This window comes from Perca fluviatilis, chromosome 8 (assembly GCF_010015445.1).
Source record: "Perca fluviatilis chromosome 8, GENO_Pfluv_1.0, whole genome shotgun sequence".
Lineage (NCBI taxonomy): Eukaryota > Metazoa > Chordata > Actinopteri > Perciformes > Percidae > Perca > Perca fluviatilis.
The window spans coordinates 14,837,967-15,081,759 of record NC_053119.1 but is presented as its reverse complement, the minus strand read 5'-3'; the positions used below and the strand labels follow the sequence as shown (position 1 = coordinate 15,081,759).

Genomic DNA, 243,793 nt, shown 5'->3' with positions numbered 1-243,793 from the left:
TTCTGTGACTCAGCAGTTTGCAGTAATACCTTGTAAGCTCAGTTTCCAACACCGTGAACCTCAACTCAGTCCAACATGTGCATTAACACTGCATCTCCTATCTGTCCTAAGAACAAACCTGTTTCTGTTTGTGTGTGTGTGTGTGTGTGTGTGTGTGTGTGTGTGTGTGTGTGTGTGTGTGTGTGTGTGTGTGTGTGTGTGTGTGTGTGTGTGTGTGTGTGTGTGTCCACACTATCCAGTCTCAAACCCTCTCTGTCTGATCTCTTAGCTTCTCTTCACATTCAGGTACAGTCAGTGCAGCAGACAGGTTGAGAGAGGTGTAGAGACGAAAGAGATATACTTTCATTTGAACACACTTTGCTGGGCATTGAAATTACATGAAATAAATATTTTGCAACACAAGCTGTTTTGGGGTTTTTCAGTAGGCTATCAGTCATTTCAGTACTTAATCAGAAAAGCAGTAAGAGTTTCCGTTAAGTGTTACTTCCTAACAGCTTGCTAAAATTGTTATTAACACAGACATAGACAACATAGACCTCATATTACTGTCTTGTTAGCATCATTTTACTACTTTAAATTAGTCTCCTAGTTTATTACACTAGTATGGACAGTATATTCCTTGTACAAATATTGCTATTTTAATGGAATTGTTTAATCACTTTTACGTTGGAGACATTCTAATATTACAATACTGGTCAATGCTGAAACAATGAAAGAAAATCTTCATGAAAAATGTTCACACCACTTTTTTTCAGACATCTTTCATAACAATGTGGTGGTATTTTGATGCCTCTCCGTGGTGAAATATGGAACTACATGCTCACATAGGCCTAATCATTCATTCTCTGAGTGTATTTTCCCATGTTATCCTATTTAAGGTTTCAGGGTGAGTGGGCAGGGGGACTAAAAATTGTCCTGGTATACTGTAAAACATATCTCAATATATGATTCACATTTTTTGCTGCAGTGTCAAATCTGCAAGTTCTCATTTGTACAAATGCACTCGCTCTCTCTCAGAGAGAGAGAAGCAACTCCTGCATCTGTACCTGGGCCTCTAATGTGAGTACGCTGCTCCACTGACAATGAGTCAACTGAGAGGGACTTCATAGTCTCACTATTAGTTTGCTTTTAGCCCCAAATAGTCTTCCTGTTTTTGTGACTTACAGCAAAAAGCAAACAAATGCAGCTTTTATCTTGTGTCAGTCAGATTACCCACAGTGCTGTCTGTTCATACAAAGATGTTCTTTGGTAGCACTGTATTTCCAGAATTTGTCTCTTGATTACATTAGTAAATCAGCTATACTCTCATATTTCCCGCTTTGGAAATGCATTGATATACATACTTTATATTCACAAAGTCTGGGGTGCCTGTTATTACTGAAATTGCAGTGAATTCTGTTTTATTTTGTTTTGGAAACTTTATACATTTTTATAAGTGATTATAGATCTGCCCGCCTAACATCCTTTGTGGTAATGCGCCCACCATTTCGTTCCAACATTCAGATAGGCCTAGTGGAACATGATAAAGATCCCTCTTGTATTTGGGGAATTATCGTTCCAAGTTTTCCGTTCCCACAATGCTTGGGGGATGTAAACAGGAAGTATGTTGCTATGGAGTGTTCTCTTCGTCTATGGTTCTCTTAATACATCCATGAGTGTGCCTCTTGTTTGTTTTTTTTTGGCAAATTCGCATCAACAAAAGTATGCCGAATAAGCTATTCGTAGTTCTTTTTTGCAATCGACACATGAATGTACAGAAAAGTATCACTGGATTATTTTCAGACTGAAGAAAAATTAAAAACGTGATGATTCTCGGGCTACAAGGAGCGTCTTTTCCTTATTATTTCTAAGCGGATATATGGTCATTTATCCACGATGGACATCGGATATAATGGTATCCTCGGAAAGTGTAAGTCGCAGTGAATCCAAAAATATAGCTAAATATTGTGTTTGTGTGTTCAGATTTGACGATTTGTGACACAACTGCTGACTGTGTTGATAAACGGACCAAATGAACGGGCCAAACTAAAATAAGTAATGCTAAGTAGCCTACAGTAAGTCTTGCTTTTAGAGCACCGACATGCACCTATTTCTTTATCTTTTCCTCGTGCCTCTTTCTCAGTTAGCCTCAGTTAGTAACACTCCAGAGGAAGGTTGGAGTGACCTGGGGGATTCACTACTTTTAGGCCTACTAAGGACACTTTTATGGGGCGTGGTTTGCCAAAATGGGAACTTGAATTTGTGGATCTGGCAGGTAATCCTTACACCACCCTGCAACCCAGCAGCAGAGTGCAGTTGTAATGGATGCAGAAGTAAAAGGAGTCATTGAGCCATGAACTTTAATTCTGTGAAGATGTACAGTGCAACCCGTAAGTATTTTGAGCAGTGGCAAATTTTCTTTTCTTTTGGCTTCACTCCAAGATTTGAAATGAAACGATGACAAAGGGATACAGTAAGCGCTGACTTTCCAGCTTTAAGGGTCCTGCAGGGAGTTCATATTAGTGAGTAGTGTAGGATTCTTAGCCCTTTGATACATAGGACGGACTGCTTTTTCCAAATATAGTTACCACACCGTTTAACAATCTGGATGTGACATTAAAGCTGAAATTCAGCACTTTACCCTCATTGTCATTGTTTTATTTCAAATCCAATATGCTGCAGCCAGCAAAACAAACATTTAGAGACTGCAATGTTCTGTAGCTGACAGCGAAGGTTAAAAAATGATACATGGCTGAGGTCCTGTGCTGGCAGCAAGTGGTGCTGCTTTCAAACTAAAGATCTGGAGACATGCTGATATTACAGCACCAGCAGCAGGCCCAGCAGTTATTACAGGATCCAGATATATAAGACACATGAGATAGTTGCAGGATACAGAACTAAATGTAGAGACGTGAGACTGATAAAACTGAATTAAATAAAAGTTCCTCCAGTCTTTCAACAATCACTTAAATTTTGCTATTTGGTTGCTTCTAGATAAATCATAAAGTATGGTATTTGTTTTGCAATAAAAAAAAACATAAAATGGTCTGTCATAAATGTTTATTACAGTCATTCATAATGCAGATGCAAAGATAGCCGTGTCATTCCGTGCAGGTGCAGTAATTACAGTGTAATCACATTTTTATTAACACATCTTCATGGGTTTTTGCAAATGTTCAAAATATAAGGATGGCACATTTTTTCTATTGACTGTGAACTGGATGAGTCAATGTTTTTTATTACAGGGTAAAGCCTATGAGGAAGACATGAATGGCCTTGCAGATCTTCACCTCAACAAAAAATAAAATTGCATCATTATGTTAAAATACACTAACATGCAATAGTACAGTTTCACACAGTATCACAGTAACTGATGACAACTATTTACAACAGGAGGAAGATACTCCTTTTCTGGACTGATGGAGGCTACTGCTTTTTAAAGCAGAACAGATTCTTCCAAATACTCTTCATTAACAGTATTTTATTTTCTATTTTACAACTTCCAGACCTTTAAAAATCCATTCTGTTTAAGGTTGGCCCAGAGTGGTGAGAGACACTATATAGCTTTATAACAAGATATAATAAGTATATAAGTGTGTGATGAAAATGTAAGTGTACAATACGTGTGTTTGCTCTTTAGGTTCCGCCTAGTCTATATCCACGACGTTCCACTTCCGGGATTGATCCGGTGTCCATTACCTTTCGCTTTCTTTCTTTTGGAATTTTAAACTCCGGTGGATTTATGAGGACTATGGTTAACTACTCCTCAGATCTCTGCAGGGTAAATCCAGACAGCAAGCTAGACCATCTGTCCAATCTGAGTTTTCTGTTGCACGACTAAAACAACATTTGAACATGCACGTTCCACCAAAACAAGTTCCTTCCTGAGGCTATTTTGCACCGTGGCTCCGTCCGGCGCATAGACAATTGTAATTGGTTTAAAGAAATGCCAGTAAACCAGAGCATGTTTTTCTCCCATACTGGAATGCTGTGTGGACTTCCCAGACCCTCCTCCGCAGCGCTGTGGAGGAAGGTCTGGCAATGCGAGACTAGGTTCAGCCTTGCCGTCCCAGAGCTGTGATAAGGTCCTGCAGTGGCTCAGTATCCTCCGGCTCCAACAGGGCGTGCTGCCGGCAGAAGAGTGTGAGGTGTGTGAAGAGTGTGTTGAGGTGTGGGTGCAGGCCCATGGCCAATGTCTCTCTGTAGTGAGACCCGTAAATGTGAGCCAGAGTCCTGAAAAACAGCAAAAACACCTTCTGGACCAAAAAGACGAAGCCTGTCGGAAACACCGAACCTGGAAAAGAGGGAAGAGATAATGGCTTTGGGAATGTGGAATAAGATTCATAACAATGCAACATAAATAACATGCCGTTTACCTGCTTTCGTGGGGAACACGTCTTCATCAGTCAGTAGCTCCTGAATGTATGACATGGCATAGTCAAAGTAAAGTGGGGCAGAGCACTTCAGCTTCCTGCCGTGGTCATCGGTCCAAACATAAACCCTGACAACATCAACAGACAATTGCACAAGTCACAAAAAACTAATCTCAAGCCTAGTGAAACTTCTGCGACCATCCCATTTAATTAAGTGATTTAAAAAGTAACACAATCGATGCAGCAGAACCAGAGTTATCGTCTTTTTTTATTCCACATAATTCTTCTTCCTTCTCAAAACCTGACGCCTACATTACCCACAATGCGACTCAAACCTTTTCAAACTTGTCTTCAGCCGCAACCGACGCTGACTCAGGTGACATCACTTGAGGAAATGTATCAGATATCATATCACACAGCTCCCTCTGCAGTCACAAAGGCTTTATACAATTTTTCCACATATGCAGTAGTAGGCCTACTTCCCAAGACCTAACTTTGATATGAAAATTGGTGGTGTTCCTCTTTTAACAATGGAGGTGAATGCTGTAGAATTTCATTTGTGCTCCCCAAAACAATGAAAACAATATTCAACAGCAATTTGTCTTTCCAGAGACAGCCTCCCGGTTACTCAGGATAATACCCAAACTGCAATGTCAACAGTTGTCGTGGTTTTGGGATGATAAATTGATAACTGGTAGAAAGTAGTTGTAGTAATATAAAAAGGGTTCACCGTTGATATCTCAGAACCTCTAAAACTTAAAGTATATGCACGACAAGATACCATCAGGACAAAGTGAGAAAATGAAAGAATATGAGCAGTATAATGCTCAGTAACTTACGTATTGCCTGGTCCACAGGCAGTTGGGCAGGTACTGGGAGTGCAGATCTCGGAAAGTGCACTAGAGAACAGATTTATATGCTTGAAAAACGCCACCGCTGAAAGAAATCAATAAGAAGAAAATTACGCTTTGCACATATTCCTGTTTTTTTTTTGCAGTGTGTGGTGGAGGATAAGGAACAGGAGTAAAGGGGAACAAAGAAAAGTCAGCTGTTTTTAATGGGGTCTACTCACTGTTGCTGGCAAGCCACTCTGCCTTGTCGACACCAGGTGGCAGCGCTGTGAGGGCAAACATGTCTGTGTGTGTGATCCGCTGGCACACATATTGCTGCTGCAGATATGGACGCTCCTCCAGATTATTGTTATTAATTCCCCTTGGGGGAAGACAGTGCAGAGTTAATAAAGCAGAGACAGAAAGAGAAAGATAGGGAGACAGAAAATATCGTTGTGTAAAACAGTCGATAGGTCAGTGGATTAATTACTCCTGCTGCTGTCAGTAGATAACACGTTTTACGCTCTCTGATGCTCTCTCATCTGTCCGCCCTCTGTGGCTGGCACACACACACACACACACACACACACACACACACACACACACATGCAAACACATACAAACAGTGCTGTAACTGCAGAGCTGAAAGTCCAATAAACCAGCAGTTAATTTAACGCTGGCAGTCAATTCAGAGCCAGAGTAATTACTGTTGATGAAGCTCACTGCTGCAGTGGTCAGTGCCACAAAGCAAATGACTGAAAGGACTAGCATTGTGCATGATAATATACATAGCTGAGTGCTGAGGCCTGCTGGCTTTCCTTCATCAGTTGATATACCTACTGATAAGCTACAGGAGGTGCTTTATAATCAGTCACACAGGACTGGCGGCTTGGGAACTTGTGATAAGTATAGAGTGCGAGTGTAGTGTTTGCAAATGCTAACAGGTACCTGAAAGTAAAACTTGGCAGCATGATTTGAATAAATGCAAACAGGGACAGTGAGGTGACGCAGGTACGTGTGTTGTGATGAGGATGAGCGCTTTACTCTGTGTGATAGCTAGAGAGTTTTTTTTTTAAGATGGCACTTTGGATTTAGGTGAATATTAACAAAGTGTAGTGGAATCAGGCAGCTGCCCTGTCCGCACACGGCAGCTGAGAGTTTACTCAGTGTGACCTTGTCTACTGTGATACTGTGACAAGGGAAACACACTGCTTCACTCTCCCTGATGTGTGTGTGTGTGTGTGTGTGTGTGTGTGTGTGTTAGTTAGTTAGTTTAATGGTCTACACAGCAGGTCTTTGTCCAAACTAAAGGTCACAGGAGTTAGAGAGGGAGGAATAGTGACAGAGAAGAATGTAAACAGCTGTACAAAAGGTAAAGTAGTGCAAACCCTAGCCTAACTTCTCTAATGTCCACAGGACCTCCTTTTGTTAACATCCTGTTCTGTTTCAGCTTTATGGTATTAACACATTTCATGCCTCTTGGCTACCAGTTGTCAGCACACAAACACAATGAACCCGGAGCTACTTGTGTAATGTTGTGTTTGTGTGTAAACACACTCCTCTGTGCTCTCTGCTCCTGGCCATCTGTTTACCTTTACCTCTGCTGTAAGGGTGAAAAAAAACACCTGGCTCTAAAAGATCCATGCTAAAGAAAACAGAAACTATGCTAAAAACACACACACAGTCTTTTTTCGTCTTGGTTTAAACTACTTCTCAACATGTGTTCCCGCTGTTAGAGAAATCCACCATTACTGATGCCATCAGACAAATATGTAACACACACACAAACACACACACACACACACACACACACACACACACACACACACACACACACACACACACACACACACACACACACACACACACACACACACACATATATATATTTATCTGAGGAGCATTCCTGAGTAAACCATGTGCAGCCAGCTTTCTAGGCATGTTTCCGCCACACTATCCATTACTATAACAACATCTTACTTTTCTGTACGTTAATTTGTTTTTTTCACAATAGTGGATAAAGGTGACTATGGAAAAATAGAACAGCAAATGCAAAACTTCTTTCCAGATAGGAAACTGAAACATGAGTATAAGTGTAAGGCTGATGAAGAGAGTTAAGAGAAAAGAAATACAACTTACAGTTTTTCACTGCTGATGTCAGAAGGATGAAGAGTCTTGCGGTCTTCATTCGTAGCCGAGGGGTAACTATGGCAACCCCCCATGGCGTAAAACTAAGAGCAGAGCTGTTGGTCGTGCCAGCCCCACTTTTCCATCCCAAACATAATAACCCACACACTCCTACACACTACAGGCAGCATATGGGAACAACTGCTCCAGCACAAACATCTCTCAGCTCACAAATGAATCCATGCAGCTGACAAACACATAACACAAAGTTTTCCAGAACACACAACAAAAGTAGTCGAGGAGTTGAGAATTGTCTTCTGTGCCTCTCCTTTCGCTCCAGTGTCAGTGAGTATATGTCTCCTTTGTCTGGAGTCCCACACCCCACAGGCTCCTCCTCTCTCAGCTCCGAGCAGACAGGCAGGTTTCTCCACAACCCATTAAAGTACACAACAACTCCGCCTTCTTCCCCCTTTCCACCCTCTGCCTACATACTCTCTTTTCCACATGTATGCACACTCTACAGAGAGAGCAGACAGGTGCAGCTGACAAACTAAAGGTTGTTGAAGTGGAAAGAGATAGAAAAGGAGTAAGGCCAGAGAGAAAGGAGTAGAAAGAGAAGCTGGAGCAGCAGCAGGTGTGTTCGGTATCTCTGCTCCACTTGTAAACTATAGAGGAATGTGATGACATACATGATATATCAGAGCCAAGGAATGCCAACACACCCTCAGTGAAAATGCAATGGTATATAGATAGTGATCCAAGCTGAAAACTGAATGTGAAGTGTATGAACACAAAAGAATTGTCTTCAGCTCCTCCCCCACTGTTACACAACTAATTTCAGCTCCCAGCACAGTCAGATTGATGTGACAGCTAGGTTTATGTTTGCACTGTGCGGAGATGGTGTAGCATTAATTGTCAGTGTGGCTCACAAGTATAGGAGTCAGTAAGGAGCGGGAGGAAACATAATCCACTAGCTCACCTGCCACTATAGTAAAAAATGTTTTGCTTTTAAGTCCTACTTTCGCTTTCTGTTTGTACTGTATGTGTGTGTGTGTGTTACAGCAGGCTGTTACTGTGAGACAAACACAGGCTCATGCTTCTTCTTGGTGTGACATATTTATTAGGTTCGTATTTGAATGTACAAGCTAAATTGACAACAGGAAACAGATACATTACTCTAAATGAAAAAAAAGAAAAGAAAAACAAAACCCCCACCAGCATCAGTCCACTTTACAAAAAGGCATTTCACAACATGACTGTCTTTTGCACTTGCACTTCCCTCCCGACACACATACTGTACACACACACACAAATGTAATCAGCTATGATGCTAGAAAGATTTAAACTTTGAAATGGCCTCAGTGTAAGGTAACATACAATGGGATGAAGTAACAATTTAACACCCATTGTCTCTCAATTAAAGTTTTGGGCATACACTGTATAATACAGCACATGCCCTACGAGGTGAATGAGGCTAATGTGCAAACTTAATGGCACTTAAAGATGACTGTATTGTACCTCATGCCATTATGCATAACATCACACCTTACCCGTAGCTACACTGCACACGCACTACACTCTCAAGGTGGACACACACACACACACACACACACACACACACACACACACACACACACACACACACACACACACACACACACACACACACACACACAAAGGGTCAGACGCAGTGCTTGGTTTGGTGAAAGACAGGATGACATATTCTGATCCTGTACATACCCTGACAGAAAAACAGCTCTGTTTTTCTCCTCTAACCCTGACTTAAACCAATGTTTACTCTCTGTGCAGCTCCACTTCAAACAGCTCAAAGTGCTGAACGGATAAAAGGAAAATATCTGTGATCTTAGATGAATCTTCAAAGTATTTCTTTGACATGCGTTATCCTCTCCTACTGCTGATAACTCCATCACGACTAAAAAAAACAAAAAAAAACAAACATGAGAGGAATCAAACAAAGACTGCTTTAGATACCCAAATCTAGACATGTGACACCATAGCAAGAAAGGAGGCTACTTCACAGATATGAAACCCAGTTGCAACACTGGTGGGAAGACACACTTTGGCAGAAAGCATTGAAGAAAAAGTATTCTAAAGTATCTACATAATTCACGCGTTCAAGTCAAACATTCCCACCTCTTTGAGTGGGGAATAATGTGGTGGCACTTGGCACCACCAAATACAAACCAAAAGTGCTTCTTGAAAAAGTGCTTTTAAAACAAATACAACAATCTATGTTTATTGTTCCATAGGCATATATGCAATTAAAGTCAACTCCTGCCCTGAGAAAGAGAGAGCTGAGGAGAAGGATAAAGTAAAGCATGACTGTCTGGCACATGCTAACTTAAAGGATAATTCTGGTTTATTACAACTTGGGTCTTGTTTTTGCCATGATTTCTATCCCTTATGTAAGATGATTATACTCAACAGTTGAATGTTAATAACATAAAGACCGAAGAGAGGCAATCAAACTGGTTTTAAACAAGCCAGTCAGATTATCTAAACCAATTTAATGTGAGGCAAACATGAATGTGTGCTCATCCAAATGTTGATAGTATGGCTCCCATGTACGATTATTTTCATTATTGATTAATCGGACGAGTATTGTACTGATTAAAACAATTCATCGTTTGGTCTAAAAAAAGGTCAGGAAATAGTAAAAAATATCCAGCCAAAAGTGATGCCATCAAATTCTTTATGTTTGATTAACAGTCCAAAGACATTGTTAATTATACATTAGACAAAAAAAGCTGCAAATTGAGAAAATGAAACAGTAGTTACAATAGTTACCTAATATTTTTGTGTCAATCAACTATTGGATTAATCAACTCTAGTTGATAATAATCCCTCATTACATGGGAAAGGTATGTGCACATACGTAATATGATAAAGCATATGAGTTGAAGCAGTAGTTCTGGTATTATTTTAATGTTCACCTTCGTTTTTTTCTTCCTAATAAGATTGGTTAGACTAGTATTTTGTTTAAAACTGATGAATGAAAAAAAAAGACCCAAATTCTAATAAACCGGTATGATCCTTTAAGTAAGTAATACAGAGGACACACCGCAGACTACCGACTCACATTCACGCACACTCCCAAACCTCTATGTAGGAAGCATGTAGCAAAGGAACAGGAACTGATGCTGGGGTATTAACCGAAACACAGACATCATTATTGCCTCATTTCAACAGTACAACACACACATACAATACACACGTTGCAACCTGCAAAACAACCGCCTTTCCATACATTGGATTTATTCCAAAAATAGATATAATGTTTATATATACTGTTTACATTTATATTACGTTTACATATTACCAAGAATAGCCACAACCTAATACAGGTTTAAATTTCACAAATATTACATTAAACAGCTCTGAGGGTGATATGAATTAGTATGTGCACATCAGTGTTTTTTTTGCATGTGTGTATACATGTGTGTATAGCACTGTGTGCGTGTAAGTGTGTGTGTGTGTGTGTGTGTGTGTGACACAGGTGTGCTTTCTTTGTATCTGCATACCTCTCCTTTGACCTGAAGATGCACGCTGTACCTCAGACAGAGCTTAAACACACACACACACACACACACACACACACACACACACACACACACACACGTCTACACACATGGATACAACAGCACACACACCTCTAAACTACCGGAATCAGAGGTTTGAGGAGGAAGTGACACATAATGCTCTATAATCTGATGCTCCAAATTAACAAAAAGAGAGCATTTATGTTCCACATGATCAAAGCAAAGAAATCTTACTTGGACTGAAAAATTATTCCAGTAGCATGTATGAAGAAAAGAAAAAAAAGCCACATTTTTAATCACTCACACATTTGCACTAATGAAATGTCTGCCTGGCATGTACATTGAAATGCTGAAGAGAAAATGGTGGCTAGCTTTGCAAGCATCTTGGCTTTTGTAATCTTGGCTGATTATTTGAATACAGTCTTATTTACTAAAGTGTAAACAGTCAAAAGCTCTAATAGAAAGAAAAAAAATCTCTGGACAGTGATTTAGTGCCCAGACATGCTTAAACAATCTGAAATTTGATGCTGAAGGTCAAATTTCAGACCTAGGTATTTGTCTTCTTGAAGTGCAACAGCTGGCACTCAAACTTTTAGTGTAACCTCTGCTCATCACAATAGGTAAGAGTGTCGTCACTCTCCTAAGTCCAATGGGAAAATCATACAGAATTTGGCTTTGGGGTCTGGTACGATGACATGTTCTTTAAAACACACATTCCTCTTTGAAGCGGTTCACTTGTAATTATGTCATGAAGGTGCAGGAGAGATCAATGTACCTATGTGTAGTTATGTGTTATCCAGCATTCATACTGTTAAGGGCTGTTTGACCTCAACACTGAGCATCTTCAATTCTTTGGACACAAAAAAGGGCATTGGAGGGCTGCTAACAGGAAGCAAAGGTGGCATTGCTGTGTGTTGAATGGACAGGTATGTAGCGCGTGTGTGTGTGTGTCTGTGTGTGTGTGTGTGCCTGTGCTGCATCGTTAAGCCGGTCCATTAACAGAGGGCTGCGTCTCTCTGTAAGGTAAAAAAAAAAAAATGAAACACAGGATAAAGAAAATTCAGACAAGTTTAATTTTATCTGCCAAGGTTTTTGAGATATTTGCCACTGAGACTTCTGACACCACCCAAATTCATTCTTGGGAGGTGTTTTACCAAGGATTTGAAGTATTTGTTTTTATATGGTGATCTCACACCTGCTTTATTCAGCTGTATACAAACACACACTTACTGTGTGACAGCAGCCGACTGCTTAGTTGGACTGGTGGTAGTTGGGTTGGGACAGTCTTCATGTTTCTTTTTCTTTTCGCTTTCTTTCTCATTGCCTTTCTTCTTGTCCTTGATGGAGAGTCCCTCTACCGGTAACTTATCTGCTTCGCTGCAAAAACAACAACAAATAAAGCTGTAACTAACTAGTGGGGTTAGCCAGGGATTGTCACCTTAACTCGTAAGGTGACACCTAACGTAAAGAACAAACTGCAGATGCTACTTTCTGCTATTGGCTAAATGTTACCATGGTTGTCTGCTTTCAGCTGTCCACACTGGCTATTACCAAGCCCAGTGGGTACAGCAGCATGTGAATCCACTCTTCTGTTACTGCCAAAATATAGCTAGCTGGGATTGGCCAAAATCAAAGTGAGTAGGGCACACATCTGCTAAGGTTTGTGCTCAGGTAGTTACTCTCAGATTCCAAGTAGGATCTATTTAATTGTATCATGCTTGTAGGTTTGTTAGTAACTTGCTAATGTGTTGATTTGTTAGAATGTTGATATGCTGGATTGGTAGCAACTTCTGTTCATAGCATGCTATCTGACATTCTGTTAGTAGTGTGGGTGCTCTGAAAGAAAACAAATCATATCAACTTTGGCTTTATTAATGTAATGAATGGGACAAGAATGATCTGTATCATAAAACCACAGTGAGTAGTTATTACACTGCCCTCATCTTTAAGTGTAATTTCATAAGATAACAGGCCACTGTTAAAATGCTGAGTGGACGTTTAATGCCGGAGGTCATCGTCTGGAATAAAGGATAAGCCTTGCATCCAAACAGAGGTAGGTTCTCTACAAGCCACCAGTTGTGGGTTAGTATATTTTTTTTGTGATGAATTAGGCTTGTCCCGAATTATGGCAAGGAATTGTTATATCACATCCTGTTAAATGCAACGAGCAAACGAAAACATGTGGCACATCTGTGCTTATGATGGCCCTTTAAATCCTTTTACAATTTCAGGAACGCATTCCGCACTCCATAGCAAAGGACCTCAAGCACAACATACCGTCTGACTGCTGGTCTGAACACTCTGGAGTCAAGGGGAGATGAGAAAGGAGGAAACAGACAGGAGGAGGGCAATATCAGAAGAAAAACAGAGAGGTGGAGGTAAAATTGTGGGGGGGGAAGGTTTTGTGGGTGGTAAAGGGGAAGAAGGGCTCTATAAAAGCACTTACAACACTACAATAGGAGAAGGGGGACACGCTGAACCAATCAAGACAGAGCAGCTGCACATCATTTGTATGTGAGCGTGTCTACCTGCTGAAGACTGCCCTTTCATTTTTTGCGTCCACTGTGAGCCGAATTGTCTCCTTGCCAGCCCCCGTGGTGATGGTCTCTTTGGTGACCGTCTCGCCTGTTGCAGACTTTTTCTTTCCTTCTTCCTCATCGCTCTCTGAGCTGCTGGAGGAAGAGCTGTCTGATGCCACCAGTGGAGCTTTTCTCGCCACACACACACTCCACACACATGCTGCGGAGAGCGAGGGAGAAGAAATCATCTGACCTGAACGTGGATGTACGCTCATTTCCCTGGAGGTCAACTCATCTCAGAGGTAAGAGATTAAAAGGCAGTAGTAATGACCTGCCAAATGCATATACTGTAGGCTTGGGTCATATGACTCTATGAGCCTTACGGTCACATCACTTTACCTCAGCAGTTGGCCAACTAAAAGATTTTTGTGTTCTAATTCAGAGGAAATAAATTTGTTCCGAAATTGTGACTTTTCACGAATGGTGATTTTTGATTAAAGAGTAAACTTACTTTACTTACTACTGTTTGACTGTTTATCCTTTTCTTATATTAATTTTAATAAAAGAATAAAAAGTTAATTGTGGTATAAAGTCTGTATTTGCAATTAATTAAAAAGTTAAAAAATAAACATGTGACGGAGTTTTTTTATTAAAGCCCATTGACTATGTAGTTGAATCTGCCATGCAGCAGCAACTTACGGTTCTGGTTTGATTTGGTATTGCCAGATCCGCTGAGCTCCGAGTCCACAGGAGAGCTGCATCTGGGGCCTGTTTCAGAGCTGGGGACATAAGTCACACAAATAAGAAAACCTGCAGAAAACCCAGCACAGTTATTAAACTACAGACACACAGCCATTGTAATTTAAGGGTGAATTTGTCCCCGTTATAGTGTGTCTATGGTTGCCTGTGCAAAAAAGTTTAAAGTGCCCATATTATGAAAATAAAAAATCACTTTTTCTGGGATTTGGGGTGTTATTTTGTGTCTCTGGTGCTTCCACACGCATACAAACTTGGAAAAAAAAAACATCCATGCTGTTTTGAGTGAGATACGGGTTTCTGAATGTAACCTGCCTTCAGTCTCCAGGTGAGCTGTTCACGAAGGGGCTAACCGCAGCATGCTAGCTCGTTCTCAATGGCAAAACACTGCTACAACACACACTAGTTCACCATAATCTACAAAAGAACTACTTACATGTCCCTGTTCTGCAGGTATTCCACGCAAAGTTGGAAGTGCGCCCTCGTTTAGAAGTCTCCCGGCTAATCCTACCTTGTAACTGACCGAAGTTGTTTAAACAGCTAGCTAGCTGGTATGATCCTTACCTAGCTACTGCGCATGTGCGACTGCCAACAAAGATGTTACAGTAGTGAGATGTCTCACTCTGTAGCTAAAACAGAGACCTGAACACAGGGTGAAAAGAGGAGCTGCAGCAATGTGCAGTGCAACAAAAATATGGTGTTTTTTGAAAATTAAACCATTTAAACCTATTCTGGTACAACCTCAAAATACAATTATGAACCTGAAAATGAGCATAACATGGGCGCTTTAATTCTTTAACAAAAAACAACAACTACAGGAATGCTTTTGGGGACAATGGGTACAACCAAGGTTTGAAAGTTCTATGTGTTTAACTTTAAGCTGCAAATAAATGCCAGATAATTATGCAAACTTGCATTAAGCTTTAAGATGCAATTTCCCAAATAAGCGCCTCATGTTTAGACCACAATCAGACTCACCAACAGAAAGGCTGGAAGTCAGTGAACTTGGCCCATCCTTTCTCCTCTGCCTCTGTGGCAGCTGGTTGGGAGGCTGGAGTGTCCCAGGCAGAAAAGCCCACTCCTGGTGCAGGAGCCTTTGAGTTCACCTCCCCGAAGTCTGCTATCCAGCCAGTGCCTGAGTGTGAAAAGCACCACACACATGCTTAAAACCTGCTTTAGCCCTAACATATAGGGCAAAACAATTATGCATTACTGTAGAATATAATATGTCTCACTCTTTGTTGCCTCAGTCTGGCCCTGGTTTGAGAAAGGATCCAGGTCATCTTTAGGATCCTCTCCTTCCTCAGAGTCTGAGTCTGCTGCTCTGTCAGACGCCTCAGTGCCAGAAGCTGCTGTCATATCACAATCTTTACTGGCTGCTGGGCTCTGGGATGATCGTGACCCACCAAACCTTGAATCAAACAAAACGTTTTAGTACGTTTGGTTGAGCAAGGGCAATTGATTACATTATTCCCAACCTCAAGCATAGTGCTGAAATAAAATCCAGAGCATTTATAGCATCTGTATTTACTGTTGTGTGCCTACCTGTTACGGGACTTGGTTTGTGTTGCAAAGTTGATCTCTTTCTCCTCCCAAATGTCCTCTTCATCATCATCAAAGGGATGAATCCTCTCCTTGGAACAGGCCTCAAACACAGCTGTATTAGCCTGCAAGTGGACATATAAAATGTGTCAAGTTTAATCAGTGTACACTGACATTCCTAATGCTGCATGACACATGCTAAGATTAAGTTGAAACCTGAATTATGTGGTTGTTTTAATTATTTTCTTATGGTTCCTAGTTAACAAACACATGTACAGCCCCAAAGCATTACAGAAATACTGCATAAAACAAATTAGCAAATAAATTTGTGTAAATAATCTAAATAAACTCACAGTGTCCTGGCCTGCATCGATATTGATATTGATCTCTGCAATTCGGTCAAACGTTGCCCTGCCACAGCAGTAGAAATCACTCAATTGACACACAATAACAATAGTTCACTTCACTGTCATACAGAGAGGAATGTCAGTTCATTTACCCAATGCTGTCATCATGATCAGTAAACTCCTCATCGTTAAAGCCAAACTGATCCACAAAGTTAGCTGTCATCTGCTGGATCTGGTAGTCTGAAAAGGCCTAAAACACATTTGAATTAGATTACCATTTCTGATAACAGAAGCCCTCAATATTGTGTGTGTGTGTGTGTGTGTGTGTGTGTCTGCTTTTGTATGTGTACCTGCTGTAGTGTCAGCTCTTTAGGGAAGGGGCTCTCCATATCATCCTCTGAGGAAGGGCGTGGATTTCCAGTGCCAATCTGGACATGGAAAAACCATCGCAAAGGAAGTTTGAGTGCTGGCGTATAACAAACAACTATTATATAATGTAGATGAGCATGTGTGTGTGTTTACCAGGTCTATGGTGTTCTTCCTATTAGTCTCTGACAGGGTCTGGTCTACAAAGGTTTCCCAGCGCCCTCTGTAGTCCTCTGGTAGCTCTACATTAAAAAAACAAAAAACAGCAGCATTAAGTAATATTTCAGTTGAGTGGCAATTGGGTAAATTCCTTCTTTCACATAGGAATGTGAATTCACATGTCCACACACACCTGTGATGAGGCTACTAATCTGTGTGTGAACCGGGCCCTTCTCCAGGTTGTGGACTACTGTGTTGGCAATCCTGGTCAGATGTCCCATGTACCCTCTTCTCATACCACCTTCTGACCTGAAAAAGAAGTACCACACTTACCCCATAGGCTATACTGTAGTCTGTTATCAAAAACAACAGCATGCCATTAAGTTCCTTACTGTATTTTATCATTCTCTTCCCAAGCCTCCAGAATCCTCTGGACAAGGTGGCAGTGCTGGAACAACTTTAGGGAGAGAAAAATAGAGTCAATCAATTGTTTTAATTCAGAAAGAACCACCGCAGTGGCTTTTCCGGTAGATTCAATGTCATTTAAGCCTCTTGCTTCAGACACAAACAGAGACACCTACATGAGTCACCATTAGATTGTGTGCAGAGTTTTCAGGGCTGGCTGAAGGTTCAGAAAGGGTATCAGTCAAAGCCTGCTCTTGTGAAGCATCTTGATGAGGCTTGACATTTTCCTGCGATCCCAAGCCAGGCTGAAGTCTCATTTCATGTGCACAGGGCCGGAGGATGGCAGCAACACAGAGCTCCACTTGGAGGTGCAGAAAGTTGTTCCATATATACTTGAAGAACAAGTCCTGAAAAAAAGGCATATATATTGGGACATTTAAAATGTATCACTTTCTCAACATTGTGCTCTGAAAATGCAGCACGTTTTGCTCATCTCACCAGTAGCAGGTCCATTGTATTGAGTCGGCAGAGTTCCTGTGCTACGACCGCGTGGCTAGCAGAGCTGGTATACAGCAGAGAGGCCACCAGTCTGGCTACGTGAAGACGCGTGTTCCCTAATGGTTCCTCCAGCACACCGAGAGTAGTCAGCATGGGATTTCGCTAAAAGTAAGACAGATGGAGGGCATAGAGGAATTGGGAAAACAGTCTGAAGGTTCAGCAGAGTTTTGTAATACAGGTGATTCTACTGCACAACAAATAATATCTAAATGGCAAAGAATCAAACATAACTATTGAATAATGGGGTTGCCGCAGAGAAAAAATAAGAACATGCTTGATATTTATAGTATGTTCTCACTCTCTGCAAGTGAAAGAGCTTTCCCTTATGAGTTTTGGTGTGGGACAAGCCTTTGATTAATGTTTGATGCTTTCCATATTGCCTGGGACTAGCACCTGGATGAGTTATACTGCTGTGCAGGGAATCTCTGATATTTCTATTGATAACTATCATTAATGTGTAGCATGTTATCTCATACTACAAGAGATAATATTAAGGACCTATAGATGATTATATATATTTATTTACGTACCTTGGGTGGCTTCAGAAGCAGCTGGTGGAAGTGTATCAGGTGTGGTTGGATGGCCAACAAAATGCTGCTGTTAACAGTGTAACTTTTCTCAAATCCCTGAGCATCCATAACACCATCCACCCTGTCATAAAAACAGTCCCAACACATCAAAACAGGAAACAGATGGATAGAACATGTAATAAATGGTCACACAAGAGAGATGTGACTATCTTCACCAGGATAGGGGTCAAATGAAAAACCATTAGCGATCCTCACAAATTAAGACTAGGTAGTATTATTTATAGACAGTTTAAAATTGCTTTAAAGTCTCACACTCACACAGGCCTCCTGATTTCCAGTAATGTGAGAAGAACTTGAATTCCATTGATGATACAGCTCTCAGTACTATCTGCTGAGAACATATTCTGCAGCAACTGCTCCACACACTCTTGCCTGTGAAACACAATGGAGTATGTGATTGCCTCCACATCCTGTAAAGAGAAGTGCGAACATGTGTATGTGTGTGTGTGTGTGTGTGTGTGTGTGTGTGTGTGTGTTTGTTTGTGTGTCTGTCTGTCTGACTTACGACTCCAGCACATTCAGCAAAGGGTCAGGCTGTGAAATCTCTTGGAGCTGATTGGCCTGGTCTCGGCTTAGACGAATGATGTCACACAATGTCTGAGATGCATTGGACTGCCTCTGTAAGAGAAGAAAAAAAATACAGACATGAACATTCAGTCCTGTAAATTTTCTATTCAGTCTGAGTGCTAGTGATAGTATGTTTTAGCACAGAAATGCGTTACTCATTAATATAAGAAATGCTCGTCTACCTCTTCATCTCTTTCAGGGTGAATGAGCTCTACGAGTCTCTGGGCCAGCTTCTCTTCATTCAGCCACTGTTGAGAAAATGCACATTATAACTGCAAACAATATCAGTTTGTTTTGTGTAAAAGTATGAATGTGGGTCCATTTGTCTCATACAATAAGTGTCTCAAGCCGAAGAGGGGGTGGCTCCACACAGCTGATAAGTCTTAGGAGCACATCCATCATGGCTGATGTATCAATATGCTTCAGGACCAAGGAAAGGAAGCCATCCTTCTGTCGCAGAAAACTAATCACCTGAACACAACAGAGAGCAGAGGAAACACCATGACACAAAAATGATACAAAACTGAAAATAGGTGTCCAGACTTAAATCAAGAAAAGGACATGGACAGGAACCTAGCTGTCAAAGATTTTCATTGGGATTATTTCTTGGATAGAAAAAAAATGATCGTGAGTTGTTTCTGCAAAGAGTATCATGGACCAAAGTGATGGTCAAGATTATGAAGGGCACCAGAAACATAAATATCCATTCAGAATGTCACAGCTTTTGGGACAGTTTTCAAGATATGTTGCTCTGGACCAACCAGCTGAAGAGAAATGAAACTTTATAGCTATCTTGGCTGAGAGTTATTCCCAGTGTGAGCAGTTTCCATTATCTTGCTGTAAGCACAACTCAGACTTCATGAATTAAATCACGACAACACAATAACACAGCTGGCATCGTCTCCAAGTATGCCCTTTGATTAAGCTGTGTGCGAGTGTTCGTGAGTCGGTGTGTGTTACCTGCTCAGTCTTCCGTGTGATGAGGTTCCCAATTGTCTTGCTAAAGAAAGATGCCAGGAGGGGGTTAAGTGGGGATGGCTGCTCCAGGAAGGCATACAGAGTTTCCAGCAGAGGCTCCTCATTACCCAGCTTATCATTGATCACTCCCACGTCACATGTCAACAGCTCACATGCTATATTGGGATACCTGTAATTAATGAAGAAAACACACCTGGCCGTAAAACCAAGCACAAACAAAACTAATTCTTACTTTCTACCTTAGTAGTGCGAAAGTAAAAAACAGGAGCAGGAGTGTCCTGCTTTTCACAGCTTGATAGGCCAAAGGGCCAATTAAGTAGTTTTACATTTAAAATTCATTATCAATAGTTTGGTTAAATGGTTGCATCAAAAATTTGATTTCACAAATCTGAGCCCACTGAAGCTCTCATCTTTACTACAAAATGGCAGGTAAGAGATATGATGTAGTGCAGCACCAGCAAAAACACATCTTTCCCTGGATACAATATACTACATCAGCACATTCTACACAACCACCTACTTGAAGCGCTTTGTCTCCTCTACACCAGCAGGGGGCTCTGTAGTAATCATACGGACCAGGTCCAGCATGCACTGGTTCTGGCACAGGAACAGGAGAAGTCTACAAATCCATAATGATGAAGAAAAAAGCACCAGTTAGCACCAGCAGGAATAACTGAAAATTAATAATATGTAATAATATCATGTGCTGCAGATATGCTTAAGCTAACAATAAACAGACCTCCTGTTCTGGGCCTTGCACTCCTGCAACACATCTTCCTCATTCATGAGCTCAATGAGCGTGACATCCTCCTTGTCCAGTAAAGCCTCCAGGTGAGAAGATGTATGTAAGTCAAACTTCCAAAACATGGCTGACGTCACCAACACTTACACTTAGCTGTTAACAAAAAGAGAATGTGGCATGGTCACTATCATGACCGTGTAGCAAACATGTACAAGTTAATGACAATTTTCAATTGTGTGCTGAACATCAATTCATTTTGTGATACAATATGAATGTATGCTCTTACATTTGGACAAGGAGTAGGATCCTCAGTCAGACTTTGCTAAACAGCCATTTGTCTTACTGACATTGCATGCCCTGGACATCAATCAGCATCGGCAAATTCACACAATGAAAACACAAACACACCCACTTCATTCATACTAACAACAGACACACAAACCCAGGAGAGATTGGCTTCAATCTGGTAATGAGAAAATAAGAAATAACAAATGTTACAGAATCATTTCCAGGAAGACTTACTCTGCCTTCCTTAGAGCCAGAAGAGGAGTTAAAGTCAGCACAAGTGCAGAGACTAGGCTTGCACTCCTCTCTGGAGAGAGCAGGAAGCAATGCATCTGTAACTGAGTTAGTGCAGCACATCTGTGTATTGACATTACCCAGCCTGCTTTGAGAATGGCCTCACACATACAGTTACATCAGCAAGTAATGACTGGAGTGAAAATAACATTGAACAAAACAAACCCTCTGCAGGAAGACACTTAACAGTGTGCAATATGAATACTTTGTAAACTGCTGTTTACATAAAACAAATTTATCACATAGTGAATTGGGTGAAGACTATTGAGTCTTGCATTAGCTGACATCTGTTCATACAAAGTGCAAACTTAAGACAAGGTGTTTTTGGGGATAATGACAGTTGACCACTGTTTAAGGCAGACAGGAGTTATCACTGGTCAATGGCTTTAAGGGAGGGTTCTTCGCCTTACATCCCCCTGAACCAAAGCAGACCACAGATACAGTAAAGCATCAATTTAACTAAAATTGGCCTATGATTCAGACCATCATCCATTGGATTAAACAGTTGATTATCATGATAAACATGCTGCTTATCCAGCATGTGTTTGTCTAAATTGTGAGAAAGGCCCTGAATGAAAATGGATATGATCTCGGATACAGCAAAGTCAGCATTCACACACTAGAAGGTGTAATATAAATAAATGTGGGTTGAACATAACTTGCTCATTTCCAAGCACCATTTTAATGTATTGCATAACAATAACGATCTCTGAGTATGCTGCCCTAGTGTACCCATATCTTCAATAAACATGGTAAAGCTAAACAAAACAAACAGCTGTTTGTCTGTTTAAGCTCATTATTTCCCCACAGCTAGATAAGGATTTTAAATTCCATACAACAGCACAACAGTCAGCTCTGAGACAGGCCTTTCTAGCGTCCTAAGATCAGCTGGTAGCGGTTACTGTTAGCTAGCAACATGTATTAGTTATAACAGAGTAACAACTATATCAGCGTGAAGTAAGGTTACTTATCTTATCCAGACAGGTATCTTAACTTCACGCTAAATTAGTTTGACGTTACCTCCTGTTACCAGTGCGTTTTACAGCGTTTAACGATGTTTAACGAACGGTGCATTGCACTTACCTTGCATGCAGGTCATTAACCAGCCCGCTAGCAATGTCTTCATCATGTTTCTAACGTTACCTAACTATTTTCAATACTGTACCGGTGACAAACGATGTTTATATTAGCTATATCAAAAGCTATCCTTGGTCCGTTATTTATCACGGCTGCGTGGCTAGGTGGGACGATGATTCAGACCTAACGTTAGCAGTAAGTTACCGTCTTTCCGACCACTTGACAGAGATGCAGCTCGCACAGGGTTTACGTTAGTTCACATATGTTTTTCTCCCAAAAGACAAGCGACTGTTACCTTTTATCCATCATTCCTATCGGTCGTCATCTACAAGCTGAACGGCAACTCGGCGACTTTGGCTGTCAGGTCATCCGGAGGCCCATAGCTGGCTATGAAGTGCGTTGTTAGCTGGAAGATGCTACCCTTCCCCGGTTGCAATCTCATTTACACACTGCCGTCGCACGGTGGATGCCTGCCGAGCGGCTGTGTTGAACTACAGTATGGTGTGTTGACACTGTCCAAATTACACTTCAGCAGGCAGTCAACAAAAAATCTGTCAGATTTGGAAATCAAAATGGCGGATACTTTAAACGTAATCAAAAGTTCAGCTGTCCATCAACTGTGTTTATTTTTTCATAGTGTGCTTAATCAAATGTAATTTTGTTTATTTTAAATTGTTTAATAACTGTTAGGTGTTTATATTAGATATGTTATATATGTGATGATTACATTGTCCCATTCTTGTTTTGTAATATTAATGTTCTTGATTTTTTGTGTGTTTATAACCAGGCCTTATTTATTTGCGGTCAGACTGAAAAAATGCTGTCAGGAGCTGGGTGGTACAGCATCAAGTAGACTGATGCAGTAACATATTCAGATTTATTTCAGCATTATTTTATCATATGTGCACCTGCACTGTGGAGGTATCACATAATACCGGGCAAAAACCAAAGCAGAGCCCATGTACTTTGTCTCCATATAGGTCAGTGGTGGAAGAAGTATTCAGATAATTTTCTTGAGTAAAAGAAGAAATCCCACAATGTATAAATACTGCATCGCAAGTTAAAGGCAATAAGTGCAACAAAATGCACTTAAAGTAGGTTTATCAAAACTAAAAGTTCTCATTTTGCAGAACACCCCCTGTAAGAGTTATATTATTATAATTTTGGATCATTATTATGCCTAGCCGTATTTCAATATTGTTGGTTGAAGTGTATCTCATTTCAATTGCTTTAGCCTATACGTTTGGATAGGGTAATCTAAAATAATGAACAATATTTTATAAATTGATATACATGTTTGGTATGCAAATGATTAATATGAAAAGTAACTACAGACTATAGCTGTAAAATATGTTGTGGAATAAAAAGTGTAATATTTCCCTCTGAATTGTAGTGGAGTAGCCTAGTATAAAGTCGCATAAAATGGAAATACTGTAATGTACAAGTAGCCTACTTCTATTTTAGCCTACTTAAGAATAGTACTTGAGTAAAGGTAGGCTACGTTACTTCCCACTACTACTGTAGGCTTATGTAGTTCCTTAGCCCTTAAGTATCTGCCGAAAAGTGTTAATCCCTACAAATGTGCTATTTGAAAAATCTGATGCAGTATACCCAACAGGAGACATTACCTTTGACAGCTGCAAGTTTATTGACTCAAATTCCCCTCAGGGTTAAGTTGCTATATTCTGGTATAGAACAAGCAGAAAACAGGGGCTTTATGGTTGTGATGCACCGTAAGAGTCTGACTGAACCCAGATATAACCAAAATTGGGCCACCATTTTCTAAAGGAAAATCTCCAGTGAATTTAGACAATTTATTTCATTGCTCTCTATGGAGTGGGCTTTCCGATTTATCTACCTCAGTTACATTTTGCTCTTCTCCATATGGAAACTCCAAGATTTGGGGATATATTTTTAAAAAGCCAAATTCACTCATAGTGAACTTTAACTCTGACATTTTTACTGCCACTGACATTCTTTTCACTCTGACATTGCTCCATTAATGCATGCATAGGTCCTGTTTGTGCATATGTGTGTATTTCGGGCCTGTGTGTAATGTGTAAACCTATTTCGAGTTTAAAAATGTAATTTCACCCCTGGGGATATAAAGTCTTCTTCTTCTTAAACTTAAACTTCTTAAGCTCCTGATTGCCTTTCTCTCACACACGTCCCCATGTTGTCTAGATACAAACGCAAATTTCTGGCGGTCAGAAGACAAATTTGAATATAGGTTTGTAGCAGGTGTTTTTCTGCATGCATTCTATTCATCCAGTCTAAGTAAATATAACGTTACAGCCATTTCAACCTAATGTTGGAACTCGCATTTTAACATACAGCGTTAATATCAGTAATAATTAAAAGTGCCGTATTGAAAATTATACATTCAACGCAAATACATAAGCCCTGTTAGTGTTACTGTTTTGGAATAAGAGGGTTGCTGTTTTGTGGCAACTGTTTGCGAGTGGGTGTTTGTGTCGCAAGATCTGGCAACCCTGGACAGTCACAGCCGGTGATTGTTGCCTCGTTCAGCTGAACCTCCGCAGAAAGTCTTTCTGTGTAGCCGCCGGTTAGCATCATGGCGAACGTTGTGGACACTAAGCTATACGACATCCTCGGGGTTTCACCGTCTGCCTCTGAAAATGAACTAAAAAAGGTAGGTAAATTACCCTTTCAAACGAAAAGGAAATGTGTTTAGTAAGAACACATAAAAAAGGAGAGGCCACCAGTGAAATTTGGCCTAGAAACAAGCTAACGTGAACGCTAGCTGAGGATTCTCAGCAGCAGCTTGCTAGCCTAACGTTAGCCAGTAAGATAAGCGAGCGAGATAACTAGCTATTCAGTAGCTACTTCATGGCGACGACGTTTTTGAAGATAATTAAAGCCATTCATTTGTCTTTGTGAAAAATCGGCAACGATTGGGATTTTCATCGTTTCTACCGTTAGCTAGCTAGCTAGCTAGCTACATAAATTCGAAGGATGGAGAAATACACTGGTGACCACGAGTGTAACGTTAATAGCTTGCCGGCTAATGACGTTAGATGATACATTCCAGCAAATAGTCTCTACCAATTCGCGCAGTAAAGAAGCAAGTTTCGACTAAACAGCTTAACGTTAGCTACATGGAAACAAATAACTTAACCCAAAAAACAAACCCGCTTGTGTTTTCCCTGCTTGTGTGTAGCATCTGGTAATGCTAAACTTGGCATGAAATTAATCTTTACGTTATGAGTTACATTAACAGATAAACTTGTGTGGTGGTGCGGTAGTTCGTAAACGTTAATATCACTCGTCGTGTAGCTACTTAGCCAATATGTAGCTAACGTTACGTCTCTGTGTAACGTTACCCCAAACTCCATTCAAACACCAGGCAGTTTATGGGAATGTTTATGATCAACAAACCATACGGCCCTTGTCAAACATCACTTAAGACATTTTACCATGTTTGTGACCCCCTGTATATTCGTCTTATATTCTGTGACACCAAATTAACGAGAGTTAATGTAGCGAACGGACAATCGTTACCCCAGCTGTTTTTCCTACCAAAACGACGACGTTGTGAGTCACCTACACCTACATTTTTTAATGTCTTTATTTTGAAGAGCTTTTAGATTTGTGTTAGTGGATTTGGCAGAAGAGCATGACAGTTATTTAACGTACAGCAGGTAAACCCAAAAGATGAAGATTTTCGGATGTAGTTTTGTTGACGCCTTCTTCACGCTTGAGTATTGTGTCTGATGTGTCAAAGGCAGCGATGCTCTTGCTATAGTGTCCTGATGTGTTTGACAGCAGACACTTAGTGATAAGCTAGCAGAGCTATTTGACACAGTATGCAAACACAGCTTGGTTCACTTTTGATTTTTGGTTTATTACAGGCCTACCGCAAATTGGCCAAAGAGTACCATCCTGACAAGAACCCAGATGCTGGAGACAAGGTATGATGCACCAAAGCATGTCATGGTTAACCGCAGCAACATGATAGTTAGCAACAGCGCTAACAGCAGCTCATAATTCAACAATTGGGACCAGGAAATTATGTCAACTTAGTTTATCATGATCACACAACCCAACTCTTTGATAATTAAGACCAGGTAAAGATCAGAGTACAGAATATAAAATGGCAAAATGCGCATATGTGTTTGATTTGTACTGCTGTATGACTTAATTTCTCAGATTCTGCAAGAATGTGACACAAGAGACTAGACTGTCATTTTTATTTATTTTTTACTTTGTAACGGGCTCATCAAAGACAAAACTTGTTGGCCTTTTTTATGTGATGTACTGATTTTGTTTGTCTCCCACACTGTGTCAAGCTTTCTGAATGTTCCTTTTTTCTTATTTTCCAGTTTAAAGAGATCAGTTTCGCATATGAGGTACTGACAAATCCAGAAAAGAAGGAGCTTTATGATCGCTATGGAGAACAGGGGCTACGGGAGGGAGGAGGCGGCGGCCCTGGCATGGACGATATCTTCTCTCATATTTTTGGCGGAGGACTGTTTGGGTTCATGGGGGGGCAGGGCAGAGGACGCAATGGAGGCAGGAGGAGAGGAGATGATATGGTACACCCCTTGAAGTAAGTTTTACATACATACAGTTTGGGTGGTTCAAATATAATGTGTTGTTGCACACGTCTCATAACTCTTTTGTCACACAGAGTTTCTCTTGAAGACCTCTACAATGGCAAAACCACCAAACTGCAGCTCAGTAAGAATGTGCTCTGTGCTGCCTGTAATGGGTGAGTTTGCATTGAATATCTCACTTTAATCGTTTAAAAAAAACCTGACGGAAGATGGTATGTAATTGCAGTAATTTTGTTTCAATAGAAATCTCTGTTAACAAGGCTGATGCCTCTTTGTTTGCCTTTTAGTCAGGGGGGTAAGGCAGGAGCAGTGCAGAAGTGTGTGGCATGCAGAGGACGAGGTATGAGAATCATGATTAGACAACTGGCCCCTGGGATGGTTCAACAGATGCAGTCAGTCTGCACAGACTGCAATGGAGAGGGTAATATGTCCGAAATCGCCCATTCTCTGACAGTGCTTTTTAAAGACACGGGTATTGTACAATAATGAGCACAACAGCACTCTGAATATGTCCAATCTCTGTATGTGTGCTTGTGCAGGTGAGGTGATAAATGAGAAGGACCGCTGCAGAAAGTGTGAGGGTCATAAGGTGAGTAAGGAGACTAAGCTTCTGGAGGTGCATGTGGACAAAGGCATGAGACATGGACAGAAGATCACATTCTCTGGGGAAGCTGACCAAGCACCAGGCGTCGAACCAGGAGATATAGTCCTTGTGCTGCAAGAGAAAGAACATGAGGTAAAAAAACAATTGGCTTCTGATGTTGATTGTTTAGCTGTATTTATTGTTATCATGGCTAAGAAGATTATCATTTTCATTAAGGGGATGTTTGTACATTTATTTGACAATTTTTTTTGGAATTTCAATCTAAATCAGGAATTCCGCCGTGATGGCAGTGACCTTCACATGGTCCAACGTATCGGCCTGGTTGAGGCTCTGTGTGGCTTCCAGATGACGGTTGCACACCTTGATGGACGTCAGTTGCTTGTCAAATATCCACCTGGCAAGGTCATCGAGCCAGGTAAACATGTCTTCATACCACATATGTTGATTTTATCTCTTTCATGACATTCCTGCTTTTTTTTGCTCTGGTGGACATTCTAATGTGCAAAAGATGATTGCTCTTATATTTACTGGTTACTGCATCTATTAAGGTTTTTTTCTTTTTTTTTGTTTTGTTATTGTAGCACACCATAACATGCCAAAAGCAAAGTGATTTTCATATTTAAAGTATAGTTGCCTGACAATTCTGTTAGCTTATGTAACAACATGTAGTACATATCTTGTAAATTGCAAGGTCAAAGATTCTTATTGCACCTTTACAGTACACCCTTTTGTTGGTGTGTTTGTGTGACAGGTTCTATTCGAATGGTGAAGGGAGAGGGAATGCCTCAGTACAGAAACCCATTTGAGAAGGGAGACCTTTATGTCAAATTTGACGTCCAGTTTCCTGAAAACAACTGGATTAGCCCTGAAAAACTGAATGTGAGTCGAAATCTTCAAAAATCCTGACTTGGCCAGTTTTAACTCTATTAAGCTGAATGATTGTGGTGTCATGACGTCTTCTCTTTAATTCAATTCTAATTTTTATTTTTTAGGAACTCGAGTGCTTGCTGCCTGCTCGTGCTGAGAATCCTGTTATTGCAGCCGATGCAGAGGAAGTTGACCTGACAGAATTTGACAAGAGTCAAGGGTCAGGTAGTGGAGCCAGGAGAGAGGCCTACAATGATAGTTCTGATGAGGAAGGGGGCCATCATGGCCCAGGGGTGCAGTGCGCACACCAATAGAAAGACTCATTCATTAAGACATGTACACACATAAACGCATAAATACATGAACATCCCTTGAGTCCCATTGCTAACACCATTCAAGACTTGACGCACATACATGCAGATTTCTCTCCTTTCATGATTCGCATGAAAAAGAGATATACACAAATACATATACACGTTAATCCACCCTTCTCAGTTCCATGGTGCCCATAAGTCATAGAAATGCTGGACGTTTGATGACCATTTTGTGTTTATGGACAGTAGTGCTCATCAAAGCCTCCAGCAAGAAGGTTCGCTGAATGAACTTGACTCGGACCGCCCTGTTTTCATCCAAGGCTTTTACCTTTCACTGTGGGAAACAGCCGTCTAGTGTATAAAATGCAAATATTGTTGACTATCTTGTATAAGGTGTAGTTTAGTCTATCACACACACGCGCATGCTGCTTTCTTGCTGAAGCTCTTGCACATGTAGATCCAGGGTCCGGACAGGACACTACAGAGAAATCTGACACCACGCCCGTTTAAATTTCAGTGTGTCACTGCTATCAAAGTGCCCTGCTTTCATAAGAGCTGACCAGATTACAGCCCTAAAAGTGTGTCCTCTGCACAGCCTGCTGAGAACCGCACGTTTAAACCACCTCATCCTCTAAGACAAACCGGCATATTTTGAAAAGCGGACTTTTTCAGTTTAGTCCCCAGTTGGCCCATTGCTGAAATTATAAAACCCTGAGTAAAGCACCTGTCAGCCAGGCGCCATATTTTCTTAGTTTGGAATTCAAACTTGTTTGTCTTTGTTGATTTGAATGTTAGTGTGTTCGAGACCACAGAACTTGAACCTAAGTTGTGTTCATTTGATTTGAGGACACACCTTGTGTACGTTGTATGTGTATAATGCAGTGGCTCAGTGTGTGTGAGCTGCTGTAGAATGTCCTGGCTTATTAGAGTGAAAGGTATTCCTGCTTTGTGTTGGACTGCAGTGTAAGTAGACAATTTAAGATGAAAAAACAATGTTTATTTGCTGAGAATCTCTCCCATGTAGACATTTCCCTCTACTCACCAGGACTGAGAGATCCTCCTCTCCTGCAGGAAAACCGCTGGGCCCACACCAAACTTCTGTATTATACATATCTCCCCATCGTAGAGTTGTTAGACAAACTTATATACTTTGACATGTTACAATATTCCCATCACCATAGACCTGTAAATAAATATAGCCCCAGTCCATAGGTGCATTCAAAGTCTACAGCAGTGTCCTTCGTCTCCTCGCATTATTTCTTACACAAGTATTGGCCAACAGTGTCAATATAAATGTTATGTTCACATGAAGGAAAGTTGATGGAACCTCTGTAGATTTGTAACATGCACCTCTGTGACTCATTGTGTATCTAATTTAGGCCACGGGGATAATGTGTACACAACTAAAGGGGGGGTCATTGATAAATGACATTATTGTTGATGCTTATGTTTGTCAATATGGTAATTAACTGTATAATAAACAGTGACTTCAAATTTGAGATCGGTCTTATTTCATATGCACAGTCTGCATTCACAACGTTTTGTAATGTGTGCTTATATGACCATAAACCGGAAGGCCGCTGTGGATACAAAATGTGTAACATTACACTTGCACGCGTTCCAGTATTGTCTGACAAACAATTTAGCTCAATAGATTTTAAGTCAGAAAAAGAAACGGTTGAAAAGTGTTGACAACAATTATTAACTGAAAATGACTATCTAGACATGAATTTAAGCAGCAGTTTCTCAGTCTGCTCCATCATCAGTTTCTCTGCTGTGGACAGCTACTGGACCCAGGAGTTCCTTAAATCCTGCAGTATTCCTAGATGATAAGAAAGGAAATAAAGGGGTTGTTGGTTAACCTTACTTTGGTGTTCCCGGTTTAATTTAAAGAGGTCACTTACCTGTCTCGTTTGGACTGCATGACATAGGAGCGCTCTCTCCTCAGTTGCTCCAATCGCTCTCTGACAACTGTCTTCTGCTGGTTCTTATCCTCCTAAAACACAATGTAATAATGGTGATAAAAACTTAAAATTATGCACACTGATTTCCTCAAAATGCAGTATTTTACCTGTGGTAGATCTTGTGTGAGGTGCCTAAGCCTGTCTGTGTGTTTCAGGCCAAGCAGGTCTTCCTCTGCCTTTCTGTTCTGGATGATCGACAGACGCTCCTGAACCTGAAAGACAGTGTCAGGGTGACATGTCACCTCTGCCTCTCACAAACAATGATCTGACTACTCTTTCAGTGCCACTCTACACCTGTCCCTAGTGGGTGAAATCCCTACTCTGCTTCTACACCATTCTCTCACCCTCAGCAGTTGTCTCTGTCTATCTCTCTGCTGCCTCTGTTCGACCTTTCTCTGCATGTCCACCAGGTTGCGCATTGTCCTTTCTCTCTCCATTGCCGAGACTGGCTCTCTTGCTCGCTCCCTCTCCATCAGTGTGGGTTCCCTCATTGCCTCCCTCTCTGCAGGGCTACAGTCAACCTTTACACGGGAAACAGCACATGGTTGTGAATAATGTGAAAATGTTTAGCACAAATCACGAGCACTGGCTGCACAAAGATGTAACTAGCAGACTTACTGTGGTTTGGGAGTTATAATTCTGGTCCTCAGCATGAGCGGGTTCAGGCCCTCCCAGGTCCCACAGCTCTGACTCTGCTGCAGTGGGACACATTTCCAACTCAAGCACTTCTCTGTCCACATTAGCTGTCTCATTGGTCAGTTCAAAGCAGAAGTCACCAGCATACCGCTTAATCTCAGAAGGGTTGACCAAGAGATGTGGTTGTGCAGCCCGCAGGCTCTCTGCTTCCAAAGCTTGTGTTTGCAGGTCACATTCTCCCTTCTCTGGTTGATCCGCTATTGCTCTCTCCTCCAATGTCAACTAATGAGAATAGAAAAAGATAAAAATCAGATGCATGACTAATACAATGTTTTATGGTCTGCTCGACACTTACAGAGTACTTGTCTTACTGTGTTGCACTGCTGGTCTGCAGACTGTGCGTCATGATGACCTGTGGAATCAGAGTGGAAGCGAGTGGGTTTCACCTCTTCTCTGTCACTCTCACCAGAAGTCTCGTCACACTGTGTGTGTTCAGCTGTGCTGCTTGTGTCACTTGACTGTACGAGTCCTGTGCCTCCGACTGCAGCCCCCGCCTCATAGTCAGTGTTATCCTCTGGTGGTTTGCTCCATGCAAGGGCGATCAGTGAGCCCTGTTTCTCATAACTGTGGGGGCTCTTTGTTGCACTGCCCACTTCTTCTTCCTGCGCTGGTCCGTCTGCCTCGAGACTCTGATGAGCATTACTTGTTGCATCTGATACGCACAAGATCTCCAAGTAGGGCAGGTCCTCCATGACCGCTCCGCAACCTAGGGGAAAGCAACATATTGTAACTGCAGCTGTAAGTGTGATCTATGTTTGCCTGGGTTTGCTGTACCTGTACAGATGTCATGTTTGTCAGTCCCTTCTGCAAGTTGCACCACATTTAGTTCTCTGCTGGCTCGTCTGATTGAATCCACCGTGAGAGCTTCAGCTGGCCCACCACTGCTGTTCTGAGCTTCGACCGGTCCACTGCGGCATGACTGAGCTCGGTGTTGCTTATTGCTGCTATTTTCGTTTGAGTTTGGATAAGGAGTAAGTATAGAGCCTGAAGTAAGAGGGGCATCTGAGATTAGTTGGAGTAGGTTGGCGTAGCGCTGTGCTTGAAGTTCAGATTCATAGTCATCTCGCAGAGCTTGGACACGCTGCACACTCTAACAGACACACATCATTATTTTAAACGTCTGTGCTTTATTAAAAGAGCCTGAGTTATTGTGGAATCTTTGGAATGGATGCTGTGGTTGTCTTGACTCACCATGTCCATCAGTGCTGTCAGTAATGCAGAAGCTTGGACCTCCTGGAGCTCCATCAAATGGGTCAAGAGGAGAAGGGAACAATCCTCCAGCTGGCCTTGGTACCATATTGCCGAGTTACTGCTTATGTGAGGCTGGGGCTGAAGGTGTGTTTGCTTTAAGGGCATCTGAGTCTCATTGGGCATCTGCAGGCCGGCATGGATTTGTCTCAGGCTTTTTATACAGTAATTTCCTAAAGCAGCATGCTGATGACTATCTGCATAGGAAACAGGAAACAAGAAAGATGGAATATAGAAATGAGGGGAATACAAAAGAAAAGTAATTCTGACAAGCATGCAGCAGAAAAAGAAGAAAATAATGATTTACTCTCTTTTGGAGGCACTGTGCAACCTGGCTCTTGCAAATCCTCCATGGAGACCCCTTGTGCCAACTTGACCAGCTGCTTCCTCTCCTGCTCCTGAGTCAGCACCAGCAACTGCAACACTGCCTGCTGTAACAGGGCCAACATTTTTGTTCTGCGGCTGATAAAACTACTGCAGTGGGTTTACTTTTAGCCATTATTTGACAAACATCTTACTCACAAAATAACATAATTAAAAAATGATGTTATGACATGATGCACTGCCTACAGTATGTCACAGAAGCAGTGGCCCATAAGCAGATTTACAATACCTGCTGTGGTGATACTGAGATTACGTCTTTCTTTTGCTCTTCCTCTTCACCATGTAGCCACAGGGCCGCCTGCTCTGCTCTGCAGGGACTCCTAACATGTGGCCTGAACAGATAACATGGATGACAGACCCGAATACAGCTGAAACTGAGTGTGCAAAGGGCATAAAGCAAGCATTGATGATAGTGAGTACATTTCCATTTTCAGTGTTGAACTGTTATTTTCACTAGGGTTGGCTCACCATGTCTCCCAGGACTGCCGAGCTGCCAGAAGAGCGCTGTAGGACATTTTTTCTCTCTGAGCTCTGAGAGTTGCCAAACTGATGTATAGACACAACAGTCTCAGGCTCTCCCTGTCCAGCCTGGAAGGCAAAAGATGAATAAATCAACTCATTCCGGACCTTGTTAGTGCCATATATAAGTCAATGTGTGTCAAATCTGTAATTTGCAAACAATTCCTTGCATTCATGGTTACATGCTTTAGGTACAAGGTGAGCAAGATGTTACAGTAAGTAAATAAGATTATTATAAGAGCATTCTAAAGTCAAGCATGTGGATTTATGTGGGTCATCTGACATTATTTAGATTTTCCTGATGTGTAGATTTACTTCCAACCGGTTGGAATTTGTGTGATCTGCACCTGATGTGCTTCAAAAGTATTTACCTCTCGCCCAGGACTGTTAGTGTGTCCCTTTCTTTTTGACGAAATGTGTGTAACTCATACAGGAGCGAGACAGCAGACCACGACTGTTCCCTGGACTCAGGATGGCTTCTCAGGCAGGCCCTGCAGATGAATCATCATTTTTACTATTTGGCTTTTTATTTGATGCCCATTAAGGGAGCATGGCAAAATCAAGTGGTTTGTTTGATTAAGTACTCTATCTGTGTTTCTTTCTATACATAACTGAAGGTGATTTTCCTTGTTGGAATCATAATGATTGCTCTCTCAACAGTACACATTCTATCTTTACTTCTGTTTTGTTTGTTTTGGAACCAGGAAATATTGTTGTATTGTAGTTTGGTTGTTGTTGTTAGTTTGGTTGTTGTTGTCTATTTAAGAGGTTTCAGTATATTTAGTTTCAATTCATCTGACATTTATAATAATAACCTTGTTATTGTGCGTTACCTGTACATCCTAAATGCCCCTGGCAGCTCAGCCAAACGAAGCATGTCACCTGACTCTAAAGCCTCATCTGCAAGATCCCCCAGCCCCTCCTCTTCCTCACATTGTTGCCATGGCAGCAGGTTCTCCCAGATACTCAGAGCTGTGGTATCGCCAAAAAAAGAAGAGGGAGGAAAGAAAAACAACAAAGGTGAAGCACCTGAACCAGGCTATATGATACTGAGTAAGTTATACTTAGAGTGAGGAGATTGTTCTCTGTTTTATATTGCAACTAAAGTTCAGAGAAACGTTTCCTTACTGTAGTGCTCCTGGAGCATTTCTGTATAAAGCAAGTGGGTCACCACATCATATTTCACTTCCACCAAGAGGAGGACGTCTGACAGGGACACACAGCTCCAGGCCTGACCACTAACCCCTAGGCTTTGGCCCTGCCAAGGAGAGGGCAACATGCCTGGCACGCTGTCCGACGCCAATCTACGAAGATAAACACATATCAATATCATAATTATAGTAAACAAGCACTTCAATGTATAATGGGTGGCTTGTAACATTAAATAAAGGTGTTACTTGTTTCTAGTGGTTAAGAAACATTCTTGCTCAAACAAATTCAAAGTTGAATTAATTTGTAATAAAATGCACTGTTGCTCAAATTAATACACTTAGAGGTTTTGGTGCTACACCCTTACTTGCTCTGGTATGACCAGTATTGTATGATGTCTTACATTAGCTGATGGTTTACACAAGCAGACTTTAGGTGCATAATGGGATATGCATAACAGATATTACTAAGTCAGTACTAAGTTTTTTTTGCTACTGTTTAGTTTAGTTTATTTCAATCAATCAATCACATAAATACACAACATCACATACATAAAATAAATGGTAAAAAAAAGTGTCATCTTAACTCGTTTATAATCAATACTGATCGAAAAGGTGTAGGTTGAAGCATTTGCTTATTACACCTACCCTTTTTACATTCTATTTTATTCTTATTTTGTTCTTAGGTCCCTCAGGATATTATCAATCTGAATGAACATGCACATTCCCCTCAGTTCATACTTGCTCTCTCTAATCTGAAACTGCTTCTGGATAGAATCTGGAACCAACCCTTTTTTGACTTTATTACATTATTTGTGTTGTTTTGGCTTCCACCAAGTTTCTAAATTTAAGTGTGTGTTTATAAATAATCTGTTTGGTGTTTCAAGGTATTCTGCTCTGTTAGTCTTATTGCTCTCTTTTTTAACATAAAAATAGGGTTAATGATTGTTTTGTATGTGTTTCCCCATATTTCCACACAATATGTAATGTATGGCACTATTAAGGAACTGTACAATATATGTAGTGAATTTGAATTGAGCACATCTTTCGTTTTATGTAATATCGCAATGGACATTGATACTTTTGTTTTCACTTGTTTGATATATGGTTTCCAGCATAATTTGTGGTCTATAATCACTTCTAAGAATTTGCTTTCATAGACTCTTTCTATTTCCACATTTTCTATCATGATATTTGCTTCATAATTGATTTTTTTTATTTCCAAATATCATGAACTTAATTTTATTTAAATTCAAAGACAACTTATTAATATCAAACCATGTTTTTAAGATTTTCAGCTCTTTCTCCACTGTATCTGAAAGCAGCCTCAGGTCATCACCAGAGCAAAATAAATTTGTATCATCAGCAAACAACACATATTTAACAATTTAGACACATTACAGATCTCATTTATGTACAATATGAACAGCTTTGGACAGAGTACTGAACCTTGTGGAACCCCACATGTTACTTTCTTTAAATCAGATTACCTATTTGTACATACTGCTGTCTGTTTTCTAAGCCATGTGTGTGCTACACCTCTTATGCCATATTTGTCTAGTTTTGTCATTAATATTGCATGATCTATAGTGTTAAATGCTTTTTTTAGGTCTATAAATACTCCTACTGTGAATTTCTTATTTTCTATTGCTGTTGATATTTCCTCTACTAATTCCATAACTGCCATTGTGGTGGATCGGTTGGATCTGAAACCATATTGGTGATCACTCAATAATGTGTCTTGTCTAATCTTCTCTTATTCAATTCTCTTCAGAAATATGGTTTTGGCATGTGTGTTGATGTTATCTTCACTTATATCATCCTTCACTTTTGGCTCCACAATATCCTTTGCTAGATTATAGCCGACAATCAGAAAATAATCAATATATTACAATATGTAACAGCATTTAACATTATTTCATATTTGTCACTTGTGGCCACAGCAAAGTTACATAGGCTTGCTTTAAATTAAATCATCATGTTTTGAGCAGATCTTACTGTATGTTTTGCAGGTATAGCCTCAATCTGCAAGGTTCCATCCTTCATATAAGCATTAAGAAGTGGAGTAAAAAATATAAATGTCCCCTCTGTATTGTGGTAGAGTCAAAGTATCAAGTAATGTATTATAAAAAGGGAAAAGTCAAGTGAAGTGCCTTTACGTTATAATTGTATTTGAGTAACATATCAACTTCTTAAACTTGGGGACTTTACTTTAGGGATCCCCCCGCCCCCCCCCCCCCCCCCCCCCCCCCCCCCCCCCCCCTTTCCCCCCCTCCCCCCCCCCCCCCCCTTTTTTTTTCCCCCCTTATTTTTGAAAGTATTTTGGTCTGTGCTTTGGTTAAGGCAAATTAGCTCATGAGGATTCATGATAACTGGTTTGTCCATCATGTAGAGAGTGTTAAGATTTCCAACATTTAGCAGCTGGATGTCCCAGTAGAGCTGCAGATAACAATATTGACTCTTAGTAGGGATGACAAAATAACATCTCAGACACTGTTGTTTGAAATTCAGAAGAAAGAAAACAAATTCACTGACTACCTTTTCCTTGTTTTCCCTCTCCCTTTCCATTTCTAGGAGAACATCCAACACGTTTTCACCAACACAGGACCAACTACTGTCACCTCCTGCAATCTGAAACAGACAGTGTTATGAAACAATCCGATCACGATTGTTTTGTGGTTCGTATCCTATCATTTACTGGCTTAACCTCTGTTAACAGAGTTGACTTACGAGTACTTTGAGAACAAAGTGACACTAGGCAGGGTTCAGTTCACAAGGTTCTAAAGGTTTAATAAGACACACAAGAATATATATATTTTCTAACAATCACTCCATTCACTTTGATGATGTGAGAGTAGATAGATAAGAAAAGGGCAACAGAAGACCGGGTCGTATGGCCATACTTATGTGCAGTCTTGCAAAAACTTAATTTTGGAGACAAGTTTGTGTCCTGGACTAAGTTATTATACAATAGCCCCTGTGCTAGGATACTTACTAATCAAACTCTTTCCACCCAATTTCAGTTTGGTAGGGATACAAGGTAAGGATGCCCACTTAGCCCGCTAAGAAGTCTCACCTCTTTGTGAGAAAAGTGAATGCATGGATGCTACCTTACTTCATAGCTACACTCTATGTCCCAAATTGCAAGAGTTCTGGTGCGACATATTTCATTTTCTCTCTATGATCCTGGAGGTCCAGATAGGGCCTGACCCTGTTTAAATAGTTCTGGGTATATCTGAGGAGTTAAGGAAGTTAAGAGTAGCACAACAGCATCTTCTGACATATGGTGTTATAATCGCGAAAAAACATACACATACTTTTTTGGAAAAAGAAAGAGGTGCCCCCTTTAAGCACTGGTTGACAGAACTGACCGATACTCTACACATGGAAAGAATTTGATTCATTCTGAAGGACAAGCTTAGGGACTTTGAGAAAGTTTGGCTTCCCTTGGACTCTTATCTTGACAGAGAAGGCCATTAAGACATGAGTAAGACTACACTCCTGGGGTGGGAGGGAGGGGTAACTGAAGAAAGGGATCCTGAGAGGGGTAAAAGGGACTGTAAGCTATGTTGGGTTTTTATTTTATATATATATATATATATATATATATATATATAACGAAAGAACGAGATCCAGGGTACAAGCGGCCAAAATGGGTTTCCTCAGGAGAGTGGCTGGCGTCTCCCTTAGAGATAGAGTGAGAAACTCAGTCATCCATGAGGAGCTCAGAGTAGAGCCACTTCTCCTTCGCCTCGAAAGGAGCCAGTTGAGGTGGTTCAAGCATCTGGTAAGGATGCCCCATAGGCGCCTCCCTAGGTTGGTGTTCCAGGCACGTCCAGTTGGGAGGAGGCCTCGGGGAAGACCCAGGACTAGGTGGAGGGATTATATCTCCAACCTGGCCTGGGAACGCCTCGGGATCCCCCAGTCAGAGCTGGTTAATGTGGCTCGGGAAAGGGAAGTTTGGTGTCCCCTGCTGGAGCTGCTCCCCCCCCCAGACCACGGATAAGCAGCCGAAGATGGATGGATACATATATATATATATATATATATATATATATATATATATATATATATATATATATATATATATATATATATAATTTGTAAAATGTCTGTTACTGTTTCTGTTACTATTTGTATGATGTCTGTTACTGTTTTTTGTTGTTATGATCATTCTTAAAGAAACATGTAAATGCCACGCAAACTTCATTGTTGAATGAAAATGTTTCACAATAAACATATTTGAAACAGAAAAGGGCAACAGAAGAAAGCAGGATTGGTTCAAGATAGGTGGTGCACGCCGATAAATCTTCAGGGAGGAAAACAGTGTCAAAGTTTATGATACCAATTCAGACAGATGAGAGAGGCTTTGTTCTGAGTTTTCACAGAAGGGAATGTAACAGATTCACAACACACAGGTACAGAGAAGTATTTCATAATGAAGAATGGATATTTGATCAAACAATAGCTGCTTTGTTGTTTAAGACATGTCTGAGTTTTTACCTTCTTCATTGCCACATGTGCTTCATCAGTGTTTGAGGAAACATGAAACACTTTGCGGTAGAGAAGACTCACATCTTCAGAGGAAAACTCTGCTCTGACAGACATACCCAGGGACCGGTACAGACCGGCGATACAATCCTGAAGGAAGATGCAAGGACATGAGATGTAGTTTACACATACAATCGGAAAACAAATGCACTTCTTCTCACCCAACATCAAACCATCTTACCTGCTCCATGTTTTCACCACTGTGGACTGCTAAATTATACAGGCTGCTACTATGGTTACAGCAGTACTCTGAACAACAGCTGGATCAGGTTACCAAGCAACAAAAGTGACAGTGTATCTGTCAGAGGGAGAAATGTGATACATGACCATGTGACACATTACACTTGTATGAAAAATGTGCTGTGACATTGAACTACTAGTGAAAGTTAATGGATCCCAGTGTGTAAATTATATATTATGTTGCATATGTGAAAGTAAATTAGAATACAGTAGTTAGTTTATTATTTGAAACTTTATTCTTCATATATGTTAAAAAATGATTTCACATTTTTGCATACCAACATAAAAAAACCTTTCAATTGAACACTTTGTCTTCATTCTTTTGCCTGTAATTGGAACCAAATTACATAATTCATTCTAGGAAACTCCCTGGAAAAGGATTAAGAAATTACAGACCTGTAAAATAAAGTGTGCCACGATCATACTCAAGTCTTGATGACAGAAAATGAAATACCACAAATATTAGTGAAGCCTTTGTTTATTTGTACAATGGAGAGCGAAAAAAAAGAGTACCTGAGATAATGTGGCTTACTGCATTTACAGTCAGACATCGCACAGTGCTGAAATAAACCTGTACAATAAACAAATGCTCTTTTGGTAGTAAATAATACTGGCACAATACTCCAAAGGCTATGGACAATATCATAAATGTGTAAAACAAAATAGTTAAAGACAATACCAATATCGACAAAACCCTTTGTGTAGTATAAATAGTCAGTGCTACATATAACAATGTTGATAAAAACACTAAAATGCAGTATTTCACTTCTGTCAATATGTTAAATCCACAGCTCATGGAGGTTCATCTGTTTTCTTTCTATTGCTAACTTCAAACATACAGTAAATTAAGGCTTATGCAGTCTTTGAGTGGATTGGAGATTATTAGAGGGGGCAGTGCATGTGTGTGCATACAGGTAAGTGTCCACTTGAAAGTGAACAGTCCAAGACTTATAGGGGATTTTCATGAATGATCTTGGGGCACTTTTCTGGCTGTATGCAGTAGTTGTTGTGTAGAACCAGACCAGCAGGACACTGGCAGCCTGGGACACAGGGCTTGAAGCAGTGGCTCTCTATAACCCCCAGCGGTACGTCAACGTTAAAGCAGGTTACGGGGCACAGAGGTCCGCACTCGTCAAACACAAAGCCCCTCTCCACTGGACATCCCACAGCTGTGGAAGACAGCAACAGAGAAAAAAAAATTAGACTAAGAACACTGTGACCACTATGGCGTCAAGGGTGACCAGTGGGAATTAGCAGGTCTCAACAATATAATAACTTTTTCAAGAGAAAACTCTTTTCATTTTCATTTGAGGCTAAATTGTTGTGTATGGCTTTCTTGTAGCACTGTAAAAAATCACTGAGCAGTTAACAATAGGAGCAGGTGGACTTTGGTGAGTCTGATCATGAGGCACAAAGTGCATTTTGAGATCTAGAAATAAAAACATAGTTATTATTATGACTATTATTTTACTGCACATGCTTATAGGTATAATATGGTCATTTTGAAATGTAGTTCAGTATAATTCTCAGTTATGACACCATATCTTTCTTATCATTTCACAATCTGTGTTTAAAGCCCCTGAAAACTTGTTTACAAATCTAATGCTTTTCCTGATAACATTATATATTCCTGACAAAATAGGCAACAATCAAAAGTTAGTTTTGAGGAAAAAAACATCATAATTAAATATTTTTGAGATTTTGTAGAGTTTAACACTGGAAAACTCAGAGTCTGTATGTGAAATCACTCCTTATTTACTATATAGTGCACTATATTTCTATGCAATTTATGTAATATAAAGTGCCCTACAAATTAAACAAAAAAAGTTGTCCAGGGCACATACACTACTTTCTGCTAACAATCTCACAATGCAATGCGTGATATTTTACATATGCCAAAATGATCTCTATGTCTGTCAGTGATTATCCAAAAAGTGTATGGAATCTCAATTTACTGCTCACTATAAAGTTAACTATTGAGTGATGCTGATTATTTCCCACATGCAATACTCATAATGCTCATAATAAAAAGCTGGTAAGTAAGAAAATATGTTATTGTATATGTTATAGTAGAGTGTGCGCCCCATATAGGCTGAGTCCTTTGCAGCGGCAGCGGGTTTGAATCCGACCCATAGCCCTTTGCTGCGTTTCGTCCACCCCCTCTCTACTCTTTCCTGTCTTTAAGCTGTACCTGTCAATAACAGGCCATAAAATCTCCAAAAAATAAAATCTTTAAAATCTTCATAATAAAAAAATAAATAAAAAAATGTTATCGGGACCCTTAAATGTGGGTTTTACTCACCACACAGGGATGAGCTCCTCCATTGCAGGATAACTCCAGCCTCTCTGCACTGACTGGCGTAGGCCTCCAGTGTGTCACACAGACACTCATCAGTGTTGGCCCCGCATGCACAGAGATCGTAAACACAGGCTCCGTACCACGGTTCAGGAGGCACCACACGATGGCAGGGCTTAAAGACAGCAGACTTCAGGAGCTTACAGCGAGCGTTAGCCCCCTTCTTGGCCTGGTAGCCTGCGTCTTTACAGGGGTCGACATCCTCACCGGGGCGACAGGATGAGAGGGAGTGGCTACCATTTGTGACCTAGAATGACAAACAGTTCTTTGATTTTGTGCAGTTGACAGACTTGTTTCTCACTTTATGTATTTTATTCTGTCTCTCAATTTCTTCTTTATATATACAGTATTTTACCCTCCAGCTGTTGCCAAAGTCAGACTCGGATAGGCTGAGTTGTCCGCTGGGCATTCGGAGGTCATCCTGGTAGTAGTTGTTGAAGTTTCCACAGAGGCCACACGTATGGCCCTTATAGGAGCCTGGCACACTCACTTCCAAATGTGAACGCCCACTCCACAGTACCTAGAGGTGTACCAGTGGGTGTATAAGTGTGTGAGAGAATTTGGTGTCCAAACTGTTTCCAATCATACGTAATTCACAAAGACGATGAGTAATAAAAAGACTGTACCTTCAGCCCGATGTTAGTGTTGAGTAAGATGGTGTTAGTTTGTCGTTCTACATAGATGTACGGTTCTCTGAGGAACGGCAAAGTCACAACCTCCTCATTCACCTGAGGAGTACATAAATGGCTCAGTGGGTGCATAACAAAAATATGAGTGTACGAAAATCATTTGCAGTATTTGTACACACAAACCTTCACAACCCAGTCCTGGAGTAGCTGCACTGTGACGTCTCCTATAAACACAGTCACCTCTTTAGTCCAGGACACTCCTTTACGCCCACGATCATCGTTAGTGGCATGAATACTGTACAAACAAAAAGGAGTCATTGAGTATTAACATTTTCTAAAAAAAAATTATTGAAAGGGCATGTGAAACGTGATGTTGATTGTTGTTTTCTTTTATTGCCATTTTTTTTTACGTTGTGAAGGACTTGAATTCCAAAGTTGTTGCAAGTCTTTTCTACAGCAGGTTTTAAAAGCAAAGTATCTTGAAAAGTGGATGTTTTTGCAAACTGACACATACACATACAATCCATTTGGCTACTACTGATTCTAGATAATTTTGTCGGCAAAGGGTGTGTTAGGACAGTAGCTCCCAAATCTTTTGGCTTAGTGGCCTTTTTGTGGCTACTGAAAAGTTGGTTTTAAAATCCAAAGTGTTTCTCCCTAATATTAAATATACATTACTATTTACATAACAAAATATATAACAATCAACATTAAAGTTCAGTTATTATTAATAAAATGAAACACTCAGAAACTCTGCTAATTTGCTTCATCAGCGGCCTTGCAACATAAGTAAACAACTCCTCAGCTGCCATCAAAGTTTGATTCAAATATTGCTAAATACTGATTGGTGCATGTAAGTACGTGGCATCAACTTTTTCTAACTCATGCCAATGTCAAACCAGTGAGAAGAACTCAGAAATGTCTCATGTGAAATAACCAAATCTGTTCAAACTTTTGGCAGAACATTTAGTTTTCATGCAAATCCCCCATTACTCATTATTGAGTTGTGAGAAGTTGAATCAAAGAGTGTTTTTCCTCCTAAGATCGTTTCAATTATATGATTTTTTTTACAGGTCAAACAAGAGCAGTAGTCTACAAAAAAAACATGTCTACTACTAAACAGAACTTGCTTGGGTACCTAAAGTCTCCACCCTCACAGTCCTGTGCCAGGATGTATGTGCACGCTCCCTGGAAGTGCAGCATGCGGCCATCGAAGGTGCGATAATGAGGGTCGCCGAAAGCAATGCAGGTGGCTGGACGAGGCAGGCAATGAGGACAACACAAACCTGGGACAATGGCTGGCATCTCATCCTGAGAGAACGCACGCATGCACGCACGCACGCACACACACACACACACACACACACACACACACACACACACACACACACACACACACACACACACACACACACACACACACACACACACACACACACACACACACACACAGGAGACTGCCGTGTCAAAATGAGCCAGCCAGAGTGTATACATGGATAAGAAATGTCAGATATTTAATCTTTCTCTACAGACTAAAGGTTCAAACAGTGAGGCATCCCGGTAACATTTCAGACTATGATGAAACCCTGAGAAAGAGTGTGTGTTTGTTTGTTATACTGACTGTTGCACAGGTGAGGGGAGGGCAGCGTTCACTGTGACAGTGTACATCTCCAGACACACACGTACAGCTTGTGCACTCATCCACCTCCCACTGTTCGTTAGAGTGATACACTGTTCCCTGGTGCAAACACGACGCCTCTGAGTCTACAACACCACACACACACACACACACACACACACACACACACACACACACACACACACACACACACACACACACACACACACACACACACACACACACACACACACACACACACACACACACACACACACACACACACAAAACATGTTAGGCAGAACACTTCAGTTATGGACGCTCACTGTATTGGATGACTGTGATACCTTGGCATTCATAGCAGCATCTCCCTGGAATCTTCACTTGTTTCTGCCCACTCAGACAAGCTGCAGGTAAACACTCTTCAATGCTGCACTCAATATAGCCCAACTAAGGATTACACACAGAAACAACTGATTACTTTAGAAGTAGAGGGTCTGAATAGATAAAAGACTTATCAATAATCTTGGGTACAGTGCTGGAAAGTAATTAAGTACATTTTCTCACGTACTGTACTTAAGTACAAATTTGAGGTACTTTATTTGAGTATTTCCATTTTATTCTGATTTATTCTTCGACTTTACTCCATTTCTGAGAGAAATTTGCACTTTTTACTCCACAACATTACTTTTCAGATAAAGATTTTTGATCAGTTAATAAAAATATGATGCTTCACTAGTTTCGATTCTTTAAGTACATTTCGTTGCCTATAATTCTTCTCTTTTACTTAGGTAAAATTTAGAACGCAGGATTTTCACTTGTAATGGAGTATTTTTATTATAGTGTGGTATTGCTACTTTTACTTAAGTAAATGGTTTGAATACTTCAACCACTACTGCTTGGGTCTAGTTTGTGAAATGTATTGTCAAATATTAGATGTGAAGGTGTGAGGTTTTTAATAAGGTTTAATTTAGGTGTAATTTGTATTCTACCAGTCCACTTAAGTGATGTACATTGTGCAATCATTATATGTTGGTGGAAGCATTGGATGAGCAGTGTAAGTATTTCTGTAAGACTCACGTTACAGGTACATGTCACACAGTCGTCATCGCTGTCTGTCCAGCTGCTGCCATTGGCCATGCGTCTGTTCTGGCCCTCGATCACACAATCTGTATAAAACACAGGAGAACCATCACAATAATGAATGTTTTAATGCCAATAAGACTTACTGAAAATTTAAAAAGGCACAGCGATCAGACAAACAGGAAGAAAGATGGTGTTATCTCACCTTTACACACGGGGCAGCATGAGTGTGGAGAAACAAACTGTTCATTAAGAGGACAAGTAAGTGGGAGGCAGTTTTGGTGTAAACAGGTCCATGTCAGGTCCTAAATCACAAACACAGAATCACTGTACTGCACAGAATGGCATGGTAAGCTGACTGTAGATTGATCAGTACAGTTACAATTTAGATCTCAAGGTGCCGCATGTCAAATAAAACTCACTTCACTCTGAGACTTCCCATCATTTTTAAGCCAATGAAATTGCAAAAATCTAACATTTTATATGATTTCTGACAGACGATATTCTAATTAGATTACTTATATGTTCTACTGTGAAAATGTTATATATGCTTCCATTACAGGCTATAACAAGATGTGTCAGTGTCATTCTCTTCCTTAGCTGCAGAGTGAGTCACGGATCACTTAACACATTTTTCCAGACATACTGTACGCAGAACAGAGCGCAAGAAAAGTGTCGTTGCTGTGGTACCTGGCACTGGCAGGTAAAACAAGGGTCATCTGTCGCCAAGACCTCGTTGCCAATCAGTGCAGCGGTGCAGTTACTTAGAGGCTCTAAACATACACACATGTTACAGATCTTAGTGATGGTGCAGAGATAATACACAGTGTATCACAAAAGGTGGTTTAGTACTGACGTGCACAGACAGGACAGCAGGAGTCTGGCCCAGAGAACAGGATGTTGCTCTTAGGGCAATCGACCAGACTGGGACACTGCTTTCGGTAACACCTTAGGTGTTGCTCTCCGTCCGGCATCACCTGGGACACACACAGGTTGGATTACAACTACCACTATAATACTTCTTCTATTTCAACTACTACTATCACTATCGCCTCTGGATCTTCCACGTCTATTTATATTACTACTGCGTAAACCTCAACAATTAGTTGATTCTTCTATAAATTGATTGACAATTTATTAAGCATTTTAATCATCTATTTAACGATTCACTGCTTAAATCAATACATCAAAAAAAAAAATCAATATGATCAATAAGTTAACAAGTTAAACATAGAAATGTCACAATCAGGTTTCCAGTTGTCAGGTGTGTATGCATCGTACCTCACAAGTGCAGATCTGACAGGGGTCATCGGCTGGATGGAAACTGTCACCTGGACCATACACTCTGCCATCCAATACACAGTCTACTCAACAAACAATCATATAAGATTATCAAGCCCCAAAACAAAAGAAAATCCTGATATGAAACATGAAACGTTTGTGCCTTATCCTTCTTTTGCTTACCAGCACACACAGGGCAGCACTCCCCGGGCACGCTGATGAAGTTGATGCAGGGAGATAGACAGCGTACTTCAGAGCAGGTGGTCACCCCGTCCACACACATACACGTCATGCAGGGAGTGGAGTCTGCGAACCAGCTGCTGCCCTCGGTATGCTCCTCTCCTCCATACACACAACCTGAAAAGGAAAATAAAAAATCACTGGTAGAAACTATTTCTTTCTGTGATAATATCTTTTTTTCCAGCAATATATTTACCTCTACAGCGAGGACAGCAGGCTCCTGGATCAGTCACCTGATGCATACAAGGCAGCTTGGGACATTCGGGAGAAGCACACTGCACCTCACCTGCCTGCAAGACTCAGATGGATTAGCATTTAAACACAATGAACGTGCAAATTTGGAGGGAAAATACAAGAGATGGAAGAATCAGACCTGGCAAGTGCAGGTGGAGCAGTGGTTTGAACTCAGGGTCCATGTCTGCCCGTCATTGAACTCCTGTCCATCAAGCGTACACACTGAGACCAGAGATAGACAGACAAATTGATTTCTAAATTTGGTCTTTTTAGAAAGATATTGTTTTCATGTTTCATGTTTTTTATGTGTGTATAAGTTGTACACACATATACACCTCCCCCCAGTGTGATTTTTTGTGATCATGTGCTCGAATTTGCGTTGGCTTTACTCAATTCCCATAAATACTTTTAGGTGCTTTCTAAGTTTAAATTCAAAATGAAATAAACAATGTAAAAAATATTTCTGAATACAAAAGTTACAGGTTCATTCTCATAAGATCAGCACAATAAGCACACCCTAAACTCTGTCAATTTGTGGATTATAAAACTGTACATATTCATTTCAAAAGTACAAGTTTTTGTTTAAAGTAGACTTTTAAATAGACGTTTTTTCTGTCAAACAGTATACAGACTAAGGCTTGAAAGTACCATACACGGAAGATGTGCTAATGCAACTTAGCTGTAAAACAAAGAGCAAAACAAAACACACAATAATGTGTCCATCTCATGCTGAAAAATTATAATTCTTCTTTTATTGTAGAGACTGGGTCAATTTAAAATAAATATAAAGGCTGCAAACTTGCTACAGCTTAACCAGAATCGGTAGAAACATGTAGGCCTTCACATATCCTTTTCACAAACAATTCAGGATGTACCTGTGCACTCAGGACAGCACTGTCCTGGCTTGGTAATTGGTCGGACACATAGTGTTGGTGGGCAGACCAGGGGCACACAGGTGACGGTGCCTCTAACACAAGTACAGCGCTGGCAGGGGTTGGAGGAGGGTGAGAAAGTGTGACTGTGAGACTGGACAAAACCCTCATACAGACAGGAGTCACAGACGGGGCAGCAGGTGTCTGAAGGGACCGGGTGGGAGCACCGGACTGGACAAGGTCTCTTCTGACAGTTCACCACCTCATTCTGATCAGAGGAGGGGATGAAGGGACATGTTAGAAACAGAAAAAGAGAAGGGATGGAATTAATCGGACAATTTTAATTTGGATCAAATGCATGGTCAGATCATTTCTTTTTCATTCGGTAGGAATTGTCAGACTGACCAGACAGGAGCATGACGAGCAGGGATCAGAGGGAGAAGTGAAGGAGGAGCCGGACTGATACTCGTTGCCCCGATGAAGACAAATCCCTGTGCAGACAGGGCAGCACTCCCCAGCAGGGGTCACTGGATGCACACAGGCAACACTTGGACAAGAAACATGCGTACACACCACACCACCGTTCTATACACAGAAACACACACACACACACACACACACACACATGCGCGCGCACACACACACACACACACACACACACACACACACACACATATTGAAGTTGACACTACTTCCTTTACATACTGAAGATAAATAATTAGATGATGGAGCGGTAGCGAGGTTTATTCACGCTCCATGTACAATAAATAAAATTAAGTACAAGGTCAGGGTGATGGGATTAAAGGAATACTACACCACAAAAATTGTAACTAGCTTGTTTCAAACACTCACAAAAACATTACTTACGTTACCTCCTTGCAGCTCCAAAGTGCCAACAGAAGTACAATTTCTATAGCAATGATTTTTGTAACATACTGAAAAGTTAAGTGGTGCAATTGCCGTGTTTATATGATCACATGTGATCATACACGACGGGTCGCCACCGGAATCCATTGTAACTGCTGTATATCAAATTACAGCTGTCATTCTCCGTGAAGAAGCAAACTACAAACTTTTCAGAGATTACTGTTGAACTATTCCTTTAATACAATGTTAATGTGTAACATGTTGGTCATCTTTTGCAAAGGTAGACCACCTTGCTTCCAGTTAACTGATGGTTTTTAGGTTTAAATTTATAAATCTGATACAGATTTTTTTTTTAAACGTGCGTGGTAGTACCAGACAAGAGCAGAGCTGGCAGTGGTCTGTAGGGTGTGGAAATCGTTCTCCGTTGAAACAGCCTCGTCCATTAAAGTTGCATCCGTCACACACTCCACATGCACAGCCATCCAGAGCTGGGTGTGGACATGACACAGCAGGGCATCTTCTGTGTGCACACACCACTTCACCTCTCTGTGGAAAAAAAGATAATTAATACAGTAGCTGTGAGGGTTCAGCAGGTCCCCAAACTAAATGCAGCCCTTCTCCCTCTCACTGAGCACGTGCAGTCCTGGCACCCTCCCTCTCCTCCTGGAAGGATCTGTCCGTCAACATAGGTCACACCTTGGAATTGACAACCTACACACACCAGTGAAACACCAGTTATTTACTTACTCTACATAACATGAACTGTGATATGTTAAAACCTGGTTACCATCACAGACAGGGCAGCCACACGGATTGGTGACCGGGTGAGGACAGCGAGCTGCTGGACACGACTTTTTCATACATCGCACCGAACCACTCTGTAAGAGAATAAGCATGAGAATAAGCAGATGTTGTCTAAAGAGATTATCCAGCAGAAATGTGTAAGTAAATGTGTGTGTGTTGATGCTACCTGGCAGGTACATTCAGAGCAGAGGTTTCCTGGATCAGGGATTGACTGCCCATTTGCGAGGACTGCGCTATTATAGAAACAGCCTATCAAATAAGGACAGGTTTATTTTGTCATTTTGTAATCATGTGAATGATGAACAAACACAATTTAAAATCAATGATCCTCAACGAGGATTTGAGTTCGATTTTGAGTTTACATACGTTCACATTCTCCACAGCATTGTCCGGGTGGTTTGTATGGGTGGCTGCACTCTCCATAACAGGGTATTTTGGTGCAGATGACTTCGCCTCCGTAACAGTAACATACGCCACACGGGTCTTTGTCATCACCAAACTCAGTGCCATCAGGGTATTCCTTACCATGAAACAGGCAGCCTGCAAGTAGAAAACTGGAGCGTAAGATAATTTTGTAACAACCTTGGGAAAATAGTTCCCAATGAAAACTGTCGACAGAAATGTCTGTGGATCATCTTCTGGGACATTTGCTGTTAGCTTTTTCGATCACTCACTATCACAGGACATGCAGCACTGTCTCTGGACAGGGTGGTTACAGTTGGACGGTGGACAGCGCTTCCTCTCACACCGGACGGAGCCCTCACGGCAAGCACATACTGCACATGGATCTGATGCGTCATCCCATGTCTCCCCATTAGCTCGCTCACGACCCTCATATAGACAGCCTGCAAGGGAAATGCGACAAATAGAAAACATGATTAAACTAGAAAAAGTGCAGTTTCTTATGTGACTGAACAACTGCGTCAAACTTGCTGAGGTCTTTTGTTGCAACATATTGGCAGGACTAAGAAATTGTACCTTCGCAGGTCCGGCAGCACTGCTGTGTGATGGGGTGAGAACATGGAGCAAAAGAGCAGGGATTGCGCTGACAGTGAACTGTCCCATTGGTGCAGGTACATGATCGACAGCTGTCAGTAGGGGAGGGGAAGGGAAAAAAGGGGGGTGTGGTGGGTGGGGGTGTTTTAAAAAAAAAAAGGGGGGGAGGGGGGGAGGGGAAAAGGAGGAAAAAAAAAAAAAGAATGTTTTAAAAAAAAAAAAAAAGCCTAGAAACAAACTCAACAGTAGATGATCTCACAAATCAACATTACATCAACTACAGAAGGAGTAGCGGACAGTGAATTTTTTTGTTATTTTTTTGTTATTTAACCTTTATTTATTCAGGGAAGGTTCACTGAGAGGCAGCCTGTCTTTTGCAGGAATGCCCTGATCACACTCACACAGTTCCACATTCATACCTGGAAGCTGCCCAGTACAATCACAGTGCTCTTTCACTTTCCCCACCCAGATTTTATCCTGTTGGTCTGGGGATTGAATCGACGACCTCCCGGTCACAAGCTCGCTTCTCTAACCTTTAGGTTACCTTTAGGTAGAGAAACTACAATAACTTGTCCCTTTTACCTCATGCAATATCTTTACCTCACGTCTTTCCCACCACACTCCACCTTTAACTTTTATTTCTCACCCTTCTGAACTTTTTTATCTTGTGCACATCCTTACCAGGACACTGGGGGCAGCAGTCTCCAGGCAGCACATTTGGGTTGGAGCACGGGAGCGGTGGACACCTCTTCATCAGACACTGGACATTCCCATTCTACAACAAACACAGAGTGAAGTAAAAACCTGCTTCAAGAAGACGACAGGTGATCAACACAGCAGGGCGAGTCATGCTGTGATCATCATTATTCTTACTATGCAGCTGCATGTCCTGCATGTGTCAGTAGGATGGGGGAACTCCTGTCCATTGGGATACTCTTTCCCAGCATAGCTGCAGCCTAATGCAGAGGAATGTTGTGTACATTAATTTGTTACATTTATTTGTATTCCTGATATAAAATTCATATTTCCTCACCATTGCAGTTGTTCTGACAACACATTCCAGGTCGAGGCGCATTACAGTGAGGATGAGGGCATTGTGCTTGGTGGCAGTCAATCTGACCGCTCACACACTTACACTCCTCGCACACACTCACAGGGTTAGGAAAAGCCTCTCCATCAACAAATATGCGGTTTTCAAAGGAGCAGTCTGGGAATGATGCAAACACAGGAGTTATAGTGAGCTGACTGACAATACACTAAAAGAAAATTCAGTGGTCATACATACACTGATTCATGACCATGTCTGTTTCTGAGTTTGAGTACCTGGACATTTAGGGCAGCACTCTCCAGGTGGTGTGTATGAGTTGGAACAGTTGAGTGGAGGACAAGGTCTCCTCTCACACTCTACGCTGCCATGCTGAGGAGAAGGGAAGGCTGTATAAGCAGGTTTGAAGGTAAACAGTACTGTGTAGTGTGTGTGTGAATGGATACGTGCTCACCTCACATGTGCAGATGTGACAGGGGTGGTCAGGGGTCATGAACCTCTGGCCGTTGCTGTAGATACGATGGTTATAGGTGCAGCTTTCACACACTGCACAACAGGAGCCTAGGGAAAGAAAAGAGAGGTTACACAGTCACTTGCATATAAACAAAGCTCAGGCAGTCACACACACTCTTACCAGTGATCTTGCTGGGATGCAGGCACTCGGTGGGGGGGCAGGGTGTGTGTGCACACAACGTTTCTCCATTCACACAAGTGCAGATGGAGCAGCGACCCTCAGGCTGCCAGTTGGAGCCTTCCTCATATTCCACGCCGTCCAACACACACGCTACAATGAGAAAAGTGGAGTTGTCATATTAATTGATGAGCTGCACCTGTTTGTGTGTGTGTGTGTGTGTGTGTGTGTGTGTGTGTGTGAGCGCATTATTACCTTTGCAGATTGGACAGCATAGATGTGGGTCTATAATGGGGTTGGAGCACTGGACAGGAGGGCACTTCTCTTCACGGCAAATGACATTCCCACCCTATAACAGATACATGGTATGACAACATTGTGACTACAGTGTGTTTTAGTTTATAAGAGCATACAGAAACATAACAGCTATTATGTGCCATCGGGTGCTTTAAAAAAAGTATAGAATTATACGGTGCTCTAAAAGAAAGTGAAAGAATTAGTCATTTTTCAAACATGAGACAAAGATAGAAAAAACAACTGAATGAAGATAATACACGCTTGTTCATTACACTGAACATGTTTTGGACAAACATCCTCAAAGAATCACCACTTTCTTTATTGCAAATACCGCACAGACTTGCCTTACACCTGCACTGCAAGCAGGGTCCACTTCCAGCAGGGGTGAACACTTTCCCATCAGCATACACCCTCCTGTCATACTCACATTCTGTGGGAACAAATACAAACTCTTACTATGTTTGTTTGGGTATGGACAGTAAATGTCAAATTAGGAAAATGGCATGCCATAGACACAATAAATTGACAAGTACATGAGGAAATTCTGACCATCGCATGTGGGACAACACTCTCCTTTGCGCTTAGCTGGATGACTGCAGCTTAGGGTGGGACATGATGAATCCATACGCTCACAAGACATTTCACCGGCCTTGACAGATAGACACAAGAAGGTATTAAATGTGTCACTCTTATAGAGAATTTTAACATTCACTGGCTGTCAGATACAAAGCTCAAACCTAAACAAACTATAGCTAGATCAATAAATCTGCCTCAACATATTGGCTGTTATTGCAGACATATCAGCATCTGTGTCATTTCCAGGGTTTAAAAAGCAGCTTAAAGCTATAGTGCGTAATGTTTGTCGCCCCCATGAGGAATTCTAAGTAATGGCAACAACACTGTCGGCGCATCCACGTGACGCGAGCCTTCCGTGATCACGCACCTGCCCCCCCCACACACCCATCACATTTATTTATGAAAGTGCAAAAGGCGTTGACAGGATTTCTTTAAACCCCTGGGTCATGAAACTTTGCCACATGAGTCCAGTGACATGAACTTAATAAAAAAACTGAACTCACAAAGCAGCGGCAGTGGAGGCAGGGGTCTCTCCTGGAGGGGAATGTCTGTCCATCCACATACACCTTGGACTCATATTCACACTGCTCACACCTAAAGGTCACACACACACAAACACACACACACACACACACACACACACACACACACACACACACACACACACACACACACACACACACACACACACACACACACACACACACACACACACACACACAAATAAACTATAAACATTTAAAACTTTTGGAAATGTTTCAGTTGTCTTGAAAGTAGAGAGAGATTAATAAGGTGGACAGATGCAGGTTTGAAAGTGATATGGATGAGGTTATGCAGGTTGGTTACCGTGGGCAACAGTCTCCGGCCTGATGCACTGGGTTTCGACAAGACAAGGCAGGACAGGGAAGGGGTGAACAAGCCACATTTCCATTCTAGAGGTGAAAGATATAATAAAGATAACTGGATTTATACACACAAAAATTAAACTTAATAAACAATATGATGATAATTGAACATACCACACATGTGCACTCTTGACAACGGTCTCCAGTAGGGATCACAGCTCCATTAGGGAAGTCATTACCGTTCACACCACAGCCTACAATACACACAAACACACACTATACTCTGTCTCTGCAGTTCAACGAACCCACACATACACACCACTTCAGTGAATTGAAGAAACCCACCTTGACAAGATGGACAGCAGGTATTGGGTGGAGGAGCAGATGGGAATTTACATGGTGTGTTACACTGCTCCCTCTCACAGCGAACGTGACCCTCCTGGTGAAAGGAGAGAACGATATTAACAAAGATGAAGGTGACTGAAAAGATGGAGTGTTAAATTGTCAGTCAGTATCAGACCCACCAAACAGTAGCAGACATCACAGGGATTCTCTACCGGCCTCCACTTGGCTTTGTGGTCATACTGGACACCAGAATGGATACAGCCTGCAAACACATCTTCATCAGATTGCTTTACTGTTATGGTATTACTACAGGCAGTGAAGTGGCTAAAAGATCAACACCAGAACACATAAGAAAGAAAAATGTCTCTTTCTGCAGGACCAATCTTTCAACCCTTTTCCTGCAAATCAATCTTATCTGTCAGCTTAGACAAATGGAGCAATACCAGCCCTCAACTCTCGAAGCACATTTGCACCCCCTGCTGTCTGAGAGAGATTTTTCTGGTCAGTATTAAACTATCAACATATTGTATTACATGTAAAATAGAGAAGTCTGTGTAATATTAACTTTGTGTTGCCACAACTCTTGTCTTGGTTCTCACTGACCGAAACCAATAGGAGCATTTAATGACTGCATAAAGATGTGTTAAGTCTTGTGTTTTCCGTCCCGTCGACCATGAACTTGTTGTTCTTCCAGTTTGTTTTTTTCTATTCTTTTGACGCTTTTTAAAACATTTTTGTAACTTTTTTCCAACGCTTCCTTTTATTCATAGTCAACAAACATAATTTAAATGACATTATACCTATTTTTTTAGTTTAAAAAAGCAGAAATTATGAATTATTTTAACTGATAGTTAAGATCAGAGGACGTTGAGTGAATCACAGTGTAAAAGTTTAGTCATGAGACTGTTTAAAACCATTTAAAAAACACCCAAAATGGAAGTAATCATTACTTTAACCTGCAAAGAATGTTGTATGGCTTCCATACAACATGCATGCATCCAAGTTATTTTTGGGCAATTTGGTTGAAAGAAACCCACATTGCTGATATAGAAAACTTTGAAAATGGGTCAAATTTGACATGAGGGCAACATGAGGGTTAAGAGCTTGCTGTGCAGTTCAATGTTTGAATATATTCCAAAAGGTTTTTTTTAATATAAAGAACAATCTATGCTTTTGGGAACATACTTATAATTTACGGGGGTATCAAATGAAAACTATTCCATTTGTTTGAACCAAAATGTAATTCATGAAAGTGTAAAAAGACCTACTAAGGAGAGACTACCAAAGATGAGCTCATATAAGCATGCTGTGAAATGGTAATATTGATAATACTGATGGATCTCAATACAGTTTTTAATGTAGTTTACTGAGGCACTTTTAATGTTTTGTTTTAGGTTTTCTTTCACTAACTAAAGATTTTTATTTTATTTTTCTTACCTCTGCACCGCTGGCAGCAGTCCCCAGGTGCAGTCTCCTTGTGCGTGCAGTCCAGTGAAGGGCAGGGTTGGGGATAGCATTCCCTGTTACCCCCCTGTTGGCAATGAAGGGACACAGAGGTGAGAGAAAATAATGAACAGTGGAAGACAGAGCAATTGTTCAGGCTCAATAAATATGTTTGTGTTAGTGTAGGTGTGTCACAATGAAGGTACTCACCTTACACGTGCATGTCTGACAGCCATCTATACTGTAGGACACATTATGAACTGTACCATCCAGCTCACACCCTGAAGATGAGACAGAAGTTTAAATGCATACAAATGTTTGAGCTTGTGGGTGTGTGTCTGCATTTCCCAAGTGATAAAGTTAGCGTGTATACTGATAGTTTAAGTAAGAAAAGAGGAATGTGGAAATAAGTTTGAGCTTTACAGATGGTCCATCTTTGTCTATCAATGCAGATTTGCTTCACATTTTCTCTACTCTAGGTCACTGGGGAACATCTGGCTCTGCTCTCTCTACAGTGATGACAGAACAGCATGGTTCTGATGTAATACATGTGCTGGCTCTCACACACACTATACTTAATGGGCCGTAACTATAACCACAAGTGCCTGCAGGCTTCCAGCCGTTAAACACTACCACCGGCAAGTCTATTAACACTATCTATTAAAGATTTACTGTAAGAGAAACAGATCAGATCATGGCCCTAACAACTTGCCCTGTTCTGTGGCTGTTATTTAGATGAAAAAGAAAATTGTTTACAGTACAGCACATACCAAACACTGAAGAGCAACATCGCTCAATTTGTTTCATCAAAGGCTTTCAGAAAGCTCATCAAATATTTTTTTTGCTTAGCTTGGACATTTCAACAGACAATTATTTTAATGACAACTCTCCAAAGGACAGAGACAATGTGTTTGTGTGTGAGAGAGGGCAATAATCACAGAGTGGGAGAGAGGCTAGTGAGGCTGCCTACTGTGCCATCAGCCAACAGGCATTTCCTCTAGCAAGCCAAGCATGCATGAGATCAAAGTTTGTGTGTTTGTTTTTTTTTTTTTTTTTTGTTTTTTTTTTTTTTTTTTTTTTGGTGTTATGGGGGGGGGGGGGTGTGAAGGGGGGGGGGTTGGTTGGGGGGGGGGGAGTGGGGGAGAGTTTTTTTTTTTTTTTTTTTTTTTTTTTTTTTTTTTGGAAAAAGAAAAAAGAAAAAAAAAGAAAAAAGGGGGAAGAGGGAGGAAAAAAAAGTAAAAAAGAGAGAGAGAGGACAGAACAAAACAATGTATGTATTACTCTGTGAGAGTGGACTACTGGAGAGAGAGACAGAGAATCCTTAATGAAGCCATTTAAAAAACAAAATAAAGCCAGTCCAACATCAAGTAAAGTCCCACATGTTTGTTTCACTCCATTATGACGGGCGGTTGTGCACAGTCACCTCAAATGCACCAACCAGGAAGTTGATCACAAATGTATTACTGCACAACAACCAAGTACTCTAAAACTTAGCTTTGACAAATGGTAGTAATATAAAAATACATTGGCAAAAAACATGTAAAACTACCAGGATGATACTTAATCTGTTAACACAACAGTGACAAACTATCCCCTTATGAAATTGATATGGTGAACGTTTTAGCAAACAGTTGCCTATTTACAGATCCAGCAGCAACAAGTTCTGTATCGCCTGAAGAATGTTAGTCCAATATTCACTCTTTTTTAGCTTTCTACCAATGTCTGAGGGAAATATCCAGCTCTTCTGCAGCTAATTCCTACACTATGATCACCAGTTAGTTGAACTTTGTCTGTCTACTGTCTGGGAGCTTGCAAAACGTTTTTTAAGAGTTTTTTTCTTTGCCAAAAACAGTTGCCTGCTGCAGCTGGAAACAAGGTTGATGAGAGTGGTGAAAGTGAACCAACAGGAAAGTTGAGCCAAAACAATGAGCTGAAAGATGCTAAAATGCTCCATACAGCTAACATGAGTGCTTGTTCTGGTCAACTTCTGGTGGTATCTAGCTCTGCAGAAATCTTTGGTTTGGAGGTAACAATATTTCACAGCCTATTTTGCTATGGTAATGACGTATTTGTCCTATTTCATTCCATTATCAATCCTTTCAACGGTCATCCTTATCATGAATTGCCTTCTGCTTCTCTGAGCTAACAGAGATGATGTAGGTAGCAAATGATGGTCCAATCTCTTCTCACTGACAAGTACTTTATTCCTCTATTCTTCTGTCCAGTAAAGGAAAGGGTCCAGGGTTTACCAGCCATGGCATATTACAAGGTTTCCAGTAGCTGAATCCCGCCACTCTGTGAAGCAGGAACCACAGTTGTGCATATGGCAGACAGCCTTGGGGTACACTTGGCAACGGGCCTGATGGCAGAGGTCAGGACAGCTGATAGGTGCAGAGCCAAGGGGACAGCCGCTAAACCAGTGGAGCTTGAAACAAAACCTACAGACAGTGTTGCGAGGAAAAGGGGAACACAACATTGGTTTGAATGCTAAAAAAAAACTACTTAGAAAAGATTTAACATACTCAACTTATTCATAATATGACTATTGTCTCGTAAAGCCAGCTGGTATATCTCAAGTTTTGTTTTCAGTTTCAAAAATTTCTACTGACATTTTTAAAGCTTGGCATTTGGATGATAAAGCTTGGGGGAAAAGTTTAGATGATCATGTGATTCACTGACTCTGGAAACCTTTAGAACAACTGTTTAACTCACTGCTGTAGGTGTAGCTTTGTTTTTACCTCAAAGGTTTTGAGAAACCGATACTAACAGATAGAAACTGAAAACTGACCGCCCACAATTAGTGTGTTTGTCCAGTAAGATGTAGGGATCATGTTAATTTCTAGGGTAAGGAAAACACTAGTCATTAATCAACCTACTTCAAATGATGCCTCTCCCAAGCAAATACCCACTGAGCTGTGTAATACCACAATAAGCATCAAGCAACAAATTGTGGGCTGGCTTTGCGAGACTATCATAACTTATCATAACTTTCTTTTTGTAATGCTGATACCTGTGATCTGGTGTGATTGGAAGCCATATGTTGCTCCTATTCTGAGTAGCATTTGTAACAGTATCATCACTTTCTGGCTTAATTTGTCCCATCCATTCCTGCTGATCATTCAGAGCACTGCTTTTGTCCGAATTAAAAGTCATCCAGTCCTGCTTGACCCAGTGCTGGGGCAGGGAGGTGATTGGAGGGCAGGTACGGGTGATGCGTTTTAAAGCTCGGTCACTGGATGACATCAACTGTTGCTGCGTGTGAAAGTAGAACCGCAGGTAGTGCGGCCCATTGAAGAACCAGTTGCAACTGTCCTTGTCGTAACCATCCGTTCGAAAGCCGAATGCATCATACCCGCTGCGATCCAAACCAAATGGATCAAACCCATAGATACTGTAGCCTTTGTCACTGAAAAGCTCAGACATTATCTTGTCTTTGTGTGACTTCTTATCACTCTCCTTTTCATCTGTCTCTTCATGCTCTTTCTTCTTCTCATTCACAAACACCCCATCCCTCCGCATGCCAAACCAGGTGAAATTAGAACGGTTGAATCCATAGCGATTGAAGCCAGATACATCATATCCATCCATATCAATGAAGTCCCGGTTAAAGCCATCTTTGCTGTAGTCCCACCTGTCCCAACCGCTCCGGTCATAGCCATTATGATCATATCCATGTTGGTCAAAACCACTGCTGTCAAAGCCCCCAATAACAAAGCTATTTCGGTATAAGTTGTGTTTCTGATATTTTGGACTTCCTTTTGGGTGTTTTTGTAATGTCATATTACAAGGAGCACCAATGGTTATGGGCACATATACAATACACATCTGCTGCTGGGAAGAAAGTACATCATTGGGGGTAACTTCAAAAGGCTTCATCTTCACATATCTCTGTGTAGCAGGGTAAAGAATGTCGCTCTGAGCATGATCGTCTCTAGAAGTTTGTCTTTTTGATCCATGCTGATGTTTATCTTGCCACTGTGCCCACAGCTTGTCCATGAATGCCATATGTGACAGGTATAAAGGGTCGTAAGCAGCTAGAGGTGAAGCCATGTGACCCCCTACCCAAAGCCTAAAGAGGCCAGAAAAGGTCTGCAGGGACTGGGAGAACACGTGGAAGTCGGCCTGGTTTAGAGTCCTCTGCAGAGTCACTGCATCTGGCAGCCACACCTAAAGAAACCAATGGAAATCAATTAGACAAACCCTGATACCAGTAATACAGCTTAAAACACTTCAATGTATAGAGAGTACAGTGAGGTGGGCTGTCAAATGAACAAACACAGTTTGACAAACCGAAGAGTTGAAACTCCGTCTGAGACAAGGGGACCAGTGGAAACGGGAAGTCAGGCCCTGGAAAGGGTGATGTGGGATGCAGCCGGAGCCAGGCTCACCATCTCCTCCAAACAATCCAGCCTGCCAAGCAGCTGAGAACTTCATCGACCCAGAGTCCACTGTCCACTCAAAATATGGAAGTGCCAGTTTGCATGATGACACTAACTGCAGCTCACGCTCTACTGATCGCAGAAAGTAGCGGTGCCAAGGGAGGAAGAAGGCATGATTACCAGCCAGAGGGGAGAACTCAGCTCTCAGTAGCGCAAAGCCCTTCCACACAGCTAAATCCACATGCAAACACACACAAACACAAACACACACACACACACACACACACGACAAGACATAAATAAATTCATAATAATGATACAAAGGTATGCTTTGGATTTAAAAAAGCAAGGGAACCAAAACATTTAGATTTACAGTCTTACCTGGTCTGGCATAGACTTTCCTGATAGCCCGTTGGTACAACCTCCTCTCTCTCAGTGTGAGGTCTCTGATCTCTTTACGCTGGGTCAGGTGTCTGCACACACAGTTAACTCTGCCACTACGTGTGCATGTGCACTTTTCACAGCCTTGCCTGAACCATTCTCCATATCTCCACAGCTTTTGATGAAAGAAGCAGCCACAACCTCCACCACACCTCACGTCAGAACACCTCACTCCGGGAGAGAAGCTCATTATTTGTGCCTCTCCAGCTTTGTCCTTCACCAAAGCTTGGCAATGTATTAGATTGAGATAATCACAGGTATAAGTAAAATCTGGGTCCTCGCGGCAGTCTACACTTTGAATATTTCCTTTAAGATCTTCCAGCTCAGTACGGTTGAAGTCTATATTGCTATACCACACTTCATCCTCCAAATTATCCTGGTCGTATTTACAGAAAGTCTTGTTCACAGAGGAGATGTTGTATCTGTGTTGAGTATAATTCTGGTGGCCAGTGGGAAGACCCTGCCTTGCTTTGCGGAGGCAGCACGCACCCAACATGCACTGGTCTCTACAGGCATTAAAGGATAGGAAGTTGTTGCTGCTGTTTCCAGTGCAGTAGAGGAATTCCTCACAGAGGCCAGAGATAGGATTAAAGGCCCAGCGGCGTTGAAACGGCAGCATCTCTTCACAGTTGTTCGCTGGTTTGGGTACCCAACATGCCTAGAAGTAGGGAGGGGGGACACAGGGCCTCTTACCCAGCCTTAAACCCCACTGCAATGCCCTTAGCCAGAACTGACAAAGGACAAAAGTAAAGCAAAGCACTGCTATTGGGCTCAACTAATGCAGCAGGCCAAGCAATGTTACAGCTAAACCATGAACACATAACACACAATCACAAGAGTGATCTAAAAACTAGATCAGTTACATTAAAAGAATAACATGCCATTTTGAGAAACAGTCGTGTACTTTCTTGCCGAGAGTTAGATGAGGGGGTTGATACCACTCTCACATCTGTCCATCAAATATAAAGCCACAGCAAGGCGATGTTAAACTTATCTTAGCACCAAGATTGGAAACAAGGAAAAAGCTAGCCTCACTCAGTCCATAATGTAAAAAATATGCCTACCACCAACTATGAGATTGGTATTGACCTTCTTATCTAACTCATGAAAAAAGTGTATTTCCCAAAATGTCTACCTGTGTCAAATTTAGCAAAGTACAGAGGCCGGTAAGAACAAAATTACTGAAAAGAAAATGCTAGGCTATAAGAAACTATAGCAAAACTACAGTAACACAACACTTAACAGAGGTTTGTGATTGACCCACCTCAAGCATTTCAAAAGTTGTGGAGACCTGTCGGGTAACCAAACATACAATAATCAAATAATTAAAAACTAAAACAATCAAACACAGTAGACGAAACTGGGGAAAGCACACAAGGCTACATGCTCAGCCATACAAGTAGCATAGCATCTACTGCCCTGCTAGCAGCTATGTGTCAACATGCTCACAATGACAATGCTAACATGCTTGTTTTGGTATAATGTTCACCATGTTCTCCATCTTAGGTTAGCATGTTTTTTAAACAAAAAGTACAGCTGAAGCAGATTTTTATGGGAATCCATTCAGTCGTCCTAGTTGTTAAGATATTTGGACTGAAGTGGACTGACATCGTCACCCCTGGACATTGCTGCTAGCATGGCTAAAAAAGGCTGGAACTGACAGACATTTTCACATCATGGACAGACTAGTTCGACACCAACATGGACATGTTTGTTGTTGTTTTGTTTATACTCTACTCCACTAATCCTGGCACAAAAATACCTGTCTCAGCTGTTTCTGACACACTGGTCCCTTGGTGTTTGGGGGACAGGAGCAGTAAAACCCAGTGGGGTCAGAGGTCAAGACGACACATACGCCTCCATTTTGACAGGGGTTAGACAGACAAGGGTCTGGGAGAAGGACGGTCATCTGCAAACTAGCTACTTAACACCAGTTCATGTGCGTTAGTGTAATGTTGTTGAAAGTGTGCCAAAATCATTTTTTTATTGTGTGTTTTTGTATGTGTTTGACAAAGATTAAGAGTAAGCAAATGCGAGAATGAGAACTGTCAGAATCTGAATCAGTTTTACCTTTGATGTTAGCTTGGCATGTGACCTTTCCAGATGTGCATGTACACACAGTGTTGAGGTCAATCTGCCAGTGCTGGCCATCCTCCACTTCACGGCCCTCCCACACACATCGCTGCCTCACACACTCACATCCCTCTAGGTACCGTACGCGAGACTGTAGGTCTGCATTCTGTAGAAAAACAAAACGCAATGACGCTTTATAACACTTGACATTCTTTGTTATTATGGAAAGTCATGTAATCTGAGTGCTATACGTACCTGAGTTTTGACCATGTCCAGCATACGAGCCAGCTCCTCCAGCCTCTTATCCAGCTTCTTTAGCCTGTCATCTTTCTGTGCCTGAGAAACAGACTTCACCCCTTGAGGAGATCCCGGGGGCCCCAGCACCACACCTCTCTGCAGCTGGTCACTCTGGACGTCCTGGGGATAATGGTTGGTTTGGTCCGTTGGCCTGCGGCTTGTTTCAGGTTTACTGGGGGATGCGTCCTGCTGCAACATTCGACTGCTGTCAGTCCGAGAATCTGAGCTATGGCTATCTGCGTACTTAGAAGGAGGCAGAACATCTGGAAGAAGACAGTGGATTTGGTGGGAGAAAAGATTCCTGAATAATTCTTGAATGAATAAAAGAGCAAATTTAGAGCCTAAACAAACATCCTGGGAAAATGATGTCAAAATGAAGACCCACACTGAGGAATAATAAACTAACTGTTTGGGGGAATTTCTGCCTGAGGGCAAAAAGATATGATCTATTGCATGTAAACCACAGTTGTCCCACTACTTTTAGGAGTATCTATGTTTGGAATTCTAGACAGAGTTGCAAAATACATTTTTATCATTTATTTCATAGTTTATATAACCGTTTATGACAGGAAAACTCTTCATTGACAAAAATGGTCTTGTCTCCCAGAGTACTTAAAATATAATACATTATCAGGGTCAGTACTGAAGAGAAAGAATGGAGCAAAAGAAAACAAGGAGGGAATGACGCTGCAGCCTATTCTGCAGTTTCCGCTTTTCAGCATGCTGATACAAACTGATGGATGCACATGTACAGCAGAGAGTGCATGCATACACATATCCAGAAAAAAAAAGGAAATCGATCACAGCTCTCCAGTGAGTTTCGAAATCTTTATTTTTAAAGGTATGCTTGCGGGGTCTTTGGGTATTTTTTGGCAATGTCCTTATATATTTATTCTTTTTTTCTTTATGTGCTCAAATGGATTCAGATTTCAGATTATTTTCTTTCATTTGTCCCTCCAAACAAAGAAAATAATTTACACTCAGTTTCGATATAGATAATCTTTCTTTACCTGTAACATTGTCACAGAGCCATGGCCTCCTTAGATATGCTTTCATTGAAATCTCAGCTGTCTTCAAATATCCCTGCATTCATAAAGAAACACAGAAATGCTCACATTCTAAATGTTGCTGTATACAGAATGCACATCAAATGGAGCTTAAGTAACCGCAATTGTTTCTCTAAAAGAGTACTGCAAATATTTAGTCAATCAGTAAAGGAGATGTTTCATGTTGTTAGTATGCAAGTATGTACAAGTATGCAGTATGTGCAAGAAACTCACACTAAATTTGCTGTCTTTCTTCCCTGGTGTGCTGGCAAGAGTGACAATAGCATTTTGAAGCAGTTCCAGGTTGATTCTCTCTTCACTTTTTAACGGTATAATCACAGCTTCTTGACAGTCTACAAAAAATGCCAGCCTGTTAGTCTCCAGGCTCACAGCCAGCTGTACCCACTCCTCCCCGGAGAAAGGGTTTCTCCTGGGGAAGCGAACGCTGGCAAGGCCCTGAGCTCCTCCTCCAACCTGATAGTCCAAACGCAGAGTGTTATCGAGGGTGGAAGAGATCATTTGGAGAACGGGTGAGGACTCAGAGGAGAAAGAAAAAAGAGTGGCACTGGAGCCCGATGCCTGATGCCCCACCAGATGCACCCCCATGCTACCCTGAAGGTTGGAGTACAAGAAGTGGGAATATTCATGAGGAAGAGTCAGGTAGGTTGCTCTGGGACGTATTTTGTATATGACACTGCTGGGACTCTGCAGTCTGGCCACACCGCTTATGTGGTGGGACATGTTTAGAGCTGCCAGAAGGTCGATCACTAGGAAAGAGATAAAACAGACTTGTGACAAACATGTATACATCAACATCATACACATAGTGCATGAGGTCCTCCTCTGTCTAATGGAGGATGACACTGCGGTTTCTGGGTTGTGAGGAGTTTGAGTCTGTGTGAGAGGGAATCAGAATGAAGCCATTCATCAGCTGGTCACACATGGCTGCCTAACTGACCTCAAACACAACACCAACAGGACCGCATGGCACAGTCAGTCTGATCTCTCTGCCTCTTATTAAATCTGGAGATAGCTCTTCACTGCTAAAAGCTTACACTGTTAGAAAGTTTTGTTTATGGGATAAATGTAAAGAGTCCATCAGTGGTGGAAAGCAGGTAAGTACATGTACACAAGATAAGTACTTAAATAAAATTAATGCTGAGTAGCCTTCTTGTATTTGAGTATTTCCAAAGGCTAGGCTACCGTCTTCTTCTACGCCACTAAATTACAGAGGGAAATCTTGCACTGTTTACTAAATTTATCTGAGTTAGGCTATAGTTACTTTTCAAAGAAACATTTTAATTAAAAACATATGACCATCTTTAAAAAATTGATGCATTGTTAAAAATGTTAAAATGTTGCTTGCACATAACTAATCTGTAATAACAATTAAATCGCCTACTATATTATATTATGTAACACTCTGTTCTGCAAAGATGTTTACTTACAGCCTACTTTTGCTGGAAACTTGCAAAGATGTTTACTTACAGCCTACTTTTGCTGGAATCTTATTTTTACTTCTTAAGTAGGCTATACTTTCACTCTGTAGTATTGCTACTTTTAAGTAAAGTATCTGTTGTTTACAAGAGGCCTATACTACTATCAAATCAAAAAATCAAAATAAACAAAACTATAAAAATGTAAACTAAACAACGAGTTAGCCTTCTAGTGAGCACACTTTTGTGAACTCACCATTCTCGTGCTGTGGACTGGAGTGCCCCTGCACAGACAGCGCAAAGACCCAGAGCAAATGTATCTCCAGCAGCATGAGCGTCCTCAGTTTGTTGCTCTCCATTCTCCAGACGGAAAACAATGGGAAGCCTGGATTCAAATCCAACCACTTTATGCAAAAGACATAGTGTTTGTCGTCTTTTTAACCTCAATCTGGTGACATGGACCTTGAACTGTAGGATGTCCCTGTTTCCTCTGCGAGCAGACCTTTTCCAAAGAGAGCGCGCGGGGGAAACATGAAACATCTGGATGCAGGCAGGGCGTCACTTCTCTGCAGTCACACAGTTAGAATCCCCCCTGGGGCCATATCTACAAAATACTTTCACTCAATGATCACAAAGGCGAAGAGTTTGATGATTATGACTATGATTGCTCAAGATGCTTGTTATTTCTAATTAGACAGAGAGAGAGAGAGAGAGAGAGAGAGAAAAAAGACACGCATGCAGAAAAGTTCAGGTGTGCAGTGCGCGCGTGATGTCACCGGTTCTTGTCTCTGTCTCATTCAGTTTCCAGTCCCAGAAGGATAGCTGTGAGTGAAGTCTTTTCTTCCCCTGTTTTTCCTCATTTGTCAGGCAAAAAAAAGAGAGAACATCTCTCCACCCAACACTGCTCAGTGTTGTTGATTCCCAAAGACCCCGTTTAGGGAATTAGCTAAAACCTGGTCTGGAGAGACTGGAGAGGAGCCATCCTGAAGCAGCCAAAAATGTGTGTGTGTGTGTGTGTGTGTGTGTGTGTGTGTGTGTGTGTGTGTGTGTGTGTGTGTGTGTGTGTGTGTGTACAGAGAGAGGCAGAGGGAGACAGAGGGAGGGGGTAAACACAAGTAGTTATGTTTCACTGCTTTGGAATCGGTCCCAGTGTGCATCCCACAGTGCTAAATCTCTTCTCCCCACCCCCACACACATACACACCTCTGTCTCCACAACTCTTGGCTTTTCCCTCGTGTTGTTGTCCTTATTGTCTCTGCTGTGTTTATTATTTCAGAGCCTTTCTTTATGTGCACCCTCATAGCTCTAAGACTAGACTACACAGACACTGCTACAAAGAAAGACATGCCTCTCTGTCTTGTTGAAGTATTTTTAATGTGATGATAGGACACCCAGGTGTTTCCTAATGCACGCAGCAGGGTGGAGAGTCACTCCAGATTGTTTTCTATACAGATTGAGATTATATCTGTTACAGGAGATACAGGAGACACATTTTCGAACACATGATTTTAACCATGGTCTTCCCACCCTCTGTCCACTTACCAAACAAAACCTTATCCGTGAATAATGCCAGTTAGTCTGTAATAATCACAATTACAAGTTTTCCCACAGGATTTACTCTATTCGCTTCAGTGGTTTTTCAGCATACACTCAATCCCTCTGGATGGCATTACACTTCCAGGCCGAGAGGGCTGATTGAAGACAGTGATAAAGCAGTATAGACTTGAAGAATGCAGCAAATGTTTTTCCAGGGATTTAGTTTTTAACGTAGAATCAAGCTTTTATGAAGGAGGCCATTTACTGTTAAATTGTCTTTCAGAGGAACACTAACAGGAACATAATGTTGCTCTCACACCCACTTCATAGCCAGTGGGCCTTCCTCTTGAGTGGAAGAAGGTTGGGTCGATTTGCAGGACAAATTGAGCAATTTAGAACAAGACAAATACATCTACAGCCATGCAAGAGGCTCTGTGAGGCTGTAGGCACATTGGTGCTTTGAGCTGAATGCTAAGCATGCTAACATGCTCATAACGACATGTGTAATATTTACCATGTTCAGTCAAAAAAAGTCAGGGGATCACCAAAGTTATTCAAATCCATCCTAAAGGGGGACAGGAGTGTGTGAACCAAATTTCATATAAATTCATCCAATAGTTATCGAGACATTACACTCAAAACCACAAATGCAAACCTCAAGGTGGTTCTAGAGGAAAAGTGAGGGGATCACCAAAGTCATCAGGATTCATCCTCTGGACACCATGAATGTCTGTGCAAAATCAATCATCCATCAAATAGGTTTTTTTTGCTTTTTTTTTTAACTTTACCAAAGTTGTGGACTTAAGATAGACCAACATTGCCATCTTTAGAGCCTTAGCATATAATATGACATACTTTTAATTTAATTTAATTTAATTTATGAGATTTCACAACATTAATGCAACATTTGTTCACATATCACAGTGTTTTATTATTCAATGTATTCACTTGGTATTGCTACTCTATATTTGAGAGGTAATGCAAACTTTGCTTTCTGCCCATGAAAATATTTACATATTCACATGTATAATTACACACAAAGGACACAAAATGCACTGAAAAATGTTTGTGTGACGGTGTGAGAGTTTGATATGTGCACATATGTGTCTACATATTTTACATCATGTGAGTATAAAAAGTGAAGTCTGAGTTAGACTCCAAACTACTACTGCTACAATCAATTTGTCTATAGTGAGATGTCTTTCTTCAGTAGACTTAACAGTCCTCGACAAAAGTTCAGCTAAGTTTCTAATGATTGCCATTTTAGGTAACATCATTACAAGAAAAAACAAAACAAAACACACACAACACAACAACAATCCAACTATTATCTATCAACCATTCCCTATCTGCTTTTCAACCACATATCTGCTGACATCCAGCGGTTATGTCCAATCATAGCAATATAATACAACCTCAACAAGTCTGTTTATCTATGTTAATCTATTTAGCTATTGTTCATCTTATTATGTCAACATAAAAACCTTTAAAAAACTGTGCAAAAAGTGCAGTGATCGTTTCATCCTCTGAATTCACAACTCTAAATGCTGCTTGAAATACCATCTTTAAACCTAAAAATATGATCTGAGAAGTGCTTGTCCTTTGTACTCTCTCTCAGAGACACAGACTGTGTAGAAGTTAACTTTCCCCTGAGGCAAACATTACACTTCTGCTCCTCCTGTTTTTTTTTTCTGACAATAGAAACCACTGACAAGTCTGCTCTAACCAAAACATTTCTGCAAACGATAGCTTTCATCACAGAAGCCCTAAAGATATGTCCAGACCAGACACACTCCTTTAAGTGTGTGTGTGTGTGTGTGTGTGTGTGTGTGTGTGTGTGTGTGTGTGTGTCTGTATCTGTGTGTGTGTGTGTGTGTGTGTGTGTGTGTGTGTGTGCCTATGCATGCTGGGACAAGTGTGAAAAGGGATGTGAGTTAATCTTCAGAAGGTGAACAGCCAATGTTTGATAGCTAATCCCTTGTCAGGCCCCATTAGTTGTCACATGTCACTAATTGATCAAATCCAACAGGCACAAGCTTTGTAGCTAAAGTAAACACTCATACTGTACTCTTTTAGGAAGTTCTAACCTAAACAATACACTGACATATATCTATACACTTAAAGTATGTTTCAAGCTTCCAAGACCTAATTTACTGAGGAAAAAGACATTTCCTGTTATGCTCTGTAATAAAGCAACTACAGCTTGAAGTAGAACTGACCCTTCAACTTTGATTGCATGACAAAATGGCTCTGTCTTTGTACCAGACAAATCTCTTAACTTCACTTGTGACCCCGGTCTCTGACCTCACCAGCAGCTTCTTGCTATCTCTAATCTGGTTGGCTCCGTCTTTGTCCCTGTCCAGGTAAACTCCGCCCTCGGGCTTAAGTCTCTGAGCTGACGTTGATCCCAGGATACACAACATAAGGCGCTATCTGCTTTTTAATGTATGTGGGGGGGTCAGTGTGTGTGTGGCCGGTGGTATCTATTGTTGCGTCTATTGTTTAGTCCTAAAAGCCTCATTTTGCCTTTTTGAGGGGGCGTTTAGTGGCTTTTCAGGGCTTTGGGAATCAGAGATGCTGCTTTCATCACAAGTCAGGAGGATATGGAGACTGACAGACAAGCTGCAGAGGATTTGACAACCACAGGTCAGTCAGCTGAACAACAGCATAGGCAATTTGTGTTCATATGCATTATATGAGTTGTGTGTGTTTATTTACCTCACATTGGCAGCAGAGTTACTGTCAGGATGTGACCCCAGATCCTATTTAGCCCCCTCACCGCATTCAAACACTTACACAGACAAACACACCAGTGCACCCAGAGACTCACAAGAGCATTATAGACATTAAGTCACACACCTTAATTTACTTGAAATAAAACTGAAGTTGAATTTTGTGGTGAAAAAATGTGGCCAAGTTTCTGAAATACTGACTGACATACTTCTAAAAAGAGTCATTGTAACCCGATAACTCGTATCTGTGCTTGTAGGAAATGCAACCTTTAAAAAGCCACAGATGCAGAAAGAATATAAGTCAGAGGGTTTACACTAAGTGTTGCCAGGTCACAGAGAAACATGAAGAGAATAAGGATAGCGGTCTACTATTCTGCTGGTTTGCTCTAGCTCTCAGACTAGGGAAAGCCAGACAGAAACACACTTTAAGGGGATTTGAGGGAATTATAGGACAGAGCAGAGTGTGTGTGTGTTTGTGTCGGTGCGTGCTGCTTTGTTAATACATTAGGAGAGGGTCTTAAACTAATGATGCTTATTAAGACATGTTGCCATCAAGGCACAGAAGAAAGCTAAGCCTAGCCCACTCATTCACACCGTAGAAGTGAAAGGATGATCGTGTTTAGCTAATCGTGTTTGTTATTCCTCTCTCTTCACTCAGAAAGAACTGATCCCTGAGGCCTGACTGAGCCCAGGAATGGCCCTCATTGAACTTAAATGGAGATTGTTTCAGGCCAAGGCTCTAGCCTGCTCACTGTTGTTTCTCCTGTGTCTGCACACAGCCACAGGTACAGCCATGTCACATTTGTATGCATCAGAGTTCAACTCATTGCCAGAATTTATGGGTTTCTTACACTTTGCATATGTTGCCTTGACACAGGAATGTCAGGGTGGGGTGGATGTTTGGATGGTCAGGATGTATATGCGACAATCAAAGAAAACAGCCACTCAGGAGAAGTTGTTGCTGAACTCATGGCTGAGACCACAATGGATGGGGTTCACTGGAGCCTGGATGGAAAGGATGCTGATTGGTTCTTCTTGGAGGGAAGAAGCATCCGGCTGAAAACATCAGCTGACAAGGTCCTTGACCGAGAGGTAACTGAGTCTGGACATGATCTGAGTGTTGGAGCTTTCTTATAATCAGAAAGACGCGAATATAGCGCAAGGATTTCAGATTTTATGAGTCTGTAGGAATGCTTGTTACAGTGTGGGGCCACAATGAGGAAGTTATATCTAAGTTTAGAGCAAACAATCAGGGATGAACCGTATAGCCTTGTCCTTGGACCAAAAACAATCTCTCTTACCGTCATCCTCTTCCCAGCCAGCTGACGTACATCATGGCAGCTATTAAAGGGTCAACCAGATTAGCGTTCTCTCTCTCTCTGTCTCTCTCTATCTCTTTCTGTCTCTCAGTTGATCTACTTCTGTCACTATCCTTAAAAAGAAAACATTAGTACAGCTATATAGTTTCAACATTGCATCTTTATCAATTATACTAAGCTTTGAGTGACCAAGAGGGTGCATATGTACAATTCACTTATTAAACACACCTTATAGAAATCTCGTCTTCCCAGCATGCTTCATAGAAATTTGGCATTTCTTACACTGTCACCATAAAAGGAAAATATGACATTTTTATTAAAAGAACAAGAAATATATGAAGTGTGTTATGTGGCCTATTATTTCTATATGTTTTGGTGTACATGCATGATTGATTATTGATTAACATCAAATAAGAGAAAATGCATGTTACAATATTATATTTTTTAGGCACTTAGTTAAACATTTCTAGAGTAGGCAAATGTGAGAGTGCACAATGAATACAAAAGCCTATAAAGACTTTTTCTTGAAAATAGACTGAACATATTTATACCTTATGTGCTTTTAATATGGAATTAAGCATTATAAATTGAGTGTTTTCCTGAGTCAATGTCTTGGCAATAGCCTGTTCACAAAGTTATCCTGTTGGTTATCATGATTTAGGATTTGTGTTAAAATATTCTATCATATTGAATAAAGGTCTTCTTTGTATCTTCATATGTTTTGTTCCCACATCTCTCAGACTCAGGGTCCTGTTCTAATGGCTGACTTGTCATGTTATGAGGATGACACACTTCAGGTACACATTTTTCCATTCATCTTACCCATAACTCTTCAGTGTGTCATCCCACATTCAAACCTCTGTCTCTTTTTTATGTTGTTGTAGAGTGTGTACAGGATCATGGTGGAGATTCTCAATGAGAATGATAATTCCCCTGTGTTCGCAGAAGACACTGTCCAGTCTCTCATTATCAGTGAGGTATGGCACGCTCACAAACACGGGCACACATACGCATACATCAAACATACAAGATTAAAGTTCTACAGTGTTTCTCTGCCTGAGTTTCTATCTGTGTGTTTTCCAGCTAACTCCAGTGAACACTGTGGTGTTAACTGTCCAGGCCACAGATGCAGATAACGACAAGATCATTTACTCCATTGACCAGGCATCAGTGAGTTCTACTCTTTAACTCTTTACACTAGAAAAAAACACCACCACAAAAGCACCACTGTTAATGTGTTTGTGTGTGTTCTGCAGCCTGATGCAGAGTACTTCAAGATTGATCTCCCCAACAGCGGAGAGGTGATCCTGTCCAAGCCTCTTGACTATGAGACCAAAACCCTGCTTACTATCATCATCCATGCTTCAGTAAGCTATAAACATTACATTTTTAACAGTTTTAGTGTAAATGTATCAACAAATTTATCTTATTAAATCCGTTTCTGTCATCCTTCCCAAGAAAATAAAGTAAAGCTTTGATTCCCTGATGCTCTTTACGATTACTAATGGAGAAATAGAACCATACCTCATATAGTAGAATGCCTTAATTTCCATTGCACATTGTACAAAGAAACTTGCTGTGCATCTCCTGAAACGGTAAATTAAACATTCAACAGATGCTCGCACACTCACACACACCACATACACATACACAGATACATGCACATGCCATACAGAAAACAATAATAACAATAAATAGGAAGATGAAAATAAGTAATAAAAAGAAGTGGCAGTTTGTGCATTCATTCGTTTCTCCATCAAACTTGCTAGACCAGGGTTATATCCTCTAAAGAAATCTTGACTTGTCATTATCTCAGGAAATGAGCACTGCTGAGCGCTTTAATACCAGCAGCAACATCACCATCACCGTCCTGGATGGAGATGACCAGTACCCACAATTCCTGCCCTGCATGCTACTTTTTCAGGATGAGAATAGTCGCATCTGCACCAGCCCTGTGTACACAGTCAAAGTCACAGAGGGGGAAGAGGTCAGTTGCTAAACCCTCCTTCTATCAGACCACACACGTATCCCTAGTGACAGTGTAGGAAATTATTTTGGTGGCAACTTTCACTGTCTAAAAAGTCAGAGCATTTACAAAATTTTGGGGGCACTTAAAAAAAAAAGTAATTAGTGCATAAAGCTGCTGTTTTTAAATGTGAAATGAGCCCAGATTAATGCATACAGTAATCACCACCTTGTGCCAACATGAGTAAATAAAAAGCATAGTATTGCTATTATCAGTGCATTTATGTAACAATGCTGATATGTTATAGACGGAAATGGAAATTAAATGAATTGAAATAAAATGATGGCTTAATGTAGGATTATTGGCCTATATATATATATATATATTTCAAAATATTGGGGGCAGTTTTTCTCAGATGCCCTTTGCCCCACCCAATTTTCAACACTGACTAGTGTTTTATTGGAATGGTCATTAATGATGTCCATATATTATCCACTGACATGATCTTGGTAAACTTAAAAACACAACCAAGAAGTAGGACTGACAAATGTGTGTCACGTTGCAGGACATTGTGTTGGACTTCTCTCCTGGTCCCATTCATGCAGTGGATGGAGACAGAGGCCTCAGCTCTGCCCTCAGCTATGCCATTCTCTCAGGTATCATACACCAACGCAAATTAGCATTTATTCAAATGTGCTGTGCTTACATCTGTAACTATTGTAACTATGTTTGTGTTCATGCTAGGAGACGATGATGGGCGTTTCCTGATGGACCCAGAAACGGGGGAGGTGAAACTGATTCGGGGGATTGGAGACAGACTCTCAACTCCAGAGCTGCATCTACAGGTCATGGTAAGACTCAATGTTTGCAGCAGGCTTGAAAGACATCCACTCCACACTTTTATTACTCCGAATACCAATCTCACTGATTTGTCTTTTTTGTCTCTCTGTGTCTTGCATCCAGGCATATCAGGACGACGACCCCAGAAAATATTCTGTTGCTACAGTGTTGGTCCGAGTTCTGGCTGTGAACAAGTTTTATCCACAGTTTGACAGGGTTGAATATCAAGGCTTTGTAACTGCTGGAAATAGCCCCGCCTCTCTGGTCTATACCTTTGGCAGCAAAGCGCTGATGTTACATGTACAAGATCAAGACTTTCACCATGTACGCACCACACTTTACTCAACACACATGCCATATACACCCACAGTGCAACAATTCTCAAAGCAGTTCTGTATGTGATTTACATTGTCACCTACCCACCTCCTTTTACTCCACAAATTGACAGGGTTTCAATCCCATGATCCACTTCACCTTCAGTCCTACATCCAATCACACAGACATCTACCAGATCACACAGGAGGGTCTTCTGATCGCTAGGACCAATAAACTTCAAGCAAAACAGAAACACATTCTAGAGGTGAGCCTCAGTGAAAACCTTTTGTTATCATTTGATTTGTTTATTCAATTTGATTGAAAAGACAATACCAGTGGTTTTTCATATCGTAGCTCACCAAAAAACAACATTATGTAAGCTTACATTTGGCATCCTTTTTTTTAATCTCTTTTAAATACTGTAAGTGTTTAGAAAGATTTCATACGTAGCATGAAAGCAATAAGATGGCGATGATGTGATAAAAAGTCAAAATACTTTGCAGGTAACGGCTATAGACCAGGACTCAGGTGATGCTACCTTTGCTACTGTAGTGGTGGAGGTGTTATTTGAAGGACAATCAAGTAAGGACACACTCTTACACACACAGGCATTCACTACGCTCAATGGTGTTTTAAGCCCCCAACATCTCCTTCCAGGCAGCGCTGCAACTGTTGACTTCAAGGCATCTAACCCTAACCATAACCATAACCATAACCATAACCATAACCATAGCCTAATTGACTTCAAGGCAGCGCTGCAACTGTTGACTTCAACGCACCTAACCCTAAACATAACCATTGCCTAATCCTAGTGCCTTCCAGGCAGCGCTGCCTGGAAGGAGACATTGGGGGCTTAAAACACCGATAAACATTCACTACTGATGAGCCTGCAGACTGAAACAATGTATCTGTATGTCTGTCTATGTACACTGCAGTCCCTAATAGTCCACTGGGAGATGAGCGTCCGATAAGCTGCACTGTGGGCAAAGCGTTGTTTCTGAGCATGGTGTTCATGACTGTACTTGGATGTACCCTGTCTATGGCGATATGGCTGAAGAAGAAACACAAAGGAAAGAGGGACCCACTGCAGAGAGGCTGTGTGGCCCAGGGCAAACACCCCAATGTGGTGAGATTTTTAAGCTCTGTAATCCAGAATTATATTTACCAAAATTTGTTGGTCAGTGAATTTGAGTTTCTAAAATATTTTCTACTGCATATTCTCCCTCAGAGTTTACGGTGGTTCCAACTGGTGAGTTATTCGTTTACTATCAAAGCTAATATTCGTCCTTATATAATATTCATCATTCATTGTCCTATATTTCCTGTCCTTAATAAACTCTGTGCAGTCCACTAGTCATGATCTCCATTTCACAATTACTTATAGTTTTCTAATTAGCTCATGTCTAAACTGTCCGAATTCTAATTAAAGTAAATGGTCAGTTCATACACAGTTTGACAAAACATTCTCACCAGTTTATTAGCTGTTTCTGATGCTTTTGACCACATCTCCTGGCCTTAATCACCGGATGGAGTTTCTCAGTTGTCATGGAGATGATTTAGTTCTTGTAACATGACCTAAGTATGGAATATCACATGACAACGACTAAACCATCTTCATGACAACTGAGCAACTCTATCAGCTGATGAAGGCCACAAGATGTGGTCGAAAGCAACAAGTAAGTTGGACCTTGTTTTTAGGATTTTCTCGTCAAACTGTTTCTAAGGTCCGGGAAACCTTCAAGTTCAGTATCATACAGTCATACTGTAAATGTGGAAAGTAAATTACTCACATTGTAATTAATCAACTCACTCACTACAAGGTTAGACTGCCTGGTTGATAGAAGGCCTGGCAATTTCAACACATGTCACTGTCACACTAAACCGGGATCATTCACTGACCTTCTCTCTGCGATACAATAGTGGTTTACTTTTTCCACTGTTGTTGCTCTCCAGGTCAGTCACAATAGCAGCACGACGAACACAGAGGAAGCACCATACAACAATGAAGAATATGGAAACTGCAATCCTTCCTTCAGCTTCTCAGACAATCCTGGCATCTACACCCACCAAAACCTCCCCCCCTGCCGAGGACCCCTTCCACCCAGAACAACCGCTGCACCCGACACCAGCTTCATCCCCAATGAAACTGTGCCTAGCCCTGTGATCTTCAATAATAATGTTTCTACACCAAACAAAATCTCCTCCAGTTCTCACCCAGCCACTGTGAAGATGAGCCCCATACGTATGGTTCAAAATGCTGCTCCACCCGAAGAAAACCCTGGCTCACCAAATGATACATCTCTTGACCATCCTGAGGCACAACCTGACACCAGTCCTAGTCCTGGATCCCCTGGTGACGCTGACACTCCACCGTTCACCTGTCCTGATTTACAAACTACAGAAACAACAACCAATGATGACCCGGCTGACTCTGCTGACCCTGTCACCAGCCCCTCCTCTCAATCCAGCATTCCTTGCAGTCATACCCGTATTGCTTCAGCAGAAATAGACAAACCCTTCCGCAAACCTCGTGTGAAGACCCCCCCAAATGCACCCCTACTGTCCTCACCCGCCCCAGAGCATGTGTCTTTAAAGGCCACACTTGTACACATAGATACGTCTCCTCTTGATACACCTCCAGTAACACCAGAGCGAACATCTATGACTCAAAGCACAGAGGTAGACCAACCCTCCACATCACTGGACCAAACAGAGCAATCAGAGCTGCCGGGTGGGTCTGCAGATGCCGAAAGTACATCTGGGGACAGGAGGCCCTCGACGAACTCGGGAAACGAGCAGGATGGCCGTGGGGCCGGGGGTTTGGATGATGATGGTTTTCTGGGAGATGAAGATGCAGACAAGAACAGTGAGGATGACGATGAGTTAGCGTCAGACGAAGAAGAGCTGCTTAGAGTGATGGCTCGTTGTAATCCCATGTTTATCACATTTACTACTAAGTGAGGTCACTATAATATTGTGTGAACTGAGAGTGACGGGGCAGACGATGAGAAGGTAAGCTGAAGATGGATGACGGAGGCCGGACACGTCATCGAGCAAGAAAGAAACGCTACAGTGTGGTTCTGCTGTACTGTAGGAACTAATGAGGCAAAGACAGAATACATATCTATATGTAAACATAGACATTTACACAATTACAACACATAATGTTGTTCCATTGCGTATACGGTATGACAGGAATGAGTGACCTTGAGTGCACAATGCAGTTAAAAAAAAAAAAAAACTCTTTTAAATCAAACTTGTCAGTATAAATTATGAATGGTTTCATCAAGGATACAACATGCTCATTCATTGCAAAGTTAGTATAAGTAGAACAGCCTGAATGAATCAGTAATCAAATACATTGTCTGTGAATGTCTACAAATGATAATGAGACTGTGTGTTTTTTTTTTTTAAAAAAGGTAAATGCACATTAAATGAAAACTGTTGCACTTCTATCTATGGGAGTAAAGTTCCAGGCAGGCAGAATATATGACCACGGTCATCACATAAATCTGTTAAATAGCTGCGGAGTACTACTGTATGTTTAAAACTCTCACATAGTGTACCTCTTTTAAATAATTGTTTTGTTATGCCTACTCTACAAGCTGCCTCAGTTTTTTCTTTCAACATGAGTTAAGTTATTGTCTAAAGTGATTATAAATCAGTTTTGGTGGTGAATAAGGAGAAGTTAAACTGCTTCATTGAAGCTCCTAAATGGCAAATTAAAAAGAAAGCTGCCAAAAAAAAAAAACAAGCATTCAAGTTAATCAAACCTTATTTGGTTAAACTGAAAAAGAGGAGAGCAGGACAGGAAACTGAACATTCCCTAAAAAGGAAAACAGCTGAAAAAAATAAATAAAAAAGGGATTCTACTGCAACACAGGCAAATTTCAACTTCCACGTTTACTACATAAGATCATTTTAAAAGAGGTTATTAGAATTTTGTTTAGGGTGACAACAGAGAAACCTACATATTGGTATGTTTTGCTTTCCGCAGAAAGAACTTTGAGAACAGTAGCTTGACTACAGAATGGGATTTAACACTAGCACTTGTAATAGCAACTGCCATGTGAAAAGTACCCGATACTATTACTTTAAGTCAAAAAAAAATACAGTAGACTAAAAGCTCCAATTTTATTTGTTTTTATTGAGACATTCTCAATCACAAAAATTGGACCTGATTGTTAGAGTGCTCAGTCTGCAGACCAACAACTTATTTACAGTAAAGTCTCTAGTGAAAGGGTGGTCGCTGCAGTGAGCCTGTAAAAAAACATTATCATATACATTATAGTATACCATAAAAATTCTCAACAGTGGTTATAAATGGTTGAAGTGATAAAATAAGCATTATAAACATATTTAGGAGGGGGACGCGTTTGAAATGAAATTAGCTTTTTGTTTTTTTTAAACAGCTTACAAAACAGGACAAAGGTGTTTCCTTGGCACACAAATTAGTTTGTTCAGCTGAAACCAACAAAAACATTTAAAAAAAAATTAAGAGTACAAGTAATATATGTACACACAGATTCACACGCACACACACTATTAAGGTGATGAGAAAAAAAAGAAGAAGAAAGGAGGCAGCTTTGAGGACAAAGCATCCATTAGTCATTAAATCAGAAATTCTTGATTCCTTCCACTAACACACAGCCCGCCCTTATGTGGGACCCACGGCTTGTGTTAACATGGATGCTTTGGGGACCAGTATAGCAAACACAGTGCGGTCCCACTGATTATACTGTATTGCACTAGTCCAAATAGTCTTTATCGTCACTGGAATTTAATATTTAATCCTCGTTCCAAACACCCTATACTCCAGCATTATGATCAATAAAGACATGAAAACAAAGCACAAGTGAATCAGAAACTACTTTTCAGTTTGGGCCCGATTACATGATTAGACAGGAGGAGTAGAACAAATTCTGTAGTAGAACAAAACTAGCTAGACATCAGCTTTACTCTTCACAGTCCAGTGCATTGCAAAAAGAAATGGTATGACAAAGTACTCTGTACACTGCAAACTTAAATTTGCTCTTTTAGGGTTTCATAACAAAACATGGCTATTTCATAAAATTATTCTTTCAAAGAAAAACTAATTATCATCTAACACTGTTTGTTTTTCACCTGACCTAGAAAATGGGAAGAGTAGTGTGTGGAAGCAGAGCAAAGGCTGGCGATATATCCCAATCTTACACACAACTGAGCATGACGACACACTGTTAGTGTGTGTACACTGGGACACATTCAACAAACCAAATAAATTACTGTCCGTGGCGTCGGATTAGGCGAGCTCATCTCGTTTGAAATACTCAATCGACCGTCGGAGGACTAAGGTGGTACACAAAATGAACACAGAGTCTTTGGAGGCAGGTGGATGTTAGAACTCGTCGTGTCGAGTCAGAGCCTCTCCGAAGTCAGTCGCCTGGCTGCCCACGAACAGGTCGTACTTATCCACGATTTCTGCTTTGGTCAGGCGGCCATCCTGACGGAGAGAGAATAACACACATGATAAACCTTGTATTTGTGTCAGTACAAAAAGATTATTCAGAAAAAAAGAACTGTTACCAAGATATGGAGGTACTTGTTGTCATTATGCATTACCATAGGTATTTGGTATGTCTTGTGTGATTTGCACTTGTGTCACTGGGTGCAGACAATAAATAAGATCGATTTTCTCATCTTAGTTACACAATAAACAAATCCCAAAGGGCTACAACACAGACAGGACTGAGATGAAAGCCTGTATCTCCTGCATTTATCATGCTTTAAGATCCTCCTTTGCAAGGTTTAAAAAAAAAAAAAAAAAAAAAAAAAAAATGTATAAAAAACTAAAATATGACTGTTTACATTACGCGCCTGGGACAGAAAGACATGAAGTGTCACACAATGGTTTTTACGGTGAAGCAAATGCAGGCATGAAACAAACATTTTGAGCAAGTTGCTAAAAAGCAAACTCATTATTTCAAAAGTATTTGTATGAATCTAGACTTTAATAATTGTCTGTGCTTCTTTGAGTGTCATATTGTCATTGCAATGTCAAAACATTCTACCACTATTTGTTGCACACTGTAAAAGCACACTTAAATTAATAAACTGGTTTCATATACGCAGTTCAACTCCACCCCTCCACCCAATATTCAGTGAATAAGACAGCACGTCAAATTCATTAGAACTTGTGCATTTCTGATGAAATTTGAAATAATTTACAGTTCTACAGTACGTACTTTGTCTGTATCCGACTCATAGACCAGATGCTTGGCCTCAGCGTCAGCATGGTCGTAGTCACTGGGCAGGATCCAGTCTCTGGTCTCCTCCTTGTCCATCTTTCCGTCTTTGTTTTTGTCTCTGAATTCAGTAAACTGTTCCTTCTCTGTCTTCACCCACTCAGGTTCTGTGGCGTCTCCCTCCTGGCTGTACATGTCACCTAGAGCGAAGAAAGATGGCGTTGATGATGTTGCAAATTATCATTTCATAGGGGTTCCTCAAACACTGACCAATACCTTAATTTTGTATTATCCATCTGCATTAGCGTTCCACCAATAACAACCCACAATTGTGTGGTACAAATGGATGATGCTTATAGGACAATGGGCTAGAACTCACCTATGTACTCGTCTAAGTCTATTAAACCATCTCCATTCTTGTCAATGTCTTCCATAGTTTCCTATAGTTAGAAAAGAGACCACAGGGCAGTGAGAATGGATTTTAAACAGTGTTAGGGTCATCATTTAACACCTGTGTGAGTTTGTCACTCACCAGCACTACAATGTCTTTCATGTGGTCGTACTCCTCAGGGTGAAGGAAGGCTGTAAACTCCTCCTTGTTGGCTTTCATGTCATTGTCTTGGTCGGCCATTTTGAATCTCCTCTCATCGCGATTCATCATCTGCCTGTAACTGAAGCCATCATCGGGGTCGGGATCATCTGCAAGTCAGAGGTCACAACTTTGTATAGAGTGTGCATGTGTGGCAAAGTAAATATGTGTCCATGCAGTACACAGGTGATACATCAAGTGTATAAAAAAAGAAGATTGTCTGCAGCCATACCAAGAATGTATCCGTATGTGGCGTTCTTGTACTCCTCCCAGGACACCACCTCATCTCCATTGAGGTCATGACTCTTCCACTGTCGATCCACATCATCGTAGATCCACCTCTTCTGAGCGTGCTTGATCCACTTCTTCATCTCCTCAGCTGTCACATAGCCATCCTTATCCTCATCTATACGTTCAACCAACATGCTGTAGATAAATGAAAGAAATTTGGCAGACGATCAGTTTGCTCCCTCACATCATCCAGTGGTGTGCCACCTCAGATTAACTTGACTGCTCCTCGAACTAGGTAATTAGCACAGTGACTTCATATAATCCCAGTATTATAAGAACAGATATGGACAGTCTCCCTGACATGCAGTTTTACCCGAGCCTCTCCTTGCTCTCCTCTGGTGTGAGCTGATCAAAGGTCTTGGCCTCCTCTTGTCCCAGAAAGGCTTCATGGTCATAGTCAAAGTTCTCCACATCATCATGCTCTCGGTTGCTGAGGGGTTCATCGTGGTGAACACGGTCCTTCTTCTCTGTGGGTTTGCTGGTGGCGTAAACCACACAGAGAGCAAAGCACATTACAAGTGGTCGCAGCTCCATCCTGTGTACGTGCAAACGCTGTCTGAACTAGGGGCAAGAAGAAGACACCAGGAACCTGTGGTTATTGCTCAAACAGGGCATTCTAGTTAAAACATTGTATTACAGATATATCTTAGTTTATCGTGCACTTTTCTGTACTACTTAACTCTGCGCATACAAGTTTAAAAGTGCATGACTCAGTGCAAGCAAATGTGAGGGGAATTGTTGGCTAATCTAGCTGATGCAATAACTGATTTGTCCCACCTCTGGAATGCTGTAGAAGTTCACATCCCATAAAGTGTATTAACACCAGCTCAACAATTCTCAAAAATATTAACATTATCATTCATGTAAAAAAATGTATGCATTATTTAACTAGCTAACATTTCAAAATTTTAAATCTATCATTAGGTACAACTAGCATAGCTAAAACCAACGCAGTATACAACTGCCCTGCAATTTAATCCTACATTCATAACAGAAGGTTATGGTTAACGCTAGGTCTAAGCGGTTTAGAGTGATTCACAAGAACATATTCAAAAATCACCTGCTAGCATTCCAAGTTTTTATAAATAGACGGTACCGTTATTGTTATTATGACAGCAGCAAATTGAATGCAGTATTTAAAGACGTTCTTAAAGACGTTCATTGCTAACGTGGCTGCTTTCGTGTGACACAGCACAGTATCTGTAGTCTCACTTTTGCACGTCGCGACACCTTAGTTAGCTAAATCTTGCCATCGTTTTTGTATAACGAGTCAGTAGCAACAGCTTGTGGCCGTTATTTCCAATTAGTTAGCTACCGTTACCAGCCAAAATCAAAGGTTGGGGACTAACATTCGACTGGCTAACCTAGCGTACCGTTAGTTTTACCTGCTGAGCTGCAATTTCACTCGTCCAGTGAAAGCAAATAAGTAATTATTTAATGTCCGTATTGCGTCTTTCTAAACGCCAACTATATGACACACATTTTATTTACTTTTTGAATTTTAAACCACAATTTATAAAGAGAACTCACCGGTGTCTTCAGGGAAGTTCTTCGACGCAGTTTAAGACCCGCCCCCTCGGAAACACACCCATGCACTTCCTGTGCTAAAACCCCAGCCGACCAATCAGGCGCTGAGAAGGTGAGTGCGATGTCGGTCGCTCACTGGTCCACTTTAAGGGAGCATCGGTGATTGGATTGGCCGAGAACCGCCACGTCCTCAAAGTCAACAAAACTTCGCTCATTCATAAAACAAACGCCACAGTGTATGGGACAGGTAAGCTCCAAGAAAGCAGACCCAAAGTAACACTTTTTTCGCGTATTATTCAAATAAACAAAAGGCAAACACCATAAACTACAGTAAAGCTTTATTTACAGTCTTGAAAGCTAAAACAAAAATGGATTTTGCCTGATTGACAGCCTTTTGCTCTGTAACCAAATGCCAAATCCACATCTTCTCAGGCAGAAATTCCACAAAAGCAAAACAACAACAAAAACAAATCAATAAGACTGAGGCCACTCAAAAAAAGGCTTTATTTTTGTTGTCTTTAACACAGCAAATCAATAGTCAAAGTACATTCATCATAAATCAGAAAAATAGGGACTTTGTATTTTTAAGTCAGGTACTCCTCACTCACTTCTTTGAATGTATAAATGATGTACTATAACCCTGCAGTTCAAGCAGATTTCTCTCCCTCTGCTGGTTAAACAGTATAATGATTTATCATGATCAGAGGAAACAAAAATTGATGATATCATAAAAGCACAATGACAGGACTTCCTGCTGCTGAGCTGAGGTCTCCGGCCACATTTCTGTGACTGTCCTTCCCAAGACCCTTCCTATGTGGAAAGAAAGGATTTACATGATAATTTGTACAAGACTGTTTTCCCTTTAGGTGTCATTTAGCCATATTTATGTTGTACATCAAATATGAAATTCACTTATTTTGAGGTCCAGTAAAGAAGAGGCAATACATGTTTTTGGAAAAGGAAAGCAACGCAATGTTTACATTAACACTGACGCTTTCCTCCTGTTATTGCTGAACTGTATAAATTCAACTGTCTTTGAATTGTCTGTTTCAGACATGGAGTCTCCTACAGCCTCGCAAATGCTGGTGTGCCTCTACACTTGTATAGGGAGGTCATAATATGCCAAGGCCTCCATTTCTCAGCCCACTGCTGAGTCTTCCAAATCTGTGTTGCCCATATCGTCTTCTGTCTCCCCCTGTTGGTTGGCATTTTCTTCTTGATCGGACTGGTAAGATGTGTTCATCTGTTCACCACTATCAACATTTCCTGCTGGGACAACACAAAAAGGCCATATTCAGGTTTTTAACAATGTTGTGCAAAGTGGATTATTTGTAAAGCTGCATAATATAAAGAGAGTTGGGTCAAGCTACTCCTAAACAGAAACATTGTATAAGAATGGGTTTCACAAAACACAAGTTAAATTAACTGTAGTAGAAGAGATAGATCACAACAGAATTTGCACCATGGGGAGTGTAGCTGTTCTGGCTGACCTGTGCTGGTTTCTCCGTCTTTCTTCTCAACGAGGAAGATTCGTTGCATCATCAGTTTCTTCACAGTGTGGCACATGTACTTGAGCTCTGGAACACTGTCTGCTTTTTCTGCAGACGTGTCAAAATCATAATGGAAAATAAGTGAAAGAAAGAAAAAAAAAAATACATACATTGAAAATATATGGATAACCTTACCTTTCTGTGGTCCCTCCTCAAACAGCACACACGTTCCCAAGGCGTCTTACAAGAGGCAAGGACAGTGAGTCAAATGTATGTTCAACATCCTTTTTATGATAAAAATCTATTGTAGGACTTCATGGATGCCTTTTGTGCTGGTAAAAATAGTCAGCAACCTTATGACAAACCATGTTTATTAAAAATATGCCTCCATTTCCATACATTCTATTGCAAAATAAGGTAATTAGTAATGTTCTTGACTATGATATTCAGAGATATTCTTTTGAGGGTGCAGTTGGGCCATTCGTTATTACTGAAACCACAAAAGTAGGGCTGCCCGATATAAGGAAAATATCTAATTGCGATTATTTTGACTGATATTGCGATTGCGATAGGATTCACGATATTGGAGGGAATGATCGTTTTTGTATCATTATTCTCATTTTCATTGAAAATTATTAACATTGAAAGAAATGAAAATGATTATAGTGTGATTTTTGCGAGGATCTGTACCAAACAAAGATTTTTTTCTTTAGTCGGTAGGATACGATTTGTAGGCCGAGACATCTCTGCAGCACCACAATACTCAATTCAGAATGGTTTGACACATATTTTGCCATTAACAAATATTGCACCCCCCTGCGATTTGGATATTGCACTAGTCCATATTGCGATTTCGATACAATTGCGATTAATTGTGCAGCCCTACACAAAAGTCCATCACTGGCGGTGATGACAGCATTCCAGGTTAGAAAATGACTCTTTGGGAGGTGGTGTAAAAATACATAATTCCAACATGACCACTTGTTTTTAGAAGTGAGAAAGGAGGAGAGTGCAGTTTGTTTTAACAGCAGGCACAAGTAAGTTAAGCTACACAATAGTCTGTATGCTTTTCCTTAGATTTTTAGCTGCGTTCTTACTTTCATATTCTCCTGCAAACACATATTGTCCAACCTGCATCATGGGCTTCTCGCTGTCAATGTCCTAGAACACAACACACGGTTAGTAACCGCTGCGGATAGGGACCACATATTGATGTAATGCATGATGGCCAGGCTTCTTCTCTTTCTTTACCACAAAGCATTACTATCCGATACTCACAAGAATCTTGCATGTGCCCCGACACTTGGACAGGAAGTCATTGTTGATGATACCAGAGAGCTCCACCACAACAAGCTGCTCCTAAACAAGCGAAAAGACAAAAAGAGAGATTGTAGGCCAACACAACGACACTCCCTACAAATAAAGCGTAATTTACATTTTGCAACAGTCAAAATAGCATAGAGAAGAAAACATAAAGTAATTACAATATAGTTAACTATTTACATTGCCAGGGGTCTTTACACAATATTTGGACCAGAGAATGAATATCTCAGGGAGTCCCACACACGTATTTACACTCTACAACTCAAAGCCATATTTAGTAGGAAGTTTGTCCCCGAAGCTCTTACTTGAAAGGTTAAAGTTAACATAATGGTGAAATTAAACCAGTGGTAGTCCTCATCCCATCAGGACCCCCCCCAGGCTAACGTTAACTAACGTTATACAGGCTAGCCACATGATGCTAATGTTGGTAAGTTTACCGCTGCGCTGTAAACGCTAGTAACGTTACGCTGATGGTATTTCGTACCTCCTCTTCCCATTCATCTTCCATGTTGAAAGTCCTGGAATAAAGATGGATAATAGCAATTAACGTAAATACAATTTTACATACAGAAATCGCACTTTTTTTTTTTTTTTTTACAACTTCCGCGAATGTACGGTGCCCGAGAAGCCCTCTGTGTTTGTTTTTTTTCTCTTCTGCTTGGCATAAATTCAGTTACGGGCCCCGAACAACGAGGGGCGCTGTTGCTCAGTTCTTTTGTGGCATCATGTTTTTTTGCAAAGCCATTTAATGTGAACTGTAAATAGAATAAATAACAATGGAATCTCCCTCCCTTCGACCCACCCACCCTATCTATCTATCTATCTATCTATCTATCTATCTATCTATCTATCTATCTATCTATCTATCTATCTATCTGTGTCTGTCTGTCTGTCTGTCTGTCTGTCCATCTGTCTGTCTGTCTGTTCTACTTATGGTTGAGTATGATTTGATCTAAATATTGGCTACCTGTAGGCACACTCATCCACATCTAACATTAATGTTATTAATGTTCTCCTGCAGGAGGCCATAGCGGAGGTGATGAGATGAGATGAAATGAGACGATAGCTACACTTTATTGATCCCCAAGGAGAAATTCATCTTTCAAAAGGCAGAGGCAACAAAAACAAGCTCACACATCAAACATATCCAAAACAAAAAAAGAAACAGAAAGCCAGATGTGAAGCATGACTAATTCATAATCAAAGTGCAAAATAAGTAAAACAATTCAGTTTTGTTTGTCAGGATTGCATTTTTTGCACACAAGTGAATTTGAAGGTGTTTGTAACCGGCAGGAGGTAGGCCAGTGCCTGAGCAAATTCCTGATACACACACTTGAGGTAAAAATCATAGAGTCTGTAATTACAAATGTATTTCTATCATTATGTTAGGAGGTAAAGTGTAAAATAATTCAATCTTATGGACATATAACATAATTTATGAGCTAAAGACGTTTTGTGATTCATCAACACAGTTTCTTTTTATCAGTTTTTAAGGGGTGGGAAATTCTCCAGTATTTCATTTGTTTATGCTATTGTATTTTGGCAAACAACCTATGTTTATTTTTAATCAAACAAATGTTGTATTGCAGTTTTTGGTGAACAAAGTTTAAAACAGGATTCCTCACCAATAGAATAATAAAGCCCTTAGGATGAGAGGTGAAATGTTTTAAACTTATTTATCATTCAGTTGTCTTGATTTAGTTTTTATATTTTTTGCCTTAAAATGCTTGACTGGACGTAATGTATATTGTTATGTACATGTATATTTGATATGTATATTAAACATTTGATATGTATATAGACCTATATTTTAACAATGTTTTTATTGTTTTTTTATTGGAATTACAATCACAACTTTTAACAAACTCTTTTAACTCTTAAAACTTAAACTTTAACTCTTTTAGTTTCCTCTACACTGGGGTCAGAGATCAGGGTCAGCTGAGGGGCAGCACCCCTAGAGCTGGTTGGGATTCATCATCTCGCTCAGGAATTCGGAAGTAGGGATGTTTTTTTCTCACTGAGCACTCCATTTGAAGGACCATCCTGGCCAATTATAATTAAAAAAAACAGCACAGTTGTGATAAATAAAAATGTATTTGTGCAAATCTACTAGGTCAACTATCAACTATGCTTGTGCATTTAACACATGTACAGTTTGGTATTCAGTAAATATTCTAGGGCTTTTTTGCATTGTGTTAGAGACTAAGCTTTCAATTCTCTTCCACCGACAGCACCTTTCGTAATAGACTGATGGAGTGAATTGCAGTAACACTGAACCTGTTTAACTCGTGGTATAACAAAGTCACTACATTGGTGCTGGGACGTTTACAGTACTGTCCTCAGATTTAGGAAATGGAGTCTAAACGAGGGTTTAATATGTAGATATTTTTATGCTGCATGGTTTTTCAGATATCTGCATTTCCTCTTCATGAATTTGGTGGTAACTGTAAATAGCAGACTGGGTTTAATGCCAAAAAAGAGCAAAATGTAAAAACACAGGTTTCCTGCATTGACCATGTATATTAATTTTCTTTGAAAAAAATAAATTCTGAATATAGCGCATTTAATCCATTTATATTTTTACTATTACAATTTTTTATAATGTCCATCCAGGTGCCGTAGAGAAAGGCAGGTAACAGTCGTGGAGTTGCTCGGATGCCGACAGTGTCTGTAAATACTTGTATAAATGCAACGCAGATTGACGCTGAATAAGCCTCTCCCTTGGAAAGAGGTTTTTTTTTTTATTAGATTCAGGCAAACCAAATTAAAGGGGGTGCAGCAAATCCCCCATGTGCCTTTTCCCTCCCCATTTCTGGCCTATCATCTATCTCTGGACCATGGTGGGGTTGTCATGTCGACCAGTCCACAAGTTACTATGACAACGGCTCAAGGGGAAACACTTGCTAGGGAGGTTATTGCCTCCTTGGGGATGTAAGAAGGACAGGGGGAATGTGAGCAGAGACAAAGATAGAGGGACTTATAGACACCAAAAAGGGTTTAAATGAAGGGAGAGGTCAAGTTGGAATATGTTAGCTGGAAGTGTGTTTGTGTGGCCTACTATAAAGGCCAGTTTACATTCAGAGTCACGTTGAAGTGGACACAGTGTGTAAATCAGAGTTGCCCCATTGAAGCTTTGGATGCAGAGTACTAAGTTTTCTGCTCCTGGACGAGCCTCTCCTGTATGATGTATTACACTTCCCGCTCAGTGCCATACCCTGGGGCAGAAAGGGGTGGGGGCAAGGGAGGGAGTGACATTAAGGACCCTCCAAGGTGTCAGATGGGTCCCCAGCTTCCCCCATATTTTGTCATATAAATGTCATAAAGACAAGTTTGGAGTTGGGGAGCTTTTGGCTCTCGTTCTGCCTGGGGGGTATCATGGTGGTTAATTGTCCCATTAACACTGACAGGGTAAATTGGTGGAAGGGCTAACTATATATTACAGTGAAAACAACAACCCCTGGCATACACCTGAGGGCATGGCGTATTTTACAGTACGGCCTGCGCATGTTTGAGTGTGTATGCAAGAAGTGTGTGAGTGTGTAAATTGTAAATGTAAATGTACATTCACATAAGAGCTTTACTATCGGTTAAATAATCTATATTTATCACTACGGAAATGAACTTGCATGTGTCCATTAGGGAGAGTGTCTCTCATATCTGTGCTGGACTTTCTTTAAGCGTACATTTGGACCATTCAGGAGAATTATTGCATTCTATTCTTTTCTGTAAAAATGTGACTTTATGTGAGGACTGCTTTAGAGAGGACTGTGTATTTCAGTGTATATTAATTGTGAACCACAAATAGAGTCTATGACATATTCCTCCCAGTTGAAGGTAGACATCAAATATGTGTTCACATTCCTTTTCATTGTTTTAAATGGGGCCAAAAAAATGCAATTGCAAATACAGATATAAATGTAACAGAACCAGCTATGCAAATAATCATGGATCATTTGAAAGAATTGTATTATTGCGTCACAGCACTATAGTGTAAAATGTAAAATGTAAGATGATTTGTTTATGATGCATTTCATTACTGGTTTCAAATTATCAATACCATATCTTCATCATCATGTTTTCCCCCCCTGACATCTGTTTACAGGTATCATTTTTACACAAAAGAAGGACAAATGTAATATGTTACAATACACTACAGTGTTAGATCATATGCACATGTAAGGATAAACATAAACAGCAGATTCCCATATTGCCTTAGCTTCAATTAACATTTTAAATTTTTTCTTATTATTCAAATCCATAAAGGCACAGACGCACCTATAGCAATAAATTGTCTCTGTCTCTCTCTCTCTCTCTCTCTCTCTCTCTCTCTCTCTCTCTCTCTCTCTCTCTCACACACACACACACACACACACACACACACACACACACACACACCTAGGACCAACGTTACATTTATATCACCATTCACTGTCATTGTCTTTTGCTCATAAAATGACACAAAATTGACTGCAGCCATCATAACAACAAAAGAAAAATATCCATGTATGCATAAAGAGAACAATTCAGTGCCTGATTTATGTTTGTGATAACCTGCAATCTTTGCTTGGTGGCACGTGCCAGACAGACAATTACTTTAAACGTTTTCAAATCGTAAAATAATTATTGGATGTTCTACAAACATAGGCCAAATCATTACTGTAACTGTAATAACCAATGCATCGATTCTATATTTACAGTTGCACAAATGCAAGAAAATATTCAGACCAAACCAAGAAAAACAAAAACAAAATCAAAATGCCAGTAGCTTTCACAAAACGAACACAACGAAATGTCATCAATATTCATGTACTATTCCGATATGGCCTTGTAGTGCGGTTGTTTCACGCAACAGTGAGCTGATAGTAACCTTACTGCAGTTAATGCTACAGCCTATTTTATATTCTGTGTTATAATATTCCTTTATTGTTTTTCCATAGGGACTTTCTTTGTAACATTGTAGCCTTCCACACCTTTCTAAATGTATATTTATAAAAGCCTAAGGTCAGCTTTGACAATCAAAATAAAGTTAAAAGATTAAATTTGATATTACAAATAAATGCCGTGTTCACCTTCTAAAATATGGACGATCGACAGATTGCACATCCAGCGTGAAATTCACAATAGTATTATCATAACAATAGACCCGAGTGGCGAGGATGACGGCCAGAGCAGAAAAACCCCAAAGGTCTTCTGTGATGACCTAAACACATCAGTTTAGGCTTAAATATTGTTTTAGTTTTCCAAACTGAGAAAATGAACCAGCAAACCAATGCCCGAAACCCAGACCTGCAACCATCAGTCCAAAAACAGTCAGTGGTGCAATGTCTCATTTTATATTCAAACATATTTAGAAGGACCCCCCCCCCTTTTTTGTTTTAAACATATTTTTTTTGTATCTCTTTGTTAGACGTGAATATGTGTCTGCCAAGAAACCTTGCTATTACAGGTTATAACTTTTCCAAAGCAAGTGGGCTATCACACAGAATTTTGAATATTTTATGAAAATAATGCTATTTAAGTCTGGGGCATAATGCTTATGTGAGCGTCTAACGGCTGCTTTATCCCCCCAAAAATGTCAATATAACATTCCTAAAATAATCCTCCAGGGCCTTGCTATGTGCTTGTGGTTCTTAATAGTGAATCACGGTGACAGTGTCGAATTTTGTAGCAGATTTTCTGGCATCACAATATTCTACAAAAAAAAAGCCTTTTGTGTCTGTTTTGTGAATATTGACCTTTTTGACATTATTGCGTGGTATATTATCACGTATGTTGGTGCAACTAGAGATTTTTCTGCGATATCTTATCTCTACATTTTTTAGATAATGCTGCATGGTATTTGTCTTAACATCCATCTATAATGTATTACTGGAATTTTACAGCGAAACGTATTTATAATAAAAATTCCACGTTTTAGCTTTAATTTCTCGTACTTTTAAAATATTTTCTTCTCCTTGTCCTCTCTATAGGTGCCCTGTAGCCTCTTCCCCTCCCTCCTCCCTCCCACTCTCTCGCGGAATCCTATTGATCCAAACGGGCTAATTAGCGGTGTCTGCGCAATTACGCACATGCGCACTGGGCGTAATCTCAGCCATTTTTTGAAGGAAACTAATTAGCAGGAATAAAGAGCCAAGTGTTTTCCCCCCACAGTGATCAGAACTCATTCTACCTCTGGAGCTCGCACAAACCCCTCCGTCCCCCATCTTCTGTTCACTACAGCCTATATGTAGCTTTAATTACACTGTTGTTTGGTAACAACTTGGACCCCGCTGCTCTCTCTCCCTCTCCCCATTTTTCCGCCTGGCTCCGTAAAAACGCAGAGGATCATTCATAAGGAATGAGTGGGCTCTCTATACGATTGTTTTCTGGACTACTACACATTCAGCGTACGGAGCTTTGTACCAGAGCCGCTGCAGAAATGTAAGTCTGCCATTTGTTTACGATATTAAAGGGACGGGAGGAAGCAACCCAGCGGTGGGGAGGAAGGGGTATTTGGTTAGTGCAGCCTGTAAATCGCACAAATCGAGGTTTTGTTGATCTGCTTGTGCATTGAGTCACCTGTTACTGGATACTGAACGCGATCACTCTTGGTTTCGCTGAATCGGAGTGTGGTACGGTGCGGTCCACTGTAAACAAAGGCAGAAGTAGTGTGGAGGCTGAGTGTTGGTTAGTGGCTTGACAACACAGACAGAGACGGGGAGTGTACTTCAAGTCGCTGCCCGTCTGGTATTCTCCAACAGTCCTGTTATTAAGGTTCCCAGAATAATGCAAAAATACAGCTTAGTGATATTACCTTGAGACCTTTAGGTGTTGTAGGCTGTATGCGCGGTCCTCACGCAAAGCAGTTGCGTTCATAACAGTATTTGTCCATGTCCAACTGTAGGCTATTTGTCCAGGTCCCTAGAAAGACAAACAAAATGCATTTTCCTAAAGTATAGCCACCCAACTCTTCTCTCTGTGTCTTTCTCTCTCCCCCTCACACCCCTGTTTATCCTTTCTCTCTATTCTTAAAACACACACACACACACACACACACACACACACACACACACACACACACACACACCCTAACATAGAGATTCAGGGGACACACTTTGTTGTTGGATGTTTGGACATCATTTTATGTTGCAAAATCCGTATTCATAATAAAAAAGATGTCTTGTGCATTCACATTTTTCTATTAATTAAATGTACGATTTCAGGTGTTTTGTGTGTGTGTGCTTAATTGACATTATCAGAATTAGTTTGCAGTGCACAAGAGGATTTACTCACATTAACACACACATACAGTAGATGTACACACACACTGTTAAATGATGGTTTCCTGCACTTGTGATCGATAGAGAGCCAGGAATGTTTGTATAAATAGTTACATTGCCGATAGACACGGGGTATTGATTGCAGTGTAAATGAAAATCTTTATCAGATTAGAGACTGTTCTCAGCTGCTGGCAGGCAGGCTAGCCCCTCAGCACTATCCAGCGGGACAGTGGACAGCTGCAGTGGGCAAGGGTCTGTGGCCTGTGACATAAACACAGTACATTAAAGCACTATCAGAGTGCCGATATGAGCCATATATCTTTAAGGTGCAGAGAGGGGGTGGCTGCAGGAGAGAGAGGGTGTTTCAGCAGGAGGGGGTTGGTTGGGTGGTTGAAGGAGAAGGTGAAAGGGTACATTAAGGTCTCTCCTTGATTTAAAAAAAAAAAAAAAGGTCAGTAATGAGATTGTGGGACACACCGATTAAGAGAGATGTATCTGTCTCATCTGGCATCCATCTGTCAGAAACAGAAGAGGAGAAGCCCGATTTATCTTTTAGAAAGTCTCTGTAGTGATGCATAATTGTGCTGGTCATTCAGATTCTTTGTAAACCTTATTAATCAATTTTGGGAAATTGTAATGATTAACTTAAATGTTTATGGTCATTCATGTATCCCAAAAGCCAAGGAAATGCAATCTTGAAATAGATTCATTTGCTTTACATTGTTTTTTTTTTTTAAACACTCATTATTCATTGTACATGCATAATACATAAAGTTTCCATTTATTGCAAAAAGAGATTCATTATTTTAATGTACATCATTGCTTCAGTGTTTGTGTATATAGTGTGCAAGTAATAGGACTTACAGGAGGTGTACACAATGCTACACATACAATAGGGAGAGGAGAAATGTAATATACTGCACTGTAACACACGCATCTGAAATCTTAACAAAAATTAATTTCATTCATTTAAAAAAGCTTCATACAAGTATTTTGTATTTTGGACTAAATTAGTTTATACATGTGTTAATATATTGTGGCTACCCCCTGTGTTTGCACTGCGTATCATAAAATGGCTCGTGCTAAACAGAGATCCAGTTTCCTCTTATAATATCTCTGTACCAATGCACAGTAAAAGATGTTGAGACCGATACACTGGCTTTGAAAACTGTTCTTTTATTCGCTTTTATCCAAGTGTGGCAATTTAGTGGAAGCCCTTCAGCTCAGAAGCATTCAGTTCTTTTTTTAATCCTATCCCCTGAGGAATATTATAGACCTCCTGTGTAGCCTTTACCCGCATTCCTCTACCTAGTTTAGCACTCATGCTATTGATTTTCCCATTAAGGGCTAACGCTAACCCCTGAATAACCAGCCTCTGTATTGCGCACTGTGAGGGCAGTATTGAACAGATGCTATCCAGGGACTGTAATCAATGGCCTTCACTGTTATGCAATATTATTAACATGACTTGTGTATTTCATTTTGTCCTTTTTTTTTCTTCTTCACTTTTCTTCTGTCTCTGTCTGTCCTGCTCTATTCTTCTCTTTTCTGAAACACAGGTGGGGTAGTAATGCGTGGCAGCTGTAGCCTCTGGTATGGACAGCGGTGAGGGAGGAGGAGGGGATGGAGGGGGAGGAGAGGAGAGAGATGCTGACCTCAGTCCCCAGGCTTTATCTCTTCCTCTCCTGACCCTAGCGGTCATTCCGGAGCAGGGGTCATCTTCTCATACCTCAGCCATGGCCCCTGCCAAAGAGTCCTTGACCCTGCCTCAGCAGGAGGAGGAGGGCGCAGAGGGGTCCCAGGCTAGAGAAGAGACCCAGGGAGGTGAGCAGAAAGAACGAGGCCGACATTTGCAGGAGAACGGAGCGTGTCAAAAGCAGGGGATGAAGGAAAACTTCGGGGAGGGATATTTGTCAGGGCAAAGGAAGGAAGAAGGGGAGGTACATGTAGGTGTGGGAGAGGCATCAGTTACAGGGGGCCTCCCAGCAACCCTTAGCAGCAGAGGCGGAGAGGAGGAGGAGGAGAAGGAAGAGGAGGAGGCCATCTCAAACCAAAGCCAAACCAAATCCAAATGTTCTTTAATACCTCAACAGAGCCAGCACAGCTCTTCTTCCAGCACTGCGAAGGCCAGTGGCACGCTCGACCGCAACATAGCCGCCTCTCCAAAGCCCTCCCCCACTCCTTCCACCTCTCCAAAGTCCTCCCCTTTTCTTTCCACCTCTCCAAAGCACTTCACTAGTCCGTCCTCTTCTCCTGCCCTGCTGAGCGAGACAGAGGTAAAAGACATTAAGGGAGATCAGGGCTGGATTTCTGGGTTTCCTCAGAGCTTTAAATCCCAGCAGTCTACTCTGGCTTTTCCGCTGGCAGGTACGGAGCCTGCCAGTACACCTGCTGAGGATGATGGGCCGGCAGGGGTTCCTCACTCTTCCATTTCCAATGGAGATGGTGCCAAAGCTCCAGAACCAAATGACAGCCAGTTAGACACAGAGGTGGATGACGAGGGAGACAAAGAAGAAGAACAGAAAGAAGCTGTCCTTAAAAACCTCAACCAAGACCTCTCTCTTAATTCACTGACCAGTCACATGACCATAATGCACTCACGCAACTCCTGCAAGACGCTGAAATGCCCCAAGTGTAACTGGCACTATAAGTCTCAGCATACACTGCAAGTCCACATGAAAGAGAAACATCCAGAGATTGGAGGCCAGTGTGTGTGTGTCGCCTCCGGGGGAAAGTGTGTGTGTGGCGGTTCAACACGAGGTGTGTGTGGATATTGCAGTTCGGGGAAACCCCATCCTCGCTTGGCCCGTGGTGAAACCTACGCCTGTGGCTACAAGCCCTACCGCTGTGAGGTGTGTGACTACGCTACGTCATCGAAAGGCAACCTCAGCATACACATGCAGTCGGATAAACACCTTAATAATGTTCAAAATGGGGGACACTCAAATGGTCACATGCACACTTCCAACATTACCAACAATGGCAGCTCCTCCGACGGCCAAACAGCAGATGAGCCCACATACAAGCCCCCACTCTCTATTCCCACACCCACTACCCAGCCCGCCAAGCTCACACCAGCTGCACACACTCACTCTCATGGTAAGCGGTGGCGGTGTGATGTGTGCGACTATGAGACCAGCATTGCCCGCAACCTGCGCATACACACCACCAGCGAGAAACACACACATAATATGCTACGGCTCCAGAGAGGTTACTATCTGTCTCACTGCCGGAGTCTTGCCCCGCAGCTCAAACACCTACAAAACACAGGTGAGTAATGCGTCTCTCAGTGTAATCCAAAAATAAAAAAATTAGGATATTCTTACAGGAGATCCCTCTGTGTTTTAGGTGCTGAGCTCTCCTTGAACATGCGATTGACCAGTCAACAAGTCACAGATCAGCCAGTCACCCTTGGGTCTACACTGACTCCTTCGCCCTCCCCCTCCCCCTCTCCCCCTCCAGCCCCATCTCTGTCCCCCACTGAACCCCTCTCCCAGGGCATGTTTCAATGCCTTGTTTGCTCCTGCTTTTCGTCTGACAGCTTAGAGTCTGTGGAGCAGCACCTGAACGCCCCTCGCTCTCTGCCTCAGTCTGAGTGGTGCTCCCTGGTCGCTGGTGGCTGCCACTGCAGGCTGTGCGGATACACCACCCCGCTGAGGGCTAACTTCTCCTTGCACTGCCAGACTGACAGACACCGCACCCGGTACCAGCTGGCTGCTCACCTCCAGGAGGGTGGGGACAGGGGTCAGGAGGGGGCATCCCTTATTGCTAAGGGCAACCCCGTCCAGCTGAGATGCAACTTGTGTGACTACGTGACCAGCAGTTTGGACAAGCTACGAGGACATTCCCTCAGTTCACACCACGAGGCCAGCGTCCGGGTTTACCGAGTCAGTACACTCTCACTTCAATCAGACTAGATTCATGAATTATGTTGTCCAACCATAATTATTTTCTTTCTCTCCTTCTCTACCTCATTATTTTTAGTTCCTGCAGCAGTATGATGGTGAGGTTGATGGAGGTTCGTGGCTGTTCCATTGTCTCCTATGCAACCACTCCTCCTCTTCTAAACTCCAAGTACTGAAACACAGTCAAACCCTAACCCATCAGCAGAGGGAAGGGCTACTACAGCTGCAGCCACTAGGCGGAGAGGAGCTGGCAGCCATTTTTACCATCAGGAAAAGCCCTGATGGTGTCACAGGTGAGATTATGAACTGTGCGGCCTTATTTGATTTCATGTTGCATGTGTTTGCTGACATCCGTGAGCAGACAGTGGATTAAGATGAAAAGAGTGAGAAAATGAGTAATGGCTGTTGCTGAGGTATTGACCAAGTAAATTGATTTGTCGATATACATCCTCGTTATATCCCCAATAACCCCTGGCAACAGCTAACTAGCACCTGCTAATCAATGGACCAATACAAATCTCCCGGATAAGAATGGGGGAGGTGGAGGCTAGTCACCAGTCTGCAGTCTGTTCAAGATAAAACGCTGAATTGACATCGTTTGGATTGCGTGAACTGCTGGCACAACATCTAAAATTAGTAGTTCAACACTTCACTTGTAAACTAAGTCCATCCTGTGATTTGTCTATGTGCGGATTAAGACTTATTGAGGTGAACTGATGTGTTGTAAGTCCATATTACGTCTGCTCCACCCCTGAGGAGAATCTAATGGAGAATCAATACTTGATCAATAGTGTATGGAGGCAAGCAAGAAGAATGAAGTTTGGTCCAAAGACATTGGTCTTTTTTTAAAGGATGCTATCTAGAGGATAATATGAACTACAATTAGCCTGATAGTTTCTATCATAGATAGTTTGAAGCACAATGTTTGTGTAACGTAATTATGTGTTGTGTCTCCTCCCAGGAGAGCTCAGTGAGGATATGGAAACTTCCAGTGAGACCACCACTAGTCCTTTGGACACAACCAAAGACACTTGTAACTTGGGGGTAAAGCAGATTTCTGAGGAGACAGGTATGGCTGCTTCAATGTGCAAAACAATTCAACACATTCTACAACATATTATAGTTAACTCAAATGATAGCATGATAATATATTACATAAATATCAATCTTATTTACATGTTCATGTGAATTTTTACTTGAAGAAGAAACTAGTGACGAGGAAAGAGAAAAGAGGGAGTCATTGCCCTCAGTCAAGCGTCCATCCTCTGGATGCGAGGAAGTGGAAAACTCTATCTTAACCAAACGCCCCAGAATACACCAGCAAAATGAGAACCAGCAGGTGAGCAGTTAACACACTTTTTAATAATTTAAGTATGACCAGGTGAATAGAAAATGTAACAACAGACACAATAAATGCTGTCCTAGTGTAATGCCACAAACTCAGCACATCAGTGCTCTCTTTAAGTCTTCTAATCCAACACTTTTTTTAACAATTTTTCTTACTTCTCTCTCTTTTCTTCTTTTAACTTTTTTTAGACTGTCCAGTGCCCTTTGTGCCAGGTTAAACTCCCACACACACAACTTCGACAGCATCTCACACATGTGCACAATGTGGCGCAGGACTGTGTAGACAAGCTCATCAGCACAGTAAGTGTATGCAAGTGTGTATTTGTTGTATTTGCGTTTGTCAGGAGGCAAAAGAAAACGAGAAGGCAAAGCGATGGGGGATGGGGGAGAGTGAAATGTAGGGAGACAATTCCATTAAGAAGGCACCACAGAGAAAGGCAGCGCTTTTTTTTTAATGCATGTTTAAGTAGCTCCCCGCTATCATCTTTGATGCAGCCGTGCATTCTGTGTGTATGTGTATGCGCGTCTTTTAGAGTGGAAGAGAGAGGATTTGACTGAGTGAGGGAAGAGCCAGTCTTTCTATAATGCATGTTTAAGTAGCCCTCTATTACCAGAAGTGCAGTCAAGCTAAAAAGGGGCCCCCATGCTTTTTACTGTGTCTCTCCAACTAACAAAGACTGGTCATCTATCCACATCACCATCCTCCATATCCCTGGCCCGTATGCTAAGTGGCCTTTGTCTCTCGCGCTCTTCGCCTCCACTTGACTGACTGCTTTTCACCCTTTCTCCCCTCTGCTGTCCCTCCCTCCCCCCTCCAGCTACTCCTATCATTCCTATTCAGCAATCTCTGTCCTTGCCCCTCCCTTTCTGTCTCTCCCAAGCTCTCTCTCAATTTCTTATGCGTTACCCCTCCCTTACTCACTCTCTCTCTCCGAAGCAGTTTTTTTTGTTCATTGCCCCATACTTTCTCCCTCCCTGCTCTCTCTTTTTCATATTCTACACCCCTTACCCCCCACCGTCCTCCCTCCCTCCCTCTCCTCCCTCACTCTCTCTGATAGTAATTGAGGTTCATTAATTCAGACTGAGGTGATGATGGCCATTATGTACCTTGCTTTCCAATTACGCTCTCTAGATTAAGCCTGACCTTCAGTTTTCTCTGCAGTGTGTGTGTGCGTGTGGTTGTTCTTCTCTTTCTATCTTATGAAGCTGTTACGCAGAGAAAACTCTTGTCATGTAAATCTCATCTTTAGCTGTCCGTCCTTTCCTAAGGGTAGCTAGCTGTTCGCATAGATATAGTATTTGCTCTCAGTGCTCGAAGCTGTGGAGATGGAGCTTTTCTATATGAAGAATGATTTTAAATAAATTCATTATTCAGCTCAGTAAAGTTTTATTAAACCCTTGGGGCATGTTGGAGGGTGTCGCAGGAGCTGAAGGGCAGACACACACATATCTCAAACATATACACTTATTACCAAATTGATGTGCCTTGCTGTCTATACTGCTGTGCAGGCAGGTGCAAGATGTAACGATATACTTACAGATTCACACTTTAATGTTTTATGATATTAGAACAGGGTGTGCAGGCCCTCATGTTTATACATCTTGATATTTGCTTGCTATTATCCTGTACAATTAAATGTTTTATTCATAATGTGGGATTAAGAAAATATGGTAATATCCCATATTTCTTTCAGTCTGAATTGGTGTGTTACTGGCAATAAAAAAACAAACAAAATTGACAGACTGTCACATTTTCTTTCTTCCAGGTCACACTATCCATGGAACAACCGCAGCCTCAGCTGCAGACAGAACTACAGACAGATGATAGTCAGAAAAATAAAAACACCAAGAATAACGATACAAATTGTACATATACTGCTGATTCCAGTGCCTCAGTTGATTCACAGAAAAACAAAGGTTGGTATAAAATTATGATAAAATCATTATAAAACTGACCAATCATCATCAATTTAGATGTTAATTGAAGAATCATAAATGCCAAACCAAACAAACATGTCATGGTAATTTGTTCAAAACACATTGTCTTCTTGGCCTAATATTATTTAAAATGCACTATTACTATTTTCTATTTGTATGCATTTTGCAGGAATTTCAGTAGAGAACACTGAGGGAGATGTAGCCGCACCCAAAGATGTCACAGCTCTACTCACCCCACCCCTGGAAGACACCACTCACCCTTCCAATGGTAGACTGGCTCCTCAGTCCCCAACTCAGACCCCCCCCTCCTCCCCGCCGTCCTCCCCGCTCGGCGACCTCCCTCCCCTTCCTGATCGCCATGGTTACCGTTTCCGTTGCAGCAGGTGCAGTCTAGCGTTCCCCACTCAGGAGAAGCTCAAGCTGCACTGGCAGTACCATGCCATGAGGGCGGCGACAGAGTGCCCCCTCTGCTCGAGACAATGCCGCAGTCAGGAGGCCCTGCAGAGACACATGCAGAACACACACTCACAGCTTGACAACACACAGGGGCAGAATACACTCTTACCGCATCACACTACTCAATACGTGGAGCATATTAACAGTTCAGTTCAACAAGATTTTAGCTTATCACCTCAAGTGGGTCAAGAAGCAGGAGAGCATGAGGATGAAGAGATAGATGAAGAAGCACTAAGTATAGAGGGAAAGGAGGAACACAAAGAAGAAGTACAATTAAAAGAGAAGGACATGGTTGGTGAAGTTGATGGAGGTGAAGAGAATTTAACTGAGCCAGAGAAAGAGATCATATCTGAACCTACTTCCAGCTCTTTTGTCAAAAAGAGCTCTAACCCCACAATGGACCGCTATCTGGATCCAACCAGGCCCTATAAATGCACAATATGCTCTGAATCTTTTACGCAGAAAACCATTCTTCTGGTCCACTATAACTCTGTGTCCCATCTCCACCGGGCCAGACGAGCCCTACAGGACTCTAGCACAGGTGTTGCTGCCCCCGAGGCTCCCCGTGGCCCAGATCCTAGGCCCTACCGCTGCCGATTGTGTGGAGTGGGCTATAGCCAGAGCTCCACACTGGACATACATCTTCGCTCTGTCCTTCATCAGACTAGAGCTCGTGCTGCCCAGAACTTAGCTCCACAGAGCCCAGCATCTAGTGTAGCGGCTCCAGTGTCAGTCTCCACTACTGCCACTCAGGCTGCTACCAACAGAGAAGAAACATCCAACAGTTTGCCTTTCACCAAGAGGCCAGATGTAGTAAGCTCTTCAACCTCTTTACGTTTAGGCCCAGGCTTAGCAGCAGAGGCCCAGCCAACCCTCTCTAACCCAACTGAAAGCAAGCAGGCTAAAAAGAGAGTGGCAGAACTTATAGCATCAAGAAACCAGCTAATGCTAATACAGCAGCAGCAGCAGTTAGTCCAGGCTCAGGCCCAGGCCCAAGCCCAGTTACAACACACAGCTCTGCTCCAGTCCCAATTGATGCAGCACCTATCCTTTGGGACAGATAATCTCCTTAACCAACACTTCTCCCTGGCACCAGACAACTTGCTCTCTCTGCATCAGCAACTTCTTCTGCCCTTTTACATGTCAGGAGACATGAATCTTAACCCAGAGTTGGCTGTTAAGAGCCTAGAACTTAGTCAGTTATTATCTGCTAACTCTATCCTAAAAGAACAGATTAAGGCAGAAGTTAAAAGGGAGTCCCAACCTCAAATAGAAGAGATACAACCCCCAAAACAAAGTTCAAACTCAACTGTTAACCAACCAAATGATCATGTGCAGTGTGAAGCCAAGGTCGAAGCTGGCTGCAGTGGATCCTCCATCAACCTGTCAGAAAGAGAACACAGCAATTCTAGTCCTGAGAAAGAAAAAGAAGATATGCTTGTTCCTACTGTTAAAAATGAGAGTCAGAAGGTGGAAACTGATTCCTCTTCATTTAATCTTCTTGGATTGCAGTGTCCTCCCCCCAGAGTGCCCTATGCTGCTGTGAATGGGGAGCCTCTTCGAGCCCTGCTGCAGAGTTATGGCTATGAGTTGGCACTGCAATATATACAAAGTAGACATAGACACCAGCAGCAGATATCAACTTATATGATACCAGATAAACAGGAGTTCTCTGATACCAACAAAATGGAGGTATGCTCAGAAAAAGAAAAAAATGAGTTTAGTGGACTACAGGATGGAATGATCAAAGGCTGTAAAAAGGATAACCAAGGAGTAGAGGGCAATGGAGAGAGAGAACATTTGCCACAAGAGAAAAAGCAGAATGATCAGGAATCGGCAAACAAAGAGAAAGGATGTTGTGGAAGAGGAGAAAAGTGTAGAGACTGTGGCAAACTTTTTTCAGATGCCTTGATTTTAAAAAGCCACCGGGAGTACATTCATAGGATGCTGTTTCCCACTCCTGCACTGGAGAGGTTTTCTAGAGAATACAGACTGCAGTATGACCAGATGTACCCACTCACACAGCCTAAATCTGGGGATAATTCAACTGCTTCAGCTGCAGCCCCAGTCCCATCCTCAGAATCAGAACCAGCACCGGAACCAGTTATGCCTCAAATGAAAAGTCTTACATCCTCACCTGTACCCTCATTTTCAGATCCCATAACCAAAACATGTACTTCAGCTACAGACCTAACACCAACTGCCCCTGCACCTTCTTCTCCTCCATTTTCTTCTCAACCTCACAAATTTCAACAAGAGGCACCCATCCCAAGCACATCTGCTACAGCTACTTCTCAAACTACATCCACAGCTAACTCCATACCCCGTACCTTACCTAAAATACCAATGCTTCCTCTTTCCTTGCCCCAGCTTCCTTTACCTAAGCTTCCCCTACCCCACATTCCTTTTCCCATGGACCTACCTCTCCTCTCTCCAGTTGTGATGCAGTCTGTGGGTCTCCAGCCCCAACCTTGGTTAGACTCAAGTGTGAACCCCGAGTTGGCAAAACTCCAATCTCAACTCAACTCAGCAGTGCTAGGGCAACAACCACAGCTCAGCCCAGCTTTGCAAGGTCAGCCTCTACAGCTCAATCCTGCACTGTTGGGTCAACCATCCCAACCCAGCCCTATCCAAACAGGACAGCAACCCCAAGTCAGCCCAACAATACTTGAACAACAGGGTAAGAGAACCCGAACCCGACTCTCAGAGGAGCAACTGACTGTTCTGAGGAAACACTTTGATATTAACAGCCTCCCCAGTGATGAAGAGATCAACAAGATGTCTGCTCTGTCTGGTTTGCCTCATAAAGTTATCAAACACTGGTTTCGCAACACCCTATTTAAAGAGCGCCAGCGAGACAAGGATTCACCTTACAATTTTAATAACCCCCCAACCATAGCCCTGGAGGAATCCAGAGAGGAAGTAGCACAAAACCTGCCTCTGACACTTTCCCCATGTTCACTGTCTCCGGGCCTTCCAGCCAACACCTCCCCACAGGCCACAACAGACCTCCAGAGAGGAGAGCCCCATAGAGGCAGACGCTCTTCCCGAACCCGCTTCACGGAGCAACAGCTGGAGACCCTTCAGGGGGTGTTTGAGGCGACTCCCTACCCCAGAGAGGAAGAATATGACAGGATGTCTGCTCTGTTGTCTCTTCCTAACCGAGTAATTGTTGTATGGTTCCAAAATGCTAGGCAAAGAGCCCGCAAAAATCAAGACCGGGGGGCAGACAATGGATTAGAGGGGAAGAACCAGCTTGACAACAGTCACAGACAGAGAAATGGCTGCTACAAGAACGATGATGATGATGATGATGATAACAGCTGTGGGGATGAAGGACAAGGTGAATCTCAGAATGAAAACTCCATGGATCTGACTTACGAGTATTACACAAACCCTGACTCCCCTGTCCTTGATTCTTCCTCTCACTGCACAGAAAGTGAGCATCTAACAGCTGAAGGTGAACCAACACGTCTTAGTAGGGAACAGGAAGATAACACAATCTCTTCACAGGCTAACAAGAGCACAGCTCTTGTTCAAACTAAAAATGTAATTTCAGATGCAGACATCCAACATAAAGAAATTGTTCAGGCCATGAAAATAGGGTCCTCTCCACAACCTGAGCCCAATCTGCAGCCAAAAAGGACTACAGAAAGAACCCAGCCTCGCTCTTCCTCCTCTTTACAAAAAACGGTACCCACCATCGCATCCACAGCTCATTCCAGCCCCGGGCATGCGCACAGCCCTCCTTCTGATCAAACTGTTGAAAAGCCTGCTGATACATCACTCAGCCTCCTTGCTGCTCCAGAGTCTGAAACGAGCCACATTCGGCTGCCTGGTGCCACCTCTGGCCTATCCATTGAAACCCAGCCAAAAAACCATCTCCAACCCCAAACCCAGACTCAGTTCCAGTGCAGTCTCTGCCCAGTGTCCTTGCCCTCATTGCAGCTGTGGCAGGAGCATCAGACCAGGCACCTCCTGGCAGCTCAGTCCCAGGTCCAATTTCTCCACCCTGGGTTCACAGACCGACCTATGCCTTACATGATGCTCCACCCCAACCATTCCCTGATGGCCAGCCAAATGCTTTCAGGTGCTATGTCCCAGATGCACCCTAATACCACACATCCCATGATTTCACACTTAAATAGCATACAAATTAAGAACACACTCTCTGATCACTCGACTAACACCCTCAGCAGCCTCTCTCAAAGTTCCCTGACACCCATGAAGCAGAGTTCAAAGCTTATGTCAGAGACCAGTTTTGAAGGCCAAAGGAGCAGTAGAGAGATTGAGGAGGAGCACCGAAGGGATAAGCGTCAGAGAACCACCATCACCCCAGAACAGCTTGAAGTGTTGTATCAGCGCTACAGCATGGACTCTAACCCCACCAGAGGAGTCCTGGAAGGGATTGCACGCGATGTAGGCCTTACAAGACGTGTGGTTCAGGTATTTTATGAATGTTTGTTGTGTCTGAATATGTGTAAATGCTTTGAGAGAGAGAGGGACAGAAATTAAGGCATAGAAAAGGACTTAATGCCTTTGTGTATCTCAAATTTTAAAACATGCTGGTCTTTCCTTCACAGGTCTGGTTTCAGAATACACGAGCCAGAGAGAGAAAAGGACAGTTCCGGTCAATGGGGCCAGGATCCAGTTTCAGCTTGGGTCTGAACCACCTACGCTGTCCATTCTGCAGGGCTCTCTTCAAGGTGAAAAGTGCTTTGGATGCCCATATGAGGTCACGCCACTGGGCAGAGGCTGAGAGAGCTGGCTACAACTTATCGATGAGTAATGGATCCAATGGGCAGATTGGGATGGCTATGTCATCTGTCATGGACAGACCAGGCCCATCTATCTCCTCCAACCTCATCCCAAACCATGGCTATGTCATCATTAACAAAGAATTAACTATAAAGCCACCTGTGACCTCTTTGTCTTCAACCACTGATCTAAACAACCCAGAGGAGGATGATGACTATGAGGAAGACGATGAGGAGTACCAATGTGATGAGGGTTCCAGTATGGCTGACCAAGGGTCTCCTAGTCCTGAGGGATCTGGGGGCCCAAGCTCATATTGGGGTGAGACACAAAGTCTGCAACAGCACCAACATCAGCAGCAGCGCCAAAGGACACAGATGAGCCACTTCCAAGTACTCCAACTCAGAGACTTCTACAGGAGCCACCGTACCCCCAACCGACATGAGTGTGAGACACTGGGCCAAGAGTTGGGACTGCCTCACCGAGTGGTGCAGGTACATTTCAAATATTCATAAATGATAAAATGCAGTTTGATCTGTATGTATTAAAGATTAAAAACGATAGTTTCAGAACAATTAAGTTGTTTAAGGGTAATAGCTCATTTATACATTACAAATATTTTTTGCAGGTGTGGTTCCAGAATGCCAGAGCCAAGGAGAAGAGGGCCAGGAGCCTGAGCTCTGATTCTGCCGAGAGGGAGCAGTCCGAGCTGTCCGCAGGGGCAGGGGAAAGAGACAGAGCTTAGAGAGGCAGATTACGGTCCCTTTGCTTCCTTCTACTACATTCTCCCCAAAACCTCTCCTGCACCTGCTATCGTCCTCTAACCATATACCCTTTCCACTTTGCTGCCAAACCTGTAACCTAAACACCCCAAAGATGCCGAGCCACAGTGGCCCAAAGAGAAACTCTCAACTGAAAGTAGGAGATAGCCTAAACCAAGTCCTCTCCACCACAGCTTTCTTCTTTTCATATTGTTCTAAAACTCTTTCCTGGTCTGTCCTTTCTTGTTGAAAAGAGCCCCTCTCCCTATCCGTCAGACACCTTACTACAACCAAACACCACCTTGATAAAAACCAACCAGATGCCACAGAGGCCAAAGAGCATTCTCCAAGTATGTGACCTCACTGCCCAGCTAGACCTGCAGTCTACCTCTCAGTCTGCATGACAGACTCACAGTGGGCCCTCCACCAGACAGTGCTTAATGACTAGCTGTGTAGCATGTAGTGCCAGTCTGTAAGAGGCTGGAAAAGAAATTGTCAAAGAGATTTTAGTGTAAATAGAGAGCTCCAAAAGATAAACTTGAAGAAAAACAAAGCAGTTAACAGTGGATGAAAAAGAAGATGATGAAAAAAAAAAAACACGGAAAAATAGATGGAGGTATTCACATAGAGCTTTTGTAAAGACTGACTCAGATTCCAAAGCTCGTAACCAAAATTTTACATGTCTGTGGATTTAGTTTCAACATGTTTGTTTTCAATAACAAACTGCAGAGCTGACGTCTGTACAGTAAATGGGTGAGATCTGCAGCTGGCGAAAGTAAGCCGAGTACCAATAGACTGATACGGTGCCAGACTGCAGCGTCACCCTCCACAAGCCAATGATGAGTCTTCTGTTGTACATGTACACCTTCTATGTTCCTTTAGTGGATAACAGCCCAAATAGCACAGAACGTAAAGGCCAGTTTGTCCTGAACGGGGCAAACTATTTTTTATAGCACTCAACCATTATACTGTATATGAAAACTTTAACCAAACTCAAATTTACATTGTGTGTGTTTAGTAATAGTTTCTTAATATAAATCTTATGGATTGAGATAAACTGTCTTGCTTCGATATAATAGTGTCATGATTATGAAAAGATTATGACAGCTTTGATATGTTCCGGCAAGGTGACTTACTGCCTTTCCGTTCTATTTGAATATACCAATGGCTGACCAATGTTATGTGATTAATGTAAAGCTTTCTATGCTCAGGTCAACAGCTCAACATGGCTCCGCTTCAAATGTGATCTTAATACTGTACTTTTCTGTTTTTAAAACAGAAGAGGCATGGTTTAACCTTGGACTAAGTATTAAAAGATACCTACAAAAACATCTGTATTTCAAAGATCTGAGCTTTTCACCTCTGAGTAATAGATTGTGATAAAAACCTTATTGAAACTAAAGTGTTTAATAGTGTGAGGGGTAAATGTACAGTATTTAGCTTTTGTATGGTTGACTCAAGACTTCATTGGATGATTGAGAGATGGCTCCCTTTTTCACTTATAGATAGGGAGCTACTGCGGAAAGCTGAGAACAACTTTGGATGTTATCGATGTTATTTTTGTACACTTAATTTATTTTCCCTCTTTCTCCCTCCTTTCATCTTTTTCTCTCTACTTTTCTTCCTGTGTTCATTTGCAACCAGTCCTTATTCTAACTGTAATAATGATAATATAACAATAATAGCTAAACAATAATTAATGCTTTAAGACAAAAATCCAAAGACGTGATAATACTTTAACCATATGACCTACAAAAATAAGCGCTACTGTTTACTTGACGATGTATTGCTGTTTTTAAAGAAGGAAGGAGTCCCTATATCTAAGCTACTGTTTTCTGCCTCTCATAAGCACACTGGAGACTGTAACCAAAACCCCAAACTAGAGCCATGGCAGTCTGTAATATAGCGGTTAAAGAGTTTTACTTCTCTTGAGAAATGTTGCAGTTTATTTTCTTTCTTTTTTACCATAGTGTTGAACTTCAGCCCTTAAGGATGTCCAGTTTGCTGCTAATGTACTGTAGTTTCTAATGATGCTGTAGAAAGATGCATGCTCTGATCGCTTTACCACTAGGCTTTAATGACTACAAACTGTAATGATAACTGTGATGCTGTTGATAAACTGCTCCTATGTTGAAAACAAATGAATATGTGGGGCTCAATTCCATCAGGTTTGTTTTTCAGTATCCTATTAATTACCCCTACTCAGAAGATAAAAAAGAAAAAGAAAAATGGCTTTCGTAATACCAGAAATATTTTTTCAAGCTTCCAGTTTTAGAGAAACCTGCTTGGGGCATTAATTTCTCAATACTTATGGAGATACTGCATAGCTATTTGAAGGAGTTTAGCCCCAAACCTTTCACTGGTATGGTGTCAGTCTTTCTGTGTTGCAATGTCTCTAGTCCATTTGTCCAACTAAAACAGCTTTGCTGAACTCAGACTGACATCACAGCCAACTTTCCAAAGGATGTGGACTGACTAACTCTGTCACGTTTTGTTCTTAAACTAACCAATGTTTACGACAATACCAATGAGCTTTCTTCTGTACAGAAATGTGCATTCCAAATACCACAAAGGCAGTTTTTTTGTATACTGATTATTTTAAATTTAATTTGTCATATTCTCTTGATCTTAGTGACTGTAAGATGTACATATTGGGGTCCTCTATGGTGAAGGGACTCCGTTATCCTTACTGTAGGTAAAACTATTCTTTTATTTTTTTCTGGATATGTTGTTGCCATAGTGATGACCAAAAAGATACCTGTGATGTGCACCTGTCCTTATGTCCTGCTCCGGTGGATTAGTGTGTCTCTATACTCTCCCTCCCCAAATTTTCCCCTTCTGGTGTGTGTTTCTCTTCCTTTCCCTTCCCATACTCCACTGAGCTAAATAAAGTCTGCTTTGGTGCATGCTCTGGTCTCATCCCTTTGCTTTAACCGAGAGAAGCCATTTTATGAATGTTGTGGTATGCGAAGGTGTCTGCCTGTTTCATATTTGTGTGTGTGTGTGTGTGTGTGTGTGTGACACAGCAATGTGTGAAAGGCGTTTGGTGAAAGGAGCCATGACCTCTGGGGTCACTTCATTAATTACATTTGTGACATTCAGCCAGATGAGTTTCCTTTGTGACTAAATAATATGATGAATATTAACGACCTCGGATGAATTACACTGCTGCTTCTGCTGCTGCTGATGATAATGTGTTTTACGACTCTGGGAGAAAGGGGAGTAAAATTGCACACTACAGCACATTTAGGACACGCAGATTTTCATATGCAACATTTCAGACCACAGCAAAGGTTTGTAGAACAGATTTTATTTTATTGAATTTACTTTTTATGTGTAAAACATTCCAGTGGTTGATGAGACAACTTGCCAGAGAAAAAACTACAATGCAAGAATGTGTTGTCCAGTGTGACCATGAGTTTCCAGCACAGACTGGTACCTGTTCCTTGTTCTGTAGCAGCAAGCCATTAATTTAACCATTACACATGAATGCGACAACTGAGGCAATATATCTGTGAAACAGTTCTGATTGGGGTTGCAGGCAGGGAACAGACAAACAGCTACATTGGGAGAACAATAGAAAGTAAACACAGAAGAGGGCTTTAGATAGCTTCGTAGCTGATGATAGTCATCTTAGAAAGTCATCCCGATAAAGTGATCCCCCACCATTTCTCCTTCTCCCTGTCCTCCCCCTCTTAATCAAATGAGTACTGTGCAGCTGGTGGGGTTGCGGCAAAAGGGGGTACGAGTGTGCAGAGGAGGTGGAGGGGGGGGGCTTTGAGAGATGGCGTGAAATTATTGCCTGCTGGTGTATATGTGTCGCTGGGGGTAGTAGGGTAGAGTAGGGGGTTGGGCTGTGGCTGGGGGGTGTAATGTCATTGCCTGCTGGTGTATCTGTAGTGGGGGCTCATTTAGATTTAGATTGGTTATGTGAGGAGAGAGCTGAAAGGCCAGCTCATGTTTATGCATGAATCCAAAAGCATGCTGCTATGGTGGAGCCCTGAGTTAAAGAGACAGAGCTGAAATACATTCGCACATTTAGACACAGCTCTGCCTCTTTGGATAAGGCTTTAGTCAAAGCAACTCTGTGCTATCAGATACATTTCAATCAGTGTGTGTGTGTGTGTGTGTGTGTGTGTGTGGTAGGCCTGTTTGTGACATTGTGCATATGCAGATAGATTATATCTGTTCCCAAATAAGCATCACGCTGCTTCTTTTAATCTAAAAATTTGAGATCTAATTTTAGTTTTAAAAATGTGGACACCACCACCCACTGCTCAACTGTGTCCTGAAGATTGCTTTGGTATCTTCTACAGTTGATGCAGAGCTACACACAGAACATGGGTGCTTCCCACATTACACTCACTCACACACTGAGAGTAATCAGTAAATGTCTTTGAAGGAGTTTGTTCAGCACTTCATCAGGTATAAAGTGGTTTTTATTTGGAAATGTGGTCCCTATCCATCTTTTAAATGACTTTTTAATGGTCGTCACACCATCCTAATCAATCATGTTGCAGAGCTAGCCTGCAAGCGCAAATACACTCTATTTATAATTCCTACATTTTGCTGCAAAAACTGACACTCTGTGCCTTCTTTTTACTGTAAACAAGCAGAAAAATGAGTGAAATTGTCTTTCTGATTTTGTGGAAACAATAGAAAGACTTCCTATACCGATCGCCTGCATCCTAGTTGAGGTACCCTGTGTATTCTGTCTTTAGATCACTAGACCTCTGTAGAAAGGGTGGATGATATAGCTTATAAAAAATACTGCTGTTTTTTTGTCATTCTTGGGTGTATCTACATTAAGGCCTACACTTTTTTGGGGACCCCTCACCATCCCCCATCCACACTGGCACCCTCCCTGTCGGACCCCCTTTAGTGCTTTACATCTATAATGAGATACAAATACGCATCAGCAGGACAGTGTCTACGCCACGCGTCACTGTGTGAATATTACTCACACTTATTAGCTGGATTATGTTAATCTTTACACTCTCTGCTCACAGACAACAGACTCCCCATGATATGGGGGTGGTCACGGCCGTAAGCGTGTGCAGTCGCGTGTGTTTGTGTGTGTATGTGTGTATGGCTGTAAATGTGTGTTGGAGTGATTGCCATGTTGTCAAACTGATCTGCATGTGAAAGGGCGGGTCTAATTACATCACTTATGCAAATGAGAAAAGCACATATGCATGCACATACATGTACACACCACTGACAGCTTACTACTAAGGTCAAAAAGACAGTAGTCATGTATCCATCAACGTATTTGTATGCGCATTTTGAAGTATTGCTTTAGAAAATGTTGATGGAAATGGCAAAATTCGAAAAAACGTCCTCAAATTCGCAAAAAACTTTTTCCGCTCGCTTGAGCTGGTTTTTGCCTTCTTTTTTTTTGAAAAAGAGCGCAAAATGGGAGATGGAAACAGCTTTACCGAATAAGTTGTGACGTAGCGAACATGTAACTCACATGACTATAGTCCCAGTATCCATCGGATGGGGGAAGGATCGGGATACGGGTCCCATCCAGTGTGCCGTACACTTGTGGCACAAGGTGCGTAGTGGAGTTGCGGTGCGCTATAGCCTGTGTCTCAGCCACGTCGGGTAAATTGACGAATTGGTTCAACAGCTTGAATCGTATGGCACTGCACACTGCGTATACACAGTGGTGAATGGTTGTCTCGCTGACACCAAATGTCTCTGCCACAAACCTGTATTCTGCACAGGTTGCCAACTTGTACAATGCTACCTCTCTCCATTTAAGAATTTAGCTTCTAAACTCTTTGATTTAGCAAGACATGTGAAATCTACAACAATGCGTGACGTCAACTTGTGACGAAACTACCCTTTGCGTAGTCTAATTTATTTGCTCTAAACCAGTTGATGGAAACGCTTCTAATTCACATTTTCTTTGTTTTTGCGTTATTTTAAAAGTTCGCTTAAAATTCGCTTGAAAATTAGATGGAAACATGACTAGTGTGAGCTATCCTCTTATTGACTAACACGGGGTGGCACTACCACCTGTCAGAGATAGACATGTCTTGACACAATACAGAGAAGTCACAATGGATGTTTTGATGAACTCCTTCAGATAAATTAGAAAAAAAGAGTGGATGGGTCAAGCTCACAGTAGACTAAAGCACTTAAACTGTTATTGGAAAATGTCCGACCGCACATCTACTGATTAGTCCTTTTTCAGACTGAAACATTGATAGTATCCCAGTTGGAATGATTGATTGAGTCTGACACATTTTAATTACGCCCAAATTAAATGAATCGGCTGGCGGACTATAAAACATTGCTGTTTAATAACGAGTCCCTCCATTTGCCTTTTTTTTTCTTGCTTCATCCAATCCCATTTTGGCTGCCTGCACCAAATAACCTCTCTCCATTTAATGATATGCAAATGAATTTTCATGAACCCCATGATCCCAAGCGATGATTAAACTGAGATGACATTAGCTGCCATGCTGTAGCCACTGTCACTGTTTCTGTCTACCTCCTTCCTCTTTTCCTATCTCTACCATCTTTCTTCGTATCCACGACAACGGCCAACTGGTGATATTAAAGGGGGTTCATTGTCACCATTCCCTTATGAATTTGCTTTGTGAGAGATGACATTCTGCATATCCAGTGCTATTTCAGAGTTTTTCCAAAGGACAACAGCAACAGCAATGGAGCATCAGAGCGAGAAATGTTGGTTCTCACACCACATGTGGTAGTGGTACACCGAAGACATACATGTTACAACAATATATAATTATTGGAACGCAGTAACATCATATAGACGATTTTGGTAACCTTCCACATCTCTTCATTTTCCACTTCCAGTGCTCCCCTCCCACTGTTCCGTTTCAGTCTGGATCCAGCTCCACCTCTGCTGTCGTTTATTGTACTCCATTTGCATAATGAAGCCCAGGCTTAATTAAGATCCCACTGGAGTCTGGAGCCAAGGATGAAGGAAAGAAGGACGAAGAGGAGGAGGGGAGGGGGGATCCAGCGTTCCTTAGCTTATCCGCACGTGTCCAAATAGGAGGCACAATTTAAGGGGGGAGTAAAACGTTGACGAGCGATTAAATCGCTAATTATGATCGGCTGTTAGAATTAGTGTGTGGCTGTTAATTAGCTGCAGATGAGATGCCCAGACAGTTGCCCGCCCTTGACGACTGCAGCCCCCTCCCTGACTGGCAATAGAGAAACACAGCTTGACACCCTGGAGTTGATGCCAACACATCCCTCCCTTTAACACACACAGCAGTCTGAGGGGATATCCCTTTAAGAATGTCCCAGGTGTGCATGTGCAGGAAAGAGGCTCTTCATCATCCTTGTCCACCCACTCCTCATGTTCTTCGTAAAGCACAAAATTCCCAATTTTTTCTTCTTCTATATACTTTATTCATTTTGCTCATTATTCCTCTTCTTACACAGACTCTTCCTCTTCATAATGGAATGGTATGATCCCTTGTAGCTCTTTGTAATGGGCAGCAGCTTCCTTTCAGTGCAGCAGTTGGCACTGAGCAGGGGTGGCATTGAGGAAATGGTATTAGTCCATACTCCTACCATACTTGCATTTGGCTTTGGTTCAGACCTTCTGCTACTATTTTGTGTCCGCATTTACTACGCTTTTCTACAGCTTCTGCTGGCACCCGTGAATGCCTCCCTGTTTGCGTTTGGCATGGTGCCATCTCTGTTTCTGGTCTCTCCCTTGAGGGGATGCCATCGCCAAAACATTTAAGGCATCCGAAATGTTCTGCTTACCGTATGGAGGTTTCTGTTTGCAAATGTGTGTTATGTTGGCTTGGCACATGCCATCTTTCTCCCCGTGCCCTTGCCGCCCCTGAAAAGATGCCATCACAGAATTGCTGGCAACCGTTGCCTGGGCACCTCTTCTTGGGTTTGTCCAAGCAAACAAACGGCGATTAGCAGCAAATCCTCAGGAGGTGAGTCCCCTTGTCTTTGACTAAGACAGTTTTTGATCGCTTCGGGTGTGCCACGACTGCAGGCTGGCATGGTGCCCGCTGGCTGGCACGCAATGGCTGGCATGGAGAGAAAGAAAATTTGAAAAATTAATGAAATGCAGGATTTTTCGCTGATATTTTTCTTCGTATGATCAACGGTCATCAACGAGTTACACCTTACAGTTTCATAGTACCATCCATTTCTCTCCTCAACATACTTCTATGCTTCCCTTCATCCATCTACATCTGAGTCATCCTGTGTCTGCTGGCATCTTCCTCACTTCTATGCTCTGCTGTCATCGGATAGCTTCCTTTTCTCTGCCCGCTCTGCTGTTCGTTTCGCCGCATTGTGCCTGTGCCAAGGTGGCACCATGGTAGCAGTATGGAGGTCTGTTTCTCTTCCTCTTCCATTCTTATTCTCCTCGCCCCTTCGCCCATGCCCATGCCCGCCCCCGCTCAAGTCCTGACTGGATGGCACTGTGCCAACCTGCCACCGCCATCCCTCTCATTTGTAGCTCATCCCTCCGTTGCCCTTCCCCCTGTCTCTACATTTCCATCCCTCTCTCTTCCCCTCATTTCATTCATCGACTTTCTGATAGCCAGCCCCTGAGAGAAAAAATAGCTGACTCTTGGCTTGTTGAATAATGTCTTCCCAGTCACTTCTTGGCTCCATGCTCTTTAGCTTATCAGTAGCTAGCTGTAGCTTGTGTTAGCTCCTGTGCTGGGAACAGTTTGGGTCTCTGACCAAATACATAGCTACAACTAATAACTAATCACAAGCAACTTAAATGGCTAAAGCAAGTGTGTACACACATTGCTAGAATTTTTAAGCTGACTAGAAATCCTTTGTGGTCTTGAATATATATATATATATATATATATATATATATATATATATATATATATATATATATATATATATATATACGCACGCACGCACGCACTGACCAGAGTTCTGACAACAATTATTTGTCAAATACTTACTTTTTTGTCAAGTGTTTTAGTAAAACAAACAAACAATAAATAAATAAATTAAATAACAAATATTAGGATGTTATTAGTACTAATAAAAATGGCAAAGGTGTAAGTTGTACTGCGCTTATAGGTGGAACAAAGCTAACAGGGGAGTCAGAGAGATGTCTACCAAACACTTTGAAGAGGTCTAATTGGTTTAAATAAGTATAAACATATCGTACATGAAAGTTGTCATCTCTACCCCATTGTTTTTTTAACGTTAATAATAATGGATTGTCCTAATTAAATTGTAGACTGAAGATGATGAACTGGAACTTGCATTGGCTCTCTCTCTACTGGAAATGAAAGATCACCAGCTGTCAACCCCCAGCCAACAGTCCCGACTACAGCAACCTGGAGACAGACCGAATCAGAGATGCTCTGTTCAACTGAATTCTGTATCTCAGCCTCAGGGAAGCAGCCACGCCCAGCTAGCAGATGTAGAAAACACAAACTCACCACAAACTGGAGCCTGGGTCAAGGCGGGCCCACCACAGACAACCCAAGAAACTGAGCCTCAGAAAAGCACATATGTTGACAAATATAAAAGTGAGACACTAGGGACAAGTCAGACTGTTTGTGTCTCCAGACTGTCTGGCTTATTTTCCAAGCAAGACACGGTTGAAGAAGGTGACCAAATGATGGATGAGGGAGATTTGAATCAAACAGAGAAACTAAAGCGCTCTAAGAAGAGGCGACAGCGGCGTAAAGGTGCTGGCCAGCAGGTTGTAGGTTTGCCGTGTTCTCCATCAGCACCCCAACACGAAAATAGGGAGGAAAAAAAAAAAAAAAAAAAAAAAAAAAAAAAAATTCTTTAATTGAAAAAAGGAGGGGGGGCACACCTCTCCCCTCTCTTTTTCTGGGGGGCGGGAGGAAGAAGAGGGAACTGGGGCCAAAGTGGTTTGGGGGGGTGTGTGTTGAAAGAAAAATTAGTAAGGGGGGGGGGGGGGGTTTTTTTGGTGGGGTGGTTTTTTTTTTTTTTTTTTTTGTTTTTTTGGGGGGGGGGGGGGGGGGGGGGGGGTTGGGGTTGGGGGGGGTTTGTTTGGGTTGGGAGGGAAATTATTTCGTTTCTTCTTTTTTGGGGGGGGGGGGGAATGTGGGGGGAGAAAAACCCTCTTTTTTTTTTTTTTTTGGTTTTTTTTTTTTTTTTTTTTTTTTTTTTTCTTTGGGCTCCGAAGAGGGGGGGGGGGGGGGGGCCCGGGGGGGTTGGGGGGGGGGTTGAGTTGAAAGAGAAATTAGTATTATTGGCAGTCTTTGTCAAAGCACAATGCAGCATCACTGCCCTTTGTGGTGGCTGTACTCTCCAATAACTTTTCATACAGAACTAAAGCTTATGACTACTTATTTGCAAGTCTCCTGACTGTTATCAAAACACATCTTTTCTTTTTTAACAGGTAAATACTGGCTTCATCAAGCATTGTCTTGTTTCTCCTCATCTCTGGAGAGCATTGGCAGCCATCTTGTCTTCCTCAAGGCAAATGGATGTTCTCTGCGTACCCTTAAGGCGCTAGTAAAGGAGACAGGGGCGAGAACGGTCTTGGCTACCGCCCTCTATGAGCCCTGGCTGAAGGACAGGGATGATGTGGTGGTGTCAGCCCTTCAGAAAAATGGTGTTGAATGCAGGATGATCCACTCGTACTGTCTCAGAGACCCTTACTCTGTCAGCACGGAGGGTGTGGGACTCAGAGGTTAGTCACAACAAAATGAATTGGTGCATTGAGCTTGAATGCTTGTGATAAATATCAAAGCTTAAAATAGGTATACTAATAAAAGCTGATTGGCAATGAGTTAATTTTATGGTGAACTGTGTTTTTCTTCTCCTGATTTAGGAATAGGTTCAGTGTCTCACTTCATGAGCTGCTGTAGACAGAACCCAGGGTCTGCGTTAGGGTTTCCCCTGGACCCTCCCAGATCTCTCCCCACACCTACTCAGTGGCCTCAGGGTGTCGCTTTGGGCACGTTAGGCCTGGCACGCATGCCCCGCAGGAAGGATGGCACAACGGTCAGTAACCCCAGCAGAGCAGCCCTGTAAGGCCAAAAACGGCCCAAAATACAATTAAGATTACATCACGAAGTCCTCCATATTTTCTTGTGTTCATTTTGGCATTCAGATTGACTGGGCGGCTAACATCCGTAAATCATGGGATTTCAGTGAGGAAGGAGCATGTGCACAGCTAGAGGCTTTTCTCAATGATGGTGAGACACATTGCGTGCACATTTTTAATCATACGCTGTTTGGAGGAATGTTAGGAAGTATGGCATTCATCTAACAGTATCTTATGATTCTTCCATGTGTTCTAGGTGTGTATAGATATGAAAAAGAGTCAGGCAGGGCGGATGCCCCAAATACCAGCTGTCTGTCTCCCTACCTTCACTTTGGCCAGCTCAGCCCACGCTGGCTATTGTGGGATGCCAAAGAGGCACGGTGTCGACCCCCAAAGTTCCAACGCAAACTGGCGTGGAGAGATTTGGCTTACTGGCAGCTGACATTGTTTCCTGACCTCCCCTGGGAATCCCTCAGACCTCCATATAAGGTAGAAATTGGCAGACATCTTGATAACACATTAAAATATACATTATTATTAACGTAAGAAACAAGTATGTAAAGTTGAACGAGCCTTCTCTTTCTTCCTCAGTAATGAAAAGCTTACATCACACTATGAAAAAACTGTTTATTACAAAGCGTGATTCATCCAATGTTATTTGCAGGCTCTGCGGTGGAGCAGTGATCTTGGCCACCTGAAGGCCTGGCAGCAAGGGCGAACAGGCTACCCACTGGTGGACGCAGCCATGAGGCAGCTGTGGCTGACAGGCTGGATGAACAACTACATGAGACATGTGGTGGCGTCTTTTCTTATAGCATATCTCTATCTGCCCTGGCAAGAAGGCTATCGCTGGTTCCAGGTGAGACGTGCATGCACACAGGCACAAAATGCACTCGCATAGATATCATATAGCAGCAACACACAGTATATTCAGTACTACCAGCAACAGGCCTTCAAATCAAGCAGTAGTACAAAAGTCCCTTTTAATACTTGAAATTGAATAACTGTCTGTCATTTAAGTGTTTTTTTTACCAAATTAGGCCCAATGAAATGAAAGTTATTGGTCTACAGTATACCTAGCAATCAATTTATTCAGCTCTGCCTGCACTGCAGTCCGTGTAAAATCTAGCTTTGGTTGTTTGCATGGAGTGGCGCCTTCAGCATCCATAGGGCTGGGGTCTTTCGCTACTAGCTTTGTCGAAGCGTGTTGCTTCAAAAGGTGCTTCGTAAGATTTGAATTGCTACTCCTAGATGTGGATAGGTTACTTACACCTGCACATAATTGAAAACTCACCACTACATTTTTGTCTTTAATTTCGACGAGCGAAAAGTAATGTCTGTCATATACGTGACCTAATGTAGGCCTATCGGTCTTGTCTGCAAGCATTAATTTTTCACAAAAGAGAGAAACGAAGTCATTTCAATTTCAGTAATTGTAATTGCATTACTTGATAAAAAAATTAAAAAGATTTTTAGTTGCATGTACTGACTGTATCCAACATTTACATGCGTTTAGGACACCCTAGTGGATGCAGATGTTGCCATAGATGCTATGATGTGGCAGAATGGGGGCATGTGTGGTCTGGATCACTGGAACTTTGTCATGCACCCCGTTGATGCAGCAATGACCTGTGACCCCTACGGCAACTATGTTAGGAAATGGTGTCCTGAACTTGCAGATCTACCTGATGAGCTTATTCACAAACCCTGGAAATGTCCTGCGTCCATGCTTCGACGTGTTGGTGAGAAAGTTATCATGTTCAGTCCAAAACATTTTTTTAAATAATAAAACTCTTTTGTTTTGAAACCTACGATATACAATTCCATACCTTAACATGCTGTCTCCTTTCCCTGCTATCCTCACTGCTTAGGTGTGGTGTTTGGTCAGACATATCCTGAGCGAATAGTTACAGACCTGGAGGAGCGGAGGAGTCGTTCCCTGCAAGATGTAGCTCTGGTGCGGAAAGAGTATAGACGGTATGTGGACAAGTGCACAGGGTGTGACTTGGTGCCTCTGCCTCCACGCCTAGTCTCTGAATCTCTGGGCTTATCACACATGGATGGTGGTGTGGTGACAGAAGGGAAGCAGTTCCTATTGCCTGTTATCACCCGCATGGAGTTCAAACACCAGCTAAAAGATCCAGATGCCCCCTCAAATCCCTACAATGCTGTTCTAAAAGGATACGTGAGCCGCAAGAGGGATGACACCATTGCTTTCCTTAATGAGAGAGACTTTACTGCAAGTGTGATGTACGAGGGAGTTCAGAGAAAGGAGAGGCTGGAGAGGGATTATCGCAGAATTGAGGGACTCCCTCAGCCTCCTGCACCTCAGGGCAGGGCCAGACGAACTCCAACATCCAAGGACAGGTTTTCTATAGTACCTGGTGGGGCGGTCTCCTCACTCAGGTGAACCAGAGATCAAGACTGAAGGTTTACAGGTTGTAAGTTACTAGACTGTTTCTAGCTGTAAAATGCACAAGTACAAAATGTTACAAAACAATGGTCTTTTAAGGGAAAGAATGACACTGTGGATAGAGTGAGAAACCTGCGTTTGTCTTGTGACCAGTATGCCAGAGTTGCAAAATGCTTTACATCAAGTATGCAGTATAATCTCAGGTATTACTGTATACCATTGCCTGGGTCTAGACCTTTGAATCCACCCACTCCAGAGTTAAATGATGAATATGTAAACAGTGTAACTAGTTGATAATTCTGTCTTGATATCAGGCAAATTATACCAGCCTAGGTGAAAAACATTGATCTGGAGCGAAATATTTGATGCCAAGGCAGCTTCCTTTCTTAAAAGGCTCAGTCTGCATTTTTGAACACAGACAACTGAGGTAATTTGGTGTATCTTAGCAGGTCATTTTAAAAATAGATTTGTATTTGTATGTGTTTACAAACTGATGTAAACAGCAGCAATTTATCAAACTACTTACGTCAAGATGGAGATTGTATTAGGCTCCAATCTGCTGTTTTTAAAGTGTGTGTGTGTGTGTGTTAAAGTGATGCAAATGACAAAATATACAAATAGCATTTATATTAGGTGATGCCCTGATTAAGTGTCAAGCATATTACCTGTTCAATACCTGTGTAATAGCAAATATCTTGTTAAGTCACATGATTGCTGGCAGCATTCAACTGGGTGGCTGTTTGTACTGACTGTACTGACCTGGCAGCCACATTCTGCGTTGTGGTGAGCCCTGCACAAGTTGAAGGAGTTGATGGGATTACATTTTACTGGAATTGTACCTCATACGATTTCATGTGACAAATTGAGTAAAACATGCAGACATTTAAAAAAAAAATAAAAATACTGCCTACTTTTATAATATAAAGTCTAAACTTTGGGAAATAAAAAAAGAGATAGAAAACGCAATGTCTGTAAATGGAAATGTTTATTATCTATTTTACCGGTCCCATGTCTATAGTTTAAATGTCATACATGCAATGTAGACCAACATTATTATTAATACCATAAAGACCAAAGTGCTTTTTAAGTCTAACAATGTCCTACAACAGAAATTCAAGTTTTTCTTTGACTGAAATGTGTGTAAACTGTTCTAGTGACCGTGTCTCAGTCTCTTCTGTTTGGGGATTTGAGGCTGCAACAACTCAACATTGGATGTTTAGTCAGTCCAGATTGACAGGTCCCCTAGAGTCAGTCTTTAACAGTAGATAAAGGATTCCTAATGTTCACAGCTCTACAACACTGGCAGGTCAGCAATCTGAAGCTCCTGAGCTCCACTGGTGGATGCTAAGCATAGAGTTGTAGCTGACACAGGCACGACTTGTGGATCTCCCTGCCAGTTGTGTTTTAAAAAAGGAGAGAGGGAGCATAGCACTTATTAGGAGGTGTTGGGTTAGTCCTCAATGGAGCGGATGTATCTCTCATAGGCTGCTTCGTCCATTAGAGCATCAAGCTCCTTAGGGTTGCCAATGGTCATCTTCATCAGCCAGCCTATATTGAAAAGGTAAAATCAGGTTACGGTATAAATTAAGGAACACATCAGTGTTTTTGCATACTTAAGCCAATTTAGCACAAGCCACATTTTTTAGGTATAGAATAAAGATGGTTCAACTTCAAATATACCAGGTTGTACAAGGTACACCAATCTACAGTCCAATGAATCTGTCTGTAGATTGGTGTCAATGTACAAACTGCACAAATGACCTTAACTCCAGAGACTGAGTAATATAGTCAAATATAATCCTACCTACAACTTCGTTCCTGTTTAAGCTTTCCCAATAGCCTAATGTATTTTACTTCTTTCCCTTTCCAATTTCTTCTTCAAATAAAAGAAAGATCTACATCAGGGGTCTTCAATGTTTTTAGGACAAGGACCCCTGAGCTGAAAAAGAGACAGCAGGGACCCCTTAGGCTACAATATATAATGTATAAAGTTAAGCTGCATATTAAACTGGTCCTACAATAACGTGTAGGGTGGCCTAGAGCCTTCAAATATACCTTTTTATGGTGCATACACTTCTAAGCTATTAAAATAATTGTTGACATATTCATATATTTATACATAATGTTAAAATGTGGAACAGTGAATCCTTAAGTTTAACTGTATCTGTGGATGGCTTCCTTACCTATAGGCCAGCAAGCCTATCATCAATGTAGTGAAAATAAAAAAAAGATTTATCTTTACAAATGTGTTGGATTCATGTTAATGGCTATTTTCTGACATATAGATATTTAAACTATCAAACAATAATTTGGTGGCCCCCCTGCAGCAACTCTGAGGACCCCCTAGGTGTCCCGGACTCCCTGTTGAAGATCTCTGATCTACATGGACTGGATTATGTATTTGTGTGTGTGCTTACCATCTTTGTAGCAAGATTTGTTCACCAGACCAGGGTTGTCTGCCAGTAGTGTATTGACCTCTACAACTTCTCCAGTCAAAGGGGAATAGAGCTCACTGGCAGCTTTTACACTTTCCAGAGCTCCAAACTCATCTGTGGCAGTAGATGTTAGAAAAACGTTAATCAAAGTTACATAATTTCTAAAGTATGGCAACTACACAGAAGGCACAAATATTGCTAAGTTATGTTGATCTTAATTAATGAAGTTTTTTTGTGGCATGATGAAAATACATGTTCTACCAAAAACAGGTGCTGGAAGCTAAATTCATGCTACAACAAAATGCAAAAAATAATAATCGTATAGCGAAAGAATCAAAAATAGTTGAGCAATTGCTTGTTTCTCAACAACTGTTTGGGGGAATGTAGCTTACTTTAAAATGTAGAATTATTGGATATTATTATTATTACTACATCCATGCTTTGCAATGCCTGTTGTATTAGAAAAACTTGGGTCAATGAAATGGAACACAAACAATTTTGAGATTCTTTTCAGCCTTATTCTCCTAAACCAACAGGCAAAGTAACCCAAACTCATCCTGCATGGCATTGTTAATGCCCTGAACTGAAACAAGATTAGATTTTAAACTGGCAGAAGAAAAGAGCACTTCATACAGGAAATTGAGTTTTCAAGCCTGTGCAGTAAAAGCAAGCGACCTTACTGTCATCTATAAAGTAATAACTGGGATGATACTGACAACTGACAAAACCTGATAATCAATAGCATGTTGATCAAGAAAGTATTGGCACAATTGTTTGTTTTGCTCAGATACTTTCAGAAAATCGTATTACATCATTGTATTGTAGCCATCAAGAAATCTCAAATCACAAAATGTTTGTTGTAGGCTATTAGTATCAGCAACTATAGAGCGAACAGTTTCAATTGTCTCTACACCGCCATGGAATAAGATGCACAAGATCAAGATTCATTCCTTCATATTAGTACCTTACAGTTGTGTACTGTAATGTTGAAGCCTGAGCCACACTGCCCTTAACTTCATACCTTGCTGAGCCAGCTGTGTTCCCACCTCTGGCAGACCACAGTAAACTACATCTCCCAGAGCCTCCTGCAAGTGGCAGAAAGCAAGGTCAAAAGGTAGTATCAAATAGTTTACTTTGTAGCGTGTGCTTGCGCGTGTACATCAGCGTGTCTGTGTGAGCGAACTTACTTGCGCAAACTTGCTGATACCGACAGTCCCAATTCCGTCGTCTTCTACACGAATCCATTCGTGCTTGTCTGTGAATTTAAGTGCTGCAAGATAACACAACAGACTCAGAAATACAAAAAGCCTCCCAGAGTGGAAGAGTGTGAAGTATTTTGTAAAGGGTGACAACCAGGAGAAAAACAGACAGACATGCAGCAGCGTCGTGAGCTTTCGTGTCCTTTTCTTTAGCTAATGTTAACGTTACCCTCTAGCTACCGAAAAGGTGAGCTAACATGCTACACTAAAACACATCCACAAGGGAATACCTGCTGATAATCGACTAGAAGTGGCTAGTGTTCTTCCAAAGTAAGGTGTAGATGCCAGCCGCAACGGTGAACGAGGTACCGAGCGGGTAAGTAAAGGCAAAACTGTGAAAAAGTTGGAAGAAAGGGAGCGGAATAGCCCACAGGCGGCCATCTTTGTCGCTTACTGATGATGAGGGCAGGATGTAATTCTTCTTCGTGGATATTAGAGGCAATGAGTTCAATGGCATCAGTTAGCTCTTTACTGCCCTCCAATGAGCTTCTTCGCAGCTAGCAACCTTAGTGTTGCATTACTGCCATCTCCTGGAGTTAGTTAACTCCTACATTGTCCGCTGTTCTCTCAAATGTTCCTTCTCATGAAGAACATTACCTTTGTTTTTTTCTCCTGAGAAAAGAAATCCCCTTTTCTCCCCCCCACATTTCAACATGATTTATTTGTCCTTGTCAATTTCTTGATGACCCAATTGTCTCCCTCTTTTCCACAAAGCCCCACCATCTGCAAATAAAAAATACCCTATCATTTACCATAACTGAGACAGTATAGGAATCCTGAGGTGTCCCGTTTTCTACCTCATACTTATTGGAGTTCTCTTATAAAAACTTTTCCTCCAATTCCCATTCGATGTATCAGAAGCCTCTCCTTACATTGCATATCATACTCTTTCCACATCTAATTTTATTTCCATATTATACTGTACTAATAATTGAGATATACACTACTGGTCAAAAGTTTTAGAACACCCCATTTTTTCTAGTTTTTTATTTAAATTGTAGCAGTTCAAGTCCAATAAATAGCTTAAAGTGGTACAAAGGTAAGTGGTGAACTGCCTGAGGTTAAAAAAAAAAGTAAGGTTACCCAAAACTGAAAAAGAATGTACATTTCAAAATTTTACAAAAAGGCCTTTTTCAGGGAACAAGAAATGGGTAAACAATGTAAAGCTGTTCTGCAGCAATGGAGGTTGATCAATCTTTGAAAGTTGGTGCTACCAATTCCCACAGGTGTTCCAACTTGTCTGGATTACTTACAACCCCCTCTGTTTGTATAAAAGTATTGTTGGAACACACTGTGGTACCATACCCTCGTGAGCATTATTTGAACAGTATTGTACTGCAGAAAGTAGTGTGTTGCCATACAAATGGCGGGAAAAAGGCAATTAACAATGGAAGAGAGACAGACCATCATAACACTTAAGAATGTTGGTCTTTCCTACAGAGAAATTGCGAAGAAAGTCAAGGTGTCAGTGAGTACAGTATTCTTCACCATCAAAAGGCACTTAGAAACTGGGGGAAACTCTGACAGGAAGAGGTCTGGCAGACCCAAAGCCACAACAGAATCAGAAGACAAGTTTCTGAGAGCCAACAGCTTGCGTGATAGGTGGCTCACAGGACAACAGCTTCAAGCACAGCTTAATAGTGGTCGTAATAAGCAAGTCTGTTTCAACTGTAAAGCGAAGACTTCGAGCTGCAGGTTCGATAGGTCGAGTTGCAGCAAGAAAGCCATTGCTAAGACGTCAGAATAAGAAAAAGAGGCTTGCCTGGGCCAAGAAACATCGTCAGTGGACTACTGAAGACTGGAAGAAGGTGTTATGGACTGATGAATCCATCCATCCATCCATCGTCAACCACTTATCCCGCGCACAGGGTCGTGGGGGGGCTGGAGCCAATCCCAGCATACGTCGGGCGAAAGGCGGGGTACACCCTGGACAGGTCGCCAGTCCATCGCAGGGCCACACATAGACAAACAACCACTCACTCACACATGCACACCTACGGACAATTTAGGGACACCAATAAACCTAGCCCGCATGTCTTTGGTCGGCGGGAGGAAGCCGGAGTACCCGGAGAGAACCCACACAGACACGGGGAGAACATGCAAACTCCACACAGAAAGGCCGGGCCAACCGGGGTACGAACCCACAACCTTCTTGCTGTGAGGCGACAGTGCTAACCACCGCACCACCGTGTCCCCTTGGACTGATGAATCAAAATTTGAAATCTTCAGTTCATCACGCAGGATTTTTGTACGCTGTCGAGTAGGCGAAAGGATGTTTCCTCAGTGTGTGACATCAACTGTCAAACATGGAGGAGGAAGCGTGATGGTCTGGGGCTGTTTTGCTGGATCCAGGGTCGGTGATTTGTACAGAGTGAAAGGCACCCTGAACCAAAACGGCTACCACAGCATTTTGCAGCGCCATACAGTACCCTCTGGTATGCGCCTAGTTATCAGCAAGATAATGACCCACAACATAAGTCCAAGCTATGCCAGAACTACCTTAGCAAAAAAAGAACAAGATGGTAAGCTTAAAAACATGGAGTGGCCAGCACAGTCACCAGACTTAAACCCCATTGAGCTGGTTTGGGATGAACTGGACAGAAAAGTGAAAGCAAAGCAACCTACAAGTGCCACACATTTATGGGAACTTCTGCAACAGAGTTGGGAAGAACTTTCTGAAGAATATTTGATTTCCATTGTAGAAAGAATGCCACGAGTGTGTTCATCTGCCAAAGGGGGCTACTTTGAGGAGTAAAAAATTTAGAATACATTTTGGTTTATAAATTGATTCCATGATTTCTTTTTTAACTTAAATTGTTCATTTGTTCTATTCTTTCATTTCAGAGTACAATAAGACATTGAACTGCTTGAATTTCAATAAAAACCTGGAAGAATTTGGGTGTTCTAAAACTTTTGACCAGTATTGTAATATATATATATATATATATATATATATATATATATATATATATATATATATATATATAGGATGCACACACTTATGGTGTGCAGCTGTTCTAATACCCTTTCTTAGTTTATTATCAAGAGTTTCTATAGTCATATAACCATTACTCTGATTCAGATATTTATCACTATCTCCCTTAAACTTTTCCACCCCTGTCCACTTCAATCACTGATGCATCAATGTTTATTTTACACAAGACTGGATAATGCTCACTACCTACGGTTCATTCTATATACTTTCCATTCACATATATTATTAGAAACCAATGTAAGAACAAGTATGGGCTCCTTTCCTGTATTTATCTATTTTACTACAATTATTTGAGCACACTATATTCCCCTCATCTAACAAACCTTTTATTAACGGTGTCATTAGTTTGATCATTTCCCATGTTATGTGCACTGAAGTCCCCACACCACACAATGCAAGCCTAACTATCTAACCCTGTTTCTGTTCCAAATACAGCTCGTCTAGACATTTTGCTGTTGCAGTTTGTGAGGAAAATCAACATCAGCTTCAGACTAAATAAGATGATCTTATCACAGCAATAAATTCCGATTGATAGGCTTTGCGGTTATTTTACGTTGCATTTAGAAAATAAATCCACAAATTCAGACTCTAGCAGCACATAAAATAAAGAAAAATAAATGTAACATGTTAACATTATGTTTATTTAAAAGAAGATTCTGGTGAAGAACACAGGGTTATGTTATAAATCTGATTCTTCCCTTTAGAATAATAGTTATCATCTCTTGGAGACCCACACACCAGAATGTTAGACCCATAATACTATTCTGCATGGTATTTAAATAAACACTGCACATGCACATTAACATCCAAAGTTATCACAGTTTCTAACATTGTGTAACCATTTTGGAATGTGTATATGGTAATGGCTACATAGTTAAATTGTTTTGCAGATAATGGCCACTTTAGCTCAGATTCACTGATTAACGTTATCTGTCTGCACATTCATGGCTCCATTGTCAATAAAGACAAAATATTGATGTGATAAAGTTCCATAACACTTATCAGAGTTGTTTCAGGAGCCACGCAGATATCCCAAGAACTACTAATCAATTATATATTTTTGACATTTTTGTCGCCTACATGTGTTAGCTTTCTACCTGTAGCTGCAAGTCTTTTGTTCATAAAAGTACACAAAGACTGATCAGACAGGGTTCAGGGCTTATTCTTATTGACCACCCTAACAAAAACTTAAATTAGTAGTAACATTTTTATTCATACAAAACAACAGAATATATAAAGAAAAGGTCACTCTCATGCCTGGGAGTTCTACTATTGCTCCAAATTGCATTAGCTGAGGAAATGGCATGTTTAGAATAAAAAAAAATAAAAATAATAATAAAGCAAACGTGAGTGTTTCATACAACCATACACTCCCTTTGTCCTGTTCTGGCTTCATAAACTATGCTGTAAAACAAGCTAAAATACAGAACAACTAAAAAGTGTCCTTCCCTATACCTGGGCTAAAAGCTACAAACATAAATAACAAAAGCACATGTGTTTGGCTTTTACATTACACAGCTTCAAGAGTCCATCCAGTGTCCACTTTTCCTTATTTGATTCTGAAGATGAGAACAAAAAAAACAACGACAACATTGATAACAGTAAAGAGAAACGACAGCTTGCTGAGGAGAGAGGAGTAAAAAGAAATGGGATGAAAACTCCTGTGTGTGTGTGTGTGTGTGTGTGTGTGTGTGTGTGTGTGTGTGTGTCTGTTTGTTTGTTTGTTTGTTTGTTTGTTTGTTTGTTTGTTTGTTTGTTTGTTTGTTTGTTTGTTTGTTTGTTTGTTTGTTTGTTTGTTTGTTTGTGTGTGTGTGTGTGTGTGTGTGTGTGTGTGTGTGTGTGTGTGTGTGTGTGTGTGTGTGTGTTTGTTTCTTCATCAGAGCTCATTGGAAGCTTGCTCGCCCTCGTTGAAAGGCATTTAACATGTAACATGTCTGTGTTAGGTCCCTCCTGCAGGGGGTGCTGTGTGCTGCCGGATGGGTGTGGGCAGCAGAGGCAAGTGCTGGCAGTCCGTGGCAGGCAGACAGAGGGGGTCTTTAGTCTGTAAAGTCTCTCTCCTCACTGCGGGATGGAACAGCTAGGTTGGGGAAGGCAGGAAGTTCATCTCGGACCACGGTCAGGTCAGCACCGTGCACCACAGACAACACACTCTCAGAAACACAATCAGCCAGACCCAGACACCCCTGCAGGTTTTTAGGTGGTCCGTTCCTCCCCATCGCTCTCCTGCTTGGTCCTGCGCAGGTTGCTCTTCATCTTAACAAACTCGGGGGTGTTCTCCTGTTCCTCCTCATTTTTCTGTTGATCCAGCTCCAGCTGCAAGAACACAGACATTGGCAAATTCAGATTAAATAAATTATAGAGGTAATAATCTGTTGCATCTATAAACCGCATCTTGTTGCAGGTCTCAAGGTCCAAAACCAGTGTTAAATAACTATTTCTCTCTCTTGTGATCAGATACAGTAACAGTGTGCATCCATCTAAGTGCTAAAATGACAGTTTCTACGTATGCTTTCGATCATTTACCTGCTCTAGTTTCTGTTGTCTTTTCATGAGCTCTATCTCTAGGTCGCTCCTCTTCTTGTGGGCCTCCTGCTCCTCCTTCTGAGCCTTGAGAACTTGCTCCCTCTTTCTCTTCTCCATAACCTTCTGGAGCTCGGGTTTGTTCTGAGGAGCCAGACCCCTGTTTAGAATCAGTGAGACAGCATGTTACTAAAATAAAGCTTCATGAACAACCTCCCTCTGACACCACAGGGCCCCACTCAGAGGGAGATTTGCATTCACATTCATGCGTAACAGATGATGACCATGACCTCATTCTAGTTTTAACGTGCATATCTGTAGTAGATGTTCTGGATTAGACATGCCAGTCGTGTTTCAGGAAAGTTTTGATTTTAAACCCAATCACAGATTGTTCCACATTCACTAATCTGTGTATGTGGTGGTACGGTGGTGGCCAGCATTGAAATTGATTTTGGAAATGAGGGTTGACGCCTCTCCTTTTCTTTCCCTTTCCTAAGTACCAAAATACTCCCAATACATTAACCCATATCTTAAACTTGTCTTTGGGAAACCAGAGAGATTGTTACACAACTGCCTGGGTTTGTCTCAAAAGGAGACATCAGTAAAGTGTGATCATGTCTTGCGAAGAAGAGCAAAAATACCAAATGTTACGTAATGCTCCAAAATCCTCCAAATTACGAGAGAGAAGGGTGGGGGATGAGGATGAGGTTTGGGAGAAGGGCTACTTATGACAGAGGGGAACAGATAGGTTGAGTCAGCTAGAAAAGGCAGAAGCCAATAAACAAAAAACAACCCACAAAAGGATTAAGGAGGCACAATAAAAGTGCCACACAAGAAAAATAAATAAATAATCAAGAGCAGTAAAAGGACAAAGGCTATCTTTTGGTCAAATATACATTCTCCTTCCCCTTGATTAATTCATTAATTCAATTTAAAAAATGTATTATCCAGATAACTTTACTCTCCTCGTGGTTACTAATTTTCCTCTCGCCATGAAAGCCTGACTGTGCACAGGCTGCGTCTGTTCTTCAAAGAAAACACAGCGTGCCTACCTGCCTGCAGTTCCGCAACAACGTCTTAATTAAATACATTATTAAATCCTGAAGATTGCATAACCGAGTTCATGGTGTTCCAAGAAGGAGTGGGAGTTAATTCACAACAAGGCACTACTTTATTTCAAGTCACTGCTGTAATTAAATGCCCTGGTTTTCTTGACAGTGCGCGTCTTATGACAGCACTTAACATGCTGAAGCAGAGCAGAGGGTAACAGGCGTGATCAGGTCGAGCACCACCACGCGCAGAAAGGGAGGAGGGTCAAGGCCGCTGAAAGCAATAAGACAGGCTATAAAAATGCTTACTCCACTCTCCTTTCATTGTTGGCAACGTTTACATAAACACTGACCCTCCTATCCATGACCCCCCCCCTCCCATGAGTGTATACCCTCTAGCAGACTAGGAAGAATGTGTGTTCAAAATCCCACACATCAATAACACCATCTGCTATATATATATATATATATATATATATGTGTGTGTGTATATATATATATATGTGTGTGTGCGCGCGCATGTGTGCGTGTAAGAAGGGTCAACACAGCTTAGCTAGGAAAGGCAGAGAAAGGCCCTCAGCTAGAAACGGTTTTGTAATCTTGATTACATAACACATTTTTTTTTTCTCTTCATGCAGCCAATCCATCCATCCATCCATCCACCCACCCCACCCTTCGTCAGGGTGACTAATCCACTATGCAGGCAAGCTTTCTATACTTTCAGTACACGATAAAAAGCCCAATCATAACAAGTATATCCCCCCCCAAATTCCTACTAGATTTATCTCACAGTCTTCTGCTGATATTCCAGGACATTTTCCGTCTAGACGACTAGAAACAATATTCTGCAGCATTTGGAATGGAATTTTTTCTAATATATTTTTTATTACATTTCTTCTATGGCCTCCTTATCCTGCCCACACTGGCCTCACTCCCATCATTTATTAATGCCCTGCCACCATCGCTACAAAAGCACCTCACTCTTTGACCTGTTTAGGACAGAGCATCGCTGCTGTAATGTAACAGCTGTCAACAGCATGTGTGTTTACATAGCTATTTATAGCTCAGGCACAAAGCTGCCGCCACCGTTTGATGAGAGGAAATACAAACATTTAGTGTCAAAAGGGTGATCACAGGCTCCAGTATGCATGCACATTCAGACTGATGCACGGATGCTCACACAGACTCCATCAAATCCAGAGTTGTATGATCCGGTATCAGCAGCCAGATCAGGTTTATCCTGTACAGTATGCCTCTGTGACCTTTACATATTGTATAAAACCCCAGAACTCGGGGAAGTCTACTACAGTGACCCACTGGTTACTATCTGACCAATTATAACAAAGTAGCAGGGTTACTTTATTAAGTCATCCGCCATTAATAAACTACATTAGCCTGAATCTGTATTGTTTTCTTCTGTCTAATTTGTTTTGGATGGGAGCAAACTTGATATTGTTGCCAAGAACAAAACAAGGAAATGATGACGATCCAGACAGTGTTGGACATTAAGAGAGTTTTTTACCACCCAATAAATGAATTATCTCCATTCGTAGGCTTGGAATTGAACAATGATCTGATTTTGTTTATGTGCTCTGAACCACGATAAAACTTTGAGTTGCTAAATGTAAAATAAGAATCCCTTCCATAATAGTAACCTGGGAATTACCACGGTTTTTTTTTCTCCAGGAAACGGAAAGGAAAGAAAGAAGAAGAGGCAAAGGGAGAAAGGTATTGAAGGTGTATTTGTCCGTCTCCTGACCTCTTCTGGTTCATGAGCAGCTCTCGGTGCAGGTCCTGGTGGTTACGGGAGCTCTTGACTGGGTTGCTTAACTTCTTGGGTTTGATAAGCTCATCACAGTCTCCCTCCAGGTAGTCAGGCTCCGCCATGACACTCCTTCCCGGTGACAACGATAGACCAGGGTCACACGGATCTGAAACAACAGAAACACTTTCATTTAACCACTATGTCACCAGGACATGGGTTTCGGATGAAACAATGCAGTGGTGACAGCAATGTTTAAATCTGTGTTGCAAAGAAAACATGTTCAGGGATCTTTTATTATTTCTCCTTTCCAGTGGTGTAAATGTAACTAAGTACATTTGCTCAAGTACTGTACTTAAGTACAAATTGGAGGTACTTGTACTTTACTTGAGTCTTTTCTTTTCATGCCCCTTTCTACTTCTACTCCGCTACATTTCAGAGAGAAGTATTGTACTTTTTTCTCCACTACATTCATCTGACAGCTTTAGTTACTAGTTACTTTACAAATTAAGATTTTTGCACACAAAACAGTTTATAAAATAGGGATATGTTATTATAAATTAAACTACCCAACAATATATAAGCCTACAAGTACAGCTGAAATGACTAGCCGATTAAAGACTTACTTGATTGACAGAACTGTTGTAATCGTTTCCAGTTTCTAAATTGTGAGGATTCTTCTGCGTTGAGTACTTTTACTTTAAATACTTTAAGTACATTTTCATTGATGATACTTAATTGTACTTAATTGTACTTTTTACTTTTACTTAAGTAACACTTTCAGTGCATGAATTTTACTTGTAACCTTTACAGGTATTAGGACTTTTACTTAAGTAAAGGATATGAATACTTCCACCGCTGGTCCTTTCAAAAAGTAATCTGCCTGATCCTCTGGCACAAGCTCAGAGTTTTTGAATCGTCTGTATAGTGATAGAAGGACTCAGCGCTGGAATTACATAATTGTTCACACTGAGTGAAGAGGAACATTTCATTCCCCTTTCAGAAGCCATATGCAATATAATGAAGAAATGAATCAGAACAGTACTGTCAATATCTTTCAGGCACATTGTTATATAAATATTTCAGAAGTTATATATCCAAAAGGTCCAATCCATTGTTTTCCTTGACCTCAAAAATCACAGTGATTCCTATCTATGACCCCCAGATGTAGGCACACTGCTTCAATATGAGCTCATTGGATATATTCTGTATATTACAAGTATAGTGTACACAGTATTTCTTCCATTTATAGAAAACAAACCAGCTTGTGTGTGGAAATCTCCTTACCAAAGGGTCATTTCAAAGCTGAGCAATAACTGGGATACAGCAAGTCTGACCAATGCCTCATGTTAATCACAGGTTACATGCAATAACACCACTTAACTTTGGCAGCTAAGCGCCACTATTTCCCCATCTGCTTTGCTCAACAAAAATATTGCAACTTGCATCTCACTGATGGCTAATATGCTCCATTTAAATTATATTTATGAATGCTTATAAATTCCAATTATAATGAATGTTGAATGAAAACAGCTGAGCAGAAAAGAAAAGAAAAATAAGGCAGGACATTCAATCTTGGCTTAACTCACCCTGCAGATGAGGAAAGACGGGGCATCTGAACATTTTCGTCATCTCTGCTATTTTGATCCAGAATGTATTTTCCAGGAAAAGCTATTAAAACTCCCTGTCCTGTTTATCAGTATGTTGCAGAGCCTTACACATGAGAGGTGCTTTGTCCTGCACAACTGTCTGCTACTGAGCTGGTTGGAGTCTGTTTTATAGCTGCGCTCACACTGTCTCTCTACCTTCCTCCCTCTCTCTGCTCCCTCCCACTCCCCTTCTATGTACATCTCTAGGCGAAGTAGAGTTTATAACCAATGTTTCCCTAAAGATTCTTCACTGATGAATGAATATTCTCGCTCGTCCCAGTATGGAGCTTAATAGTATTTTTTTTTATCTTGTTGGTAAAATAGTCCAACATACAATTGGTGACAAGAGGTCTTTTTAAATAGCATTACATTGGTATAATAGTACATAAATGAGCTGAGATCAGATAGCAAAGTCACATGCATTTCTTCTCCCACAGTCTGAGGAATGACTCAGATTTATTAACAATCATGTTCTCAAGTGCGTGTGAGCAAGTCTCTCCTGCCTGCGACTAAAAACATGGAGTGATGTTTTGGAACCTGAGAGGGCCAATCATATTCATCAAGGGTACCAAAAAAAGCATTTTCCTGCACGTGCTAGACACAAAGGAGGGGTGGGAGTGTGTCCTCAGAATCAAAACATACACGTGGAGGATTGCTGTAATGAGTTAAAGACACCACTAGAGGTCCATATTCTTGCATTCCAGGAACAAAACTGTGTCAGTTACATAACAAAGAAGCCCAAGATAAACATGGTTTGTGGCTGCACACTGCAGAACAAAGAGGGAGAAATACCACATAATAAATACGCTTGATGGATATAGTGGAATATGTTGACAAATGACAACACTGCTTTGGCTGTGATCTACAGTCACGGTGATAGGTAATCTCTTCTAATCTCAGATTAGTAACCTTTAAAAAAAATGCATTTATGGCCTCACTCATGTGGCCAACCCAAATCTTAACATGTATACAGTAAATTCATAAAATCATTATCTTAGATTTGACAAGTTTAGGGTCAGTTTGGAAAAGAAAATATTCATGAAACCAGTTTAGTTAACATTTTCATCTACATGCTACTACTTCACTATAATGTTGTTCAGAACATGCCAGACAGTGCATTTTGTGACACAGCCAGAACAGGTGACAGTGTTTGTGTGTGCGAGGTGGCAGAGGTGGGCAGAACAGCTTGTGGCTGAAATCAGGGGCTGCGTGCGAGCACACACATGCTGTGTACATCAAAGGCGGTTTTTGTTAATGCCGGTAGTAGGGGGTAGAGGAACTTACAGACTGGCAGTGTTGTCAAAGTGTCCGTTAGCTTAACACATCTGCTCCTACTTCCTCTGTGCCCCGAGGGAGAGAGGAAGTGACATAGGGAGTTCAAAGGGAACCTGCAACCTCAAATTGAAGCCCTGGAGCCCCTTAAATTCTGCTTTATTACTGGTAGTTCTGCATGTTATCGTCAATGTCCCTTCTGGTTTTACTTGAAAGCTTATATAAAGATAACATGTTTCACTATCAGTTAAAAGTCCACCACCTCAAGAGCAATTGTACAGTAGATAAGCAAGTTAACATGTTCCAATGTTGCAGTTCCATTTTCCAGATTTCCAAAATCTGTCCTTCTACAGGTGTCTTGCCATGTGTGGATTCAGAACGATATAGAGTTGTGTAACGAACAGCCACTTCCAACACTTACAGTAGATTGTACGTGTTGATATTTGCTACATTGTGCAACAAAATGTGTACTATGGAAGCAACCCTCCAAGCATGTCAGTGTTTTGGAAAACGGTATACAGTTTTTGGGACAACACTTCCTGCTGTTCCAGAAATCCCATTAAAACAGTTTGTTTATTGGTTTTGTAAACACACCGTTACACTGCAGACAACGGCCACACACACAAACACACACACACACACACACACACACACACACACACACACACACACACACACACAAATGAGCTACCAAAAGACCTGAATCTCCAAGATGTCCAAGAGAAAGGGTTCAGCATTTAGAGGATTCTAAATGGCCAAGCATTCAGGGATAAAATAAGAAGAAAGTTGGTGGAAAGGACAAAAACTGGGTCAGAGGAGAGTCTAGGAGAGGAGAAGAGGGAGTTGAAGACAGCTTTCCTCTGTTTACTTCACTCTCTCCCTGTCTTCCTCATGACCGTATGACTGTGATCTCATATACTGTGAAATGTCACATTTTTGAATCAGCCAGCTACAGGAAATATCTGATCAATCACCTATGAAAAATACCAAAAGAAAAGCTAAAAAAGTAGCACAGATAGTTAAATCCACATAGAGGCTGAAACTATCCACATACAGTACGTTTTCAATAAAGCACTCATATCATGCTCACACACACAGACTTTGCTTTTCACGAGAAGTGTGTTTGGCAGCTTTTTTAGAAAGGTTTTTAAAAAAGGAAGTCATTGAATGAATGTGTCTGATAAGCACGTTTGCAGTGTATGTGTTAAAGTGAAGCCCACAGTGGCAGGTTGCACTAGAGCTGATAGAATGATAAGAGAAGGATAAGTGTGCCTGCACTGTGCCAACTTATTGCATCACCGAAGCCAGCTCTGCTATATGAGCACGCACAAAGACTTGCATTCATAAATCGGACTCATTTCTCAATTTCCCCCTCAACTGTCATCTTCTCGAAAGGCGCAATGGAGACCTGCCATCAACCCCACTGCATTTAGTGACACAGCATTCAAGAACAGGAAGGAGCTGCGACCAACTAATACTGACATCTCAACCCGCAATTTCCACCAACTGCGGAACGGCTGCGCATCCGCTCCGGAACGGCGGCGGAGTCATTAGGTTTCCATTAAAGTCAATGTGTGTATTTTCACTGACTGCAGAACGGCTGAGTTCCAACTCCGTCCCAGCTCCGGCGATCCGCAGCCCTCCGGAGCAGATACGCAGAGCTATTTTTGCCGGACGCCGGAGAGCTCCGCAGCAATTCAGCACAGAGCAGATTGTGCGGGACAGGAAGTCGAGCACAGAAAAAAAATAAAACATCCGGTTAATAAAATACACAGTGCTCACGGCGGATCATATTTCCATGCACTACACCTTGAAAACGTCATAATGGGCAGAGACAGGCCTGAAGTCAAACTGTTGTTGGTTTTGTGGTTCTGTTGACTACAGACTACATCCGGTCATATCGCGCGATAATACGTGAATTTGCGAGATCTCTTGGGTCCTCATGACTTCAGCTGTTAGTCATGGCCGCAGTCGTTCCGCAACAAATCCGGACCTGGTGGGTACTGAAGGACGGCGGAGCACGGAGCCGACACGCAGCGCAGCTGATCCGCAGCCGTTCCGCAGTTGGTGGAAATTGCAGTTAAGCCTTCCAATGGGCATCACCGAAGAGACTTTCAACAACTGAAATACACTCCTCAAAAACTGGATCTGGATCTTAAGCATTTTTTATAACAGCAGTAGATGTGTAATGTGTAATGTGAAATGTGTTGCTCGTAGTGATGAAGCCACAGAGAATTATCACCTCAGCTTGACGGAGCTTTATTGCTTCTTTCAGCTCAAGCCCACAACTTTAGTGTTTCAGTTCCCTCTCACCATTCTAATTAGCGATGTTTTCGCAGCAGGCAGCTATTTTCAGCGAAAAAGCTCAGATAAACCCACTATTTGCTACCTGCTCAGCAACAAACAAGCTGTTAAACACAGTGGAGCATTTAGAAGCGAGAGCCGGATATCTATGTATGAAATGCATTCTTCCTCCTCTAACCCAAGAGTGAAGAGCACAGATGGGCTGAAAGGCTAATGACGGGGGAATGGGACGGATAACCTAAATTGGCCATTATCAGTGCTTCTCTTTTGTTTAACTGCTAGGAAGCAAACAGGCAATACTGGGAATACTACAGGAAAGAGGAACAATTACAAAAAGTGGATTGTTACTGACATGGAAGAGAGGAAAGAGGTCAATAACTTTATGTTGGGATCAGTGCCAAGATGGACAGACTGTGTAAAAAAAATTAAAAATAAATGTAATGGTTTAGCTCTCATAAGTCAACAGTGGCCTTCTTCCTGCTGCAGCCTGGAAAGACAGAGAAAATGAAGGCGAAGAGAGCAGCTGGTGGCCTGCTTCACCATCTGACCCCCCCTGTCCTCCTCCAGGATACAGGCACAAACCATGGGGTTGGGCCGTTAACGGTCATTGGCTGTGAACACATGGCTGACCACACCCACTCCATCATGAGCGAGCCAGGATTTCAAATCAAATCAGGCACAAAGGTAAGCAGGGGTCAGGTTTTGCAAAAGGACTGATCAGCATTTTAGCATCCGGTTTGATGTATGCTGATCATGGACACTAACATGAAAAAAAAATTTGACGTTTGAAAGAACAAAACCAAAGTCAACTCATTTTTTAACCTAATTCCAGGAGAATGAATACTAAACTAGACGTCTTGATATGAGCTGCAGTTTTGGAGCGCTGACACACCAAAAGATGCTCAACGAAAGGTATAAATTGCCCATATTCTGATCATGGATGCATAATTATATGAAGATAAAACAAGATCAGCTGGCTTTGATTCAGACTCCACATACTTTCATGAAACACTTGAGAAAAATACGTAACATTTTCTAGAAACTAAACTTACCATTCACTCTGTTGTTCCTATATCTCCCTCTTGTCCCATATAGTTCCTCTTGTTCACTCACTCTCTATCTATTTTTTGGGGGGCCAGATCCTGTCTATTCCATTCACAGATGGAAGGTCCACCCCTCAGGGGAAATTGCGTCATCAATACCCCTAAAGCAACCCCCACACCCTGTTCTCTCGCTCTCTCTCTCTCTCACACACACACACACACACACACACACACACACACACACACACACACACACACACACACACACACACACACACACACACACACACACACACACACACACACACAGAATGAAGCGGCCATTCAGCCATAAACAGGGGAGGCCCTAATTAAAACACACAGATAGATGAGCTTTTAACTGACAGCTGTGGGGGGATGGGGGAGGGCGAGCAGGTGTGTGTGTGTGTGTGTGTGTGTGTGTAAGAGAAAGTGACAGAGAAAGTGAAGAAGAAGCAGTGAGTCAGGAGCCAGTAGTGACAATGAGCTCATTTCCCGGACAGGCCCCGTGTACGTGGTCTTTTACAAGCCTCCCTGTGACGACACATAAATCATGGTGGGCAACGCAGTGACGTACATGTGCACATTTTTCCAGAGCAAAGATTCAAACAATAGAACCAGACATTTTCCTGTCACTCGCAACTACAAAGGACATTCAAAGTCAGTATCAACTCAAACAAAAAAGCCCACATACCCACAGCATTTGTTTTCAGTGTGTGTAAGCAAAATAATGTGCGAGTTCCACTTAGGAAAAACTGACCTGACAGTGCAAGCCAAAGAAAGAAGAACACCATAAACCGGTCAGGATCACACACATTTCTGTCTGTAAACAATGCCATCAATAGTTTCAGTTTCAACTGAGTAAATAGCTCAAATTTATAGTTACTACTGGTCTACAGAAGATGATAGTGTGAGCAGCAAACAAAGATGTGATCTTTATAATACAAGATTGACAGCATTTGGCAAAAGAGGACTGAATTATGACATGATCTGAGGGAGAAACAAAGAAAGAGAGAGTAAGAGGGAAATGGTTCCTCAAAAGTATGCCTGGGAATTTGGGGCTTGAGATCTGTTTTGTATTTCCTGCCTTGGAGTGGGGGTCTGGAGCAGAGGAGAAGAGGAGCTAGGGAATTCTGGGGCCTCATTGTGTACTGACCTCCGAAAGCACCCACCCCGCTCCCACAATATGATGATGTCACTAGGGAGACGCGGGGGTATGGGAATTTACAATCAGGGTTTTAGGGTTCATAAAGCGCAGATGCGCACCCATGCACTAACACCCACACAATGAAAGGATAATTTAACACAGTACATCATGTGAGAGAGATTTTAGCTACGCCGTACTGTATGTGTGTGTGTGTGTGTGTCTGTTTAAAACCCTGATGTCATTAAGGGAGTACTAGGCGGCTCTAGACTGTCAGGATTAACAAAAAAACAAAAAGAAAACTCATTACTACGCCTGGCAGCCAGGAGTAATATTCATACAAAAACATCTTTATCATCTCTCCTTCTAACTTAGTTCCCATCTCTCTGGCTACTCAATGTTCACTGTAAAAACTTTTTAATATCATAACTGGACTGATAAATCCTCAGATAAATTGGCGTTATAGGCGTATACACAGCATATATATCTTTGCTATTTTTGCGATCATTTGGAAACAGTTTCATAGTTTTCTTTAAAAACAAATTTAAGCGATCTTTATCAAAAAACGCTTACTGTTACGGGTCTATGTAAAAGAAATTGTTGTTATTGTATCGCTTGGGTTATATTTTTCTATCACAATCAGCTTATCTAACTCATCTCCTCATGATCTTAAGGCAGTGAAATTGAAGTTTAAATTTTAAACTTCCCCATCACACAAAGACTAAAGCCTTTGTTTGCACCTGACATTGTAATTCTGAATAACCTTTATAACGCTACTTCTCATATCTATGTTCTGCACAAGCAAGTTCTTGTTTTCCATTTTAAAAAAGTGAAAAAAAACAAAGCACGTGTATCACTTTGGCAACGCTTATGTGTACAATGTTAATGGGATTCTGGGGTCTGATCGAAATCACAGTGTTGTGATCTTGGCTTGAAAACGGTCGTGGCTCAAATCTTTGTCTGTGTTGCTTTCCATCCCTCTTTCGTGTCTTGCATTTGTGGGATAACCACAGAGGCTGCATTTGGTCTTGTCTAATTATAATGACAGTTTGACTGCTTCCATATCTGGCTTTTAAGAGTTGATTGCAAAACAAGTATCCAGATCTGTTAGTTGATATATCCTAATGTGTTTGGATGAAGAGTAGGTGACATCTTGTATTGTTAAAATGATGTTACTCACATAAGCACAAACTGATCATGTCAATCTGTGATCTCCCCCTTTGAATTTAAACATGCCTGTGTTGACAGTTTGTGTTTCAACAATGACTGAAGTTATTTCATGCGGTGGCTCATGTACGGTCCTGTTGCCACACGTTGTGATCCCCGGGCTGAGGCAGATTACAGAATGAATGGGGGGATTGAAAAGGCACAGACACCACTTTTGAGTCACGCTGTGGGAATGTGATGAACCTGCAAAGTGATCATTACTTGGGGCACACAACAGCATATACATGTAGGGACACACAGCCAGAGAACTATTTTCATACACTCGACATCTTCGAGTGACAGAAACATTTGGATGAACGCTGTGCACTTTTCTATGAAAGGTTAAAATCAAAGTGCTTACTCACACCAAATTCTGAACAGATGCCCTGAATAATTGGTGAGGGGGTACAGTTTGGGGTCACACCTGTCAGTCAAATACAAAAGGCTGGTCTATACTCTCTCACAGCTGACACTGACACGTGGTCCTGTATGTATATGTATAGGCCTGATGAGAACAGGTGGACTGAGACATATGCACAGGGTTAGACGTTACAGGTTACATAGACACCAGTGGTGAAAGAAGTATTCAGATCCTTTACTTAAAGTGCTCATTTTATGCTTTTTGGCTTTTTCCCTTTCCTTTATTGTGTTATATATCGTTTTTGTGCACGTAATAGGTTTACAAAGTGAAAAAGCCCAAAGTCCACCCCGAAGGTACTTACCATCTCCAACAGAAAACACTGTTCACAAACTGCTCCAAACAGCTCTATTGTAGTCCAGCCTTTACTTCTGTGTCAAACGTGCGTCACTTTGTAACACATGTTATAATGCTCGCCTAGCTGCTAGCGTGACACGCCCTCATACTCTACTTCTGACTGGCTAGTAGTCCTTACCTAGGTACTGCATATGTGCGACTCCCGTCAAAAAAATGGAACAGAAGTGTGATGCCTCACTCGGTAGCTAAAACAGAGAGCTCAACACACAGGGTGAAAAGAGAAGCTGCAGCAATATGCAGTACAACAAAACAATAGTGTTTTTGAAAATTAAACCATGTAAACCTATTCTCGTACAACCTCTAAATACAACTGTTACAATTATGAACTTGAAAATGAGCTTAATATGAGCACTATAAGTAAAAATACTAATACCACACTGTAAAAAATATCCTGTTCCAAGTAAAAGTCCTGCATTGAAAATGTTACTTAAGTAAAAGTATGTAAGTATCATCAGGAAAATGTACTTAAAAGTATTATGTATATGTTTTCCTATGTCTATTTAATGTGTATTTGTGTTCTTCTGATGTGTGTGAATTTCTTTTTTTGAGCTGCTGTTACAAAAAAATTTCCCCAGTGTGGGATTAATAAAGTATCTTATCTTTTCTTATTAAAAGTAAAAGTCCTCAATGCTGAACAATCCTCACATTTTAGAAACTGGAAACGATCAAAACAGTTCTGCGTTTAATCGTCTAATCATTTCAGTTGGACTTGTAGGACTATATATTGTTGGGTAGGTTAATTTATAATAACACATTGTATTTTATAAACTAGTACCTAAAGCTGTCAGATTCATGTAGTGGAGTAAAAAGTACAATACCTCTCTCTGAAATGTAGTGGAGTAGAAGTAGAAAGGGCCATGAAAAGAAAAGACTCAAGTACAAGTAGGCCTTCCTCAAATTTGTACTTTTAATGTAAGTAGAGTACTTGAGTAAATGTACTTAGTAACTTCCACCACTGATAGACACACCCTAAGAAGACAATTTATAGGCAGAGCACAAGCATTTTTCACGTGGCTCCTCCTCACTGAGATGTAAATGTGCTCATTTACTGCACACACATATCAGCCTTTTAACATTTCAATCGGTCTCCCTAGTGGTGTAAAAGCCATATAGTTGAAAACCTACAGCAGTTTTGTCTGGCGCAGCAGTGTGAAGTGCCGTTCAGTCATAAAGGAGGAGTCTTTGTTATGGCTTCAGATTCAAAGCTTTGTGCTTTACTGCTGCTCTTTCCTTATGGAGCAGAGTCACGCCCCTCCTCACCGTCTACTGGCTGAGCCCAGCTGGGAGCTCAATTCTCATTGGCCGGGGGGGGGGCACACCCGGGGAGGATTTGAGAGGTTCTCCTTTGTTTACATGCTAGTAGAGAAAACCCCAATAACAACTGTTACCTTGGGAAACCAGACGATCTCCAGTTAGCCAGACAGACAGACACACAGAGGTGCAAGCTGATCGTACACACACACACACACACACACACACACACACACACACACACACACACACACACACACACACACACACACACACACACACACACACACACACACACACACACACACAACACACACACACACACACACACACACACACACACACGTGTAATGAGGTAATCAGGTGTCCAAAGCAGGCCAAATGAAGAGTCTTTGTTCTCTCTGATTCTTTGCTTTATGCTCGACATTACTCAAAATACACACTATACATGCATATTTTTAGTTGGGGTAGTAGGCAATCATGTGGTTTTGTTGTCTCGTGAAACTTTCCAAAGCCGGTATGGGTATACATTCAGAAAGCCTGGTCGGCTTCAGGCTGTAACAAAAAGATGTGGCTCTGTTCTTCCATGGGTGTGTGTTCCTGTTTGCGTTTGTAATAAGACAGGATCATATATCTTGATACTGACTTACACAGAGCTTAATCCAATTCATGCCGCTGAGACTCCAAATCTCTCTATACTTCAACCTAACAAGCTGCAAGGAGGAAGGCATTTAGAGTCTGTGTGCGTGCATTTGTGTGTATCATCCATTCTCCAAGACTACGCAAAGTGGTCAGCACAGTAATGGCGCTTTATTGTGATTGAAGCTCCAGCATAACAGCAGGAAAATCAATGGGATTCTTTGAGAAGCTGAGTCTCTGTAGGTGTGTATGCATGTCTCTGTTTTAGCCTTTGGAATGCATAGTTTATCTTAAATCAACATCAAGCCCTGAGCCTGCTCAAATAAAACCAAGACTGTGCATGTCTGACTTCCATATCTCTCACACGCGCGGGCCACACACACACACACACACACACACACACACACACACACACACACACACACACACACACACACACACACACACACACACACACACACACACACACACACACACACACACCTCAAATCACACTCATCAGTAATCTGCTAGTGTCAGAGACTCTGATAGTCCAAGACTATTGATTTCACAGTGCAGCAGCACTCAGCGGTCATTTGCATTTATTACGAGACTAAGCGGATGAAACCAACTAGTGAGAGTCTATTGAAACTTAATCAACAATTGGTGCAGGCTAATGGGGAGAACTACAGGCGAGTTTGTCTGGTCGCTGGAAGCTGTTGAACAACTAGAAATCAACTCTCCAAAGTGTTTTCTATCCATCAATAATTGTAGGTAGTTTTGTGCAGAGTTTCTTCTCACAACAGTTAGTTAGTCCGAGCCATACAACACAGGGCTCCAGTGCCTACGACCAAAATTTGAGTGTGCGACTGAATTTTACATCCAGTCGCACATGTGCGACCATTAAATTTGCCCCCTTTTTTACACGTTAAACGTCAAAATTTCGGTACCTGAGCGGGTAAGTGCAAGCTTATCTGTCCTCTCTGAAAATTGACAGAGAGCAGAGCTCTGACACAAACACACACACTAGGAGAGCTGCAGACGGTGCAAACTACGTCGGCTCTGCAGTTTTGTTGAAGTCACAGAAATGCCGATAAAGTGGTTTCAAGTGTGGTTACAGTGTTTCAAAACTTCACGCAGACAGCGTTTGCTGTGATGTGATATTAATGGCGAGCCGAAAGCAGTCACGGTGCTGTTGACGTTACACTTCCTAAGCAGGCACAACGGTGGTTTCTGTGCCCTGGTGAATGACTGACAGGCTGAGATTGTAAGTAAAGGCAACTTTATTTCTACAGCACCTTCCAGCAACAAGGCAATTCAAAGTGCTTTACATGAAACATTAAAGAGCAGTTAAAAACGGTCATGATGGAAATAAAACAGGCTAAAAAAGAATATACAAATACAAGAATAAAAGATACAGTGAGTAATATATATATAATAATTATTCAATTTAATAGGTTGTAAGGACTGGTTTGGGAGGAGAGAGGGAGGGGTTTTGTTTTTATTTTGGTTCAGTAGTAGCCTAAACAATGCATGTTTAATTTTAAGTTGAATTCATTTTAATTGTAGACTACAGCTGATATATATATATAATTATTATTATTATTTTCTTTTTCATGACAGCGAGGGTGCTGTCGAGTAACCTTCTATGTTGAATCTTCAAAAGTGACACTGAATTTGAAACAGCACATTGTAATTTTTGCATCTATTATCAAAGTATTTATTAGTAATACAGTGAAAATTTGTAGAAATGTGAATATTTGGTTAGCATGTTGATTTACGGTGTGTGCCCCTAAATTTTCTGGTTGCGCCCCTAAAATTTTCAGTTGGGGGCCACTGTGCTCCTAGTGAAAAAAAGTTAGCCTGGAGCCCTGCAACACCCACTTTCTAGGGAAAATATAACATGGAAAGCTTGGCATGCTGGTATGTTAGCTCTATATGATCCAAATCATACAAATGCACATAACAGAAGAAGAGTGCATAGATTAGATGAGTCACATGACACACGGAGAGAAGACGATATATGAGGGAGAGCAGAGCAGCACATTAACACCAAATCCTTTCAATAATTGGAGAGATGGTACTCTTCTATGTTGTTGTCCTAAAAAGGTTTCCTATACTGAAGAAACTGAGAGCAAAGACACACAATTCAGTCCTCAGAAGAGTACATATCTCACACACACACACACACACACACACACACACACACACACACGCACACACACAACTCTCTCTCAGGAAACTCAATACCGGAATTGTGACATCATAATCTAAAACCATGGCAACAAAACCACAGCACAGTGTAAACAGATCCTTTGTCCTGTTGTAGGATTCTGTTGCATCACTTGTGTCTTCATTGCATCATAATATTTCATTCAGCCTGCATTGGGAGGGGCAGTAAAGCATCCAGTGTCTGTCAAAACACGTCCATGTTAGCAAGATTAATAAATGCCCACCAATAATGCCCATACGGCATATACCAACTGAAACGTGTTGGTAGCCTTGAGTATTAAGTCACGTGTTTATGACTGGTTTTCAGGTCTTCAGGGTTTCCTCTCAGGAAATGTTTAGACGAGGTGACAAACCACCCAGTTTCGATTTTATTTATGATATTTTTTTAACAATAGCCACACTCAACTGTAGGACACTTGCTATGTAAAATAGAATTTTCTAAAGGTTGATATTTCATTAAAAAAAAAGTTAATTAATTATGACGTTAGTTGTTGTAGATATTTACTGATGTAAGTCATAACTCTTCCAATTGTACACTGGCTTGCTTTGTATGGCAGTTTGTGTAAAAAAAAAAAACATTGAATACTTCTGTATTTGTTTTGTTAAATTGAAAGGTGGTACAGAAGAAAACATTATATTCAACATCATAAGTAAGGTATTAAATATGTATTGTTTTGGCATCAGTGTCAAAACACAAGTATGGCATTGACACTTTTTGTCAAAAACTTCTTGCTTTTTGCTGGCAGGTTTCTCTATAGGGCTCCCCCTACAGCTTCGGAATAGATATTTGGCAGCTCCTATGTTTACTTGTGTCTGACTCCTCGCTCGGTCAGTCTACCGTTTCTTCTTCCTCTGTTCCTCCGACAATGCTTTCCTAGCTTTCTGCTTCTTTTTTGCCGGCTCAGCCATGACGACAGTGTGAAAAACTCCATCGCTACCTTGTTAGCCGGTTCCTGAATTGGTCGTATGTGTGCAGTGCTGTGAAGCAATTCGTTACATCGCGAGACCTGATATCACACGATACTTCCTGACGCGGAGGCCGTCGTCTCGCCGGCCGAAAGTTGCAAGGGTGGTTTTTCCGCTCACAGGCGCTAGGGGGAAGCGAGACGACCGCCATTCAACTCGAAAAAAGTCATATAACCATTCCAATGACTCCGAAGCTGTTCAGTTAAGGTAAGTTAAGCTAAAAAAAACTGCATAGTTCCCCTTTAAATCAAAACATGACCTAGCCCTATAGGCTCACAATTTTAAGTTTAAGTATCCCTGCAGGCTAGAACTGAACAGAAAGGGGAAGTGTTTGCTAAAACCATAAGGACTCCACTCTTAGTACAGAGACCCTCTGAAACCTCACTCAATGTTTACATGGCTCATTACAGGGGAAAAGACTTACAAACATTCACTACAACTACAAGGTAGTCTTTCACCACTCATGAACAAAATATCTAGTAACAGAGCCTGATCACGAAACACACAAGCGCGCACACACAGCAACACTGTGTCTCGTGCAGTGTGGATCTAAAGGATCAGTGCGTTCTGCTGAGTAATGAAGTTTTGTGCCCACAGACAGACCGGCAGCAGGACTGTGGGAGATAATACTGTCAACACACATGTGGTTGCCAGTTCAACCTCCTGGACACACACCCATTCCTGACCCGAATACCTTGCTTTTCTTGAGGTCAGCTTGAGTCCTTGACATGGACACAGATTCTATAATGATACATCTGAGAAACGCACCAGAACCACTAATGGACACGTGCTATTATAGAATGGAAACTCAGACATTTCATTCACATATTTAAATTCCTTTGAGTGCAATAATAATGGAGCAGAGAGCATGCGCGCACACACACACACACACACACACACACACACACACACACACACACACACACACACACACAAACACACACAAACACACACAAACACACACACACACACACACACACACACACACACACACACAGTGACAGCATCGGCCCTTACGGGAAACCGAAGACAGCAAGAGCGGCAGCGTAAGAGAAACAGGAGAGAGAGGAGGGAAGGAGGGGGGTTCAAAGATCAGAAAACAGATGTAAATCGTTTAGCAAACTCCCCTCTAAATGACTAACACATGTGCACGAAACTTCCCCCTCCCTGCATACACTCACCCACACTCTTGAAAACTCCGCATCTATAGACAGTATAACATACTCATTCATACCACCTGCTTTTATCACTTCTCCTATCACTAGAACACATCTGATGAGCCAGAGTTAAACTATCTCACATGTTGAAGCTGCTCAGTCATATTTGCCAGGCTGCTCCTCCGTCTCCACCCAGCAAACATCCCCAAAGGCTAAAGTTGAGCCCGGTTTGTTTAATGTCTTGTTAAAGTTTGACAGCAACTCTCTGAGGCTTTTTTTTTTTTTTTACTACAGGGCTCTGTAAAAAAAGAAACACCATAAGTTTAAACTTATTGCCACATCAAAATAAAAATAACATGCAAACACACACCTCCTCACATGACAGTTGGTCTGTGCGCCTCATGACAACACAGGCCAGTGTGTCAGCTCTGACTGAAAGCCATGTGCTTTGACACAGAAGGCAGCAGTCATTGCTGTGCTATTACACACACGGTATTACTCATACAGGAGGAATTCAGATACAGGTCATCCATTAAATATGGTCTCTTCTGATGTTGTTTGTCTCACAAATGGACCTCATTTCAAGAGTTAAGATTACATTATGGTCTAGGGACTATGGGGACAAATGAGAGCATAGCAAGTCTTATGTTGTACAGATTGCAAAGCCCTCTGAGGCAAACATGGGATTTTGGGATAGGTTAATAATCTTGACTTGGTTTAAAAACAAGAGTGATTCTATATTTTAGAAGAATTGTGTCCAGATATTGCCAACTGTAATATCACATAATGGCATAAGCACCCTTAACATCTTCTCTGTACACCTCAGACACACTAGGAATAACATTTTTCTTCTTCTACTATTTTTCTGCCAGACTAGGCTAGGCTATCAACTGCCAATAATATTATCTGCTCCAAAGACAACGCAACTGTAGTCTGTACATGCTGTACAACAACCTCAACGTGTTTGTTCTTCACTGTCCCGTCGGCTGAAGTCATGCGCCGCAACAAAAGGAGACAATGAAACAAGAGTTTGTATTTTGCAATCTCATTCTCTTTTTCCTCGGGTCTTTTCTTTTTCTCGTTACTTTCCAGCTTTTTTTTTTAAGCCCCAAACCTGCTGCTTCTGCCGACGGGAGCAGACAGTCCAGTTAAAATGTGCAGCTTTTGTTAGTGCGCTCGTGAACCTCACGAAAAAAAAAGCTCCAGACACACACATACACACCTACCTCAAAGTCGACCCCGACGCGACTTCTCCAACTCGAACTGTTTAATATTAAAAATGACAAAGTGGTTCAGGCCACATCAGTGCGTCTCCGGAACACTTCTTGAGGCTTTAGGTGTGTCTGTCTGCGAGACTCTGATTTTGTAAACTGCTCAATAGCTGTAGCACACACACACGTTCACTCAGTCAGGACCCATTGGAAATGTAAATTGAAGCTGGGTGGGAGGGATGGCGTGACGTCACGCAAAGGCTCCTCCTCCTCTGTCATTTCATCTGATCACTGAAGCAGATGAGTGGGGACTCCTCGAGCGCAGGGCGGGGTGTGGATGGAAGGGCTCGCGCGCCCACAATCACGCGCACACAACTACACTAGATTTGAAATGTTTATCATAGGTATCCATGTCAGCCTTACTGAAAAGTGTTATGGCCTATGGTAAGTTTTTTTTCTGTAAAGACATTTGTATTTTGTCTGTTTCATTAAATAATAATAATAATAATAATAATAATAATAATAATAATAATAATAATAAAAATAATAATGTATACTTTATTAATCCTGCAGGGGAAATTACAATGTTTTCACTCTGTTGTTATTACACACATTACACACAGGCCTTAATTACACACACATGCTCAGTACCTATACATGCACTAATGGAGAGATTTCAGAGTGAGGGAGCTGCCCATGGAAAGGCATGAATTGTGTTCAGTTATATTATTTGTTTTACCCCTTAAATGTTCTCCCTTTCTTTCCCTTAAATCAGCACTATACATATTTGAATGGTAGTAGGAAGTGTAATGTGAAAGAGCTCTCTCTTTGTGGCAAACCCACAGATATCACACAGCTGCCATCCTCTTCAGCTCTACAGAGTGTTTTAGCATCTTTCAGCTCATCGTTTTGGTTTTGGCCCACAACTTTTAGGTTCACTCTCATTGCTCTCATGACCCACATTACCAGCGGCAGCTGTTGTCAGTCAAACAGCTGAAGAAAAGCTATTTCTCTAAGCTGATGGAGACCAAAACAGGGATAAAAGGAGAGTGGATTTTTTTGACTTTTTTTCATGAAAAATACAAATGAAAGCTAATGTTGATCTGTGTCTGCTGGATGTGTAAATAGGCAACTGTTTGCATGTTTGCCACAAAATCTTTATGTCAGTATTATGTCTAAGGCTTGTTGGGCTGCTCCCAGGTGGCTAAAATAAATAAATACATACATTTTAAGTAACTTTAAGGTATTATATCAATATCATGTTTTATATTCTGTATTATCTTGTTTCAACTCTACATTCAAGCTATATGATGTTTTAACATATTCAGACCAAAGACATCATCGTGTGAAAAGATATGCTGCAACTTATTTTATGTGCATTGCTCCAAATTTCAGCCGGACTTTAATAAGCGTACTATAGTGTCCTTCAAAAATGATGGTTCTTTTTCTTTAATAACTCAAGGGTGAAGTTTGCAGCACTCCTTCAAGAAGATCATTCATTCTTCACTTTGATTACAACAGCTCAGTCTGCTGTCTGTAGCAGACTGACTATCCCGAGCATTCTTTGTGATAAAGAGTAATCTGCTTACTGATGAAGGGTCAGTGGATCTGCTTATCCACCACCCTTCTGTCAAATCGGCTCACTGAAACCCCTAGTTTCATGTTATCGTTTACGTTGCCCTGCTTATTTCAGGGGGGACATCCTTCTTGACTGTATCTCACTGGGTTCAATCTCTGTTGTATAAAGATCTAAGTCTGGTAAGTTGCTGTACAATTACCGGAGCAAGCTTACTGGAAATGACAAAAAGAACAGAAAATGGCCCAAGGATTAGGTTTGAAATCTAAACATGTGGGAGGTGGGGGTGTCAGAGAAGTAAAACATTCCTAAGGACCTTCTCATAAGAGAAGGGTGACTTTAGAGTGTTGGGCTGAACAACAGGATGAGTCATGAGAGGGTCGCCCTGACAGAGAGGACACTCCCTCCAGAGATCACCAGACATTTAGAGCTCCCACCATGCAGGAAACAGATGTGTATGTATGCAAGAGAGTAAAATCTGTTTGAGAAACCCAAAGTCCAGTCTTCCTCACCATGTTTCACGTGTATTTCTATGGCTTAAAGAAATAGATCGACATCTTGGGAACTATGCTTATGTGCTATCTTTTTTCAAGAGATGAGAAGATTGATACCACTCTATGTTTGTACACTGAATATGTACTTATTGCCAGTTAACTTCGCTTAGCATAAAGAATGGGAACAGGGAGAAACACCTCGCCTGGCTCTGTGCCATCCAGCAACTCTAAAGCTCACTAATTAACAATGTTATATCTTGTTTGTTTAATCCCCACAAAAATCTAAATGTAAAAACTACAATTTTGTCATTTAACTTCTGACAAGAAAGCAAATAACTGTATTTACCAAAATGTTGAACTATTATTTAAACTTAAAACAAAATAATCTAACAGACATTACATCATCTATTTATGATTACATGACTATTTGTTTTATAGATGTTTTTGTCTAACTTTCACTTTCACTGCTATTTAAACTTGAATCATGTTAAATTTAAAACCTTTACTACTATAGGAAGAAAGTACTTCCTTACTGTTATGGAAACCGGCCTGTTTGTGAAGCAACTTCTCCAGTGATCAGAAAAGATATTGCATCTGTTGGTGGTTTCCGTTGAAGTTTCATACTTCTTCTTCCTATAAACCACATCTGAGTTATAGAGATTGAGCGGGACAGTCACAGTGCTGAGACCCGCCCAAATAGTGGTTTGGAAACCTCTTTTTACTGCTCTAGAAAAGACACAAAATTCCACTTAAAACCACTGGGTTCTTTACCCTGAATACCTACAGTACGTTTTCTGTCTGCACTGACTGGACTAACCTGTCTCCTCCTGCAGGAGCCTGCAGTCTGGAGGGCCTGTTTAGGCCTCCCCCAAGCCTATAAATACCAGGCCCTTTGGTCTCTTCCTCTCTCTCCTAGGATCCACAGGTTTTTCGGTCCAGGTTTTGGTTTGTTTGAACATTTTGCTGCCTGCAACACTTGCACATTCCTCACTCATCTATACATTCCACTAATGCATTTAATCTCTACACCCCATGCTTATTTGTAAGTAGTTGTGCTCGTTTCTAATAAACTACTTTGTGGCACTTTAACTTGACTGGTCTCCCCTCCTTGTCACGTGCATTGAGCCAGTTTGTGACCGTACACAACGGGATGTCGGTTCAAAACATTAAAATGTCCCTTGACTCACCTGTGTGGACACATGTCAACATATAGACACAGTCCATAGTGCTGAATACATCCTTTTACCGTAAGTAAAGATTTGGTGAAGCGGACAGGTTTGGATCCTGAAGGTCATGTTATTGCCTCTTCCTGTGTGTACAGTAAATGGGGGGGGGGGGTGTCACTCTCAGTGTCACTGCCTGGAAGTGGACAGCTTCACTGCCCCCTCCTCTCTATCTTACGCTGCTGGTATCTGAAGTCTAACATCTGGGACAGATGTTTCTGTGATTGTCCCAGAGTTTCCCACAGTTCTTGTGTGTGCACGTGTGTATTTTGGTTTTCAGGTTTGCATGTGAGGCCCCTTGTTTTTTTTCTTTGTCAGGCCTCCAAGGGCCTCCCACTTTAAACAGGATATGGCAGTTATCTGAACACCATGGTGACAGATAGGCCTTCCTGTAAGTGAGGGCAGGTCTTACAACTGATAATAGTGAATCTATTATGACAAAGGTTTAATGGGTATTCTTTTCTGGGCAAGTCGTAAATATGAGATAGGGTGGTATTTGTTTTAAATTAACTGAAGAGCTTAGGAAGACCAATTTTTGTGCTCAGTTTTTGTTAGTTTGTTGCTCAATGACGACGTAAACTGAGACGAAATGAAATATAATAGAATTTGAATTTGAAAATGCAAAAGAAGTAAGCAATGTATTAATTGCTGTTGTGAAGAATCTAAAGCATTTTTAACAGCACACAAGCACAGGAAAGGAGTAGATGGTAAATAATTGCATCTAATTGTGGCCCCAATGTGTGTGACCTACTTCTGAATGACTGGGGGTTTACACCAGCAGTAGAGCCACCATATGCTGAAGGAATGTACGTTCAAGAGCCCTCGGTTAAATTTGAGATACTTGTTGAAATCGGCAGTTCATCAAGCCACCATTTTCTTTTCTTTCTCATTCGCCCCCAAACAGACTCTTTCCACTATGTTTTCTCCCTCGTGTCTGACCCAGGAACAGCTAGGGCATATAACCTCAAGAAAAACCACAAGATAAAACACTGTACTGTAGTAATATTCCACATTTATGACATGTGTTCAGGAAGAAATAGCCAATTAGGTCACTGTAAGCGACTTTATGAGCAATGCGCACATTACAAAGAGGGTGTGTGCAGGCTGTTTGTGTACCTTTAATGAGGCTGGCAGATTTTCTAATATGATCTGGGTGACACTCCCACTGTCTCCGAGATGTGTTCACCAGTTCTTGGGGTAACGTAATGCCTTCTGCTTTTCCTGCCTGTCCCTCTTCTCCCTGTGAGTGTTCAGCAAAAGTTCAGCTAATTCAATCACTGCTGGATGAGTCACACCACAGTGTCCCTTTCTGCACAGATGCACATGCACGCAGGCATGGATGCACACACACATGCACACACACACAACACATGCACCATGATGCCTGGCTGGATGAGGTTTGTGAGGTTAGTGCTGCGTCAGCCTCTCAGGACACTTGTGAAATAATCTTTTGTTCCCTAGCCTGTCTCTGTTTTATATCAGCTGATGCACGGTCATGCTTTTTCATTCTCTCTGTTGTTGATATTCTTTGTCATTCACTATTTTCTTGTCTGCATTTCCTTTCTTGGTGTCCATTTTTAATACCAACCCAGACATTTCCCTTGCCATGAATACACCGCAGAGACTGACATAAAACACAGTCTGGAGCAACAATAATTCCTGTGACAAATAAATCTCAATTTTCATTAAACATTAACACATTTTCAGGGCTGGCTCTCTGTGGTACATTGTTGTTTGCTTACATTAATCAAAGATGGCATCAGACAGTTTTTTGTCACTAGTTTTATTCTTACTTATTAGTCATTACAGTGTACCTCCCTCTTAGCTGTCTGTTACAACAGATTTCTACCAGCCACATAAGATAAATTTGGCAACAAATGACTTCTATTCAAATGAAAAACGATTCACTGAAGTGTAGCAGATGAGAAAATCACTGCATGCCATTTCCTGCATTTGCATGCCTTCGTGTGTGTCCGTGTTTGCATGTGTTTGAATGTCATGCATGTGAGAACATGCAAAAAGATCAAGATACCGTCATTTAACTGCAGTCTTGTTGTTGAATGTTGTCGCAGCAGAGACTGTTATTACTGGCCAAGCCACCCAGATTTATTGAGCTCTACTGTACAGAGCCTTTCCACTTAGCCTAATGACTGCCAACAGGAATGACAGCAGATGGCTCTGTTACAGTACAGTGAGGGTGAAATATCCACAGAGTGGACAAAAGTGCCCAATACTTACTTGTCTATTGTATCACTCAGACCACAGACACAGTAAGTTTATATGTGTCTGGAATATAAATCTTAGAAATCTTAGACACTTAGAAATTGATACAACATACATATGTTCAAACTAGGAACAGTTTTTTTCATGGATACACAAAGTAATTCATCACTCCCTGTACAATTTCTAAAGGCATAAAATGCTTTTTATTCTTGGGAATGTGCACACATACAGTACAAACCAACTCAAGTACGCTTTCACAGCACTGACATAAACTACAGGTTATGTGGCTCTTTGTATGCCATACATACAAGTACATCATATATTCATCATCTGTCTGTCTGTCTGTCTGTCTGTCTGTCTGTCTGTCTGTCTGTCTGTCTGTCTGTCTGTCTGCCTGCTTGTTTGTGTGAATAAGCTGAATAAGCAGGATTTCCAACACAGAAAGCAGGAAGGCCCTTCCAACAACACATGCATGCACACACGCACGCACGCCATAAGCGCAGGAAATCAAGGTCAGTGTGACAATTGTGTGCATGTGTGTGTGTGTCAGAGAGAGAGAGAGAGAGAGAGAGAGAGAGAGAGAGACAGAGGAGGTTCTGTACTTACATTACCCCCTGGTGCATCATAATCTCTCCCATTTTTTCCTTAGTGTGGGGGGGGGGGACAGAAGTGTGCTTGTATTGTTTAATGAGCTCAGTGGAATACAGAGACCATAGTTGTCAGTCTTACTGTGCTCTTTGTTTGGATATTATAACTCTTAGAGAACCTCATGTAGCAGATGTTCTCTTGTTTTCTTTTTTTAGTGTGTGTGCATGTGGTTGTGGCACAGAGGCATAGATAAAGATGTTAATCCTTTAAAAGCACCTAAAGAACTGTGCTGGGTTAGTAAAGCATTCATGACAGCGTAGTTTGGTTAACTTATTCTGCCTGTTGTTCCACCCTCCATACAGAAGAGGAGAGCCTCCTTTCATTACCTTAAATACATGTAATATACCTCATAAAAAGCATGGGATATATAAGTATATACCTTTGTAAAACTTTCAAAACTAGATTTTTGTTGCGTCAGATTCACTCATATTGTAATTTTTGAGGCCGTAATTTATTGTGTTTTTATTTTATTTTGTGAGATGATTTTTTATCTCCCAACCCCCACCCCTAATAATTTTCTTTGTAATGTTATCAGATGTGGTTAGAATACAAAAGACAGAGAGATTGACTGCAGATGGGACAGCCTTGGTTTGTGCATGCCAAGGCTGCACACACCCTCTCCTGTAGGTCTACTGACACTCAAATTCAAACTTAAGCTACACACTCAATCACATTATTAATCAACCACTCAACTCCATCCTTTTACCCATTTTTGCCCCCCACCCCTCCCAGTGCTTTGCCCCAAGACTCATCGCCAAGGTAACCGCCAGCACTGAGCTCCTCCCAGACATCCTGGCAAGGTGAGTGAACAAACACTGCACGCACACACACACACACACACACACACACACACACACACACACACACACACACACACACACACACACACACACACACACACACACACACACACACAGAATATCCGTCCTTTCCTCTGGATCACTATTCAGACCGACAAAGAGAAGGCTCCCTAATCACTCATGAGTTATAAGTTATAGAACAAAAATTCTTTCATGAAGACATGTTGACGGATTGGGGGCACAACTGTGTGAACCATTTCCTCATACACAGAGTAATTCTTTTCACAAATATGTTCCCCTCCACATAAAAATCTAAGTTGTTTTTCCATCAGTGGAGGACAGCTCCAGCCAGAACTTTTTCCATTGTCAAATCAGTACCCAACAGCTCCAGCGTGCAAGACCTGGAGGTGGCGAAGGGAGCGTAGAGAGAAGAGAGGAAGAAGCTTGTGTTGTTTTCCGTACCTGATAACCCTCCATCCTCTGGCTCCCTACCGTCCGACCTGTCAGACTCCGTTTCCTGGAATTCTGATCCCTGAGGGGAGTGTGGGAAGGGAACACAAAGGAATACTGTCAGTCACTGTAAGGCCATCTGAATCTGAATAACAAACACATAAATCTAGTGGGCATTACAATATGTACATGCCTGCATGAGGCTGAACCAAGCAAGGTGTAATTATGGGGCAATAAAAAGGTAAAGCCAAGGATCTTAGCACAATGGCTAATTTTAGACAATACTCATCATACATGATGTCACACATTTTGCAATGCTTAATGTCAACAGGAGGTATTTTAACCAAGTAAATAGTGTCTTACTGTTGCCATAGATGGCCAAGGACACTAACAACCAAGGGACTGGAATTCAGGGCTTATCATCCTTTTATCTCCTGCTAAATGTTTGCATGCAACACAGCAAGAAATTACTGTCAGATACAGTTTGAAGCCAATGTTACATGTAGGATAGACAGTGATGGTTCTATAAGGTAATGTTCATGTTCTTTGCTCTCTGTCATCCTGTTTAAACCACCTCCACCATTAAAAGAGACTGAAGAATCGTTATAATTGTTTATAGTTAAACATTATTTCATGAATCATAAAATCATTGTTCCTGTGTGTGTGTGTGTGTGTGTGTGTGTGTTTGTGTGTGTGTGTGTGTGTGTGAGGCCAAGTCGTTTCTGCTCTGGATATTGGATATGTCCCATAAACACGTCTGCCTTTGAGGGAGGGGCCAGAGATAAATGCAACAACCGTATTATCACACACTGATATGGACACACACACACACACACACACACACACACACACACACACACACACACACACACACACACACACACACACACACACACACACACACACACACACACAAAGATAAAACCTCAGGGCCCAGGAGATCAAAGCTACATACAGTATGTTGCTTTGATGGATATATCTCAACAAAGACACTAATGATTAAGTCAGAGGAATTGCACACTGTGGAATGACACAATGGACTTGCCAAAGTCACTCTCTGTTAGTCATGCTCACGCACTCCTACTCATTTCTCTTTTCGGACACACTATACAGCCGTATATAGTCGTTAATTGCCAGTATTTTCACATTCAGTCCCTTGAGCTCTTCAACAGAGAGGACATTAATTAGAGCCTCAAGGGCAGGAATCACTAAGGCTTTTGGCTGTGATTTGTGAGGGGTCAGCTGAGGAGATGGGGGGCTACAAGGCTTAATGGACGTGCTCAGATCATGCCTGGGCTCCACTGGATCAATTCTTTGTTCCTGCTGTCTAGATCACAGTTCAATAAGGAAGCAACCATGGGTGTAAGCTTACACGTTTAATATTTGCTTTGCAACAGCAAACATTGTGAAACCTCTTTCCTGTTTCCTGATAAAGTCAGAAACATAGATTGTGTAAAAACACTCTTTTGCAACTCATTCTGATACAGCACAATAATGGCTATGTTGGAGGAGGTCACAGTTGTATACAGTACAATCACATTCTTATAACCCTGGGAGGTGTCCTCTACATGTATTGTAGTGTTGGCCTATGAGCAGCTTTGCTGCAGTTTTATTGTCAGGCTGGTGCAAGGTAATTAAAGGGCGCCTTTATGTAAATCATTAAATAATGGTTACAGTTGGCTCACTGTTTTAGTCGGTCAAGGATTTCTCTTCACGGCACATTTCTCAACTTAGACTGTATCAAAAGTGACAATCCTCTGGCTTAAAACGATCAAGCCAACAGATGTCAAAACATCTGCTGATGAAATGTCTCTCTTTGGATGAAGTAATCAACAGTGTAAATTCCAGGATTCCTATTAAAACCAGCACCTCCTCCCTCTCATTCTCATGCAGTTTCCACTGCTGATCAGCATTATTGATCAGAGCCTGAGGTGCCCAGCTTACATAATGTGTCATCCTCTTCTTGGAATTGGGGGGGGGGGGGGTCGTATATATATATATATATAAGCATAAACACCCAGACAAAGACACACGTGTGTGTTTAGAGAGATCAAGAGAAAGATCATGTTGAACAGGAGCTCAGGACACATTTCACTGACACCTAATCTACAGTCACTAAGACTGCAAACTTTGTGTGTGTGTGTGTGTGTGTGTATGTGTGTGTTTCAGAGCTTTACATCTTATTGATAAGAAGATTTTGTAGTATTCTGATGAGAAATTAATTAATTAAATCCTGACACTGGGAGAGCAGTGTCTACTTATACCACCATATCAATAACTTATTAATTTATCTACTATACCCACCTTGTGGTGATATAATGTATTACAGGAAATGCAATTTTTCTTTTTTACTCCATAATTAATTTTCTTCCTGTCAAAATGATTGCTGTCATACTGAATTACGTTACTGATTATTATTGACAACATCAGTTGTAAACAGAATTTACTGACCACAGCCGTCTTACCTTAGGTTGTCTGATAATAATGGAGGGTCTGGGTATTTGAGGATATTTCAGCTCCAGCTCAGGACTAAACTCCACCTCCAGCTCATCATCCTCTGAGCTCTGGGAGAGGCTACGGCAGGCTGGGGGTGACTCAAGGCATGGGTCGTCATCTGTGTCCTGCAGGTGGCAGACAGAGTTTGAGTTGGTTCCATTTACTTTTATGGTTCTGGTGGAGTGGTTAGAGATACAGCTGACAGTCCTCTGAGGCTGTTTGTGCTGCTGCTCCTGTGGGCTGCATGGTAGGGCTTCTGGTTGGGATATAACTGGGTCTGCTGCTGGATGTCCATGGTTATTTGTGCTTTGCCTGGAATTGTTTTGCTCCTGAGAAGGTGCTGGATCAGTGTTAACATCAGATGAATTATCAAAACAGTGGCCCAGAGAGGAACAAGGTAGTCCGTGCATGCTGGCGGATTCAGAAATGACCAAAACAGAGAGTAAAATGAACTCTAATTGCACTGACATCAGGTGGATCTGGGGTTTTTCAGTGTGTGGGGCAACATTAGGCAGTTAACCTGGAGTAGCATTTTGTACATCAGCAAACACTTGAGCAGAGTATGAACAATAACCAGTAAGGAATATACATAATTTCCTATAAGTGGTAAGAAGGCAAATGCACTATATAACAACGTGCCAACCATTTCCCCACTTTTGAAGTAACGAATGAAATAAAAACATCTCTTTATCCAGGGAAGACATTCAGTTTGATCCATGCCAACAAATATCTTCAAAAGCTGTCCTCCATGTCAACATGTCTTGGTGTGTCATAGCAGCGTTAGTTGTCCACTTAACCAGCAGCAGCAGCAGCAGCAGCAGCTCTATCAATGGATCATCAGTTTATCCCAGACTTAACCTTAAAAGTCCAGTCTGTGTCGGCCATCTCACAGTCAGTAGGGCAATCTGTCAGCACATCATTCTCTCTTTCTCTCACAGAAAATAGATTCCTAGCCAGGTTTCTTCAGCCACTCTTTACAAGCGAGGGTCACTCTTTCTTCAGCCCTTCATAGTCCCTTATCTGCCTCCCTACAACCTTTGTCTGTGTGAGTGTGAGATTCTCTGGGTTTTCTGTGTGTGTGTGTGTGTGTGTGTGTGTGAGTTGCAGTGTGTCAGTGCTGGGTGTCTCATTACTTGACCAGGTAGTCCCTGGTCTATTGTGAGTTTGGAGGCAGGGGTGCTGCCACATGGGCTCTGGTTACCATCTGATTCAGGGTCAGTTACTAATACACTTGCTCTAAACTTCCCTACCATTAATTAATGAATCCATCTGATCACAGAGCAGTGGCCTAGAGTGTAGAGGTTTTTGGAGTATTACAGATGGTTGAATATGAGAGTTCAGGTTACAGGCAAACACGTAAGCGATAGGCCTCAGATGAGAAAGAGAAAGGAGGGAAGTAAGGGAGGGAGAGAGAGAGAGAGAGAGAGAGAGAGAGAGAGAGAGAGAGAGAGAGAGAGAGAGAGACCTTCAGACAGAATGTGTGAGACAGGAAAAACCCAGCTGCCCTTGGGTAAAGGCTACTCAAATATTCATATAATCACATAAAGCAGACTTGCATCAATAGCTTATCCAGCCTGGTCTACTGGTGAATATGTATTTTTTATAAACAACATCAAGCGTAGAGTTATGACAAAAATGCAGAGCATCTTACTGGCCATTGGGTTTCAGAATGTTTCCCAGGATTTGGATTGGTTATTTAACAAGTACAGCAGACGCTATTTCGATGTATGTTTGAAAACCTATATACCAATAAAATGCAACAGATAATCTATGTCTGTAATCTCCATTGCAAACACCCAATCCATGATCTCAGCTTCATCAGGGGTTAAATAGCCGGCCATTAAACTCACCCAGGATGCCCAATATATAGTGCGACAGTATGTCTTGGCCCTAAAGTATATGGGGGAGCAACACCTGTGAACACTGCATTTCAAAATAAAAGGGTTGAATTTATACAGAAAAATCAAATACCACATTCAACTGTGTTTAAAGATGAATTACAGGTGTACCTTTGGTCCAACTAATTCATTGGGTGGCAAGTTCAAATGAATAGGCTACAGTTTGGTCATAGTGCAGAGATGACTGAGATTTAAGAAAAATAGTATTGGTGCCCAGAAATATAGGGCAGAGCCCAGAAATGTAGGAGTAAATACTATAAACTATTGATTGATTAATTGCCACAGTATTGTTTTTTTTGTTTGTTTTTTAAATATATTGCCCACTCTAATCTATATTGCTCTTCTGTTTTACAATGGTAATGTCACCCTCTTGCTCCCCAGACATCTTCTCCTAAGCAGTGTCCCAATCTGTTTCTGAAGGTTGGGAAGATTGTGGTACACTCTGATAGCAGCAGGACTCAGTCTTGTAGTCCGGAGGAAAGATAGATTTAGATTTATTGTCCAAAAGGGATATTGTTTCCACAGCCAGTACACATCGCAACACACAGCAACATACATATATACACTTGTCAACATACAAATATAATCAGTACACAAAATCTCTGTGAATGCATTCATCATCAGCGAGGCAGATTGTTCAGGGCTGCTATTGCAGAGGGGACAAAACTCCTGCTGAAACGAGCTCTTCGCCATTTGAGAGGCCTGTATCTCCGGCCAGATGGAAATAATGTGACGTGTTGATTGAAGGGTTGATCAGTGTCATTTGCTATTGTAAGTGCTAGGAGTGTGCTGGCTCTGAGCTTCATATCTGAGAGATCGGGAGTGGGCAGGCAGATGATTTTGGAGTCAGTGTGTATGATGCTGGTAAGTTTGTTTTTGTTGGAGACGGTTAACATGGTGACTGACTAATATTAATAAAACATTTACACTTGCATTTATTTATTTAAGAGTAGACATTGCTTATGTAGTAGACCTCAATCGTAATATCTGTCTTCTAAAGATGTATTTCAATAAGCCCTCATGTAAATATATTCAGTTTGTTTCCCTCTCTTTCTCATTTAAAAAAACTAAATCTGTTATGAACACACAGAGTCTCTCCAACATTCTTTCTTCTTGAGGCAGCTCCGTGTTGTGAGTGTAACACACCCTGACAAATTGAACCTGGGTGTGATCATGAAACATGCATGAGCTCTTTTGTCTCAGGATGTAAACAGAGATATAGTTTGCACCAACTATTTAGAAACTTAGAGGGGATATAGTTGCAAGTGTATTTAATAAAAAGCATGTGATAACTGTGTGTATTGCGATGGAAGATATATATTGTTTGCAACATGTTAATTCTGATAGAATAGGCTACTTAAAGCTAACTTATAGTACGAGGGTAGAACTTGGTTAAAAGAGAAAGCTGGATAATATTTTACTTATATGACAGCAGCAAAAAAACAAATGACGGAGCAGCTACTGGTCATATTCTTGCGGAACTGTGGCTCTTAAAGACAGTAACACATTGGATTCAGTGGGATTCCCTCTAAGAAGTAGAACAATGGTGCCCAACTATCATTACACTACTAAAGAACCACCATTGCACTACATTAATAAAAAGGGTGTTAGATGTTGAAATACATCTTTTGGAAATTGATAACTATCATAAAGAGGAATTCTGTCATAAACAGGAATTCCTGAATATACTGTTTAGACACATATTGTATATTCACTTTTGCTCAATGTAAACAATACATTGGTGCAGCAAGCTTGATTGAAATGATTGCAAGGGTGTCCTGAGAGGGCCTTATATTCTGAAGGTTAACAGTTGAACACTATTTTACAATAATACATTTCTTGCTTCGCCTTTTTCACTCTACCTCTGTATGATGAATTAAGCCTCATCAGCACAGCTGTTACTGTCTTCATTTTAACCAACTATTCACACCTTAATGAGAGGCATAAAACTAGCCTCTCTGAAGCCACAGTTTGCCTTTTTGCCACAGCACAGGTCCTGCACTTTGCAGCTGAGTAAACGTTGCTCCACAAGCCAGACCGTTACTAAATTAAGCCATTTATGTGTATTAACATCATTCAAAATACAAACTGAATGTTTTCATTATAGGCTGATAAATAGGCTAATACACAGCAGCCTACAATATGTAATCCATCTTTTTTAGCAGTAATGTTGTAGCAGAGCTCTGCTTCCCTCTGGCGGCCAGTGATATGGACTACAATGGTTGGGATGTGAGAACAACAGCCTACAGTGCATCCAACCGAAGCTGTTTTCAAGATAAAGATGAATACAAAATGCAGCTTGGTGCTTTGAAAATGTTATTCTCACAGCGACATTAGTCTAAACAAATATGCAATAATTACCTCGTTAGAGGCTGTTAACTTGCCTTTAGAGCTTACTTTTATATTTCACGTAAGCTAAATATAGCTTACAAATGATATCGTGCATTTCTGTTTTGATTTGTTAAAGCGTCAAGATAACAAAATATATTTTTTCCTGAGCGACGTCATAGTAGCGTCAGAGGCGGTGGTTAAAGGCACACACGCAAAGCAGCGTAAAGTCAGCCAGACAAATACCAGACGTATTACATTTTCATCTTCAAAATAAAGTGACAAAATAGTTCATAAAAATTGGAGGCAATGGACACTGATGTAGACTACATACAAACTATATTGTATCACAATTATTGGGGGAAAAACAGGCATGAATAAATAAACTGGTGACAAATCTGTCCCTCACACATGCGTCACGACTTTTACTTTAGAAACATTAACCGGAAGCACTCTTTTATTCTGCCCAGTGTGATGGTGATGATGAGGCCGCCCTGGAGCGCACAGTCTGAGGATAATCGCAGGTGGTAAAGGTTACAATCTGCCGACAAGAGGCGACAGAAGCAAATGTCGATCTGAAGCAGAAATGTTTCTGGCTCAGGTTTAAGATACAATTATCCATCCTGGATCGAGGTTGTTGTTTTTTCTCCCCCTTGATGCTCTACGATGCGGTCCTCGGCTTGGTTCGTGGCCAATTGCGCTCTCATCCTCTGCACGCTCCGGTTGATTGACGGGGCCAACGGACTGCGACTGTGTAGCGAGGTGAGAGATGCCATATTCGATCGATAACGCTTCATCGTGTTTCAATGCTTCCGTTTTTATTGTTTATTGAGCTCACTACAGGGGATGGCAATAAGAAAAACGCGCAGCTATGGCTGCACACGCTGACAGCGACTTGGTAATCCAGATATCAAATAGCCTACGACAAAAAATGTATGACACGTTTCCGGGCCGATTTATATGATGTTTAAAATTCATTCCCTCATCATCTTTAGCAGCAGGTTGGTAGACAAAATGCACATTGCTCTCTTTGTAAAGAGAACAAGTTTGAACAACAAAGGGGAGCACGGATCTCTGATGGGGTCTGGTGTATGTTGAACTTCAGCACTCAGTGCTGTTCAGGCTGTTATCAGTTTCCTGCATGGACTGGCCTTTCCTTCCCTCTGGTCTGGCTCAGCTCAACACCTCCTCAGTCCAGGCTGGCAGCTCAGTCACACAGCAGACAGTCCCAAGATAGAGGAGCAACATTCCTTTTGAGAGTTATTGGCTCAATCTCTCTTTTCACACTGGCCGAGAGATTACTGCAGCTCTCCAGTGAAGTGCTATGTGGTGCTAAATTTTCTGGGATGACAACGTATGCCATCAGAGCTGATATCTTGTGTTAAAACTCAAAGTGCATTCAGGAGTGAAATGAAGTGAATGAAACATGGATTGAGATGAGTATTGAAAGTCTATCAGTGATTAACAATAGCTCTTTGGAGGAGTCCCAAGAGATAATGAGTGCAACATAGTTCAGGATACAATCCTATTCTCAGTACATTTCTCATGTCTCAAATCACTGCAACTGTAATGTCAAAACATTGACTTTGGTCGACAATTATGCTCGATTCTGCTTTTTTTTCCTTATCGTCAGTGTGACTGAGCAATATTTCCAGACCCACAGACACCAGTGGAAATAATTCCTGTCACACCAACAGCTTCCATGTGCTGCGGTGTCAAAATCTGGTTTTGCTCAGGGAGCAACATTATGTAAACTGTCAGAAATTAGGCCACCCTCCTCTGTAGATGGAAAGATGGAGAAAAGCTCTGTGGAGGAGAGAACATCAAGCTAATGGTGTTCACTCTAGACAACTATAAGGTGTGATTATCAAATGTCTTAAGTGTTCATGAAGCTGAAAATGTGAAAAGCTGCTGGTAAAACGCCTCCGCCTGCTGCCATCCCCCCTATTCCCATCGCCGTGGAGATGGTATGTTGTGTATTCAGGGCAGAAGAGTGGTTTTAGCTTTAGAGATAACGCAGCGTAACAAGCGGTCATGTTTTGTAAGGCCCAAGCAGCTGGATACGGAAGTTAATTTCAGTGCTGGTTGCTAATGCAGTAGCACCAGCCATTTAGTCTGCTCTGATGTATTGTCACCCAGAATGAGATGAGTCAGGGCTCTGATGTGGGTGGAGGCCTCTTGTGGTGTGATGTTTACTGACCTGCCTCTGACCTACATTTGCTCATAATTTGGATCCAAGACTGTCGTGGCCACTGATTTCTTATGCAGATGTTTTGTGTGTGTGTAATTGGCAGACGGACTACTACTATGAGTACACAGAGTGTGACAGCACAGGATCTCGGTGGAGAGTGGCAATCCCGCAGAGGCCCGGGGCCTGCACTGGACTACCAGAGCCAGTACGTGGCACAGAGTGCAGTAAGTATATGTGTGGTGTGTATGTGTGTGTTAGTGAATGTTGATGTGGGTATCTCACCTTCTTATCAGTAGCCAGGGATTTTCACCACCACAATCTGGCTGACCGAGTTTGGATATCCTCCAACCAAACACAGAGCAAAACCACAGGCCAATACTCTGAGAAAAAACGCTGTCACATAATTACTTTTTGGTCAATCATTAATGGGTCATGTTGGTGCACACAAGAATTGTATGTGTCTAATATGAGATGCAGTAACTGGTGACAGATGTTGGGGTTCCTCAAACATCTGTCACTATGAGGAAATCTGTCCAAACAGTAAGTTTGCAGAGTTGGTGCTTTTGAATGGACACAGTTATTCACAGGCAAATGTAAGTAATTATTATAGTATTTGTCAGTGCTAATGTTTTGCCATGGAAACAGGTCTGCTAAGTAAAGGGTGTGTTAAATTCTAGTTTTTGTTGAGAGGTGGGGGGGGGGGATCCCCCGCAGACATCTCAATTGTGGTGAAAGGTGCCTTATCACAGTGGAGCCAGGAAGGCAGAAAAGCATATTAATATTCGACAAGGCGGTCATACAATTTGTTCTTTGTTAGACCTTTCTAGAACTGCTGTCACAACACCACTTCACTAATGGCTCAGATGAGATTATCATTGGTAAAATCTACGTGTAAGATCTTGAAAGATCACTCGCAGAATAGGGTGCATGTTAATGGTCAGCTAGTGTTTTCTAACATAGATATTTTAATGTATAAACTGCATAAAATGGAAACTATTCTCATGATGATAATGGATCAGGAAGGTGAAATGGCTTGTAGAGCTAACTCTCTTAACGCCTTTTGTTATATTGATATTTTTCTGTTTTCTTCTTCCTGTTCAAACTCGTACATATTTCACTAGAAGAACACCAGACACTTGTTTCCTCATAGTAATTGGACACACTATCTAGCATAGGTTATGAGGGTGCTATCAATTGCACCATAATGCACTGCAAGAGGCCCAATTGATAAAATTAACTGTCGCCTATTAATTATGTCACCATGGAAATGAGTTCCACAGCAAACTATCCTTAAATCAAATCACACCTACAAGCACTTCCTGCTGCACACATTGACACACAGCACTTACCCTCACAGTGTGCTACACAGATGCTAACCCACACACCTTTTGCATTGGTTGCTTAATTTGAAGCATAAAAGGCATTACAATGACTGGCATTTGACCAGCTCAGGTATGATGAAAAGCTGGCACTGTTAAAACAGTCAAACAATTGGCAAACACAGAAGACATTATGGCTCAGTGGAAAACAGGAAAAAAAGACAGTGTGAAACAGGATGTAAGGATTAAGTTCCCTGATCACAGGGGCTACATTTTACTGAATGTGGCAGTGATTTGCATGACTTTTTCTCTGTCACCTTAGTCTATGTATGTTCTATATTAGGTGTATGATTTTTGCAGCAGAATGCAAAGACGGTTAAGAAATGACTTATTCAGTGTGATATTCTTCTTCTTTCCACCCCTCTGTACCTTGTCTCTCTGTGTCCTCTAGCCTTCTCATGCAAGGCTGGGGAGTTCCTTGAGATGTCGGCTCAGGAGTGTACCCAGTGTGCAGCAGGAAGCTACTCCCTCGGCAGTGGCATCCGCTTCGACCAATGGGATTCCATGCCTGCTGGATTCAGTAGCCTGGCAACCTCACTGGAAAACAGTCCACACGGAGATGACAGGCCCACCTGCAACAGGTGTGTGAGTAGACCGCAAGGAAAAACAGAAATTCGGATTTGAAGTGTATAATTAATTTGAGATATTCTTCCTTGTAGTTCTTCCTGGGTGCCTCAAGGAAACTATCTTGAGTCCAACAGGGATGAATGCACAGTCTCTCTCATTTATGCTGTTCATCTGAAGAAAAAGGGCTCTGTCAGCTTTGAGTACCAGTATCCAGACAACAATCTGCTATTTGAGTTCTTTGTAAGTTTTAAACATTCATTAGATTATATCTTTTTCCTTCTTGTTTGTCTGTCGATCTATCTATCCATCTATCTGTTTAAGTGGATGCTGTTTGTTTGTTTGTTTGTGTGTTCACTGCCAGTGAAATGTTTTTGGACACCCTGTAGAGTACTTCCGTATTTCTTTTGTTAAATCTCAAGCAATTTACTCGTCATAAATGCCCTAAAAATGTAATGGCCACAATGCTAATGTTAATGAAAAAAAAAAAGCTAGATCTAATTACAAATTGCCCCAGATATTTGTCATTCTAATTAGATGCATGAATCAGACAGCATACTATACTATACTAGACCTAAATTGTTGTATTTGAGACCTTTTTCATGGCAGGCAGGCAGGCAGCAATATTATTGGCTGCATTCATTGGCTGTACCAGTTCTAGGGCCCTGGTATTGTGCATGCTGGCTCACTGACGTGGCTTACTGATTGGGTCACCTAAATAGAACAGAGCCATAATTAATGTTATTATTTGCACCTCTACTTTTGTTTGCTATGGCAAGTTAAATTAGGGTGGTGTGGGGGTGGGGGCTTATTATTAAGCAATTATTGCTTAATTGAAGGCAGGTGTGCCAAAAAGATTTAAGATTTGAAGTTAATCAAATTTTGGTGATCTGTAAACTGAGGACATTTTAGATTTTATTTTTTTTACATTATGAAAGACCAATGTTTTATTGTTTAATAAAGTTGCCCCCACAAAAAGACATTTCTGTCTCGAGACAAAAAGTCACGTCAATATTTTGTATTGTGCATCAGTGTAAATAATGTATATTGTACTTATAAACACTACCATAAAATAGGTGAGAGTTTCAGCTGATGGACACGGATGATTTGTGTGTGTTTAGATCCAGAATGACCAGTGTCAGGAGATGGATCAGTCTGCTGATACAAAGTGGCTCAAGCTCACCAATAATGGTGAATGGGCAACCCATACGGTAAGTGTTGCATGCCGTAAGATAAACTATAGCCACGGAGGACACATCTTTGGCAGCTGGCCTGGGTCTCTCAAAATAAATGTGTTGAACTCAGGCGGAGCAGTAAGAAATGGGTGGATACAAGCAGGAAGCCTGTTAGTACACAGTAAAGTATGATTTATGGTCCCGCAGAGGCTCCACGCAGAGCTTTCGCCGTCGCCAGCTTAAGTGGCCTGAAGTTTATACTTGTGCATTGGTGTGTGTGTCGGTCTCCTTAAGAGAATAGAGCCGGCGTGTGCGTGTGCATGTGGTAGAGCGATTGAGAGAGTAACGGCGATTATCTTCGGAGTAAGTAGCGACTCTATAGTTCTAGTAAGAGAAACAAAGTGTCTCCCCTGTGCTTTCTGACCACAGTGGGAAATCTGTAGCAGGAAAAGTTAACCCTCTCCTTGATTTCATGTTGTTTAAGGAGAACCAGGAAATGAGTAGGGGGAAATGCAACGCTACAAGTCACAGCTGAGCGACCTGCGTCGCTGCAACATGTAGTTACATTTTTCGAGAGGTGCACGTCAGGGTTACTATGTATCTACGTATGTAGCCAATGCGTAGATTTAACGCAGAAGCATAAATCATGCTTAAGAGGCTGGCATCACTTATTGTTGTTATACTGTGAAATTAGTTGCTATATGTACATAGTTCAGTTGTTGCACTGTAGGTAAAACAATTAATTGTAATGTGGGATCAATATGTGGATCTTCTTAAAATAGCATATTAATAGTATTTTTTTCCTTTAGCTTATGGGTAGCTATAGGTAGCATGTGTTATGGCAGCATAGTTTTGTGTCCGTTTAATTGACATGCTGTATACACCAATCCAATCAGAGTGTTTTCTGTTGAAGTTTGAAGCCTTTTTTCTCCTCTACTGCTTGACTATTGCATGAAATCATGTGTATTCTAGGTGAACCTGAAATCTGGCACCAACATCCTGTACTGGAGGACACGTGGGGTCCTGATGGGGAGCAAAGGGTTGAAGCCTGTTTTGCTTAAAAATGTTCAAATAGAAGGTCGGAAACATATTTTAATCTCTTTTTCCCAAACTTCTCGCTGTAATCAATGACACATCAATCAAAAATTCAGTTTTTATTTTCCTTTTCATTCTCTATCTGTCATTTCCTTCTACCAGGAGTCGCCTACACATCGGAGTGTTTCCCTTGTAAGCCGGGGACGTTCAGCCGAGTCCCAGGCTCCACCAAATGTGAACCCTGTCTTCGGGACACCTACGCTGGCCACGGTGCCAGCTCCTGCACCCCCTGTAACACTACCACTCAGTATGCAGGTAGGAACACACTCTGAAACACAGAAAAAAAGATGTGCACGTTGAATTTGTGGAACAACCCAATGAAACTGCTGTGCAGTGTTCAGAGTAGCCTAATTGTTATCAGTGCTGCTCGCTGAAGCACATAACACACAGCCAAAGGATAGAAAGGGAGCTCGTCCTATTTTCACCCACATTAGTCAAACTTCAAAAGAAGAAACATGCTTGTTAGTTCAGTGCGGAGGGCTTGTGTGATCGCAAGGGAGTAGCAGATTTTGGCAAATGATGTAGCAAGTATACTCTTGTATTTTTCATAAAGCTCCTATAATACTTGCATTTTACACATTTTGTTTTCTAATATGCTGCTTCTGAGGATAAAAGCAATATGCTCCCTATTCCCTATTCTAGGGAGCATATTACTTTTTTCTCAACAGGGATTTACTACAATACATTTCCCCATGTAAGACAGTCACTGTACTAGACCCCGTTATTTCAAATAGTACATAAGTTATGATAACAGAAATCTGAATGACCTGACAGTTTTTGTCCTTTTGTGATATTGTAATTGTATTGTCTAATGAAATGAAAGTCTAATGAAAGACTGCTTTCCCCCCTCCTCTATCATTTGCTTTGATATCAGGTCTATATCTTGTATATATCTTCCCATTGGCATGTTAAAATTCATATCATATGATGCGGTTAATGCATTTACTAGAGTACTCGGAGCACATTACATAATTTAATTTATTATACCTCTTTTTGCATATTGTATGACTCTTTTGCTTTACTGCTGTTTTTAGCAGAGTCTCCTGCCAGAGCGCTCTTCTTTAAGAGCACATTATTCTTTCTATTCTTTTATTCCTCAACTGCATTTATTTCTTTAATGGGTAAAGCAGATAGCAAAATATGTGATCATATTTTGCTTTACTCATTAAAGTGCTAAAGTATTTGTGGGGTTCTGTGTAAATTTTAAAATATCTTCTGCACTTTTTTAAATGATTGATGACATATTTTCTTTTGCTAATGTAGTTTTATTTTTGCTTTATCACCAATTTCCCAAGCCCAGGGATCTGCGATGTGTAAGGACAGACCTCCATGTTCCAGGAAGGACTATTTCCAGATCCACACAAAATGTGACCACGAAGGCAAGGTGAGAGAAATTAGGCCACCGCTAGATTAAATACTCAGAGACGTCCAATTCTGTGATCACAGTTTCTGTTCTAGTCCATCACCCTCCATCTCTGTGTAATTTCAGACGCAGGTCATATATAAGTGGATTGAACCTAAAATCTGTCTGGAGGGTGTGACTGGAGCTGAGTCATTGCCTCCAAGTGGAGAAAGGGAGCCCTGCCCCCCCTGTAACCCCGGTTTCTATAACAATGACACGGCCACCTGCTCCCCATGCCCACCTGGGACATATTCTGATGGGAAGAAACGTACTGACAACTCTGTTGATATATATTTTATTCCTCCTTGTTTATTTTCCTTCAGTTACTTTTGTTTTTCCTAATTGTGTTTTTCTTTGTGTTCATCCCACAGCATGTACGCAGTGCCCAGCAGGCACTGAGCCCTCCTTGGGTTATGAGTTTAAATGGTGGAATATTCTTCCTCCAAACATGAAGACCAGTTGTTTCAATGTGGGCAACAACAAATGTGACAATATGAATGGTGGGTATTTCTGGCAACATAAGTACGTCTAGTAGTGCTCTCTCTCTTTATCTTGGCCTTTCTCTCCCTGTATGCCTCTCTTAAAGGAACATGTGACCATTGTGGGATATACAGTATGCTTTAGGGCTGCAACTAACGATTATTTTCATAGTCGATTAATCTGTTGATTATTTTCTTGATTAATCGATTAGTTGTTTGGTCTATAAAATGTCAGGAAATGGTGAAAAATGTGGATCATTGTTTCCCAAACGCCCAAAATGACCTCAAATGTCTTGTTTTGTCCACAACTCAAAGATATTCAGTTTACTGTCACAGAGGAGAGAAGAAACTAGAACATATTCACATTTAACAAGCTAGAATCAAAGAATTTTTACTTTTGTCTTAAAAAAAAATTACTCAAACCGACTAATCGATTATCAAAATAGTTGGCGATTAATTTAAAAGTTGACAACTAACCGATTAATCGATGAATCGTTGCAGCTCTAGTATGCTTATAAGCTTTGTTGCAAAAAGTAAGAGTTGAAGATTGATCCCACTCTCATGTCTGTAGGGTAAATATGACACTAAAGCCAAGAGATGCTTAGCTTAGCTTAGCTTAGTTTAGCACAACATAACACGTAAATAAAAGGAAAAAGTGACCCTGGCTCTGTCCAAAGGTAAGAAAATCCACCTACCAACACCTGTGACACTCACTGATTATATCTTGGAGTATTTCTTGGCAGGAAGCCAATAACCTTTTTGGAGTTTCCACTGGTTGCCTGGCAACCACACAGTGACAACAACACTCCAGGACGTTAATCCCCACATAGCCCCCTGTAAAACTACAACAAATTGGTTTTACACTTGTAGCTGTTTTCCAGTCTTTGTGCTAAGTGAAGCTAACCGGCTGCTGGCTTTAGCTTTATTTTTACCATACAGACATGAGAGTGGTATTGATTCTCTCATCTGATTGTCTGCAAGAAAGGAAATAATCATATTTCATACTATTGTTGAACTATTCCTTTAATGTGATTGACGAGTCAATGTAGAGTGTGTGTGTGTGTGTGTGTGTGTGTGTGTGTGTGTGTGTGTGTGTGTGTGTGTGTGTGTGTGTGTGTGTGTGTGTGTGTGTGTGTGTGTGTGTGTGTGTGTGTGTGTGTGTGTGTCTATCTATCTATCTATCTATATCTATCTATATCTATCTTTAATATATCTTTAATATATCTCTTTAAATAGTTGGCCAATGTGATTTGTTTTGTCCTTTAGGCTGGGAGGTGGCCGGTGATCATATCCAGAGTGGAGCAGGAAGCTCAGATAATGATTACCTCATCCTCAACATCCATATTCCTGGCTTCAAGTTAGTACTGTGATGTTATGTTTTTCAGTATCCATCACTCTCGTCACTCAGCCGTCTGTTTCTTTTTGTTGTCACAAATTCTAGCCTTCTCTGTTTGAATCTGCCACCAGGCTCCCTACGTCAATGTCAAGCCATTCTGCGACGGAGTTTGGTCGCATTACATTTGAGTTTGAAACTGTGTGTGTAGCTGACTGTGAGCTCTACTTCATGATGGTGAGAATAGCTCCTGACACGTTTGCTGCTATATACACATTGTTATCTAGGTGATGTGAATGAAATGAACGTGTTTTTTTTGGGGTTTTTTCAGGATGTAAACAGGAAGAGTACTACGGTGGTGGAATCATGGGAGAAAACAAAAACAAGACAGACCTACACACATGTTATGACAAAGAATGCCTCGGTTTCCTACACATGGGCTTTCCAGAGGACTAACCAACCTTCAGATGTAAGTATTAGCTGCCCAGTTTCATTTATATTCACATTAGGGCTAGCAATATAATGTTTATTTTTTTTAGTAACTATCTTTATTATTCTTTTGTGGCATTTTTTTGTATTCTCAGTTTTCTTGTTTTATAAAAAAACTCAATAAAGCAATTATTCAATAATGTCCCCCCTGAAATGATTTCTTAAAGACGATTACCCAGCAAGTTCACATATATAATGGCATTCTCTGTATATAATGTGCTCAGCTGTGGAGGCCAGGCCACTGACCCAGGATTTGGCTTCTTGGTCCTTCAAAAAATCAGGCGAACTGGCCTGCCGTCTGGTGGTTCAACCTTCATATTCATTGTCTTATGTCCAGAAACAAGAACACTTCCTGACAGTTTTTCAGAGCTTATTCAGCAAGTTCAAACAACTGCTGGGACAGCCTTTAGTCTTGCAAATCCACTCCACACTTGGTACACCCAACACTCCCTTCTGTTTGGTATTAAAGATACTATCTGTCGTGGTGTTAGTGTTTAAACGAAACCACAAATCAAACAGACTATTTCATCACTGTCCTCACTTACTGTAGGTGGAGCTTAAATGGTTAACTTGCCCTTTTAAAGTATTTGCAGGAGTGTGGGCATTTCAAGTGAGGGCAGAACTACATCTTGTATAAAGGTTCAATACCTTGTGTTGCGATCCACTCATGTGTAGGGGTTGGTGTTGAAAAAGTCCGGCAAAAGGTAAAGATAATTACCTCTTCTGAAGAGTCCATCATGTTTTTTAATTCTCCGTGTCCTCCTTGCTGGCTACGTAGCAACTGTGTGGAGGAGGGGTGGGGGTGAAGCGCGATCACGGAAGCCTTGTGTCATGTGGATGCACCAACATAATTGTTGTCATTACTTTGAATTCCTCATGGGGGAGACAGAAACTACGCACTATAACTTTAAAGGTGCCCTGCCACACATATTTCATTACTTTGTGATAATGTCTGAAGTTCTATCATGGACTCTGTAACATTTTTTGTGGAAAAAATGCCTTGGTTACCTTGTTTCAAGTCATTCTAGTGTGCTATAGAAATCCTGCAGGAAGACTCAGCTCAATTTCTGCCAGTTCTCATTAATATTCAACAAGCTAAGCTATTTGAATCTGATTGGCTAACAGCTAGCCAATGAGAGCCTGGCTGTCAGAATCCTTTACCCAGCCCAACTGGGCGAGCTAATGAATAGTAATGAGCTCAGGCAATATGATGTCAGACTGACCAGGTTTTGTAATTGGCCTGATTTCTCTGCTTATTTCTTTTCAGTGGCTAGAGCTGACATAGGAGGTAGCAGTTCATTTTCACATTCACAACATAACACAAACGCATATGGACCTAACATATTTAAAAAAATGCAAGTAAAAACGGTTTTGTATGGCAGGGCACCTTTTAAGGGGCGGTACTCGAAATACTGAAAAGAACAGCGGGCTGGGATTCCCTCCACACGGCTCTCACAGACCGTTCCCAAATATGTGAAAATATAATATGCTTTTTTTCACAGCCACATGCGCATGCGGCCAGACCGACTATCAAAAAAATCATGAGCTTAGAATTATAAGGTACTATCTCCGTTTAGAGTAGTTCTGAGATATTGAGCATCAAAGTTTTTACATCCCAGCTGGCAAAACTGTTATGTAGTGTAATCTACTATTAATAACTAACTAACTATAAAAATATTTTTTTAACAAAAATAACACCACACAGGCATTAATAAACACCTATTGGATCAGATTATGTCAAAAACTCAATTTCGACCAAAAGTGGAGATAGAACCTTATAATTCTAAGCTCACGAAATAACAGAGAAACTTGGATTACAACACACACAGGAAGTGTGACTTCATTCTCTGCGCAGGACACCATTACTCAACTATATCTTTACATAGAAAATATTAGTTTGCTGCTATATTAAAGTTCTGAATATCGAGTACAGCACCTTTTAAACTCCATAGCACCTATTCGCAGCATCAATCTGTACCTGTTTGTCTCTCTCAGGTACGCCGGTATGTCAACGACGTGGCGCGAATCTACTTCATCTCAGTGAGTAACGCTGTCGATGGGGTGTCCTCTGGGTGCCGGGCTTGTGCTCTCAGCACCCAACCCTCCAGCTCTGCGTGTGTACCTTGTCCACCTGGACACTACATAGACACGCGCACCAGCCAGTGCACAGAGTGTCCACCTAACACATACCTCGTCCCTCACACCACACCGGGTCCCGACGCCTGCAAACCCTGCGGACCGGCCAGCAAGTGCGACAAGGTTTGTTGGTGATGTGGAAAGAAAGCCTATTCTGATCAGTTGTTTTTGTGAAACTTTTAATTATTCATGACCTGCAACCATATCAGTCAGGAGAGGCTTCGTTGACAGGTAAAAAATAAGTTTATTCATCACATAATGCACAAGATTGAAATGTACAGAATCTTTGCCGATTAGACTCCATCGCTATGTAAATAATTTTACACAGCGAAGAACTAGATGGATGTAGGGGAGCGGGGCTTCTCGGGGAGGACCCAGGGTGCTGTGAATGATGACAATGAGGAGGGTTGCTCGATTTGCCTGTAATGACAACTGACAGCAGCAGAGAGAAGAACAGATTTTTTTAAAACAGGGGTACAATGATGTGATTGGCTCATGGAATTCATGGCAAATTCTGATTGGTTTAACCGAAGAGTTAATGCCCTAAATCAGCTGATCAGTTTAGAAAAGAGAGAGAGGAGAAAGCTTTAGACGTGTTCCTGAAATAATTTACGCTGAGCTTCATATACCTGTATTTATATTATTTAATTTTTTTACAGGACCACAGTTTTTGTTACAGTGACTGTCACTTCACCTACGCAGAGGGTAATGCCACTCTGACTTATGACTTCAGCCTCCTTGGGTCTGTAGGATCACTGATGAACGGTCCGAGCTTTACCTCCAAAGGAACAAAGTACTTCCACCACTTCAATATCAGCCTGTGTGGAGGAAAGGTGTGAAGAGATGGAAACACACACACATGCAGCAGAGAAAATACAATCAAAAGTTTGTGTGTACGAATGCAATGTCCTTGCTATTTGGTCTTTTTTTTTTCTTCTTCATTTAAGAGTCAGTTGGCGGAATGCACAGACAATGTAACAGACCTATCCATCACGGACTCCCAGAGAGAGAACGGCGAGGGAGCCAACGCTGTCAAGACCTTCATCTGTCAGTCAACAATAATCCCAGCTACTGGACGAGGCTTCCACACAGCGCTCGCCTCGCAGTCCATTAACCTGGCTGACACATTACTTGGTTAGTGAGCGTAAGATGCAGACAGTGGTGGTGCGGAGAGCTGCATTCGGTGGGTTTTATACTGCCAGCGTTGCTTTTAAAGATACATGTATAATGACAAGAAAAGGTTTGGTCTTTCAATATCAAATTTATGTTCAGAGAGAAAACCAAAGACATTAGTTGTACATTTTTGTAATGATAAAACCAGAATATGGCACTGAGAATTATGTATAATTTGTCAAAAGGGCAAAGATCCTTATGTGCTCAAGTGAGATCTGGTGTTTTGCCTTTGACTATTGAAACAGGACGATATGTTAATGTAGAAGAGGAAAAACGGATCTGTCCTTTGTGTTGTTTGAATGATATAGAAAATGAGTTCCATTTTGTTTTCTATTGTCCTTTTTATTGTGCACAGCGTGAGTTTTTGTTTTGTAGGATAAAAGCAGAGATTGATTTGGTAAATATGGATTATGCTCAAAGACTGAGATGGCTATTCACATATGAAACATATAAATTAGCCAATTATCTAGATAAAGCTTGGGAGAAGAGGACAAAAGCTCTTTATCGAGATGAATTGTAGATGAGAATTTGTTGATTGTGTGTGGTATGTGTGTATGTGTATATATGTGTATATGTATATATTTGTATTCATGTATTTCTCCAAATGATTTGTACATGAGACAGGAAAGATGTTTGTTAAATAAGTAAATTTGTGGTGTCTTGTAATCTCATGTGGGATGGGCCAAAATGTTTGGCATGACAGAAAAAAAACTAACTAACTAACTAACTGTACATACACACATCAAATCAATCTTTCTCTGTATATTATCAACAGGAGTAACAGTAGAGAGTACACTTGATGGAATAAGGGCGAGATCAGAGCTGTACCCCCAGACCTCCAAGAAAGTCCCTGATGTCAACTTCTACTACAGGTACCTCTATTATTTCAGATATTTTTTTGTTGTTGTCAAAAAATCGAGTACTCTAAAGTTCTGTCTTGGTTTCTGTTTTTTTTTTCCGTTGCTAAGGTCCTTGGAGGCGACCTCATCTTGTGAGTCAGGTCGGAGCGCAGTGGTGACACTTCGCTGTAACCCAGAGAAAAACGCTAAAGGAGAGCTCTCAGTTCCCAGGTACTACATCTCTGTCACTGTTTCTCCCATTCCCTGTCTAATATCCCATGTAACCCTTAACTATGCTGTGGTGTGGTGTAGAAGTGACAGCTCATTTTTGGCTATTGCAGCCAGTGCCCTGCGGGAACATGCGACGGCTGCACCTTTCATTTCTTATGGGAGAGCTCAGGAGCTTGTCCTACATGCACAGAGAGGGACTACCATCAGATAGAGGGAGCCTGCAAGGGAGCACAGCAGGTGTGTGTGGACAGTTATTTCATGAGTACTGGGAATAAGAATTTCGAGCCTGTTTTATACCCCTCCAGCCAATATGAATGCAAACACCCTTAAAGCTGAAAGTCTAACGAAAGACTTGAAAGTCTATTTCAAGTCTCCAAATACTTACAGACTGCACTGTATGTGAGGGATATTTGTATAAACAATATTCAGTGTATGTTCTGGCTTATTAAATGCTATATGTGTGTATGTCCTTCCTCAGGACCTGCTGTATGTGTGGACTGAACCGAAGCTGTGCATAGGAGGTGTGACCTTGCCTGAAAAGGAAACGTTGCCATGTGAGGGCATGGAGTTCTGGGTACGGCTCGGTGCAGGGCTGGGCGCTTTCACCGCAGTGCTGCTTGTCATCCTCATCTGCTACTTTTGGAAGAAGAGCAAAAGGTATGAATCACTTTTTTTCTTCCTGCATGCGTTTTCCCCCCCTTCCTTCTTTCTTACCTGTCTTCTCCTTTGACTTCTCTACTTCCTTCCTGTATTCCTTCTTTACTTTATTCTTCCCCATCCTTCTTACCTCTTTCCCTATACCCTCTCTTCCTCCTCTTTCTGACTCTTCCTTCCCACTTTTCTCCCTCCCTACTCCCCATCACTTCCCCTTTTCTATCTTCATGCCTACCTTACTAATTTCTTTTCGTTTTTCTTTCTCTCTCTCTTTCTTTTGCCACCAACTTTCTTTCTTTCCTACTTTCTCTCTCTCCTCCAAACTCCAGTTTGATCCCATCCATCCTGCTTTTGCTTTTCTTGTCACATTACAGTTTTTGTCAACATGCACAAGAACGACATTATGTTTCTTTTCCTGCAGTATTGATTTTGCCGCTTTTCTCTTTGCTAGGTTGGAGTACAAGTACTCCAGGTTGGTGATGTCTGCCAATAAGGAGTGTGAGATGCCAGGAGCTGACAGCTGTGCTGTGATGGAGGGAGAGAACGAGGGAGACATGGAGGATGAAATTGTGTACACAAAACCCTCTCTACTTGGCAAACTCAAAGCCATAGCATCCAAGGTGCGAGTCACAGCATCACTGTACTTTTACAGTAAGAAAATCTCACTATGCTTACTTTTTAAGCTATTAAAAAATTAATTTGTTTGTTTTTGATTTTTAGGGGAACGGAGAGCACTATGAACATGTGCAGCTAAACTCATCTCATTCGAAAGCGTTGGTATGGAGCTAGAGAGGTGGTAAAGTGAGGGGAGAGATCGCACCCTCAAGAAATTTTCCACTGAATGACCCCTTTAACCAACCACCCCCTTTATGAGCTCTGGTACCTGGAATACCAACTGTGTGTACACACACACACACACACACACTTCATGCACCTAGAGCCAGGTTCAGAGAAGTCACACGAACATGGTGGCCTTAAAGCTCGGTACGACAGAGCCGTCCAACTCAAAGCATAGTACTGTGAAGCTGGTGCGTGAGATAGACACTTCCTGGTAATATTCTGATTCAAACTGATGTCAGAAAGTCTATTAGAAGAGCTCAGGGTAAGACAAGGACCTATTTGATTGATGTTCTGGTTTATATTAATTTCAGTCTGTGTAGTGTCTGTTTCTTTAGACAGCCATGGTGTCATTTGCCATTAGGATCAGCATGGTGAGTGTGTATTCATTTCCCATTGACGTTTACACAGACTGCTCTATATTGTGTCCATATAAAGCCTCTATCTTCTCATCTGTTTGTTCTTTTGCTTAGTTGAAATTATTGTAATGAGGAGAAGCGTTCTGCTGACCAATTAAAAATGAAGATGTCATACTATGCGGATGAGGTTGGGGTGTTGACTGTCCATGTATGTTAAATAAATTATGATGTATTTATGTATAAGTGGACCCAGTTTGATTGATTGTTAACCAGTTCTTTTGAGAAATCCTCTAGAGGGCTTGGAGACAGATCTAAGTGACATTGTGGTTGAGAAATAGATTTCAGCTATTCAATTTAATTGCTGAATAATGTTGAATGTTAAAACCTGAACTGAAAATTTGGGCTTTTGTTTGGAACTAAAAGTCCAGTATCAGTCGTGAAAATGTTAGCGAATAAATGCATTGTTGACCCTTTTTTGGGCAACAATTGAGCTGTGAAGTCAAATAGCCAATATTGTACTTTATACTACATTTTATAATTAAATTGACAGGTTTTTCTTTCAAATAATTTCTCATAATTACAAGATTTCGACTTGTAATGAGAAGTGCTCACTTACAGAGTTTCCCTAACATAAGATCATCTTAACAACAATGAACATTTTTAATGGAGTTCTCTGCAAACCCCCCCCCCCCCCCCCCCAACAAATCACAATGGTTTCTGATCCGCATAGCAAATAGACAAAATAAATGTTAAGATGATTTATATTACAGGATTTTGAGCTCACGATTACCTGATAAAATGTCATATTCACAACTGTGGGAGTAATGGTATACGTTGGAGGTTTTTACTTCCTTTGTAGACATTCATCTATCCAAATGTATCTTGTGTGGTCCAGAATAATTCAATGCTTCAAAAGCCTCTGTCACTTTGCTTACTAAACCATTTTATCAAAGTACAGTGCTTTGGCCTGCCTTTATATAAAAGCTGTGATATGTTGGTGGCCTAAAATGAGAAAGCCCCTGATATATCCTAAAAGCTGAGGGCACTGCAGTCTAATATTTTAACACAATGTATTACTTGCAAAATGGTCATAACACAAGTCACACAAGTTTTAGGGGTTTCTTGTACATTATCTTTTTTGTTATGAATACATTGACTGAGCTACCAAATGTCATAGTTTGAGTAATTGATATACAGTAGGTGCATGTTATATCACTTTACACAGCTTAAGTGAAAAAGTGTAGAATGGGTTTTCAGTGCATGTTACATGTCTTGTCTAAACAGTAAAATGAGAAGAAAAAGTAATCTCATATATCATAAGTAATCATATATATTGTCTTGTTTGTTTGTTTTTCTAATATTAAAACTACATATATGTATATAAAAAGTTTATGTTCTAAGAATATTTAAACCCCTGTGGGTCCAAGACCTTATGTTGCCCAGCTCTTTACTGGCCTTCATTGGGCTCTCCTGTAGAGGGCAGTGGAAAACAGACAAAAACATTTTTGACTAGTTCTTTGCTTCCCTACAAGCATACATTAGAAATCCAAGTGTTAACTGAAATGCTACTAGGCAACAGTGGTGAAAAGTACAATTTAAAAGTACATTTACTCAGGTACAGTACAACATTGAATATGCATTTTCTTTTTCCCACTACATTTATCTGACAGCCATAGTTACTGGTTAATTTTTTAAGATTACGATTGCATTTAAAAATATGAAAAAGAATCACATTGTTAACAATTAGCAGTTCTACAAAAGCGTGATTTTCTCCGTAAACTTATCAGGTAGTTTCATTTAAATAACTTTGGGAGTTCCAAAAAGGTGAAAGTATACAATATTTCTGTAAAAAGTACAAATGTTTACAGTTTTCTTTCGACACCATTAGTTATCTAACAACCGTTCAGATTTATTTTGTTCCACAAATTCCACAACAGTAAACTGCTACTTGCATATTGCTCATCAGTATTATGTCATATATAACAAAATATATCTGTCACAGGAGTCACATATTCCAACAATGTTAGCCCATTAACCATGCTTCATAACAGTTTAATGGGAATGGAAATTCCTGTCTCCATGTATGAATGTTATTTGTGTAATGGCCTGAGCCTACCACCAGAGGGCGATCATTGCCAGGCTACAAGAAAAGAGTCAACATGTAGTTCTGCAAAAGTAGGAACTATAGGCAGTATGATGGAGCCAGGAATTAGATACAGGGGCAGGAATGACCTGAGAACATGGAGTACTGCAATATTTTCATGAACCGAATCAACATGCGACTGCGTAGGACAGAAAACTACAAACGTTGCCCTAACTCTTTCTTTCTTTCTTTAGACCATTACTTTATCTCTCTATTTGTTTATTTTTGTCTTTCAGTCTTTTTTGAGGAGACTAAGCTTACACACTGGAGTGCATTGTCCTAAGGCAGTGAGCACTCCAGTAGATGGTTTAATTGGAGTGCCATCACTTAAGGAACAGATTAGGCAGCAGTGTTAAAGACGTCTTTCAACATTTGCCAACACAACTATGAATAGAGCGTGTGTGTGTGTTTGTGTGTGTTTGTGTGTGTGTGTGTGTGTGTGTGTGTGTGTGTGTGAAAGGTGTGGTGAGGAGCTGTTGCTGTAGAGACAAATCTATCTACACTAGCATTCAACGTATATATTTTAGCTGAGATTTATAGACAAACTGAACCACTTTTTCCCAGCAGGACAGACTGGACACAGAAGGACGAGCAGACGACACCAGCTGTTTGCTTGTTGTTATTTATTATGATGTCATCACAGCCTCTTTATTGCACATTTCATAAACACGGAACTATTGCTTTGATTGACCAGTTCCAGAGTTCAGCTTTGACTCAGCTTCATTTCGCCGCAGAGATCTTGTCTTGTTTCAAAGCCTAGAGGCCAAGGACACATTCTGTTGTATATCAGGGGGCCACAGCACAGAGACTTTTGTACAGCACATGGCAGTTGGCAGAGGCTGAATAGAGGAACAATGTCCGTAGTGGATGGCTAGCTGTTTGAAAGGGATATTCATGAGTAAAGCCAATTAAATAAGCTTCCACATAGAGTTAGTGGGTACATGAGATGATTATCTGAAAGGTGATGTATTTCAAAGTAATACATTTTCTTTAGATGCGAGTCCCATTTTCATTTCCTCATCCACTCTCCAACTCCTTTATCTACCTTCCCCTTATCCCTTCTCCAACCTCCTCAAGGCTGCCTCGTTGGCATTTCTGCACTGGGCACCCAGCTCTGTGTGCTTTAGTTTAAGTGTGGGCTACCAATCTGTTGGTCTGGCTTTAGGTGGTCTTGGCTGAGACCGACTCAGCAGCAAGTTTCACACATAGTGGAGATGAGGCGGGCACAAGGTGGCGGGGGAAAGGTTGAAGGGGTGAGGTGTGTTGAGAGAGAGAGGGTCAGAGGAAGAGTGTGAGACTGTTGTCCGAGACTAGTCCCTTGGACCAAATGAGAGGAGAATCAGGGTTAAGTGCTCTATTTGTGTGGCCATTAAAAGCTGGGAGCAGAGTACTGGGCCTTGCTGAGCCAAATCTCATCAGTCACTGCCAATTTGAATCACAACCAGCAACCCGTTTTTCCTCTTTCTATTCCTCTTCTTTCGCCCTCTCCTCACCCCTCCTCCCACCCTCCTCTTCATGCAGACAAATAGACATTCCGGCAGCGGATGTGGCAGTGGTTGTCCATAGCAACCTGCCATGTGGGGTGTATCTTGTGGGAGCAGGACCACTGAGTGAATGGCTAAGCCTTCTGCTAACAAAGACTGTGAATCTCTGAGATGCTTTGAGCTTCCATAGAAGCGCTGTGACTTCTGGGCTGTGGGAGTGCTTTACATAATCCAGCAGCAGCAGCAGCTCCCCTCTGCTCTGCCACATCGCTCTCTCCTCCTGCTCTCTGCACCTAACACACACGCCCCAATGTAGGTCGGCTCGTCTTGGCGCATACTCCAAAATTCTTTAAATCTATCATTTAGTGTAATAATCTCAGGGTGCTGTTGGGTACGGCTGTGCAAAGGTGTAGACCGGTCAAGAGATGTATGTTCAACAGTTCTGCCTGTACCTACAAAATTAATTTTAACATGGAGAAACTCCTCTAAAATGTTTGTCCAGGGAAGCAAATAAGTGATTCTGATCACATATTTTGTTAGAAATAATCAAGTATAACAGTCACACTTTATTGTTAACAGCATATTATAGTATGCAACCATTTAAGATCAGTTTATTAATCATTTACTACCATTCTAAATGCAATACATTCGTGCATGAGAGGCCACTCATTAAAATTAAATATGATGTATAGTAATAAAATAGTCCACTAATTTAGGCTATTTAGATCGTTTTTCATAAATAACTTTATTCATGTTTTTTGTCATTTATTTCCCTCCACTACATAACTGTCACACAGCAGAGAGTCTGGGATATGTCCAGCAACAAACAGAGAATTTGATGGGATGTTTTGATAAATGTTATGTATGTTGTGCATATGAGTTCTACTCTAACATCATTTTGTTAGATGTGCCAGCAGCTGACATTGTGTGCTCTGCTTCCCCGCGTAAGCCTCTCTGGGACCACCGTAGCCAGCTGCTCCACTGTGCCTCTCAACGTCAACACATTTAACACAGACATGTAAACTGCACACTTCAATAAGTCAACGAGTCAATGACTTCATCTTAATGGTATATGAGCTTTTCTCTTCCCCTTCCTTCTTTTATTGGAGCCGCTAAACAGTGTTATGGGTGTCTATAGAAAAATCCATTTCAGGTTGTTTTTTTAAATCACAGACTAGAGAAAGAAGGGGGTATAGAGAAAGTCATTTCAACCTAAGGATTCCTCAGATTCACTGTTTCAACACGTCAGGTAAACAATCAATGGCAGAAGGCTTGCTAGGGAATAAAACTAACTGACATTGTGTTGCCCTGAAACATGTTCTCTATACTGGGGTCACTTTTACATTTACCAAACAAGGATTTGCAGCTGGTATTGTAAAACTGACCTCTTTTAAACCTCCACCTGGAACACTATCAAACATACATTAAGGCACATAGCCATATTCAAAACATCTCCACATACTGTATCTATGGGACATGAAAACATGACCTACCACTCCCCTGTAGTTGGAAAAATTCAACATGTGTTTAGCAAAGCAGACAGTTTCCCTCGATTAGTGTTTGAGTCATTTGAGCATAAATTCATAATTACCGGGTAAGACACCAGTTTGTGTTGACAGAACTACCGCAGCACTGTCTGTGTTGACAGTTTTGAAGCAAAAGAAATGCATTTGATGTACTATATCTTTTCAGCCCTGTCACTAGTTATTATTAGAAATCCATTACAGCAATTGTCTAAAGAAATAGGCTGCTTGAGAGTGGGAGTAAACATACTGTTGCCTTGGTGAACACATGTCTGGAACTATGGCCGTTAAGATAAAGGGATCCCATGATTAGAAATAGAAAAATGAAAATTTGTATCAAAAGCAAACATATTTTTTCCTGCAAAAAACAGCTACAATGGGTTCTTTATAAGGATCTAAGATGCAAAGAAAAACAATCAAGATGTGAATAGATGAACTCTCAAACTGAAAATTGTGTTCTGGCACAGTGTAACTGTAAGTCGATGAGTTGGGTGGATTTTTGTACATGTCCTTTACAGCCATCCTTTACCATCCAGTTTATGCTTTTGTCCACATTCATTCTAGGGTTACAAGACTGTCATCATTGTGCTGTTTGAACCATCAGTAGTATAATGTACAAATGTACAGATACACAATAGAAATGCATACATAATTGGTTATTACAATGAGACCTACAAAAAAGCAAGAGAATAAAAAGTCTGTGGGATATTGCAGGTGAGGCAAGCAGAGCCACAAATGTGCATCCACACTGAGGGACACACGCCCTCCTACCATGATTAAGCGCTTGTCTATTTACACCGCATCATAACAAAGCTATCAAAAACAAAGGCTCCAAAAATTCCTCCTAAAAACTTTTTTTGTTCTTTTGTTTCTCTACTTACAACAATGTTGATTCCATGTATGTACATCCCTAGAAAATAATTTAATTATAGTTACACACTTTCTACATTTTTGAAACAATACAGTTCTAGTCCACAAGGAAGGTTGTTTGTTTGTTTGTTTGTGCTTGTATTTGTGTGTATGTGTACATATGTATATGTGTGTGTTTTTTTTGTGTGTATACAGTGTGTGAATGAGGTGGGGAATGATGGTTGAGGGGGATAATGTTCATGGGTTGGCTAACAGTCGCTCTGGCAGATTTAATGAGTGGACTGGATGTGGTCACAGAGAGGAAGTAGTGGAGTCGACAATTTCTCTCCCGTTGCACACGGTTGGGACGTGGTGGGCGCTGACAGAGGCTATAAAACGAGATAGAACAAGAAAGATAATTAATTTAAAATCAAACATTCTTTGACATTAGATTTGTGCAAATAATCGTTCATAAGGTCTTCCTCAGTTGATGATTTTTGCTGCTAAATCAATGAAAAACATTCTCTTAAAACTAGCAATGAATCAATATATATTTCTCACAGTATGCCATTACATTTGACCTGAAATCACATTAAAAAAAAGTTACAAAAAATAGTCATGATCATGATGGAGGTCTAGCTGCTAGTGTAGAAAGAGCATTGCCCTTATAGGCAAATTAAAAGAAAAGTGTACATACATGATGCAAATGACATCAGAGGTGGTGTAAATGCTGGTATGCCATTTGTAAAAACTTGGAATTGCACCTAACCCTTTAATGATCTTTTTTGTGAAGCCAATTAAATACTGTAGTTTTATATTTATTTATGTGTGTTACACATGCTGCATATCAGCTGTTAAAAATATTTTAAAGATTCCAGCCACTTCTTAGGGGCCTGCTTCTTTCTTGGCCTCCCCTTGTACTCAACACTACATCTTTGTGAATGCTATGCCATTCTTTACAGTCCAACTAGCTTACGATTTAAACTGGTAACACTAAAGGTAACACCTTTGGAGTAACAGTAGTCCACATTTGGAGACATAGCATTAAACTAACCTGTACTATAGAAACAATAATACAAAAACTACAGAAAACAAACACATAGATAGTTTATAATTGAAGATTATGTATCCCCTATAGCAAAAGTTGAAAGAGCCATCCATTGTGCTGAATATTGAATGCTGAAAACACCTATTTGACAGAGGCATAATAATAAAAGAGCAAGAAAGTGCTGCTCTAAACCCCTGTCTCTTTAAAAATGAGGTAACCGCATGTAACCTACCATGAGATGCGTATGTGGTGGCAGCCCCACTGACACTGCAGCGATTGAGGTTAAGCCTGTGGCTGGTCACATTCTTCTGGGGCTGGAACATGATGATATGGACCTTGGGAGCAAACATACAGCCCAGGACCACAAAGCCACTAAGACTGACTGAGATACACATGGTAGTGGTCTGAACCTGCAGAGAAAAGAGGAGACAGTAATTAGTAACCAGACTTTGATGGATACATCTTATGCTAATGTAGTACAAAGCAAATGCCATTAGGAGCTAATTTGCGGATAACAATCTCTAATAAGGAACATTTTTCAAAGGTACTTTTTGAATGAGTATTACAGAGTGCTTAACAGAAAATGCAACAATAATAAATTGAATGGATACATTTAAAGCATTGAAATGCCTAAAGTAATTTACCAATCACTATACGTACACAGAGCCAATGAGGCCTGTAAACGGAGAGTATAACTGTTTATTGGCAGACTCTGTTACCTTGCAACAGTTCAGAGGATAACAATTACAGGATGGATCAATAAAAGACTTCATCAACAGAGACCACAGAGGCCAGACTTAACATTTTCTGAGTGGTAGCTTTAACTTCATTCTCTGTGATTTATTGTACAAGATGAAAACAATCTCAGGTAGGTCTGGAAGCGTGTATGTTGTATATCCCTTTTAGGCTGCCATATCATTGTCTAACTTTGTGTGGCAGAAAAGTGTTACAGGGTTAAAAAACAGCAACTCACAGTAGAATCACTTTACAGAGAAGCACATGAGTGATCAACCCTTCAACATCTCCTCTGTGTATGTGCGTGTGTGAGTGTGTGTGTGTGTGTGGGTATACTGTATGAGTGGGTGGTTGTGCATGTTGGTGATGTTGTGCTTCTACCTGACTAATCTTAAAGTCAGATTACAAGGCCAAGGAAATGCTGAGATTTCTAGAGAGAGAGAGCGAGAGAGAGAGAGAGAGAGAGAGAGAGAGAGAGAGAGATAGATGTTTTTTATAGGGATCAAATGAGCAGCCTTGGCATCAGCACTCCTCTCTTACGCCCTTTGATACAGTGCACACTGTGTGTGTTTTTGTAAGCGTGTGATTAAGATGTGTTTGTGTGTTTGTGTGTGTGTGTGTGTGTGTGTGTGTGTGTGTGTGTGCGCGCCTAAGGTTTTTTATGGATCAGGTGAACACTCACTCTCCTTTAATCTGGACATGTGTCAGCAGTTTGCCAGTCTGTTTGTCATGCCAATACTGCAGAGCTGGGACATTTGCCAGCAGGATTAGAAATTGTTTAAATTGCCACTACACCTGGGTTGTTACTGTTTTGTGACCGGTGTGCATGTATTTATCATGATGAGGGGCCAAGAAACTGCTCACACAGTTACATTATAGGGAGCCCCCCTCTTGTTTGAGGACAAAAAAGGTCCCCAGAAGATAAATCATAAAATTCTAAAGGAATATTTTGACATTTTCAAGCTGTCTTGCCGAGAGTTAGATCTCTGTATAATAAATATGAATCTACAACCAGCAGACTAACCACAAAAAAGTGGGAACATAACCTCCAGTTAAATGGCTAATTGTCATTTGTACACTTCAGGTTTTGTATGGATTAAACAAACAAGATACAACATATTAATTAGTGCTCTTAAGAGGTGCTGGTGGGTGATTCTGTTATCTTTGGACAGAGCTAGGCTCGCTGTCCCCCTCCCCCCACTTGTTTCCTGTCTTTATGCTAAGCTAAATAAGCTAGCTGCTGGTGGTAGCTTCATGTTTAGCATATAGACATGAGAGTGGTATCAACCTTCTCATCTAACTCTTGAAATGAAAGTGAATGATCACATTTGCCTAAATGTTGAACTTCCATTAAGTTCAGGATTACATTTAGTTGAGTTGAGGTTAGTCATATAGCAGTTATGGTCAGGATCAGGGTTACTTAACAGGAAATATTGTTCTGTTGATCTGTTTTATTTGTTATAGGTTTTAGAGTGTCTATTTTAGCTAAAACATTGCCAATGTTATTTATTGTGTACACTGCTGGACCTGGGTAATGGATTTCGTTTTAACATATTGAAATGACAATCTGAATTTGACTCTGAATGTATGTCAATGAAACATCCTCCTAAAAGACAGAGCCAATTATTGTGTGTGTGTGTGTGTTCAAGAAGATACCCTGTAGTCACTGGATGTAACATAGAAGATGGGAAGAAAGGCCAGCCAAATTATACAGGTGGTGTACATGGTGAATCCAATAAACTTGGCCTCGTTGAAGTTCTCGGGGCACTTTCTGGTCTTGAAGGCATACCTAGAGGGAGAGGATCATATTTCTGATTAGACAGACACCATCTAGAGAGGAACAACTAACACATACTTTACTGAAATGATTGTTGCTATGAAAACAAAACTTCTGAAATCAAAAGAAAAACTGATTTGTGATTTTTTTTTATTCATCCCAGCACAATGTGTAGTTTTAAATCAGCAAAATGTAATAAGTTTTTTTCTCGGTGTGCATAAACATAGACAGTATATAAAATGGACCAACAGATCCCGTTGCTCTGGACGGAGACCAGTGAAGGCTATTAGAAGCACTTTTCCGGTGAGCGCTGAGCGTTACTGCGCAGCCTCCAACTGAGAGAGACGACGTAAATGTGACGTGAGCAACCTGTCTGAAAGTTGTAAGTCTTCTGGTAGCTGTGCCAAGAGAAATCTCAATCATTCCGAATCTTGTAGAGATGGAGAGCGTAGGTATATGTAAGGAGATAACATGGGCACGGGCTAATTATTGCTAACTAAAATGCTAATTAACATTAGTAATTAAATTGAAACAGCTAATGTAAGTCGAAACTGCCTGCGAGCTTCTCCTGTACTATACGGTAATTCCTCTACTGTGCAACAGTTTATTGTTGTTTGTATATTTTTTGTAAAATTATTTAGCTAAAGGTTTATTGTTATTCTTATGCTGTATTATTTTCTATCTTTTTTCTATTTAAAGAGTGTTTTGTAACATGCTAAAATCTGCTGCTGGAAATCTAATTTCCTTGCGGGAGTCATCCCAAAAGGATCAATAAAGAGAAGTCTAAGTCTAAGTCCTAAGTCTAAGTAAGTCGCTTGGTTACGACACAATCGTTCGCCTATCTTTACAAAAATGTCTGCTACAGAGCCATAACGTGAGGTACAAGGTAATGGAGCCTTTTATACATTGTCGTGTTTCTTTAGAAATAAACAATGGACAAATAAAGTCTTTAAACGCTTCAGATATAAAGTTTTTGCTGTCAAAGTGACGTCAAAATGAATGGCAGTCAGTGGAATGCTAACGGCGGGTGAGTGCTTGTTAGCATCAAAATGGCGTCATAGGAGCTATGCGTTGTGAGGAGAGGCTTACCGCCTTGATAAAAACATGGTGTCAAACACAGTGAACGAAGTGCCCCGGGGTGGAGAACATACTGTAAATATACTATCATGTCAAATCAAACCAGTTATGTACACTTACACAGTACACAGGATGACCAGGAGCACGTCATATCCCAGTGACAGCAGCATGCTGGAGTCGCGCACGTTACACTTTAAGATGACAGTCTGCCGTCGCTCTGGCAACGTGAAGCGCCGTGTCCCGGGAACTTCCAGCAGCAGCCAAACTGACACCATCACTAACTGGACAGAGATTAAACTCAGACAGATGAACACCTGAAAAAGAAGAGAAGAGAGGAAGGTAAGGTCATCAAGATCCACTGTCTGTCTGTCTATGCATCCATCTGATTGATGCAGATGGATGGACATGATGCTGCAATCACTCACCTGAGAGGACGGGCTAATGAAGCGTGGCCTCACTGCACCCGCTCCGTCTTTCACGCCATTGAAAATCCTGGCGATTCTGTTGGTTTTGGTGAGGAGGGCGGAGTAGCAGACAGCGAACGACGTGCCCAGTCCGAGGCGCCGGAGGGCACAGATGGCAGGAGATGGTTTGGCCAAGAAGAGGAAAGTCATGGCATAGGACATGAAGACTCCCAAGAGGAGGATATAACATAGCTCTCTGCCTGAAGCTTTCACCAGGGGTGTGTGGTTGTGTCGGATAAACACCCAGAACACCAGACCTGTGCACATGAACCTGTGGACAAGAGGGAAGTTATGCAGCAAAACAGACAAGCAGTTTCATGAAGTCACAGTTTTGTTAAGTGCTTAAATGCTAATAAACAAGTCAGGCAGAGCTTTTAACATAACACAATATATCACAATAATGACCAAATCTTCCATTATCAGTATAGGCCCATATAATAATACAGTTTGTGCATGTTAAAGGATGGAAAAGCACAAGTAAATTGACTGTTTGCTGTTTCTCATCTAACTCTTGAAATTAAAGTGAATGAGCACATTTGCCTAAATGTTGAACTTCCATTAAGTTTAGGATTACATTTTGTTGGGTTGAGGTTTGTCGTATAGCAGTTATGGTCAGGATCAGGGTTACTTAACAGGAAATATTGTTCTGTTGATCTGTTTTACTTGTTATAGGTTTTAGGTTTTATTTATTATTTAAGACAGACGACCGTTGATTTTGCTGAAATAACAACGGTCACTGGCAGATTTCATCAGCTGTGGCTAGCTAGCTAATTAAGCCACTGTTAGTTCCATGAGTTGGTTGAAAAAGCAGAATTTTTAATGTTTTCAGTTGACTAGTTTTAAAACAAGAAACGCAAAAAGTCAGCATCCTCACCATTGATAATCCATGTAGAACACATGATAGCAAAGAAGCAGCATAGTTCTTGTAATCAAGTGAAGATCTACTGTCTATTGTTAAGTATGAAAAGGAAAAATGTGTGTGTAGAGGTTGCCGGAGTGTAAACATCCCCAAATCTACAGTGGCTGAGATGGTTCAACACAAATACAAAAGCTACAACACCAACACAAAAGCTAAAACACCAACACAAAAGTTACAACACAAACACAAAAGCCACAACACAAACGCAAAAGCTACAACACAAATACATAAGCGACAACGGAAGTGAGTGTGTTGCTGACAAACGGAGCTGGCGCATGAGCAGGAGGAAAGTTCTTGTATGTTTGAGAAGTGAAACATGGTTCCTTGCTAATTATGATTACTGTCGCTACGTGATTGTCACAAATAAGCAATGTTGTTCAATATCTTTTTTTATTTTCATATGTACAGTACACGGCTTATGTTCACGGTCATACACAGTTGATCTGAATGCAATAAACCCAGAATTATAACCATGACCTTGCTTCGTGCTTACTACTGGAAAATAAAATAAGTAAATAAATAGAATTCAGACTGTGGACTCTTGTGTTTACACTTTATTTAAAGCCATGTAAAAGGGATTATTCATATACTGTTTATTACCATTTGTACAGACTAGGGTTTTGTTGCATGTCTAACCCTACAATTAGGCACACACACACACACACCCACACCCACACACACACACACACACACACACACACACACACTTTCCTCCGCAGCCTAAATGGCAGAGTACATACATATGAAAATACAAAGATTTTGAGCAACATTGCTTATTTGTGACAATCACATAGCGACAGTAATCATAATTAGCAAGGAACCATGTTTCTTCTTACTTCTCAAACATACAAGAACTTTCCTCCTGCTCATCCGCCGGCTCTGTTTGTCAACATTACACTCACTTCCTACGAAGCAGGATTTGGCGTTAACGAGCTAATTTAAGGCTCAACCCAGGATTTTCTGTACTACGAAGGTGGATCAGTTGTTATCGGGTTCAATCGCCGTGGTAACTCATGCTGAACGCCTAACCTGGTCGGGAGCAGGTTAAGTTGGAGATCAGAGATCAACTGGTGTAAAAGCACCGCCTACTGACCAATCAATACTCGATTGATAACGGCGTCACTGTTCTTTGAAGACCAGGCGGAGCTCGGTGCACTGAGCGAGAGAGAGGGAGAGAGAGAGAGAGAGAGAGGGGTGCGCATATAAAAGTTAAAACATTTAGAGACCGACAACCCGGTTAACATTCCCTGATGGGTATTTTTATGAAATATATGTATTTTAATGGGAGGGAATTACATATCGGCTTCTTGAGCCGTGTGTCGCCAATGCGCATATCGGTTTGAATTATGTTTTTATATTTTTTATTTGCTCTCATGATCGCTTCCCACTGCTAGGGTTGCAACTGAAATAATAGGCTAAAGCAACGACAGTTTATGGAAAGCACAAGTGTAAATATGGTCAGATCTTCGTCCTGACTGATGGGGAAGTGATATTGATAAGAGTAATTTACGCATCTACAGCGTCGTCAATTTTTTTTTTGCCAGCTTTCCTTCCTGTTTTAGGAAGCAGCGACTGTATTGCGTTTTCCCTGTAAAACCGAGTCTGTGTTCTTCATATTTATGTAGAATTATAGTTTGCTCTTCTTGTTTAAAATATGTGGCTCTGGTAGATGTTTGCGATTGGTCGTGGTGCGCAAACACTGCCTCTTTTATGTGAACGCGCGCGTCTCTAGATTGGACAAACCTGGGTTGATTGAACTTGTTGATAACCACCTTCGTGACACCGGTTATCCGGGACCGCGGTTGCTTCGTAGTACAGGCCTCTGTTGTCACTCACTTCCGTTGTCGCTTATGTATTTGTGTTGTGGCTTTTATATTTGTGTTGTAGCTTTTGCGTTTGTGTTGTGGCTTTTGTATTTGTGTTGTAGTTTTTGTATTTGTCTTATGGCTTTTGTATTTGTGTTGAACTGTTTCGGCCACCATATAAATCCAATAAAAAGCAGAGCAGAACTGTTAACATTATCCTAAACTCTGATGGCATCCAGGACAGACACATAGTGGGGGAATACTTTACAGTGGATGTGCTGGTCATCAAAGGATTTTTATTAAAGTAACATGTAAAGCCACAAACAAATGGAGTAAGCTAACAATATGCTCATTGGCCTTGAAAGTAATACTCTGTTACTGTAAGTAGTGAACTATTACTGGCAATGCTCACAGTTGCAGCTTAGTTTAAGCAGATGAGCACACTGTTCAATCCATTCCTTATACTTTTGCTTTTTGTTTTTGAAAAGGTTAGAAAAACCCTTTTTTACCTCTTTAAAAGCTGAGTATTGCTCCTATTGACAGGCTCGCTGTTATGGTTGCTAAGGTATGATCAGAAAAAAATCACTGCTCGGGGGAGGGGTTTAGTGAACAGTCAATTCCCTTCCCCCATTCCCCCATCCATACAAACACACACACACACACACACACACACACACACACACACACACACACACACACACACACACACACACACACACACACACACACACACACACACACACACCTCAGGACCAGTCTGACATCATGTTGATGGCCTTTTATCACTCACCCTACACAGGCGATGGTAATTGGACCAATGGCCCAGGCATCTTCCCACATTATATAGTCCTCAGGAAGGTCGTAACAGGCCGTCAGGTCATCAGTAGGCCACTGGCCAGGAGCACAGGGCGAGCAGGTGAACTCATCAGCCAGGTATTCATGAGGCTCGCAGGCTGTACAGATCCAGCAGCAGTACTCACCTGGGAAACAGGAATATGAACAGCAGAATGTGACAGCCTGAGATTTTTCAAAAGGCACTGCTGCTTGGTATGGTATGTCACTGTGATAAAAAGAACATTTGAATTTCAGTTTCCTACCTGCCTGCATTTTCTTCATCTCATTGCGTTCACAGGGGTCGCTGCACTGCGAGGTGGGCACCACTTCTCTGGGCCAGTGAATCAGATCGTTGCTCAGAGTTAGACTCTCTGCCCAGTCACCTACTGGCACGTAACCGTAACGATCGCCAGAGCGCTGGTAGCTGAAGATGTTGTATCGGCCCACGCCATCCCCCTGGGAATCAAACTTCACTACTGTCTCACTGCCTGGAGGAGAGAAAGGGGCTGCAGGGGGTGAGAGGAGACAAAGAGTAGAAAAGAGAGAGATAAGATGAGTGGAAAGAGGAGATTAAAGCTAAACAATCACAAACAATCATCCCATTGATGTCTCTTTGATGCCTCTTTAGACGCAACAGTGAGGACAGAGACAATAAGCCATGGTCAGTTAAGCCTTCGGAGTCCAGAACAGACAGTGAAGGGCATTACAACAGTGTTTTCATTACTGAAGACCAGCCAGTTGCCAAAGTATTTGCTAAGAGGCTATAAATGCCTGGTATGCTCGGTGATGTCTGTGTGCATCAATGGCCTCCCATCCTTCCCTGAGGTCACATCAGGACAAAAACACTGCTCTAAATTCTGATCTGACAAAGTTTATTACCAAATGCATCATTAACAAACTGCTCATAAAGTCATATAGACATGAAGGCAGAGGACTGAATCTCTGGGCAGTGCTATAGCTACCCACACATTGATAGAATTAGCCTCTGGGTCTCTTATGTGAGGGAGGTACACTGCTGAAACTGCCAAATTGGTTTGTATACAAGTTGTTGTGAAAGGATTACCATCTACCCTGAGGATGTGGGAACAGAAGAGATTGTAAAATTGGCAGGATGCTGAAACCACCAAAAAAAAAGAGGAGAGACTGGGGAAAAAAAGTAACTTCTTGATGTGTTGCATGCAGCGTTGGACCTGACAGTGCTGACACTTGGACGTTCTGACACAGACAAAGTGTATGTCACTCCTACTGTGCCACTTCTGTCCTTATAGTGGAGCAATCAACTCTGTGCTGCTGACACACTGTACAGAGCTGAGTGTTATACGCTGCTGCCTCCCCTGTCAAATGATGATGTGGCTGGGGATAGTGCAGCGTACACAGGGTTTAAAAAGCATCACTCTTCAACGTTTAACAAGGCTCTCGGTCTTCAGTGCACAGCAACATTGATGATACTGTGCTGTCTTCTCCATAGCTCTGTGTCAATGGGTAACTGAAGAAATCACGGGCCAAATGTACAGCTTGGGATTAGTGGAAGGAATCAAAATACAGATTGGATATGTTTGTGTGAGGATGTGCGCGCACACACGCGCCTGTGGAAGCTCCATTAGGTTTTAGTTTACAGTGCAATGGTTAAGGTATTGCTCTGAGCGCTGTGGGAGGCTGTGCTGACAGAACCAAAGCTCTGACCCTGCTGTTAGTGGTGTGTGTGTGTGTGTGTGTGTGTGTGTGTATTCTACACTGACAAGGGCTAAAGCTGTGCTATTGTTGTGAAGACTCCGTGTGTTCAGAGAAGAATAGCGTGTCAGATGGCAGCAGAGGGGGTTAGGGTTTATGAAATCCATAAATCACAGAGACAGCACAACCCTCTATCTTTCTCCCCTCTCTGTCACAGGTAATTCTAAGTGTCAAGTCTTCTTTATATTTTGGGCCTAAATGTTTAGGTGACAGCTAAATTAAAATGATTTCAATAAGATGGTGATAATATCTTCAGACGAAGAAGAGATATGAATCCATTATATTGCTAGTTGGCAGATAATAAAGTCGGCTAATAACACTGAGCAATAAGACAAGCCGAGCCTCCTCCTCTTAGACACCCATACACACTCACAGAAACACTTTGCCACGAGCTATTTATCATAACTGCACCTTATTAGGACCTTAGATGTGTGCTGAAGCCTAATTAGCTGTATGTGGTAATTACGTGTAATGCAGACTAAAGAGATAACAGCATTAGCCTACAGACCCATTTGAGGGCGTTGTATTGTCCTTGACTTCACTCTAACAGATCATATTTGGGAGCAATAGACTCAGAGGACTGGTGATTCCTCCCTATAACCCACACCAGCGACCTTGCTGACGTGATAGAGCAGCTTATCAGGGAAAGTGTATGAGGGTGCAAGTTAGAGCTGGTGAAGGCCACCAAGACTCCTCGGGGGACTGCAGAGAGCTGAGACAGGCAGCCAGGTCCTTGACTGATGGACACCACTCTCTCCCCTCAGCACTGTCCTGAGTTAAATTTAAAAACCCTAGCAATCCAGCGGCCGAAAGATTTTTGGTTCTGACTAAACAAGACTAGGGGCCCTATTTTAACGTTCTAAGTGCATGGCGTGAAGTGCTTTTTCTAGTTTAATGGCGTAAAAAAGGGTCTGTGCGCCAGGCGCATAGTTCAAAAGGGTTGTACTTAGTGTCTTAATTAATCATTGCTGTGTTTTGGGCGTAACATGCAATAAACCAATCAGAGTGTCATCTCCCATTCCCTTTAAAAGCCTTTGTACCGTTTGTACCTTGGTGCATTGCTATTATGGCAGATTTGCTAAGCTAGAAGGAGAGATTTTCAGGAGAAGAACCTGATCTGCTTGTGCGTGAAGTGAAAGCGAGCGAGCAGATCATATCATAATACTATTTCAAATTGTAATATATATATTTTTTTATCTTTTGCATGTTTGTGGACTTCTGCGCGTCCCTGTGTGTGTAACAAGCATAATGTGCACGCGCTGTGCACGAATGTAGGCGCATTTTACTAATGCGCTGTAAAATTAACAATGGAATGCTGCGTTATTGACTTTGAGGTTTTTGTTGGTCAATGGCGCGATGACTTTCCGCTGCCTCAATATAGCAATACGCCAAGAATGCACCTGAACACACCTCCCTGTAAGACCAGCATGCCCATGGCCGCAAAAGTGGGCGCAGGTGCATTTGCTATTTAAACAACGTAGGCGCTGGACGGGGAATTGACAACTGTGTCGGCCTTAAACTAGCAAAGACACTTGCGTCGGGCTTTGCGCTGCGCCAGGTACAAGATAAGGCCCTATGTGTCAACAGCCATGCAGCAATTTGAGGCTGTACTTGAGCATGCTAACATGCCCACAATGACAATTCTAACATGCTGATGTTTGATGTAGCAGGTATAATGTTTAACATTTTTACCAACTTAGCTTAGCTTGTTAGCATTTTAACATTTGCTAATTAGCACTAAACACAAAGTACAGCTGAGGCTGATGGAATGTCAGTAGTTTTGCTAGTTGGCCATAAACCAAAGTATTGGGTAAATTAAAAATTTGAAATTATGATTGTGCTAGATGAAGTTAAAAGTTAGGGGATCACCAAATTTCATGACAATTTATTCAATAGTTGGCACAAGAGGAAAAGTCAGAAGATCACCAAAGTCATAGGCTTCATAGTCTGGGTATAAAGTATGTCTGTACAAAATTTGGCACCAATCCATTGGGTAGATGTGAAGATATTTTACAGGACAAGTGAACAATTTGACCTTATGATGGGGCTACAGGAAAAGTCAGAGGATCATGAAATCAAGTAGGATTCATTCTCTGGGATTCATGAATATCTGAAGAAATTGAAATGACAATCCATCCAATAGGTGTTCAGATATATCAGTGTGGACCAAAGTGGTGGACCGATTGACACTGCCATACAAACAGCATGACCAAAAAGCATTTGAATTTCTTCAGACAAGTGGTGGGTAGAGCAGCTGAAAGGAAGTTTGTCCCTCAGCCACCTTTCTACAGCGTGTTTCTGTGTGATGTAACTTTGATGAACCGTGAACTGAACCAATTTGATCATTTGAAGAATTGAACGTGGTGACTGCTTCCTAACAACAGCTTATGGGCTTTCTTGCGGCGTCTTAACACATACTATAACACAACCTCAAATAGTGATGATTGATGATTCTTTGTGACCTTGTCTGTACAGTACATCCCGCTGGTCCAGTCCAGTCCAGCTGAGACCCACAGCAGGCTCGGCCCTCGGCACTACTCGCAGCTTTGAGTGACTTCCCATGCTTGCGAGGTGTCACCAACATCCAAAGGTGGACCATGCCTTCTCAGTGACATTCTCCCCAAATCATTCACGTTATGTAGCTGAGGTACACTGGATACAATTAATAATGGAGTTTTTAGACTCAACAAAACAAAGTGCCCTTTGCACAGACCAACTGTGAATATACTGCTGTTCTGAGAGGATTCATTGCATTGTCGACCAAAATGCAATTAATCAAACAGCTGGAGCCACAGAATGTAAAACAAATAATACAAAAAAAAGCAAATAAAGTTAGGTAAAACAAACTGCAGTTATTGCGTAGCATTACCAGATACCTTATTTTTGTGAGACACTTTTTTAGCATTCCTGCTAAATCGAGAAACACCTTATTATTCTTACTTAATTACAAGCATTGTGAAAACAGGCTTTTCATTCAGAACCTGTGAAATTAATTATGTTCTCGGCCATGTCGGGCTAAAGCGAAGCCCAAGGGGGATTGTGGGTATTAAAGGCAGGGAGAGAGAGGAGGCAAAGGGGCTTGGGAGGAATAAGTAGGAATAAGTAATCTGAAAGTGGAGAGAGAGAGAGAGAGAGAGAGAGAGAGAGAGAGAGAGAGAGAGAGAGAGAGAGAGAGAGAGAGAGAGAGAGCACGAGCAAATCTTTTCTTTGTGTGAGTGTGTGACTAAAAATTCAAAAGGTGGCTGTTGATTAGTTGTTGGCTAGGGAATAGATAATTATATTTCCAAGCATCAATTCACCTGAATCCCTGATTTAAAACTGATTTAAGCTTGACAGAGTAAACACTGCACATAGGTCCGTGCACAAATGCACACCTGTTCCAGGTAAAATATTAAGATAGAACGGCTCTGCATGCTAATGGTGTGAACAACCTTTCTTGTCCCTCTTTTTCTTCCTCCAGAGGGTTGATGACCTTACACATCTGTGCCCCACAGAGACACAGACACACATCCCTGAGCTTTTACAGATATGGACACAGGGATGCACTCACATGTCACAAACGCACACACATACAGATCAAATTAGCTATATTTGTTCTCCCTGTAGATTTGGTCGCTGGGGATGGAGGCGCTGCCTGGGCCACGGACCAACAGGCCTCAAGGGAACAGAGGACAGATAGGGAGGAGAGAAGGAAGTCTATAACAACGGGAGGAGAAATGTATAGGAGGAAAAATGCAGCAGCAGAGAGCTGAGGCTTGACTGAAAGAAAGGTGGTGAGATAGAGGAGACAAAAGAAATAAACGGCAGGCCAAAAGCAAGAGGTGCTGGAAGGAAGGCTGAGCCGAGAGACAAGATAAGGGCAAAGAAAGGAGGGAAGTGACAAGGGAGAAGAGGGAGAAGAATACGAGAAAAAAGAGAGGAGATAGCAAGAGAGAACAGCAAGAAACTGGTGTGGCGGCAGCAGAGATATAGGTAGACGGAGGAAAGCCTTTAGACGGACAAATCAATAGAGAAAAGGTGAAGGATGGATGAAGGGATGAGCAAAGTGTAGGACTTGAGGAACAGACCGGCGCAGAGAGGTGGTGGAGGCAGGAGAGAAACCTTGTGAAGTCTGAGTGGGATGTGCTCTTTTTAAATGTAGAGAGAGTACGACACTTTCTAGTTAAGAAAGAGAATGGAGATAGAGAGACAGACAGAGTGATGAAGAGTGAGAGAAAGAGAGACAAAAAGACAGAGAGAGACAGATAGTGACAGAGGCAGAGAGAAGGAAAAATAGTGTGAAGAGAAAATGAGCGAGTGAAGGTTGTTCTCTTGCATCTAAACGTTGCAGTAAGCTCGCTGCTCAATATGGCCCTGAAGGCACACCGCCTCTGCTAACACAGACATATCTCACACACACACACACAAAACACACACACACACCACACACACACACACACACACACACACACACACACACACACACACACACACACACACACACACACACACACACACACACACTCACACAAAAGCGCAGAGAGAAGGGGGAATATCACATCTATCACTACTATTTGAACAGAAGACTGCGTGCATGTGTGTATATACTGATATGGTTGCTGCAGATCGGGGAGGTGGGTGGGTGGGAGTTGAATGATGGCTTTGAGAAGTGTGTGGGTTGAGGGTGTCTGCAATTTCATGCTGGTAAAAAAAACAAGCATTTCAAGCTGCCTCTTTGTGAAAAAAAAAAAATGCGGACTATTTTGCAGCATTTGTGTGTTGCGTGTACGTAGATGTGTGTTTTGTGTTCGAAGTATGTAGCGAGGCCTCATAAAAATGCACAAATGAGCCCATGTGTCTATTACTGGATGGTAGGGAACAGTTCCCATGATCTACCGGCTCACTTCAACAATTGGCAATAGTGTCGGCTTCATTACCATAGCAACTAGCAAGATGAGACTAGATGAAGAGAGCGGCATGAAAACACACTCCTAACCACACACATTCAGTGCACCGTCAGTGTGTATAATGAACATACATGTGTGTGTGAGAGAAGGAGATGGCAGAGAGATAGAGACCGCAGAACAGTGTTGGTTTTCCGTCTGCGACAGTTCAGACTGAGAGCACTGCGGATGGTGATACTGCAGTATTTATACCCCACATTCAACCTCAACTCACCTCAGCTCCTTTCCTTATATACTGTAGATGGAAAGATGTATATGTACAGCAGTGTGAGTGCGTCATTCTGGGGATTAACAAACAACTCAAAGCAAACGCTGCAACAGTTCCCCCAGTTTGTAACTGTACCGCCACATTCAACATCCTCATCGACGCAGATTCTTTGAATGCATTTTTTTTTAACCCATAAAGCTGTTTGCCATGCTGACACCATCGTCACTGAGCTGTAAAGAACTCAAGATCCTTGTACATGCTGTTACTCACTTCGCGGAGTAAAGACATGCACTTCATGGACATACATCAGTAGTGAAAAGAAGGGAGGGGGAGCGGGAGAGGGGAATGCAAGGGAGAAAGATGATCAGACATAGAGATGTAGGGAAGTCACAGTGGGATTCACACCTCCTCTCTTCTCCAACTTACTCCACACATTTTTAAACTTGTGTCTATGTGTGAATCTGCATATCTATTCCATCCCTCTCTGTATGCATCCTATAAGAGAGTGGTTATCATCTGTGCCAATTGGAGGCTGCGACTGCAATCGCCTCGACTATTTCCTCTCTCTCCTTTCCTCTCTATCTTACTCACACTCTTTCTCTCTCTTTCCTTCTTTCTGTCTCCCTCCTCTCATGCAGAAATGTTCGAAGTCCTTTGATTTGTAGCTGAAGTGAAGATGTGGAATTTCAAAGAGAATCCTCTTCTTCTGCTGACGCACGCTCTCCCACTCCAGCATTGCCTCAGTGCTCCCTTGTTCCTTCCCTCCTTATCTTTTTTTCTGTCTTACTCCGTTTTACCTTACCCCAAACTCACTTTCCTTATTCTAGTCTGCCTGTCAGTCTTATCTGTAAGCTTCCTTTCCCCTCCCTCCATATGTGATGCCATTCTTTCGTCCTCCATCCATCCCTCCTGCTCTTTCCCCAGCATCTTGTGGCAAAGCTGCCGTGTTAGCGCTGTTTGTTAGGCTGTTTTGATGTCTACTCCTGGTCACGGTTGGTGGAGGAATAAGCACCTCTAAACCTGTGTCAGTCCCAGAGACAGCAGTTTATTTACAACGCTTCCTTTGTACGCCATCTGTCAGTCAAGCCAATCCCCTGTCTCTTCTCTCCTAACTCTACAGAGACTGACAGACAGACAGGCAGCCTGCTATAGGAGCTATTATAACACACACAATCTCATTAGTTCAAGAGAGAAGAATATGGCTGAAGGATTAACTGCAGCTCACATTCCTCAAAGCAACTTTGTAGTGTCGTATCAATTACGCATGGGTAATAGGTGTCAATGGCATGGCTGGCTCTGACAATACATAGCAATTAAGCGGATTTGTCACAGTACGTTTTATGTTCTGTGGTTTGCCTGCTTTGGCAGAGGAAAAGGACAACATCCCTGTGTTGTTCATGAGATGACTGTTAAATAGGCACAGCACTCACATTCCTGCCTGTTTCTTGCTATCTTTCCCTCTTTTCTCCCCAACTCCCTCTCCAACATTCACTTCTTTTCACTCTCCATCCACCTTGAACACCTTATCTCTTCACTTGCTCCAGCTCTCTTACCTGTGAAGCTGACATTAAGGATGTAATCCCTGTAGAGTCTGCGCCCATCCAATACCTTCATGCTGTCGCACAGCTTGGTGGTGTTGAAGCACAGGCTCCGTTGCATATAATGGAGGGCATGAGCAATGGCGTACACCGCGTTCACCACAAACATGATCTTGGACTCTGGTTCAAAGTTACTCTTGTCCATTGACAAGTCCATGTCACATGGTGGGAGAGATGTCTCTCCCAATCCAACACCTCCCCCCCCTCCTGCTGCTCCTACACCACCCAAGGAACATTGGAACCGCTGCTCCCAGAATTCCCTGTACCAGGGATTACGGTGGTTTTTGACCGGGTTCAGACTGAGAAAGTAGCGGTTGAATTCTGGCACAGGATTGGCTGCCAGCTCAAGTGTGATGGCTCCTTCAGCAGTTACCTCATTTCCCTTGACAATGCTTTCCTGTGCACCCCAGCCATCGCTGGCCACCCAGATGAAGGAGGTATTAAGCCTGGCAGCAGCGGCCAGCAGCTCTCTGGCATCGTCGCTGCGCAGGAAGAGGACGGCCACACGTGCATTGGGCTTCTGGAGGAGCTGGCGGATCACAGCTTCATAGGACTTCTTAGCGTTAGTCCGCCCCACCTGGACAGAAAGAGAACATTACTGTTATGACAGATGTCATTGAAATGCTCCTTCTACTCCCAAATAGGTTTGTGGCCCCTATTTGTGATGATTTATCACCATCATTCATGAGAAGAAACAAGCCAAAAAATGAACTTCCATCTCAAACCATCATGCACCTCCGTAGCAAATGAGATGAAAAATGTGACTGTGAAAGTACCCAGAATGAGTTCTTGGAGATAAGCTTTCATTTTCTGGTTCACAACTGATAACAGCAGTGTAATATAAACTCCATTTGTGTGTAAGACAAGATAAGACACAGAGACAAACTTTTATAAGCTCACAAATGTTCATTGTTATTGGTGTAGCTGCGGGCCATATATCAGTGTGACACTGCTGATTAAAGTTTGGGGTGTTGGGTATCTTACTTTGAGCAACAGTTGCTTATATTCATGCAGAAATAACTCATATTCTATCCAATGCCTTACCTTCTCTGAAGTGGCGATACAGATGTTCCTCATCCGTGCCTCTTGTTCGAAGGCCTCTATACCAGTTTCACCGTAATCACCCTCCGATGCCACAGTGGACACGTATGTCCAGTTGAAGAACCGGAGGATCTCGGCCATTGCTTTAGCCTGGTAGAAGTCAGGGGGCACCGTGCGGGCGAAGTAATCGTAGCGGGTCTTATCACTGAGCTTGGCACTGGTCGAAGCATAGCTGATCTGAGGAATCTGAAAGAGCCTGAGAAGATTGGCAACCTATGGGGAGAGACATGGTAAAATGTCAGGCAAAATAAATCCAAACCTACCCTTGCGGAAATAAAACTTTTTAAGGAATCGTAGGAACCTAACACTGAGCGATTGAACTCTGCCAGTCGGATTCTCCAGCTCATGAAGATATAAAAAGTATTATTATCAACTACTATCAACATTATCTGCATAAGAACTTAAAGGGTGATTCCCATAATTTTAGTTTAAATTAGTCCATTTGATTTCATGTAGCTTGAGTTGGACTTGAAATTGACTGATTTTGATCTCAATTTTGTTTGTTTTGTTGAGTTGTGTGCACACTAATTTCATATGCAGTGCAACTGAAATTTGAATCAAATCTGAATCTTGTATGTGTCCCATTAACTTCTGATTAATTTATGCAAAGTGATGTAAAAAGTCTTTTCTATAATCTGCAGTGTGGAACTGCGCTAAACTCAAGACTGAATGCAGTCAAGCAGCTACTTGTAGTGTTTACAATGCAAATGTTTTGAGAGGTAGCAGCTACAGAGCCAATTACTGTACAATTAATTTAATGGGGCACTTGAAAGATGCAGTGCACAGAGAGCAAGAAACTGGAGGATACGCAGAAGATGTGGTGAAGCATCTCAAAAATATTACACAGGATGAAAAACCTCTTCATGAAAAATGTAAAATGTGGATTTCACTACGAGCCACACTAAGATGTATAGAATGAAACCTTTCTCTGGTATTTGCATATCAGATACTGCTACAAAGGATGTGTCCATTTGATTTGCTTAAAAGGTGCAACAATAAATAGTTTCATAACAGATACACAGAGTTCAGATCTGATTTCAACATTTCTGAATTGATGACAGAAATATACAGTATGATCAATATTGGGTATCCTACACAATAAATTAGTGTTTTGGTTTGTTGGGAGCTTCTGTCTTGAATAAGGCCCAATGGGGCAAAGGAAGACTAAAGAAATCAGTTAGTGTCTTGCTGCGTCAGTGTCAGTGTCTGTCTGCTTAAGGACTGTCAGCCAGCAGAGAAAATGTGCATGTGAATAATGTCAAAACACATCAAGTACAATATTATTAACTGCAATAAAACTGCTCATCCTCAGCTATTCAAATACATGCAGTAACTGCAAGGGTAGGTTGTGTAAGAAGTTTTTGTTAAATTTTCCCTTTGACTGACTGGTTTGTGTTGGAGAGCAGATATATATGCGGCAAGCTCTACAGTCTACAACCAAGTATTAAACGTTTGATCAAAAATGTCTGGCACATTGACAAAAACTTGAAAAAAAACCCCACAAAAAATAATTGGAATTAATATTTATTTTTTCATCAAAGACTAAATTAAAACAAATTTAGAAGGTTGCTGCTGATAGGAATTGCTTGATGCATAATGTGATCATTTGAAGATAAAAGACAATGCAGCAAGTGTAAGGCATGGAGAAACACAAAATAGCACATACACACGCACGCAGGCACACACACACACACACACACACACACACACACACACACACACACACACACACACAAACACACACAGAGAAGTTCAATAAATTACTGACTTATGCATTAGTGATGGACATCATCTGGGGTCTACTGATGTCCATAAAATATTCCCTTTTACTGTTGATTGGGGTTTGGTCACGTTATCTCCATTACAATTTTAGTCACAGACGCCGACACAAACAATGGAAATATAATTGCTACACATTCTCAAACACACAAATACATGTAAACATACACATTCAAACATGCGCACAAACGCAAATAAACAAACACTATACATAGCCATTCTGATCTCGCTTCAGTTTAATCCTTTTAGAGCGCGTCACTCTGGGTTTTTCTACATTTCATTCACAGCTCAGTTGATGAGCTGTTTTGACAACATGTCAGAATCTCATTAAACTAATAATGTAGAAGATTAGAAAATGCACTCATATGCATACTGGTGCACAAGAACAGGTCCACACACACACACACACACACACACACACACACACACACACACACACACACACACACACACACACACACACACACACACACACACACACACACACACACACACACACATGAATGGCTGCTTATGGTACTTCAAGCTGGTTTTATGGTTTTAAGATGGCAGTTGACTTAAATGTCAGGGAAGGTCACACTTTAAAATGTAACCGCATTGCTCCGTTACCTGCCACTGAACAATGACAACAGCTAGTTAAGAGGCCTGTCTGAAGGGACATGGAGAGTTTACTCTGTTAGTGAAAGCTGCTCCCTTCCTGTGAGAGAGACAGGGAAGAGAGATGTACTGTAGGAATATATATGTAGTTGAATATGAGAGATGAGTAAAGAAAAAAATGAAAGGGAAGGAGGAAAAAATTGGTGCAGTGGAGGGCTGCTGTGTGTTTTCTGCTTGGAATGCAAGTCACACACACACAGAGCGACATACACACACGTGTACAGACGGAGGGGAGGAATGATGCCTGCTATGTAAATGCCCTCAAAACATTGGAGTTTAGTTGTGCATTGTTAAACAAAAACAAAAAAATCCCCATTACTTCATTCAGAAGCAACAGACAGCCAAGTAGAGAGAGAGAGAGAGAGAGAGAGAGAGGCATAAAGGAGTAGCTGGATTAGCTTCACTGGCAAGAGATCAGAAAGCAGAGCACAGTTCTGGTCTCGTAAACAGTGCTGCCCTCCGAAAAAGACAGGTAAAAACAACAGCAACAAAGGGCAACAAGAATGAGCAGCAAGAAAACAAGGGGTAATTATGTATGATGAAGGACAAGAGACAGAGTGTGTTAACAATGGCTGCCCCAGGAAGGAGGAGGAGGAGAAGAAGAAGGGGGCTGAGGTCAGCATGCACTGAGCTCTCCCCAAATAGCCGCGAGGGATGCCTCTGAATGCATATAAAGAAGGAGAAAAGAGAAGGAGGCAGTGATGAGAAGGAAGGGAGCAACGATTTAAGGGACAGACAAAAAGAGAAATTCTTAAAATGGGGAGAGAGAGAAAAAGAGAGGGTGAGAAAGAGACAGTTGCAGAGATTAGGGATTTAAGGACTGATAGGAGGATGCTTTTGTGCAGTCACAGAGGAGTAAGGGAGAAGGAGGTTTTATGCTAAACTATGCAAATCACCCAGCTTTGTGACAAGAGCTACAAGAACCGGGGAGACACAGAAGAACACACCAATGGAACAACTTGATTCTAAGAAATAAGTACACACACAAACAAACAAACACACACACACACGCACACACACACGCATGCATGCACGCACGCACGCACGCACGCACGCACACATGCAGTGACACACACATGGACTTGCACTGCCATATCAGTGGAAGTCAGCTTCTGCACACTTTGTCATGAGTAAAAGATGAGAGAAGAAGCCACCAAGGAAGAAGAACATGATAAAATATGTTTGTAGAAATACTCCTGTATACGTGCATGCTGTGTGTTACCTGTATGGAGACGCTGCTGAAGGATCCACCTATGACTCCAGCGATTGCGAGTGGGCTGTCGTCCTGCAGAGCGTAAGATCCATCTGGACAGATGAACTCTGTGTCGTCCACCTTGGTGAGGGAGGCTCTTACGAACTCCAGAGCCTAGGAAACACACCCACATGGATATTTCATTTCAAATGCTGTGCTGCATATGGGGAACCATATGGTTTGTATTATCTGTTTATTCTTAATCAGCCTGGGACACACTTTAAATTACGTTCTTTCTAAAAAAAATATGCAACATAAATAAAGACTGATTGATACTTTTCTGTGAATTAATATTTCTATTTTTTTTTTCGATTGCTGAACGACAGCGGGCACAACTGGAGACACGTGCAAAACTCCAACTACAGACTGCACAGCAGCAGTTCTTGTGGAACAAACTCTAGTTCGTTTTTCATTGCTTGAACACAGTTTTCAAAACTCTACACACTTATCCCATGGCTTTAACCACAATGTGCACAACACTCTGGATTTACAGCACTTTGTTCAAATGCTAACACACTGCTGTCAAAACTGTAAACCACACATTCAAAACGGAATAGATTTCAGTCTGGTGCCTATCAAACACTGCTGATTGCAATTTTAGCTGAAAGCCTAAGCAGGTGTCTTGTTTTATACTAGTAAGTGAACATATACGGTATTTATATAGAGAAAGCTCAGAAAGCTTTTTTTTGTATACAAACACCAAATTAGGGGAAAACTTGCCAAATGATGCTGGAGAGAGGCAGGATTAGTCACACTATTCTTTGTTACTGTTACTGTTATGTACCTTTAGTTTTTTTTTCTTCCAGTAATTCCATAAATTACTAGAGACAAAATACTATATTGAAGCAAACTGCTGCTTTTCAGTCCTCTTGTTTACCCTACGTAAAATTGGTATATTATAAAATCTATACCTTTTCTTTTAAAGAAACTATTGAGTAGTGTGAAGTCATTCAAATTGTTCAAACTGTAAAGATGAAAAGTTTGTAATTTTTGTATTGGTGTTTGATGCTAGTGCTTTTACTCTCAGTGTGTTCTGAGTGACAGTGTGTGTTATCTCAGTGAGGATTGTTCTGACTGAACCTGTTTTGAGACGTGTGTTAAGAGTTGCGTTGCTTGGAATGAGTTTTGCAGGTGATGTGAACTGCTTAGTTCAGGTGACTGTAGTAAAGGTAGAAAAGACTGTAGTTTGAGTTTTGCCCATGGGGCTTCAGTTGTGCCCACTGTCGTTTAGCAATTGAAAAAAAAAACTGTAGTTGCTAGTATGTGGAGAAACAGGCAATTAACCTGCAACCCACTGAGGAAAACCAAAAAGGTCAAGAATCCAGGGTGTATACAATCAGTCAAAGAGCACATTGTATAAGATCACTGGATGCATCATCCTTAAATAGCTCAGCAATAAGATACAATATATGTTTTTTGAAGATAACAATCCCTGAGGGAAAGTGTTTTTTTATTTTTTATATCCGGCTCATTTCCCTCATCGCAAATAGCTTCACTCTCTATTTCTTATCAGGGATTTGCTGTTATCATTTGAGGCAAGCTCTTTTAACCATAGTGGATGAAATAGAATTTTGAGGTACATTTACTTTACCTGAACATTACCTTTTAATGAGACAGTATAGTTTTACTCCATTTAAAATGGAAACATTGCACTTTTTACTCCTGAAACCACAACTCTACTTTGCAAAGCAACTTTTTAAATATAAAATGTAGCAAAAGTTCAGGTCGCCCGGCAGCACAAGAGAACAGATCTCATTAAATAAACTCTATCTGAACTGTGTTGTATCTAAAAAGTTGTATCAGCATTCACAGGTAAATGCAGACACAACTCAACACAAAAATATGAGACTGTCTTAGAGAACAATTGCTCTAACTGAGCTATTATTTCAGTGATGTGCTAGTCTAATTTCTTATAGTCTTACTTTCTTTGAGGATTTCAGTACTTTCACCAATGACATATGCATAGACAGAAATGCAGAAGATAGTAGTTATAGTATTAGTTACTATATTGCCAGTAAACATACACAAAACTAGCTTTTAAAGTGGTTTCTTGTAATTTGATGAATTACCAATGATATATCTTAAACAAGGTTGTTGGCAAAAATCATATTTCAGTTTTAAAGTAAATAGCATCTTGTGCAAATGAAAGCCTAAGTAATTTTGATTACCATATCTATTACACCCTACACACATGTGAAAAGTGTTTTTAGTGGATGGCAGGCAGATGAGAAAAGTATTTCTTTGACAGAAAAGTGTATTTAAATCCGGAATCATTTTCCACTAAGAAACATGCAGAGTTTATGTACAGTGACCACACTAACCCACCTGCTCCAGCGCATAGGTATCTCTGGAGCAGGTGTCCAGGATGTGGACACCGAGAGAGACCCCAGGCAACAAAGTGTCGTCCATATTGATTCTGTCAATGGCAAACAGCATGGCCTCCAGCCTCTGGATCCCTCTGTCCTCATTCACACGCCCACACTCCTCCATTCCAGCTCCTTTCTCATGCACCGGGAACAGGCCGCCAAGCACTAGATCTCCCTCGATGCGGATCTCCCGGCGGGACTGAGGAGGGTCTCCGACAGAGAGCAAGACGCCCCGACACAGCATGACCAAGATTAGAATAGGAATGCAGGCCACCATGTTGGGCTCAAGCAGGGCTAGGATTGTCAAAATGTGAGGAGAGGCTTGGCAGAGAGTGAGGCAGAGGGAGGTGGGGGGCTGAGGGTGAGGGGTAAGGGGTTAAGGGTGGTTCGCGTTGGGGTTGAATCAAGCAGTGGGCGTGGATGCTTGGGTTGGTTTGTGGCCGATGACACGGTCAGGGAGCGCTGAACTGGACCACACATGGAGGGGCACACCATCTGGACATCAGTCCTGCTTGGAGAGGAGAGGAGAGGAGAGGAGAGGAGAGAGGAGAGGAGAGGAGAGGAGGAGGAGAGGAGAGAGGAGAGGAGAGGAGAGGAGAGGAGAGGAGATATATCTCAAGTCAATCCATGCGCCACAGGACAAATCACAAAGCTGTCAGAAGCTGCACGATGAAATACTTTTGTAAGTGTTACTATAAAGTATAAAAACAACAAAGTAGACCTTTAGTGAAGTTTGGGGACACTGTTAACAAGGGCTCAAAGTTGTTTCCGCTTCACAGCCAAATCCTGGCCATGACTAAAAGGGATATAGAATTGTTTGGAGATTGTACCCCACTGTTCTCCAACCCCTCCTCCCTCCCTTACATCACCCAGTAAACTTTCTTCTTGTAAATTGTGTGTATGTGTGTGTGTTTGCCTCTGGTTGTATCAGGATAAGCCAGCTTAGATGGCTAGTTGATACATGAGCCCGGCCTTCTCATGCCACAGATCAGAAAAGCTTCTCTAATCTGATCTCTGTTCCAACAATTCTCTGCTCGTCCATGAGTTTATACCCCTAAGTATATGTGCGTGTGTGTGTGTGTATGTGTACGTGTGTGTGCGCAAACGCGTATATCAGATTTATTGCTCCCCCTCTCCTCTGCATAATTACAGTGTGAGGACTAAATGCATTATACCACAACAAAAACTAACTGACAACAATGAGGCGAACAACAGCTGATGCTACCTATCATGGCTCACAACTCAATTAAAGCTTTAACTGTGTTTTCAATGTCTGTTCACATTCACCAAAACATGATTTTCACATCAGACTCAACTGTAGGCTACTTCTGTTCAGTGTTCATTAGCAAATGTTAGCATGCTAACACGCTAAACTAAGGTAGTAAACATAGGCTACCTACTAGCGTGTTAGCATGGTAACATTAGCATTTAGCGCAAAGCTCCACTGTGCCGTAGTAAAGTCTCACAGAGTAGCAAGGCTGTAGATTCTGCCAAAATACTGATTGCATTTTCACGTGTAAGGGATCCAGTTACAATGTGAACACCACCTCCAGATGTGGTCTGGCTGATCTGATTGTATTCTGATTGTAATGTGTTCTGCATGCATTATACACCTTGCTTTTTTCCTTATTCATATACGATATCACAATATACAGTACAGGCCAAAAGTTTGGACACACCTTCTCATTCAATGTGTTTCTTTATTTTCATGACTATTTACATTGTAGATTCTCACTGAAGGCATCAAAACTATGAATGAACACATATGGAATTATGTACTTAACAAAAAAGTGTGAAATAACTGAAAACTTGTCTTATATTCTAGTTTCTTCAAAGTAGCCACTCTTTGCTTTTTTGATAACTCTGCAAACCCTTGGTGTTCTCTCAATGAGCTTCATGAGGTAGTCACCTGAAATGGTTTTCACTTCACAGGTGTGCTTTGTCAGGGTTAATTAGTGGAATTTGTTCCCTTATTAATAAAAAAGCAAAGGGTGGCTACTTAGAAGAATCTAAAATATAAGACATGTTTTCAGTTATTTCACACTTTTTTGTTAAGTACATAATTCCATATGTGTTCATTCATAGTTTTGATGCCTTCAGTGAGAATCTACAATGTAAATAGTCATGAAAATAAAAAGGAAACGCATTGAATGAGAAGGTGTGTCCAAACTTTTGGCCTGTACTGTATTGCACGTTACATGTAATACCAGGTTGAAATGGGGTATTAAAGTCAGCATATCCCAGCCCCTGCTGCATTAATTTTGACCTTTCTTTTCTTGCAAGTTCTACAACTTTATGCAAATGCACTAGATGTCCAAGGATTTCAAGATCCAGCTGTAAGATACAATAAATAACCTGTTCTTACTCTAGTCTTTCTCTCTCTCTCTCTCTCTCTCTCTCTCTCTCTCTCTGTGTGTTTATATCTTTGAAACTATTTAGCTAATGCAAAGTCAGTAAAGCCCTGAGTAGGAACATTTTTCTTCTTTACTCTGTCTCTCATGCCTTCCTTGCAGTCTCCCCAGTCCTCAGGAGAGATAAGTCAGAAGCTGGAGGTTGATGTGTTGACTATGAAAATCAATCTAGACCAAGGAGCAAGCATGTAGTGAAATTTCTGTTGATTGCTTGCATCTCCGACCTAAACCTTGGGTTTTGTGTGTGTGTGTGTGTGTGTGTGTGTGTGCGTGTGTGTGTGTAAGTGTGTAAAAGAAAGAGAGAGAGAGAGAGAGAGAGAGAGAGAGAGTTTATGCTTCCCCTCTTTGGGGGGCAGGTAGGAGGATAAAAGCTTCTCTTAGATGCAGGCAGCTCAGATTTTTCTGCAGGCAGCTGCCATACCTTTACCACTCTGCTGTGTAATATGACACACGTACAGACAAACACACAAGCCCAGACAAACACCCACCCACACATGCACACTCACACACATGCACACACTTACACACCTCTGCTTCTCTGAGGGGTTGACCTAAAAGCAGACTATTTCTATGTCTTAGGTCCCTTCTCTATCAACCAACAAAGAGACACCGAATCAGGATATATGATGAATGTATGTTAAAATTATTATATCAGAAGGGATTGGAGTGCTTCTACACCATTTGAACCACAAGTGAAAATTTGTATTTAAATTATCTTTTAAAATCACGATAGATTTGCTTCAAAAAGTTGTTTCCTGTCAATATCCCACAGGACACTATCTGACATGTATTTGATAAATATATAATTCAACTTAATGCCTGTTGTTTTTGGAAAGGAAATTGATGGTGTCTTTAAAAGATTTATATCCATTCTGCACTGTATGTGTGTTTGTGCGTTGAGAAAAAATGAATAATTTCCAGTATTCCACTGAAATTGCTGTTCCTGGAAATAAACTCTACAAACAAACTTACATCATTATTAGAGGCCACTTTTTAAACTAACACAAAGGGGAACTTTGTAATGAGCTCAGTTTTGAGGACAAGGCTGCAGATGTGTGTGTTTGTTTTGAGTATGTGTGCATTTGTGTACAAGTGCATACACATTGATGTGTGTGTGTTGTGGCATATATAATTGTATATCTATGGAGCTGAGACTCTAACAACAGTTTCACTTAATGCCTTACTATGACAGTATGCTTTAATGTAATTGGCAGCTCTTGAAGTCAATTTCACAGAAATGTGCCAAATAATATCTCCCAGCATTTTACACTGCTGTTATGGTGTCCAGTGAAATTCAATGTTTGCTTCATTATAACCTCTTGGAAAGTGCCCAAACCCAGCTTCCTGTCTCAAGAGCAACTGTGCAAGCAAAGCACACACTTTGAAACAGAAAATGTTTCACATCTTATCCCTTCATCCTTTATTATCAAAAATATTGCCAAGCCAAGCAGGCGAAAGTACAGGATAGACTATACTGCAGGCATTTTAAGGATCATAGTATTTTTGCATTCTTGAGCCCCTTTATTAGAAAGCAAGTATACTGTCTGTTTTATGAAAGCAGCTTACATCAGATTCATGAATGCATTTATTTTGCCACTGGTTACAGATAATGTTTATTGAGTGAACGTATGTTTTTTGTATTGTCAGGAAATATTGTTGTCTGGAAATTCAGTCTTCAAGGGACAGTTTACACCAAAATCAAAACTACATATTTTTCCTATTGACCCAGTTTTTCAATATAATCCACAGACCTGGTTGTAGGCAGTTTCATGTAGGAACTATTTTCTTTCTAACGGACTATACTTACCAACCGCATCACAAAAAAAAGCAAAAAGAAAGGTGCACGATACAGCTCAGCCGAGGAGGATGGCATTAATGTTTACATCTAGCGCTGTCACAAGTATGAGCTTCTTGTCCATGAGCATGCTTCCTTCTATGCGGTGATACGGTTGGCGAGTTTGGTCGAAAGAAATTAGTTCCTACATGAAGCTACTCACCAGGTCCGTGGATTATCTTGAGAAACTGGGTCAAGGTTTCTGGAAAGGGACATTGCTGTTGAGTTTTTCAAGCCGAGTGCCATCTAGTTCCATTATATTGGAGAGAAGACAGACCTCTCTACTGCCGATACTGTATATCCAACACTAGGCACCACACCCCACAACAATCTAGATTGATAAATAGCACTACAGGTAAGAGGGAAAAATACTTATTTTTGATTTTGGGTTGAAGAGGTGAAGGTTTGGCTTAAAACAGCATCCCATTCACAAGCTGTACATTCTAGAAATTAAACCCAGAAGACATACATGAGACAACCATGGACACTGTAAAATGATAATGTGAAATTGGAAAAGCTCTTGCATTTAAATGTTTTTGTTTGCGGCCAACACTCAAACCTCAAATATCAGAGCTTCCTACCTTGAAGACAACTGGAGAATGTTACACCATAGTGGTGAACAGCTCGTTATTTGTACTACCCGGTATGGTCAACTTATATCACGATACTGTATGTCCCGCCCTGCTGCAGTGTGGCCAATGTATAGACGGCTTTAATTACCTTTGGCCGGGCTAGCTGTTTCCACTTGTTTCCCGTCTTTATGCTAAGCTAAGCTAACCAGCTGCTGGCGGTAGCCTTACATTAAATGCACAGATATGATAGTGGCATTGATCTTTTCTAACTCTAGGCATGAAAGCAAATAAGCATATTTCCCCAAAAGCTATTCCTTCCCAGTAAATGTAGTAATGAAGAACCTATTTACATGCATATGTACATTCTTCATATACACATTAAATGTCTTACCTGAATAAAGGATAAGAGCAAATGGCAGCATGGCAACATCACCACAGACACCTATTACAGAGAGATGGGGGACACACATGAGGTGAGTAAACAGCCAGAAAACAACCTGACTGTCAACGAAAGAGGACGAGATAGAATCAGATAAAGTAGGAGGCTGACTACTGACCCTTCTCCCTGGGAGCTATGATGCAGAGTAACATCTGACAGACAACCCCATTTCACCTCTGACCTTGTTCAAATCTAAAGTCAGTGAGTAGGTTGCATATGCACTGTTTCATCCCCTTTCCTCCATGGCATCACCCCTGCATCCTTTCCTCCTCTCTTCCTCTCCCACCCTCTTCTTGCTGGTTCTCCACTCCACTCTCTCCATTTATTTCCACCTCCCCTACACCCTCCCCAGCCCTCGCTCTCCCTCTAACAGGCAGGGCTGCTGTGGATGACACGTATCCAGCTGAGAGCAGTCATGCAGGGTCGATGGACCGCAGTACTCTGAGAGGAGAGATAGCCCCACAACCCAACCCTCCGTGTGTGTTTTCTGTTTTCTTTCCTTCTTTCCTCCTCTGTGCGGGTGTGTGTGTGTTCATGTGTGTGTGTGCTTGTTTATCTGCACCTAACAGAACCTACAGCTACGCCAATGGCGTGAATCTCACAGTATGTTAAGACACTTTATGTGCATGTGTGTGAGTTTTTTCTTTCATTTGTTTTTGTTAATTTTTGAGAAAGAGAGGTGGGGGGTGGGGTATCAGAAGCTTTGTTATTGCAGAACAACAGACCCCTTATTAGACCAGCACACTATCAGAGGTTTATCAGTTCATTCTTCCAATTACTTTGTCTTTCACTCTCTTTCCATCTCTTTCTCTTCCTTTCTCTATATCTCCCTCTCTAATACCAAATAAGTACAGTGCAACTCTTAAGTGCTGAGGGAATGTGAATTGAAGGCACATGAATTGTGGGAGAAAGCATGTGTAGTCCTTCTACTTATTTTATTTTGACCCTCACATAACAATTACTTGCGTGTGTGTAGGCATGGTGTCCCAGTCTTCTGACAGTCTAACGGGTGCAATGGGCTGTGACCATTAATTATTTACGAAATGCATTTTAGGCAGGAAAGACTGATGATCCATAAATAGGACAGAATATTATCACAAAACACAACAGCCAAACATCCAGCGACACATGATGCACATCCCTCAATCCTTTTAAAGCACACCAATCCACATGGTATACAAAAAAAAAACAGGTTCTGCCCATTTAGTGAAAACAGACTTAAGAAAATTGGAATAAAATATATGTGTGTAGTTTGACAATGGCTAACTCGGGATAAACCGCCTTTATTGCCAATTACCAATCAAAATCAATGATCATATTGATGTTCTCTTCCCACGGTCAGATAGCAACCAACCTTTCCTGAATTGATTTTGCAGTCCATTTCGTGACCTGCATTAGGTTCAAAGGGTAAATGCCGTATCATGTTAGAAACATAGAAATTGATTTCCTGGACCTTACAGACAGTTGAAATTGAAAAGATTTAACCGCACAACCATTGATCTTTGCTTTACAAAAGAACTGCAGCTCCAGGTTTTGTAGCATGCAATCCACATGCTGTAATAGATAAAGAAGTACATTTACGATGAAAATTGGATTAACCCATACAAGAAGTAGTGTGCTTCAGGGGCACACAGACTAACTGTGCTCTTATGTGTAGTGAGTACTCCAAAGGGATTCTCCACTAAAAGAGCTTTTAACCTTTGAGCACCACACAAAGTCTGCAGTGGGAGTGCTCCGCATTGTGGACTTCTTTTACACACAGTGAGACCTCCAAAAATGGTTTTGGAACATCAGAACTATTAATTAACTGCTGTAATTAACAGAGAATTTATCAATTCTTCTGATTCAATTTTGTTTTCATTATTCATTTAAGTTTATATCAAGCAAACAACTGCTGGTCTCTGTTTTTATCATTTTAAATTGAACATGTATGGATTTTGGACTGTTGGTTGCACAAAACAAGCAATTTGAAAACTGGGATTTTTTTAAATGTTTTTTTTCTGTCATTTTATAAACCAACATTTTAAAATAATTTAGATATCAAGATACAGTATTATACTGTAAAAAAATAATTATTATATGCAGCCCTACATCTATCTGTTGTGGCTTTACCATTGAGTTTCAGTCAGTTGTCTTCATTGTCTCAATAGTGTGTTTTCCCTGAGTTTTGGTGGTCCACAGCTCATCCGACATGGCCTGATTAAAAATGGGTGCTCAGCCTAAAAACAGACCAGGATGGAAAATGTGTGCAAGCATTCATCAGATCCGCATTCCATCACTGTAGAGCGCAGTGGGCCTATCAGAAGGAGAATTACCTCTCTGTGGATGACATCTATCAACTTAACTGTCATGTAATGACCCTGGGAGTCATCATGGAGCATCACTCAACCTCTTCATGTCACAGGTGCTGCTGCATCCTACTTAATTCATGTTCACACCCCACCAGTCTGTCGTCACTGCGGTCGATGCATTAGATGTACAGAGAATTACAATGGACAGGTTAAGAATAATAGAGAGTATTGACCACAGTATATCTCAGACACTTCGAAAAATAAATATAATTGGTTTGGACAGAGACACAAGACTCTTAAGTGAAAATAATGATGGTTGATTCAAGTTAGGTGGTGATGTGTAAAAACCAATTACTGCAGTCATTCCTCACTAATGATCAGAATGTAAGTGATGTACTAACTTTTTGATTTGCTCTTCCACATTAGTGATGATTTGTTCTCATCATAATTGGGAGACTTGTTCCCACTGCAGATCAACCTATTGTAGTATAACACGGACCCTAGTATTTCATCTGTCAAAGAGACAAAACAGTGTTATTTGGAATAGGAAATACATACTTGTTAAGTTTGCAAAATGTTTATGACTCAAGGCAGTATGTTAAAAAAGAAAACAGCTAATTTTTTGAACATCGTATCAAAGTTGTCATTCATTTTCTACTGACTTGTGTAAGTGTACCTCAAAAACAAAATGAATCATGAATCATTAGTTTGTAGTGAAGAGCTTTATGCAATGTATATAGTTCAATGTCTCTGTTGTTCAAAGTTGGAGCACAAACATCTGTGGGCTCCTTCTTTTTGTGTATATATAGATAAATGTCTGTCAGTGCTAAATTATGAAACCTAACAGAACTTATGTTTAACAAACTTCTTTAGTTTCATTCCTTTGTTTATGCTTTGCAGAAACCTAAACTTGTGGGAAATTAGCAACAGTATTTCATATTATATTAATGCTTGTAGTGTGTGTGCATTTACCGTAAATTGATAATTTGGTAATGACTTATCATTTTTTGTCATGCTAAATCCCAAGATCTAAATGTAAGAGATAATAAAATATATAATAAAAAGTCCACACTAGAAATAAAAATATTTTGAAGAATGCTGTATACACTGTAGTATACACTATATTCTTATTGATTATTTCACTGTGACATTCACAGCTGACATGTAATTTCCAGGTGTGTGGCAAATGCCCACACAGCAGTGAGCAAGGAAAAGCTGTGTGGTCGGATTGAGAGGGTCGAACAGCGCGTTAGGAGTGAATAGTTACTATACCTGATGCAATAGGGGAGAACGATTGACAAGGTTATTGTGCCTGTAATGTAATCATAACCTGAAGGAGAGGTTATTCAAATTGCTGGAAGACACTGTGTGACCGAAAGCTCTGCATTGCCAGATTACTTGGGAAATTCATGGGAACTGAATCTTTTTTTTTTCTTTTAAATATCTTTTTTGTTTATGTGTAACACATGTTTTACTTTTTTTCTTTTTTTGATTAAGGCCATATGTGGTATGCAGCAATTATGTTTTTCTTTTGAATGTGAACCGGAAGGCTTTATTTGTATTGGATATTAATGTGGTTTCATGTGATCCCTTGAGTGGTGGGCCATTTCCATAGATCACACAAAAATAAACAATTTCATTCATTAACTCGTGCAACAGTTATTTAGTATAAGTCACAATAGATAAAATAATTTAACATGTGACATGCTGACCTAAGGATGTATAAATCCACAATATTGATATGTGCATTATTTACTTTTTTAGTGATGTGCCTTGGGCCTGAAGCAATGGATCAAAAATATACCAATGGGAGCTGTTACTGAACACCCTAACCCTTCATTTGTTTGGTGTAATATTACACATACACTCACATAAGTAAAAAGCTTCATCAACACCACCACCACCACCAAATAAGATATCACTGGCACTCACATGCGTATAGATTGTATTGTTGTTGTTTTTTTGTTCAGATGGCTCATCCCAAACATTAACCCAATTTTGCATCTTCACCTGGATTATATCATGCCGAGCTGACAAAATTTAGAATAATTAGATATCTCAACTGTTGCACTGAGTCAGTTAAAACAGCAGTCATCAAATATATAGAATGGCACACTATAATTTTAACAGAAATGTTTTCTGAAGTGTTGCTCCTGAGTGACCTGCACTTATGAATGGCGCTTTGCATAGTAGCCACTGCATGGCCACCTTTAACTATCTCACGCACACACACACACACACACACACACACACACACACACACACACACACACACACACACACACACACACACACACACACACACACACACACACACACACACACACACACACACGCACTGCTTCCCTCCTCAACCTCATCATTTATTAAAGAGTCTGATCTCTCTCTGAGACACACCATCACAGCTGTACATCCCACTGCCCTTTCACTGCCTCATCCCCTGAGTGTATGTATAAGAGAGAGAGAGAGAGAGAGAGAGAGGAGAGAGAGAGAGAGAGAGAGAGAGAGAGTGAGTGTAAATGTCTGTGCAAGTAGGGAAGGGTGGATGTCAGTGAACAGAGTGCGGTGCTAAGGCTGTGTGTGTGTGTGTGTGTGTGTGTGTGTGTGTATATGTGTGTGGCTCAGTGTGTGTTGTGACTGTTGTTGCTGATGAGAGGTGAGCTGTGGGAAGCAGCAGTGATTTCCAGATTCTTCGCTGTTTCCTCACCAGAGCATAACAGTGTAACAAATAAGTGGAGCGGAGAAACTGTAGTAAAAAAAAAACTTCAGGAAGCCTTCAGGAACAGAACAAAGGACCTAGTTAATTTATGGTATTCATTTGATTCTTATAGTGAATCTTAATCTGAAACATTAGTTATATTTCAGAATTGTGATTACTGTAACAAAAACATTTTCTTAACACTTGCAGCAGCATCATGGCTTGATCAGTGTATCTGCACATGCTGCCATGGTTATCATGGAGATCTTTTGCATGATAGCTACATGCCACATCAGGCCACATATACAAATAAAATTAACGTATAGGTTTTGCCGGCAATTTCAACTGTATGTAACAATATCAATAGTTCATATTATATAATATGGCCTTAGCAAAAAATACTTAACCCAAAACTATTTTGCAGAAATACTTGCAGAATAATGTTACTTTAGGTCATATTTCAATCCTGTTCTGTCTGAACTTTCTTGAACTTTTTTTCAACTTACACACAAATATGTCACAGTAGCAACAAGAACAACATGTTTTCTGTCTCAACTCTTCTTTTCCCCGTCTTTCTTCAATCCCTCAAAAGCAGCAAGCAACTTAGGTCACTGTTACAAAACAATACCTCCCTTTATGTAATTTTTCAGTTACTGTCTTACATCCCATTAAGTATGTCCGGGAAACATTTCAATAGAATTTTACAGAGATGCTAATTTGTGGAAAAAATGCACAAAAAAAACTATGCTGTAAGACCTGTGTGAAATATTCTATGTCATGGTGGCAAGTGAGCCCTTCAATCTTGTTGGTGAGTGGACCAGACATTGATTTTGAGTTACCTACCTGTTTATTTAGTGTATTAGACTCCTCTTGGCTCTACAGAGACTAAATCCCATGTTTCTGTCCCCTGGTCTTCAGCGTTGATAAACACATGAAACCAGAAAAAAGAAAGAATAAAGTGAAAGAGGACAATTCATCATTCATTTTTATTTTTTAGTATGACTATTTTAAGCATTGTGTTTAATGTGATGTTAATTTCATTTAGGATTTGTATTTAATGCAAACAGCTAAAAAAGATTCTGCGCAAAGATTGGTGATATTTGAACTCAACTGCCACACAAATACAACAACAATAGTGTTTTGTGGCTTGTGCACACCTTTCTGTTTGTTTTCCATTTACACAGCCAGGGCTGCGTATTATAACAGATTTTTTTTCAGCCCACACAGAAAATAGAGAGCTAGGTGACCGTGAGGAGATATTCACTGAATTTGAAAAAAAAAGTGTCAGTTATGTTACTTTTTTCCAGTTCAGCACCATGGACAGCAACATTAAGAAGCTATTGTATGCTGTTCTCGGAAACACACCTGTAGAGCTTAAAAGGTTTTCATACAAACACTGATAAATTGTTGATCATTAATGTGAAAAAAATGTTTCACTAAACATTTGTAAATATATGAAGTGTTCTTACCAAACATTTCCAATGCTGAACAGATTTTCAATATGGTAAGTTATACAAGTTATTCATGTATTACTGATTATCAATTAATCATGAACTCATTGTTTACTAAGGGCTTATGACTATTCATATATTCATGAGCATATTTAGACATATTTTGTATACCATATTCAAAATGACAGATTAAAGCCGCTATGTATAGAATTGAAAGATTTCTGACTTTGGTGCCCCTGGTGGCAGACAGCACTGCTCGGCACTACTGTGATGACTGGGCTGATGGCAAACACAGACTGCACCTGTTTTTGGGATTGTGTCTATAATCTACAAACTACATATTTTATAAACAAAAATTCATGTTGTTATATTATAATAATAAATAATTTGAAAGAGGCAGTTTCTCCATGTGGTGGCTTGAAGCTAAGTAGACTTTTCAATATTATCTCATAGTACTACATAATAACACTGAGTGGAATTAATATTGCAAAAGTATGTAAGTAAGTAAAAAAAAATAAAAAATAATACAATCAAACAAGAAACAATATTAACACACTCTTTAAACATACCTAAGCAGAGTTAAAATATCCTCAAAAACAGCAGGACTTATTGTACCAGTTATTTTACTTTTCAGGATTAAATATATTATATTATATTATATATTTAATATAATATATAATAAATTAGAATACAAAGTCAAGAGTCTGGGTCTGCCGAGGTTTTTTCCTAAAAGGGAGTTTTTCCTCGCCACTGTCGCAACAGCCACTGCTTATGCTTGCTCTTGAGGGAATTACTGGAATTGTTGGGGTTTTGGAATTTATAGTGATAGAGTGTATAGAGTGTGGTCTAGACCTACTCTATCTGTAAAGTGTCTCGAGATAACTCTGTTATGATTTGATACTATAAATAAAATTGAATTGAATTGAAAGTAGTACGCAAACTCAAGCACTTACGAGTTTACTCAAAAGTAGCATGCTTTCAGTAAGTATAGTGTTAATTAAAAGCACATAAGAAGTACCAAAAAAAGAAAATATACAGTGAAATGATAGCACACATTTCTAACAAACTTACAGCTATAGTGCGTAGTGTCTGTCTCCCCCATGAGGAATTCTAAGTAATGACAACAAAACTGTCTGCGCAGCCACATCATACAAGCCTTCCGTGATCACGCACAGCCCCCACCCCTCCTCCACGCAGTTTCTAGTAGCCAAGGAGGACACGGACGATAAAAAAAAACATGATGGACTCTTCAGAAGAAGTAATTATCTTCACTCGAGTTTCTGCGTGCAAAAGTTGCCAGACGACATAATCTTCTGAACATAGACATACTGAGAAATACAGAGAGAGTTGTGTGGAGCTGATAGTCTTGATTAGCTTTGTAGCAACTCATTTGGCAATGGCTTGAATGTAACGGATGTTTATTAATGTCAGAAAGTTACGCACTAAAGCTTTAAAATTTGTAAAAAACAAAAACAAAAAACAATTTTACCCACATGGGTGATTCTGCCATCAGTAGTAGAAGAAGACAGCTTTGGCATCAACTAGGATAAAAGTTGCTGTATGTCATTAAGTTGGTCCTTACAGATCTCGTTTGATCCATTACATTGTTTAATCCGGATGATACTTCAGTCCTTCATTGACCATGCACCCTTCTTGCCAGATCTTCTGTACAAGCGGTACAGTATGCTCTGAGATGTTTGGGTATAATATATGACCCAAAATTTCAGCCGATCCAGACCTCTATACTCTAGTCGTAACATATCCCAGATCAAGATGTGTGAACTAAAGCACTACCAGTAGCCACATCTGAGAAGTGCAAAAATGTTGTTGGGCTCTTCTCACACCACTGACTACAATTACTGTAATTACGCCACCCAATATTTATTTTGACATATCAACCTCCTTCCGTAAGCTTGAAAAGTAAAATGATTTGTCCTTCAGGCAGCATGGTGGCTGTGGTCAGCTGGAATTGGATGCTTAGAATGAATTCCAATAGTGACAAAATGTCCATAGAAAGCACTCTTGCAACAATGTTTTGCCGTCTATCCATATGCTCAGGACTTACTGTATTTTTCAGACGCTCATATTTTACTTTTCAGGCTTATAGGGGCAAAGTATTTGATACTCAAAGTGTTATGTTAATGTCTGTGTCCAAAGAGCTGCCTTGCACAGAAATGTGTGGCTTTTACATACTTTTTTTTTACGGCATTACCCCATAACTGATTGTATTTTTTCCTTCTTTAACTTTGACTCTATGCTCAGGATTTTAATTTGGGAAGTGGGCAGTCAATAAGACATCATTAAACTTAGCTTAATGTGTGACGTTGAAACAGGTAATCAGATTCTGTATTTATGAAACACATTACTAAACAGATAAAAATCAATCACAGGAAACTATCAGGAAAACCATCAACCCACGATTTTGTACAATCAGCACTGCTTATGCTTTTAAATTATATGTCACATCACGCGCTAACATTGACATGTAAGTCGTCTGCCAATTCACATATCCAATAAAACTAGAGGACATCGCTGTTGCAGGGGCTTCTTTTTCCTATCCACTGAGCTAGTACACTGCTAACGATGACGTTCTGTACTGCATGCAGTCCAGTGAGTGGTGCTGTGTGGAAGCTACAAGGCCACTTGTACAGACATACAGTACACACACAAACAAACACACACACACACACACACACACACACGCATGTACACGCAAAAAATATGCACTAACACATACACACAAAATTGCTGAAATTCAAGACCATCTATTCACTTTGTCCACTGACTCGCACATAGATGCACATTCTCCTAACACACATGCACACACAAACACATTTATAAAGAAGCATGTAAGCATGTCTTTAAGGTTTAACAAGGCCACCAAATGCACACCCACACTTGCGACCCCCTCCTACACCATGTTTGACCCTCCAATGCACACAAAGGCACAAAAACTCACCAATGTTCAAACTGTAAAAGTGGGAATAAACAAATGAATGAAATTACACGTAATTACGCAACAGGTGCACACACTTTGGCACAAACACATGAAATCTGCATATACACACAAACACATTGCAATGTATCAGTAAAGCAAAAAGTCAGGGGCAAACCAACATAATATACAAAAATTTCAAAATTCTAGAATATATTAAATATAAATGAGCTGACCCCACCCATAAATAAAAGAAAAAATCATCTAAATTCAGCAATCACTAAATGTTTTTATTATGTACTACCACACAACAAATGCATTATTATTATCATTATTTGTATATCTGCTATGGGACGAAGCCTCTAAGATAGCTGGCGGTACAGGCACTGCCCACCCCTCCTCTGAGTAAATGTTTGTTCTTTCACTCCTCTCTAATAGAGCATGCAAAGACTAAGAGTTATTTTAAAATCCTCTTATTATCCATTGTTGATATTACAATTACAATACAGTTATAGACATAATAAGTAATTACCACAGAAGGAAAGTGCACCATGATTTCATAAAATCTTTTGACATATAATTTTAGTAATAGATTTCAATCCAAACATTTCACTCTGATAAAACAGGAGCATGATGTTCTCTTTGTCGGCTGCATGCCATTTCAGAAAAGTTGTACCTTTTGATTGAGGAAAAGAGAATCAAGGTGCAAGCCAAGCCAGTTAATTACTGGCTGATCAGCACATCAATGAATATATTTCATCATGGGTGGTGTTTGGTAGGAAATATAGTGTCTGAACAACATCTGAAGTGTGTAGCCTATACAATTAATGCCAATGTGATCACCAAAGACAAATATACCATGGCACTAAAGCATAACTAAATGTTTGTTTATTTTTAGGACACGTAAGGTCATTCTTAGCTCTCTGTTGAGTGTTATGGAGACACCTGCTCTGCAGGAGTACAGCCCACAGGCCTTGATTTATTGCTGGTCTTTAGAATTCAAACGTTGTTATTTGCAGTTTGAATGTAAGCTAAAACCATTTTGGTGAGGTGAGAAGTTCTATTGCACCTTAAAGCTCGACTGTCGGTGAAAAATGAAATGAAACTGCTGGTGCGTCAATAGCAGCATTTGTCTAAAGTCTGTGTACATGTGATGTGAATATAGACATTTTGGTCCTTCTGCACCTTTAGTACAGGTCCACGCGCCTCTCCTCTGGCGGAAGGTGTGGAGTGGATGTTGAGAAGCAAAGTGAAAGTCGTTCCACTGACAAACAGTGACCACATACGTTTAACAGATCCACCTGTATGCCTGTTTCCAGAGACGCACTACCCGTCCATATTTCGCCAGAAAGCTTAAAGCCGCGGGACATGCCTTGTTGCGGTCTGCCTGAACCCAAATAACTTCTCCACGCAGCGTTAAATACGCAGCTGCAGATAGGCTACTCTTTGTTTCACCTTCTGTATCTTTATCATGCATCTGCTGCAGAGATTATAGCAGCTAAGGCTTTTTTTTCTTTGTCACACCCGTGATCTGTGCACCTGCTTAGAATAAATACATAGGAACCACATTTATGCAGTATAGCTGGGTGTTTAAATCCTGCGCAAAGTTCAAAGCAAATTGTTCCACACCGTAAGATTGGCTGACGCGCGCTCGAACGGTCCCGGACTGACAATTTTTCTCTGCACTCTGTCGCCTAATACGAAATCTAACACTGCAACACAGTTGCCTGCCAGAAAGGAATATGTTGTATTTGACCTACCTTGACGACTTAGATCCTTTAAAGGTTGCGCACAAATCTTCAGCCGCTGGAAGTTTGACTTAGTCTACTCCTGATCCCTCGGAGGAGTCGCACTGAGGGGGGAGGATGGACGCCACTGCTCTGCGCGCCAGCTCCGTGGATCTTTGTGTGTGTGTGTGTGTGTGTGTGTGTGTGTGTGTGTGTGTGTGTGTGTGTGTGTGTGTGTGTGTGAGAGAGAGAGTGTGAGCGCGCGTGCATGTGAGAGAGAGAGAGAGAGAGAGAGAGAGAGAGAAACAACAGACGTGGAGAGCTGTAGCCCCTTGCCAAAGGATGCTTCAGTCTCCTAGCAACAACAATCGATCTGGCAAGGAGACATTTTTATTGGATAAAAAGAAAACTTAGCCATTCACCCCCCTTAGCACATGGTTACCACTCAGAACAACAACTCCAGCTTCCCTGAGTGAAGGGAGAGAGAGGAGAGAGTGAGAAAAAAGAGGGAGAGGGAGAGAGAGATCACAGATGAATGTTTACATGTGTATTCGAGGTGCAGAATGACGTACAGAATTCCCATCCATCTGTCCTTGAAACCTGACTCAAGACATATATAGAGAAAAAGACAAATCCATTTTTTATTCCATGCAAGTTCCATCAATGTTTTAACACAGTATTACAATTTTACACTCTATGATGTAAGTGGCAAAGATAAACTGTGAGAACAACACTAAACATGAAAAACCTGGCACCGGCTGCATGGTTCAGTGGTAGAGATATAGCCCATCCAAACATAAACAACCTTAAAGCTGCGAGTAGAAGCCTACATCTCAAGTCTTTATCATACATCACACTGACGTGATGCATGATATATGGCAACCTCTCACACACACACACACACACACACACACACACACACACACACACACACACACACACACACACACACACACACACACACACACTCTCTCTCTCTCTCTCTCTCTCTCTCTCCTCGTTTCCCCCTATTTTTCCATCATGAGAACAGAAACAGTGGCACTCAGTGGTGTGTGTCTGTGTGTGTCTGTGTGAATGGCTGTGCATGCACACACACATATGTGCATCTGTACTTGTTTGTATGATTAGGCACATGGAGTCATTAGAATGCAAGTGAGCGGCCTCTCTCTCTACACACACACACACACACACACACACACACACACACACACACACACACACACACACACACACACACACACACACACACACACACACACACACACACACACACACACACACACACACACACACACACACTCACTCATTCTAGTCCTGATTTCAGTATTGTAAGGTTAGTCAAGTGCATAGAGATACACTGTCTGAGGGCTTGCTTAAAGCATTTTTTTGATTGCAGCTACAGGCCACAGCATGTTGTTTTGCCTGTTCTATATGCAGATGTATGATGACAGACGGCAGATGTTTTTGACTGCTCCTATGTTTTCCATATATTTACTGTGTGACACCATATGGCATAAGACAACTGTCTCTGAGGATAAGCTTCGGATGGGCAGAGATTGATTAGTTAACTGAAGAAGTAAGGGTAAGAGCATCCACTTCACACCTCTGTGACACACATGCATGCACAGGCATGAGGTGGGAAGAGCACACACACACACACACACACACACACACACACACACACACACAACACACACACACACACACACACACACACACACACACACACACACACACACACACACACACACACACACACACACACACACACACACACACACACACACACAGTAGTGCCCAGTGTCAGTCACATGTTTCCCGAACTTCATCCCTCATCCCTTCCTTGCCGAGATGCTGGCTACTCTAATAAAAGCCTCATTGTCTGCATGACATGCATATATGCAGAAAGCCCAGAAAGCCAGCTTTGTCCCATAAGGGTCCCTCAGCAAGAGAGCTTTGTGCCCGGCCTTTCCTCACAGTCCGAGGCAGAGAAAGAAAGAAAGAAAGAAGAAAGAAAGAAAGAAAGAAAGAAAGAAAGAAAGAAAGAAAGAAAGAAAGAAAGAAAGGAAAAGAATGATTGAGGGCGAGATAGATGCCAATGTGACAGATAGTATATGGAGAAGTTGAACTTAAGTATATGAAACCATATAGCCAGAGAGTGTGCGTTTGGAAAGCTAGTGTGCAGGAATTTAACGTTTTGCCTTATCACAGTGAACTGCTCCAGCTCATGCAGCAGGAAGTGGGTCCACTGGGATTATGTTTCCATCTCCTTTGATTCCCCACAGATTGTTTGTGTCCCTGCGCTAATAGAATTAGCCATGCTTCATTTCCCATGGTCTTCTGTCCTGTCTTGGCCTCGTGATGGATGGAGCTTCACACAGAGGAGTGAGTGTGCTTAGAAGTGTGCCCAGTGTTGGTCAGACAACAGTGCAAGTTACAACCGCAAGATTCCATTTGCTTTGGTCAGTGTGATCACTTGTGATGTGGCCAAGTATACGAAAGGACATCTTCATTATGACAATAATACAATTTTAGGCTTCTATTTGACATATGATGAAGAAATCAGTTGTACTCTTGCATTTGCCTTACACATTTGCCTTATGACAAATTACAGTAAATTGGTAAATAAGAGTAGAAAAAAAGGAAAATCCAAGGCACTCTTTTTCAAAATTGTTTAAAAAGCCTTTATTTTACTGGCAGTAATCCACAGTAATCAGTAATCCAGAAGGCCTAATGGTTGAGGGTTTAGAAACGATCAAAAAGAACATTTGGGGTGGTGACCGATTAAAATTACAGAGAAAAACATTTTATATGATTTACAGGCCACAGTGTACCCTTGGTTGAAGGTAGATTTCAGTCCTTTCTTGTGATCATTTTCTCTGTGTATATTTGTTTGGGCTTACAGTTTTTTTCGATTGCTAAACAACAGTGGGCACAACTGGAGTCACACGTGCAAAACGCTAACTACAGTCTGCACAGCAGCAGTTCATGTGGACCAAACTCTAGTTCGTTTTTCATTGCTTGAACACAGTTTTCAAAACTCTACACACTTATCCCATGACTTTAACCACAACGTGCACAACACTGTAGATTTACAGCACTTTGTTCAAATGCTAACACACTGCTGTCAAAACTGTTAACCACACATTCAAAACAGAATAGATTTCAGTCTGGTGCCTATCAAACACTGCTGATTGGAATTTTAGCTGAAAGCCTAAGCAGGTGTCTTGTTTTAGACTAGTTAGTGAAGATATACGGTATTTATACAGAGAAAGCTCAGAAAGCCTTTTTTGTATACAAAGACCAAATAAGAATGAAACAATTATATACTGTACCGTTTGAGAGAAACAGGTAAAAGAGCAAAGATACCAATATGTCCAGGTAAGATGTCTGAGGTTATGTACACAGCTATAAAAAAAAAGTGAAAAACACTATATCTTTACAATAGTAACACTGCGTTCTTACTGTTTTTCAGAAAGTAATGGAGGTGAAAGCAATAGAAACACCACATTCATTTGTATTTAGAGATGATGCAGACATCCAATGTGATGAAGAAAACTTGCCACATGATGCTGGAGAGAGGCAGGATTAGTCACACTATTCTTTGGTACTGTTACGTATGTACCTTTGTACAAAATACTTTATTGAAGAAAACTGCTGATTTTCATTCCTTCTTGTTTACCTTATGTAAAAATTGGTATGCTATACAATCTATATTTTTTCCTTAAATAAACTATTGAGTAGTGTCAAGTCACTCAAATTGTTCAAACTGTAAAGATGAAAAAGTTTGTCATTTCTGTATTGGTGTTTGATGCTAGTGTTTTTACCCTCAGTGTGTTCTGAGTGACAGTGTGTGTTATCTCAGTGAGGCTTGTGCATAGTGTTTGGCTGCACTGAGCCTGTTTTGAGACGTGCGTTAAGAGTTGTGTTGCTTTGAATGAGTTTTGCAGGTGATGTGAACTGTTTAGCTCAGGTGACTGTTGGTAGTGCAGACTGTAGTTTGAGTTTTGCACATGTGACTCCAGTTGTGCCCACTGTCGTCAAACAATCGGAAAAAACTGTAACTTGCAATGTAGCCACTTAGTGGACTCTCTCCGTATGCGGATATTTACGATGTATAGCCACCTAGTGAACTGGTTTTTGTTTTTTTGTTCTTTTGTATGTGAACATTTACAGCCAGCCACCTAGTGGATAGTTTTGGCATGTTTCATGTGGGAACTCCCAGTGTCAGTGTTTCCAATCAGCCTACACAAAAGGGGGAATTGTTTGTCTGGGAAGCACACCCTGAAGAAGGCTGTCTGCGCCACTACGCGTGGGTTGCTTCTCCCTATGTCTTTTAAATTTTCTCTTATGAAATAGCCCGTAAAATAAAGGCTTTTTAAACAATTTTGAAGAAGAATGCCTTGGATTTTCCTTTTTATCTACACTTACAGTTTTTTTCGATTGCTAAACGACAGTGGGCACAACTGGAGTCACATGTGCAAAACTCAAACTACAGTCTGCACTACCTACAGTCACCTGAGCTAAACAGTTCACATCACCTGCAAAACTCATTCAAAGCAACACAACTCTTAACACACGTCTCAAACACTATGCACAGGCCTCACTGAGATAACACACACTGTCACTCAGAACACACTGAGAGTAAAAACACTAGCATCAAACACCAATACAGAAATTACAAACTTTCTCATCTTTACAGTTTGAACAATTTGAGTGACTTGACACTACTCAACAGTTTATTTAAGGAAAAAATATAGATTGTATAGCATACCAATTTTTACATAAGGTAAACAAGAAGGAATGAAAATCAGCAGTTTTCTTCAATAAAGTATTTTGTCTCTAGTAATTTATGGAATTACTGGGGGAAAAAAACTAAAGGTACATAACAGTACCAACGAATAGTGTGACTAATCCTGCCTCTCTCCAGCATCATGTGGCAAGTTCATCACATTGGATGTATGCATTATCTCTAAATACAAATTACTGTAATGTGGTGTTTCTATTGCTTTCACCTCCATTACTTTCTGAAAAACAGTAAGAACACAGTTTTACTATTGTAAAGATATAGTGTTTTTCACTTTTTTTTATAGCTGCGTACATAACCTCAGACATCTTACCTGGACATATTGGTATCTTTGCTCTTTTACCTGTTTCTCTCAAACAGTACAGTGTAGAATTGTTTCATTCTTATTTGGTGTTTGTATACAAAAAAAGACTTTCTGAGCTTTCTCTGTATAAATACCATATATGTTCACTAACTAGTCTAAAACAAGACACCTGCTTAGGCTTTCAGCTAAAATTGCAATCAGCAGTGTTTGATAGGCACCAGACCGAAATCCATTCTGTTTTGAATGTGTGGTTTACAGTTTTGACAGCAGTGTGTTAGCATTTGAACAAAGTGCTGTAAATCTACAGTGTTGTGCACGTTGTGGTTAAAGTCATGGGATAAGTGTGTAGAGTTTTGAAAACTGTGTTCAAGCAATGAAAAATGAACTAGAGTTTGGTCCACATGAACTGCTGCTGTGCAGACTGTAGTTAGAGTTTTGCACATGTGACTCCAGTTGTGCCCACTGTCGTTTAGCAATCGAAAAAAACTGTAATTGAATTCCCGACCCCAAAGAGCACCTTCAAACATCTGACTGAACTTCCTGAGCACCCTGGACTTGTCTTTCCAGGGTAAATAAGAGTGTTTTTTATGTATGTGTGTATGTTTTGTGAAAAAAAAAAAAAAAAAAAAAAACATACAACTGCTTTAAACACATGCCAAAAATGTTTTTACTAATTGAGGTTAGGTTTTAAAGGAACACGGCGACTTATTGGGACTTTAGCTTATTCACCGTAACCCCAAGCATTAGATAAGTCCATACATACCCTTCTCATCTCCGTGCGTGCTGTAACGCTGTCTGGCTCCACGGGTAGCTTAGCATAGCACAGAACATGCAGGTGAATGGTTCCAGTAATCCTACTGCTCCGAATTGTGACAAAAGGGACAAAATAACGCCAACATGTTCCTATTTACATGTTGTGATTTGTAGAGTCACAGCGTGTACAAAAAACAATGTAACATCTTCTGACCGTAAACAAACCAGGAACTATATTCTCAGACAGGCTTGCTGCGAGCATATCACTCCACCCAAGTACTATATTCACATATGTTTGTTTAGGGTTAGAAGATGGCTGTGTCTCATGTTATGTTGTTTTTTGTACACGCTGTGACTCTACAAATCACAACATGTAAATAGGTACATGTTGGCGTTATTTTGTCACTTATTCGGAGCAGTAGGATTACTGGAACCATTCACCTGCATTTTCTGTGCTGGCCTGATGCCGCTGGAGCCGTTAGACAGCCTTACAGCATGCACGGAGATGAGAAGGGTATGTATCGACTTGTCTAACTCTGGGGGTTATGGTGAATAAGCTAAAGTCCCAATAAGTCGGCATGTTCCTTTAAGGTCGAAGGGTTCAGATACAGTATTTACATGAACACATTCCAGATGGAAGAGCTGAAGTCCAGGGGACCAAGCTCTGAATTCCACCACTACAGTGGGTATAGACTTACTTTATATATTTTTGAAAAACGTAATATACCAAATGTCTGTTTTAGGAACCATGCGGAGAGGATCACACTGCACAAAATCAACAGGCTGCAGGTATAGTATCAAAAGGAAAGCTACTATACCCAGATAACATTCCTACACAAATTAGTTCAATAGAAAGCATTTCATTAATTAACCTGGCATCCCCACTGTATAACTATAATCAATAATATTTTATGAGGTTAGAGTGACTTTTCTTTACTTTACAGTTTTTAATCTACAAAAAAAAAACACTATTTACTTCCTTCTCTTTGGTCCCTTTGACCTGGTTCAGAAAATCCAAATAGTTCATTTAGAACAGTCATAGACCGTACAGTCCATGAGAATAGCAGAGGCATCATCATGGTTTGATGACCCACAAAGGTCTGCCAGTGTGTAGCTGGCAATTGAAAACCACGGCCATATTTGGAAATTAAACATGACGCATATGAAATTTGTCCTAAATGTGTTTTAGATGGCTAAGTAAAAACGTGTGAGTGTGTGTGTGTGTGTGTGTGTGTGTGTGTGTGTGTGTGTGGGTGTGTGTGTGTGTGTGTGTGTGTGTGTGTGTGCGTGTGTGTGCGTGTGTGTGTGTTTAAGTGTGAATATCATATGGTTGGTAATGTTGTTTTGGGCTGTTTATGACTCCTAGCAGGGGGTTGGTCTCTAATTATCTTGGTTACAGAGGCATGGCCAACAGGCTGCAGGCCACACACTCTTAACAGGACGTGCACTGACCTGTCTCATGTTCGTCTGCTCGCCAGTCCAACACTCACACACACACACACACACACACACACACACACACACACACACACACACACACACACACACACACACACAAAAGCACATACGTACATAATCATGCACCCAAAACTAATGCTTTGTTATTAAGCAGTGACTCACCTCACACAACCTTCTGCCCAGCGTGATTTACACCCAAACTTTATTCGTTGCCATGTAGGATCAGATGGACAAATGGTTGTTACTGATACAACTAAAAGTTTAGCTTTTTTTGTAACATGCTTTCACTGTTTCTTTCTGTTCTTGCTCTGTTTTAGGGCTCATTATTTTTGTTCATTTTAAACTAAAACGTGTGAACTTATATATAAAGCAATACAATTATTAAAAATCCAGATGAAAAGCTGACTTTTTGTGTTATAAAGAAAATGTAACACAAACATTCTGTAATAAAAAAAAGACCTCCCCCCAAACACAAAATCTCGAATGGAGTGACTATAATGAGTCTGTACTGCTATTCCAACATAGGGCGCCGTCTCAATTTAGATTGGACTGAAGTAACACTGGCTGGATTTGTCAACCTGCCACACCGACAGATACACTACTACTCTCACAGACCTCCGCACAGAGTTCAACAACGTTTCTCTGACTCTGCCACGATTGAACGAGAACTGGAGCTGATGTCCCAACCACTTCCATTTGAGATTGAGAAAGCCCCCCCGGATACACTACAACAAGTCGCACTACAGATCACAGCTGACGGACAAATATCTGTCCTCTTTGCTGCGTATTTCGATATCAGACATGAAATCTTTGTTTGATGGTCTTGCAAAACAAAGTGACCGTCTCAATTTTCCCATTAGGCTAAATTACATGGTTTGTCATAGTGTCATTAATAAATATCTCACAGTCATAATTATTTTGCATTGGTCAGTTACACAGTAGTCTCGCTTTGCCAGACCCTCCTCCAAAGCGTGCTGGAGGAGAGTCTAGCTACTCCACATAGCCTTCTCTCTTTGGAGGACTTGTGCAAAGGAGCTAATATGCATTTCCCTCAAAAATACATGTTTTTGAGCTTTCCATTCACAAGTATCACATTTACTGTAAATAGCAGAGAACTGAAAATACAAAGACCTTTGGAATTTGGGTGAGAATCAGTGTGAGCCTACTGTGCGTTACAAAAAAATCTGTGCAATGATTGTTGAAAATCAGTAACAAAATGAAAATGATGACCCTCAGTTGCTCTGTATTTAAATTATACTTAACACATGCAAATTCAGAAACACTCCAGGTGTGTTTTCACGCACATGGTTATGTACATTCAAACATGTCCAAATGTGCGCACGCACGCACGCACGCACGCACACACACACATACACACACACACACACACACACACACACACACACACACACACACACACACATCCACACAGACTGTGTACAGTATCCGATTTGGCCTCTCCTCTGAGCTTTCTCACCACGACCACAATTCATTAGTAATTGACCGCAGCAGCCTCACTCATTAAATATTAACAGGCTACTAGTGAATAATTGATTAATGATATGAGGAGATCTGCAGCAGCATTCTGACAATAAGAATGCATGGATGAGAGGAAGGACAGGCTGTATCCATACAATGTTAAGCAAAGGCCCCGACACACACACACACACACACACACACACACACACACGCGCGTAATACGCGCATGCACAACGCATCACATGCGCTGCCTTAACGCTACACGCCTCAACGCTACCGCATTACGCGTGCACACCACATGCATACGCAACACACACACACCTGCGTACGCGTTACGCGTACCGTAGCACACACACACCACCACTCACTCACTCACTCACTCACTCACTCACTCACTCACAATTTAATTAAATCACTGGTCAAATGACAGACATTTTTTAGCAAGTGTAAACACACTGTACAGTACATAATAAATGTAATGCCATGTTGACCTCTGAAGCCAGAAAAGTATTGACTGATAACCTCATTTGGAACTAAATGTCGAAGAATAATGTTACCACCTTTGTGCTCCTAAAGATTTCTATCAATCTTAGTTTTAGAGCCAGTTGGCTGATGCTGTATCTTATTTTATACAGAACGCTAACCCAATTTCTTTGAGCAAACACTCTGCAGTTTGTCAGTCCCAACAGGTAGGCTACTCATTGTGTGTATTTGTGATTATTGCAGCCCGAATATTGCAGTAATATTTGCAGCATTTTTTTGTCTGAGTGTGTTTTTGTGATACATTGTGGTTTGGATTGTAATGTTGTGGCAAAAAAAGGAGGATGATGGAGGGTCAATACACAACCTCCACAATCCAGATTTGCCCTGTTCCCTATCACCAGGACAATATCATATGTCAGTGCCTTCTAAAACCATTAAAAATCACTAATAAAAATAATACACAATAAAACAGTTTTCCGCTTTGACACCCCTGGTTAAGATTTGGTTTGGTTTAGGCACAGAAATTACTTGGTTAGGGTTGGGTTACAGTAACTATAGACTATATACATGCTCTTGGTTAAAAGATACCAACGAGGACTGGCGGCAGGAAACAGGAAGTAAATAGTGATCTCCCATGTCAAAGTCCAATATTTTGTTGACCCATCTGACCCAATATATACTGTATGCATCCTATACTTTTATCAACGTGTTCTTGTCTTTCAGTACATCACGTCCACTTCCTGATCCATCATTGCTGACAAAGATGACAAAACAAGGCTTTTGGTTGATTTTTTTAATTTAAGAAAGGGCACAGCTGATGATTACGAAGGGTGTAATGTAACATGTAAAAATGTAATGAATCACAGCTCCCAGGAATATACTTTACGTATATATTTTTACGTATAATGTTGGCACTGGAAAATTAGTTGCTTTTAATCTTGTACATGTGTATAGTGACAATAAAAGGCATTGTATTCTATTCTATTTTCCATTGGCAGGAACTATTTAAAAAAAAAAACACTTAAGGCAAAGACACAATGCACATTGTAAGTGTCTCTTTTGGGTTTTCTGCATGTCTAAGAACAGGACCAATCTGTGATTGGTATCAAATTGGCTGAGGACATTAAAATGTTGATTGCTTTGGCCCTTAAAAGCCTTCAAGCATCCCTAATGATAGGGATTTCTTATTGAAAGTGGTTAGACAGAGTTTCATTAAAGTTATCTGTCATTAACCTGATTAGACGTTCAAAAGAGACAAGGCTAGTTTAAAGTGTGAGAATAGTACAAATTAAGTTTTAACTTTGGTACCAATGCCTTAGTTATAAACAGTGCTGCATAGTCACTGTAGTAATGTCTGCCGATATGAAAATTGGATCTGAAACACACACACACACACACACACACACACACACACACACACACACACACACACACACACACACACACACACACACACACACACTCACAGTACTAATGCTGACACTCAAGGAGTAAAAATTAGGATAATGACATCTAGCAGCGAAAATAAGAGCTGGATGTCTCCTTACTGGAGTCAAGCTGACAGAGAGCTCATCAGAGGGAGAATAGAGTGAGATATGTCCACTGTCAGCGCTGATGAAACTCACCAGGACTTGGCAGGGGCCAGTCACAGAGGTGCTCGATGATGAATAGCGGGCAGGCTCACCCCGTTAAATTAAATAATGGTGTGTGTGTGCATGTACGTGTGTATGTATGTGTATGTGTGTGTATGTGTTTATATGCCTATGCTCATACAAGTGTGTCTTGCCGGTCTCGGCTCCTGAAACTCAGAGCAGTTAAGCAGGCAGAACAGTTCATTATCACATGTTTTAATATTTAATTTTGCGATTTGATAAACGATGATGTTTCATTAATGAGGTGATCCATCCCTGGATAGACAAGAGTCATCCAAACCAGCACAGCACTGTGATTCAGAAACTTCTACTGTACATGCCTCATCCTTTTTATGCTTTGGTTTACTCAGAGATGCAGCATGTTGTTCTTTACTTTTCCACATGTATTTTTGGCTTATCTCTTAATCAGTATTATGTAGTGTGAGATTTTGTTATCTGTTTGTGCATGTTTGCTTTAAATAGCACATGAATCATTTCATCCATGTCCATTAATCTCCCATTTGGTTAATTATCACAGTTGCTAATTACAAACCTCTCAACAGAAGTAGACCTCCTCTGCCTGCTGCTTCCCTTATTCTTCCTCTGCATTCCCTCTCCTTTCTTTACTGTGTTGCCATTCGCAACATGGCAAAAAGACAGTAGCACAGAACACTTTATATAAACAGGAAGTTTAGTTATGACAAATTGATAAAAAATGTCTGGGAACATATCCAAAACTCAGGAGATCATCAGTCCTGAGCAGACAGTGACATTGGATGAATCTATAGCTCTGCCATTAGATTATACACCCCCTCTCCCTTTTTTTAAGTGGAACCCTCGCTTGGCTATGTATCCTCTGCTATTTCTGCCCATGCCAGTCGCACCAGGATGGATTCTCTGAGAGGGGGGCTTTGAAGAGCTGTCCAGGTGAGAGCTTGGCAATGGCAGAGCTTTTTCTATTCTTTCACAGAGTACCCTTCAGAGCCTCAAATTGCCCTGCAGTGTTATGGATAATACTCAAATCCACACTAAAATCAGACACACACCAGAACTAAGAACTGCACGCCCACAAGTACTGTATACACAAAGCATATGCGCACACTCTTTCAGGTACACACACACACACACACACACACACACACAGTTCCTTCACATATTAAAATAGCAAGTTGGACTAAACGAAAAAGCGGAAGACAATTGCTCTGGTATGAAACTTTCCCTTGATACCATTTCAAACACAGCGGAAAAAACAAACTTAAGTGCTTTAACAGTTTATTTTTCTCTCTGGACTTCATCTCTTCTCTCAGTCCACCTCTTTCTGTTTCCTCTTCCCATCCCCCCTTAATTTTGCCTCCCCTCTTCTAATCAGTAAAAACATAGCCAGAATACAGATTAGACCATATGCGCGCGTGTGTGTACGTGTAATTTTGTGTGTCTAATTATGTGTGCTGTTCTATTCAAAGACACTGTAGAGAGGCAATGTGGTGTAGTGAAAAGTGAACTCATCACTTGACAGGTCTTCGGAGGTGCTCCCAAAATGCACCAAATGTTAATTCCAAGAGCTGCTGCTCTCTTCTCTCTTTCCGAGTCCATCAAAGGATAGATCCAATGTGTACTGACGTTACCTCACAGGGCAACACTGTGTTTTTCTTTCTTCGGAATCCTTGTTTGCCTCAATTTTAGAGGAGCTCAGCGTCGATAAAGACCCTCTGAGGTCATGGATAGTATGGGTCTCTACAACACATCCCAAGCTGATTTTAGACAGAATACAATAGCGTGGGGCCTGCCACCCTGCCTTTAATTTATGCATCTCAATAACAGCCACATCTATGATATTGCATGCATATAAGCACACAAGATACACATGGACATCTACTTTCAAACACACAACACTTAATATACAGATGCAAACAAAGCTTTCAAGTGGTACATGCATCCTGTACACACACACACACACACACACACACACACACACACACACACACACACACACACACACACACACACACACACACACACACACACACACACGAACAGATTGCTACCACGAGTGAACCACAGTTACGTAGGTAATACATTTTCCTGCTCACATAATCTTGGAGATGACAAACTACATATAGCTAAGAATTTATTTTATTCATGAGTGTCAAGTTTGCGCACGCCTGGGTAAACACATTTTGCTCATGACCATTTCAGATTTTTTTTTTTTCATTTCCGGTTTGTGTGTGTGTGTGTGTGTGTGTGTGTACCGTGTCATAGAGCCTTGGGGGTACAATTTTAAATCGCAGCCTTAAGGTGGCCTCCTCACTGATCAAGTTAAACCAGCCAGTTACTGTGGTGCACCAGGCGAGCCAATGTGAATAAATATCATGATTTATTGGCTGCCAGGCATTGATATTGAGCCAAAATGTTGAATAGATGGTTACCTTTGGAACAACAACCACTGTTATTTACTATTTCTAAGGTTCAACATTTCTAAGTTTGTTTTAAAGTGCTCATATTATACTTTTTGGCTTTTTCCCTTTCCTTTATTGTGTTATATATATTTTTGTGTACGTTATAGATTTACAAAGTGAAAAAGCCCATAGTCCACCCCAAAGGGACTTACCATCTCCAACAGAAAACACTGCTCACAAACTGCTCCAAACAGCTCTATTGTAGTCCAGCCTTTACTTCTGTGACAAACGTTATAATTCTCACCTAGCTGCTAGCATGGCACGCCCTCATACTCTGCAATTGACTAGCTAGCAGTGACTAGCTAGTCAATCCCAACAAAGATGGAACAGAAGTGAGATGCCTCACTCGGTAGCTAAAACAGAGAGTTCAACACACAGGGTGGAAAGAGGAGCTGCAGCTCATTCAGGAAAATAAAAACCCAGAGTGATGCAAACATTCCTCTTTCCCCCAAGTTTTTTGTATTATCAATTTTTTAAATCTATTATTCACACATTTATTCTTATTAATATGCATATCAATAACAATTCTTCAAAACAAATAATGAGAGTTATGTAGTCCGTGACATATGGTGCATGTGCTTCTTCTTCTTTTTAATCGTCCTCTTCTGCAGTCAAGTGGACGATTTGTGGTTCAAGCTGGGCTGGGAAATAAATCTGTTTTGCATGCTGGCACACAGTTTGTAGGAGCAGATCTGAAGTCAGTTTCATATCTAAATTAGAGCACTCAGTAGCAACACATTGTAAATGAGTCCTAATGAGTTTCCCAGCCTTTATTTTCTGCACTGTTAGACATCCCTATGGCAGCACTGAGATGTCAGCCACTCCTGCTGGGGCTAATATCCTACAACCACCATGATGACACTGCCACCAGTCATTCACATACACACAGGTAATTGCATGCTCCAGGCATGTACAGTATATATATATATATAGCTTGACTAGGAGATCTGAAAGAAAAGGTGTATCCAGCTTAAGGTAGTCCTCTTTGGGGCACACATTTCTGTCACTTTTGAACACAACTCATGTTAAAGGGGTGATAGAATGATTATATAGGGTATTTCACACTGTTCCTTATGGTCTCCTAATGGGGTATGTAACATTGGTTGGGCTGAAAATGGCCTGGTTGATATTTTATTGGCCCTTATGCATCCCTGTGTTTTGGCCCTATTTGTAACAAGAGCTTTTCTTCCAAATATGGTATGGTCATGAATATTTAGATGAGCTGCGCGCTGATTGGTTGAGCGAATCCCCAATACACATACATTAGAGAAGCGACAGAATCTCATATTCCAGACAGATACTGCGATGTTTTATTACCAAATTCACTTCTGATACTTTTTTAAGCGAGAAATCAACTATATAAATCTGAAATATGGGCCGTTTTACAAAATTTGATGGCTAATTGCAAATTTGGTAAGACGTGTCGGACTTTAGGAGCTCCACACAGTCTGACGAGAAGCGCAGCGCGCCTGGGCTCCATACCCGGGACAAAGTCACCCTTTGTGGATACTGCACTCTACGGGGCTCCGCGGCCAGCTGCCGGCATAACTATAATAATATATTTACGGTTTGAATTTCGTCGCATTCTGCATTATAAGGCATTTTTATGAACGGGAGGCATCTTTGTAGGACGAGCAGCTGCGTCAATATGTCCCATTCATTACAATGGGGAAATACCGCAAGCTAGCTAGCTACACTTTCGCCACAACTAAATTAGATTTACAGTTTGAATTTCGTCACGCCACTTATATAACATCATTCCCCAATGTCTTATAAAGCTAACCGTTGAGTCCGATTTGATTTTAAGGCATTTTTATGAACGCGGTATGCGTCTTTGTAGGACCAGCAGCTGCTTGCAATATGTCCCATTCATTACAATGGGGAAATACCGCGCTAGCTAGCTACACTGTCGCCATAACTAAATTATATTTACAGTTTGAATTTCGTCACCGCTTATATACTTATATAACATCTCCCCAATGTCTTATAAAGCTAACCGTTGTGTCCGATTTGATTTTAAGGCATATTTATGAACGGAGGGCGTCTTTGTAAGGACCGAGCAGCTGCTGCTATATGTCCCATTCATTACAATGGGGAAATACCGCAAAGCTAGCTACGCTACACTACTCCCATAACTAAATTATATTTACGGTTTGAATTTCGTCACGTAACATATACAACATCATTCCCCAATGTCTTATAAAGCTAACCGTTGTGTCCGGATTTGATTTTAAGGCATTTTTATGAACGCTGATGCAGTCTTTGTAGGACCAGCAGCTGCTTTATATGTCCCATTCATTACAATGGGGAAATACCGCAGCGCTAGCTAGCCCTATCTCGCCATAACTAAATTATATTTACAGTTTGAATTTCGTCACGCCACTTATATTACATCATTCCCCAATGTCTTATAGCTCAAAACCGCCGTTGTCGTATTTGATTTTAATGCATTTTTAGCTGAACGCAGCTCTTTGTAGGAACGAGTAGCTGCTTGCTATATGTCCCATTCATTACAATGGGGAAATATCGCAGCTTGCTCACTTTCGCATAACTAAAGTATATTTACAGTTTGAATTTCGTCACGGCATGAATATTACAGGTTCCTCAAGGTCTTACAAAGCTTAGCTAACACTTGTTCGATTTCGGATTTCAATTGAATGTATTTTGTGAATGTCAGAGTTAGGAGGAGGCTAGCTAGCTCTCATTGATGGACTCCATCTCACCGCGGCTCTATTAATGAGACTCGCGGACAAGAGGCGTTTATTTCCCCGATTGTTTGTTTAAATAACTCAACACACATACCCATTATAAGATTTACTGGAACCTGCGGGCTGCGGTAAAAGATTGCGGGCGTAACAAGCTCGCTGACACTGCGGTCAGGGCGGCGATGTAGCAACCCAGGCAGCACCAACACCGGCACTAAACTCCGACACATTTCTCGCATAAAAAAGTTTCAGAAGTGAATTTTGTAATGGAATAGCAGAGATCTGCGTGACCTAGCAAGATTCAGAAGACTACCTGATCTCAGGTCAGTTGTGTAGCCTATGTAAATGTTGGGGCGTGACTGTTCTCTTAAGGTTCCGGTTTTTGAGATGCTTGCGTAAGCAACTCAGCTTTGTTGGGATTCGCCCGTTTTCAGCGGCAGTTTCAAAATATGAGATTTTCATAGTAAAGGGGTGTCAGTGGGACTTTAAGCTTCTATGTATGTCCTATTTACCCACCGAACTGTCGTTACTCAACTATGACAGGGTAAAATCGGTTTTGCATTCTATCACCCCTTTAACAACTGTTTTAAGATGCCATATGCTGTTATGTGTCAAAGTGGAACATCCCGTTTAGTGCATGCAGCAATAATCATCTCATGACTCATCTGAATACTAAATCTCTCTGTTTTAGACTTCCATGCAAAACACCTCCAATCCTCATGCATACTGCTAAATACGAGAAAAAAAAACAAGAAAAAAAAAAACGCTGGCAGCATCTGCCACGAAGACTTAGAGATCTGCTACCTAAGTATGTGGGGCAGCATACATTAATCATAACAATATTGAGTGGAGTGACAGATACTCATATCAGCATTTACATAAACAAGTGGAACAGGGTATGAATCCAAATGATGTACCATAAAGTATGGATGATATCAGACAGGAATTGTACCACAAATGCTGGAGAGCATGAACTTGTAGGTGACAGGCAATTCAATGAGCAGGCATTGTAACCCAGAATAAGCTTGATAACAGAAGTACATTTTTCTTTTGCCGGTCAATCTAACAACTCTTATTGCTTGTGTCTGAGGATGCTCGTCTTCTGATGTTTTTGTGCATCTTGTGGGTGTAAAAAAGAGAGTGTTTCTACCGTCTATAGATTAAGCATGTCTGTATTCAAAGGGCAGGAGCTGATCTATGAATAGAGTGCTATTGTAAAATGTTGGGATGAGTGCCAATCTAATAAGGCTGCTAAGGATATATTGAATAGAGCATCACAACAACTGTAATCTGGGAGTGTTGCGTCACCTCTTACAGCTAATCTTCCTATGGTAATAAAGCAAGCAACAAGGATACTGCTTAGCTGGGCAAAGAGAAAACAAATGCATAAAGGAATCTGACTGACTTTTCCTGTCTTCCTGTTGAGTTGTCTATCTTTGTCTGTTTTCTCTCTCTTTCACTGTCTGTCCACCTGTTGCAGCCTAGCATGCATACACTCTTGCTTAGCAGAGGATTGGAGTTTGTGTTCCGGGGAAAACACAAGACTTTTACCCAGGAAAGACATGTTCACATCCTGTGAGTTCTACTTAAGGCGAGTTTTAATCCAAATCATGATCTTTTTTTTTTTTAAGATATTTTTTTGGGCCATTTTAGCCTTTAACAGGGATAGAGGGGGATGACATGCAGCGAATGACCTCAGGTCAGACTTGAACCCTGAGCCACTGCGTCGAGGACTGAGCCTCTGCATATGGGTGCCCACTCTACCAGGTGAGCTACCCAGGCGCCCCACGATCTTTTTTCTACTCTTAACTAGTCGTTTTGGTGCCTAAACTTAACTGTCGCTGCCGCATGACGATCACCTTTTGTCGGCTATAAACTGCAACGGCCGCTTAAATGAGCAGGACCTCGCGTTGCTCTATACCCGGCTGAAACTCACCTTTTTTTTGGTTAAACTTAACGGCAATGGCAGATGAAACGACTGCGACCTCACTGTGCCCTGTACCCAGCTCACAGTAACATTTTCTTGGCTAAATTTAATTGTAAAGACCGCTAAACGTAACTGTCATGTGACCGGTTATGCGCTGTAGTGTCGTAGGATATCATATGAATTGTTATGCATACGTTTTCGTACAATGTCATTCAAACTCATTCATGAGAATGCATTGAAGAGGGTGATTTGTTTTTGCTACATTACAACTGTGTTCAAATGTCTGTGTTTGTGTGTGCATGCATGTGCATCTGTGTGTTTCTGGGCATGTATTGCTATCAATACGTCGCAAGAATTTGTTATCTGTTGTTGGTTTTTGTAACAGTCAGTAGTAAATCCCTCAGAAGAATGTTCACTATCATGGTATAACACACTGAGTTTCTCTTTGTGCTGTCAGGCCACCCTTCATGTGAGGGTGTGTGTGTGTGTGTGTGTGTGTGTGTGTGTGTGTGTGTGTGTGTGTTTCTTTATAGCTTGAGGGGAAACTGACGTTCTAGCGCAGGCTGGATAACATACACACAATATCAATATTTGTCAGTGCAGAAGTAAAGATGCAGCTTGCAATGCGTGAAGTGCTGATAAATCTCAAAATATCAGAAATCAGTATTAATGCATAAGGCTCTTTCCATCCATTCTTCTGTTTCTCTGAAGTCCTCTGGGTGTTTTTATCGTTTATAAACCCTCAAATATATATATATATATATATATATATATATATATATATATATATATATA

The 243,793-nt window shown here is 41.1% G+C and overlaps 15 protein-coding genes and 1 long non-coding RNA gene across 36 annotated transcripts; 5 read left to right on the top strand and 11 right to left on the bottom strand.

Annotated features, from left to right (window-relative positions):
* Positions 1-3,919: 3,919 nt before the first annotated feature.
* On the bottom strand, positions 3,920-7,818 carry LOC120563605 (MOB kinase activator 2). The gene is made up of 5 exons (XM_039807880.1): positions 7,322-7,818; positions 5,425-5,564; positions 5,192-5,288; positions 4,356-4,480; positions 3,920-4,273 (listed from the first exon to the last, which is right to left on the bottom strand). Exons 1-5 carry the CDS (start codon positions 7,402-7,404, stop codon positions 4,035-4,037), a joined length of 684 nt encoding a protein of 227 aa, XP_039663814.1. The 5' UTR covers positions 7,405-7,818; the 3' UTR covers positions 3,920-4,034.
* A 591-nt stretch (positions 7,819-8,409) lies between these two features.
* ppp6r2b (protein phosphatase 6, regulatory subunit 2b) lies at positions 8,410-22,635 on the bottom strand. 4 transcript variants are annotated; one of them, XR_005639983.1, is made up of 27 exons: positions 22,350-22,635; positions 20,685-20,861; positions 20,396-20,551; positions 20,177-20,275; positions 19,639-19,825; positions 19,012-19,149; positions 18,861-18,926; positions 18,617-18,729; positions 18,370-18,483; positions 18,052-18,172; positions 17,462-17,623; positions 17,140-17,370; positions 16,951-17,015; positions 16,752-16,867; positions 16,556-16,641; positions 16,384-16,461; positions 16,186-16,283; positions 16,040-16,097; positions 15,690-15,811; positions 15,380-15,555; positions 15,123-15,279; positions 14,088-14,167; positions 13,398-13,608; positions 13,147-13,170; positions 12,100-12,246; positions 11,104-11,885; positions 8,410-9,242 (listed from the first exon to the last, which is right to left on the bottom strand). XR_005639983.1 is itself a non-coding variant. In XM_039807877.1 (26 exons), the coding sequence occupies exons 3-26, from the start codon at positions 20,521-20,523 to the stop codon at positions 11,852-11,854; spliced, it is 2,811 nt and encodes a 936-aa protein (XP_039663811.1). In that variant the 5' UTR covers positions 20,524-20,551; positions 20,685-20,861; positions 22,350-22,635; the 3' UTR covers positions 8,410-11,851. The 4 variants fall into 4 exon arrangements, 3 of the variants coding, with proteins under 3 accessions (XP_039663811.1, XP_039663812.1, XP_039663813.1); XM_039807877.1 differs by having other exon boundaries at positions 8,410-11,885; XM_039807878.1 differs by lacking the exon at positions 22,350-22,635 and adding an exon at positions 22,061-22,291 and having other exon boundaries at positions 8,410-11,885.
* A 1,994-nt stretch (positions 22,636-24,629) lies between these two features.
* On the top strand, positions 24,630-29,910 carry dnaja2b (DnaJ heat shock protein family (Hsp40) member A2b). Its single transcript, XM_039808233.1, has 9 exons — positions 24,630-24,707; positions 25,927-25,986; positions 26,398-26,624; positions 26,706-26,786; positions 26,919-27,052; positions 27,171-27,367; positions 27,506-27,650; positions 27,987-28,114; positions 28,228-29,910. Exons 1-9 carry the CDS (start codon positions 24,630-24,632, stop codon positions 28,414-28,416), a joined length of 1,239 nt encoding a protein of 412 aa, XP_039664167.1. The 3' UTR covers positions 28,417-29,910.
* A 106-nt stretch (positions 29,911-30,016) lies between these two features.
* Positions 30,017-32,785, bottom strand: LOC120563819. Its single transcript, XM_039808232.1, has 9 exons — positions 32,632-32,785; positions 32,268-32,521; positions 31,851-32,166; positions 31,388-31,782; positions 30,999-31,298; positions 30,725-30,901; positions 30,488-30,592; positions 30,321-30,412; positions 30,017-30,238 (listed from the first exon to the last, which is right to left on the bottom strand). Exons 1-9 carry the CDS (start codon positions 32,771-32,773, stop codon positions 30,163-30,165), a joined length of 1,857 nt encoding a protein of 618 aa, XP_039664166.1. The 5' UTR covers positions 32,774-32,785; the 3' UTR covers positions 30,017-30,162.
* A 6,841-nt stretch (positions 32,786-39,626) lies between these two features.
* On the bottom strand, positions 39,627-65,939 carry LOC120563818 (kielin cysteine rich BMP regulator). The gene is made up of 46 exons (XM_039808231.1): positions 65,257-65,939; positions 63,799-64,331; positions 63,529-63,601; positions 62,477-62,781; positions 62,219-62,387; positions 55,539-55,609; positions 55,323-55,416; positions 54,065-54,147; positions 53,886-53,979; positions 53,715-53,794; positions 53,542-53,627; positions 53,199-53,289; positions 52,669-52,768; positions 52,464-52,549; positions 52,078-52,171; positions 51,826-51,975; positions 51,646-51,752; positions 51,470-51,563; positions 51,180-51,353; positions 51,020-51,102; positions 50,828-50,921; positions 50,129-50,320; positions 49,825-49,995; positions 49,517-49,690; positions 49,317-49,399; positions 49,134-49,224; positions 48,975-49,057; positions 48,719-48,892; positions 47,885-48,064; positions 47,483-47,747; positions 46,747-46,829; positions 46,570-46,663; positions 46,317-46,490; positions 46,134-46,216; positions 45,709-45,829; positions 45,543-45,625; positions 45,058-45,157; positions 44,850-44,938; positions 44,117-44,219; positions 43,773-43,915; positions 43,290-43,462; positions 42,335-42,446; positions 42,149-42,250; positions 41,878-42,042; positions 41,469-41,769; positions 39,627-40,335 (listed from the first exon to the last, which is right to left on the bottom strand). The coding sequence occupies exons 1-46, from the start codon at positions 65,357-65,359 to the stop codon at positions 40,115-40,117; spliced, it is 6,324 nt and encodes a 2,107-aa protein (XP_039664165.1). The 5' UTR covers positions 65,360-65,939; the 3' UTR covers positions 39,627-40,114.
* Positions 56,577-61,402, bottom strand: LOC120563817. Its single transcript, XM_039808230.1, has 4 exons — positions 60,089-61,402; positions 59,619-59,938; positions 58,339-59,495; positions 56,577-57,766 (listed from the first exon to the last, which is right to left on the bottom strand). Exons 1-4 carry the CDS (start codon positions 60,765-60,767, stop codon positions 57,574-57,576), a joined length of 2,349 nt encoding a protein of 782 aa, XP_039664164.1. The 5' UTR covers positions 60,768-61,402; the 3' UTR covers positions 56,577-57,573.
* A 3,004-nt stretch (positions 65,940-68,943) lies between the features above and the next one.
* LOC120563916 (cadherin-related family member 5) lies at positions 68,944-77,459 on the top strand. Its single transcript, XM_039808420.1, has 16 exons — positions 68,944-69,182; positions 69,927-70,053; positions 70,146-70,360; positions 71,328-71,384; positions 71,472-71,564; positions 71,671-71,757; positions 71,844-71,954; positions 72,404-72,574; positions 73,119-73,209; positions 73,298-73,404; positions 73,517-73,717; positions 73,842-73,973; positions 74,212-74,290; positions 74,644-74,834; positions 74,937-74,957; positions 75,662-77,459. The coding sequence occupies exons 2-16, from the start codon at positions 69,963-69,965 to the stop codon at positions 76,667-76,669; spliced, it is 2,655 nt and encodes an 884-aa protein (XP_039664354.1). The 5' UTR covers positions 68,944-69,182; positions 69,927-69,962; the 3' UTR covers positions 76,670-77,459.
* A 631-nt stretch (positions 77,460-78,090) lies between these two features.
* calub (calumenin b) lies at positions 78,091-82,469 on the bottom strand. Of its 2 annotated transcripts, none has more exons than XM_039808421.1 (7): positions 82,343-82,469; positions 81,126-81,373; positions 80,754-80,947; positions 80,465-80,631; positions 80,312-80,372; positions 79,933-80,132; positions 78,091-79,190 (listed from the first exon to the last, which is right to left on the bottom strand). In XM_039808421.1, the coding sequence occupies exons 2-7, from the start codon at positions 81,344-81,346 to the stop codon at positions 79,086-79,088; spliced, it is 948 nt and encodes a 315-aa protein (XP_039664355.1). In that variant the 5' UTR covers positions 81,347-81,373; positions 82,343-82,469; the 3' UTR covers positions 78,091-79,085. The 2 variants fall into 2 exon arrangements, with proteins under 2 accessions (XP_039664355.1, XP_039664356.1); XM_039808422.1 differs by lacking the exon at positions 82,343-82,469 and adding an exon at positions 82,198-82,288.
* A 191-nt stretch (positions 82,470-82,660) lies between these two features.
* gtf3c6 (general transcription factor IIIC, polypeptide 6, alpha) lies at positions 82,661-92,088 on the bottom strand. Of its 5 annotated transcripts, none has more exons than XM_039808424.1 (7): positions 91,946-92,088; positions 85,637-85,670; positions 85,108-85,188; positions 84,927-84,990; positions 84,025-84,069; positions 83,830-83,937; positions 82,661-83,608 (listed from the first exon to the last, which is right to left on the bottom strand). In XM_039808424.1, the coding sequence occupies exons 1-7, from the start codon at positions 92,005-92,007 to the stop codon at positions 83,478-83,480; spliced, it is 525 nt and encodes a 174-aa protein (XP_039664358.1). In that variant the 5' UTR covers positions 92,008-92,088; the 3' UTR covers positions 82,661-83,477. The 5 variants fall into 5 exon arrangements, with proteins under 5 accessions (XP_039664358.1, XP_039664359.1, XP_039664361.1 ...); XM_039808425.1 differs by having other exon boundaries at positions 82,661-83,605; XM_039808427.1 differs by having other exon boundaries at positions 85,590-85,670; positions 91,946-92,074.
* On the top strand, positions 91,246-108,479 carry LOC120563915 (zinc finger homeobox protein 3-like). The gene is made up of 11 exons (XM_039808419.1): positions 91,246-91,572; positions 93,971-95,681; positions 95,760-96,298; positions 96,396-96,609; positions 97,278-97,385; positions 97,519-97,655; positions 97,853-97,963; positions 99,430-99,580; positions 99,771-104,503; positions 104,641-105,306; positions 105,441-108,479. The coding sequence occupies exons 2-11, from the start codon at positions 94,007-94,009 to the stop codon at positions 105,555-105,557; spliced, it is 8,451 nt and encodes a 2,816-aa protein (XP_039664353.1). The 5' UTR covers positions 91,246-91,572; positions 93,971-94,006; the 3' UTR covers positions 105,558-108,479.
* A 388-nt stretch (positions 108,480-108,867) lies between these two features.
* LOC120563914 lies at positions 108,868-113,977 on the bottom strand. 2 transcript variants are annotated; one of them, XR_005640029.1, is made up of 2 exons: positions 113,716-113,977; positions 108,868-113,612 (listed from the first exon to the last, which is right to left on the bottom strand). It is a non-coding gene; the product is annotated as an uncharacterized LOC120563914 (long non-coding RNA). The 2 variants fall into 2 exon arrangements; XR_005640030.1 differs by having other exon boundaries at positions 113,753-113,977.
* On the top strand, positions 113,977-119,900 carry si:ch1073-390k14.1 (deoxyribodipyrimidine photo-lyase). Its single transcript, XM_039808185.1, is given in 10 exon segments — positions 113,977-114,045; positions 114,803-115,417; positions 115,419-115,464; positions 115,943-116,236; positions 116,378-116,550; positions 116,660-116,744; positions 116,850-117,082; positions 117,258-117,452; positions 118,110-118,335; positions 118,465-119,900. Coding segments are annotated over 10 exon segments (2,475 nt in total). The 3' UTR covers positions 119,004-119,900.
* A 72-nt stretch (positions 119,901-119,972) lies between these two features.
* Positions 119,973-123,119, bottom strand: LOC120563913 (glycine cleavage system H protein, mitochondrial-like). The gene is made up of 5 exons (XM_039808418.1): positions 122,931-123,119; positions 122,629-122,711; positions 122,463-122,526; positions 121,424-121,555; positions 119,973-120,554 (listed from the first exon to the last, which is right to left on the bottom strand). Exons 1-5 carry the CDS (start codon positions 123,079-123,081, stop codon positions 120,457-120,459), a joined length of 528 nt encoding a protein of 175 aa, XP_039664352.1. The 5' UTR covers positions 123,082-123,119; the 3' UTR covers positions 119,973-120,456.
* A 3,196-nt stretch (positions 123,120-126,315) lies between these two features.
* Positions 126,316-148,083, bottom strand: fam107b (family with sequence similarity 107 member B). Of its 2 annotated transcripts, none has more exons than XM_039808417.1 (4): positions 147,888-148,083; positions 131,024-131,195; positions 128,219-128,375; positions 126,316-128,008 (listed from the first exon to the last, which is right to left on the bottom strand). In XM_039808417.1, the coding sequence occupies exons 2-4, from the start codon at positions 131,149-131,151 to the stop codon at positions 127,889-127,891; spliced, it is 405 nt and encodes a 134-aa protein (XP_039664351.1). In that variant the 5' UTR covers positions 131,152-131,195; positions 147,888-148,083; the 3' UTR covers positions 126,316-127,888. The 2 variants fall into 2 exon arrangements, with proteins under 2 accessions (XP_039664351.1, XP_039664349.1); XM_039808415.1 differs by lacking the exon at positions 147,888-148,083 and adding an exon at positions 132,616-132,797.
* A 14,400-nt stretch (positions 148,084-162,483) lies between these two features.
* On the top strand, positions 162,484-178,587 carry elapor2a (endosome-lysosome associated apoptosis and autophagy regulator family member 2a). Its single transcript, XM_039808414.1, has 22 exons — positions 162,484-162,770; positions 164,303-164,423; positions 165,970-166,159; positions 166,238-166,385; positions 167,264-167,353; positions 168,290-168,395; positions 168,515-168,667; positions 169,708-169,796; positions 169,902-170,082; positions 170,186-170,314; positions 171,560-171,650; positions 171,761-171,863; positions 171,958-172,095; positions 174,111-174,374; positions 174,911-175,084; positions 175,199-175,385; positions 176,200-176,296; positions 176,393-176,494; positions 176,605-176,731; positions 176,973-177,151; positions 177,600-177,768; positions 177,869-178,587. The coding sequence occupies exons 1-22, from the start codon at positions 162,675-162,677 to the stop codon at positions 177,935-177,937; spliced, it is 3,003 nt and encodes a 1,000-aa protein (XP_039664348.1). The 5' UTR covers positions 162,484-162,674; the 3' UTR covers positions 177,938-178,587.
* A 4,110-nt stretch (positions 178,588-182,697) lies between these two features.
* On the bottom strand, positions 182,698-225,199 carry grm3 (glutamate receptor, metabotropic 3). 11 transcript variants are annotated; one of them, XM_039809375.1, is made up of 14 exons: positions 225,029-225,199; positions 219,726-219,794; positions 213,846-213,896; positions 208,597-209,148; positions 206,242-206,385; positions 202,527-202,796; positions 201,438-202,059; positions 193,266-193,508; positions 192,959-193,148; positions 189,406-189,715; positions 189,101-189,294; positions 187,783-187,915; positions 185,624-185,801; positions 182,698-184,732 (listed from the first exon to the last, which is right to left on the bottom strand). In XM_039809375.1, exons 4-14 carry the CDS (start codon positions 208,912-208,914, stop codon positions 184,656-184,658), a joined length of 2,679 nt encoding a protein of 892 aa, XP_039665309.1. In that variant the 5' UTR covers positions 208,915-209,148; positions 213,846-213,896; positions 219,726-219,794; positions 225,029-225,199; the 3' UTR covers positions 182,698-184,655. The 11 variants fall into 11 exon arrangements, with proteins under 11 accessions (XP_039665309.1, XP_039665308.1, XP_039665319.1 ...); XM_039809374.1 differs by having other exon boundaries at positions 208,597-209,145; XM_039809385.1 differs by lacking the exons at positions 213,846-213,896; positions 219,726-219,794 and adding an exon at positions 223,293-223,303 and having other exon boundaries at positions 208,597-209,145.
* Positions 225,200-243,793: the final 18,594 nt, after the last annotated feature.

Excerpts from the sequence above, each read along its gene's own strand:
- LOC120563605 (XM_039807880.1), bottom strand. The coding sequence starts at position 7,404 with ATGGGGGGTTGCCATAGTTACCCCTCGGCTACGAATGAAGACCGCAAG. Across the intron at positions 5,565-7,321 it reads GACATCAGCAGTGAAAAACT|GGGAATTAATAACAATAATC; the intron begins GTAAGTTGTATT and ends TCTTCCCCCAAG. Across the intron at positions 5,289-5,424 it reads AGAGTGGCTTGCCAGCAACA|CGGTGGCGTTTTTCAAGCAT; the intron begins GTGAGTAGACCC and ends GATTTCTTTCAG.
- ppp6r2b (XM_039807877.1), bottom strand. The coding sequence starts at position 20,523 with ATGTTTTGGAAGTTTGACTTACATACATCTTCTCACCTGGAGGCTTTA. Across the intron at positions 13,171-13,397 it reads GAAAGGGCAGTCTTCAGCAG|AGTGTTCAGACCAGCAGTCA; the intron begins GTAGACACGCTC and ends CCTTGACTCCAG. Across the intron at positions 12,247-13,146 it reads TTCAGACCAGCAGTCAGACG|CGAAGCAGATAAGTTACCGG; the intron begins GTATGTTGTGCT and ends TTGTTTTTGCAG.
- dnaja2b (XM_039808233.1), top strand. The coding sequence starts at position 24,630 with ATGGCGAACGTTGTGGACACTAAGCTATACGACATCCTCGGGGTTTCA. Across the intron at positions 25,987-26,397 it reads ACCCAGATGCTGGAGACAAG|TTTAAAGAGATCAGTTTCGC; the intron begins GTATGATGCACC and ends CTTATTTTCCAG. Across the intron at positions 26,787-26,918 it reads CTCTGTGCTGCCTGTAATGG|TCAGGGGGGTAAGGCAGGAG; the intron begins GTGAGTTTGCAT and ends TTTGCCTTTTAG.
- LOC120563819 (XM_039808232.1), bottom strand. The coding sequence starts at position 32,773 with ATGTTGGCCCTGTTACAGCAGGCAGTGTTGCAGTTGCTGGTGCTGACT. Across the intron at positions 32,522-32,631 it reads CACAGTGCCTCCAAAAGAGA|ATAGTCATCAGCATGCTGCT; the intron begins GTAAATCATTAT and ends TTTCCTATGCAG. Across the intron at positions 30,239-30,320 it reads ATGCAGTCCAAACGAGACAG|GAATACTGCAGGATTTAAGG; the intron begins GTAAGTGACCTC and ends CTTATCATCTAG.
- LOC120563817 (XM_039808230.1), bottom strand. The coding sequence starts at position 60,767 with ATGCTGCCGTTTCAACGCCGCTGGGCCTTTAATCCTATCTCTGGCCTC. Across the intron at positions 59,939-60,088 it reads GAAAGTCTATGCCAGACCAG|CTGTGTGGAAGGGCTTTGCG; the intron begins GTAAGACTGTAA and ends ATGTGGATTTAG. Across the intron at positions 57,767-58,338 it reads CCAATCACACCAGATCACAG|GTTTTGTTTCAAGCTCCACT; the intron begins GTATCAGCATTA and ends CACTGTCTGTAG.
- LOC120563818 (XM_039808231.1), bottom strand. The coding sequence starts at position 65,359 with ATGGAGAGCAACAAACTGAGGACGCTCATGCTGCTGGAGATACATTTG. Across the intron at positions 51,354-51,469 it reads GTGCTGCCCTAAATGTCCAG|ACTGCTCCTTTGAAAACCGC; the intron begins GTACTCAAACTC and ends CATCATTCCCAG. Across the intron at positions 45,830-46,133 it reads GTCAGATCTGCACTTGTGAG|GTGATGCCGGACGGAGAGCA; the intron begins GTACGATGCATA and ends TGTGTGTCCCAG.
- LOC120563916 (XM_039808420.1), top strand. The coding sequence starts at position 69,963 with ATGGCCCTCATTGAACTTAAATGGAGATTGTTTCAGGCCAAGGCTCTA. Across the intron at positions 73,210-73,297 it reads CAGCTATGCCATTCTCTCAG|GAGACGATGATGGGCGTTTC; the intron begins GTATCATACACC and ends TGTTCATGCTAG. Across the intron at positions 74,835-74,936 it reads AGGGCAAACACCCCAATGTG|AGTTTACGGTGGTTCCAACT; the intron begins GTGAGATTTTTA and ends ATTCTCCCTCAG.
- calub (XM_039808421.1), bottom strand. The coding sequence starts at position 81,346 with ATGGAGCTGCGACCACTTGTAATGTGCTTTGCTCTCTGTGTGGTTTAC. Across the intron at positions 80,948-81,125 it reads GAGAGCAAGGAGAGGCTCGG|CATGTTGGTTGAACGTATAG; the intron begins GTAAAACTGCAT and ends ATTTATCTACAG. Across the intron at positions 80,373-80,464 it reads TGAAAGACATTGTAGTGCTG|GAAACTATGGAAGACATTGA; the intron begins GTGAGTGACAAA and ends TTCTAACTATAG.
- gtf3c6 (XM_039808424.1), bottom strand. The coding sequence starts at position 92,007 with ATGAACGCAACTGCTTTGCGTGAGGACCGCGCATACAGCCTACAACAC. Across the intron at positions 85,189-85,636 it reads AAGATGAATGGGAAGAGGAG|GAGCAGCTTGTTGTGGTGGA; the intron begins GTACGAAATACC and ends TCGCTTGTTTAG. Across the intron at positions 83,609-83,829 it reads AGACGGAGAAACCAGCACAG|CAGGAAATGTTGATAGTGGT; the intron begins GTCAGCCAGAAC and ends GTGTTGTCCCAG.
- LOC120563915 (XM_039808419.1), top strand. The coding sequence starts at position 94,007 with ATGGACAGCGGTGAGGGAGGAGGAGGGGATGGAGGGGGAGGAGAGGAG. Across the intron at positions 97,386-97,518 it reads GCAGATTTCTGAGGAGACAG|AAGAAACTAGTGACGAGGAA; the intron begins GTATGGCTGCTT and ends TTTTACTTGAAG. Across the intron at positions 97,656-97,852 it reads AGCAAAATGAGAACCAGCAG|ACTGTCCAGTGCCCTTTGTG; the intron begins GTGAGCAGTTAA and ends AACTTTTTTTAG.
- LOC120563913 (XM_039808418.1), bottom strand. The coding sequence starts at position 123,081 with ATGGCCGCCTGTGGGCTATTCCGCTCCCTTTCTTCCAACTTTTTCACA. Across the intron at positions 122,527-122,628 it reads GTATCAGCAAGTTTGCGCAA|GAGGCTCTGGGAGATGTAGT; the intron begins GTAAGTTCGCTC and ends TGCCACTTGCAG. Across the intron at positions 121,556-122,462 it reads AACACAGCTGGCTCAGCAAG|ATGAGTTTGGAGCTCTGGAA; the intron begins GTATGAAGTTAA and ends CTACTGCCACAG.
- fam107b (XM_039808415.1), bottom strand. The coding sequence starts at position 132,658 with ATGACGAAAATGTTCAGATGCCCCGTCTTTCCTCATCTGCAGG. Across the intron at positions 131,196-132,615 it reads CGTCTTTCCTCATCTGCAGG|ATCCGTGTGACCCTGGTCTA; the intron begins GTGAGTTAAGCC and ends CTGTTGTTTCAG. Across the intron at positions 128,376-131,023 it reads CTGCTCATGAACCAGAAGAG|GGGTCTGGCTCCTCAGAACA; the intron begins GTCAGGAGACGG and ends GATTCTAAACAG.
- elapor2a (XM_039808414.1), top strand. The coding sequence starts at position 162,675 with ATGCGGTCCTCGGCTTGGTTCGTGGCCAATTGCGCTCTCATCCTCTGC. Across the intron at positions 164,424-165,969 it reads AGTACGTGGCACAGAGTGCA|CCTTCTCATGCAAGGCTGGG; the intron begins GTAAGTATATGT and ends TGTGTCCTCTAG. Across the intron at positions 166,386-167,263 it reads ATCTGCTATTTGAGTTCTTT|ATCCAGAATGACCAGTGTCA; the intron begins GTAAGTTTTAAA and ends GTGTGTGTTTAG.
- grm3 (XM_039809385.1), bottom strand. The coding sequence starts at position 208,914 with ATGGTGGCCTGCATTCCTATTCTAATCTTGGTCATGCTGTGTCGGGGC. Across the intron at positions 202,797-206,241 it reads TCAGCAGCGTCTCCATACAG|GTTGCCAATCTTCTCAGGCT; the intron begins GTAACACACAGC and ends CTCTCCCCATAG. Across the intron at positions 189,716-192,958 it reads ATTACCATCGCCTGTGTAGG|GTTCATGTGCACAGGTCTGG; the intron begins GTGAGTGATAAA and ends TCTTGTCCACAG.